This window comes from Macrosteles quadrilineatus, unplaced genomic scaffold, assembly GCF_028750875.1.
Source record: "Macrosteles quadrilineatus isolate MER2022 unplaced genomic scaffold, UCM_ALF_1.0 Scaffold_8__2_contigs__length_117827958, whole genome shotgun sequence".
Taxonomy (NCBI): Eukaryota; Metazoa; Arthropoda; class Insecta; order Hemiptera; family Cicadellidae; genus Macrosteles; species Macrosteles quadrilineatus.
In genome coordinates this window covers 34734298-35022655 of record NW_026542601.1, presented here as the reverse complement: position 1 = coordinate 35022655, position 288358 = coordinate 34734298, and the positions used below count along the sequence as shown (strand labels likewise).

At 32.9% G+C, this 288358-nt stretch overlaps 8 protein-coding genes across 8 annotated transcripts; 2 read left to right on the top strand and 6 right to left on the bottom strand.

The window, feature by feature from the left end:
* Nucleotides 1-27913: 27913 nt before the first annotated feature.
* Nucleotides 27914-30198, bottom strand: LOC129000313 (uncharacterized). Its single transcript, XM_054427275.1, has 3 exons — nucleotides 30068-30198; nucleotides 29269-29393; nucleotides 27914-28521 (listed from the first exon to the last, which is right to left on the bottom strand). The coding sequence occupies exons 1-3, from the start codon at nucleotides 30196-30198 to the stop codon at nucleotides 27914-27916; spliced, it is 864 nt and encodes a 287-aa protein (XP_054283250.1).
* Nucleotides 30199-130944: 100746 nt separating this feature from the next.
* On the bottom strand, nucleotides 130945-137150 carry LOC129000312 (voltage-dependent calcium channel gamma-7 subunit-like). The gene is made up of 5 exons (XM_054427274.1): nucleotides 137114-137150; nucleotides 133987-134238; nucleotides 133120-133240; nucleotides 132326-132450; nucleotides 130945-131552 (listed from the first exon to the last, which is right to left on the bottom strand). The coding sequence occupies exons 1-5, from the start codon at nucleotides 137148-137150 to the stop codon at nucleotides 130945-130947; spliced, it is 1143 nt and encodes a 380-aa protein (XP_054283249.1).
* Nucleotides 137151-156715: 19565 nt separating this feature from the next.
* Nucleotides 156716-171386, bottom strand: LOC129000188 (multiple epidermal growth factor-like domains protein 10). The gene is made up of 7 exons (XM_054427135.1): nucleotides 171348-171386; nucleotides 169588-169665; nucleotides 166452-166581; nucleotides 163087-165938; nucleotides 162126-162205; nucleotides 159496-159639; nucleotides 156716-158368 (listed from the first exon to the last, which is right to left on the bottom strand). The coding sequence occupies exons 1-7, from the start codon at nucleotides 171353-171355 to the stop codon at nucleotides 158313-158315; spliced, it is 3348 nt and encodes a 1115-aa protein (XP_054283110.1). The 5' UTR covers nucleotides 171356-171386; the 3' UTR covers nucleotides 156716-158312.
* A 3923-nt stretch (nucleotides 171387-175309) lies between these two features.
* Nucleotides 175310-187652, bottom strand: LOC129000721 (protein draper-like). The gene is made up of 7 exons (XM_054427695.1): nucleotides 187581-187652; nucleotides 185964-186041; nucleotides 184355-184484; nucleotides 179580-182428; nucleotides 179089-179168; nucleotides 177437-177580; nucleotides 175310-176316 (listed from the first exon to the last, which is right to left on the bottom strand). The coding sequence occupies exons 1-7, from the start codon at nucleotides 187586-187588 to the stop codon at nucleotides 176261-176263; spliced, it is 3345 nt and encodes a 1114-aa protein (XP_054283670.1). The 5' UTR covers nucleotides 187589-187652; the 3' UTR covers nucleotides 175310-176260.
* Nucleotides 187653-194250: 6598 nt separating this feature from the next.
* Nucleotides 194251-200056, bottom strand: LOC129001074 (histone-lysine N-methyltransferase PRDM9-like). Its single transcript, XM_054428238.1, has 4 exons — nucleotides 199869-200056; nucleotides 196898-197757; nucleotides 196349-196543; nucleotides 194251-195160 (listed from the first exon to the last, which is right to left on the bottom strand). Exons 2-4 carry the CDS (start codon nucleotides 197734-197736, stop codon nucleotides 195055-195057), a joined length of 1140 nt encoding a protein of 379 aa, XP_054284213.1. The 5' UTR covers nucleotides 197737-197757; nucleotides 199869-200056; the 3' UTR covers nucleotides 194251-195054.
* Nucleotides 200057-205339: 5283 nt separating this feature from the next.
* LOC128999961 (lysophospholipid acyltransferase 7-like) lies at nucleotides 205340-226849 on the top strand. Its single transcript, XM_054426762.1, has 8 exons — nucleotides 205340-205706; nucleotides 206554-206680; nucleotides 210394-210562; nucleotides 211088-211239; nucleotides 213810-214024; nucleotides 219403-219591; nucleotides 220861-221002; nucleotides 221749-226849. Exons 1-8 carry the CDS (start codon nucleotides 205495-205497, stop codon nucleotides 221953-221955), a joined length of 1413 nt encoding a protein of 470 aa, XP_054282737.1. The 5' UTR covers nucleotides 205340-205494; the 3' UTR covers nucleotides 221956-226849.
* Nucleotides 226850-229448: 2599 nt separating this feature from the next.
* LOC129001305 (nucleolar protein 12-like) lies at nucleotides 229449-236698 on the bottom strand. The gene is made up of 4 exons (XM_054428557.1): nucleotides 236440-236698; nucleotides 234609-234714; nucleotides 230290-230451; nucleotides 229449-229743 (listed from the first exon to the last, which is right to left on the bottom strand). Exons 1-4 carry the CDS (start codon nucleotides 236547-236549, stop codon nucleotides 229465-229467), a joined length of 657 nt encoding a protein of 218 aa, XP_054284532.1. The 5' UTR covers nucleotides 236550-236698; the 3' UTR covers nucleotides 229449-229464.
* A 1754-nt stretch (nucleotides 236699-238452) lies between these two features.
* On the top strand, nucleotides 238453-287619 carry LOC129000165 (meiosis regulator and mRNA stability factor 1-like). The gene is made up of 25 exons (XM_054427103.1): nucleotides 238453-238521; nucleotides 242958-243046; nucleotides 247225-247433; nucleotides 248466-248609; nucleotides 249423-249583; nucleotides 250435-250558; nucleotides 251999-252165; nucleotides 254609-254724; nucleotides 255409-255517; nucleotides 256289-256406; nucleotides 257568-257652; nucleotides 258003-258124; nucleotides 258671-258826; nucleotides 260114-260262; nucleotides 260750-260910; nucleotides 262103-262302; nucleotides 263839-263989; nucleotides 264679-264842; nucleotides 274497-274652; nucleotides 275362-275589; nucleotides 276046-276183; nucleotides 280770-280886; nucleotides 281696-281851; nucleotides 282430-282502; nucleotides 284182-287619. The coding sequence occupies exons 2-25, from the start codon at nucleotides 243010-243012 to the stop codon at nucleotides 284235-284237; spliced, it is 3297 nt and encodes a 1098-aa protein (XP_054283078.1). The 5' UTR covers nucleotides 238453-238521; nucleotides 242958-243009; the 3' UTR covers nucleotides 284238-287619.
* The last annotated feature ends 739 nt before the right edge of the window (nucleotides 287620-288358 follow it).

Below are 288358 nucleotides of genomic sequence, written 5' to 3'. Positions count from 1 at the left end.
TAGATTTCCAACAAAGTGTGAGATTTAAATAAAACTTATAATAAAGCTTGAAAGATACATTATTTACTAAGTTCTACCATAATATTTTATTTTCAAAAACTATTCTATTTCCTTCATTAGGCCCATTCTTATAGTAAGGTTAAAAACTGGTTCTAAGATATTAATTATACTCATTTTTAATACCAGCAAAATAATGCAAGAACAGAAACGTTTATTTTCCTCAATTATATCCCCACAAAATTTCCTAATCTTCCAGTTTTCAAAGTAGATTTCCAAGGAGTGTGAGATTTAAATAGAACTTAAAATTAAGCTTGAAAAATCTCCCCACGCATCTCTCACACGTAAACATGACTAACTGTGGTTCTTATTCTCACCTTCTTTCTCCTACGTATAAATCAGCTGTAAGTACAGGTAATATTTCTGTTCTTTGGGATTCAGCCAAGCCTTTGTCTATTTAATACCTTTCTCTAGGTATGTTGCCAACAAACTTATGTTATGTATCTCTTACCATAGCTTACCTAATTTAATATCGTGATTAGGGATAAGTATTATTCAATTACAGTTGTTCTATTCGTTGGTTATTCCACAATGTACAGTACTTTTACAGTTACAGTATTTTTCACAATGTATTAAAGTGTTTCCAACCTTAAGTTTTTCAACCACAAGTTTGTCTAGTATATTGTACAATTTTTTTAAAATATAAATTACTAGAAAATTCTGTACACACTGTAGAACTGTCAAGTATCTATTTAGTTTTTACTGAGGTTTTATTAAAACATATTTGCTTTAAACATGTATATTGCTTTTGATACAGCCAGATATACCAAAGCAGCTCTCCTAGAATATTTTATAAATAATATTTTTAATGCTTTACAGTATTTAAAAATGTATTTGATTATCATTTTATTGATCCAAAAAGGCTGCAAACAAAACATTTAATTTTGTACTTTCATTTTATAAATACACCAGGGCTTTGCACCTAACACCTACAAAATGTGTAAAACAAGGACACTAGCGTAGAAAAACAAAAAATCTAAATTGTCAATTGATTGAAACAAACGAACAAAAATGTATCTATTGGAAATAATATAATGTTCAAAATATATTTGCTCCAAACCCAACACTCCAAGTGTACATGCAGGGTAGTATATGAAAATACAAATAGGGTTGAATGTATTTGCGTAATAAGACGTACCGTACCTGATCATTGTAATTCCAATATGATTTTCTGTAAAATTAGCACTCTCATATTTAATACCTTTCAATATAATTTGTCGAGTTAATTGTCTTCACCCATATAATATACCAATGAACAAAAGAAATGGAAGAAAAGATTATTTTCACTACACACGTAGTTAAGTAGGGTATTATAACAATTTTAGGGAAGTAGATTACCTTTAGATAAATAATTGGTAAATGTTTTAAAGAAAAAAAGGTTGAAAATACATTAGATATGCCGCAGTAAATTCGTCATTAGGTTTTCAATAATGATGCTATCTGAAAAACATTTGGAGTTATACAAGAAGCACAGGATTTTATACTGTAACCTTGTAAATTTGTAAATAAAGGCCATTGATGTATATGATCAATTTATAGAAAAACCTTTAACATGCACAGCATTGGTTATTCAAAGGAAACGTCGGCAATATATCATTCATTATATGCAACACTGAATTTTATCCTTAGTTTACCGCAACATATATTCCTTTGTCTTTTTGTGTTCATGTCAGCTTTTCAGTAACGCACTAATCGTTAATTTATGGTGTTGAACGTTCACATTATATGAGCACATTGTATGTTATGACATTTCGTACAGGTAGTTGTGCCATAACGATGACAGTTTTCACCGTTTCATCCTAGAAAATTATGCATTACTTATATTACACAATTACAAACCATAACCAAATTTATTGGTCAAACATTTTAGTATTAGTAACATTACTATGTTCTAGTACATAATAATTGGGAACAGCAAATTGTATTTTTCATTCCATTGTAGGCAGTTATGATATAATTGAACAACAATATTTTCTATCATTTATAAAATTTGCTTAAAAGTTGGTCTACTTTAACTTCTTTAACTAAACAAAAGTTGCTCAGCCCTAGACATTATGCTACTCCCGTATTAAACAACATTTTGCCTTTCTATTAAATTGAACTTTATTCCCCTATTTTATTTAATTCAATGATGAGGTTGTGTAGGTGTAACTTACAAGCCAAAATATTTTACCCTAACAAATCCTCTATTTTATCTACCTTTGAATTATTATCCTACGAAGTGTTTTTAATTTGGTGGGGATTTGACCTTGAATCCTTGAACTTGACACTTTCACAGGTCTCAGCACTGTGCGTTGAAAGAATCAAGCAAATTAAGGTTTAGGTACAGTATAAGAATGAATCGTGTTGACAATTTTTTTAGAAACAACAGCAAGATTTGAATCTGACACGTCACATTGGTTTCACAACTGTCTAAACCGCAACTTCACATAAGTAAGTAGTCTAATTAAGATTTGAAAACATGTGAGTGTCTGTTGAAGTGTGAGGCTTTAGTCCTTGAGGTTTCGTGTTCAAATACCGTCAACGTCTTTTCGCTATGTAAACGCAGCACCCCAGAGGCCTTGCCTGAATTGAGCAAAATTGGACCAAAGCCTTGCCTTATGATGTAAATGTAGCATACAAATGTATTAAAAGTATTAGTAGTAGTAAAAAACACAACATATTAAACAAAAAAGTAAAAGGAACAGACTGCTATAATCAATTATTATAGCTCTGCCTTAGGTTGATAATCAATACCTTGATTAGGTGTACTGTATTACCAAACATCACAGCTGTTTGTACTAATCACAACATACATGCAGAGTGTTCGTGTTCCCCCCCATTCCACCTAGATACAACATGTCTATACGACATGTCACCTTGTTGGATTAATTTATGCATGTTCCGGAGGGTATTATCAATTAATATAGACCAAAGTAACATGCTAACAAAGAGCAAAAATCAAGAATAAAGTAACTCTAAACATTCGATCAACATTGAATTTAAGTAAAGACACGCTATACACTAAACACGCATTTTTTTAACCATAATCTTCATACAAAAAGGTTGCAAAAGTACATTCAATCTCTTTTAGACGTGACTACGTATGGAATATGATAAATAAATTCAATATATTATATTGATGATTTATTCACAATATACGTTACAAAAACGGATCATTTTCAAAACATTATACGGCCCATGCATCCTGTAATTTATAATTAACTGATAAAAAATTATATGTAAAGGTTTATTTATTTTTCATTAGTTAGAGCTATAACACATATTTATACAAAATAAACATATTTACAAAATAAACAAAATTACATATTTGTTTTTGTCCATTAATATAAAAATTATCTAGCCCGATAAATAGTTTCAGGTATTGTGTCTTAGTTTTATTTATGTGTTCTTAATTTTCTCGAAATAATGTAAAATTACACTTCCACAATTAAATTTTATGTTAGCTATGGTTTGGACTTATTTCGCAAAACATAAAATAGTTTACGATTAAATACAGCCTAATAGTTTAAACAATATCCTTTGAATGGTTACTAAAACAAACAACATCCAGTATTTGATCTGTTCTTTAAAAACGCTGAATAACTAAAATCTGCATTTGGAGCGGGATTAGCTTATTTAACTGAAACTCAATACTTGTTGGATTGTAAATTATTTTGAGCCAAATATGTATTTAATTATTTTATAATATTTGATTTTACCAAACCATTTACGCTTTAGTTAGATAAAAAATATTATTTATTGGTTAGTAATTAATAATATTAGTTATTAACTGAACAAATATCTTTATGTACAAAAATATATATAGGCAATTCTTTTCAATGAGAGATAAAAGAAAGATATTAAAATTGTGACGTCACTTAAACGGATTTAATTTGGAATTCATTTAATTCCAATGCAATTAGCGAACAGATGACTAAATTTGAAGAGTTTAAAACAGAACACAGATATTTCAATAATTACTTGTGTTGTTTAATGAGTTTCAAGCGAAAACCTCAATTAACAACATTTAGCATTAACTGTGTCTTTTTAGCTTCAGCAAATGTATTCTTAATTTATTCGTTAAGTCCATTCTTATAGTAAGGTTATAGTCCGGTTTTGAGAAATGAATTTTGCTCGTTTTAAGGCGAGAAAAATAATGCATGAATGGAAACGTTAATTTTTTCAATTATATCCTCCATCAAATTTCCCAATTTTCCTGCTTTTCAAGTAGATTTCCAAGGAGTGTGAGATTTAAATAGAACTTAAAATAAAGCTTGAAAAATCTCCCCACGCATCTCTCACACGTAACATGACTAACTGTGGTTCTTATTCTCACCTTCTTTCTCCTACGTATAAATCAGCTGTAAGTACAGGTAATTTGTTTGTTCTTTGGGATTCAGCCAAGCCTTTGTCTATTACCTTTCTCTAGGTATTTTTCCGAAAATCCTTTGTTATCTTACTCTTTATCTTATTTCCCTAATCCAAAATCGTGATTAGTGATATTAATCACTTGAAATTATTTCCTATTAGCTGTATTCACGATATATGTGAGTATAACAAAATCATACTGACTATGCGTGATTTCAATTTAAAGACCGTTTGTGTAGTACGTACAATATTTTTTTACAATATAAAAATAAAAAATAAAACATGAGATATAAAAAATATCCATATTTATTTACTATTTAATTTCATCCCTTGCCCTACAGCCTCTCAACACTGTCAAACTGTTAAATATATATTTAGTTTATTACCGAGGTTTTATTGTATGTTAATTTTTTGAACATGTATATTTCTTTCATTACATCAAGACATACCTAGGCTGTGGTCCCCAAGCCTCCATGTTCAAATACCGACCAAGGCTGTTTAAATCTACTGTATGATAATGCATCACCCCAGAGGCATAGCCTGCGGAATTGAGCAAAACTGGACCAAATCCGGTCTTGTGATGAAACTGTGGGATATACAAATTTTGAAAAGTATTAGTAGTTGTAAAAAACAAAAACATAACATTTCAAACATAGATAATTAAAGAAACATGCTATTCTGTATAATCAGTTGTTCTGCCTTAGGTATATAATCCATACCTTGATTGGCCGTATTATAAACATCACAGCTGTTTGTACTAATCAGAACATACATGTTCAATGTTCATGTTCCCCGCCATCCCACATAGATACAACATAGCTATATAACGTGTTACCTTGTCGGATTAATTTTGGATTACACCAGAGGGTATTGTCATTGACTATAGTTTAAAGTAACATAATAACAAAGAGAGAAATCACGAAAAAAATCAACACTAACATTCCACCATCATTAAATGAAATCTTTTGCCGTAGAACATTAGGCTCTAGCCAAGTACTGTTTTTCACATTACTTCAGACCATCGATGTATAATAACTCCGATGTAGAGTATTATACTGTACATCGATGCTTCAGACTAGACCTAGACACGTTGGTGACTAGGCGGGATATGAACTCGAGATCTCGCGAACCAAAGTCACACTCTCTTCCATTAGAGAAGCTCGCTCCATTAAATTAAATTTAAATTTAAGACATTAAATTTAAGTAAAGATACGCCATACACAATAAGCAGTGTTTGTTTTCGATATTCTGCATGTCAAGGGTTGCAAATACTTTCTGTATCTTTTAGAAATGGTGGTACCACTCTAATAGAACACGACGTGTAGAATACGATCAATAAATTCAACGTACGTTTGACCTAGAAAATTATATTGATGATTTCTTCACATTCGGTATTAAACGGTCATTTTATAAAACGTTATACAAACAAACAAAAATTGTCGTACGTTATTGATTTTTCATTAGTTAGAGCTAGTGTAATACTGTAACACCTATTTGGACAAAATATTTAATTTAGTTCATTAATAAAAGATTTAGCCATACTGATTAAGAGTTTCAGGTATTTATCCTTAGTATCATAATATGTTCTTTAATTTCTCAAGTTAAAATATCACTTCCACAAAACTAACACAACGCCATTTGATGTTTACTATGGTTAGGACTTATTTCGTAGCATAATAGTTTTGAATTACAAAAGCGTGTAGGAAATATTTTACGATTAATAACAGCCAAGTAATTAAAACAATATCCCTTGAACGGTTCCTGAAACAAACAACATCCAGTATTTGATAACGCTGTTCTTTAAATAACGCTGAGTAACGCAAATCTGCATTTAGACCGGGTTTAGCTTATTTTACTGAAACTCAATACTTATTCCAATCCAAAATGTGGATGTTTTATTTGGTCTTAGTAAACCGTGTAGGCTCTATATCGTTAGATAAATAAAACAGTTTATTAATTGTTTGAAATTATTGTCAATATTAATGTGTCATATTAACTGAACAAAGTTCCTTATGTACGAAAAAATTCTTTACAGGTGATTTTTTTTCGTACGAGCATAGATAGACTGTATACTCCTTTAATCTATGGTATGAGATAAAAGAGAGATATAATAATTATGAAGTCGTTTCAACGGATTTAGTTTGGAATAAGTTTAATTTCAATGCAATTACCAAACATATGGCATAATTGGAATAGTCTAAAACAGAATACAGATCTGTCAATAATCGTTTGTTTTGTTTAATGAGGTTCGAGCGAAAACGTCAATTAACAGCTTTGATATTTGAATATGTCTCGTTTTGGCTCGGCCAAATTATATTTATTCTTTAAAAGATTATGCTTTAGGTATCACATTCTTTTAATCTAATAGTAAGCATCTTGTTTAAGTAAATCATATTGCTAAGCTACAATGTTTATTTATTAAATTGCCTATGTTTATTAATTAGTAAAATGTAAGTATTTAATTTACAATGGCTAGTTTATTTTGTCACATATATTTTTTATAAATGTAAATAAGTCTAAGTTAAAGCTAAAATAATTGATTAACTTGTGGTTGGGACCATGTTTATTTATACTTAGGACTTTTCGGGTTCTAATCCAGTAATTTGGCACCCCATTTATCTGAAGTTTCAAATATCTGGAAAACACAAGTGACTATACTAAGCTAGGAAAGCTTGTTGGTAGGAAAATAAAAATAATTTTACTAGTTTTCCTACTTGCATCTGTGTGAACTAAAAACGTCAAGGCTACATTTTTTCCTGTTAACATGTTATCAAAATATAAAATGTATTGAACCATCGAATGAAAAAAAAATCCAAATTGTGAATCGGATCATAATGAATAAGTGAATAGCCTACGTTATTAATCGAAAAATCAAACGTTAAGTAATTCAAAAAGATACAACCACTTCTTCTATATGTCAGATCTTGTTACATAAGTTTGTGGATCCATTACCTTACACAAACTATGTTACACTGTCCAACCGCAGTGCAGTGGCAAGATAACATACAAACTGTACAATGTACATTGGCTTGTTGGGTTACTAAATTGAGGTACGCTCCGAGCAATTAACCTGTAGGATTCTATTGAAACTCACATTTTTTGGTCTAACTTTAATATAGACCACCTTTTGTTACTTCGCAATGCCTTTGATATAGGATCGAAAATAGGCTGTTGCTCTAGTTCGAGCAATTGTCAAGTGCCGGTATTAAACAGGAGTTGCTATAAAACTAATTCCAGTCATAATTTTTTATGAGTTTAAAAGAATCAACTGAAAGCTTATGTAACACACGCTAATAATAACAGTTTGATTTCATAAACACTTCATGTAAATATTTTTACATTTTTCAGAAGCTGCCTTGTTTTTTTTAGTTTTTTCTACAAATATTTCCTGACTTACCCATAGCAGTTAAATTACCAGTAAAAATTTCTTTTATGTACTCATTTGACCTGTCATTAGGCAAGTTTGCCTTACAACCGTGACAACACGATGTGTATATTCTTCGTGTATTTGTATCCCAGAGTAAGTTGCATAGCAGAACTGGAAAATAGCATTCATATCTACTGCACTCCAAGGGAAGTTGTATCTGGATTCCATACGTTTAGACCTCTCTCTTTTACTCTTCTCATAACGCATTAGATTTTTCAGTAATTCTCTCCTCCTGTTTTCAATATTTTTTTTAACTCGAGGCATTTTCTTTTCTTTCAACAAACTGAGTAACACAGGTCTATAACATCCTGAATATTACAAACATCAATAATTACTCCCAAAAATACTGCTGAGTTTCTATTTATAAATTTTTTATTTGTACTAGGCCTATATTATTTTTATGGGGGAAAATTGACCTAAAAATTGACTTCGTAAAGGTTATTGAAAAAACAACAAATTGATACAATTTTTTGGAGGAGTAGTCCTCACAAAAACTGCTTCACATAATATAGATATGGATGTTGATTCATTTTTATTCATTTAGTAATTTTTTTATCACCACAGCCTTCGAGTTTTCTGTACACTTTTAAACGTTATTTTAAGCGTTATTTACGGAAATAACTCATTTACGAAACCGTAAATGCGTTATTTACGGAAATAACTCATTTACGAAACCGTAAACCGTTTCCTTATGTATTTGATATTACAGGGCATTTGCAAAGAGTGTATATTAGAACCAAATATCGTCTCATATATTGTTTTGAGTATTGCAACCATTTAAGTGTTAAGATAATATTCTGATAGTTTGAAATAGATTATACATGTAAATTTGTACAATTTAACAAATTCCTTGCTATTTTCTTATTATAGGTCTATTACTAAATTCGTTTGGTCCAAGATAGAACGACTGAATTTTCTGACAGTGTTTTACACAACTATTTATAATTATTATCAGATTGTCAAAAATTAAAAACGTGTTGATCGTTAAATAAAAATAAAAATCCATCCACATAATAATTTATATAAAATTAATAATGCATTGATAATTTCCTACAAAATATATTGCAGCCCTAAAAGTAGGAAATTGTATTTTTTTCCTAAGTCAAATGTCAAAATTAATGAAATCTTATATTTTCAATAATTGATTTCAGAATCATTAGGGGAAAACATTTCAGAGAAGTCAAAAGCTGTTGGCGAAATAGAACAAGAAAAGACAGTTTCATCATCGGAAATGTTCCTTTTACAATTGAAACGTCTGTAAAACAATAGGATTACCTACAACGGCTCTTATTGATGAGGTGTCAGATTTATCCGACATAAAATTTCATCAAATTTGGAATTAGGAATTGTACAATCAATTCCCGAGTGTTTACGTCTATAGTATAAGCAAATGAATTACGTTTTAACTGCAGTAAATTTGTTTAGAAAATATTTTTGTAGATACATGGAGTTTCATCGTTGAAAATAAAACCAGTTCTTGATTCTAATGGTTGGTGAAACTATTTTAGATCAAGGTGTTGGATATACCACAAACTATGATTTAAGGTTATTTAAGTAGCTAAACGATCTTAGTCAAACGCCAGTATTAAAAGACTCGTGTAAAACTGTATTTTTTGAAAGGAAACCTTTGCGAATGATTGTTATGTTACAATGCTATTCTATTTGATTAATTAACTAAATATAAGAGGACTGTTATTTTTACCTTTAAAGTTTAATTTCAACCGCCTGAAGGCTACTACGATGGTTCAGTAGTTAGAGTAGAATGTTCAGTGTTCTAAAAGCCCAACTGTAAGTCTCACTACACATATCATACAATAATAATAATGGCTTTAAAATATGAATGATGTGTTCATCACTCCTTACACAAAGTACCTGATTTTGATAACAGCTGATTCAAAGAAAGTTATTGTCTCCCAAGCACTTGAGCTAGAAAACCCTTTGATCTATGGATAAAACAAAAGGTAGCAGTGAATGAGGTAATTGCTAGAGGTCGGCCGCCATATATAGAGGATAAAGAACATTGTATCCAGTGCATTTTTGAACTAGGGAGCTGTAGAATTGTACATACCCATACCCAACCCATGTAGGTTTATAGCTGTAGGTTTATACCCATGACCTCTGATGGGCTGATTACACTATTTGGTACCAACCTAACAAAACAGCGTCTCGATTCCTAGCAGTAATTCTGTGTCAGCATTACATACAGTTGTATTTAAATTTAGAGCAAAGGAAAATAAACTATCAGCTGACTTTCCTTGCTCTAAATTTACTTTCGCTTGCTCTTAATCATTTCCTCATTTTCCACTACGCACGCTAGTCTTTGTTTAGAATTTATTTATATTATTGAAATCAGCTGTTTTTATTGTTCAACAATACAAAACTAAAGTGAACATAAAATTTCATTAACTTCCTGTGTTTAGCTTGTAGATAGGATTTACTGCACAATGAACCTGCACAAATAACCTTAAACTTGAACACATAATTTTCACGTTGCTTCTATATGATTCCGCTTTTATTTTAAAATTTTAATAACGATGGTTAGATAACGTATTCGTTTTAATTTTATGTAGGTGTTTTATTCTGTATATCAGTATTTTTGTGTCGTGATGAAAATAATTGTGCATACAAGTACCAGCGCGATTTTCCGGCACTTGCTCCAATTGTTCCCGAGTGTGTGAAAATCTCACATGGTCGGCGCCGCTTCGCACATGAAATTCGGTGTTCCTGTGTAAGGCTCTGTTTTTAAAATGGAACATGCACGACCATCGGGATGCCACTTTCGGTGCAAGTAATGAAATATTTACTATTTTTTCAGTACTTCAAACCCCATGTTAAGGTGTATTTAAATCTACTTATCGAAAACCTCTATCTAATTCAAGTCATAATTCCTCTACGAGTCTTTGGTCACCAATAAAAATTCACTGCTTAACCATTTTACGGTTATGAGATTCGAGTACATTGAAATGACATTGTAAAAACACATGTGTTCAAAGATTACAGATAATTTACATTCATGTACAGAAATCATGAAAAGTATCATTACTATGTTTTTAATATTTTCAAAATGTTAATTTGTAATAACAGGATTTCCTCATGGAGTTAATAATTAGATTTTCACCACGAAATTAAATTTCTAATTTTATAACCCTTGTAAACAAATATTCACCTATCCAAGCATTAAATCTCTCACTACCACATTCCCATTACTCTCTTTCCTTGCTTGTTAGTTAATCCAAGCTTGAAACTGATTTCCGTGCTTTTCGAGCGCTTCCTCTCCACCCCATTGTTTGAAATAGAGGTGAAACGCAGAGAGCGTTAGTTGGGTAAAAATACTCTTGTATGAGTTTAGGTTATGCCAAGAACATTTCTCAATGAAAATGTTAAGGTTTATATAAATTTGACCCTGATTGGTTTGCTGTTTAGTAATTTTTTTAAAGTTAAAGTAAAACATTAACGGTAAAACATACACATTATCGGGTTTCGCTATTTTTTCATATCAAAATATTTTTGTTTATATTGCAAAACTTAAATTTAATGTAAAATTGTTAGGTAATACAATCTACTGTATTAGAGCTAACACCATGGTATAAATATAAAAAGTACCATTTAAAAATTTTCCCCCTAAAAAATCGATTTCTGCCCTTATATCTATTTCGGTCTTAATCACGTTTACCCACTTTTAGATTAGCTGGAGATCTGAAATTTGGCCCGTTTGTAGGTCTTGTGCCTTTTTCAAAAAGTGACATTTTACAATATTAATACTCCCCCCTGAAATATCGAATTACCCCCCCCCCTTGTTGTTCTTATGGGAACCGATTTTAGTATGGGGATCTAAAAAGTTTCTATTCTTGCTAGAGAATTAAAACTTTACGATAATAACCCTTACAATTTTCAAAGGCCCCATTTTTAAGTTTTAACCCCTCCCACCTTACAAAATCCAATATGAAGGACTTCTGAAAACCACACAACACGTTTTATTTTCTAGCTTTAGATGTTGAGAAAGTTGGTTAACAAGTTTAATTCCATTGTACAGAAGGTGATGTTGCAAAAATTAAGTTGAGTGGTCGGGAATTTTTTAGTTGTATGATGTGTGTACAATCATAAATCAAACACGAACAAGGCTACACATTTTCCCACGGTGATCGAATAAAAAGCAAAGAGAAATAACAGTTATTAACCACATTATTGCGAATCTAAAACTCAGACTCGTTCTGAACATAATAAATAAAAGTTTATTTATGTTCAGAGACAGTGACTTCAATGCATCTATCAATCAAAAACGCATAGTAGCTAATTCCCAATGCACGCTCTGTGACATGCACAAAGACATAACTACAGCTATGAGCTCCACACAGCTGTAAACAGACGCAGAATATGTTACAAGCATTGGCTTTGTGTATACGATAACCATTGACTATTGGATACAGAAGTTGTAGTATTAATAGTCAAAGACGATAATTAATTGGTAAATGTGGAATGCTTGATCTCGCTTGGGTGGATATAAAATTAATTGACTCACCAATGCCCGTTGTATTTCATGTTAACAAATAAATCATAGATTGTAAGTACAACTTGATAGGTTATTCGCTTTTAGAGAAAGTAAAGATTTTTATGTTTATTTATTCTTATGCTCTGTGACGCTTTGTAAAAATAATATCATCCATATTAGCGGGAGTCCGTCACAAATTAACACACAAACATTTATTGTTTTTTTGCTCTCATTAAAATACAGGTATAACTAATACCTAATAAATAATAAAATACATAAAATGCGGATCAGGTATCAAAAACAACAAGAACTTCATGGCAACAAAAACCAAAAAGGTAATTGATTAAAACTGTTCTTGAAACTGGGTTATATCACAAATTAAAATACAGGGTGTCCCGTAAGTAAATAAAATTGTTTACTTGAGAAAATTGTTCTATTGATCAAAATAAAAGGAAATCAAGAATGATTAAAAAGATGCATTGTTCACCAGATATCAGCAATTAATTTTGTATTTTTCACAAACATTTTTATCATTGAATTGTTCCGATCTTTATTAAACGTAGTATGTATGATAAAGTAGAAGAGGCCGAAGTTGTTCTCTAATCAATGCTGCCATTTAGAATTTCTAACTTAACCGAGAATTTTTTTAATGATGAGATCAATGTCTTGTATAAGAATTATACCTACTATAAACCCATAATTCGTTTCACCTTCTTTTGAAATGTTATGTTACGATAGAGTTCGTACACTTTGTAGATTGTAGTATTTATTTTATTTTAACTTTAATAAAACCACGAAAGTTGTTCCTTTATTCAAGAGGTGTCTCGTTTTGGAGTAGAATTGAATTGGAAAACAGCTTTGAATAATGTGAACATGCCCCAAGATTAACTGAATTGAAAATCGTGACTACAGCCACAGGAAGGCCTTGCAGAAATATTGTTAACCCTGAATATACCACAAACTTAAAAAATAAACAGTTTCCATTTCCACTTAATTTATTGTCACAATTACCTGGAGGTTTCAATATTTTTCTTATTGCAGGAATGATTCGAGTATTTAGTTTCAAATATCCTAAAAAATTGTTGATCACCTACTAACAAGCTTATTATAGTTTTGATTGATTAATAGATACCGATAACTAGTTACAAGTATTGGCTAATAATTGCAATTATATGAATATGAATATTTTTATTTGTTTTTATTTCCAACTTCGCAAATGAGTAAAAGTTTTATTGTACGTAATACAACGAAATAATAATATTATGAGGAGTTAATCACTGTTTACCATTATATTGGCATAGGCGTGTTATTGATTTTGAACATAATTGTAAGATCCAACAAATATTCCATAAGATATCATACAGTCCAAAGATGTGTTGATGTGATGCTGTCCTGTGATATTTGAAATTGTCCTTCGTAAGGAAAGATAAGTTCACTTGTAAACTGGTAGGATTCAGTGCATCTAAACAAAGATTTTCGCTACGGTGGAAACGCCTCTTAGGGGCTTACGGCTAAATATTCAATGGTCATCCGACCGAATGCTTCTGTTCACTCACACATAACATCGCTCTGATTCTACAATATGCAAAGCAAACGTGTAAATTTATACTTTCTTCCGTCAAATTTTTATGTAAAACATTCTACATCAATAAAAGCTACTCCAATTTAATGAACCTTTATGTTGGTGTAGATTTTTTATTGTCTAAAACCCATCGGAGATGCAGAAATTGTTCACCGTACCATTTCTGTTTGTTCTTAGATTTGTTTAATCTTAATTTGTTCTGAATTCGTAAGATCGTCGAGTTAGTTTGTTTACGGGTGCTTTTGATCCTTTATAATATTTGTTTAACCTTATGACACACTTTTAACAATTAAGATGAAACCAGATTTTCAAAAACTGAGTAAATTTAAATAAAAACTTTTTTTCTGTTTTGTTGACTTAACTTACTAACTAAGAGTAAGATAGTACATAATCCAATTTTACAATTGGTTTGAGTTCAAATATCTAACACTACGTTTTCCTTCCTTCTAGTCTGGTACGATTAGCCATTTAGTGTACAAAACATGGTATTCTACCGCTACATAACCTGTTGGTAATTCAATTAAGTTATTTTTAATGTCAAACTGGCTATACAGATATGTAGATTTTATTTAGGAGTAGACTAAATCATAATTGAAATATTAACAATGATATATTAAGTATGATATTATAACATTAATTAGTCAAAGTATTTTTATTTTGGAAAACAATTATAGTGATTTTATTTTCTTTGCTGATATCTTGTATTGTATCAATATTAATTTAATTTTTCGTACCACGTCTGTTCTATAAATATAAATATTTGATAATTAAAGTTAAGTTCCACACCAAAAATTAAAATAGAATACATTAGTAATAGTAAACATGATTAGTAATAAAATCAATCATAATGGACCAAAACCATTGTTCATAATACATAATGTATTTGTAAATGTTAATAACTGGCAATACATTTCCTTTCTTTGGTAAGTTAAAAGTTATAAAAATAATTAAATTTTAATGAGGAAAACTTCAACATTAATTACAAAACTTGGCCCTTGCTTGATTGAAAGTTTTAATCAAGGTAAGACGAGGTCCAATAATTGAGGATCTGTAGTCTGTTATTAGGGTTATTGACCTGAGTATCAAAGGTGGAAAAGAAAAGAAAATCGTCTCTATACTGATCATTAACACTGTCAGTGCTTATTTCAAACGTGATTTTTTTTGTTAACATTTCAATATTCTTAATTAGCTTAAACCATTAGGCAATCTAAAATTATAGTCTGAATACAAAGAACAATTAAATCAAATAAGAAATAAATCTTTTATTTTGCTTTGCAAAAGCATAATGTTAATGACTAGCTGCAAAGCTTCATAGGTACAATTCAGTTTTTTTTTTACTGTATTAAGTTCTACAAGTTTTAATGGAATGCGCTTTAATTGAGTGATTTAATAGTTAGATTTTAAACCCATTATAGTTTTATCATTGACTATGAATCCTTAAGGGTTCATAGTCAATGGTTTTATGAAATCAAACTCAGTGATAAAAGATATAGATTTATTCAGGTTTTTTATTCGAATTTTGTTTAACCTAGGCCTAATAGCTTTTTTGCACTAATATTTTTGTGATATTCAAATTTGTATTTACCTTGTTTTTAAAATAAAAATAAATCATTTAGGTTATTTCAGGAATTATAATTGTTTCATAAGACAACTAATCAACTATTGATTTTGTCAATTTAAATTAATTGTTAACAAATATAAGTATAGTGGCCTAGTTATAACACGATTCCTGTTGTTTTACTATTCCAATCTAAATAAAACTTGTTAGTTGTATCACGAACTTAAAATATATATTTTTAAAATTTTTGTTAATTATCAAAACCAATTATGAATGTGACAACATACATTCAAACATTTCGGTATTCCCATCATGAAAATCCTTTTTTAAACTAGGACCATAATTTAAATGTTTACAGTTAAAATATTCTTGTTTCCTTATGTACCAATTGAATATTCAAAAGTACATATTTGCATACGTAAGAGCTTCGTTTTAGGCAAATGTAATAACACGACCTTTGTTGAAGTGACTCGATGTTTGCTATTGTTACAGAATATAAGATCTGACGATATGAGACGGATACAAAGGATCTTAGGATATGTTATAACGACATTCTTTAGAAGCTACTTTCTTTGATGAAACATTTTGTTATTTGTTGAAGAAGTTCCTATATTTTTGCACTTATAGTTAAATTTAATTTAGAATTAATGCGGCTTTTTCTCATACTTTAGACGATACCACTTCATAACTTAAGTAAGACATTTTTCTTCATGTAGCTTATACATATATGTCCCCTCTTAGCTTTAGAACCGCTCAGAATATTAAGTATATTTAATTTATGTAACAGAACATTTACTTACTTTACTTTACTTTGGTTATTTTTTTATTAAATCTATAATGGTTTTATGGTTTACTTGATTTAACATCACATCCCTTACTGTTACGTTTTTTAAGAAATCATTTAAATTTAACACCATTGTCAGCGTAACCACAAATGAAATGCTAGTAAATATAATATTTTATCTAATGCATATAATACAGGGTGTCTCAGACCACCCGGCCGGCTTGTATAGCTCCAATATGAAAGCAAATGGAAACCTAATTGCAACTGGAACCCCCTATTTTGACCCCAAGGAATTCAGCTAAATTATTTTCAACCCCAAAAAAGCACCCCAAAGGGCAGATTTTGGGGGGTGGGGGTGGTTTTTGGGAAATTTTCAAATGTAAAGGGGGGTCGTGTTATACCTCTTTTTAAAGGTCCTTTAGTCCTGAGTATTTTAGTGGAAAAAGATTTAAATTATCTTCATCCCTATTTACAGGGTGTTCAAAAACGTACAAAAAATAGACCTTTGAACTACTTTTCACTGTAAAGAGGTGGAATTTCGTGGGGGGTTCAAATTTTGACAACACTTTAATTAATAAATGAGCTTTCAAAAAACTCTGGTTTTAACCCTTTTGCTATCTTTTAGCGAATTTCCCATATAGGGAATAAGCTATTACCGTAGTACTCATGGTAAGACCTGGACGCAGGACCAATTTTTTTTTTCGTTTCGAGGTCCCTAGAGGCCAAAAACACCATCCGTTCAAATTCATATATATATATATATATTTATATATTTATATATTTATATATATATATATATGTCCGTTAGCACGATAACTCGAGCAAAAATGATCCGATTTTGATGAAATTTGGTACAAACGTGTAAACCTACGTTTATTCGAACGAGTTCGGGATCCAGCATGATCGGACCATGGGAACGGGGGTTTACGGGGGGTTTTATGGGGTAAAAATAGGTTTTTCGCATTTTTGACCCAAAAAACATAAAATTTAGCAATTTCTTTCCAAACCATTTTGTAGAGCTTAAAAAAACAAATAATTTAGTATATTGAAGCGTTATTATGCGCCTAATGGTTACGGAGAAAATTCCAAAAAACTGTAAATTTAAAATTCCCATGTTATTCTTATGGAGAATAAGTAAACTGTTGTAGTTTGCTTGTTTATGATCATATTTTAATCAAATTTGGATAATGCATTCATTTCATACTAAGCGATTAACATTTTACAAAAACACCTTTTTACCCTCCCTGTTGCAGCAAACCTAAGTACTCGTTAAACTAATGTTATTTAAATAGGGAATGAATGTGATATTTTTAAGGAGGCATTTTAGTGTAAATCCAATCAGGCAAATGGAAATTCGCTTAGTCTGCAGGTTTGCTGCGGCGGGGGTATTTACTTATGTTACGCATTTTCAAACTTTTTGAAGTTTCAAAAGCTGTTATCTCAAAAATTTCAAATGGCAACATGGGTTTCATTACAAACTACATTGTAGCCCTTAAAATTTGCTATAATTTTTGTATTTAATGTTTTTTGGTATCTTCATTGGTTAAAGAGATATAGCGAAATTAGTGTATTTTAATGTTTTATTAAATGGTATTCAAAGTATTTGCTGTTGTAATTGTACACGTCTAGGTCTCAATTAAAACTAATTATGTTAAAAAATTAAAATACTAGGCTACCCAGATTGTTAAACTTGGAGGATTAATAAAGGAAAAAACACAACTGCAAATATTCTTAGTTATTTAATAATTTACAAAAGTCTAATAGTGCTTTGAATGAATACTGTCTATAAATGCTACTGGTAAATAAAAAAAAAATCATCATGCAATCAATGAGCGTGTGCGTGAAACTGGTCACGTTTGATCAGATAAAACAAATTACAAATTACAATTTACAAATTAGATAACTTACTGGATCTGTACGAGAGGTGAATGCACCTGCGGTAGTAAAATAGCAATACAGTACCATAATAGTGGAGAAAAAGTACTACGTGCATAACAGAGTTGGGGTTTGCATGGAACAAAATGGAAGGCAATTTAAGCATTTGTAGAAGTCCATCGGTATGTAGGCTATTAATGCTGATTCAAACTAATTATTCATTCAAAGCACTATTAGATCCATGGAATTGTAAAATAACTAAGAATATTTGTAGTTGTGTTCTTACCTTTATCAATCTTCCAAGATCAACAATCTGAGTAGGCCTACTATTTTATTTTTTTAGACAAGATTTGTTTTAATTGAGACCTAGAGGTGTACATTTACAACAGCAAACACTTTGAATACCATTTAATAAAACATTAAAATACACTAATTTCGTTATATCTCTTTAACCAATGAAGATACCAAAAAACATTAAATACAAAAATTATAGCAAATTTTAAGGGCTACAATGTAGTTTGTAATGAACCCCATGTTGCCATTTGAAATTTTTGAGATAACAGCTTTTGAAACTTCAAAAAGTTTGAAAATGCGTAACATAAGTAAAAAGATAGCAAAAGGGTTAAAACCAGAGTTTTTTGAAAGCTCATTTATAAATTAAAGTGTTGTCAAAATTTGAACCCCCCACGAAATTCCACCTCTTTACAGTGAAAAGTAGTTCAAAGGTCTATTTTTTGTACGTTTTTGAACACCCTGTAAATAGGGATGAAGATAATTTAAATCTTTTTCCACTAAAATACTCAGGACTAAAGGACCTTTAAAAAGAGGTATAACACGACCCCCCTTTACATTTGAAAATTTCCCAAAAACCACCCCCACCCCCCAAAATCTGCCCTTTGGGGTGCTTTTTTGGGGTTGAAAATAATTTAGCTGAATTCCTTGGGGTCAAAATAGGGGGTTCCAGTTGCAATTAGGTTTCCATTTGCTTTCATATTGGAGCTATACAAGCCGGCCGGGTGGTCTGAGACACCCTGTATATTACCTTACAATCAACATTTTTACCTTAACTCTAGCAAACGTTTTCTGGTTTCGATCAAACTACAAAAATATGAATGGTGGGTAAGCCTCTGGATCGTAAATTGCAATATAAAAATGGTTTATGTTACCTTTTTGCGTCAAACTATCCGTGTGTAGTTAGTGCAACTACAGCTGTTTAATACCACTAGGGTACATCTTCAGGTTGTTGGTAGAACGTTAGAACCTGAATATGTACCCTAGTGGTATGAAACAGCTGTAGTTGCACTAACTTAACTACAAACGGATCGTTTGACGCAAAAAGGTAACATAAACTATTTTTATATTAAAAATATTCGTTGACCGAAAATATTACATCTTGAATCTTTGAACTATATCCGACAATATTAATAAATGAATATTAATTAATTAATAAAATATATTAATCGGTCAAGTTATTTTCTTGCATGCTCACAAAGGAACAACCACCTCTTGTAGCCTACATGAACATTGTTATATAAGTTTGCGGACTCTTTACCTTACACAAACTATGTTAACATTGACTAACTGCAATGCAGAGACAAGATAACATAGAGAAAACTGAGCGTTGGCTTGATTGATTTAAGCGTTGCCAACCCTTACAATTATCCTCTTCGTTTAGTATATAACATTACTAGTACCAAAAGTGGCATTTTCCGGCGTGCGCTCAAGTTTCCCAGAGTTATGAAAAGCGGTTTTATTTTACTTGCATGGATATAAAATTTATAATGTAAAAATACTAGTACTTTAATTTATAAAAAAAATATTTCAACTAATACATTTATCTACATTACTTTTAAACTGGGTCAAGGAAATATATTAACTGAAAAATATAATACTTACTCTAAAAATATAGTAGTATATTACTGAGGTCAGTTTGTCTGTATCTTTGTAATTTTACGTCGTGTTGAAAAGTATTTTTCACAACTTGTACCGAAAGTGATATTCCGGCACTTGAGTGGGCTCCGGAAATGCCACTTTAAGTACTAGTAAAAAGAACCAAATTAAATACAATCGTTTTTTAGGTCTTTGAACCCAAATATGTACAATTTTTTTTAGATTATTTTAAATTTCATCCAGTTAAAAGTATTATAAAAGAAACTAAAGAAAAACTTCCCACGGTCATTTTCAAGGTATTACTAGTTATTAGAAATAACCGTTTTGTCGTGAGATTTTTTTAGAAAATGTTACTGATATTATTTAAACAATAAGAGAAAACCACGGTTGATTTAAAATTAGTTATATTTCCGTGATTCTAAAAAGCAATTTTGCCTTTGATATTTTCTTATTTACGATGGCAATCCTCTTTAGCCCTATACAGAAAGATCGTAAACTTTCTGGTAGATTTATAAGTCATTATAACAATCTGAGTAGTGCAAAAATTACAAAAGAAATATTAAATAAAATAAACAAGTACAGTCTTGCGTAATTTAGTTTATAGAACTATTCATTTTTCTTGTCGACGTATTGCAATTATATATTTTCTAATGTAATAAACGAATAATCTTTGTGTTAATCTTATGGGTTTTCTGTTAGGTCAGTTTTAGTCATTGGAGCTAGTTTTTTGAATTTTAAAATAGAATATGTACGTAAGTTTCATGTGTTTTGTCTTATAGTAACGTTTATCTTAATGGTTAAATGGAAACATTTACATTTCAGGTGCACCTAAATATTTTTTGGAACCTGTTTTAACAAAAGACGAAACCCCACTCTTACTTACTAATGGAGTCCAAAACTTTTATTTTAACCTGAAAAGAATATTCGTTTCCTAAACACAATACAGACTTGCCTTTTAGCTGAAACTTCCTGATCTACAAAATTCTCTAACAAATGTATATTTTTTTGGATGTCTGCATCATATTGTGAAAATACTCACTTTTACATAACATGTTCACACTAAGTAAAGTTAAGTCTTTAGACTATTAAAGTAAGTTTTTATAAATATTTAGTTTATTTGTTACATTTATATTTGAACAGGTTTCAGTAAAGTGTGTGTTATTTTTTGCTTAAGTAATTGCATTATTTATCCGTTCAAAATATAAAAAAAATTATTGTATTCTTGATTTAATTCCTTAAAACAAATAGACTCAACATTGATTTGCTTTAGTAAAACTGTATGGTACCGCGAGGAACAGTTATCAAACAGTTTTTTTTAGAGCTCAATCTAAAATAATATATTCCAAGAAAGAAAGTTCAAAGGCGTATTTAAATCATTGCTGGTTATAATTATAATCTTCATTTGATACATCTTATGCGTATGCAAACGAACTATTCTGTTTTTACTAAAACTGTTGATGAATTAACTTTAGGGTAATCAGAAACGATGGCTTTTGAGTTTAGAACAGTCTCTTAGTAAAATTGTAAATACACAATACCATGTAAACAAAGGTATACATTCCGGAGAATTCCGAAAAAATGTCACCAAAAATTAAAATGGTCTATACATAGAGTATAAATTTTTCACTATCATAAAATCAAAGAGAGATGACTAATCACTACAAGATAAACAAACAATATTTAAGTACAATGTTCAAGTAAAGTAACTTTAATGCATCTGTCAATCAATAATACAGACTAGTATATTCCGAATGTAAGCTCAGTGGCATGCACGAAGACATAGCGAAAGCAATAAGCTCCACACAGCTGTAAACATAACCTACACAGGCAAAGATGAACATGTAAGCAGTGGCTTTGTGTATGATGATTAATTGTCAAATTGAATGCTTTATCACTCTTGAACTGAATGTTGGATGGATTTAAAATAACTAACGCACTTCTACCTGTTGTACCTTAGGTTTAAGGAATATAATATAATATATTGTATATACAACATCAAGGGAAGATTATTGGTATTCATCTCTTTATTAGATCACCGATATAGATAATTTTAAAATAGTTTTGATATATGTGTGTATGTTCTTGTGGAGTGCTTATGTTAGAAATTAAATGTATTATTTTGTTTTTCATTAGCTTTACTGCTGCTTTCCACTTAAAATAAGGTCTTTGAGAGGCGACCACTGTATGATTAACATTTATTTGTCATAAAACTAGGCCTAGACAATTAAGTGAACATAAAAGAAAATTTCCAATTTTACCATACGATAACAAAATAAAAATAAAATAATCGTTTAGAAATATACAGCTCTCATAAGAGAAGATGAGTATACAGATAGAGTATTTTAAACCACCGTTTTGTGGTAAAGGACAAGTCCATGTGTAAAGTGACACGATTATTGAATCTGGACAAAGATATTCGCTACGGTGGAAACACCTCTTAGGGACTTAGGGCTAAATATTCAATGGTCTTCCGACCGAATGCTTCTGTTCACTCACACATAATAACATACAGATTTTACAGCATCGCAAATCAAACGTGTGAATTCAACCTCTCTTGTTTTTACCTTTTTTGTACAGTTTTACGTTTAAAGTGACTCCAGATTAATAAATATTTTTAGTTAGCCTATGTGTCAAATTTTACCAATACCAGTAGATGTTTTAAAGTCATATTTTGAAGTGTACAAATGGACCTGATATGTTTACGGGTTAGTTAAATCATCATAAGTTATATATAATTACTGAAACATGTATACTTTGGAAAGTGAAAAATAATAGTAATTAAAAAATAACTTAATTATGTCTCGGACAACTTAAACATTAATTACAAAACTTGCCTCAAGCTTAATTGGAAGTTTTAATCAAGGTAGGACGAGGTCCAATAATTGAGCCAGTTTTTTCTCTGTTATGAGGTTATTGCTTTAGTGTCAAAGGTTTGAGAGAAAATTGTATCCATACTGATTGTATGTATAATTAAAAACTGTGAGAAAATGTTGCATTTTGTAGATTCTTAAATTTACATCTTTAATTAAGCTTAGTTAGCTCTTAAGTCTTAATACAAAAAATAGATAAACATGCCAACTAAGTCTTAAGTCGCCTAATGTGAGTGTAATGTGAAAAATACTGTTAGAGACTTCGTATGTTTTATAGGTTAAAGGGTAGTTTAGTAGAAAACTGTCTCATACTAAACTAATTATACAGTATTACCTTTAATTTAAATTAGGTTATGTCAAGTTTGAATGGAATGCGCTCAATTGGATTGTTGAATTGAAAATCTACCTGTTCTAAACGATTATTATAACAAATTAAAACAGCATATTAAATAGCACATTTGAACTTTTCTTATAACTTACTAACATGACTTTACTTTACGTGTTTACTAACATGACTTGTATTTTAGATTGTTTTAGAGGTTTTATCATTTTAAAGAGTTAGTGCAATTAAACACCAGAAAACGACTACGAAAAATCTTCATGTGTAAAATATAAATTTTAACAGAAAAATAAGTATGGTATTTTAATAATAAAATGATTTTACATAACCCTTCTCAAGTCATGGTAAAAATCACTCTACTTAATTCCAAGGACTTCTTGATATTATTATTCTCTTTGTGTTATTATCGGTGTTAAGGACTTCGGCATATACTTGAAATACACCAAAATAATTAAATACTGTTTTATGAATATGATAAAATATCAAATATGATAAATATACTGAACCAGATTTGAGTTTTCTTATTATGAAGAATGGTTGGTATTAAGAAACTGTAATAATAAATTTACATCTATAATCAAAATATTCTTGTTCCCTTTATGTACCAATTGAATATTCAAAAGTACATATTTGCATACGTAAGAGCTTCGTTTTAGGCAAATGTAATAATACGACCTTTGTTGAAGTGACTCGATGTTTGCTATTGTTACAGAATATAAGATCTGACGATATGAGACAGATACAAAGGATGTCAGGATATGTTATAACGACATTCTTTAGAAGCTACTTTCTTGGATGATATATTTCGTCATAGTTTGAAGACAAAACATTTTTTTACATTACAGTGATATAATATACTATTTATGGAACTTACCTAAAACTTGTGGTATTTTCTAATCTTTAAGATTCTTCAACGTATTTATTTGTACGTTGTATAGAGTACGACAACTGTATTATACATTCAGATAATACGGCGTTAAGAATATCAGTGAGAACTCATTCGTGTATAAGCCCCCTCTTAACATTTATAGACGTTCATAAGATAAGGTAAATTGATCTATGTAAGGGACACAAATAATTATTTATTCTTTCTCATCCATTTTATGAAATGATTTTTTTAAATTCATGTGTGTAGTTTAACCTCTAAAGGCAGACTAATTAAGGTTTTGATTTGGTATAATTATTTTAATTAACCACTCAATCATGATTATGTATTTGCGGTTTGTACTGGGTGAAATAAAAACTCCTAGGTTATTATTAATAATATGTAATAACATTGAACATATGAAAAATATTCTTTTATAGGTAATGATAGAAAACTACAGGAGAAAATATTGAGAACTATATTGACAGTATCGATGTAGATTTGTTCAAACGTTAGAAACACCTGGTCTAATGTTTACTGATAAATAATATACTACCATTTACTTTTGGAAACAGAATAGTTGTTGTATTAATAGTCAAAGATACTACTGGGGAAAATATAACTACTGTAACAGTTGTTTCAGAATTGTGCATGTATATTTCTCACCTTACTGAAAAACATGGAAGTCTGTTTTTAAAGTGATTCATTTTGATTTCGTTTAGAGTGCGCTGGCTTGGACTAAATGTGTTTATTTTATTTTAGAACAGACTTGCGTTTTGTGCTTTATCGTTTGGTTATCATACCAAGAAACAACATGATATGCAATTACATAGTTTAATTTGGTTATACTGTAGTAGTTTTAAATTAGGTTAAATGTTGAAAAAATAGGTAATAAAAACACTCACTAAATATTAATTTGATTGAACTATCCTTTAAATAATCAGTAGCTATTCCAAAGGGATACTTAATCAGTAATAGTAATAGTTACTCGGTGATATAGCGTTATTGATTTTTTAAGTAGTAATTATATTAATTTCTGCATTGATCGTGTGTTAGCTAGAATTTAGTCATTAATTTAATTATTCATACACTTGTTAAAATTAGTAACCTCTTTAACAGATTAGTCCTTGACATCATTACGGCTCAACTTATAGCTAAAATATGATAATATACTATACAATTTTTACAAAAGTCCTTATCAGCAAACCAAGATAAATTTGAATACTTTTTTACATGAAACTTTTTTACAAGAGTAATAATTCAAAAATATTCCGCTGTAAATTTGTCACAAAAGGTTAAGCTTTCAATATATCATAGCTCGTGCGTCTGAACCACAAAAAGGCCCAAACGTAATTGTTCAGCAAGATTACATTGATCGAGAACATTTCAATTTCCAGGCTACCACTCGAGCTCGCTTTTAATTGTTTTTATTTCATTACTGTACTTTATCAGATACGAAAATGTATACATTGAAATATAAAAACAGTACGTTACTAGTATTATCATACACGTTTCTCGAGTTAAAAGTAGGCCTTTTATAGTAACACAGTTATAAAAGTGTAAAAGAGTCAAGCTGTTTATTTCAAGCAAATGTTGTCGGATTAAAATTAGCATCAAATAGGATTTGGTTTCGTAGAAAATTCTACGCTCTCAATAAAATATTTGAAATTATCTGAGTGGCAAACGAAAGCGTTTTTAACCGTGTGCTATAAAATTTCCAAACTTACATTAAGCGCTGAATGATTGATATCTTAAATGCTTACATCAGAAACGTAATAATTAAATCTGATAAAGCGAAGGGTTTAGAAAGCATTATAATTTGAATAAAAACTTTAAAATATAATTTTATTGAGTTAAAGATAATTAGCTTTCCTTCCATTCAAAGTGTCTAACCTCATTACACGACACCATGAAAATATTAATTTATGTATTTGTTTGCCAAAAATATTTGTTATACCAGTTTCAAAATTGTTTTACCATATGAAATTTATGACTTTAATAAGTGAGCATTTTTTAAGTAATACAATTTTAATAGCTACCTACTTATTTTAACAATTATTATTAAAAAACCAGAAAGTCTAATGACAACGTTTACTACAAAGTATTAATTGTCAGGGAAAGATTTAATTTAACATTAGGTAAAACTTTATTATTTACATTTCGGTTTGAATAAAACTGATATTCAGGGAAAAAACACTGCAGTAAACTGATACGTTGGTAGTGGTTATAGATGTAATTGAATATATTTCTTGAATGGCAAAAGGCAGCTGCGATCTCCTTTCGCAAGATCAAAGGCATTCAAGAAGCCTTTCAATATTCCTATTCCAAAGGCAACCAAATGGAAGAGTTTAATACCGTATTCCAATACCACCTCACACCGTGTTTGGTTAGAGAAAATATGAATACACTTGGTAATGTAAATACGTATCTTCATTTTTCATACAGTTTGTAACAGATCTCTTCAAAGGGTAATTTATCTTATCATTTTCATATTACATGATCAGTTTTTTTAACTATCGTATGCAAAAAAAACGGTTTGTTTTTCCTTCTGTAAAATAATAATTGGTATATTTTTATAAGACAACTATAATGATAATTGGACAAAATTTCGTAACTAATAAAAATATTATGTTCAAACACTTATATATAACTAAATGAACAAAGTTGTGCAAATAAATACCTCAAGTCGTCAAATAAACATACTTTCTAATTTTAAAGGTTTATTTTAGTTGTTTTTAAAAACAAAACTAACGACGAAGTGTCCATAAAGGTAAACATAATTTATTTTATCATATTCTTTCTCATCATCAACATTAATTTCGCAGTGAATTCATGTTTTGAACCAATCACATGAACAAAAGAGGTAATTAGATCATTCAGTGAGGTTTCATCAGCCTGGTAAACAATCATTAATTACTAACAGTCAACTCTTTAATATTACGCAGTGGTGAAAAAAGTGTGTAAAAGTAACACATGTAATGCCACTCTGCGACCTTTTGTAAATGTGTTACTGTAAATATTTGTTTTTATTATTAATCTGGTCAGTAGGTAACTACAAGTAATAACGACGAAGCTTTTTTTTATATATTTCCTTATTAAGTTGACAGTTTTTAAGAAAATATTATCAAAAACAAAAAGGTTTGTAAACAAAACATTTTCTTCATAACAACAATTGGAGCAATCAATAATTTGTTTGTTTAGAATTTGATATGTCATTTATACAATGCAACTTCGTTTAGCTTATGAATTACAGTTAAATCAATGTATTCTACAATTGGATGCTGATCATTCCAAAACAAGTTTCCAAAGTATCCTCAAACCCAACATAAAACGTATTTTTTTATAGAAAACCTGTCTGTTTACTATTTTACAGCTAAAAACAAGGTAATATATGCTGAACTCTATTAATATTTTTTATTTATATTAACAATTGTTTTAATTTCTTGAACGGTCATGTTTTTAATTATTGTATTTTTATAACAAACAAGGGAAGTAATGACCTTTATACTCTGTATACATGTTTTCGCCGTTTTATTTATGTACAAAACTAAAATTCTGTGGAACAAATAACTTGCCTACATAGTAAAAAAGTATATCCAGGGGAAAGACGTTTCAGTTGTTTTCATAATTGTTTACTTAAATGAACTAAGTGATTACATTTAATAATTAAAACTATCTTTTTCACGAAAATAACTATTTGACACATCAATAACACGCATTTGTTTTCGGTTAGTTCAACTTAATGGCGCATAATATCGAACAGTTTTGAAGATAAGTTTATGGGGATGGGATTTGTCGATGCGTTTTCTCTTATAGAACAAAACTATCACGTATTTAAACTTCCACTAGAAACAGAGTCGAGAGGACTAACAGTTCTTCGGGGGAATGAGAAGCTCTCTAGAGGATCCTCTATCCTCGGAAACTTGGGAGGACGAGGAAGTGAGTTGAACTTCCTTGTACATGCACTCCTATGTGAAGGCGTCGATCCTGAGGAGGACGAGTCCTGAGCTACTCCAAGAAGTCCTTGGTGAAGGATGTTGGAGTACCTGATAGGAGGATCTGTCAGTGGTCTATGAGGAGGTTTATATGTCGTGACACTGGGTGTACATGTGTGTCCAGGTCTACAGGTGTTGTCCTCGCTTGTACCTTTGACCACACAAAAGTCACCGGTGTTGCGGAGTTTTCTCTCACACGGTATGGTGTAGACCTTCCTCATCTGTCGGTCCGCTCCAGGGACGACGGCGCGCACCATGACCTCTCCAGAGGGGAACCTCCCGAGGAAGGCGAAGACCGAGAGCACGCCGGCAGCCTGGGAGAGCACGCAGGAGGCGATTGCGGCGTGGAATGATCTGCCGTAGCGGTGCTGGAACTCCGGGTAGACCATGTCTGAGAGGACGGAGACGTAGACAACTAGACCTCCGGCCAGCACCAGACCTAGGGTACATGGTGTCAAGGTTAGTGATGTAAAGAAGGTTAGGGAAAGGATAGTAATCTAAAGATTGACCTCCGATAAGATTTCTAAACATATATTTCTGTATAATATCGATTTTCAGCATGGTAGCTAAGTGGTTACTAGTTATAGTTTTTTCCCCAGAAATCTACTTAAGAAGGCCAACCCCAAGACGACCAAACAAGCTTGCGGGTTATATCTTGAGAAAATTCCTGGATAAATAAACAGATCATCTTAGTCAGTAAGAAATCCATCATCCCACCCGATAAACACACATCCTTCACTTTTTTGCAACTCGACCTTTACTGCTAGCGTCGTAGAAATCTAATCAAAATGGCTATTGTTGTTGAAAATTCACTGTTCAAAACTCTGGAAATGTGCAACGTTGTGGACATGATACGTGTGTAATTTGTATCCTTATGTAGTAAAAAGGACCAACTACTAACATTCAGCACAATTTCAAGTTAAAAACCACTAATAACGGTTTCTTTAATCAGCTTTATTTTTGAAACCAAAGAAGTTTTGACGGAAAAGGAAACTGTGTGTGTATTGAATATTCAAGTTTTAGTGAATAGCCTCAAAGGAAAATGGGTATTACCACAATCGATAGATAGGTATAGATAGATAGGTATGTAGATCCGGAGCCACATTGACCTGTATTTGTAATTGCAAAAATTAAAATTACATCAACTTCATACGTTTAAATTGTGTATAAATTCCAGGTCACTCACCTCCTATGATATATAGCCCAGAAGCAAGAAGGGTTCTAAAGTCATTGTGACAATGACCTAATACTGCCATCAGTGTTGCCAACCCCAACATGGCCGCAGCCAGGGCTACCATCGGTGTGGCGTACCTGGGGAAATATAAAATACTAATAAAGATAATAATAATAACATTTACAAGGATAAAACAAGAGACAAATCAGTATAAAACAAACAGCATAACTTTTGAGAAGTGATAAATAATGTTTTCAACTAAGCATCTCTTAAAAGCTTTACTTGCATTCAAAACTGAAAAATCTAATCTTAAAATTTGTATCTAGAATCCATTTGACACATCCTATTTCTTAATAGGCAATCATGTTTCTTGAAAACCTTTATTTCTCAGCTCTAATGCATCGAAGGGGAAATCTATGCGTACTGTTAGAAAGATAGTTTCTTGTAGATGAGCAGAATCCCTTTATAAATTTAAATAAACTCAAAAACAAGGACAAAAAATTAAGTAAAAATTTAATAAATAACATGGGCCTGATAAATTGTCATGCTGGTGAAAAAATAATAACGAAATATAAACAAAAATTGAAAATCAAAAAAATGGAAGAAATTCTAATGACGTGTATTAATTACATTGTGGGGTGAAAATAGAGAAAGCTGTACAATGTACATTACATTTTTTAACGGGGTTTCGACCACTGGTCAACCTCTAGTTTTTATTAACCTGCAATACTATAGTTTTTCCAGAAACTATTTATCAGGCAGAATGGTTTTCACATTTCCATAACGTCTAGTAATTAGTAATTCTTCTAACCTCATTTTTGTAATGAATGTCGGAGTGTATTCCAACGACGACCAGGTTATTCCTAGATCAGCTTCTCTGACTTCCCGCCAACCTGCGTACGTGATCAGCTGACAGCCAGGTATAGGCAGTACTACCAACATGATAATAATTAATCATTTACCTACAATCTATATCTATAAAAGAGGATGTTTGTATATATATTTGTTTGTTTGTTTGTTTGGGGGTGATAAACTCGGACACCGCTGAACCGATTGCCACGAAACTTGGTACATACGTGTAGAATGTCATGGAATAGGTTTATACACCATCAATTTCGTGATCCGTCCAATAGGCTCCGCCCCAGTGGCTCTGGAGTTTCCCATGTTAACCTTATGAGAAATGGAATTAATGAATCTTAACAGCTGTTTCAATTAAACAAGTTGGTTCTGTTCTATGATGTTCAATAGCATTAAAGTTACAAGGATTACCAACAGGGTGCAGCACTATTATTTCTTTTACATTTATGACAACAGCTAATTTGCAACCAAAAAGGTGAGTGAGCGTAGCGAACGAGCTAACCTGAAGGCAAGTGAGCGTAGCGAACGAGCTAACCTGAAGGCAAGTGAGCGCAGCGAACGAGCTCCAACCTAAAGGTGAGTGAGCGTAGCGAACGAGCTCCAACCTAAAGGTGAGTGAGCGTAGTGAACGAACTTCAACCAGGACGTGATTGAGCCATGCGAACGAGATCATCTTGAAAATTAAGAAGTTAAACGGGGCAAAGCCCGCGGGTTACAGCTAGTACCTATATAAAATACAACGTCGCAGGTTGAGAGCATATTATAACTAAATAATAGTTGTAATTTTTATTCTAGAACAATAAGCTTAAGAATAGTTGCAGTTAATAAAATTATGAAATGAATCATACTGTTGTCAATTTTAACAAAAAACGGCATTTATATTCGATAACTACGATACATAAGGGCATTGATAAATTTGTTCAACTAAATTCGTAGTTTTTTTCTATATTTTGCTTTTATTTGGAAATTTATCATAACATTGTAAATAATTAAGTCAGAGTTGCACCCTTAGGGCCTATAACATTTCCATGTCATCCTTGGTATTCTATCACCGGCTGGTAATATTAACATATCTTTTACAAACACGCGATATTAACATTTAAAATTTACAAAGTGTAAACATATGTATCTATTTTTCAGCCTGACTAACTATAAATAATGGAAGAACATATTATTTATACTACAGTCAAACCCTTTTAATCTCACCCCTACAAACCGTTTAAACGAAATAAATAGTATAGGTACTCTAAACAATATACAATTTATTCAATGTGCAGATCTTCCAATGAAATATTATAAAAGATTAGTCGTGATTATCATCTAACTAGCAGCTATATCCGTGCCTTGCAACCGGGTCAGTATGCAAAAGAGACAATGTTAGTTCTTTGAAAATGGCTTTAAAATGGTTTCACACCTACCATTTAATTTAGAAACGAAATTGAACTGTATTACTTTACTTGATAATAGTACCTTGTTAACTCTGTTTGTGAACTCTTATTTAGGCTACCTAAGATACAAAATCAATGATAGATTAAGGTACAACCAAATAACATGTTTAATGGTGTGTACTGTAAACGAAAAGCTATCGCAATTATTTCAAACCTGCCAATAGTGTAGTTTTCTAACATATTTTAGTGAAATTAATATCAGAGAAATGGAAATTCGCTTTATCTGCAGATTTGCTGGGGCAGTGGTATCTTATTACTGTTTAAACAAAAATATATCTAAAAAGTAATTCTCGTAAAACTCAGTATAAGAGTCTATGTTGATACAGCAATGATTATAGAATCTAAATATAATTTCCTATATCAAATAATAATTTCTTTTACAATTACTTATTCCCTGTAAAATGTCATTACAGCATTTCACAAATATGAGAACAGGCTCAGTATGGATCATAAACATAAACAAATGACGTAACTGAAAGAATCCTTTAGTCATTGACATTAACATATGATTTAGTTCCATTTTAGAAATGTTAAATAACGTTTAAATTCGGGTGAGTGATATAATTTTTTTTATGTTTATGATCCATACACTTTCTGTCCTAATACCCGTGCAGTATTTAATTTGTTTGAACCAGCTGTGTGAAATTTGTGAAATCCAAATTCATTTGACAGATCGGCTTGTTTACATTTAAACTTTGTGAGATTGTACTTTGTTACCATGGAAACCAATCATTACAGTAATTACTTTTCAATCTCTCACCTCAGAACTTTGAAAGCCAGTGGGGCAGAGTCCTAGGTCAATATCGAAGGGAGAATAGGTTTATATGTATCCTCGGAGTGGTAGTTTTTTTTGTCCATTCTGAGCCCAGTCGGTCCAGTAGTTTTTGAGTTTAGCTCATAAAATCATACAGACAGACACCACCTCTTCTTTATAATAGCATTGAGTATACACGTAATAGTAAGTATACATGAAGCAACTGTAGAATTTCATTTAATATTCAGGTAAGAAGATACATTGTCTCACTCAGGTAACATTAAATCTCAGGTATCTGACATTGCAATAGCTGCTAGGTAACGATGATCAGCTTCCAACAGTCTAATCTCTAATGGCAATCAATCTCAGCTAACCATTATGTAACAGTACAGTCACAGGAGTCTGACATAGTAACAGTTGCTAGGTAACGGTGATCATTATAAACTTATGATTCTACGATCAGCTTCCAACAGACTAATCTCTAATGGCGATCAATCTCAGCTAACCATTATGTAACAGTACAGTCACAGGAGTCTGACATAGTAACAGTTGCTAGGTAACGGTGATCGTTATAAACTTATGATTCTACAATCAGCTTCGTACAGACTAATCTCTAATGACAGATCAATCTCAACTAACTACTCTGTTACCTAACTATACTACTAGTTGTGTACTGTCGATGGATATTTGAGTTTACCTAACAACATTGGTCTATGTTACTTTATCTGTTCGTGGTTATTGTGAAATATAATCATATAGGTAATAAACAAGTCTAGATAAATACTGTAAATACTTAAAAGAAAGGTACAATCAAACATAGATTCCTGTGCATATTTTATAATGACTGGACTAATAATGTGGAAGGTATTAAAATCGATTGCCTCTGTAACATATTGTATAGGTATGTATCGTTTTGAAAATGCAGTATAAGAATAGATAAATCGGAAAATTTTGAGGGACGTGTTTGATTATATAATATATTCACGTGCTTATATCCTTTTTCGATACAAGAATATTTTACCAAGCGGTTTTGTGTGAAGATAACAAGTCAAGTGTTGTAAATTATTCAAACCAAAGTATAGATACTGTTTTATAGAACAATCATTTTAAGGATTCGAGGAACATATCTTATGTAAATGTAAATAACGGGAAGTATTCATTTCTAAACGACATGGTATTTTAGGTGAATACATCAGTATGATAAATACTTTTGGGCATCATCACCTTATTGAAATCAAGAGATCACAGTGCTTGTCATAACACATATCACAGTTCATTGCACATACACGTTGATAAAAAATACAGTCTGTAATTTTAGTTTTAGTTTTATTTTTGTATTTTGATGTCCAAAAATATTAATCATAGTGAAGTTTTCAGTAAATGCTAATTTGTATCCAAACGAAACATGGACAAATTATTAAAAAAAAATCATTTACGTAACCCTTTAGAGAATGCCTAATCAATATTTTTTTAATAATAAATATTTATACAATAAAGGTGTAGCTACTATACTCATAATGCTATTGTTTTAAATATTTAAGGATAATCAAAAACTAAGTGAGTGCAAGAAAAATAAAATTTTGAAAACAACGTTTCAAAACACAACGTTATTGTTATTTTCTTCAAGACAAACAAAACAATAGAATAATAAAAGAATAAAAACTAAAAACTAAATCCTGACCTCCTTCTTTACGTCATTAAAGAAATGAAACAATATCAATTGGCCATTGAGTTGTAGTTTCATTCTTGTTGAATTGTATGCAAAAGGAGTTAAACAACTGGAATTGTATTGAGATATTCAATCTGGACTTAAACGTTGGTTTTAAATAATTAAAGGTATGGTTTTCCTTGTAATTAGTAAAAATATTTATTTACTTAAGTTACCTTTCGGGTATATGAAATTGAATGGCATATTTTGGTTGTGGGTTTTTATAAAGACATTTCGTTTGAATATATATTTTTCCTCGTCTCAGTCTAAAAAACCACTGTGTCATATTATTTTTTATATTTTATGTATATTTATATTTTTTTTTACATAAGTAAACATAAATTATATCAAAAGATCCAAGAAATTATCTAGACAAAAGGAAATCGTTTATCTTGACATAATCGGATGAGAGTGTTTTGTTTGATTTAAAAACACTTGACCACGCAGAGATGCATTTTGTTGAGCCGGGATCTATTGTTGATTATTTTTTTATCGAAACCTGAATCCGCAGTCACAAAAAAATATTATACCGACAGTTATGTTCAACTCTTTAGATGATTTAAACAATTGATTTTTTACAATTTTCACATATTTTTATTTTTACTATATCTCCTCATGTGGTTGATGGTACCGTTGTAATTGCTTATAAAAGCATGAGGTATATAAACTCCTAAAGAGATTGTGTAAGTAAAGATAATGTATTTCTTTACGTGATGGTTTTCAAACATTCAGATACATGATAAGGAAGAGCTTCGTATAAATCCACCCATGTTTGAATTTACATACATATTGGTTTTGGAGATTGGCCATAACATGTAAAAATAGTTTGAACAATACTCCGTCCCATTTAAAGTTATGAATAGTTTAAGACAAAGTGGATGCTTATCATAGATTATAAGGAAGTTTAAAATACAAGCAAAGCCATCTACAGCAAACATTTCTTTCCAAATATATCAAAAGTTATTTGCAATTGAAATGAGAAATGTTTTCCTGGTGCTCAAGATTAAAAATCGAAGATGCTTTTAAACTAATGACAATGTTTACGAAAACATAAACCTTGTCAAAACTTGCCTCTGAAGATGTTTGTGACGAGGTTGAAACTTGTAGCAAGTTTGCATTGAATCTGAAACTTCATTAGCTATGAGAAGCTGGGGAATTTCCTACAAAGGCATTTAATTGTACAAACTTCATACGTTTGAATTACCACCGTAAACACAAGGGAAGCTAAGTTTTTGACGCCTTTGCTTTGTAAAGTATTGATTAATAAAAGATAAAGGAGGCAAATATTAATTTTGGATAACGAAAATTCTAAATGCAATCTATTAAGTTTAGTTCGATAGTAAATCAGGTCTACAAAATATGACAAGTCTCCAGTTTGAAGCTTTGAAATGCCATAATCTTTTAAATAAAATTGGGCAAAATATTATTATAAACATAAACGTATTTAGGATTTGTATTACAGTAAAAATAACGACTAGTTACCTGAATATTTACCAGTTTAAAGTAAAACAGTAGGGTTAGATGTGTTCTTTAAAATTGGTCTCACAGCTACTTTTAATCGACAAGGTAGATAGACCAACTACATGTCTACAACAAAGAAATTTTTTAAATGATATCTTGGGATTAAACGTAGTCCCTTAAACAGTTTAAGAACAAAGTAAATTATTTCATTGCGATTGATATGGTACATAACAAAACTAAAATATTAAAGTTATTTCTGTAATGAGTAAATACACAACCTATATGTAGCCAAAATATCAGGCCACGACTAGTCTATTGGTTCAGCTTGGTACTTTTGTATTATGGGCTTGGGATCAAATCCTGTCAGGCCCCAATTTCTTTTCACAATGTGGTAATGACATAACCTGTTACGTAGTGCTAATCCCGCCTTAAGCTGAGGACCAGCCAGAAAAATTCACGCATATTAGCCAAAAAGAAACTTTTCCTGTCATGCACGAAACCACTAAGCAATCGATTTATTTCTCAAAATATGTTAATAACTAGCTGTACCCACGGGCTTTGCCTTTGTTTAACTTTATAAGTGAGCTCGTTCGCATGCCTTAATCACGTCCTGGTTGAAGTTCGTTCGCTACGCTCACTCACCTTTAGGTTGGGGCTCGTTCGCTGCGCTCACTTGCCTTCAGGTTAGCTCGTTCGCTATGCTAACTCGCCTCCAGGTTGAAGTTCGTTCATAGCGCTCACTCACCTTTTGGATGCAAATTAGCTGTTGTCATAAATAAAAAAAAATAGTGCTGCACCCTGTTGGTAATCCTTGTAACTTTAATGCTATTGAACATCATAGAACAGAACCAACTTGTTTAATTGAAACAGCTGTTAAGATCCATTAATTCCTTTTAAATATGAAAAATCATAAGGTTAACATGGGAAACTCCAGAGCCACTGGGGCGGAGCCCGAAAGCCCGATAAGAATAAAAACTACCTAGTTTTCCTATTCAATGCCCAAAGAATCGGTGTACCGAATTTCAGCCTCCTAGGTAAATGGGAAGTGGGAGAATTAGTGATGAGTGAGTGAGTGAGTGAGTGAGTGAGTCAGTCAGTCAGTGAGGGCTTTGCCTTTTATATATTTAGATTTTTACGGGTTTTCAATGATTGAAATTCATTCAATATGGTATGGCAAAACAAACCCATAGTCCATGTGGGACCATATTTCTGACCATGTTTTGGTTATTTCATTCCAGCAAATATCACATCTTCCGATATTATATCCCACTCTACCCCCTCCCCCCCACGTTAGACACTTATGGACACCCAATATATACCCAAATGATATACCCAAACGATATACCCAATATCCAAGTGATTGTTAGACTTTATGAATATCATTCCCACCGTCAATATTGACTCACGGTGAATTTTCTATATTGGATTTAATCTTCTCTTGTGGTGTTTGCTTGCCAATACAGTACTAAATGTTCCAAACCGCAGTTTTCAAATATCCAAATATACAGTTTATAATGATAATTTAATTTTCTAAAACATTGATATTAAAAATTTAAACACAACTTGTTATAACGATACGTTATAACGTTATTAGGTTTATTAGTGTATTTTAAAGTGTAGGCATGATTGGAAAAAACTATATTACAGTACTTAAATCGGTGTTCTTTGTACAGCATATAATTTGTTGTTGCTAAATTTTATTCAAGCTGTACGTTTTTAGGTGATATTGCGTTTTTCGTAAAAGAAAGTTCCATTACATAATTTGTGTAAATTTGAATTTTAAAGTCTTAAAGTACGGAGCATAGGCAATTAAAATAAATTAATGATGGAGTTGTATAAAATAATCCAAACAAAGTAAAAAGAAATGAAAGATTTGCCATCATAGCTAACTTGTGTTATTATCTCAATGCGCTGTTGTGCAGTAAACCAATGGGTTATCAAAGCCTACATAACGTAAAACCAAAACCAAATAGTATGCAATAGAAAAGGGTTACATGCCTAAACAATAATATTGTAGAATCCAAAGAATGTTTAGCTTTTCAACATTAATCAGGCTTTCCTTTGTAACAGTCGAGCATTTTGAAATCGTTGTGTCTCATCTAGTATGAATGTACATATGTGAAAAAGGATCATTCTTAAAGCTACTACATTCAATTTAACCATGTTTATAAACTATTTGTTTCTTGAAATGTCAGATGTTTGGCGTTACATTTTGTGCGCCAGGCAAAAAAAAATTCTTGCGTACATTATTTGTTACGAAATTACATGAAGCCTGTAAAACTATATAAACTATATGAAGTCTGTCTAAACTATATACATATTTAAAATAATAATAAAACCTAGTTTTTATTTCACAGGCTAAATGTCCTAATATGAATACCAACTGTAAAAACTAGTCTACATTGTTGTGGTTACAAGATTAATGAGATAAAAGGTAAAAGTTTGTATTCAATGCTGGATTCTTATCTGATTTGTTAGATAGGGAGAAGAATGGAGAATTAGGCACAACCAAGAAATCAAAAAAATGCTCCACTCCCTAGAGGAGGAGCGAAGAGCAGAAGACTAAGGTGGGCTGGTCATGTAGTAATACGTATTAGACCTACTTATTTATGAGGAATGGCAGACTAATTAAATAAGTTTGGAGACAAACCCCAGCAGGAAATTACCACGAGAAAGACCCAAGAATTGCTGGAAGGACAAGGTGAGGAAAGAATTGTGAAAATAGAGAGCAAGGCTTTAAGATTCAGGGAACAGGGAGGGATGACCATGGGAGTAAGTAACTTAAAATTCTATATTTACTACAATCACACTTCCATGGAGCGGAAACTTAAATTCCCTCCTCATAAAATTAAAATGGAGGGTTTAGATCAAATAAAACATACACGAAAATATAACTGAGCTCCTGGCAGTTTTTGGCTGTAAAATACAGTTTCCATTCTTAGGTTTGATCGTTTTCACTATGCTAGACTGAAAGAAAACTTATCATTAAAGTCTATATTTGCCATCAAATATCATCGTATAAGAGATATTTTCAATAATACTTTTTGGTCACTTTCTGGTCATATACTAGAATTAAAAAATTCAAACATGCTTAAACAAATTTTAATAACTCGAAATGTGCTCTAAATATTTCATATAAAATTTATGAAATTTTTTCTAGTGGGCCCAAGGGAACTGTTACATTGAAAAAACATTTGAAGAAGTAGATAGAATCTTAGGAAATCGGATTATCTAGCGAAGGATTTTCTTGGCGTTAGTGAATTAATGTAGCCTTCCTTCTTGAATAAAAGTTTCATCTCCTATAGCTTTACACGTATAACCTACGTTTTAACCAGTTATCATGAGAGATCTTAAACATAGCTAAAGTAATATTTTTGTTTGTTTAATCCTTACCTTATTGAGAGGATTTTCTTAAGATTGTCATTAACAGTTTAGGTAAAAGATATTTAAATAAAAAATCCATGAAATAATAAAGTAGAATATATTTCTGGATGCAATATTGGATTTATAGAAAATGCTTTGAAATTGGGTGGGGTCAAGATTACTTTTACATTCGGATTGAATTTTCCAATTAGAATTGATTTACAAAATATTTATGTTCTTCGATGTATTGTAAAATTATTATCCGCAATACCTCTTTTATCTGCTACCCTAAACAAACTATCCCTGATAATATAATTTATCCTGTCTCGTATTAGAGATACTCACGTTTGTGTGTAGCAAGAATAATTAAAAACATGATCTCGGGGTGGTTTAAATTAAACGTCCAGTTTCATACATTAACAAAGGATTAAGTTCATACACAGTGAAAGTTATTTAAAGTTGACATTTTAACTGGAAAATATAGTAAAACTATTCTATTTTTGCGCTGTTTTATATCATGTCAACCTTCTTCGAAATTTTTATTTTAATTTAAATAACATTTTGTCAAAACAATAATTAAAGATATTTTATCAACCGAGTCCAACGTGCCATCCTTGACCACTTAGGATATTCTTGTACATATTATAGGATCCCATATTACTTTAATGATATTTAAACATTAACATTAACACTAGAGAGTGGTTTTGTGTGTTAGGTATAAGTGTTCCTAGCTTAATGTTTAACTTGGAATATATTTGCTATATTTCTAAAACCTATAATTAACTTAAAATTATTGTTTTAACATTCATGAACGTACACACATACATATTGCTACGAACGCAAACATATTATTTGCTTATAGAATGGTATGGAATAGAGTGAGGAACTCGGCTGGTCTCCGATTTCGGTCGGAGAGAAAGCTGGTCAAGTGGTTAGAGCGGTTAGAGGTCTCAGGGTAAAATCCCACGAAATCACCTATGGGTTTCATCTAAGTGATAATGCCACAACCCCTAGGTCTAGCCTGAAGTAATGTGAAAAACAATCCCAGGCTCGTGCCCAGCGTCCTAGGACAACAAAGCCTGCTCGGTTGACACAGAAGCCCAGTGGAGACTTGTTGGACATCCCTTGTATATTTATAACTGTCTTAATGTAAGCACAATATTAACATCATGGCTGGCCTAAACACTTCCTTTCAACTTATAATGAAAAATTGTTCAAATGTCAAAAAGTATTAGCTCATACTTATAGATCCTTATTGCACATACAATGGTTCTAAGATATTAAGGTTAAGGAAAATATTAGAATGGTAAATATGATTTTCTATTTGTATGTACAAATTTAACAAATTAGATGTGATAGTACATTCTGAACAAAGTTAGTTAAAAAAAGTATTGCATTGTTCGAATGTAGCTGAAGTAATGTTTCCTCCACAGAAATTATAATACGTAATCATAACACGTTTGTTTGCTGGACAAATTAAATTTTCGCTGTCGCTGTTAGCTTTGTCACGTTACAACGTTCACGAGACTTGTTAACACGCTTACTTCATTAACATAAACATGCGTTAAACACATAACATGCGTTCATGCTTCATGCGTTTTTACATAATTTACCTTCTAGCATCTCAACAGGTTGGTAAGTCGTGTCGAACATGATTAAATTTACAAACGTATGTTAAAAATACTTGTATTTCCAATTAAAATAGAAGTAGCATATGCCTGATATGGAATTTTAATTTCCCCAACTAATACAAAAACATTGAAGAAGTTTAATTATACTAAGTTTTTATTTATATGTCTTCAAAGATCCCTTCTACGGGCTTTAATAACATACCTTAAACATAGTCAACATTTAATTGCACCTTTTAAATAAAGACTGCAAGGATTTAACATTAACGATTTCTAAAAATTTTAACACAATAACATAACATATTCACAAACAACAACCAAACAATATTTTTACTGTTTTATTTTTTTCCAATTTTATAAGATATAAAATTAATTAACGTTCAAAAGTATTTGTAAATAACTGTTCATACAATAACTGGTACTGGGACTTTGGCATTATTCTTAAAATACTAAACATTTTAGTTAGATTAGGTTGGTATGCTCGTATTATCGATGAAAGAGAAAATCAATAAAAGTAACATTTGGCGAAAGCTCAAAACAGAATCTAACAGAGAAGTTGGTCTAAAAGGTTGATAAGATCAGATAAAGGACTTTAAAAGTTTCCACACGAGGTTTTGTTTTAAAGCTGGAATAACTTTAGCGAATCTTAGACAGCAAAACTGTAAGAGGAATTTATACAAACTTGGTAATACGTTGGCATTAACATTGTTAGGATGGAATCTCTTGTATTTGTTTTTTTTTTTTTTCAACTTTAAGTCACAGGTATATTGGTCCCGCAAAAATTATTAATGAAAGCATTGTTTATAATTTTTAAATCAATATATAATTATATATAATTATATCTATCTACTTAATATAGGCTATATTTATATATATGTTGCATTTATACACGTTAATTATATGAAATTAATAAATCCAGCCTATCATCCTATCATACTTCATTCAAAAGTTGCGTATTAGTGTCTTTTTCTCTTAATTATTTGTTTTGAAAAACCAAAGGTTTGGAAATCTTTACTACTGTTTTGCACAGCCAAGTTTATAAGAGAAGACATTTACAACCCCTTACAGACACTGATGTCCTTGTTAATTTAATTTATATTTGACAGTTAAGGGTTTGGAAAAATATATAAAAATGTAATCCGAAGTCCTTAAAAATCGCATCGTATATCCTCAATGTGTACTGTAGGTGTAGCTATGCATACAACTAATTTATGTTTTATCAAGGCTTATTCACAATTATTTCACTTGTAATGTTTTAGTACCAAATTATTTTAGCAATGAAAACCTATATTTCAAAAAATATTCTAGTTTTTTAATACGAAAGATTCACATTCTGCGCAAAATAAGTACTTTAGTTCTAAATTTATATAACTGAAATGTTCTATTAGTAAGATAACTTGATTGGCAATAAAGATTGAACTTTCAAACAAAAATGAAAATTTGGAGTGTTTGAATTATCCCAAAGGAAGAAATGAATGTGATTTCAGAAGAAACTTGAATTAAAATTTCTGATAAATTACCAACTTTTCCTTTATTAGCATTTTGCAACCCTCGTTTAAAGTTAACTGGCTAAAAATCATAGGTGTCGAATCATTAAATAAGCAAATACTTTTGTCCACTCAGTAGTCGCAGATACTGTTATGGCTTAAATTATGGTCATTACTAAACAAATTAGGTTGATTAATATCATGAGGTCAAAATTAATTTAAATATTAAGGTTCCTCCTCTTTAAAAAAAATTAAAGCTAGATTTAGATTGTCTGCGTTAAAATAATGAGCCTGACTCTCAAAAACTATCATCATAAATATTTACATCAAATCTTTTTCAGGATTTGCAAATTAAATAACATTTTCATCATACTGCAGCAAGCCAATTTTTATACATGCGTTACTGGTCTATCCCTAGGGAATTTTTCGTTTTCTAGCTTTGTTTGTTAATAAATTATGCAATATGATAAAAATATTGTTCATCAAAAGAGGAAAAGTATTTGTTCACCCTGGTGACGAAATATACTATCTCTGTAGTACACTCAATATTTTATGTTTGTATTTATAAATGATAAACAATAATTTATACAAACTTTTTGTTGACCAGTAATGAAATATATGAATGAAATATACAGATAAATAAATAACACATTTTATTCAAAAGTTTATAACAATGCTACAGTTTTGCTATCTAAGATGCTAAAGTTGTTTCAGCTTTTAAGCAAAACTTTATGTGAACTATCATTTAAAGCCCTTTAGTTAATCTTATCTTGTCAACCTTTTAGACTTACTATTTGCTAGATAAGTTTACCATTTTTAAATCTCTATTCTTTTCTTTTAACGATAATACTTACCAAGATGGTGTGGTAAAGTTCCAAGTTTTCAGATACTTTAAGGAGGTCAATGTCAGTCAGTACCTGTCATTGTTTGAATTTTTACTTACACATACTGTCTACGTTCATAGCATTTTAATGGCATTCTGGTAAACATGTAATAATAATCAAGTATTAGAAATAGTTGTAATATACACATTTTAATCGTTTTATTCCTTAGAAATCTTTATGGTTTGAATTTTATTTCACGAATAAGTGGCTTAAAGCTATTATTTCAAGAACTAGTATTTATTCCCTACTTTTTACGTATTCAGTTACAGTATACACTGAAAAAATGGTATAATTTTACGAAAAAGTATATTTGCTGGTTTCGTGACGAATTCCAAATCTGGTATCTTCTTGTTCAAAACCTATGGGAATGGGAATTTGTTTCTAAAAACTAAACTTATGGGAAATGCTTGTTTTTATTATGGATTTGTAAGTTTCATAATATTGTAAACTACTGTGTAATGTTAACATGTTATGAGGTAAGTTAAGTAAAACATTGTGTAAATGAGTTAAACGTGTTAACAAGTCTCGTCAACATTCTAACGTGACAAAGCGACAGTGAAAACTTAATTTGTTGAACAAACAATCGTGTTATCGTTATAAGATTATAATTTCCATTAAGTAACACAACTTAATTTACATAAAAGTGATGAATTTCCATATTAAATGAACTCATGTCCAAGAAATTTATTGATAAAAATACATGAAAATATGCATCTTTAATTCGCTTATAAGTTTTTAAAATGCCTTGTAATTTTAGTGTAGAAATGTGTACTAAATCTGATTTGATTTTGTTTTATTGTAATGTAAACATTAGTTTAGAGTCAGGTGTTAACTCACTTTTAGTAATACTATAAAATAACATACATTTTAAGATTTGAAAACTTTTGCTTAGAATTTAAAGTTTTAATTTTGCGCCAACTAGGAGTAAGTTAATTGTGCTTACACTACAACACCTGCAAAAATATATTGTTTAAAAATCGTAATCACTTAGCTGTTTTCAAGTTTCAATATTTGTCAACATGTTTTCCATATCTAAAAAAAAAATAACAACTGAAAAAGGTATTAACGTTTCCAAAAAATATGGATGTAACAACAAAATATATAGGGGTATAGAAAAATAATAGGATATTGACATGGCAGTTTTAATGCAAAACTTTACTAACAATTTAATATTGATAGGATATATTAATACTATTTCCCTTGTAGTATTGTTTTAATTCCGAAATATGGGGCGATTGTGTGATAACCTTTGGCAATACATATTTTAAAACACTAATATGTAAAAGCATCATCTGAATAACTATCCACAAACTGACCCAGAAGCACCCATACTGTATACAGGGGTGGTGAAAAGTCCAGGACGGCTTAATTTTTTTTATTCACTGAAGTTGTAGTAAAATCGTGTTTTATGCCCAGTAACATTATACTAACCTGTTGTATAGCTCCATCTGTAACGGAAAACAAATACTAAGCCATCCCGAGACTTTTTACTACCCTTTTATATAAAGTATTCATAAACTTTCCTTAACAATTAGCTTGGGTTGAATTTAAGAAAATAGCAAATACCATAATACGTAGTATGTATATAAAGCGCACAAATATCCCATGAATGTCACAATAGTTTCGCTTGTAAAATATACCCTGTAAAAGTGTTTAGTTTTTAACAAACGGTAATATATTACAAATGCGACCAAAATAAGAGTTTCAAAAGAGGTTGAAATGATATATGTCCTCGTTATAAAAAACTCTTTGCTGAATTTTACACCTCAAAATGTCAGCTTTAATTAACTCTGACTGTAAGGGTTGTAATTTTGCAATCCTTTATTAAAATATGTGACTTAGCGTTCTTTTTAACCACCACAATATAGTCTTTTAAATTATATTTTAGACAAACATAAATCTGTTTATAATATAAAACATCAGGATCCATATACAGTTATAAAAAAAAATCATTTTGATTGACAGTAAACTAATGAGAAATATTGTAAAAACTACTTTTACTAAAGAACAATCAAAAATTTTACATTGAAGTATAATGATTTTTTAAATACAATAATGTTAATGCCTATCTTAACGAAAACCAGCCTTTGTATTAACAAAGTGATAGTTACAAAATAATATTCCTAAAACAAACCCGTTCGGATTTATCATATTTTATTATTTAGGATAGTTAAAGATTAATCGAGCATTGGAGTTAAAACATAGGTTAGTTGTGTAATGCTTTCTAGTTTTACACAAGAAAGAAGCTACCAGGACAATCCTTCTTAGATAACCAGATAATCCGATTTCTTAATATTCGATGTACTTCTAGAAATGGATTTTCAATGTATCAGTTTTTTTAAACTCTCTTTAAGAAATGCATTTCTTTCGTATGGAATATTTATAACGCATTTTCTGTCCTCAGAATAAGTTGATTTTGAAATATAAGTTGTAAATTTGATTTTTTTTTTATTTATTCCAGTTTTAATTACAGCAATATTTAAACGGTATTTTACATTAATAAACTGCCAGAAGATCAACAGTGTTTTCGTGTCTGTTTTAGCGAATTTCCCATATAGGGAATAAGCTATTACCGTAGTACTCATGGTAAGACCTAGACGCGGGACCGATTTCCTTTTTTGTTTTGAGGTGAACCAGCATGATTGGACTATGGGAACAGTGGTCTATGGGGGGTTTTATGGGGTAAAAATTGGGTTTTCCCATTTTGACCCAAAAAACTTAAAATTTAGCAAGTTCTTTCCAAACCATTTTGTAGAGTTTAAAAAACAAAGAATTTAGTATATTGAAGCGTTATTGTGCGCCTAATGGTTACGGAGAAAACTCAAAAAATTGTAAATTTAAAATTCCCATGTTATTCTTAAATTGAGAATAAATAAACCGTTGTAGTTTGCTTGCTTATGAACATATTTTGATCAAATTTGGAAAATAACTTACATTCATTTCTTACTAAACTATTAAGATTTTTACACCAAAAAACTTTTTTTTACCCTCCCTGTTGCAGCAAACCTAAGTACTTTAAATAGGGAAAAAATGTGATATTTTTTTATTGTGAATCCAATCAGGCAAATGGAAATTCGCTTAGTCTGCAGGTTTGCTGCGGCAGGGTTATTTATTGAAATCTTTTTTATTTTAAGAAGAGGGAATCTTAAGTTTCTATTCAACGGAAGTGTAGTTCTAGAAGAGATATCTACTTAAATTATCAGATAAAAAGTTAACATTCAGCGTTTCTGTTGTGAAAGAGTGAAAAGTTTGTTGAGTGGTGTTCTAACAAAGATGTTATACAAGATGTATAACATGCAACAAATATGGCACGCTTATAACCGTATATTATGATTGAAATGAAATGAAATAATATTTTATTTCCCATAAATTATATACATATAATTACATTGTATTTTTTTTACTTAAATATAATACAGCAAACATTACTAACTAGATAACAAAACAAAAATTATATTCTATAGAAATAAAGCTAAAAAAGTGCAAAAAAATACCTTCTATAACAAAGGAAAAAGTCTACATAGGCAGGGCCTGTGCGTAGACTCGAGTTGCGAAAAGGTTAATTTAGATGGGAGGTAAAAAAATGTATAGGGAAACAAAAAATAATTCGTATAATTATAAATTTAAAAAAATTTTCTTGCTTGAAACTGAATGTTTTAGTTTTAATTTGGTTGTCATTTCTTTCCAACTATCTTGGATTCCCTAGGATCTATGTTAAAAATTCAGATTTGTTAAACAAGTTTAGCAAAATATGATATTTGTTAGGGTTTTAGTGTTTACCAATCAAATGTTTGAGTATAGGACCACTAATTAAAAAAGGCAAATGTTTTAACTGGATTTTAAAGTAAATGATACAGGAATGGCTCGTAAGTCTTAGAAGCTCAACAGTATGAAGCAAGCACAAAGGAATCTTGAAATCTGCTATAAAGACATACTTTGAAAGCCTTATTAGAGATGAAATGAAGAGTTACAGCGATTATTTTCAACTAATCCTAGGGGTTATTGTCTTGGAAAACAAATATGTCACTACTTTATAATAATTTGAGTCGTATAGGTGTTTCAAAAACTTCAGTTAATGAATATTAGGTTTACGTTTCCACATAACGTTAAATATACGATTTCTGTAGTAAGTTTTAAAACATTTGGACAATTTATTGTTGACATTTTTTTAAACATTGCTATCATAATCTCAACTTTTATTTTGGTTCAACATTTAGGATCGTGTACCATTTTTATTATATTTCATTTAAAACCCGTTTGAGTTAAAGTAAATGATTATAGTAGACGAAACACTATTAGTTTATAGGTTTGCAGAGTGTTATCGTTATGTAGTCGTTATGTAGTATAATCACCTAATCAACATATTCCCTAAGGTACATAGTACAACATTATCAACCAGAAATACATTTGGGGATACTCCATTCTCTAGCTTTTATATGACGTATACATAAAAAAATACAGCAATTTATTTTTGCTAAGGGAAATAAGTTCATCTTAAGAATTAGTATAGGCCTAATCAATTTTGTTCTAATTACAAAAACAAAACAGAAAAATCTAACTACTGTTTAGTGCAAATCTCAGCGACTTTAACTGCATGAAACTCTATTTTAAATATTTCATTTACTCCTAATACTCCATGTATTAACACTTCCAACTATACACAAAAATAACATTATATATAAAAAAAATAGCAGTACAGTACAATGGACCACGACTACAACCAACCCACTTTTGAAGAAAATAATATGGTACTAGACTGGGACGGTGTAGTCGTCCTGTAGCACAGCTACTTGGAGGTCACGAATTGTGGATATCTATAGACATGCATTGAAGAGTGAGGATGTGATCCTCCCTGTCCGCACTAGTGAGTATCACAACCATCTGCAGTACTATCCTGATAATTAGACCAATTCGTTTTAAAATGCTAAAATGTGGTTCGGATTCCACTATAAACTGAAGGTCTCTTAGTTGACATGAGCTGTATGGGCTATTAATTAACAGCTGTGTCTAAGGAACACGTCGGCCTTAGTCACTAACAACACTGCAAGATCACGCCACTCATCTCCATTCATTCTTGGCTGAAAATACCTACATTGCTACATTCGTATGGTCACAATTTCAGAATATAAGTTTTATTGTAAAAATGCAGTTTTATGATAATTAATTGTAACCCTCACTCAAAGGTTCTCTTGACCCCCTCTCCTATCTATATAAGATATAGTAAAAAATAATTAAATAAAAAAAATAAACTCTTAAAGTAACTCTAACTACACAACCACTGCAGTAAATACTGTTTAAAGAGACTAAAGAGAGTGTCCGTGACTACGAATGACATCGAGTGTGTACTGGCTATGTTCGTGCCCGTCTGCGCTCAGCATTCGTCCTAGTTCGTCTCCTTTGATTCGCGACAGGAGACCGCCAAAAATAAAAAGCGAGCGCACCCGAACACGAATGTTGGCGATGCGAACTACCCCAAATGTACACGAGCACACCGTGTACACTATCGCGTTCGTCTTAGTTCGCCTACATTCGGCGATAGTGTACTGCAGGCATAACAGGATGAAAATCTGGCCATATTTAGTTCTGGACCATCTAATTTTCTGTAAGTATGGAATTAAATGTTTGCACCGGAATCCAAAACATTGTTTAGAACTAAAAATTCCCATTTTAAAACCTAAAGTCAAGGATAATACCTTCTTATTTCATTGCCTTGAGTTCAGAACTTGAACTCAGGAGATTCATTTGTCGATAGTCTTGGATTAAATATTGCATTTCATACAGACCTATAGATGATCCACAATATTTCGATAACAGATCTTTATAAATACAATCTTCATTAGATACTTTAAATATTAACACAGGATGAACAATATATTAAAATAAATTATGTGAACTATGTCAAGATTAGCTCAAAAAATCGTTGATTCCTTCTCAGAGGCAAAACCTTCTACACTTAAACTTGCCGTAAACCTTCAAAAAACCTAAACCTCTTTAGATTAAGAGAATAACCCCCAGCTTGGTGTAAGAATTAAACATTCCAAAATTAGGTCACAAGTCAATGATTCAATTAAAACTCGTTTTTCCAATTTTCAGCACCACTGCATGAAACAATCACCAGAATATTGGAGTACAGCAAATTTCAGCTTCGTTTTGTATTCATGTCAGCCTTTGAATAGCTCATAAATCACTTTGTTGTAATTGCTTGTTTCTCACGTTAGTTAAAGCGTCAATACTTAAGAATGGCTGCAGAATTTATGGGCCCTCTAAGAGAGATTTAAATAATGAAGAATTTTAACGTAAACTATTTGTTTAGTACTTTTTATTCTTGCCATTATTTGCATAAGTTGGATTAATAACAAAAGTTGCATTTTCCATCATAAAAACCTATGGATTACGGATAAACCTTTTTAAATTTTTCGACAAACTTAATGTTATAAGCCGTTAATTTAGTCAGTAAAAATCTGTGCATGCATAATATATCATTGGATACGATTTTTCAGGTTATTTAGGATTATATTTAGTGTACCGCTGCTTCAAACATAATGATAATTTTATAACAGGTTTCATAAACGTTTAAAAATACATTTTATGCATTCCAATATTATCAAAATATTTACGCAGCAAATACTTCGGTGGCTTTTGCTCTGTAGAATCTTTAGTGTATTTTACCGGACAAAATTATTTTAAATAATGATTTTGCAGAAACCAAATGAATCATCTAGCCGATTGAACAATATTGAATATTCTATCGCTATTTTGGTCCAACATTACCGATTGTAATCACTATAATCAGTGTTGCCAACTCCCAAACATCACAGCTGTAGGTAGCCTACTAATCACATCACATGTTCAATATGTACACCCCACCCCCCAACCACCATAACATTATGGTGTGGCTGAGTAGCGCGTGTACAGAGGTGGAGGGACTGTCCCCAAATGGTAAAAACAACTTGCGCAAAACGGTAAAAAGCTGTAAAGCTAACAAAATATCGACAACCACACGAAGTGTTGTCAAAGTAAAAACTATGATTTGGGGAGCCAAAGTAATTTGTCGAAAAAAAATTGAGTCCCATCAAAACTCGTTAGAATTGCCATTTCGACATTTACACACTCTTGAATGATTTAGTGAATAACAAGCTGTTGTGTGGTTATTTTGGCCGTTGAATAACTCATAAATCATGTATTCATGTTGGTGATGGATTTTTGTAACTCTCTAAAGCCTCATTTTAAACGTTGAAATTACTGCTGGAAGATCACGTTTCTTGACAGGCGAGCGTGGAAAGTTTATAGTGTGCAGCAAAGGCAATTTGTACTCTTGTTACACATTTTATTTTTCCTACAGTACGGTACCTATAAAGCATAGAAATAATTAGTCTTTAAAACAACAGGTTTTAGGTTTGGTTAAATCCAAGCGTTGAACGAAATGGGAAACAACGGCAGTTGCACCAGCTGATTGGAGTTGTAGTATATTTAAGTATTGCCAACCTATTTTCAAGCATACACAAATTACGTGCATGATAAAAGCACGATGTAAAGTGTTGTAAGAGTGCGGCAAAAGTAAGTAATTGCAGCAATTAGCTACTTTCTGTACCGTACTATAATCAGTGCAAGGAAACCCACTTTGTCATGTGATTGTAGGAACAATGATTTATATTCTATTAAAATCCAATTATCATTACAACTTCCATTTTAACATAGGGTATAAGAAACAACTCATATCGGCAATGTATTATTAACAGTCATAGTCATTAGTTTGAGCCAATCATATATTAATCATTGGATTTTAGGAGGCTAAAGATTTAATGAAAATTCTTGTTTTGCATGGTTGGTACTGCTGAATGTTAGAATGAGTTTAAAATTGTATATCTATTCCTGATTAGAAATGACATTTGAACTAACTAAAACAGAATACATTAGTTTGAATTGATTTATTTGTTTATTGTTTTAACAGAGTCGTTGGTATAGCATTTATAAGCTGAACCAAGCTGTTTAAATTTGGCCTAATTAGAAGAATTACACAATATTTCTGTTTATATGTTAACTTTAATACTTTTCTGTTTGATTTAGTCAAAACAGTCATTTGTCATTCAAAATATATAAGTATATACAATTCTGTTCTAATATTTTATAATTTAACGCTATAATATGAACATAGAATCACACTTATTATAAGTGAATGCTATGCAACGTTTAGGTATATACAAATATCTAAACCTGAAAGTAATTAAAATTACTTTTATGTCTTACACAATATACAACCAATTGATATTACATCTTGTTACAAAATTGTAAATCCATTACCTTATACAAACACTAAACCTTTCTACACACTGACCAACCGCAATGCAGATTCAAGATAACACATATTTGCTTGTTTGGTTTCGATATTTAGGAGCGCTCCTGACCTACTCCTCCAACTATGTAGCAATTACATTGTCTGTGTAACTTTGGGGTTTTAGATCCAACTATATTGAAAAAAGTATTCGGTAAACACAAACTATTTTTATTACGAATAATTTTCAATCAAAATATTAGTGAAATAAAATGATCGAATCACAGTTTCATCATCTACAATTTTCTTTATCTGTTCAAACATCGTCTTAAGAAGAACTCGATATTGGATTATCTTTCAGCGGTTCTTATTGATTTAACTTCAGAGGCTTTAGCGTGAAAGCTATACATCGTCTGAATACATAGAAATGGAACAACAACTATAACATGGGATGAAAATGTCATGCTGGGCTTAACCACGTGTTTAACCTATGTCCGTATACAGAATTAGATTTCATACATGATGTTGAATTAAACCTTAGTTAAAACCATTGATGTAAAACATTTTTTGACAGTGTCAAGCATGTAAACCTGTGTATTGTGTAACGGCAGTAAGGATTTAAAATTTTTTTAGGATTTTTTCTTATTTTTGAATAAGAAATAAATACAAAGTACCACGACTAGGAACGACTTCTGAATATTATGTCGAACGCCCATCTACGATAGGAAAAACAAAGTTTTATAATAACTATCACCATAACTCAAAGATTGAATTGGTCCTGCCCCCACTCCCCTAGCACGATGAATATATCTATACCAGTAATTGCAAAAGTCTAACAACGATTAAAACATGGGAACAATTTTTATTATAAGACCATCAAATACTATGAATAATCTTTTTGTGAAAACATTAAACCATATTATTTTTTTATTAATAAATGAACAGCAACAGTCGAACCCAATTGTAAATAAATACAGTGATTTAGCTTAAATCCATAGTGAATTAAACCCCCTTTTGTTTACCTATGAACTGCTCACTGGCTCTTACGAATCCATTTACTTCCATGTTCTCAATGATTTTAAGCAAATATTCTCATATCCTAGCAACAGCCTACTCTCATGAACTTCTATAACCCTTGATGCCCTTATCAACCCCTTATGCAAACCCTTGGGTTTGCTAACCCAAGCTTGAAACTGATTTCCACCCATACCAAGAGCTTCCTCTTTGTTCCGTTGTCGTCTCAAAGATTGGTGCACGACAAAGAGTAGTAAACTACAAAGAGTATTAAAAGACAAAGAGTAGCAAAGGACAAAGAGTAGCAAAGGACAAAGAGTAGTACAAGACAATGAGTGGTAAACGACAAAGAGTGATAGCTAGGAGAATTACACACATACATTAAAAATTAAGTTTGGAAATTGCACCAAATTCAATTTATCAATTCTACTTGTTTCCGCTAAAATCGTGTTATAAACTAATTCAAAGACACGTTTATGTTCAGTTTTTTTTTGTTTTTATTTTGCTATCAAAATTGTTCAAAAGTGTTTAGAGAAGTACTGAAATCTTTTTTTATAATCGATTGACGTAAAACAAACTGTATCTTATTTTAATGACACTTGTGCCTGTTTCTAAAACTGATAACTTTATAAAGAATGATAACTTTGAAAAGGCCGTATACTGTATATACAAAAGTATTAGATTCCCTTAGCTTTAGCTAGCCATTACTTCTCTCTGATCTCAGGTCATACTAATACAAAGGAAGTTCAGTGATTGCATAAAGCAGTCACTAGTGCTTATGACAGGTACACAGCATACAGCAATAGCTACAGCTTTGTATATTCAGTGAACAATGTCCTACACAGTTGCATGTCACAACACTGGATTGAGCGAATTTCCCCTTTGAAAACATTATTCTATGCTTATCGAATCCTTTTTGACAACTCAATAAGAAGTCCTAGTTTTCTTCAAGAATAATATTAATATTGGGAAGAAAGGTTTGAAATTCATGTAAAAAATAGTTTCATTCCTTATATTTACTAACTTATTGTTTTAGGTTTTTATAGTTTTGAATTAACTTATTAGCTGTTTATGAAAACATGAAAACTCTTAATTGAAAGCATGTTAACATTCATAATATTTCACGGATTGTATTTATTTTATTGTAATTTATATTAGTTAACAATTTATTATTTATTTCAAAATTGATTACTATTAAAATTTGTTTTCCTTATCCTCAATTTTCTGTAATCAAACTAAAAATAAATTACCCTAGCAATAAGCTTAATAGAAACAAAAATGGCTTCATAATAATTACTATAGACTACTTCAATTGTTAGGTATTCTCTGTGCAACATGTTAGGTGTTTTAGGTCTCTATATTCTCACCTTAAGGAAGCTATGAGTTAACAATTATTATATATCAATTTTTAGTTCGTTAAATTTTTTCTTAAGACTACTTAGTACCAATTAAAATAGCTTGGACAAAATAAAAATGATATACATTTAATATTATATGTATATTACATTTTACTTGTATTTTTCAATGTACAGGGATATTCCACCCTGTATACTGATATTTATATTTTTACGTTGCAAATTTTCATATCAATTGACATCACATGTAACATCCAGGGAAGTAAATAAAAAGTAGGAAAAAAATTAGTTATCATTACAATATAATCTGAGATTATATATTGTTAAATCTTTAGTTAGCATTAGTTCTAAACTTTTTCTAAGTGACAGGTTTCAGAGCAGGTTACAGTTTCATTTCCTCTGTTCAATAAGAGACATTGACAAACTACCTTAGTTCAAAACCAAACATCAAGTTTCTTCTACAAGACATCGTAGTGTTAAAGGGACAGTACAAGCAAAGTCCATCACAAGTTATCAACGTGTAGTGACTTTTGGATGTATCCCAGCAGAATTGAGTTCCACGCACATAATCGTTAATTAACATCAAAATATTAGCCGTGTTCGTTTGTGTTTTTTTTCCATATTTCTTTTCATTTTCAAACTTAAATTCTCTTTGTAGTATCATTGACTATTGGATACAGAGGTATTAATAGTCAAAGGTAGTGATTAAAAAATATTGTAATGCTACTAGTGTTTACAAGCATTGAATAGCTCCTAAAAACCAAAAAGCCAATACATTAACTACACCTATGAACAAATAGATTTTAGTTTACATAACAGTCATGTTATATTTTAATAAGGCAGCGTTTTCAAATCGTACTTACTTGTAAAATAAGTCTAATAAAGCATTTTCAGCCTTTTTCTAAAATGTTTAGCCATATTTTTAGAGCCATTACCGCGTACTTTAAGAAAATTTTTCTTTCATGTTCTTAAAAGATAATGAGGTTAAAAAATAATTGCTTTAACCAAGTGGATGAAGATGACAACGCACAGCAAAGGATTTTAAAGGACTTGAAGGGAATATTAAATTAGCATAAGCTTTGATGTTTGAATATATTTTGAAAGAGTTTCGTAACTACGTGGTCAAACAAGACGTAACACTTTCACTTTAATTGTTCATTATCTAATATAATCTTTATTTTTTTATTATCTTAAAAATAGGAGTAAATATACAGATAGTATTTCCGGAATTATTGGTTTATTTAATTCTGGCCATAGTTTTTATTCAGTCATCTTTTTGTAATAAAACTTGTAAACATATTTTTATAGCCAATTAAAAGTGTTTGTTTATATTTAACTTTATAAGTGAGTGTAATATATTCACAGTGTTATCGTTGTCTGGAAAGTGCAGGGTTTTACCACTCATTATTCTCAAGAACTTGATCCGTTGCTTCAAATTCAACGTTATTCAAAAAGATAGTGACAGTGCATTTCTTTGATTGAACAGATATTAATCGTTTTTTATTTATACGCTTACATTAACTCATAGAGTTTTTTATGCGTTAGTATGACAAAACTATCACCATATACAAAATATATAAGCGGAGTAAAAAATATGAAGATTTACTCATCACGTATGTGATATATTGTGTAAGGATTGAAGAATAATGATCTGCTCCAAGGAAATCAAACAATTTTTTAACGTAACGTCTACAACCAGTATCTAAATCAACTATTAAAACATATTATATGTGCGCTTTATAGAGACCTGATTGTTCAGTTTCATTACGTTAAAGTGATTAACACTATTCAACTTTCTTTTTTATGTCCCACCTTCACATCCTAGGTTCCTAGGCTCTTGCCCGGGCCTGATTTACACATTACTTCAGGCTAGTCCTAGAGGTTTACGGCATTACCATATAGATAAAATCCAGTGGTGATTGGTGGGATTTGAACCCGAGACCTCGGACATCGAAGCCCCATGCTCTATCATTAGGCCACTCGCTTCCTTAACTGTTCAACAAAATATGGTCACTGTAATAAAGAATCCAACATAAATTTTATTTAAAATATATACAGGGTGGGGCAGGGAAGTATCCCTAATTTTAAAGGTAAATTAAAAGACAACCAAAAATGTTAGAGCCAAACTTTTTATTGAGATTAAAAGGTTACATCTGGGAGTTTATTTTAATATAACTTTACTTGGTTTTAAACAGCATATCCTGCAAGTTGTGTCCCTAATCTTAAATGCATTACTGTATTCTGGTTCTGGAGTTCATTATAGCTTTGTGAAGCATTTGTTGTGGAAAGAGGCAACATTCAAGGTAAATTGCATCCTTCAAGGCATATAGGGTCTTCCCTTGAACTACCCTAGGCTTAGCATCACTCCAATAGAGCACATTCTGCTTATTTACCCGCTCCAGGAATATGGAAGTGTGCCTCGTCACTAAACAAAACCCGAGCAGCATGAGGTAGTCCCGCAATTAAGATTTCACATGCCTGCATTCGTTGTTGCTAGTCCCTTTGTGTGAGTTCATGAGCAACTACCCTCTTGTATAGATGGAAGTGTAAGCCCTCATGGAGAATACGAGGCACAGTACGATTGGACAACGCCAGCGCGGATGCATGCTTACAAGGAGAACTTAGAGGAGACTGCAAAATCGATCTTCTTACAAGGTCAATGTTTTCAGGACTCCGGACCGTTCTTTGAGCTCCAAATATCCTTCGCAATACACCACCACATACACGAAAGTAATTCACCCACACCAAATTGTAACAGCTTTGCGACAGGCCACCCGATAACCCGACAGCCAATGGTAGCTGCACAGCAACAATAGACATATTTTTGAAAAAAAATACATCTCGAGTGCAAAAGCACATTGGTCACTCGAACAAGCCATCTACTACTGATAGTGATATTTTTAGAAATTCCCAAAACAAAAGCTTCATTTGAGCCTAACCCCATTCCTCCAGCACACCCTCACTACTCACAGTACCATCTCAAAAGTAGGGATATTTCCCTGCCCCACCCTGTATGTTTTCAATATAAAGAAGTGCACAGTTTCTATAACATTTTTTTTATTATACACATCATTATCATTTACTTCTTTCCTCTTACTTATTACTTTTATTCAGTAAGGTCTATCTATCAGTGGACAAATTTTCTCCGTCCATTATTATAATAAATGGCAGATATGCGTTTGTATTTCATAATTTCGCCCACGACATTGGGGTATTATTCCAATTTAAAAATGCCATTTGTATATAAAGCAGCTTCTTGTTGAAAGAGTTCATTACGTATATTAACTAGGCAGCTTTAACCATAACAACAATAGTTACCATAAAAACAATGTATCTCAGAATAGTATTTTATTTCCGTCCTAATCTTTTTCAATTATAAAACTTGTTGGCATTAAAACAAGTAGCTTTAGTTGCTTATAATAGTTTTTAATTATAAATAAAACCAATATTTTTCAGTAGTTTATTGCATTAGTTTTAAAAAAATATCTTTAAAAACTGTATTCTTTATTTAATAACACAGAATCTCATCGTTTTACCAATGATAAGATATTGGTCCAAATTATTGAAATTTTAATTTAATCAGAAAAAGTGTTTGGAAGTTTTAGAGCGATGAGTTTTTCGCCTTTATTAACTTGCCTACAGCAATATTTCTTCCGAAGAGGTTAAAATTTATTTAACGCAATTATTAAGAATTTATGAATAGCACTACTTTTTATTAAGATAAAAAATAAGTTTGTTTTCTCGAAAGCATAGCCTATATTCACCTTTGTTTTAAAATTTAATTTAAAAAGCAGAAAGATTTATAGAAGAAATATAATTTAACAACGGAAATGATGAATTTGCTCAATTATATCCTCCATAAAATTTCCCAATTTTCCTGCTTTCAAAGTAGATTTCCAAGGAGTGTGAGATTTAAATAGAACGTATAATAAAGCTTCAAAAACCTCGCCACGCATCTCTCACACGTAAACATGACTAACTGTGGTTCTTATTCTCACCTTCTCTCTCCTATGTATAAATCAGCCGTAAGTACAGGTAATATGTTTGTTCTTTGGGATTCAGCCAAGCCATTGTCTATTTATTACCTTTCTCTAGGTATTCTGCCAACAAACTTATGTTATGTATCTCTTACCATAGCTTACCTAATTTAATATCGTGATTAGGGATAAGTATTATTCAATTACAGTTGGTCTATTCGTTGGTTATTCTACAATGTACAGTACTTTTACAGTAACAGTATTTTTCACAATGTATTAGTGTTTTCAATCTTAATTTTTTTAGTTTTTCAACCATAAGTTTGTGTAGTATATTGTACTATTATTTTGAATATAAATTACAAAAAATTCTGTGACATTGAAAAAACATCAATTTGTATTTGCTATTTAATTTTATTAACACTGTAGAACTGTCAAGTATTTATTTAGTTTTTACTGAGGTTTTATTAAACCATATTTGCTTTAAACATGTATATTGATTTTGATAAGGAGTAGATTTTTGTGAATTCAACAATGATAAATACATAATTCTCATGGATTATTATTCCAAATACATCGATGTATATAACGTATACCAAAGCAGCTCTCCTAGAATATTTTATAAATAATATTTTTAATGCTCTACAGTATTTAAAAATGTACTTGATTATCATTTTATTGATCCAAAAAGGCTGCAAACAAAAAATTTAATTTTGTACTTTCATTTTATAAATACACCAGGGTTTTGCACCAAACACCTACAAAATGTGTAAAACAATGACATTGGCGTAGAAAAACAAAAAATCTAAATTGTTAATTGATGGAAACAAACTAACAATAATGTATCTTTTGGAAATAATATAATGTTCAAAATATATTTGATCCAAACCCAACACTCCAAGTGTACATGTAGGGTAGTATACCAAAATACAAATAGGGTTGAATGTATTTGCGTAATAAGATGTGCCTGATCATTGTAAATATGCTTTTCTGTAAAATTAGCAGTCTTGTATTTAATACCTTTCAATATAATTTGTCGAGTTAATTGTCTTCACCAATATTAATATAATATACCAATGAACAAAAGCAATGGAAGAAGAAATTATTTTCACTACACACGTAGTTAAGTAGGGCATTTTAACAATTTTAATTAAGGTAGTTGATTACCTTTAGATAAATAATAGGTAAATGTTTTAAAGAAAAAAGGTTGACAATATATTGGATATGCCGCAGTAAATTCGTCATTAGGTTTACAATTATGATGCTATCTGAAAAACATTTGGAGTTATACAAGAAGCACAGGATTTTATACTGTAACCTTGTAAATTTGTAAATAAAGGCCACTGATGTATATGATCAATTCATAGAAAAACCTTTTACATGCACAGCATTGGTTATTCAAAGGAAACATCGGCAATATATCATTCATTATATGCAACACTGAATTTTATCCTTAGGTTACCGCAACATATATTCCTTTGTCTTTTTGTGTTCATGTCAGCTTTTCAGTAACGCACTAATCGTTAATTTATGGTGTTGAACGTTCACATTACATGAGCACATTGTATGTTACGACATTTCGTACAGGTAGTTGTGCCATAACGATGACAGTTTTCAACGTTTCATCCTGGAAAATGATGCATTACTCACTACATTACTTTTTACTAGTACCTAATAATTAGGAACAGCAAATTGTATTTGTCATTCCATTGTAGGCAGTTATGATATAATTGAACAACAATATTTTCTATAATTTAAAAAATAGTCTTAAAAGTTGGTCTACTTTTTTACTTCTTTAATTAAACAATAATATTATCCCTAGACATTATACTACTCCCGTATTAAACAACATTTTGCCTTTCTATTAAATTGAACTTTATTCCCCTATTTTATTTAATTCAATGATGAGGTTGTGTAGGTGTAACTTACAAGCCAAAATATTTTACCCTAACAGATCATTTATTTTATCAACCTTTGAATTATTTTCCTACGAAGTATTTTTAATTTGGTAGGTAACACGTTTAAATTGGTCTCAGCCTTGTGTGTTGAAATAATCAAGCAAATTGAGGTTTAGGTACAGTATAAGAATGAATCGTGTTGACAAATTTAAAGAACCAACCGCGAGATTTGAACCTGACACGTCACATTGGTTTTTACAACTGTCTAAACTACCACCTCACATAAGTATATTCGAATAAATATTTTAAAACATGTGAGTGTCTGGTGAAGTGTGAGGCGTTAGTCCTTGAGGTTTTGTGTTCAAATACCTTCAACGTCTATTCTTTATGTAAAAACGCACAAGCCCAGAGGCCTTACCTGCTTTGAGCAAAATTGTGCCAAAGTCTTGTGCCTTATGATGTAAATGTGGCATATAAAATTATTAAAAGTATTAGTAGCTGTAAAAAACACAACATATTAAACAAAAAAGTTAAAGGAACAGACTGCTATGTATAATCAATTATAGTTCTGCCTTAGGTTAATAATCAATACCTTGATTAGGTGTACTGTATTATCAAACATCACAGCTGTTTGTACTAATCACAACATACATGCAGAGTGTTCGTGTTCCCCCCCATCCCACCTAGATACAACATGTCTATACGACATGTCACCTTGTCGGATTAATTTATGCATGCTCCGGAGGGTATTATCAATAAATATAGACCAAAGTAACATGGTAACAAAGAGCGAAAATCAAGAAAAAAGTAACTCGAAACATTCTATTAACATTGAATTAAAGTAGAGACACGCTATACACTAAACACGTTTTTTTTTAACCATAATCTTCACACAACAAGGTTGCAAAAGTACATTCAGTCTCTTTTAGACATGGAACACTACGTATGGAATATGATAAATAAATTCAATATATTATATTGATGATTTATTCACAATATACGTTACAAAAACGGATCATTTTCAAAACGTTAGACGACCTATGCATCCTGTAATTTCTAATTAACTGATAAATTATTATTATTAAAGGTTCCTTGATTTTTCATGTTAGAGCTATAACAGATATTTATAGAAAATACTTGTTTTTGTTCATTAATATCAAAATTATCTAGCCCGATAAATAGTTTCAGGTATTGTGCCTTAGTTTTATATTATAATGTGTTCTTAATTTTCTCGAAATAATGTAAAATTGCACTTTCACAATTAAATTTTATGTTAGCTATGGCTTGGACTTATTTCGCAAAACATAACATAGTTTACGATTAAATACTGCCTAGTAGTTTAAACAATATCCTTTGAATGGTTCCCAAAACAAACAACATCCAGTATTTGATCTGTTTTTTTAAAAAACGCTGAATAACGAAAATCTGCATTTGGAGCGGGTTTAGCTTATCTGAAACTCAATACTTGTTCGATTTTTTTTTAATTTGGTCCAAATGTGTGTCCAAATTAGGCTATTCTTTTTTATTTGATATTTCCAAACCATTTATACTCTAGTTACATATAAAATATTATTTATTGGTTAGTAATTATTAATATTAGTTATTAACTGAACAAATATCTTTATGTACAAAAATATATATAAGCAATTCTTTTCAATGAGAGATAAAAGAAAGATATTAAAATTGTGACGTCATTTAAACGGATTTAATTTGGAATTCATTTAATTCCAATGCAATTAGCGAACAGATGACTAAATTGGGAGAGTTTAAAACAGAACACAGATATTTCAATAATTACTTGTGTTGTTTAATGAGTTTCAAGCGAAAACCTCAATTAACAACATTTAGCATAAACTGTGTATTTTTAGCTTCAGAAAATTTGTTCATAATTTATTCATTAAGTCCATTCTTATAGTAAGGTTATAGTCTGGTTTTGAGAAATAAATTTTGCTCGTTTTTAAGGCCAGAAAAAATAATGCAAGAACGGAAACGTTTATTATGCTCAATCGTATCCCCCCAAAATTTTCCAATTTTCCTGCTTTTCAAGTAGATTTCCAAGGAGTGTGAGATTTAAATAGAACTTAAAATAAAGCTTGAAAAATCTCTTCACGCATCTCTCACACGTAAACATGTCTAACTGTGGTTCTTATTCTCACCTTCTTTCTCCTACGTATAAATCAGCTGTAAGTACACGTAATATGTTTGTTCTTTGGGATTCAGCCAATTCTTTGTCTATTACCTTTCTCTAGGTATTTTTCCGACAAACCTTTGTTATCTTACTCTACATCTTACTTGAGCTTCCCTAATCCAAAATCGTGATTAGTGATATTAATCACTTGAAATTATTTCCGATTAGCTGTATTCACGATATATGTTAGTATAGCTAAATCATACTGACTATGCGAGATCTCGATTTAAAGACCGTTTGTGTAGTATGTACATTATTTTTTTTATATAAAAATCAAAAACATGAGAAATAAAAAAATATCCATATTGATTTACTATTTAATTTCATCCCCGGCCCTAAAGCCTCTCAACACTGTCAAACTGTTAAATATGTATTTAGTTTATTACCGAGGTTTTATTGTATATTTATTTTTTGAACATTTATATTTCTTTCATTACAGCAAGACATACCTAGGCTGTGGTGCCCAAGCCGGAGTTAAAATACCGTTAAAGGCTATTAGCTAGTGTATGATAATGCATCACCCTAGATGTCTAGCCTGAGGAATTGAGCAAAACTGGGCCAAAGCCGGTCTTATGATGAAAATGTGGGATATACAAATTTTGAAAAGTATTAGTAGCTTTAAAAACAAAAACATAACATTTCAAACATAGATAATTAAAGAAACATGCTATTCTGTATATCAGTTGTTCTGCTTTAGGTTTATAATCCATACCTTGATTGGCCGTATTATATACATCACAGCTGTTTGTACTAATCAGAACATACATGTTCAATGTTCGTGTTCCCCGCCATCCCACATAGATACAACATGGCTATATAACATGTTACCTTGTCGGATTAATTTAGGATTGCACTAGAGGGTATTATCATTGACTATAGTTTAAAGTAACATAATAACAAAGAGAGAAATCACGAAAAAAGTAACACTAAACATTCCACCATCATTAAATGTAATCTTTTGCCGTAGAACATTAGGCTCTAGCCCAGTACTGTTTTTCACATTACTTCAGACCATCGATAACTCCGATGTAGAGTATTATACATCGATGCTTCAGACTAGACCTAGGGGTACGTTGGTGACTAGGCGGGATATGAACTCGAGATCTCACGAACCAAAGTCACACTCTCTTCCATTAGAGCAGCTCGCTCCATTAAATTAAATTTAAATTTAAGACATTAAATTTAAGTAAAGATACGCCATATACTCAATAAGCAGTGTTTGTTTCGATATTCTGCATGTCAAGGGTTGCAAATACTTTCTGTATCTTTTAGAAATGGTGGTACCACTCTAATAAAACACAACGTGTAGAATATGATCAATAAATTCAACGTACGTTTGGCCTAGAAAATTATATTGATGATTTCTTCTCATTCCGTATTAAACGGTCATTTTATAAAACGTTATACAAACAAAAGATCTGTCGTACAATGTTATTGATTTTTCATTAGTTAGAGCTAGTGTAATACTGTAACACATATTTGGACAAAATATTTAATTTAGTTCATTAATAAAAAACTTAGCCATACTGATTAAGAGTTTCAGGTATTTATCATTAGTATCATAATATGTTCTTTAATTTCTCAATTTAAAATATCACTTCCATAAAAATAACACAACGCAATTTGATGTTTACTATGGTTAGGACTTATTTCACAGCATAATAATATTGAATTACAAAAGCGTGTAGGAAATATTTTACGATTAATAACAGTAAAGTGATTAAAACAATATCCCTTGAACGGTTCCTGAAACAAACAACATCCAGTATTTGATAACGCTGTTCTTTAAATAACGCTGAGTAACACAAATCTGCATTTAGACCGGGTTTAGCTTATTTTACTGAAACTCAATACTTATTCCAATCCAAAATGTGGATGTTTTATTTTATCTTAGTAAACCGTGTAGGCTCTATATCGTTAGATAAATAAAACAGTTTATTAATTGGTTGAAACTATTATCAATATTAATGTGTCATATTAACTGAACAAAGTTCCCTATGTACGGAAAAATTCTTTACAGGTGATATTTCTAGATAGACTGTCTACTCCTTTAATCTATGGTATGAGGTAAAAGAGAGATATAATAATTATGACGTCGTTTCAACGGATTTAGTTTGGAATAAGTTTAATTTCAATGCAATTACCAAACGGATGGCAAAATTGGAATAGTCTAAAACAGAACACAGATCTGTCAATAATTACTTGTTTTGTTTAATGAGGTTCGAGCGAAAACCTCAATTATCAGCTTTAATATTTGAATATGTCTCTTTTGGCTCGGCCAAATTATATTTTTTCTTTAAAAGATTATGCTTTAAGTATCACATTCTTTAATCTAATAGTAAACATCTTGTTTAAATAAATCGTATTGCTAAGCTACAATGTTTATTTATTAAATTGCCAATATTTATTAATTAGTAAAATGTAAGTATTTAATTTACAATGGCTAGTTGATTTTGTCACATAAATTGTTTATAAATGTAAATAAGTCTAAGTTAAAGTTAAAATAATTGATTAACTTGTGGTTGGGACTATGTTTATTTATACTTAGGACTTTTCGGGTTCTAATCCAGTAATTTGGCACCCCATTTATCTGAAGTTTCAAATATCTGGAAAACACAAGTGACTGTACTAAGCTAGGAAAGCTTGTTGGTAGGAAAATAAAAATAATTTTACTAGTTTTCCTACTTGCATCTGTGTGAACTAAAGACGTCAAGGCTACATTTTTTCCTTATAACTTGTTGTCAAAATATAAAATGTATTGAACTACCGAATTAAAAAAATCCAAATTGTGAATCGGTTCATAATGAATAAGTGAATAGCTTACTTTATTAATCGAAAAATCAAACGTTAAGTAATTCAAAAAGATACAACCACCTCTTCTATATGTCAGATCTTGTTACATAAGTTTGTGGATCCATTACCTTACACACACTATGTTACACTGTCCGACCGCAGTGCAGTGGCAAGATAACATACAAACTGTACAATGTACATTGGCTTGTTGGGTTACTAAATTGAGGTACGCTCCGAACAATTAACCTGTAGGATTCTATTAAAAATTACATTTTAGGGTCTAACTTTAATATCGATCTCCTTTTTTTACTTCACAATGCCTTTGATATAGGATCGAAAATAGGCTTTAACTCGAGTTCGAGCAATTGTAAAGTGCCGGTATTGAACATGAGTTGCTTTATAACTAATAGCAGTCATAATTTCTATGAGTTTAAAAGAATCAACTGAAAGCTTATGTAACTAATGGAAATACACACGCTAATAATAACCGTTTAATGGCAACACTTCGTGTAAATATTTTAACATTTTTCAGAAGCTGTCTTGTTTTTTAGTGTTCTATACAAATGTTTCCTGACTTACCCATAGCAGTTACCAGTAAACATTTCTTTTATGTACTCATTTGACCTGTCATTAAGCAAGTTTACTTTACCACCGTGACAACACGATGTGTATATTCTTCGTCTATTTTTATCCCAAAGTAAGTTGCATAGCAGAACTGGAAAATTATTAAAATTAAATTATTTGTTAAAAGATTTTGCAAAATGTGATATTTGTTAGGGTTTTAGTGTTTACCAATCGAACGTTTGAGTTTAGAATCACAAATTTTAGAAAAAATAGCAAATGTTTTAACTAGATTTTAAAGTAAATGATACAGAAATGGCTCGAAAGTCTTAGAGGCACAACAATATGAAGCAAGCACAAAGGAATCTTGAAATCTGCTATAAAGACATACTTTGAAAGCTCTTTTTTAGAGATGAAATGAGGAGTTCCAGCTATTATTTTCAACTAATCCTAGAAGAGTCATTGTCTTGGAAAACAAATATTACAATACTTTATTACAATTACTTCATTTGAGTCATCAGGTTTTTTAAAACTCCAGTTATTGAATATTAGGTTTACGTTTCCACATAACATTAGATATACGATTCGTGCAGTAAGTTTTGAAACATTTGGATGATTTACTGTGACATTTTATTAAACATTGCTATCATTAAACTCAACTTTTATTTTGATTCAACATTTAGGATCGTGTACCATTTTTATTATATTTCATTTAAAAACCGTTTGAGTTAAAGTAAATGAATATAGTAGACGAAACACTATTAGTTTATAGGTTTGCAGAGTGTTATAGTTATGTAGAGAGTTATAGTCTAATCACCTAATCGACATATTCCCTAAGGTACATAGTACAACATTATCAACCAGAAATGCATTTGGGGATACTCAATTCTCTAGCTTTTATATGACGTATACATAAAAAGATACAGCAATTTCTTTTTTCTAATGGACAATGCAACTTTTGTTATTATTATTTCGAAGTAATCCAACATATGCAAATAATGGCAATAATAAATTACTAAAAAATCGTTTACGTTACAATCCTTCATTATTTAAATCCCTCTTAGAGGGCCCATAAATGCTGCAGCCATTCTTAAGTATTGACGCTTTAACCTAACGACAGAAACAAGCAATTACAACAAGGTGATTTATGAGCTATTCAAAGACTGGCATGTATACAAAACGAAGCTGCAATTTGCTGCACTCCAATATTCTGGTGATTGTTTCATGCAGTGGTGCTGAAAATTGGAAAACGAGTTTTAATTGAATCATTGACTTATAGCCTAATTTTGAAATGTTCAACTCTTACACCGAGGTGGGGGGGTTATTCTCTTAATCTAGAAAGGTTTTTGTTTGTTAAGGGTTTACGGTAGGTTTAAGAGTAGAAGGTTTCATCTATAAGAAGGAATACACGATTTTTTAGCTAATCTTGACAACAAGATTAGCTGGAGTTGAAAACAAGATTATGGAGTTTTCATTATTTATTCCTAATATACTGTTCATCCTGTGTTAATACTTAAAGTATCTAATGAAGATTGTGTTTATAAAGATCCGCTAGCGGAATATTGTGGATCATCTTCAGTGCTGTATGAAATGCAATATTTAGTCCAGAACTAATAATCAAACAACAAATTAATCTCCTGAGTTCAAGTTCTGAACTCAAGGCAATGAAATAAGAAAATATAATCCTTGACTTTAGGTTTTAAAATGTGAATTTTTAGTTCTAAACAATGTTTTGGATTCCGGTGCAAACATTTTATTCCATACTTACAGAAAATTAGATGGTCCAGAACTAAATATGGCCAGATTTTCATCCTGTTGGGAGAGGGGATCAAAAGAATCTTTTAGGGAGGGTTACAATTATCATAAAACTGCATTTTTACAATAAAACTTGTATTTTGAAATTGTGACCATACGAATGTAGCAATGTTGGTATTTTCAGCCAAGAATGAATGGACATGAGTGGCGTGATCTTGCAGTGTTGTTAGTGACTAAGGCTGACATGTTCCTTAGACACAGCTGCTAATTAATATCCCATACAGCTCATGTAAACTAAGAGACCTGCAGTTTATAGTGGAATCCGAACCACATTTTTGCATTTTAAAACGAATTGGTCTAATTATCAGGATAGTACTGCAGATAGTCGTAATACTCACTAGTGCGGACAGGGAGGATCACATCCTCACTCCTCAGTGCATGTCTATAGATATCCACAATTCGTGACCTCCAAGTAGCTGGGTTACAGGACGACTCCACTGTCCCAGTCTAGTACCATAATATTTTATTGAAAAGTGGGTTGTTTGTAAACGTGGTCCATTGTACTGTACTGCTATTTTTTTATGTAATGTTATTTTTATGTATAGTTGGAAGTGTTATTACATGGAGTATTAGGAGTAAATGAAATATTTAAAATGAAACTCTATTTTAAATATTGAGTAGTATGATGCAGTTAAAGTCGCTGAGATTTGCACTAAACAGTAGTTAGATTTTTCTGTTTTGTTTTTGTAATTAGAACAAAATTGATTAGGCCTATACTCATTCTTAAGATGTACTTATTTCCCTTAGCAAAAAGAAATTGCTGTATCTTTTTATGTATACGTCATATAAAAGCTAGAGAATTGAGTATCCCCAAATGCATTTCTGGTTGATAATGCAACAAACAAAGTTCTCCTAGGACTTATGGTAGTCCTATACTTATGAACTATACTTATGGTACTTAGCATTTATGGTATTTAATAATGGTCATTTAATTTTAGTCAGTAACAGTCTGTGCATACATCATATATCATTGGGTAAGATTTTTTTCAGGTTATTTAGGCTTATTTTTAGTGTAACGCTGCTTCAATACATAATGATAATCTTATGACAGGTTTCATAAACGTTTAAAAATACATTTTATGCATTCCAATATTTCCAACACATTTACGCAGCAAATACTTCGGTGGTTCACTGCTTATATTTTGCTCTGTAGAATCTTTAGTTTATTTTACCCAACAAAATTATTTTAAATACTGATTTTGCAGAAACCAAATTAATCATCTTGCCGATTGAACAATATTGAATAATCTATCGCTATTTTGGTCCAACATTACCGATTGTAATCAATATAATCAGTGTTGCCAATTCCCAAACATCACAGCTGTAGGTACTAATCACATCACATGTTCAGTATTTACACCCCACCCCCCAACCACCATAACATTATGGTGTGGCTGAGTATCGTGTACCTCTGGGAGGGGGGATAATACGAGGAGGTGGGACTGTCCCCAAATGGTAAAAACAACTTGCAAAAAATGTAAAAAGTTGTAAAGCTAACAAAATATCGACAACCACACGAAGTTTTGTTTAAAGTAAAAATTCTGACTTGAGGAGCCAAGGTAATTTGTCGAAAAAAATATTGAGTCCAATCAAAACTCGTTAGAATTGCAATTTAGACATTAACACACACTTGAATGATTTAGTGAATTGATTTTGGCTGTTGAATAACTCATAAATCATGTATTCATGTAGGTGATGTTTTTTTGTAATTCTGTAAAGCCTCATTTTAAACGTTGAAATTACTGCTGGAAGATCACGTTTCCTGACAGGCGAGCGTGGAAAGTTTATCGTGTGCAGCAAAGGCAATTTGTACTCTTGTTACACATTATATTTTTCCTACAGTACGGTAACTATAAAGCATAGAAATATTTAGTCTTTAAAACAACACGTTTTATTAGGTTAAATCCAAGCGTTGAACGAAATGGGAAACAACTGCAGCTGCACCAGCTGATCGGAGTTGTAGTATATTTATATTTAGTTGTGCATGATAAATAAAAGCACGTTGTAAGAGTGCGGCAAAAAGCGTGCTGCAAAAGTAAGTAAAAGCAGCAATTCATCACTTTCTGTACTATAATCAGCGCAAGGAAGCCCACTTTGTCAGGTTTCTGTAGGAAAAATTATTTATATTCTATTAAAATCCAAGTGTCATTTAAACTTTCATTTTAACATAGGGTATGAGAAAAAAATCATATCAGCAATTAATGAGTTCAGTCATAGTCGATAGTTTGAGCCAATCATATTATTCATTGGATTTTAGGAGGCTAAAGATTTAATAAAAATTCTTGTTTTGCATGGTTGTCACTGTTGAATGTTAGAATGCATTTAAAATTGTATATCTTTTTCTGATTAGAAATAACATTTGAACTAACTAAAACAGAATACATCAGTTTGAATTGATTTATTTGTTTATTGTTTTAACAGAGTCGTTGGTATAGCATTTATAAGCTGAACCAAGCTGTTCAAATTTGGCCTATTTAAGAGAATTAAAAAATATTTCTTATTATATGTTGGCTAAAATACTTTGCTGTATGATTAGTAGTGGCAATATGATGGTCCTATGACACTTTAGGCACGTTTTCCCCATAAGAATAACATGGTGAGCTTTTTTTGACCACTTTTTTAAAAATCCAGCTCTCGGCCTATACAAGCCTATATAAATGTTCAATACCATTGTATAACACTATTACTATTTCAAATCCACATCCATTCACAAAATCATCAACTTGACAGTGCGAGGTTTGCACGCGAACTTGTGCGTGCTCCCACATATAAAATGCATGCTACCCATATAAAATAATGTTAAATTTTTTTCTTACTTTTTGATTTTTTTATGTTGTAATATTGTTTATAATCAAAAGTTGACACCCACTACGTTTGCCAGAATTTCAACTGTTTTGCCGTATCTCAAGCCGTTTTCGAGATATAAGCGTTTTTAGATAGTTTTTATGGACTTAGACGATTTTTCATGGTAAATTTTATTCCTACCCATATAAAATAATGTTAAATTTTTTTCTTACTTTTTGATTTTTTTATGTTGTAATATTGTTTATAATCAAAAGTTGACACCCACTACGTTTGCCAGAATTTCAACCGTTTTGCCGTATCTCAAGCCGTTTTTGAGATATAAGCGTTTTTAGATAGTTTTTATGGACTTAGACGATTTTTCATGGTAAATTTTATTCCTACCCATATAAAATAATGTTAAATTTTTTTCTTACTTTTTGATTTTTTTATGTTGTAATATTGTTTATAATCAAAAGTTGACACCCACTACGTTTGCCAGAATTTCAACCGTTTTGCTGTATCTCAAGCCGTTTTCGAGATATAAGCGTTTTTAGATAGTTTTTACGGACTTAGACGATTTTTCATGGTAAATTTTATTCCTACCCATATAAAATAATGTTAAATTTTTTTCTTACTTTTTGATTTTTTTATGTTGTAATATTGTTTATAATCAAAAGTTGACACCCACTACGTTTGCCAGAATTTCAACCGTTTTGCCGTATCTCAAGCCGTTTTCGAGATATAAGCGTTTTTAGATAGTTTTTACGGACTTAGACGATTTTTCATGGTAAATTTTATTCCTACCCATATAAAATAATGTTAAATTTTTTTCTTACTTTTTGATTTTTTTATGTTGTAATATTGTTTATAATCAAAAGTTGACACCCACTACGTTTGCCAGAATTTCAACCGTTTTGCCGTATCTCAAGCCGTTTTCGAGATATAAGCGTTTTTAGATAGTTTTTACGGACTTAGACGATTTTTCATGGTAAATTTTATTCCTACCCATATAAAATAATGTTAAATTTTTTTCTTACTTTTTGATTTTTTTATGTTGTAATATTGTTTATAATCAAAAGTTGACACCCACTACGTTTGCCAGAATTTCAACCGTTTTGCCGTATCTCAAGCCGTTTTCGAGATATAAGCGTTTTTAGATAGTTTTTACGGACTTAGACGATTTTTCATGGTAAATTTTATTTGTACCCATATAAAATAATGTTAAATTTTTTTCTTACTTTTTGATTTTTTTATGTTGTAATATTGTTTATAATCAAAAGTTGACACCCACTACGTTTGCCAGAATTTCAACCGTTTTGCCGTATCTCAAGCCGTTTTCGAGATATAAGCGTTTTTAGATAGTTTTATGGGCACTGTCACAAGGGCCAAGTGAAGCGGTCACGAGAGTGGGGAATCCTCAGGTGGTGACGTCACTGGGGACGAGCCTATATATAGAAGTGGCATCCGGGTGATATTTCATTCTCGTGCGTGATGCCGACCTGTCAACACTGCTCCGCCTCGCTGTCCAAGAAGAGCAATTTGGTCCGCCACTACAAGCTAGTACATCAAATGAAGGTGAAACTGTGCAAGGTATGTGATTTAATCTGTGATGATAATGTGGTTCTAAAATCGCATATATTACAAAGTCATAAGAATTGTAATTTTTGTAAGAAAAATGTGGTTGGTCATTTTAAAAGACATGTCAATTCTTGCAATAATTGTCCATATACAATGATTGAATTTGTTGGTGAATCGATTAGAACTGAACTTAAAAATACTCTTCAGTCTTGTCCTCTTCCGATAAAATGGACTTTAGTAAGGAGAATTAAATTTATAAAATATTCAATGGATCAAAATGGGCAATTAGTTAATGAAAAAGAATGTATTGCAGATTTTAGAAGCCTTACCACCTTAACTATTGAGAAAAGAGATTTAATACACCAAATTGAAAATGCACTTTTAAAGATTGATGCATCCATGCACAAATATCAAGCCCAAGGCAGTGGATGGATATATGATCATACTAAATATTGGCAACTGCATGTTTATAAGTATAAGCCCCTAACTCCAAAGTCATATATCCCCACACCAGAAAGTATTAAATTGACAAAAGCAGTTCTAAATATAAAAAATTCAGACAATAAATGCTTCCTTTGGTCAATTTTAGCAGCTTTATATCCAATGAATAATACACATCAAAATGTTAAAAGAGTCTCTAGCTATGCACCCTATGAAACACAGTTGAATATGACAAATATAAAATATCCCGTAAAAATATCTGATATAGATAAATTCGAAAGACAGAATAATATAAGTGTTAATGTATTTGGAGTTGAAGACCAGAAATGTATATATCCATTAAGAACGACCAAACTAAATAGTAATACTCATGTAGATTTATTATTATTACAAGAAGGTCGTAAATCACATTACTGTTTAATTTGTGATTTTAATAAGTTAATGTTCCACTCTACAAAACATATGAATAAGAAACATTTTTGCAAGTTGTGTTTGCAACATTTTTACACTAATGATAAATTAGAACGTCATATAACATATTGTAAAAACTTTGATGCCCAACGAGTGGAAATGTCGAAACAAGATACATTACAATTTAAAAATTATAAATATCAACTTAAAGCCCCATTTGTAATTTATGCTGATTTTGAGTGCTTTATAAACTCTAACAACCATATTCCATCTGGATTTGCATTTGTTGTAGTGAGAGATTCTAAGATTATTTCTGAAGAGTTATATAGTGGTGCAAATGTTATGGATGTATTTTTCAAAAGGTTATTTGAGACTTATGACTTCATTAAACGTCAAATGTCGATATATATTCCTCTTGTAATGACTCCTGAACAAGAGGCATCTTTCCAAAACTCAATGCATTGTCATATTTGTGAAAAACCCCTATATTTTGATAGGGTGCGAGATCATTGTCATTCATCTGGCCGATACCGTGGAGCTGCCCACAATGATTGTAATTTAAACTATAAAGTAACAAAGAAAATCCCAGTATTCTTCCATAACTTGAAAAATTACGATGGACATTTAATAATGCAACACTTGGGAAAATATGATCGTAAATTAAATTGCATAGCCAAAGATATGGAAAAGTACATTTCATTCTCTGTTGATGATTTAATATTTTTAGATTCCTATAACTTTCTGTCACTTCCATTATATAAATTGGCTTCCAATTTAAATACATTTAGATTCATAGACAATCCTCTACTACAGCGTAAAGGTGTATTTCCCTATGAATATATGACGGGACCAGATAAGTTTGCAGAGTCTCTACCCCCAATTGAAGCATTTTACAGTACTCTAACTAAAGAACATATCTCTCCCATTGAATATGAACATGCTAAAAATGTCTGGACCCATTTTAATATAAATAATTTACAAGAATATCATGATTTATATCTTAAAACAGATGTATTGCTACTGGCTGATGTCTTTGAGACTTTTAGAGACCTGTGTTTAAAGGATTATAAACTTGACCCCGTACATATGTATTCACTTCCTGGATTAACATGGGAGGCCTGTCTTAGAATGACTGGTATAAAATTACAATTATTTCAAGATATTGACATGCATTTGTTCATAGAAAGTGCAATCAGAGGAGGAGTCAGTATGATTTCCACACGTTATGCTAAAGCCAATAATAGATATATGGGTGAACACTATGATCCCAATCAAGAGAGTGTGTATTTAATATATTTAGATTGTAACTCGCTATACTCTACAGCAATGTGCGAGCCACTGCCTGTGGATGAATTCCGTTGGACTAATGAGATAGACTACAAATACAATCAAAATTATGAGTTTGGTTACATTTTAGAAGTTGATTTAAAATATGATAAAAGCTTACATGATTTACATAATGACTATCCATTGGCACCAGAGAAAATGAATGGGAAATTAATACCAAATTTAAATGACAAAACTAAATATATTTTACATTATAAAGCATTACAAAAATATGAGGAATTGGGGTTGGTTGTTACAAAATACCATAGAATTTTAAAATTTAGACAATCAAAATGGCTTGCACCCTATATTAATTTTAATATTGAAAAACGAAAAAGTGCTAATAATGATTTCGAAAAAGACTTTTACAAATTGTTAAATAATAGTCTCTTTGGTCGAACAATTATGAATCAACGAAAGTTCCGTGACATATATCTCAAGGATGAGTCACTATTAACAAAATATGTCACTAATCCAAGGTTTGACTGTAGCAAAAAGTTCGATAACAATTTACATGCTATACATTTAAATAAATTAGTTGTAAAGTTTAATAAACCAATATATTTAGGAATGACAATTTTGGATATTAGTAAAGTAATAATGTATGATTTCCACTATAATTATATGTCAAAATTTAAGAATAAAAGATTTCTTATGACAGATACAGATTCATTAATGTATGCTATAGTTACAGAGGACTTTTACAAGAAAATAGAATGTGACTTGCACTATTTTGATACCTCTGGATACAGTAAAGACCATTTCTTATACTCTGATAAAAATAAAAAAGTCACTGGAAAGTTTAAAGATGAATTAGGTGGTCATATTATGTATGAATATTGTGGTTTAAGACCAAAGTTATATTCTTACATTCCTCTAAAATGGTTATATGAAGAAGACAAGCAAGCTTTAGAGGTGAAGAAAGCTAAAGGAGCTGATGGTGCCACTGTTAAACATCTCCTCAGACATCAACATTATTTGAACTGCCTTGCAACTGGGCAAGATTACTATGAGAATGTGACAAGAATTAAATCTACAAATCATCATCTTCAAACCTTGACCATGAATAAAAAAGTACTATCCTTTGATGATGACAAGAGGTTTATTCTGGAAGATGGTATCAATACTCTTGCACTTGGTCATTATAAAATTGATCAAACATAGTTATGTTCAAATGTATGTAGATATATAATAAATGCAAATGTTAAAAAACTCCAGTCTTTTATTTATTTACCCTTACCATCCTCTTGATAGAATTGGTCAAACATAAATCTATATTTACCATTATTCTTTGACCTTTCTTTGTCTATTACGAAAAAGCCATATTTAGTTTTATCCCAACATTGATGACAGAGATTTTTAAATTGGTCAAATGAAAAGTCATTACCAACATGATTGTGATATACATGTTTTAAATTTAAATCATCTTGCTTGAATAATATTAGGAAATTTACATTATCACGTAAATGTTTGTGTACTTTGCTGTAAGATTGACACAAGTAAAAACAGTTAATATTTTTGTGTCGACCCATTGAGAAAAATTGTGTAATATTTGGACTATTTATGTCATCAAATACAACAACTGACTGTGATTTTACATCATTTGGTGTGATTTCACAGTCAGTAAACGTGTGTAATTTCACTTCGTCACACAAACTAAATATTTCAATTATTTTTTTATATTTTTCTTGTTCTAAAGATTTAGATATTAAATATAAGTTTGTAAATTTTAATCCTTCCTTTCTTACAATTAAATTGTAAATTACAACCGTCTTCCCACTTCCACTTGGACCACAAATAACACATCGAATATTGGTAGGAAATAGACCCAACTTCTTTGGTATATTTTCCTTAGTATGTACTATTTTAAATTTATGTTTTTGTTGAATAAAAGACATTTTTTATATAATAAAAATGGTAAAAAATGATAATAAGAAAACATGTAAAAAGGGTAAAGGTTTATTCCTAAAGCCTTACAGGGGTCGAGGGTTATTGAATACTCTTATAAATAACCTTCCATTCCCACTTCACATACCATCATATCAGTACTGTGGACCTGGAACGAATATACGTGGGAATCTAGCTAAAAATGTACCTCCAAAAAATAAACTAGACTCTTATTGTAAAGAGCATGACATATTCTACATGAATAATCCCGATACCGCTGCTCGGAACAAAGCAGACATGAGATTAGCAGACTTAGCTTGGACTAGAGTAACGGCCAAGGACGCAAATCTTGCTGAAAAAGCTGCTGCTTATGCCGTGACAAATTTGATGAAGGCAAAAGCAAAAATGGGAATGGGATTAAAATTTAATAAAAAAGATGGACAACTACCAGCTGTTAGAGGCCGCAAAAGACGTGCCTCACTTCAGGGGGGTGTACCTAAAAAACGAGCTAAAAAATCTAAAACCAAGAGTAAAAGAGTGCGGAATAGTTAATTTGGATAGCTCATCTGGCACACATTGGACAGCATATCGTAAAAATAAAGATATTGTAATTTATTTTGACCCATTTGGAATCCAACCTCCAAAAGAAGTAATTAAATATTTTGAGGGATATAAAATCTTCTATACAACCGATCAAATACAAGATTTAAATAGTTCTATTTGTGGAATTTTATGTTTATCATTCATAAAAAATTTTTGTTTATAAAAATGGATTCATTTACTATAACATTTTCGGGTACAGAGCCAGAGCTTAAGTCAGTGTTCTTTCCTCCCATAGAATTAAATGATGATTATGTAATTGGATTAGTAGATTTTCAAAGTTATAATTCTATATTTAATGTTAAAAAACCTCTAAATACTTTAACATATTATAAAGTAGAGAAAAAAACATTACCAAAAGGAGATATCTCAGTTGATGATTTAAACCAGTTATTAGATGGTAAACTTAAAGTTATAATAGATAAAAATGGAGACGCATTAATTAATACTAAATCCAAACTTTTATTCAAAGGGCTTATTCCAAAATTAAATCAACTTAAAGGCAACAAATTAACCATTGGAGAAGGTGATGATGTTTTCTATTATGATCACAATGCTCCAGTTACAATAGAAATTTCTGAAGGAACATATGAGGTGGTTGAGCTTGCAAAGGAAATTCAAAAGCAAATCCCAGACTTTTTCCTTACAGCTAATAATAAAACTATGAAAGCGACATTACTTTCTAGCCATGTGTTTGATTTTACAAAACCATGTTTAGGGTCTGTCTTATTGGGATTTAAAGGTGTTTCTACTCCTGGTGTTCAGTTTGAATCTACAAATAAAATAAACATTAATAATGTAAATGTGATTAGAGTAAAATGTAATATTGCAAACGGGTCCTATTTAAATGGCAACAAATCACACACCATACATAGCTTTTATCCAGAAGCTCCTCCTGGCTACAAAATTATTGAAGTTCCAAGAAATATTATATATTTTCCTGTAAATAAGAGAAGTTTAGATGTTGTCAGTATTACATTTGCCGATCAACACGACAAGGCAATTGACTTTAACGGAGAAGAAACTACAATTACTTGTCATATAAAAAAGATATGAGAATTTATAAGAATTTATCTATAAGTGTATAAAATGCTAGGTTCCTAAAGTCAATAGGACTAAAGTTAAAATTTTCTATTAATAAAAATGGAAGATTTTCTAGACGTTACAGGGAAATCCCAATTCGACGATAGTGTGGTTAAAATTACAAATCACTCCTATGTTCCCCACAACACTTTGGCAATAAATAATTCTGATGAAATTCGAATATGTATTAATAATCAAGATTTGCTAACTCTCCCATGTAGGAGTTATCTGTATATTAAGGGAGAAATTGAAAATCATGATAAAGGTCATTTTATAAATAATGCATTTGCGTTCTTATTTGATGAAATTAGATACGAAGTTGCAGGTAAAGAAATAGACATTGTAAGAAACCCAGGAATTTCTAGTCTTATGAAAATATTGAGCTCTTACAATAAAACTACTAAATTGTCAAATGTAGCATTTGATTCTGACACGAATTTAAAAGAGTTCCATAAAGGTGGCAAGTTCAGTACTTGTTTGCCATTAGAGTTGTTAATGGGAGTATTCGAGGATTTTAATAAGGTTTTAGTAAATGTCAAACAAGAATTGGTGTTGAAAAGATCCAAAAATGATTTGAATTGTATATTAACAACCACTAGTGCTCCAGCCAGTGGCACTGCTGATACGATTCCCAAAATTACACTTAACTCTATTCAATGGATCATGCCACATGTGATACCATCAGATGGGGAGAAGTTACAATTACAAAAGATGTTATTGCAAAATAAAAATTTGCAAATTGCATTTAGAAGTTTAGAGTTGCATGAACTTCCATCATATCCCAATACCACAAGACATACATGGTCAGTAAAGACATCTTCAAGTTTAGAGAAGCCTAGGTATATTATATTTGGTTTCCAAACAGCTAGGGATAATAGTGCACGAAAAAGAACTGACGAATTTGATCACTGTAAATTAAAAAATCTCAAAGTATTTCTAAACTCTGAATATTATCCTTATAGTGATTTAAATCTTGACTTTGAAAATGGAGATGTCTCTAAAGCTTATGAGATGTTTATGAGGTTTAGAGAGACTTACTATAATACTATCCCAGATCCTATGATTAGTAGGGCTGAGTTTATGAAGAAATATCCACTAATTATAATAGACTGTTCTAGACAGAATGAAACAGTGAAGGAAGGAATTGTTGATATTAAATTAGAGATTGAAACTGCAGACAATGTGCCAGCAAATACATCTGCATATTGTTTGATAATACATGATAAAGTGTTTGAGTACAATCCTTTGTCAAATGAGATAAATAAAATGTAAATAAAAGATGAAAAACATTCAACAAGAATTGGTTGACTCTGCAAATCAAATACGAGAGAAATATAGAGCTTTAAAACGTGGCAAGTTTCTAGAGGCTGAAGAGAGGTTCCAAACATTCCAACCTTTAATAGAGCCATTACAAGAATTAAAAAAAATCACAGCTATTGGCAAAACAGAGAGGCCTCAAATGGAGATACTCCCAATGACTCCATCTAGAATATCAATGATACCAAGAATACAACCATTACAACCATTACAGCAATCCACTCCACAGAAATTAGATTTTGGTCTTTTAGCATCAGACTATTTAGGAAATTACCTCAGTAAAAGTAGTATGACAGACACTACATATGGTATTAGACGAGAAGCAAATAAATTTTTTATTGGAAATAAGGAAGTTGATATTGCCAATGATGATGTCACAGTTGCAAATAAAACCTACAAGGGGACAAAAGGCTTGTGGCAGTTGTTAACTTTAAAAGAACCTGAGGATTATACTCAGGTTGATTTGCAAAATTATAAAGAGATTTTGGAAGCCACAAATGGACATTTAAAGAGTTACAAAGATGGTGCACCAATTTCAAGTAATAGACATACTAAATATCTTAATATAATTAAACCTCTTTTTAAATCTGTTGGTGAAGGTTTGAGACAAGTGACTGGTAATAAAATAGACTATATTTATTGGGATGATCCTAATGAGCTTGTAGATAGGTTAAGACTTCTTTGGCTAAGTCGCCAAGCCGGTAACTCAGGAGTGGATAATGAAATAGATTCCATTATTGAGGAATTAAGAGAAAGTGGAATTATTTATTAAATAAAAATATGTTTATAGATAAATATTATCGTTTATATAATCCATATAATAAGCCTACAGAACCCAGGGCTAGTAATGAACCTACTTTAAATTTACAAGACGATAGTTGGAATTGTTTAAACCGTAAAATTGGTAATGTTAAAGATGGGGAGTTTGTAGATGATGTATCAACTTTGGGTCAGACATTAACTAGAAAAGGTGATGTATTTTTACAAGGTAAAACTAAATATGAGTTTTTAGAATCTAAGAATAAAAATTGGAATGCTAAAAAACAGAAAATTACTAATGTGGAAAAGGGTGAAAGTTTAGATGATGTGCCCACTTTACAACAGACTTTAATACGAACAGATGGTGGTACATTTGTACAAGACAATAAAAATTATGAATTTTTAGAATCAGAGAATGGTGTTTGGAATGCTAAGAAACGGAAAATTACTAATGTAGAAAAGGGTGAAAGTTTAAATGATGTGCCCACTTTACAACAGACTTTAATACGAAAAGAAGATGGTAAATTTGTACAAGACGATAATAATTATGAATTTTTAGAATCAGAGAATGGTGTTTGGAATGCTAAGAAACAGAAACTTAGCAATTTGATAGAAGGTACAGATAGTAAGGATGCTGTGAATGTTTCACAAGTTCCAAAAATGGAAGCAGGCTATTGGGATTTTAATAATAAAAGGTTAGTACGTGTTAAACCTGCCGTTGATGACACTGACTGTGTTACAAAAGAACAGACTATAACTTTTGATAAAAAAGAAAAATTTTGGGATGCCAAAAAACAATATATAAGAAATCTGCCAATGGGGGAATATTTAGATGATATTTGTTTAATGTCACAAGCTATGTATTATGATGGATCAAAATTTGTATATGGAGGAAGAAAATTTAATTTGATGGAATACAATCCTGATTTATTAGTTGCCGACCCCACATCTTTGAGTGGATTTAAGTATATAGATAATAGACCATATATACCAGAAAACTATGTATTTAAAAGAATGGAAGATAATCTATTGATTGGGGCTAATGGTAATATATTTACAGTACAAGGAAAGAGTGATGTTATAAAAAATGAATAAAATTGCATACGAACTTCATAAGCCTGCAAGAAAGAATTTCATTAGAAGGTCTTTTAAAGTATTAGGTATAAACGAAACTGTACAAATAGATTTAATTGATATGCAAAACTATGCTAGAGAGAATTCTGGCAATAAATATATTTTAACTTTAATAGATACATTTTCTAAAAAAGCTTATGCTGCTCCGCTAAAGAATAAGACGGGTTTGGTGGTTACAGAAGCCATTAAAACCATTCTACCAAAGGGGGTTAAAAACATTCAATCTGACAATGGAAAAGAATTTTTTAATCAATATTTTAGCAAACTAATGAAACAATTAAATATTAATCACTATCACACATTTTCTACAACTAAGGCTGCAATTGTGGAGAGGTTTCAGAGAACTTTAAAGAATTGGTTATATAGGGAATTTAGTGCTCAGGGGAGTTATAAATGGTTGGATTTACTTCCAAAGTTAATTCGAAAATATAATAATAAGGTGCATAGATCTATAGGAATGAAGCCTAACCAAGTGAATATTAAGAACAGTAAATATGTGCATGAGAGGTTGACTTCTAAAGTAGTGCAAGTTAAAAAGCCAAGATATAAGGTAGGTGATAGTGTGAGAATTTCCAAGTATAAACATGTTTTTAGTAAAGGATATACCCCGAATTGGACAGGGGAGCTATTTACAATAGCAGAAGTAAAGAATACAAAGCCTGTGACTTATATCTTGAAAGATGAAAATGGTAATATAATCAGGGGAGGCTTCTATACAGAGGAATTGTTAAAGACCAAATATAAAGACATGTATTTGATAGAAAAGGTTATTAGGAGAAAAGGTGATTTATTATATGTCAAATGGCTTGGGTTCCCAAGTAGCCAGAACTCATGGATTTCCACTAAGGATGTCCAAGGGAGCATGCCATGAGCCGGGAGCGCGCCCAAGTTCGCATACAAACCTCGCTCGATTTTGTGAATGGATGTGGATTTGAAATAATAATAGTGTTGTACAATGGTATTGAACATTTATATAGGCTTGTATAGGCCGAGAGCTGGATTTTTAAAAAAGTGGTCAAAAAAAGCTCACCATGTTATTCTTATGGGGAAAACGTGCCTAAAGTGTCATAGGACCATCATATTGCCACTACTATGATTTAGTCAAAACAATTATTTGTCATTCTAAATATATAAGTATTTACAGTTCTGTTCTAATATTTTATAATGTAACGCTATAAAATCAACATAGTAGCACACTTATTATAAGTGAATGCTATGCAACGTTTGGGTATATAAAAATATCTAAACCTGAAAGTAATTAAAATTACTTTTGTGTTTTATACAATATACAACCGATTGATATTACATCTTGTTACACAGTTGTGGATCCATAACCTTATACAAACACTAAACCTTTCTACACACTGACCAACCGCAATGCAGATTCAAGATAACACATATTTGCTTGTTTGGTTTCGATATTTAGGTGCGCTCCTGACCCACTCTTCCAACAATGTAGCAATTGTAACATTGTCTGTGTAACTTAGGGGGTTTTAGATCCAACTATATTGAAAAAGTCTTCGGTAAACACAAACTATTTTTAATACGAATAATTTTTAATCCAAATATTAGTGAAAAAATTATATGTATTTGTAAAGATCGAATTACAGTTTCATCGTCTACAATTTTATTTATCTGTTCAAACATCGTCTTAAGAAGAACTCGATATTGGATTATCTTTCAGCGGTTTTTATTGATTTAACTCCAGAGGCGTTAGCGTGAAAGCTACATCGTCTGAATAGATATATCAGTACCTGCTGGAAATGGAACAACAAATATAACATGAGATGAAAATGTCATGCTTGGCTTAACCACGCGTTAAGCCTATGTCCGTATAAGGAATTAGATTTCATACATGATGTTGAATTAAACCTTAAACCTTAAAACCACTGATGTAAAACATTTCTTGACAGTGCCAAGCATGTAAACCTGTGTAACGGCAGTAAGGATTCTTATTCTTACTCTTAAAAATGAAATAAATACAAAGTACCACGACTAGGAACGACTCGCTTCTGAATATTATGTCGAATATTATCTACGATAGGAAAAACAAAGTTTTATAATAACTATCACCACAACTCAAAGATTGACTTGGTCCTGCCCCCACTCCCCTAGCACGATGAATATATCTATATCAGTAATTGCAAAAATCTAACAACACAATTAAAACCATATTTTTTTTATTAATAAATGAACAGCAACAGTTGAATCCAATTGTAAATAAATACAGCGATTTAGCTTAAATCCATGGTGAATTAAACCACCTTTTGTTTACCTATGAACTGCTCAGTGGCCCTTACGATTCTATTTACTTCCTTGTTCACAATGATTTTAAGCAAATATTCACCTATACTAGCAATAGCCTACTATCATGAACTTTTATTACCCTTGATGATAGGTTTGCTAACCCAAGCTTGAAACTGATTTCCGCCCTTTCCAAGAGCTTCCTCTTTGTTCCGTTGTCGTCTCAAAGATTGGTACACGACAAAGAGTAAGTAAACTACAAAGAGTAGCAAAAGACAAAGAGTAGTACAAGACAATGAGTGGTAAACGACAAAGAGTGGTAGCTAGGAGAATTACACACATACATTAAAAATATCGTCTAATTTTGGAAATTACACCAAATTAAATTTATCAATTAGACTTGTTTCTGCTAAAATCGTGTTATGAACTAATTTAAAGACACCGTTTTGTTTTATTTTGCTATTAAAATTCTTCAAAAGTATTTTGAGAAGTACTAAAACTTTTCTTATAATCGTTTGACGTAAAACTGCATCTTATTTTAAAATATACTTGTGGCTGTTTTTAAAACCGATAACTCTGATTCTTTATACAACGATAACTTTGAAAAGGCCGTATACTGTATATACAAAAGTATTAGGATCCCTTACCTTTGGCTAGTCATTACTTCTCTCTGATCTCAGGTCATACTAATACAAAGGAAGTTCAGTGATTGCATAAAGCAGTCACTAGTGTTTATGACAGGTACACAGCATACAGCAATAGCTACAGCTTTGTATATTCAGTGAACAATGTCCTACACAGTTGCATGTCACATCACTGGATTGAGCAAATTACCCCTTTGAAAACATTATTCTATGCTTACCGAATCCTTTTTGAAAACTCAATAAGAAGTCCTAGTTTTCTTCAAGAATAATATTAATATTGGTAAGAAAGGTTTAAAATTCATGTACAAACTAGTTTCATTCCTTATATTTACTAACTTATTGTTTTAGGTTTTTATAGTTTTGAATTAACTTATTAGTAGTTTATGGAAACATGAATACTCATAAAGACAATTGAAAGCAACACATATGCTAACATTCATAATATTTCACAGATTGTATTTATTTTATTGTAATTTCTATTAGTTAACAATTTATTATTTATCAGAATTGATTAATATTAAAATTTGTTTTCCTTGTCCTCAGTTCTCTTCTGTAATCAAACTAAAAATAAATTACCCTGGCAATAAGCCTAATAGAAACAAAAAAGGCTTCATAATAATTACTATAAACTACTTCAATTACTAGGTATTCTCTGTTCAACATGTTAGGTGTTTTAGGTCTCTATATTCTCACCTTAAGGAAGCTGAGTTAATGAGTTAACAATAATTATTATATAATAATTTTTAGTTCGTTAAATCTTTTTCTTAAGATTTCTTAGTACTAATTAAAATAGTTTGAACAAAATAAAAATTATATACATTAAATATTATATGTATATTACATTTTGCTTGTATTTTTCAATGTACAGGGATATTCCACCCTGTATACTGATATTTATATTTTTACGTTGCAAATATTCTTATCAAATTGACATCCCGTGTAACTTCCAGGGAAGTAAATAAAAACTAGGAAAAAATTTAGTTATCATTACAATATAATCTGAGATTATATATTGTTAAATCTTTAGTTAGCATTAGTTCTAAACTTTTTCTTAGTGACAGGTTTCAGAGCAGGTTACAGTTTCATTTCCTCTGTTCAATAAGAGACAATGACAAACTACCTAAGTTCCAAACCAAACATCAAGTTTCTTCTACAAGACATCGTAGTGTTAAAGGGACAGTACAAGCAAAGTCCATCACAAGTTACCAAAGTGTAGTGACTTTAGAATGTATCGCAGCAGAATTGAGCTCCACGCACATAATCGTAGCTTTACATCAAAGTATTTGCTGTGTTCATTTGTGTTTTTTCAGGTTTCTTTTCATTTTCAATCTGAAATTCTCTAGTAGTAATTTGAAATTAAATTTTATTATAAAATATTGTAATGCAACTAGTATTTACAAACATTGAAAAAGCTCCTAAAAACCGAAAATCCAATACATTAGGCCAATACCTATGAACAAAAAGATTTTAGTTTACATAACAGTCATGTTATATTTTAATAAGGCGGCGTTCTCAAATCGTACTTACTTGTAAAATAAGTCTAATTAAGCATTCTCAGCCTTTTTCTAAAACGTTGATCAATATTTTTAGAGCCATTACCGCGTACTTTAAGAAAATTCGTTTTTCATGTTCTTAAAAGATAATGATGTTAACCAATAATTGCTTTAACCAAGTGGATGAAGATGACAACGCACAGCAAAGGATTTTAAAGGACTTGAAGGGGATATTAAATTAGCATAAGCTTTGATGTTTGAATACATTTTGAAAAGTTTCGTAACTATGTGGTCAAACAAGACGTAACACTTTCACTTTACATTTTGATTATCTTATATAATCTTTATTTTTTTTATTATCTTAGAAAATAGGAGTAAATATACAGATAGTATTTCCGTAATTAGTGGTTTATTTAATTCTGGCCATAGTTTTTATTCAGTCATCTTTTTGTAATAAAACGTGTAAACATATCTTTATAGCCAATTAAAAGTTTTTGTTTATATTTAACTTTATAAGTGAGTGTAATATATTCACATCGTTATCGTTGTCTGGAAAGTGCAGGGTTTTACCATTCACTAATCTCAAGAACTTGATCCGTTGCTTCAAATTCAACGTTATTTAAAAGGATAGTGACAGTGCATTTCTTTGATTGACCAGAAATTAATCGTTTTCTATCCATACGCTTACATTAAATCTTAGAGGGGTTTTTACTTGTTATATGTTAGAAATATAAAAGAATATACCAAAATCAACACCATATGCAAAATATATGAACGTAATAAAAACTCATGAAGATTTTCTCATAACGTATATGATATATTGTGTAAGGATTGAAGAATAAGGATCTGCTCCAAGGGAATCGAGAATTTTTTCAAAGTATCGCCTAAAACCAGTAACCTATCTAAATCAATTATTAAAACATATGTGCGCTTTCTAGAGACCTGACTGTTCAGTTTCATTACATGATTAACACTATTCAACTTTATTTTTATTTCCCTCCTTCCCATCCTAGGACACTAGACTCTAGCCCGGGGCTATTTTACACATTACTTCAGGCTAAACCTAGAGGTTTTCGGCATTATCATATGGATCAAATCCATTGGTGATTGGTGGGATTTGAACCCGGGACCTCGGACACCGAAACCCTATGCTCTATCATTAGGCCACTCGCTCCCTTAACTGTTATATGGTCACTGTAATAAAGAATAAAACATAAATTTTAATTAAAATATATTTTTTTAATATATATATATATATAAAGTGCACAGTCTGTAAATTTTTTTTTACTATACATATCATTATCATTTACCTCTTTCCTCTTACTTATTACTTTTATTTAGTCAGGTCTATCAGTGGACGAATCTTCTCCGTCCATTATTATAATAAATGGCAGATAAGCGTTTGTATTTCATAATTTCGCCCACGACTTTAGGGTATTATTCCAATTTAAAAATGCCATTTGTATATAAAGCAGCTTCTTGTTGAAAGAGTTCATTACGTATTTTAACTAGGCAGCTTTAACTATAACAACAATAGTCACCATAAAAATAATGTATCTCAGAATAGTATTTTATTTCCGTCCTAATCTTTTTCAATTGAAAAACTTGTTGACATTAAAACAAGTAGCTTTAGTTGCTTATAATAGCTTTTAATTATAAATAAAACCAATATTTTTCAGTAGTTTATTGCATATTATTTAAAAAATATCTTTAAAAACTGTATTCTTTATTTAATAACACAGAATCTCATCGTTTTACCAATGATAAGATATTGGTCCAAATTATTGAAAGTTTAATTTGATCTGAAAAAGTGTTTTGGAAGTTTTAGAGCGATGAGTTTTTTGCCTTTATTAACTTGCCTACAGCAATATTTCTTCCGAAAAGGTTAAAATTTATGTAACGCAATTATTAAAAATTTATTAAAAACATTCTTTTTTTACTAAGATAAACAATAAGTTTGTTTTCTCAAAAGCATATATTCACCTTTATTTAACATTTAATTTAAAAATCAGAAAGATTTATGGAAGAAATATAATTTAACAACGGAAATGATGAATTTGCTCAATTATGTCCTCCATAAAATTTTTCAATTTTCCTGCTTTCAAAGTAGATTTCCAAGGAGTATGAGACTTAAATAAAAAATATGATAAAGCTTTAAAAATCTCTCCACGCATCTCTCACACGTAAACATGACTAACTGTGGTTCTTATTCTCACCTTCTTTCTCCTACGTATAAATCAGCTGTAAGTACAGGTAATATGTTTGTTCTTTGGGATTCAGCCAAGCCTTTGTCTATTTAATACCTTTCTCTATACTAGGTATTTTGCCAACAAACTAGTGTTAATTATCTATTAGGGAGCTTATCTAATTTAATATTGTGATTGGGGATAAGTTTTATTCAATTACAGTTATTTTCTATTTCTTGGTTATTCCACAATGTACAGTATTTTTACAGTGTATTTAGTGTTTTCAACCTTAAATTTTTGAGTATTTTTAACCTTGAGTTTGTGTAGTATATTGTATATTTTTTTTTATATTAATATTACTCAAAATTTGGAGAGATTGGAAAACATCAATTTGTATTTACTAATTCAGTTCATTAACACTGTAGAACTGTCAAGTATCTATTTAGTTTATTACTGAGGTTTTATTATGCCTTTAACTTGTATATTCCTTTTGATACAGCCATATAAACCAAGCAGCTCTCCTAGAATATTTTATAAATAATATTTTTAATGCTCTACAGTATTTAAAACTGTATTTGATTGTCATTTTATTGATCCAAAAAGGTTGCAAACAAAACATTTAATTTTGTACTTTACATTTTATAAATATACCAGGACTTTGGACCAAACACTAACAAAATTTTAAAAACAAGCACACTGGCGTAGGAAAACAAAAAATCTAAATTGTCAATTGACGGAAACATAGGGTTAAATTTATTTGCGTAATAAGATGTTCCTTATCATTGTAATTCCAATATCAGATTTTCTGTAGAATTAGCACTCTCATATTTAATACCTTTCAATATAATTTTTCGAGTTAATTTATATAACATATAATAATACACCAATGAACAGGAATGGAAGAAGAAATTATATTCACTATAATAGCAGTTGAAGTATTTTAATAGGTTTTATTGAATAAATTTGAGACAAAACCTTATTAGGGTAGTTGATTACCTTAAGAACTTAAGATAAATAATAGGTAAATGTTTTAAAGAATGTATTGGATATGCCACAGTAAATTCGTCATTTGGTTTTCAATAATGACGCTATTTAAAAAACATTTGGAGTTATACAAGAAGATCAGGATTTTAGACTGCAACCTTGTACATTTGTAAAAAAGGCCAATGATGAATAAAATATTTATGATCAATATGTTTGATAATATTTGACAAGAAAAACCGTTGACATACAAAAAATTGGGTATTCAAAAGAAACGTCGGCAACATATCATTCATTATATGCAACACTGAATTTTATCCTTAGTTTACCGCAACAGATATTCCTTTGTCTTTTTGTATTCATGTCAGCTTTTCAGTAACGCACTAATCGTTAATTTATGGTGTTGAACGTTCACATTATATGAGCACATTGTATGTTACGCCATTTCGTACAGGTACGTAGTTGTTCTATAACGATGACAGTTTTCACCGTTTCATCCTGGAAAATGATGCATTACTCACTACATTACTTTTTACTAGTACACAATAATTAGGAACAGCAAATTGTATTGGTCATTCCATTCTTGACAGTTATGATATGATTTAACAACAATATTTTCTTTATAGTTGGTCTACTTTTTTACTTCTGTAACTAAAAAAAAGTTGCTTAGCCCTGGATATAATGCCACTGCCGTATTAAACAACATTTTACCTTTCCATAAAGTTGAACTTAATTTCCCTAATTTATTAAATTCAATTATGAGGTATGTACGTGTAACTTACAAGCCAAAATGTTTTAACCTAACAAATCCTTTATTTTATTTACCATTGAATTATTTTCCTACGAAATATTTTTAATTTGGTGGGGATTTAACCTTGAATCCTTGAACTTAACACTTTCACAGGTCTCAGCCCTGTGCGTTGAAATAATCAAGCAAATTAAGGTTTAGGAACAGTATAAGAATGAATCGTGTTGACAAATTTTTAGAAACAACAGCAAGATTTGAACCTGACACGTCACATTGGTTCCACAACCGTCTAAACAGCAGCTTCACATAAGTATATTCTAATTAAGATTTGAAAACATGTGAGTGTCTGTTGAAGTGTGGGGCTTTAGTCGTTGAGGTTTCGTGTTCAAATACCGTCAACGTCTTTTCGCTATGTAAACGCAGCACCCCAGAGGCCTAGCCTGAATTGAGCAAAATTGGGCCAAAGCCTTGCCTTATTATGTAAATGTAGCATATAAAAAATATTGAAAATAGCTGTAAAAAAAAGAAAACATTTCAAACAAAAAAGTTAAAGGGACAGACTGCTATGTATAATCAATTAGTATAGCTCTGCCTTAGGTTGATAATCAATACCTTGATTAGGTGTACTGTATTACCAAACATCACAGCTGTTTGTACTAATCACAACATACATTCAGAGTGTTCGTGTTCCCCACCATACCACCTAGATACAACATGTCTATACGACATGTCACATTGTCGGATTAATTTATGCATGCTCCGGAGGGTATTATCAATGAGTATAGACCAAAGTAACATGGTAACAAAGAGCAAAAGTCAAGAAAAAAGTAACTCTAAACATTCTATCAACATTGAATTTAAGTAAAGACACGCTATACACTAAACACGCATTTTTTTTAACCATAATCTTCATACAAAAAGGTCGCAAGAGTACATTTAGTCTCTTTTAGACATGGAACACTACTTATGGAATATGATTAATAAATTAAATATATTATATTGACGATTTATTCACAATATACGTTACAAAAACGGATCATTTTCAAAACGTTATACGACCCATGCATCCTGTAATTTATAATTAACTGCTAAAAAATGATTTGTAAAGGTTTATTTATTTTTCATTAGTTAGAGCTATAACACATATTTAGACAAAATATTTGTTTTTGTCCATTAATAAAAAAACTATCTAGCCCGATAAATAGTTTAAGGTATTGTGCCTTAGTTTTATATTGTAGTGTGTTCTTAATTTTCTCGAAATAATGTAAAATTGCACTTCCACAATTAAATTTTATGTTATCTATGGTTAGGACTTATAACGCAAAACATAAAATAGTTTACGACTAAATACAGCTTAGTAGTTTAAACAATATCCTTTGAATGATTCCCAAAACAAACAACATCCAGTATTTGATCTGTTCTATAAAAAACGCTGAATAACGAATATCTGCATTTGGAGCGGGATTAGCTTATTTAACTGAAACTCAATACTTGTTGGATTGTAAACGATTTTGCGCAAAATATGTATTTAATTATTTTATCAGATTAGATTTTACCAAACCATTTATACTTTAAGTAGATAAAAAATATTATTTATTGGTTAGTAATTATTATTAATATTAATATTAGTTATTATCTTAATAAATATCTTTATATACAAAAAAGTCGAAAGGCAATTCTTCTCAATGCGAACTAAAAGAAAGATATTACAATTGTGATGTCGTTTAAACGGATTTAATTTGGAATTCATTTAATTCCAATGTAATTAGCGAACAGATGACTAAATTGGAAGAGTTTGAAACAGAACACAGATATTTCAATAATTACTTGTGTTGTTTAAAGAGTTTAAAGCGGAAACCTCAATTAACAGCATTAACTGTGTCTTTTTAGCTTCAGTAAATTTACTCATAATTTACTCATTAAGTCTATTCATATAGTAAGGTTATGGACTGGTTTTGAAATATTAGTTTTACTCTTTTTTAAGGCCAGAAAAATGATGCAAGAATGGAAACGTTTATTTTAGCGAATTTCCCTATAGGGAAGTAGCTATTACCGTAGGTCTCATGGTAAGACCTGGGCGCGGGACCGATTTACTTTTTCATTTTGATTTCCCCAAAGGCCAAAAACACTAATCGTTCAAATTCATATATATATGTGTGTGTGTCCGTTAGCGCGATAACTCGAGCAAAAATGATCCGATTTCGATTAAATTTGGTACAAACGTGTAAACCTACGTTTATTCGAACGAGTTCACGAACCAGCATGATCGGACTTTAGGAACGGGGGTTTATAGGGGTTTTTATAGGGTAAAAATGGTGTTTTCCCATCTTTGACCCTAAAAACAAAAATTTTGCAATTTTTTTAAAACCGTTTTGTAGAGCTTAAAAAATAAATCATTTAATATATTGAAGCGCCTAGTATGCCTAACGGTCACAGAGAAAATTAAAAAATAGTGTAATTTAAAATTCCCATGTTATTCTTATGGAGAAAATGAAAACCGTTTTAGTTTACTTGTTTATGGATATAGATTGATAAAATTTGGCAAATTTATTTATTTCATCTTATACTAATGACGTATGGTCAAAAACACTTTTTTTACCTTCCCCGTAGCAGCAAACCAAAGCACTCGTTAAATCTAATGTTATTTAAATAGGGAATAAAAATATGTCTTATTCATGGAAATATTTAAGGAAAAATGTAAAAAGACAAGTTGAAATTAGCTTAGTCTGCAGGTTTGCTGCGGTGGGGGTATTTTTCAATTATACCCTCCATAAAATTTCCCAATTTTCCTGCTTTTCAAGTAGATTTCCAAGGAGTTTGAGATTTAAATAGAACTTAAAATAAAGCTTGAAAAATCATTCCACGCATCTCTCACACGTAAACATGACTAACTGTGGTTCTTATTCTCACCTTCTCTCTCCTACGTATAAATCAGCTGTAAGTACAGGTAATATGTTTGTTCTTTGGGATTCAGCCAAGTCTTTGTCTATTACCTTTCTCTAGGTATTTTTCCAACAAACCTTTGTTATCTTACTCTACAACTTACTAGAGCCTAATACAAAATCGTGACTAGTGGTATTAATCACTTGAAATTATTTTCTATTAGCTGTATTCACGATATTTGTGAGTATAGCAAAATCATACTGACTATGTGTGATTTCAATTTAAAGTCCGTTTTCGTATTATTTACAATTCTTTTTTCAATATAAAAATATAAAAAAACATGAGAAATAAAAAATATCCATATTTATTTACTATTTAATTTTATCCCCGGACCTACAGCCTCTCAACACGTTGGGTTGAGATTACCTGTCTAACTGTTAAATGTATATTTAGTTTATTACCGAGGTTTTATTGTACATTCATTTTTTGAACATTTATATTTTTTCATTACAGCAAGACATACCTAAGCTGTGGTCCCCAAGCCTCCATGTTCAAATACCATCAAAGGCTATTAGCTACGGTATGATAATGCATCACCCCAGAGGCCTAGCCTTCGGAATGAAGCAAAACTGGACCAAAGCCGGTCTAATGATGAATATGTGGGATATAAAATTTTTGAAAAGTATTAGTAGTTGTAAAAAACAAAAACATAACATTTCAAACATAGATAATTAAAGAAACATGCTATTCTGTATAATCAGTTGTTCTGCCTTAGGTTTATAATCCATTCCTTGATTGGCCGTATTATAAACATCACAGCTGTTTGTACTAATCAGAACATACATGTTCAATGTTCGTGTTCCCCGCCTTCCACATAGATACAACATGGCTATATAACATGTTACCTTGTCTTATTAATTTAGGATTGCACTAGAGGGTATTATCATTGACTATAGTTTAAAGTAACATAATAACAAAGAGAGAAATCACGAAAAAAAGTAACACTAAACATTTCACCATCATTAAATGAAATCTTTTGCCGTAAGGCTCTAGCCCGGTACTGTTTTTCACATTACTTCAGACCTTCGATGTATAATAACTCCGATGTAGAGTATTATACATCGATGCTTCAGACTAGACCTAGGGGTACGTTGGTGACTAGGTGGGATATGAACTCGAGATCTCGCGAACCAAAGTCACGCTTCTTCCATTAGAGCAGCTCGCTCCATTAAATTAAATTTAAATTTAAGACATTAAATTTAACTAAAAATACGCCATACACTCAATAAGCAGTGTTTGTTTTCGATATTCTGCATGTCAAGGGCTGCAAATACTTTCTGTATCTTTTAGAAATGGTGGTACCACTCTAATAGAACACAACATGCAGAATATGATCAATAAATTCAACGTACGTTTGACCTAGAAAATTATATTGATGATTTCTTCACATTCGGTACTAAACGGTCATTTTATAAAACGTTATACAAACAAAAGATTTGTCGTACAATGTTATTGATTTTTCATTAGTTAGAGCTAGTGTAATACTGTAACACATATTTGGACAAAATATTTAATTTAGTTCATTAATAAAAGATTTAGCCATACTGGTTAAGAGTTTCAGGTATTTATCCTTAGTATCATAATATGTTCTTTAATTTCTTCTTTAAGTTAAAATATCACTTCCATAAAACTAACACAACGCCATTTGATGTTTACTATGGTTAGGACTTATTTCACAGCATAATAATTTTGAATTACAAAAGCGTGTAGGAAATATTTTACGATTAATAACAGCCAAGTAATTAAAACAATATCTCTTGAACGGTTCCTGAAACAAACAACATCCAGTATTTGATAACGCTGTTCTTTAAATAAAGCTCAGTAACACAAATCTGCATTTAGACCGGGTTTGGCTTATTTTACTGAAACTCAATACTTGTTGGATTGTAAAAGATTCCAATCCAAAATGTGGATGTTTTATTTGTTTTTATTTCATCTTAGTAAACCGTGTAGGCTCTATATCGTTAGATAAATACAACAGTTTATTAATTGGTTGAAATCATTATCAATATGAATGTGTCATTTTAAGCGAACAAAGTTCCTTATGTACGGTAAAATTATTTACAGGTGATTTTTTTTCGTACGAGCATAGATAGACTGTATACTCCTTTAATCTATGCTATGAGACAAAAGAGAGATATAATAATTATGAAGTCGTTTCAACGGATTTACTTTGGAATAAGTTTAATTTCAATGTAATTACCAAACAGATGGCTAAATTGGAATAGTCTAAAATAGAACACAGATCTGTCAATAATTACTTGTTTTGTTTAATGAGGTTCGAGCGAAAACCTCAATTAACAGTTTTAATATTTGAATACGTCTCGTTTGGCTTGGCCAAATTATATCTTTTCTTTAAAAGATTATGCTTTAAGTATCACATTCTAAACATCTTGTTTAAAATAAATCATATTGCTATGCTACAATGTTTATTTATTAAAGTGCCAATATTTATTAATTAGTAAAATGTAAGTATTTAATTTACAATGGCTAGTTGATTTTGTCACATAAATTGTTTATAAATGTAAATAAGTCCAAGTTAAAGTTAAAATAATTGATTAACTTGTGGTTGGGGCCATGTTTATTTATACTTAGGACGTTTCGGGTTCTAATCCTACCAATAACCAAAAACAAATTTGCTTTGTGAAAGAATCCAGTAATTTGGCACCCTATTGATCTGAAGTTTTAAATATCTGTAAAACACAAATAAGTGACTATACTAAGCTAGGAAAGCTTGTTGGTAGGAAAATAAAAATAATTTTACTAGTTTTCCTACTTGCATCTGTGTGAACTAAAAACGTCAAAGCTACATTTTTTTACTTTTAACGTGTTATCAAAATATAAAATGTATTGAGCTATTGAATGAAAAAAATCCAAATTGTGAATCGGTTCATACTGAATAAATGAATAGCTTACTTTATTAATCGAAACATCAAACGTTAAGTAATTCAAAAAGGTACAACCACTTCTTCTATATGTCAGATCTTGTAACATAAGTTTGTGGATCCATTACCTTACACAAACTACGTTACACTGTCCAACCGCAGTGCAGTGGCAAGATAACATACAAACTGTACAATGTACATTGGCTTGTTGGGTTACTAAATTGAGGTATGCTCCGACCAATTAACCTGTAGGATTCTATTAAAACTCACATTTTTGGGTCTAACTTTAATATTGATCTCCTTTTGTTACTTCGCAATGCCTTTGATATAGGATAGAAAATAGGCTATTGCTCTAGTTAGAGCAATTGTCAAGTGCCGGTATTAAACAGGAGTTGTTTTAAAACTAATAACAGCCATAATTTTCTATGAGTTTCAAAGAATCAACTGAAAGCTTATGTAACTAATGGAAATACACACGCTGATAATAACAATTTAATGTCATAAACACTTCGTTTAAATATTTTAACATTTTTCAGAAGCTGCCTTGTTTTTTTAGGTTTTTCTACAAATATTTCCTGACTTACCCATAGCAGTTACCAGTAAACATTTCTTTTATGTACTAATTTGGCATGTTATTAGGCAAGTTTACTTTACAACCGTGACAACACGATGTGTATATTCCTCGTGTATTTTTATCCCAGAGTAAGTTGCATAGCAGAACTGGAAAATAGCATTAATCTCTCCTTCTCTCCAAGTGAAGTTGTATCTAGATTCCTTACTTTTAGACCTATCTTCTTCTGCTCTTCTCATAATGTATAAAATTTTTGAATAAATTGTCTCCTCCTTTTTTCAATATTTCTTCTATGAACTCGAGGCATTTTCTTTTCTTCCAACAAACTGAGTAACTGTTTACACAGGTCTATAACCTCCTGAATATTACAAACGTCAATAATTACTACCAAAAATACTGCTGAGTTTCTATTTATAATTTTTTTTACTTGTACTATATTATTTTTATGGTGGAAAATTGACCTAAAAATTGACCTCGTAAAGATTATTGAAAAAACTACAAATTGATACAAATTTTTGAAAGAGTTGCCCTCACCAATACTGTTTCACATAATATAGATGTAGATATAGACATATGGAATCAACATCCATATGTTGATTCATTTTTATTCACTTAGTAAATGTTTTATCACCACAGCCTTCGAGTTTTCTGTACACTTTTAAACGTTATTGTAAGCGTTGTTTACGGAAATAACTCATTTGCGAAACCGTAAACCGTTTCCTTATGCATTTGATATTACAGGGCATTTGCAAAGAGTGTATATTAGAACCAAATGTCGTCTCATATATTGTTTTAAGTATTGAAACCATTTAAATGTAAAGATAATATTCTGATAAATATATTATACATGTAAACTTGTACAATTTAACAAATCCCTTGCTATTTTCTTATTATTGGTATTACTAAATTTGTTTGGCCCAAGATAGAACTACTGAATTTCCTGACACTGCTTTTACACAATTATTAATAATTATAATCAAATTTAAAAAAATAAAAAAACGTGTTGATCATTTAGTAAAAATTAAAATCCATCCACATAATAATTTATATAAATTTAATAATGCATTAATCATTCATAATACAAAATATATTGCAGCCCTAAAAGTAGAAAATTGTATTTTTTTCCTTAAATGTCAAAAATAATGAAATCCTATATTTTCAATAATTGATTTCAGAATCATTAGTGGAAAACATTTCAGAGAAACCAAAAGCTGTTGGCGAAATAGAACAAGAAAAGACAGTTTCATCATCGGAAATGTTCCTTTTACAATTGAAAAGTCTGTAAAACAATTGGATTACCTACAACGGCTCTTATTGATGTGGTGTCAGATTTATCCGACATAAAATTTCATCGAATTTGGAATTGTACAATCAATTCCCGAGTTTTTACGTCTATAGTATAAGAAAATGAATTACGTTTTAACTGCAGCAAATTTGTTTAGAAAATATTTTCGTAGATACATGGAGTTTTATCATTGAAAATAAAACCAGTTCTTGATTCTAATGGTTCGTGAAAACATTTTAGATCAAGGGGTTGGTTACCTACATACCACATATTATGATTTAAGGTTATTAATAAGTAGTTAAACTATCTTAGTCAAACGCCAGTTATAAAAGACTCTTGTAAAACTGTATTTTTTGGAAGGAAACCTTTGCGAATGATTTTTATGTTACAATGCTATTATATTTGATTAATTAACTAAATATAAGAGGACTATTATTTTTACCTTTAAAATTTAATTTCAACCGCCTGAAGGCTACTACGATGGTTCAGTAGTTCGAGCAGAATGTTCAGTGTTCTAAAAGACCAACTGTAAGTCTCACTACACATATCATACAATAATAATAATGGCTGTAAGATATGAATGATATGTTCATCACTCCTTACAGAAAGTAGCTGATTTTGATAACAGTTGATTCAAAGAATGTTATTGTATCCCAAGCACTTGAGCTAGAAAACCCTTTGATCTATGATACAACTAAGGTAGCACTGAATGAGGCAACTGCTAGATGTCGGCCGCCATTTGTATCAGAGAATAAAGAAAAATTAGCGCTGTTGAACTAGGGAGCTGTAGGAATGTACATACCCAACCAATGTAGGTTTATGGCTGTAGGTTTATACCCATGACCTCTGATGGGCTGATTACACTATTAGGTACCAACCTAACAAAACAGCGTCTCGATTCCTAGCAGTGTTTCCGTGTCAGCGTTACATCCAGTTGTATTTAAATTTAGAGCAAAGGAAAATAAACTATCAACTGATTTTTCCTTGTTCTAAATTTACTTTCGCTTGCTCTTAATCAATTCCCCATTTTCCACTACGCACACTAGTCTTTGTTTACAATTTATTTCTATTATTGAGATCAGCTGTTTTTATTGTTCAACTATACTAAACTAAAGTGAACATAAAATTGCATTAACTTCCTGTGTTTAGCTTGTAGATAGGATTTACTGCACAATGAACCTGCACCAATAACCTTAAACTTGAACACATAATTTTCACGTTGCTATGTAGGTTTTTTATAAGATTTCGCTTTTATTTTAACATTTTAATAACGATGGTTAGCTAATGTATTCGTTTAAATTTTATTTAGGTCTCTTATTCTGTATGTCAGTATTTTTGTATTTTTTTATATTCGTGATGAAAATTATAGTTCATACAAGTACCAAACGCGATTTTCCGGCACTTGCTCCAATTGTTCCCGAGTGTGTGAAAAATCTCACATGGTTGATGCCGCTCGCACATGAAATTCGGTGTTCCTGTGTTAGGCTTTGTTTTAAAAAATAACCATGCGCGAGCATCGGGATACCACTTTTGGTACTAGTAATGAAATATTTACTATTTTGTGATTGTATCAGAGTTCAGCGATTTAACCTTAAACATGGGCTTAAGATTTCCAACTAACTTTTCGATAAATCTACTTATCGAAAACCTCTCTCTACTTCAAGTCATAATTCCTCAATGAGTCTTAATTTGGTCACCAATAAAAATTCACTGCTTAACCATTTTACGGTTATAAGATTCGAGTACATTGAAATTACATTGTAAAAACACATGTGTGAATTACACATAATTCATTTACAGAAATCATAAACCGTATCATTACTATGTTTTTAGTATTTTCAAAATGTAAATTTGTAATAACCGGATTTCCTTATGGAGTTAATAATTAGATTTTCACCACGAAATTAAATTTCTAATTTTACAACCCTTGTAAACAAATATTCACCCATCCAAGCATTAACTCTCTCACTACCACATTCCCATTACTCTCTTTCCTTGCTTGTTAGTTAATCCAAGCTTGAAACTGATTTCCGTGCTTTCCGAGCGCTTCCTCTCCACCCCATTGTTTCAAAGAGAGGTGAAATGCAAAGAGCGTTAGTTGGGTAAAAATACTCTTGTATGAGTAAATAACCGTATATTTATTTTAGGTTATGACAAGAACATTTCTCAATGAAACTGTGTTAAGGTTTGTATAAATTTGACCCTGGTTGGTTTACTGTTTAATCATTTATGGTAATGCAAATTTTATTGCATTTAAATTTACAACGCATGCATTGTTGCAAGAATTCACAAGTTCTTTTATATCGTTTAAATTATATTTTTCTGTTAATATTTCTGCTTACCTTTAAAGATTTCTGTTCACATTCCCATTGGTTGATATTGTATTCACTGAGCGTAAACTAATCTGTAAAAACTCATTAGGTATCATGTAAGCGAATAAAGTAGGATGTAAAGAAAATAAATAACGTAATTATTATTAAGTCAGCGCCCACCAGAAACAACGTTTTGTTCTACGTGAAAACTTATCAAATACACACAAATAATTTAAATATGTTCTATTACAAAAATATACACGTATAAATACATAAAAATAGCATTAACATATAGATTTAGAATGTTAACTTCATGAATTTTTGTATGAAAAGAAACTGCCGGATATCTGGGTAAATATGCATTTACGGACATACCTTCACTTTTTTTCTCCCTTTTAGCATGAGGATTCATTTCCCAAAATCCTGAAACGTTTATTATGTATAAATTAGCTTTAAATGAGATACCTACTTAAAGGTGTGTACCAACACTTTCCATGCAACTTTAATAGTGTTCCAGACCTTTCAAGGTAGTAATACTACTATATTATCAAAAGAAGAGAAACACGTCCAAGTTATGAAAACGAAAGAATGCGACTCTTGCTAACAGATAGTCTGAAACTTTTATATTTTATCCTTAAAAGTAAATTTGTTTACTAAACACGATAGAAACTTACCTTTCAGCCACAGCTTTCTGACCTATAGAGTTTTCAAAACGAATTATTTCACCCAGTTAACAAACTAAGTGAATTTCAAGTCAATTCGTTAAATGTTTGTTCTAACAGGATAACTGTAAAGACAATGTTTCGTTTGGACCAAATATTCTAGTTTTATTTATTCTTTAAAAGTTTACAAAAGTAATAAATTGTAAAATTGTATTTTGCTAGTTTTATTTGTTTTAAATCTGTAGATCTTTTATCAACATAATCTAAAGAAGCAAGGTGACAGTTGGGAGGAGGTGTATGAATCAGCTGAGCGTTGTCTGCTTGTGGTCAAGATTTGGTTTGACCAGAACAGGCTAACTGTTAAATTCACTAAAACTAAATATATGGCTATTTCTTTACTGGCAAATAGTGACCCTCCTAATCTACAATTGAGAATGCACACTTGTGACGGGGTAGTAGCGTGTGTGGCATGTGATCCGATTGAGTGTGTGACCACTTTGAAATATTTGTGTGTACTGTTGTATTTGATCACAGGTTGAAATGGTCTGATCATGTTAATCAAACGTTGTCTAAATAGAGAAGATTTATCTATGTTTTCTTAGTACTCAATAGAGTCAATGAATGAATTTGCATTAGGGTTTCAAAATATTTATGAGAAATATATATTTTATGAGAGTACGGTCTCTCATAAAAACCCTTCACACAATATTGTGTGTATAGTTAAAACTTCATCATAAGTCATAAGTTCTTTATTCCAGAATTACAAAATTACATTGTATTCTAATAGTAAAGTTTACAGTGAAATATACAAAAGATAATATACAAAACACTACTAACTAAATCAATTTGACTTTTTTTTACTAACCGAAACAGAGTAGTGGCAATATGATGGTCCTATGACACTTTAGGCACGTTTTCCCCATAAGAATAACATGGTGAGCTTTTTTCGACCACTTTTTTAAAAATCCAGCTCTCGGCCTATACAAGCCTATATAAATGTTCAATACCATTGTACAACACTATTATTATTTCAAATCCACATCCATTCACAAAATCGAGCGAGGTTTGTATGCGAACTTGGGCGCGCTCCCGGCTCATGGCATGCTCCCATGGACATCCTTAGTGGAAATCCATGAGTTCTGGCTACTTGGGAACCCAAGCCATTTGACATATAATAAATCACCTTTTCTCCCAATAACCTTTTCTATCAAATACATGTCTTTATATTTGGTCTTTAACAATTCCTCTGTATAGAAGCCTCCCCTGATTATATTACCATTTTCATCTTTCAAGATATAAGTCACAGGCTTTGTATTCTTTACTTCTGCTATTGTAAATAGCTCCCCTGTCCAATTCGGGGTATATCCTTTACTAAAAACATGTTTATACTTGGAAATTCTTACACTATCACCTACCTTATATCTTGGCTTTTTAACTTGCACTACTTTAGAAGTCAACCTCTCATGCACATATTTACTGTTCTTAATATTCACTTGGTTAGGCTTCATTCCTATAGATCTATGCACCTTATTATTATATTTTCGAATTAACTTTGGAAGTAAATCCAACCATTTATAACTCCCCTGAGCACTAAATTCCCTATATAACCAATTCTTTAAAGTTCTCTGAAACCTCTCCACAATTGCAGCCTTAGTTGTAGAAAATGTGTGATAGTGATTAATATTTAATTGTTTCATTAGTTTGCTAAAATATTGATTAAAAAATTCTTTTCCATTGTCAGATTGAATGTTTTTAACCCCCTTTGGTAGAATGGTTTTAATGGCTTCTGTAACCACCAAACCCGTCTTATTCTTTAGCGGAGCAGCATAAGCTTTTTTAGAAAATGTATCTATTAAAGTTAAAATATATTTATTGCCAGAATTCTCTCTAGCATAGTTTTGCATATCAATTAAATCTATTTGTACAGTTTCGTTTATACCTAATACTTTAAAAGACCTTCTAATGAAATTCTTTCTTGCAGGCTTATGAAGTTCGTATGCAATTTCATTCATTTTTTATAACATCACTCTTTCCTTGTACTGTAAATATATTACCATTAGCCCCAATCAATAGACTATCTTCCATTCTTTTAAATACATAGTTTTCTGGTATATATGGTCTATTATCTATATACTTAAATCCACTCAAAGATGTGGGGTCGGCAACTAATAAATCAGGATTGTATTCCATCAAATTAAATTTTCTTCCTCCATATACAAATTTTGATCCATCATAATACATAGCTTGTGACATTAAACAAATATCATCTAAATATTCCCCCATTGGCAGATTTCTTATATATTGTTTTTTGGCATCCCAACATTTTTCTTTTTTATCAAAAGTTATAGTCTGTTCTTTTGTAACACAGTCAGTGTCATCAACGGCAGGTTTAACGCGTACTAACCTTTTATTATTAAAATCCCAATAGCCTGCTTCCATTTTTGGAACTTGTGAAACATTCACAGCATCCTTACTATCTGTACCTTCTATCAAATTGCTAAGTTTCTGTTTCTTAGCATTCCAAACACCATTCTCTGATTCTAAAAATTCATAATTATTATCGTCTTGTACAAATTTACCATCTTCTTTTCGTATTAAAGTCTGTTGTAAAGTGGGCACATCATTTAAACTTTCACCCTTTTCTACATTAGTAATTTTCCGTTTCTTAGCATTCCAAACACCATTCTCTGATTCTAAAAATTCATAATTTTTATTGTCTTGTACAAATGTACCACCATCTGTTCGTATTAAAGTCTGTTGTAAAGTGGGCACATCATCTAAACTTTCACCCTTTTCCACATTAGTAATTTTCTGTTTTTTAGCATTCCAATTTTTATTCTTAGATTCTAAAAACTCATATTTAGTTTTACCTTGTAAAAATACATCACCTTTTCTAGTTAATGTCTGACCCAAAGTTGATACATCATCTACAAACTCCCCATCTTTAACATTACCAATTTTACGGTTTAAACAATTCCAACTATCGTCTTGTAAATTTAAAGTAGGTTCATTACTAGCCCTGGGTTCTGTAGGCTTATTATATGGATTATATAAACGATAAAATTTATCTATAAACATATTTTTATTTAATAAATAATTCCACTTTCTCTTAATTCCTCAATAATGGAATCTATTTCATTATCCACTCCTGAGTTACCGGCTTGGCGACTTAGCCAAAGAAGTCTTAACCTATCTACAAGCTCATTAGGATCATCCCAATAAATATAGTCTATTTTATTACCAGTCACTTGTCTCAAACCTTCACCAACAGATTTAAAAAGAGGTTTAATTATATTAAGATATTTAGTATGTCTATTACTTGAAATTGGTGCACCATCTTTGTAACTCTTTAAATGTCCATTTGTGGCTTCCAAAATCTCTTTATAATTTTGCAAATCAACCTGAGTATAATCCTCAGGTTCTTTTAAAGTTAACAACTGCCACAAGCCTTTTGTCCCCTTGTAGGTTTTATTTGCAACTGTGACATCATCATTGGCAATATCAACTTCCTTATTTCCAATAAAAAATTTATTTGCTTCTCGTCTAATACCATATATAGTGTCTGTCATACTACTTTTACTGAGGTAATTTCCTAAATAGTCTGATGCTAAAAGACCAAAATCTAATTTCTGTGGAGTGGATTGCTGTAATGGTTGTAATGGTTGTAATCTTGGTATCATTGATATTCTAGATGGAGTCATTGGGAGTATCTCCATTTGAGGCCTCTCTGTTTTGCCAATAGCTGTGATTTTTTTTAATTCTTGTAATGGCTCTATTAAAGGTTGGAATGTTTGGAACCTCTCTTCAGCCTCTAGAAACTTGCCACGTTTTAAAGCTCTATATTTCTCTCGTATTTGATTTGCAGAGTCAATCAATTCTTGTTGAATGTTTTTCATCTTTTATTTACATTTTATTTATCTCATTTGACAAAGGATTGTACTCAAACACTTTATCATGTATTATCAAACAATATGCAGATGTATTTGCTGGCACATTGTCTGCAGTTTCAATCTCTAATTTAATATCAACAATTCCTTCCTTCACTGTTTCATTCTGTCTAGAACAGTCTATTATAATTAGTGGATATTTCTTCATAAACTCAGCCCTACTAATCATAGGATCTGGGATAGTATTATAGTAAGTCTCTCTAAACCTCATAAACATCTCATAAGCTTTAGAGACATCTCCATTTTCAAAGTCAAGATTTAAATCACTATAAGGATAATATTCAGAGTTTAGAAATACTTTGAGATTTTTTAATTTACAGTGATCAAATTCGTCAGTTCTTTTTCGTGCACTATTATCCCTAGCTGTTTGGAAACCAAATATAATATACCTAGGCTTCTCCAAACTTGAAGATGTCTTTACTGACCATGTATGTCTTGTGGTATTGGGATATGATGGAAGTTCATGCAACTCTAAACTTCTAAATGCAATTTGCAAATTTTTATTTTGCAATAACATCTTTTTTAATTGTAACTTCTCCCCATCTGATGGTATCACATGTGGCATGACCCATTGAATAGAGTTAAGTGTAATTTTGGGAATTGTATCAGCAGTGCCACTGGCTGGAGCACTAGTGGTTGTTAATATACAATTCAAATCATTTTTGGATCTTTTCAACACCAATTCTTGTTTGACATTTACTAATACCTTATTAAAATCCTCGAATACACCCATTAACAACTCTAATGGCAAACAAGTACTGAACTTGCCACCTTTATGGAACTCTTTTAAATTCGTGTCAGAATCAAATGCTACATTTGACAATTTAGTAGTTTTATTGTAAGAGCTCAATATTTTCATAAGACTAGAAATTCCTGGGTTTCTTACAATGTCTATTTCTTTACCTGCAACTTCGTATCTAATTTCATCAAATAAGAACGCAAATGCATTATTTATAAAATGACCTTTATCATGATTTTCAATTTCTCCCTTAATATACAGATAACTCCTACATGGGAGAGTTAGCAAATCTTGATTATTAATACATATTCGAATTTCATCAGAATTATTTATTGCCAAAGTGTTGTGAGGAACATAGGAGTGATTTGTAATTTTAACCACACTATCGTCGAATTGGGATTTCCCTGTAACGTCTAGAAAATCTTCCATTTTTATTAATAGAAAATTTTAACTTTAGTCCTATTGACTTTAGGAACCTAGCATTTTGTACACTTATAGATAAATTCTTATAAATTCTCATATCTTTTTTATATGACAAGTAATTGTAGTTTCTTCTCCGTTAAAGTCAATTGCCTTGTCATGTTGATCGGCAAATGTAATACTGACAACATCTAAACTTCTCTTATTTACAGGAAAATATATAATATTTCTTGGAACTTCAATAATTTTGTAGCCAGGAGGAGCTTCTGGATAAAAGCTATGTATGGTGTGTGATTTGTTGCCATTTAAATAGGACCCGTTTGCAATATTACATTTTACTCTAATCACATTTACATTATTAATGTTTATTTTATTTGTAGATTCAAACTGAACACCAGGAGTAGAAACACCTTTAAATCCCAATAAGACAGACCCTAAACATGGTTTTGTAAAATCAAACACATGGCTAGAAAGTAATGTCGCTTTCATAGTTTTATTATTAGCTGTAAGGAAAAAGTCTGGGATTTGCTTTTGAATTTCCTTTGCAAGCTCAACCACCTCATATGTTCCTTCAGAAATTTCTATTGTAACTGGAGCATTGTGATCATAATAGAAAACATCATCACCTTCTCCAATGGTTAATTTGTTGCCTTTAAGTTGATTTAATTTTGGAATAAGCCCTTTGAATAAAAGTTTGGATTTAGTATTAATTAATGCGTCTCCATTTTTATCTATTATAACTTTAAGTTTACCATCTAATAACTGGTTTAAATCATCAACTGAGATATCTCCTTTTGGTAATGTTTTTTTCTCTACTTTATAATATGTTAAAGTATTTAGAGGTTTTTTAACATTAAATATAGAATTATAACTTTGAAAATCTACTAATCCAATTACATAATCATCATTTAATTCTATGGGAGGAAAGAACACTGACTTAAGCTCTGGCTCTGTACCCGAAAATGTTATAGTAAATGAATCCATTTTTATAAACAAAAATTTTTTATGAATGATAAACATAAAATTCCACAAATAGAACTATTTAAATCTTGTATTTGATCGGTTGTATAGAAGATTTTATATCCCTCAAAATATTTAATTACTTCTTTTGGAGGTTGGATTCCAAATGGGTCAAAATAAATTACAATATCTTTCTTTTTACGATATGCTGTCCAATGTGTGCCAGATGAGCTATCTAAATTAACTATTCCGCATTCTTTTACTCTTGGTTTTAGATTTTTTAGCTCGTTTTTTAGGTACACCCCCCTGAAGTGAGGCACGTCTTTTGCGGCCTCTAACAGCTGGTAGTTGTCCATCTTTTTTATTAAATTTTAATCCCATTCCCATTTTTGCTTTTGCCTTCATCAAATTTGTCACGGCATAAGCAGCAGCTTTTTCAGCAAGACTTGCGTCCTTGGCCGTAACTCTAGTCCAAGCTAAGTCTGCTAATCTCATGTCTGCTTTGTTCCGAGCAGCGGTATCGGGATTATTCATGTAGAATATGTCATGCTCTTTACAATAAGAGTCTAGTTTATTTTTTGGAGGTACATTTTTGGCTAGATTCCCACGTATATTCGTTCCAGGTCCACAGTACTGATATGATGGTATGTGAAGTGTGAATGGAAGGTTATTTATAAGAGTATTCAATAACCCTCGACCCCTGTAAGGCTTTAGGAATAAACCTTTGCCCTTTTTACATGTTTTCTTATTATCATTTTTTACCATTTTTATTATATAAAAAATGTCTTTTATTCAACAAAAACATAAATTTAAAATAGTACATACTAAGGAAAATATACCAAAGAAGTTGGGTCTATTTCCTACCAATATTCGATGTGTTATTTGTGGTCCAAGTGGAAGTGGGAAGACGGTTGTAATTTACAATTTAATTGTAAGAAAGGAAGGATTAAAATTTACAAACTTATATTTAATATCTAAATCTTTAGAACAAGAAAAATATAAAAAAATAATTGAAATATTTAGTTTGTGTGACGAAGTGAAATTACACACGTTTACTGACTGTGAAATCACACCAAATGATGTAAAATCACAGTCAGTTGTTGTATTTGATGACATAAATAGTCCAAATATTACACAATTTTTCTCAATGGGTCGACACAAAAATATTAACTGTTTTTACTTGTGTCAATCTTACAGCAAAGTACACAAACATTTACGTGATAATGTAAATTTCCTAATATTATTCAAACAAGATGATTTAAATTTAAAACATGTATATCACAATCATGTTGGTAATGACTTTTCATTTGACCAATTTAAAAATCTCTGTCATCAATGTTGGGATAAAACTAAATATGGCTTTTTCGTAATAGACAAAGAAAGGTCAAAGAATAATGGCAAATATAGATTTATGTTTGACCAATTCTATCAAGAGGATGGTAAGGGTAAATAAATAAAAGACTGGAGTTTTTTAACATTTGTATTTATTATATATCTACATACATTTGAACATAACTATGTTTGATCAATTTTATAATGACCAAGTGCAAGAGTATTGATACCATCTTCCAGAATAAACCTCTTGTCATCATCAAAGGATAGTACTTTTTTATTCATGGTCAAGGTTTGAAGATGATGATTTGTAGATTTAATTCTTGTCACATTCTCATAGTAATCTTGCCCAGTTGCAAGGCAGTTCAAATAATGTTGATGTCTGAGGAGATGTTTAACAGTGGCACCATCAGCTCCTTTAGCTTTCTTCACCTCTAAAGCTTGCTTGTCTTCTTCATATAACCATTTTAGAGGAATGTAAGAATATAACTTTGGTCTTAAACCACAATATTCATACATAATATGACCACCTAATTCATCTTTAAACTTTCCAGTGACTTTTTTATTTTTATCAGAGTATAAGAAATGGTCTTTACTGTATCCAGAGGTATCAAAATAGTGCAAGTCACATTCTATTTCCTTGTAAAAGTCCTCTGTAACTATAGCATACATTAATGAATCTGTATCTGTCATAAGAAATCTTTTATTCTTAAATTTTGACATATAATTATAGTGGAAATCATACATTATTACTTTACTAATATCCAAAATTGTCATTCCTAAATATATTGGTTTATTAAACTTTACAACTAATTTATTTAAATGTATAGCATGTAAATTGTTATCGAACTTTTTGCTACAGTCAAACCTTGGATTAGTGACATATTTTGTTAATAGTGACTCATCCTTGAGATATATGTCACGGAACTTTCGTTGATTCATAATTGTTCGACCAAAGAGACTATTATTTAACAATTTGTAAAAGTCTTTTTCGAAATCATTATTAGCACTTTTTCGTTTTTCAATATTAAAATTAATATAGGGTGCAAGCCATTTTGATTGTCTAAATTTTAAAATTCTATGGTATTTTGTAACAACCAACCCCAATTCCTCATATTTTTGTAATGCTTTATAATGTAAAATATATTTAGTTTTGTCATTTAAATTTGGTATTAATTTCCCATTCATTTTCTCTGGTGCCAATGGATAGTCATTATGTAAATCATGTAAGCTTTTATCATATTTTAAATCAACTTCTAAAATGTAACCAAACTCATAATTTTGATTGTATTTGTAGTCTATCTCATTAGTCCAACGGAATTCATCCACAGGCAGTGGCTCGCACATTGCTGTAGAGTATAGCGAGTTACAATCTAAATATATTAAATACACACTCTCTTGATTGGGATCATAGTGTTCACCCATATATCTATTATTGGCTTTAGCATAACGTGTGGAAATCATACTGACTCCTCCTCTGATTGCACTTTCTATGAACAAATGCATGTCAATATCTTGAAATAATTGTAATTTTATACCAGTCATTCTAAGACAGGCCTCCCATGTTAATCCAGGAAGTGAATACATATGTACGGGGTCAAGTTTATAATCCTTTAAACACAGGTCTCTAAAAGTCTCAAAGACATCAGCCAGTAGCAATACATCTGTTTTAAGATATAAATCATGATATTCTTGTAAATTATTTATATTAAAATGGGTCCAGACATTTTTAGCATGTTCATATTCAATGGGAGAGATATGTTCTTTAGTTAGAGTACTGTAAAATGCTTCAATTGGGGGTAGAGACTCTGCAAACTTATCTGGTCCCGTCATATATTCATAGGGAAATACACCTTTACGCTGTAGTAGAGGATTGTCTATGAATCTAAATGTATTTAAATTGGAAGCCAATTTATATAATGGAAGTGACAGAAAGTTATAGGAATCTAAAAATATTAAATCATCAACAGAGAATGAAATGTACTTTTCCATATCTTTGGCTATGCAATTTAATTTACGATCATATTTTCCCAAGTGTTGCATTATTAAATGTCCATCGTAATTTTTCAAGTTATGGAAGAATACTGGGATTTTCTTTGTTACTTTATAGTTTAAATTACAATCATTGTGGGCAGCTCCACGGTATCGGCCAGATGAATGACAATGATCTCGCACCCTATCAAAATATAGGGGTTTTTCACAAATATGACAATGCGTTGAGTTTTGGAAAGATGCCTCTTGTTCAGGAGTCATTACAAGAGGAATATATATCGACATTTGACGTTTAATGAAGTCATAAGTCTCAAATAACCTTTTGAAAAATACATCCATAACATTTGCACCACTATATAACTCTTCAGAAATAATCTTAGAATCTCTCACTACAACAAATGCAAATCCAGATGGAATATGGTTGTTAGAGTTTATAAAGCACTCAAAATCAGCATAAATTACAAATGGGGCTTTAAGTTGATATTTATAATTTTTAAATTGTAATGTATCTTGTTTCGACATTTCCACTCGTTGGGCATCAAAGTTTTTACAATATGTTATATGACGTTCTAATTTATCATTAGTGTAAAAATGTTGCAAACACAACTTGCAAAAATGTTTCTTATTCATATGTTTTGTAGAGTGGAACATTAACTTATTAAAATCACAAATTAAACAGTAATGTGATTTACGACCTTCTTGTAATAATAATAAATCTACATGAGTATTACTATTTAGTTTGGTCGTTCTTAATGGATATATACATTTCTGGTCTTCAACTCCAAATACATTAACACTTATATTATTCTGTCTTTCGAATTTATCTATATCAGATATTTTTACGGGATATTTTATATTTGTCATATTCAACTGTGTTTCATAGGGTGCATAGCTAGAGACTCTTTTAACATTTTGATGTGTATTATTCATTGGATATAAAGCTGCTAAAATTGACCAAAGGAAGCATTTATTGTCTGAATTTTTTATATTTAGAACTGCTTTTGTCAATTTAATACTTTCTGGTGTGGGGATATATGACTTTGGAGTTAGGGGCTTATACTTATAAACATGCAGTTGCCAATATTTAGTATGATCATATATCCATCCACTGCCTTGGGCTTGATATTTGTGCATGGATGCATCAATCTTTAAAAGTGCATTTTCAATTTGGTGTATTAAATCTCTTTTCTCAATAGTTAAGGTGGTAAGGCTTCTAAAATCTGCAATACATTCTTTTTCATTAACTAATTGCCCATTTTGATCCATTGAATATTTTATAAATTTAATTCTCCTTACTAAAGTCCATTTTATCGGAAGAGGACAAGACTGAAGAGTATTTTTAAGTTCGGTTCTAATCGATTCACCAACAAATTCAATCATTGTATATGGACAATTATTGCAAGAATTGACATGTCTTTTAAAATGACCAACCACATTTTTCTTACAAAAATTACAATTCTTATGACTTTGTAATATATGCAATTTTAGAACCACATTATCATCACAGATTAAATCACATACCTTGCACAGTTTCACCTTCATTTGATGTACTAGCTTGTAGTGGCGGACCAAATTGCTCTTCTTGGACAGCGAGGCGGAGCAGTGTTGACAGGTCGGCATCACGCACGAGAATGAAATATCACCCGGATGCCACTTCTATATATAGGCTCGTCCCCGGTGACGTCACACGCCTGGGGATTCCCCAGTCGCATGACCGCTTCACTTGGCCCTTGTGACAGTGCCCATAAAACTATCTAAAAACGCTTATATCTCGAAAACGGCTTGAGATACGGCAAAACGGTTGAAATTCTGGCAAACGTAGTGGGTGTCAACTTTTGATTATAAACAATATTACAACATAAAAAAATCAAAAAGTAAGAAAAAAATTTAACATTATTTTATATGGGTAGGAATAAAATTTACCATGAAAAATCGTCTAAGTCCGTAAAAACTATCTAAAAACGCTTATATCTCGAAAACGGCTTGAGATACGGCAAAACGGTTGAAATTCTGGCAAACGTAGTGGGTGTCAACTTTTGATTATAAACAATATTACAACATAAAAAAATCAAAAAGTAAGAAAAAAATTTAACATTATTTTATATGGGTAGGAATAAAATTTACCATGAAAAATCGTCTAAGTCCATAAAAACTATCTAAAAACGCTTATATCTCGAAAACGGCTTGAGATACGGCAAAACGGTTAAAATTCTGGCAAACGTAGTGGGTGTCAACTTTTGATTATAAACAATATTACAACATAAAAAAATCAAAAAGTAAGAAAAAAATTTAACATTATTTTATATGGGTAGGAATAAAATTTACCATGAAAAATCGTCTAAGTCCGTAAAAACTATCTAAAAACGCTTATATCTCGAAAACGGCTTGAGATACGGCAAAACGGTTGAAATTCTGGCAAACGTAGTGGGTGTCAACTTTTGATTATAAACAATATTACAACATAAAAAAATCAAAAAGTAAGAAAAAATTTTAACATTATTTTATATGGGTAGGAATAAAATTTACCATGAAAAATCGCCTAAGTCCGTAAAAACTATCTAAAAACGCTTATATCTCGAAAACGGCTTGAGATACGGCAAAACGGTTGAAATTCTGGCAAACGTAGTGGGTGTCAACTTTTGATTATAAACAATATTACAACATAAAAAAATCAAAAAGTAAGAAAAAAATTTAACATTATTTTATATGGGTAGGAATAAAATTTACCATGAAAAATCGTCTAAGTCCGTAAAAACTATCTAAAAACGCTTATATCTCGAAAACGGCTTGAGATACGGCAAAACGGTTGAAATTCTGGCAAACGTAGTGGGTGTCAACTTTTGATTATAAACAATATTACAACATAAAAAAATCAAAAAGTAAGAAAAAAATTTAACATTATTTTATATGGGTAGGAATAAAATTTACCATGAAAAATCGTCTAAGTCCATAAAAACTATCTAAAAACGCTTATATCTCGAAAACGGCTTGAGATACGGCAAAGCGGTTGAAATTCTGGCAAACGTAGTGGGTGTCAACTTTTGATTATAAACAATATTACAACATAAAAAAATCAAAAAGTAAGAAAAAATTTTAACATTATTTTATATGGGTAGGAATAAAATTTACCATGAAAAATCGCCTAAGTCCGTAAAAACTATCTAAAAACGCTTATATCTCGAAAACGGCTTGAGATACGGCAAAACGGTTGAAATTCTGGCAAACGTAGTGGGTGTCAACTTTTGATTATAAACAATATTACAACATAAAAAAATCAAAAAGTAAGAAAAAAATTTAACATTATTTTATATGGGTAGGAATAAAATTTACCATGAAAAATCGTCTAAGTCCGTAAAAACTATCTAAAAACGCTTATATCTCGAAAACGGCTTGAGATACGGCAAAACGGTTGAAATTCTGGCAAACGTAGTGGGTGTCAACTTTTGATTATAAACAATATTACAACATAAAAAAATCAAAAAGTAAGAAAAAAATTTAACATTATTTTATATGGGTAGGAATAAAATTTACCATGAAAAATCGTCTAAGTCCATAAAAACTATCTAAAAACGCTTATATCTCGAAAACGGCTTGAGATACGGCAAAACGGTTGAAATTCTGGCAAACGTAGTGGGTGTCAACTTTTGATTATAAACAATATTACAACATAAAAAAATCAAAAAGTAAGAAAAAAATTTAACATTATTTTATATGGGTAGGAATAAAATTTACCATGAAAAATCGTCTAAGTCCGTAAAAACTATCTAAAAACGCTTATATCTCGAAAACGGCTTGAGATACGGCAAAACGGTTGAAATTCTGGCAAACGTAGTGGGTGTCAACTTTTGATTATAAACAATATTACAACATAAAAAAATCAAAAAGTAAGAAAAAATTTTAACATTATTTTATATGGGTAGCATGCATTTTATATGTGGGAGCACGCACGAGTTCGCGTGCAAACCTCGCTCGATTTTGTGAATGGATGTGGATTTGAAATAGTAATAGTGTTATACAATGGTATTGAACATTTATATAGGCTTGTATAGGCCGAGAGCTGGATTTTTAAAAAAGTGGTCAAAAAAAGCTCACCATGTTATTCTTATGGGGAAAACGTGCCTAAAGTGTCATAGGACCATCATATTGCCACTACTAAACAGAAATCACTGACTACTTACAGAAATCACGGACTCTGTAGCAAGCCTGTTCCACCAAATTTTTTTTAATTTTTCTCCTAAACCTTAGGAGATCAGTTTCTAGCTTTAGATGTTGGGAGGTTGGTTAAAAAGTTTAATTCCATTGTTGTTGGAGGTGTTGAAAAAATGAACTTGTGTGTACGGGAAATTTTAAGTTGTATGATGTACGTACAATCATAAATCAAACACAAACAAGGTGAGATATTTTCCCACGATGGTTGAATATAAAGAGAGATAACAGTTATTAACCACGGTATTTTGAATCTAACACTCAGACACAAGTTTATTTATGTTCATATAAACAGTAACTTCAATGCATCTATCAATCAAAAACGCATGGTAGCTAATTCCCAATGCACGCTCTGTGACATGCACAAAGACATAACTACAGCTATGAGCTCCACAGTCCACACAGCTGTAAACAGACGCAGAATATGTTACAAGCATTGGCTTTGTGTATACGATAATTAATTGGTAAATGGAATGCTTGATCTCACTTGGGTGGATATGAAATTAATTGACTTACCAATGTCTGTTGTATTGTTCACAAATGAATCGTAGATTGTAAGTACAACTTGATAGTCTATCCACTTTAAGAGAAAGTAAAGATGTTTATGTTTTTTTATGCGTATGCTCTGTGATGTTTTGTAAAAATAATATCATCCATATAGTACGGAGTCCGTCACAAATTAGCACACTAAAATTTATAGTTTTTTTCTCATTAAAATACAGGTATAACTAATACCTAATAAATAATAAAATATATAAAATCAGGTATCAAAAACAACAAGAACTTCATGGCAACAAAAACCAAAAAGGTAATTGATTAAAACTGTTCTTGAAACTGGGTTATATCAGAAATTAAAATACAGGGTGTCTCGTAAGTAAATAAAATTGTTTACTTGAGAAAATTGTTCTATTGATCAAAATAAAAGGAAATCAAGAATGATTTAAAAGATGCATTGTTCACCAGATATCAGCAATTTTGTATTTTTCACAAACATTTTTATCATTGAATTGTTCCGATCTTTATTAAACGTAGTATGTATGATAAAATAGAAGAGGCCGAAGTTGTTCTCTAATCAATGCTGCCATTTAGAATTTCTAACTTTACCGAGAATTTTTTCAATGATGAGATCAATGTCTTGTATAAGAATTATACCTACTATAAACCAATTCATTTCACCTTATTTTGAAATGTTATGTTACGATAGAGTTCCTACACTTTGTAGATTGTAGTATTTATTTTATTTTAACTTTAATAAAACCTCGAAAGTTGTTCCTTTATTCAAGGAGTGTCTTGTTTTGGAGTAGAATTGAATTGGAAAACAGCTTTGAATAATGTGAACATGCCCCAAGATTAACTGAATTGAAAATCGTGACTACAGCCACAGGAAGGCCTTGCAGAAATATTATTAACCCTGGATATACCTCAAACTTAAAAAATAAACAGTTTCCATTTCAAATTAACTTATTGTCACAATTACCAGGAGGTTTCAATATTCTTCTTATTGCAGGAGTGATTCGAGTATTTTGTTTCAAATATCTTTAAAATGTTTGATCACCTATTAACAAACTTATTATAATTTTGATTGATGAATAGATACCTATATCTAGTAAAAGTATTGGCTAATAATAATTGCAATTATATGAATATGAATATTTTTTATTTGTTTTTATCTCCAACTTCGCAAATGAGTAAAAGTTTTATTGTACGTAATACAACGAAATAATAATATTATGAGGAGTTATCACAATACTGTTTACCATTATATTGGCATAGGTGTGTTATTGATTTTGAACATAATTGTAAGATCCAACAAATATCCCGTAAAAAATAATATAGTCTAACGATTTGTAGATATGTGATGCTGTTACAATATTTGAAATTGTCCTTCGTAGTGAAAGATAAGTTTACGTGTAAACTGGTAGGATTTAGTGAATCTAAACACAGATTTTCGCTACGGTGGAAACGCCTCTTAGGGACTTAGGGCTAAATATTCCATGGTCATCCGATCGAATGCTTCTGTTCACTCACACAAAACATCGATCTGATTCTACAATATGCAAAGCAAACGTGTAATTTTAACCTTTCTTCCGTTACATTTTTATGTAAAAAATTCTACGTCAATCAAAGCTACTCCAAATGAAAAACTGATTTATTGGTGTTGATTTTTAACCGTATCAAACCCATTTTAATGGACTTGCAGCAATTTTTCACCCTTCCATTTCTGTTTGATCTTAGATTTGTTTATAATCATTTGTTCTGAACACGTAAGATCGTCGAGTTAATTTGTCTACGGGTGCGTGTGATCCATTATAATATTTTAACCTTATAACATACTTTGAACAATTAAGACGAAACCAGATTTTTTTTAACTGAGTAAATTTAAATAAAACCTTTGTCTTCTATTTTTTTATTATTATTATTATTTATTCATGATTTTTTTACTTATCTTACTAACTAGGAGTAAGATAGTACGACATCCAACTTTACAATTATTGGTTTTGGATTAATATCTTACACTACGTTTTCCTTCCTTCTAGTCTGGTACGATTAGCCAGTTTGTGTACAAAACATGACATTCTACCGCTACATAACCTGTTGGTAGCCTAATTCAATTAAGTTATTTTTAATGTCAAACTGTGTATAGCCAGTTTGACATTAAAGATATATAGATATGTAGATTTTATTTAGGAGTAGAATAAATCATAATTGAAATAATTAGAATGATATATTAAGTAAGATATTATAACATTAATTAGTCAAAGTATTTTTATTTTGCAAACAATAATTATAGTGATTATATTTCCTTTGCTGATATCTTACATTGTACCAGTATTAATTTATTTTTTCGTACCCCGTCTGTTCTATAAATATAAATATTTGATAATTAAAGTTTACTTCCACACCAAAAATTAAAATTGAATACATTAATAATAGTAAACATGATTAGTAATAAAATCAATCATAATGGATCAAAACCATTGTTCATAATACATCATGTATTCGTAAATGTTAATCACTGGCAATACATTTTCTTTCTTTGGTAAGTTAAAAGTTATAAAAATAATTAAATTGTAATGAGGAAAACTTCAACATAAATTACAAAACTTGGCCCTTGCTTGATTGAAAGTTTTAATCAAGGTAAGACGAGGTCCAATAATTGAGGATCTGTAGCCTGTTATTAGGGTTATTGACCTGAGTATCAAAGGTGGAAAAGAAAAGAAAATCGTCTCTATACTGATCATTAACACTGTCAGTGCTTATTCCAAACGTGGTTTTTTTCACCAACCAACTTTTACATGTATTTACCGTCTTGTAAGTTAACAGTATAAGTGTAAATATATTATTGCAAGTGTTTATTAGACGTATATATTTTCTGTATTTTTCAAGTAATTTAATAACGATGCTAATCAAGAAGTTATTCTTTTTTTTTTGTTAACATTTCAATATTCTTAATTAGCTTAAACCATTAGGCAATCTAAAATTATAGTCTGAAAACAAAGAACGGTTAAATCAAATAAGAAATAAATCTTTTATTTCGCTTTGCAAAAGCATAATGTCTATAACTAGCTGCAAAGCTTCATAGGTACAATTCAGTTTTCTTTCACTGTATTAAGTTCTACAAGTTTTAATGGAATGCGCTTTAATTGAGTGATTTAATAGTTAGATTTTAAACCCATTATAGTTTTATTAAATCAAACTCAGTGATAAAAGATTTAGATTTATTCAGGTTTTTTATTCGAATTTTGTTTAGCCAATAGCATTTTTGCACTAATATTTTTGTGCTATTCAATTTTTACCTTGCTTTTTAAAATAAAAATAAATCGTTTTGATAATTTCAGGAATTATAATTGTTATATAAGACAACTAATCAACTATAGATTTTGTCAATTTAAATTAATTTTTAACAAATACAAGTACAGTGGCCTAGTTATAACACGATTCCTGTTGTTTTACTATTCCAATATAAATAAAACTTATTAGTTGTATCACGACCTCAAAACATATATCTTTAACATTTTTCTTAATTATCAAACCCCATTATGAATATGACAACATACGTTCATATATTTCGGTATTGTCACATCATGAAAAATGTGTTAAAAAACTAGGACTATTAAAAGTTGTTAAAAGTATATTTGCATACGTAAGAGCTTCGTTTTAGGCAAATGTAATAACACGACCTTTGTTGAAGTGACTCGATGTTTGCTATTGTTACAGAATATAAGATCTGACGATATGAGACGGATACAAAGGATCTCAGGATATGTTATAATGCCATTCTTTAGAAGCTAATCTTTTGGAAGAAATATTTTCTTATTTGAAGAAGAAGTTCCTATCTTTTTTGGCTTATAGTAACATATAATTTAGAATTATTGTGCCTTTTTCTTACACTTTAGATAATACCACTTCATAATTTAAGTAAGACATTTTTCTTTATGTAGCTTATATACGGCCCCTCTTAGCTTTAGGGCCGCTCAGAATATAAAGTGCATTTTATTTATGTAACAGAACCTTTACTTACTATACTTAGATTTGTTTTTATTAAATCCATAAAAAGTCGAGGTTTTATGGTTTTATTATTTAATATCACACTCCTTACTGTTACGTTTTTGAAAAAACTATTTAAATTTAACGCCATTGTGAGAGTAATAATATAAATGCCAGTATAAATAATATTATATTTTACCATACAATTAATATTTTTACCTAAACTCAAGCAAACGTTTTCTGGTTTCGATCAAACTACAAAAATATTACAAATATTCGTTGGTCGAAAAGTATCACACCTTGAATAGTTGTAATACATACTGTATTCATCGGTAAAGTTATTTTCTTGCTTGCTCACAAAGTTACAACCACCTCTTGTAGCCTACATGAACATTGTTTATAAGTTTATAGACCCTTTACCTTACACAAACTATGTTAACATTGACCAACTGCAATGCAGAGACAAGATAACATAGAGAAAACTGAGCGTTGACTTGATTGATTTAAGCGTTGCCAACCCTTACAATAACCTGTTCGTTTAATATATAACATTACTAGTAGGCTACCAAAAGTGGCATTTTCCGGCGTGCGCTCAAGTTTCCCCGAATTATGAAAAGCGGTTTTATTTTATTTGCATGGATATAAAATTTAGAATGTAAAAATACTACTTTAATTTATAAAAAAATATGTCAACTAATACATTTATCTATATTTCTTACTTTTAAATTGGGTCAAGGAAATATATTAATAGAAAAATATAATACTTACTCTAAAAATATAATAATATATTACTGAGGTCAGTTTGTCTCTATCTTTGTATTTTTGCGTCGTGTTGAAAAGTATCGTTCACAACATGTACCGAAAGTGATATTCCGGCACTTGAGTGGGCTCCGGAAATGCCACTTTAAGCACTAGTTATGAGATATACTATTAAATACAATCGTTTTTTAAGTCTTTGAACCCATATATGTACAAATGTTATTAGATTATTTTAAATTTCATCCCGTTAAAAGTATTATAAAAGAAACTAAAGAAAAACTTCCCACGGTCATTTTCAAGGTATTACTAGTTATTAGAAAAAGAGGGGTAAATAACCGTTTTGTCGTGAAATTTTTTTAGGAAATGTTACTGATATTATTTAAACAATAAGAGAAAACCACTGTTGATTTAAAATTAGATGTATTTCCATGATTCTAAAAAGCAATTTTGCCTTTGATATTTTCTTATTTATGATGGCAATCCTCTTTAGCCCTAGACAGAAAGATCGTAAACTTTCTGGTAGATTTATAAGTCATTATAACAATCTGAGTAGTGCAAAAATTACAAAAGAAATATTTAATAAAATAAACAAGTACAGTCTTGCGTAATTTAGTTTATAGAACTATTTATTTTTCTTGTCGACTTATTGCAATTCTATATTTTCCAATGTAATAAACGAATAATCTTTGTGTTAATCTTATGGGTTTTCTGTTAGGTCAGTTTCAGTCATTGGAGCTAGTTTGTTGAATTTTAAAATAGAATATGTACGTAAGTTTCATGTGTTTTGTGTTATAGTAACGTTTATTTTAATGGTTAAATGGAAACATTTACATTTCAGGTGCACCTAAATATTCTTTTGGAACCTGTTTTAACAAAAGACGAAACCCCTCTCTTGCTTACAAATGGAGTCCAAAACTTTTATTTTAACCTGAAAAGAAGATTCGTTTCCTAAACACAATACAGACTTGCCTTTTAGCTAAAACTTCCTGATCTACAAAATTCTCTAACAAATGAATATCTTTTTGGATGTCTGCATCATATTGTGAAAATTTACACTGACATATTGTGACATATTGTCATATTGTGAACTTTTACATAACATGTTCACACTAAGTAAAGTTTAGTCTTTAGACTAGTAAAGTAAGTTTTTATAAATGTTTAGTTTATTTGTTACATTTATATTAGAACAGGTTTCAGTAAAGTGTGTGTTATTTTTGGCTTAAGTAATTGCATGATTTATCCGTTAAAAATATAAAAAAAAATATTTTATTATTAATTTAATTCCTTAAAACAAATAGACTCTTATCATCATTGATTTGCTTTTGTAGAACTGTATGGTACCACGAGGAACAGTTACCAAACATAGTGTTTTTCAGAGCTCAATCTAAAATAATATATTCCAAGAAAGAATAAAGCTCAAAGGCATATTTAAATGATTGCTGGTTGTAATTATAATCTTCATTTGGTACATCTTATGCTTATGCAAACGAACTATTCTGTTTTTTACTAAAACTGTTGATGACTCAACTTTAGTGTAATCAGAAATATGGCTTTTGAGTTTAAAACAGTCTCTTAGTAAAATTGTAAATATACAATACCATGTAAACAAAGGTATGCATTCCGGAGAATTCCGAAAAAATGTCACCAAAAATCAAAATGGTCTAGACATAGAGTATACATTTTTTCACTATCATAAAATCAAAGAGAGATGGCTAATCACTACAACATAAACAATATTTAAGTACAATGTTCAAGTAAAGTAACTTTAATGCATCTGTCAATCAATAATACAGACTAGTATATTCCGAATGTAAGCTCAGTGGCATGGACGAAGACATAACTACAGCTATAAGCTCCACACAGCTGTAAACATAACCTACACAGGCAAAGACGAATATGTTAGCAGTGGAAGTGTGTAGGCAGTGTATACGATGATTAATTGTCAAATTGAATGCTTTATCACTCTTGAACTGAATGTTGGATGGATTTAAAATAACTAACGCACTACTACCTGTTGTATCTTAGGTTTATGGAATATAATATAATATATTGTATATACAACATCAAGGGAAGATTATTGGTATTCATCTCTTTATTAGATCACCTATATGGATAATTTTAAAATAGTTTAAATATATGTGTATGTTCCTGGAGTGCTTATGTTAGAAATTGTATGTATTATTTTGTTTTTCATTAGCTTTACTGCTGCTTTCCACTTGTAATAAGGTCTTTGCGAGGCAACCACTGTGAACATTAATCTAAATTGATGATTAACATTTTTCATAAAAGTAGACAAGTAAGTGAACATAAAAGACAAAGCTTCCAATTTTACAATACAATAACAAAATAAAAAATAAAATAATCGTTTGGAAATATACAGATCTCCTAAGAGGGAATGAGTATACAGATAGAGTATTTTAAACAATTGTTTGGTGGTAAAGGACAAGTCCATGTGTAAACTGACACGGTTATTGAATCTGGACAAAGATATTCGCTACGGTGGAAACACCTCTTAGGGACTTAGGGCTAAATATTCAATGGTCTTCCGACCGAATGCTTCTGTTCACTCACACATAACAACATGCAGATTTTACAGCATCGCAAATCAAACGTGTGAATTCAACCTGTCTTTTTTTTACCTTTTTTGTAAAGTTTTACGTTTAAAGTGACTCCAGATTAATAAATATTTTATTTTTGCGTGAAATTTTACTAATACCAGTAGTTGTTTTAAACTCATATGTCGAAGTTAAAAAATGGACCTGTTATTTTTATGGGTTAGTTAACTCATCAGAAGTTATATATCATTACTGAAACATGTATACTTTGGAAAGTTAAAAATAATAGTAATTAAAAAATTACTTAATTATGTCTCGGACAACTTAAACATTAATTACAAAACTTGCCTCAAGCTTAATTGGAAGTTTTAATCAAGGTAGGACGAGGTCCAATAATTGAGCGAGTTTTTTCTCTGTTGGTTATTGCTTCAGTGTCAAAGGTTTGAGGGAAAATTGTGTCCATACTGATTGTATGTATCATTAAAAACTGTGAGAAAATGTTGCATTTTGTAGATTCTTAAATCTACATCTTTAATTAAGCTTAGTTAGATCTTAAGTCTTAATACAAAAATAGATAAACATACCAACTAAGTCTAAAGTGGTCTAATGTGAGTGTAAAGTGTAAAATACTGTTTGAGACTTCACACGTTTTATAGGTTAAAGGGTAGTTTAGTAGAAAACTGTCTCATACTAAACTAATTATACAGTATTACCTTTAATTTAAATTAGGTTATGTCAAGTTTGAATGGAATGCGCTCAATTGGATTGTTGAATTGGAAATCTACCAGTTCTAAACGATTATTATAACAAATTAAAACAGCATATTAAGTAGCACATTTGAACTTTCTTATAACTTAACTTTTGTGTTTACTAACATGACTTGTATTTTGGATTGTTTTAGAGGTTTTGTCATTTTAAAGAGTTAGTGCAATTAAACACCAGGAAACGGCTACGAACAATCTTCATGTGTAAAATATTAAATTTGATAGAAAAATCAATATGGTATTTTAATAATAAAAGATTTTTATATCATCCTTCTTACGTAATGGTAAAAATCACTCTACTTAATTCCAAGGACTTCTTGATATTATTATTCTCTTTGTGTTATCATCGGTGTTAAGGACTTCGGCATATACTTGAAATACACCAAAATAATTAAATACTGTTTTATGAATATGATAAATATACTGAACGAGATTTGAGTTTTCTTATTTTGAAGAATGATTGATATAAAGAAACTGTAATCATAAATTTACATCTATAATCAAAATATTCTTGTTTCCTTTATGTACCAGCTGAATATTCAAAAGTACATATTTGCATACGTAAGAGCTTCGTTTTAGGCAAATGTAATAACACGACCTTTGTTGAAGTGTCTCGATGTTTGCTATTGTTACAGAATATAAGATCTGACGATATGAGACAGATACAAAGGGATCTTAGGATATGTTATAACGACATTCTTTAGAAGCTACTTTCTTGGATGATATATTTCGTCATAGTTTGAAGACAAATAATTTTTTTATATTACAGTGATATAATATACTATTTATGTAACATACCTAAAACTTGTGGTATTTTCTAATCTTTAAGATTCTTCAACGTATATTTGTACGTTGTATAGAGTACGACAACTTTATTATAGATTCAGATAATACAGCGTTAAGAATATCGAGAACTCATTCGTGTACCCTCTTAACCTTTATAGACGTTCATAAGATAAGGTAAATTAATCTATGTAAGGGACAAAAATAATTCCTTATACTTTCTCATTCATTTTATGAAATGATTTTTTTTTATTCATGTATGTAGTTTAACCTCTAAAGGCAGACTAATTAAGGATTTGTTTTGGTATAATTATTTTAATTAACCACTCAATCATGATTATGTATTTGAGGTTTGTACTGGGTGAAATAAAAACTCCTAGGTTATTATTAATAATATGTAATAACATTGAAAATATGAAAAATATTCTTTTGTAGGTAATGATAGAAAACTACAGGGGAAAATATTGAGGACAATATTAACAGTAGCAATGTAGATTTGTTCAAATGTTAGAAACACCTGGTCTAATGTTTACTGATAAATAATATACTACCATTGACTTTTGGATACAGAATAGTTGTTGTATTAATAGTCAAAGATACTACTGGAGAAAATATAACTACTGTAACAGTTGTTTCAGAATTGTGCATGTAGATTTCTCACCTTACTGAAAAACATGGAAGTCTGTTTTTAAAGTGATTAGTTTTGATATTGTTTAGAGTGCTGGCTTGGACTAAATGTGTTTATTTTATTTTAGGACAGACTTGCGTTTTGTGCTTTAACGTTTGGTTATCATACCAAGAAACAACATGATGTTCAAATACATAGTTTCATTTGGTTATAGTAGTTTTAAATTAAGTTAAATGTTGAAAAAAAAATAGTTAATAACAACACTCACCAAATATGATGGAACTAGCCTTAAAATAATCAGTAGCTATTCCAAAAGGATACTTAATCAGTAATAGATAGTTACTCGGTGATATAGCGTTATTCGTTGTTTAAGTAGGAATTATATTAATTTCTGCATTGATTGCGTGTTAGCTAGAATTTAGTTTAAATGATTCATACACTTGTCAAAATTAGTAACCTCTTTAACAGATTAGTCCTTGACATCATTACGGCTCAACTTATGGCCAAAATATACTATAATATTTTTTACAAAAGTCCTTATCAGAAAAGATAATTTTGAATACTTTTTTTGCATAAAACTTTTTTTACAAGAGTAATAATTCAAAAATATTCCACTGTGAATTTGTCACAAAAGGTTAAGCTTTCAATATATCATAGCTCGTGTCTCTGAACTACAAAAAGGCCCAAACGTAATTGTTCAGCAAGATTACATTGATCGAGAACATTTCAATTTCCAGGCTACCACTCGAGCTCGCTTTTTTTATTTCATTACTGTACTTTATCAGATACGAAAATGTATATATTGAAATATAAAAACAGTACGTTACTAGTATCATACACGTTGCTCGAGTTAAAAGTAGGCCTTTTATGGTAACACAGTTATAAAAGAGTAAAAGAGTCAACCTGTTTATTTCAAGCAAATGTTGTCGGATTAAAATTAGTATCACATAGGATTTGGTTTCGTAGAAAATTCTCCGCTCTCAATAAAATATTTGAAATTATCTGAGTGGCAAACAAAAGCGTTTTTAACAACGTGCTATCAAATGTTTAAACTTACGTTATGCGTTGAAAGATTGATATTTATATGCTCACATCAGAAACGTAATAATTAAATCAGATAAAGCGAAGGGTTTAGAAAGCATTATATTTTGTATAAAAACTTAAAAATATAATTTTATTGAGTTAAAGATAATTAGCTTTCCATCCATTCAAAGTGTCTAACCTCATCATACGACACCATGAAAATATTAATTTATGTATTTGTTTGCCAAAAATATTTTTTATAACAGTTTCAAAATTTCTTTACCATATGCAATTTATGACTTTAAAAAGTGAGCATTTTTTTAGTAATACAATTTTAATAGCTACCTACTTATTTTAAAAATTATTATTAAAAAACCAGAAAGTCTAATGACAACGATTAATACAAACTTTATTTATTGACAGGGAAAGATTTAATTCAACATCAGGTAAAACTTTATTATTTACATTTCTGTTTGAATAAAACTGATATTCAGAGAAAACACTGAAGGAAACTGATACGTTGGTAGTGGTTATAGATGTAATTGAATATATTTCTTGAATGGCAAAAGGCAGCTGCGATCTCCTTTCGCAAGATCAAAGGCATTCAAGAAGCCTTTCAATATTCCTATTCCAAAGGCAACCAAATGGAAGAGTTTAATACCGTATTCCAATACCACCTCACACCGTGTTTGGTTGGGGGAAATATGAATACACTTGGTAATGTAAATACGGATCTTCATTTTTCATACAGTTTGTAACAGATCTCTTCAAAGGGTAATTTATCTTGTCATTTTCATATTACATGATCAGTTTTTTTAACTATCGTATGCAAAAAAACTGTTTTTTTTTCTTCTGTAAAATAATTGTTGGTATATTCTTATAAGACAATTATAATGATAATTGGAAAAAAATTCGTAACTAATAAAAATATAATGATCAAACACTTATACAGGGTGTTCATTTGAAAACTTTCCATATCTGTTGTGTGCAAAGGTAAGGCTTTTAACACTTGTTTGTTCTCATTTCCCCCTAATTTGGACATGCCAAATCCAATAAAATTATTTTCAATTTTGAAAAATGCCCCAAAAGGGCCCAATTTGGGGGGTAGGGGTGCTTTTTGAGAAATTTTCAAATGTAAACATGGGTTGTGTGATACATCAATTTAAAGGTCTAATCACCCCGATCATTTTGGTGCAAAAAAAGTTTAATTATCTTTAACCGTATTTACAGGGTGGGTCAAAACGTTTTAAAAAAGGACTTTAAAGTTAAGTACCGTATTACCCTAACTACTGAACGGAACAGCGCCAAATTTCTTTCCAAGCTTATTCTTGAGCTACTCTTTAAGATAACTTGTAGTAAGGGCATTTTCCAAGTTATTTTCTAATTTTTAAAAAATCTCAAATTTTAAGAATAAAAGAAAGCTGAAAACTCAAAATTCTTAAATAGCAAGGTATAACAAATTTCATACCACGTGAAAGGTCCTTTTTTAACAAACATTTTACGTATTTAAGTTTTCTTTCTATCTCTTACCGTTTAAAAATTGCAGTAGAAAAACATAATTTTCTGTGGTAAAATTGCAACTAGTTTTCTAATAAAACTGCCAAAATTCGTCTCTAGACACATTAAATGGTGCAATAACTGAAGGAAACAGTTCATAATTATTTTTAGGCAGATAGGCAAACAAGTCATTACGTTTTACTTTGTGAGAAACAAGTTTTATAGCTGATGAGAAAAACCCAAGCGTGGGCCGCTTTCTGTAGTACCATTGACTAGTCAATGGTAGTACTAATTTCAAAAGTACCATTTCCTGTAGAACCTAATCAAATATGGTGTAAACTTAAAAAAATATACTTTATTTTACTTATTGGTCATAACAAAAGTGTTCCAGGATAACTGCAAAGTGTTTAACAATAGATATCCAGGTATAACCTTGAGTCATATGGCTGTAAATGATTTAGTTAGGAAGTTTTCTGAAACTGGCTCAGTTACCAATGAGAAAAGAACAGGATGAGGGGTCCAAGATGAATTCTGACACACGTAAAAGTAGTCGATCAATTTGTTATGAATCCTACTACATCGTTGAACAAAGTGCAATGTGTTTTATTAGAAAACTAGTTATAATTTTACCATGGAAAATTATGTTTTTCCACTGCAATTTTTAAACGGTAAGAGATAGAAAGAAAACTTAAATACGTAAAATGTTTGTTAAAAAAGGACCTTTCACGTGGTATGAAATTTGTTATACCTTGCTATTTAAAAATTTTGAGTTTTCAGCTTTCTTTTATTCTTAAAATTTGAGATTTTTTAAAAATTAGAAAATAACTTGGAAAATGCCCTTACTACAAGTTATCTTAAAGATATCACCTCAAGAATAAGCTTGGAAAGAAATTTGGCGCTGTTCCGTTCAGTAGTTAGGGTAATACGGTACTTAACTTCAAAGTCCTTTTTTAAAACGTTTTGACCCACCCTGTAAATACGGTTAAAGATAATTAAACTTTTTTTGCACCAAAATGATCGGGGTGATTAGAGCTTTAAATTGATGTATCACACAACCCATGTTTACATTTGAAAATTTCTCAAAAAGCACCCCTACCCCCCAAATTGGGCCCTTTTGGGGCATTTTTCAAAATTGAAAATAATTTTATTGGATTTGGCATGTCCAAATTGGGGGGAAATGAGAACAAACAAGTGTTAAAAGCCTTACCTTTGCACACAACAGATATGGAAAGTTTTCAAATGAACACCCTGTATATAACTAAATAAACAAAGTTGTGCAAATAAATACCTTAAGTCGTCAAATAAACATACTTTCTAATTTTGAAGAATTATTTTAGTCGTTTTTAAAAACAAAACCAACGACGAAGTGTCCATAAAGGTAAACATAGGCCTAATTTATTTTATCACATTTTTCTCATCATCAACATTAATTTGGCAGTGAATTCATGTTTTGAACCAATCACATGAACAAAAGAGGTAATTAGATCATTCAGTGAGGTTTCATCAGCCTGGTAAACAATCATTAATTACTAGCAGTCAACTCTTTAATATTTCGCAGTTGTGAAACTATAATGCGTAAAAGTAACACATTTATTGTCACTCTGCGAACTTTTGTAAATGTGTTACCGTAAATATTTATTTTTATTATTAATCTGGTAGTTATTATTATTATTATTATTTTATATATTTCCTTATTAAGTTAACAGTTTTTAAGAAACTAAAAGGTTTGTAAACAAAACGTTTTCTTCATAACAACAATTGGAGCAATCAATAATTTGTTTGTTAAGAATTTGATATGTCATTTATACAATACAACTTCGTTTAACTTATGAATTACAGTTGAACTAATGTATACTACAATTAGATGCTAATCATTCCGATACAAGTTTCCAAAGTATCCTCAAACCCAACATAAAACGTATTTTTTTTATAGAAAACCTGTCTGTTTATTATTTTACAGCTAAAAACAAGGTAATATATGCTGAACTCTATTAATATTTTTAATTTATATTAACAATTGTTTTAATTTCTTGAACGGTCATGTTTTTAATTATTGTATTTTTATAACAAACAAGGGAAGTAATGACCTTTATACTCTGTATACATGTTTTCGCCGTTTTATTTATGTACAAAACTAAAATTCTGTGGAACAAATAACTCGCCTACATAGTAAAAAAGTATATCCAGGGGAAATACGTTTCAGTTGTTTGCATAATTGTTTACTTAAATGAACTAAGTGATTACATTTAACTAGGTGGCGTTTGCAGAGGCATCCACAAAATTGAGCGGAGTCATCAGGGGTTCATACTATATTGTTTTTGTCATACTGCAGTAAAAACAGTCGTTTTTAATGCATGCGTTGCGGGTCTAAAGTAGCATTTTTACTCTTTAGGGAGTAAAGATCGTTTTTAGCCTCTATGGAGTAAAAATCAGTTGTTGACAACTCAGTTGTAAATTTCTATTGTAAACGATTGCATGTATCGAAATATGTATCGATTTGTGCTTTGTAATCATTTTAACCTACAGTCTAGAGTCTCTTCCCATAGCATTTTAGCATTGCAGATACATTAATCCATTCCCACACTCAACACTGCTCACATTTACTACTTCCTTCATCACCCCCTACGTCGTGGACCTGTTTCCCTCTCTTCCCATAGCATTTTAGGATTGCAGATACATTAATGTAATTGGTATATATTGGTATATTGACTATATAATGGTATTAGATACATTTATCTAACTGCCCAAACGGTTCCCCCACTCTCCACTGCCAGCCTTTAAAACTTCCTTCACCACTTCCTACGTCGTAGGGCCTGTTTCCTTCTCTTCTCTTAACATTTTAGGATTGAAGATACATTAATCTAACTGCCACAGACGGTTCTCACATTATGCTCATACTTTACTACTTCCTAAGCTACTTCCTACATCGTGGACCTGTTTTCATCACTTTCCATAGCATTTTAGTATTTTAGATACGTTAATATAATTGCCACAAACATTGCCCACACTTCACACCGCTAGCCTTTACTACTTCTTTCACCATTTTCTATGTCGTGGGCATGCTTCCATCCCTTCTCATAGCATTTCAGCATTGCAGATAAGTTAATCTAACTGCTACAAAGGGTTCCCAGTTCCCACACTCCACACTGCTCACCTTACTACTTCACCTTCACCTTCACCTCTTCTTACGTCGCGGGCCTGTTTCTCTCTATTCCCATAGAATTTTAAGATTGTAGATACCTTAATCTAATCGTCATAAACAGTTCCCACACTCCGAAAAGCTCGCCTTGACTACTTCCTTCACCACTTCCTACGTCTCGGACCTGTTTCCCTCCCTACCCTTGGCATTATTGGATTGCAAATACCTTAATCTATTGGTTATAAACATATCCCACACTCTGAACAACATTTCCTTTACTACTTCCTTCGCAACTTCCTACGTCACCGACCTGATTCCCTCCCTTACCATAGCATTTTAGGATTGCATATACCTTAATCTAATCGGCATAAACAGTTCCCTCACTCCGGACAGCTCACATTTACTGCTTCCTTCACCACCTCCTACGTCACGGACCTGTTTCCCTCCCTTTCCATAGCATTTTAGGATTACAGATACCCTAATCTAATCGTCATAAACAGTTCCCAAACTCCGGACAACTCGCCTTCACTACTTCCTTCACCACTTCCTACGTCAAGACCAGTTTCCCTCCCTTTCCATAACATTTTAGGATTACAGATACCTTAAACTAATCGTCATAAACAGTTGCCACACTCCGAAAAACTCGCCTTTACTACTTCCTTCGTCACTTCCTACGTCACAGACCTGTTTACCTCCCTTCCCATAACATTTTAGGTTTGTAGATACCTTTATCTAATCGTCATAAACAGTTTCCACACTCCGGACAGCTCGCCTTGACTACTTCCTCCGCCACTTCATACGTCGCGGACCTGTTTTCCTCCCTTCCCATAGCATTTTAGGTTTGTAGATACGTTAATCTATTGGTCATAAACAGATCCAACACTCCAGACAACTCGCCTTTACTACTTCATTCACCACTTCCTTCGTCACGGACCTGTTTTCCTCCCTTCCCATAGCATGTTAGGTTTGTAGATACCTTAATCTAATCATCATAAACAGTTTCCACACTCCGGACAGCTTGCCTTGACTACTTCCTTTACCACTTCCTACGTCGCAGACCCCTTTTCCTCCCTTCCCATAGCATTTTAGGTTTGCAAATACCTTAATCTAATGGTCATAAACAGATTCCATACCCCGAACAGCTCGCCTTTACTACTTCCTTCACCAATTCCTACGTCTCGGACCCCTTTTCCTCCATTTCCATAGAATTTTAGGAATGCCTTTAATATTACCTTTATCTAATCGTCATAAACAGTTTCCACACTCCGGACAGCTCACCTTGACTACTTCCTTCACCACTTCATACGTCACGGACCTGTTTTCTCCCTTCTCATAGCATTTTAAGTTTGTAGATACCTTAATCTAATCGTCATAAACAGTTTCCACACTCCGGACAGCTCGCCTTGACTACTTTATTCATCACTTCCTACGTCGCGGACCTGTTTTCCACCCTTCCCATAGCATTTTAGGATTGCAGGTACCTTAATCTAATCGTCATAAACAGTTTTCACACTCCGGACAGCTCGCCTTGACTACTTCATTCATCACTTCCTACGTCGCGGACCTGTTTCCACCCTTCCCATAGCATTTTAGGATTGCAGGTACCTTAATCTAATCGTCATAAACAGTTTTCACACTCCGGACAGCTCGCCTTGACTACTTCATTCATCACTTCCGACGTCGTGGACCTGTTTTCCACCCTTCCCATAGCATTTTAGGATTGCAAATACCTTTATCTAAGGGTCATAAACAGATTCCATATCCCGAAAAGCTCGCCTTTACTACTTCCTTCACCACTTCCTACGTCGCGAACCTGTTTCCTTCCCTTCTAATAGCATTTTAGGATTGCAGATACCTTAATATAATCGTCATAAACAGTCCACACTCCCTACAGCTCGCCTTGACTATTTCCTTCACCAATTCCTACGTCGCGGACCCCTTTTCCTCCCTTCCAATAGAATTTTAGGAATGCCTTTAATATTACCTTTATCTAATCGTTATAAACAGTCCCCACACTCTGGACAGCTCGCCTTGACTACTTCCTTTACCACTTCCTACGTCGCGGACCAGTTTTCCTCCCTTCCTATAAAATTTTAGGAATGCAGATACCTAAATCTAATCGTCATAAACAGTTTCCACACTCCAGACTGCTCTCCTTTACTACTTCCTTCACCACTTCCTACGTCACGGACCTCAAGCTAGTGTCGTCATTTGATTATATTTATGATCCATACCGTTTCTGTTCTAATGTCTGTGGATTAATGCTATCAGCTATTTCTTTTCTACTGCATTCAAAAGTCAACAGCTGATCATATGTTTTTGTTTATGTGTCAAATACTGCTTCCATAAGGATTACATTGAAACTTTGAGACCCAGTGGGGCGGATTCCTGAGAGACTTTTTTAACGCCATATAGATGTTGGCACTCACCGATATGGTCTCTATCACCATGCAAAATTTGAAAACGATTGATTCATCCGTCTAGGAGGAGTTTGCGTATTACGAAATGCATAAGAGTCGACGTATAAGAGCTTCGCTCGCTTCGCTCGCTCCGCTCAACAATTAAAACTATCTATTTCACGAAAATTACTATTTGACATATCAATAACACGTATTTGTTTTCGGTTAGTTCAACCTAATGGCGCATAATATCGAACAGTTTTGAAGATAAGTTTATGGGGATGGGATTCGTCGATTTGTTTTTTCTTATAGAACAAAACTATCACGTATTTAAACTTCCACTAGAAACAGAGTCGAGAGGACTAACAGTTCTTCGGGGGAATGAGAAGCTCTCTAGAGGATCCTCTATCCTCGGAAACTTGGGAGGACGAGGAAGTGAGTTGAACTTCCTTGTACATGCACTCCTGTGGGAAGGCGTCGATCCTGAGGAGGACGAGTCCTGAGCTACTCCAAGAAGTCCTTGGTGAAGGATGTTGGAGTACCTGATAGGAGGATCTGTCAATGGTCTATGAGGAGGTTTATATGTCGTGACACTGGGTGTACATGTGTGTCCAGGTCTACAGGTGTTGTCCTCGCTTGTACCCTTGACCACACAAAAGTCACCGGTGTTGCGTAGTTTTCTCTCACACGGTATAGTGTACACCTTCCTCATCTGTCGGTCCGCTCCAGGGACGACGGCGCGCACCATGACCTCTCCAGTGGGGAACCTCCCGAGGAAGGCGAAGACCGAGAGCACGCCGGCAGCCTGGGAGAGCACGCAGGAGGCGATTGCGGCGTGGAATGATCTGCCGTAGCGGTGCTGGAACTCCGGGTAGACCATGTCTGAGAGGACGGAAACGTAGACGACTAGACCTCCGGCCAGCACCAGACCTAGGTAATATGGTGTCAAGGTTAGTGATGTAAAGAAGGTTAGGGAAAGGAAAAGAATCTAAAGATTGGCCTCTGATAAGATTTCTAAACATACATTTATGTATATTATCGATTATCAGCATGGTAGCTAAGTGGTAGCATGGTAGTGTTTTCCCAGAAATCTACTTAAGAAGGTCAACCCCAAGAAGACCAACCCCAAGACGACCAAACAAGCTTGCGGGTAAGATGCTTAGAAAATTACTGGATAAATAAATAGATCATTTTAGTCAGTAAAAAATCTATCATTCCACCCATTTAACACACATACTTCACTTTTTTTTGCAACTCAACATATAAGCAACATGTATATGTTCTAGCGTCGTAGAAATCTAATCAAAATGGCTATTGTTGTTGAAAATTCACTCAAAACTCTGGAAATGTGCAACGTTGTGGACATGATACGTGTGTAATTTGTATCCTTATGTAGTAAAAAAGGACCAACTACTAACCTTCAGCACAATTTCAAGTTAAAAACCACTAATAACTGTTTCTTTAATCAGTTTTATTTTTGAAACCAAAGAAGTTTTGACGGAAAAGGAAACTGTGTGTGTATTGAATATTCAAGTTTTAGTGAATAGCCTCAAAGGAAAATGGGTATTACCACAATCGATAGATAGGTATAGATAGATGGGTATGTAGATCCGGAGCCACATTATCCTGTATTTGTAATTGCAAAAATTAAAAATACATAAACTTCTTACGTTTAAATTGTATATAAATACCATGTCACTCACCTCCTATGATATATAGCCCAGAAGCAAGAAGGGTTCTAAAGTCATTGTGACAATGGCCTAAAACTGCCATCAGTGTTGCCAACCCCAACATTGCCGCAGCCAGGGCTACCATCGGTGTAGCGTACCTGGGAAAATATAAAATACTAATAAAGATGATAATAATAACATTTACAAGGATAAAATAAGAGACTAAATCAGTAAAAAACAAACAGCATAACTTTTGAGAGGTGATAAATAATAGTTTCAACTAAGCATCTCTTAAAAGCTTTACTTGCATTCAAAACTGAAATATCAAATCTTAAAATTTTGTATCTCGAATCCATTTGACACATCATATTTCTTAATATTCAATTATGTTTCTTGAAAACCTTTTTTCTCGGCTCGTATGCATCGAAGGAAAAATCTACGCGTACTGTTAGAAAGATAGTTTCCTGCAGATGAGCAAAGTCCCTTTATAAAATAAAATTAATTCAAAAACAAGCACAAAAAATGAATTAAAATTTTAAAAAATAACTTGGGCCTTATAACTTGCCATGCTGGTGAAAAAATAACAACGAAATATAAACAAAAATTTAAACTAAAAAAATGGAAGAAATTCTAATGACGTGTATTATTTACATTGTGGGGTGAAAATAGAGAAAGCTGTACAATGTACATTACATTTATTTCGAGTTTTCGACCACTGGTCAACCTCTAGTTTTTATTATTTTATTGCAATACTATAGTTTTTTCAGAAACTATTTATCAGGCAGAATGGTTTTCACATTTCCATAACGTCTAGTAATTCTTCTAACCTCATTTTCGTAATGAACGTCGGAGTGTATTCCAACGACGACCAGGTTATTCCTAGATCAGCTTCTCTGACTTCCCGCCAACCTGCGTACGTGATCAGCTGACAGCCAGGTATAGGCAGTACTACCAACATGATAATAATTAATCATTTACCATCATATACAACATCACAGGTTGAGAGCATATTATAACTAAATAATAGTTACAAGTTTTATTCTAGAACAAAATATAAAGGTCTAAGTTGTCGTGATGTAGCTTAAAAATAGTTGCAGTTAATGAAATTATGAAATGAATCATACTGATGTCAGTTTTTACAACAAATAACAGCATTTTTATTCGAAAACTACTATACATGAGGTCATTGATAAATTTGTTCAACCAAATTCGTAGTTTTTTGCTATATTTTGCACTCGTATAATTTATTTGGAAATGTATCGTAATGCTGTATTATAATAATGTGTCATAATGGATATATATTTCGAGACTAATGTCATAAGACATACAAGAAACCTCAACTAAACTGGCTATCTCTCAGGGTATCTTCCATTGACATAAGCGTAGCTCTTAAAGAAGTCTGAACCTACGAAGGAGTACCGTACAGCAAATGCACAAGAAATGTATCAACAAATTAGCTCTTTACTAATGTAATCCTTACCCTAACTGCTATGCAGAAAAGATTGAATATACCAACTTAAGTGTCCTGAAGGCAACCTATTCAGACCATTGTTGAACAGTTTACTCTCCGAAAACGAAAATACAACTGAGCGCAAGGCCTTCAGCGAACACCTCAGCATGCCTGCTAACTTGCAAACACTGGCCACTGGTCATAAACCCATTTTGCCTATTTAACCCTTCATTAATCTACTTACGAGTGTTAGAGGAAGTCAGGATCCTTTTCAAAGCAGGACAAACTCTCCACAGTCCAATTTTAAAGGAGACGAAATGTTTTGTTTTCGATCCAGGAAGAGAGAGAGGTTCCCGTGCATATAACCAGCTGTTTGTCATCACCGCACTGATAATGGAGAAGAAAGATAACATCCCTGCTGCTAGTCCTAGCCTGGACACAGGGGTGCCACCACAGCACATCTCAACACACCAGGGGTACCAACTGTGCGCATTATCTGTAAACATACAAATTGTCAGAAATATATATAAGAGACCAATATCCATGCTGCTAGCTGTAGCCTGGACACAGGGGTGCCAACAGTGCGCATTATCTGTAAACATTCATTTTGTTATGAATATAACCAATATCAAATATACCAATATCGCTGCTGCTAGTCCTAGCCTGGACACAGGGGTGCCACCACAGCACATCTCAACACACCAGGGGTACCAACTGTGCGCATTATCTGTAAACATACTAATTGTCAGGAATATATAACAGACCAATATCCATGCTGCTAGCTGTAGCCTGGACACAGGGGTGCCAACTGTACGCATTATCTGTAAACATTCATTTTGTTATGAATATAACAGACCAACATCCCTGCTGCTAGTCCTAGCCTGGACACAGGGGTGCCACCACAGCACATCTCAACACACCAGGTTGAATATTGTACCTGTTGCTCGAATTCGAGCAATTGCGGAGCATTGCAGGCGACTCAAAGATTATGGAAATACTTACGATCTACACAACAGTTAGATATCAAAATCTTTTGTAAATATCTTATCTTTTTTCAAAAAGCTGATCTTGTTTTTTTGATGATTTTAGTGTAAAAAAAATATTTCTATTTCTTTTACCTGGATGTGCTCTATGACTTTTTCTATGTTTCCATTGTTTGCAAATCGGTTACCTATATCAATGATTGCTCAAGAAATGTAGCACAGTGTTAATTCAGTTTTATTTTTAGCCTATATCAAATTGTCCAGGATTTCTCGCTCTTTTCCGTTGTAATAATTACACTAATCCAAGTTTCGTCTACAGATGCAATTGCCAAAGAATATCACCTAGGTACGTACAATCTCCAAGAAGTGGTAAAAAAGGCAGAAACCAACCCATACAATAGATATAAGTTAACTCCATAAGTGATATTAGGATTTTCCACTGATTTGGTAATAGAACATTATATTGCAAAACATGACACGATGCAGAAGAAAATCAATTTTAAAATCAGAAATAGTATATTTCGTACCAAGGGCGGAAAATAAGGTTTTGCCGGCTCGAGACAGTTTTTAAGTTCGAGACGAAGTCGAGAACTTAAATCGATCGAGAGCTGCAAAACCATTTCGGTCCGTGGTACGAACGCTATTTTTCACCACACTATACCCTATTACCACTATAATAATGCACACTGATCGTCAACACAACTACAACTTTAAGGTTAAGAAATAATTTGAGGAATCAGCAAAAATATAAATAAATAGTTGCTAGGCAACGGTGACAGTAACACAATTCTATATTGCAATACTATGGATTTTGATTGTGTATTTAAAACGCATTCATGTTCTAAGTAAGTAAGCGGACAGCTGATTTTGCGGCCCCGGCCTGTAAAAACCTGCTCGGTCCCCAAATTGGCGACAGCTGGCATGGCCAGCAAAACGTAACTTTCAGCCACCAATTAACGTATGTAATACAGCAAAAAACATCATAGTGTGGTGAAAAATCCATTACAAATGCTGTATTTTATTTTGACAAATTCAATAAATCATAATTTAAATATTAAGAGCTGTTGCGTTAAAAATGCATATGGTCGTAATGTAAACAAATCTGAAGAGGGAACTTTAAAGGCCTCTGGGGCAGAGCCCCAAGGGAATTTACCTTGTTTCTCTTTTGATGGCTCATCGACAGACCAAGACCTTTCTTTAGAGACCCCTACCAAGTTTCTACGCCCAGCCGTTCTCTCAAATTAGCTGCGACAAAAACCCCGTTTTTCCTCCATAAGAATAACATGGGATGGGAAATTTAAGGCCACTGGGGCAGAGCCCCAAGGGAATTCACCCCGTTTCTCATTTGATGGCTCATCTACAGACCAAGACCTTTCTTTAGACACCCCTACCGATTTTCTACGCCCAGCCGTTCTCTCAAAATAGCTGTCACAAAGAAAAACAGTTTCAAATTAATATATAGATAATGCATAATAACCTGTAAAAAAATATATATCCCCCTGTGCACATTATCTGTAAACATACATATTGTAAGGAGTGTACACTGTACAACAGCCTAGCCAAAATTAAATGAATACATTTGGTTTATTAAATACATTTTGAGGGTAGCAACTATAATTTATTTCGTTGATTTTTGCATACAATGATTCCTACCATGAAAAGGTTTAGCTGGGTCGTAATTAAATTCCAAAATATACTCCTAATAACTGTTATTAAAATATTAAACCTTTTTGATCTGAAAATATTTGAGACTGAGCTAAGCTTGTGTATCCAATAAAATTAAAAAAATGTTGTTTCTAAAAAGGTACAAAGATAACAAAAATAAACAAACACTTCAAGTAAAACAAACCAATCTCCACCTTAGAAAGTGCACAAGAAAGAAATGTTGAAACATGGTTAGTTTTTGAATTGAGTTTGTAATGAAATTGAAGGTTTGCGATCGAGTTTGTGTTAAAATAAAACTCAATTATGACGGGCTTGGGAATTTCTCACAAAAGCTTCTACACAAACTTCATATACGTGGATTACCACAGTGAACACACAGGAGCCAAGTTTTGAGCTACTTTGACTTATAAACTTTATGGCATCGGGAGATGAAGATGCGCTAGGGTATTAATTTGTATCGATCTTTATTGAGCTGTAGCTTATGTACAGTTTTGTTCTGTGTGATTTTTTTGGAATCGTAATTAATCGTACTTGAACATATCGAGATAAGGAAGTGCAAAAAAGTTTTTTTTTATTATTGCACGTTTATGAGCATGGGATGAGGAAACGCATGATTAATGATAGTATCATAGTATTTTATTAGCATCAACAACGATGTAGTTTTTTCTTTATGGTGTACAACAGTATTTTACAATTTTGTTTTTATTATTAACATCTTCTTACCTGGCACCTCTTCCAGAGCTTCTAAACCATCTACCATTATAGAACTGTTGTGCTATTAAAATACTACTCGGTCATAGCTTTGCTGATGATTAATAAACTATAACTAATAGTTAATTGTTTTGGGAGCCTAGCGGTGCTCCCCTTCCAGTCTGAGGGTTGCTGGTTCAAATCTAGACGGAGTCGATTCACAATCCACAAGCTATTTGTCAATAGACCCCCCCCCCCCAATTAATTATATACTTAAAAAAAAAATATATATATATACACATTTATAAGAATTATGATCGACATTAAATGGTAACAAGATCAGAGATTAGACCCACCCCTACCTGCCCTTGTAAAAACGTATAAAATTTAAATGGCATAAAAAACTATAATTCTACTTCATTGATTACAATAACTTACTATTTATTATTTTGATTAATTTTGAGATTCTTTTGTATCTACTGAGATTTTATGGAATCGTTTTATGGGCAAATAATAAAAATTCTGACATAAAATAAAGAGTTAATAAAGAAAAGATTATATACTTAAGAACTATTTTAGATTTAAATAAAATTGTTATAATCTAATAATTAATTAAAATATCTTGTTGAATGTAACTTAGATTTAAAGGAGGTAATGTAATGGTAATATGTTTTATCGATTCAAAAATTAATAAAAGTGTTTAGGTAGGTACTTAATGTGATAATGTTATTCGTGATAAACTCATATATGAAGTTACTTATTGTTAAACAAATATTAATACCCCGCCACAGCAAATGTTTTAGAAAAGAGTGAATTTCCATTTCTCTGATTGGGCTTTTACTAAATGTTTCCTTAAACAAGTCAGATTCACTCTTTATAAAAAAAAGGTTAAACACTACAGTACTTGGGTTTGTTGCTAAAGGAAAAGTAATAAGTAACATTTTCTGTGGAATGTTATTAGATTACGATAGAACAAGTAAGTTAGCCAAATTTGATCACAATAAGAATAACCTGGGAATAATAATGTTATCAAAACCAAAAATAATAAATAAATTATAATTTACAGTTGTTTTATTTCTCTGTGGTTGTTTAAGTCTACAAGAATGATTCAATATACTAAATAATTTTTGTTTAAGCTCTACTAATGAATTAGTTAAGAAATAAATTGCAAAATTTTATGTTTTGAGGGTCAAACATGGAGAACCCCTATTTTTACCCTATAAAACACTTTTCCCCTAGTTCGACAATGCTTGTTCGTGACGTTGTTCGAATAAATGTCAGATAGGCTTAGACGTTTGGACCAAATTTCATTGAAATCGGATATTTTATATATGTATATATATTCTACTTTGAACGTATGGTGTTTTTGGACTCTAACGACCTCATAACGAAAAAAGTCCATCTGTCCCGGGTCTAAGTCTTACCATGAGACCTACGGTAATAGCTTATTCCCTATACGGGGAATTAGCTAAAGGAAGAAAATTTATAGAGGTAACGGATTATTAATAGCAATTGGGAAATATGGTTTATTTTCAAAGGGTTTCATTAGCATCTGCAGCGTAGCTTAGATTCATTATTGTTTTTTTTACTTAATTATTGAGTACTTAGTTTACCTTTGATAATAAGTTAAATATTTTGTAAACCCTAATACTCAATTGGTCTGGTTAAAAGTGTCAGTTATGAATGTTTTTTTCCAATAGGAAATGAACTTGCACTTACTTACCAATAATAAGATTTAGTTAAGATATTTTAACCAAAGAGTACTTATTATTACATTTACCATCTACCAAAAACTCACATTACTTTTAACTATTATTAAAAATTTACTTACTGACTTACTAGCTAAAATGGTTTATAACTTAGCGTGTGTCAAATTAGCTCTTCTTTGAAAGCTACATTGCTCGTATATCGTATAAATGATATAGGCCTAGTCCTAAATGTTTTATTCTTTTATTTACTACTTTTAATTTCAAAGTGACTAATCAGCCACTTTATAACTTCGTTTATCATTGTTGTCTTGAACGATATTATGATTAAATTGAAAAAGAGTTAGTTTTTTTCTAATAAAACTTTTTTTGTTTGTAACAAAGATTTTAAGTAATAGTTCTTAGTTAATTTTGTAAAATATATATTTATTTAAAATTAATTGTGAAAAGATAATATTTATAGTAAAAGATTATTTTAGGAAGTACTACAATTTATATTGTGGCAGTTTTGCTAACAGATTTGTGGGTAGTTTATTTGTCTTGTGTATACATTGCAGGTTTTATAGGCCTACTAATGTAAATATTTCTATGTAATTGTGGAATTTAAACTAAATATTTTAATGTGCGTTGCTAATATTTGCATCACCAAGTAATATTCCTAAAATATAACGGAACAACTGGATCATAATTAATTATACAAAGAATTATATAAACTTACCGTAAGCACAGAATGGTGAACACACAAAACTATTTGTAAGATGTGAACACTTTGGCGCTCACCGAGCAACTGAAAGTCCAACCAAACCCAAACTTCAGAACTAAGAATAGCGATTGTCGATATACCTATCGAACTCACAAACAACCGAATAGACGAATCGATAAATGATATCGTATTGATTTTAATTGTTTTTAGCTAATTATCATGACCTAAGACTTCAACGAGCTTTTCATATACGAAAAAATCCTTGTATTCGGGTTTCGCTGCCGTAATCAGGTACAAACGAAGGACCATAATAACGTTTTAGGTTATATAAACGCATTCTGCTTATGGTTTGCGATAAGTACATTCAAAAGTTAAATACATCAAAATGAATTTTAAAATAACATATTAACTGGAAGTCATCCCCGTTTAAATTTAACAATCGGATTTACAAAACTTCTATCATAAGACAGATATTTTTACGGATCTTATTTACTATTCATCCAATTAACGAATGAATCAATTACCAATTATCACCAATCAATTATGTATGGATTACGCGTAAGATTCGTTGTTTTGAGTTCTCTTTTTGTTTAGCTGTGTAAAATATGACAATTTTCCAACTAGTGATTATTTTCAGTTCACCCGGTGTTATTTTCCCCTATAATTTATTTGTGTGTTCAGTATATTCTCCACAGTACAAAAGCCATGCATATTTTTACCATCAGTATACCTCGTTACAATTCCAGGATTGAGCTCTAAGTACTTCTGTTGTAAACAAACTGTACACATAGCTCATTTAGTTACAATAAATAAAAATCATCAAGTGATCAAAATAAATTATAAAAACCAAGAAAATTAAATACAAGTTATTACCTAAGCAAAACTTCTCTATTGATATTTAATTACTATTGACAGTAAAATAAAATAAAGCCGAGTGCCATATGGGAGGACATGTTCTGCATTCAATTTATTTTTCATCAACGTTTTTCAGCTTTCTCATTTTCTCGTTTCTACATTTTGCCGTGAAAGCAATGACCAAGTATTAGACTTTATGTATATTACACCACGACCGTAACAGGAGAAAGGGAGGGATTTTAAAACTGGTATCTTATCTTCCTGGAGAATTTTTTTTTAACACCAACAATTTGGATCTGTTTTTAAAATTGGTAATGAGTTCTAAATTCAAGTATATTTTTTCAGCTACTTGGCTGAGATATACAAAGTTAAGCAGCTTTGGCATTAATCAATCAAAAGGATACAGTAAGCTCCCTCATGTGCAGACTCTAGATGGGACTCTCGGTTAATAAAATTAAAGTCTGAACCATTATAAGTTCATACAAATATGGAATGGACATTTAAAAACCATATATTATGTGTAGGCCCTACTAAGTTAGTGAACTATATTACTAAACTAAATAATAGAGTAATTAATTATATGTTATTTTTTTTATTTTTAGGGAATTTCAGATTTTCAAGATGCATTTAGAGTGGTGAATATCTGTATCATCAATAGTCCGATATGGTTACTATTATGCCTAAAGATTGTTCCAAGATTGTAAACAGAAACTAGTTGTCACAGCAACCATATTAGATTACCTACGATCTTTGACTAATAATACAACTAGACATTCCATCCCCCATGTTGAATTTGTAGCCAGATTTTTTTCAAAATCGTCGTAATTGATGTGAGCCATCTACAGATGCGCTGAACTAAATTATTACCAAACTCTGTCGAAACACAAACCATTTTACCAAGTCAAACTTAAAGAATGACTTATGGTGAGCTGTAGCAGCAGTATGACCCATCAACCTGGTCAGCAACCAAAAATAAGGAATAAAATAGAAATGTATACACTAGTGCATTCTGTGATTGGGTCACACAACTACGTTCTTTTTTAATAAAAAAAAATTAGCGACAGCTGGTCCATATAGATGGGATGTCACTTCAGTATTCAATTGTCAATGCTACGATACAGCTGCAAACCACTTTATAAAAAAAACCTGAATGCACTAAAAAAATGTTTTTGGATCAAGGTTTTCTTAAAAATATCGTTCAAGATCAATGCATAGAAAATAAATTTCTGATGTTGTTTTTTTTTTTTTTTTTTTTTTTTTTTTTTTTTTTTTTTTTAAAGAGGTTGGCGGCTCCCTTGTTGTTCTCGTCATAGTGTTTGGCGATTTGTATATTACATTGATAATATATTGTGTACATAAAATTGTTATCTATATTATGTATGTATGTCCGTAGGTGCAATAGCTCCAGAAATATTTATCCAATTTTAATACAATGTTATACAAACATGTAAATCTATCTTTATTCTATCAAGTACATAAACCAGTATGGTTGGATATGGAAACTGGGTTTTATAGGACAAAATATTTTGTTCCTTAACACGTAATACTGTTCCCCAATAATTGATTTCCAATCAAAAATATAGCAATTGAAAAACAGAATAATGTATAATAAATATTACATTGAACCTGCTGCAGTCCGCTTGATTGATATGGAGACAATTGAAAAAACTGTAAACTTGGAATTTACATGTTATTTATATGGAGAATAAATACAAGATTTTAATTTTCTTGTATATATTTTAGGTAGGCCTAAATTAATAAATGTATTTGCCTTCTCTGTAGTGGCAATACTAAGCAATTATTAAACCTAACGTATAGGAATAAATCTGCCATAGGCTATTTAATAAAATATTTTAGTGATATCTTATTCAGGCTTACAATATTTTAGCGAATCCAAAATAAAAAAATCTCTTATTCTGCTCTTTTTCTATGGCCCCCATTTACTGCAAAACTCAAAATTCGACATGAGTATTTTTTAAGGTTTAGTTATGTTTACTCAGCTCACTGAATAAAAAAATAATGCATTTAATACAAGTGCAATCTTTATAATTGACGAGTGAGAAATATTGTTGCTGTAATAACATAACCCAACTGACCTATGAAAGCAAGAGTTTCCCTCCTAAAACAATATTTTGCCACAGAAACATCCAAAGAATGTTATCCTTCTCAAGCCAGACCAAGCATTTCCTTTAAATCCAACATAAATGTTTAGAAATGTTATTCCCTTACAAAGGTACATGGTCTGAATATTTTTGCATTATTTCTTTTTCTTATAAAACTATTTGTATTCTTAGTAGTATTTTTTTTTCTTAAGTAGTATATTTATTTATGGTAAAAATCCTATCACCTTTGTATATTTTTCGACACACTATATTTTTTTTAAGACTTTCCACGCACGAAAACAGCTGTTTACCACCTGCTTAATCAAATGGGGTTTCATTACTGTACTGTACATTATTACTGTAATACTGTGCTGTAATGAATTTTTCATCACTCTGTATTCGAAACCAGCCCATTTCTATACAGCCGAGATCTTCAAAAATCGTCAATTTCCATACACCAAAAACAAATAGTGGTCAGCTGACTTTTCCTGACATAAACATTAGTTGTGCTGCACAAACAATACTTTGCCTGACATCAACAAAGTTGCAACTGAAGTTCCCGGCTAGCTCAAAAGGAGTATGAAGTAGTTTTCTTCATCGTGATCAAAAGTGTCGTTCAATACTCGTCACGAAGTGCCATTTCGGCGCGAGATAGTGTTTTACATGCGAGTCGAAAATATACTATTACCGGACACCAGCTGATTACGAATCAATACATGAAAACATAATCTTATCAGAAGTTATGAGTAGTAGTTGTTAAGTCCTGTAGTTGGTGGAAATATACAGGGTGACAAAAAAGTCTGGAAACGGCTTAGTATCTTTTTAACTAAATTTGTTAGCAAATTCAAACCTTTCACATCATCTTATATGTATGAGAACTACTTTTTGCAAGCATTGCCATTTTTTGACCTTAACCAGGGGACGGTCTATGAGTAGTAGGTACATAATCTTTAATGTAAGCATAGGTTGATATGCACATCATTTTAAAGGTCTGGTCAAGTGGAGTTCATTGCCGGAAACCGCGTCAAAAAAGGTTCAGCCGTTACAAAATGGCGGCAGTCCAAACTTCTTGCGGAATATAGCCTACCTGCACAGGCCTTAGTATTGGTAAATACTCATAGTCAACATTAGCCAGGAAATCTGAAACTCGGTTAAATTTTTTTTAAAGATTGAATAATATTATTCTATGAGCTAGTTGACTTTAAAATACAATTTCAGCTCTCAAGCTAATGTTGAATACGAGTATTTACCAATACTAAGGCCTGTGCAGGTATATTCTTCAAGAACTTTGGACAGCCACCATTTTGTAGCGGATGAACCTTTTGAGACGCGGTTTCCGGCAATGAACTCCACTTGACTAACCCTTTAAAATGATGTGCATATCAACCTATGCTTACATTAAATATTATGTACCTACTCCTCATGGGTCGTCCCCTGGTAGAGGTAAAAAATGATAGTGCTTGGAAAAAGTAATTTTCATACATGTAAGTTGATGTGAAAGGTTTAAATTTTCTAACGGATTTAGTTAAAAAGATATTAAGCCGTTTCCAGACTTTTTTGTCACCCTGTATAACTGATCTGTACACTTTTATTATAGTTAGGTTAGTTTAGTGTGGCGAAAAATATTGTACGTCACTCATCCAAAATGCGTTTACCCTACTCGTATGGTAAACACCTATTTTGCGGATTAGTTACGTAATATACCATTCCACGGATTAGTAAACGAACTACGGTACTCGGAATACTGCTACATTGACCAATATGTGATAAAATAGTAAATCCTGTTGCCTTTAGGCTGATTTGGGTTTTTTCTAAATTTTAATTTGTCTACTTAAATTTAATTAAAAATAAAAATGTGTTGCGTTAACCATCGAAATGAGTTTTGAACCATATAAAAATGCTTAATTTGCAGAGCTGCGTTGTTAAATTCATACAAGAGAATGTCGGTAATGTGTTTTAGAATGAATCTCATGCAATCGGAGCCGCATATTCAAATTGAATTATGTGATAATAATAACAAGAAAAGAATATCAATACCACATTTTCAATACAAAAAACTAAACTAGACTTTAAGGAAAATAGCGTGACAAAACGAATACGGTATTTGTATAAACCAACCATCAAATTTCCATTGGACAAGTGCAATTGCTCCAATGTCGGGGCCAAAATTGTTTTCGTGGACGAAGAAACAACAATATGTGCAGTTTTATTAATACGGCGCTATCTTCAGATATCTTTGTTTGGCTTATTTTCAATCATGTTTTTGAATAAGTTTATTTGATTTGAATAAGCAATGTTACAGTACACAATTTAAGCAATCAAGTTATTTATCGTCATTGAAAAAACTTTTAAAAGCTGAATGTTCACTTTTCTGTGTAGGCCTATGACTTATTGAAAAGATAATTTTCAATGTTTTAAAAAACCTATGATTTTAAGTCAGTTTTAGCGAATTTCCCTATAGGGAAGTAGCTATTACCGTAGGTGGCACGGTAAGACCTAGACCCGGGACCGATTTACTTTTTCATTTTGATGTCCCCAGAGGCCAAAAACACTATTCGTTCAAATTTTTATATATATATATATATATATATAGACATTGTATATATATATATATATACGTCCGTGAACACGATAACTTGAGTAATTTTTGTCCGATTTTGATGAAATTTGGTTTAAAGGTGTAAAGCGGGATAAACTTGAATGAGTTCGCGAACCAGCACGATCGGACCATGGGAACGGGGCTTTACGGGGGGTTTTATGGGGTAAAAATTGGTTTTTCTCACTTTTGACCCTCAAAACACAAAATTTCCCAATTTCTCTTTGGACCTTTTTAAGGAGCTTAAAAAAACAAATAATTTAGTATATAAAAGTATTTTTGTTCAATTATTAGTAACGGAGAAAATTAAGAAATTGTAAATTTAAAATCCCCATGTTATTCTTATGGAGAATATTGTCAAATGTTGTAGTTTGCTTGTTTATGAATATATTTTGATCAAACTTGGCAAATTTATTTATTTTTTACCCAGTTATCAATATTTTACTCAAAAACACACTTTATTAGTTTCCTTGTAGCAGCAAACCTAGGTACTCGTTAAACCTAATGTTATTAAAATATATTTAACTGAAAATCAATTCAGACAAATGGAAATTCGCTTAGTCGGAAGGTTTGCTGCGGCGGGGGTATTATAGATTTGTAACATTACGAACTTCACGTAATTTCAAACATTTTGTCTTTGAAATTGTTGTAAGATTTGAGAATAAAGCACAATGATTTTTAGAATATGAGCAATCAAGTAAAGTGGAAGGTAAATAAACGTTAAGAAAATCTGACAGGAATCGGGATTTAGAAGGATTTGTCTCATTTAAAGGAAGTTCAGGCGTTTAGAAACGCCTATTGCCGTTAAAGATAAACGGATATAAGTGTAAAAACTGTATACTGCTGGATTAACCTAGAATTAAATTGAATTTAATATTTAAAATAATCTCTTCAATAGTTTTTTATCGGATAAATTGTATAGCAAGAACAACATTTTTTCACGAACCTTGACTCTGGCTTTTACTGGTTTTGCCTTACAAAAAAACCATATAATTTGAAAATATTTTAAACAACTCTTTCGGGTTTGTAAAAATTAACTTTCGTTTGCTGATGCTATTGGTTCTAATACACATGAACAACATTTTAAAGAACCCATAACAATTCAGGCCTTCAAAAATTACTGACTAGGACTAGAACATTTTGAACAAAGTTGTGATCTACGAAATACAAACTCTTTTAAATTTTTAATTTATATTTTATTTTCACTATATTGCATTACAATGAATTTATTGGAGGGTTTGCATTTTGTGATCAATTGCATTTGTTTTTAATTTTGATAACTACTGTATTATTAACACAGATAGTAGGCCTAGGCTATCTGAACTAGGTATGCAAAATCGTTCATTTTTGGCAGCTATAAATTAGATTTCAATATAAATATTTCTAAATATATAAAAGGAAAAGCCCTCACTGACTGACTGACTCACTCACTCATCTCTAATTCTCCCACTTCCCATTTACCTAGGAGGCTGAAATTCGGTACACTGATTCTTTGGGCATTAAATAGGAAAACAAAGTAGTTTTTATTCTGATCGGGCTTTCGGGATCCACCCCAGTGGCTCTGGAGTTTCCCATGTTAACCTTATGATTTTTCATATTCAAATGGAATTTCTTAACAGCTGTTTCAATTAAACAAGTTGGTTCTGCTCTATGATGTTCCATAGCATTAAAGTTACAAGGATTACCAACAGGGTGCAGCACTATTATTTTTTTAATTTATGACTACAGCCAATTTGCAACCAAACACAGCTATAAGGTAACAGCTAGGGGTAACAGCTAGTTTTAATAAATACGTTAGAGAGGGTAATAAATTAAAGATTTTTTTGACAAAACCCCAGGAAAGAAACTTGATTTATGACTTAAGATAAGGGTTTATAAAAAAATCATAGTTTTTTATATTTGTAGTTTTTCCATAAGTTAAGTGTCATTTTCTTTGTTACATATGACGGTGCCAAGATTATTTTTATTCCATTAAAGATCTTATTTCTTCAAGTTCTATGTTTAAGAATAATTTGTAAGCGTGTCGTGCAAACAAACTATTTTGAGACCATTATCAAAGACGATTCTATAGCCACCAAATATAAAGAAGATAACATTTATGTTTAGTTATATTATACAGTTTTGAAGCGGTTTGCTTAATCAAATTAAATTAATCATTAAATTTTAGTTATTCAAAACATTGAGGTAGGCAATGAGTTGTGATCACAATCATATAATGACAATGTATAGATAAAACTATTACTTGATTTTAATTTCTCCTCAGTAAAAAAGAGTTTAATTTAAATAATAAAGTACTTAAAGAAGTTTAAATGAACAAGTACGGTTTAGATGGTGCAATAAGAATTAGATTGAAGAGCAGTATTTACTGAAGGGTCCAAGAAAGGCAATTTGGATATTGAAATGTCGACTTTCTAATCAAATGTCTAGAAGACACTTATTTCTAAAACGTCCTGAATTCTTGAATTAAACCCCGTAATCGTCTCTTTTTCGTCTCTCGTTTTAGTTCATTTCACTTATAGTGAATATGCTATTACCGTAGGTCTTGTGTTAAGACCTGGTCCCTGGACCAATTTACTTTTTTGTTTCGAACAGACAGACACTCATTCCCATATTACAACAACAAGGAAACTTTACTAGGGGAAGTTTGTATGAGATAAATCACAAAGTCTTTTGATTAATATGATCTATTAATATAAAAATAAGTGAATAATAATAAATAAATCAATTAAAAGTAAGTATCATTAATGTTAAAAGATTTACACTCAAATAAACCCTGTACACAGTACCTTTTTGAAGAATTTTGTAATTTATTTCGTAACAATCTTCATTTGGATTAACTCAACATTTGTTATGACTACGTAACTGAATTTTAAGAAAACTAGTCAGTCGTAACTCAAATTGGTTTAATATTGGCAATGATTTAAAAAAAAATCTAATAGATTTTTCACCGGTTTCGCAAAGATGTGAAGAGAGCACATTTTCCTCCCTACATACACTCTCTCTTGGAATTGGCTAAGTGCAACTGATGAGTTCAAGTGTGGTCAGGTCTCGGTTCTGATATTTGACTGTGATTTTAGACATTTTACGATTTAGAGTTAAAATAATTTTTGGTACCAAAAAAGAATTATCGGGTTAACCTGTTTTATATCTATTACGAGTTTCTGGTTGATTTAATACAACTGTTTATTTATAATATTATTTATAGGTTAAATCCAAAATATACAATTGTAGATTTTAAAATATTCAAAGAATACCATGCTACCAAAGCGTTATTTCCCTATAAAGTTTAAAATTCACTAAATGATGGAGGAAAATAAACAAATAACTATAAAAAACCATGTAAAACATATTTGCAACAAATATATATCATGTATAATCTTATAACTATTAAAATCTATAACAATATAAGAACAAGCCCACTTAATTTAAGAATATAAGACATTATAAACTAACTATACTTTAAAAGGAAACCAATGAGATGAGACACTAACTTTATTTTGTGTAACTTCTAGAAGAGGTAATTTCATTCAGCAGACACCAGCGCTGGATAATCCGATTCTTTGAAAGTCGATGTTTCATTTGAAAAGAAATTTGATGTTACATTTTTCCTGGCCTTTTTCCGCATTTGAAAGAAAATGTATATTTTTTTAGATATTAGTTTTGCACCTTATCTCCTTCCCGTATAAATTATTACAGTGTTAATTAAGTGCAGGATGCAATCCTTTAAGAATTGAATGTTCTGAATTTACAATACTAAAATTGATTTCACAGACTCTAACTTTAAAGTTTGTAAAGGGCAGTTTTTTTTTTTTTCAAAGCTACAAAATTTTTTAGTAGAGCAGGTTTTATTACTTTAAAAACAATTAACACATTTCCACGTTCTAGCACGACTTCAGTCAGTAGCAGTATTGTACTACAAACTTTAAACTTCAATAGAATCATATACACAGACAATCCATTAACCAATATAAATTTTTAATAACGTTTTCAAGGCTAGTAGTAATTTAAAATAAATATTACTAACAAGTACTATACTCGTAAATATTATCAGCCATTTAATTTGCATGATAACATAAACATACTGGACTCATTTTAAGGATCATTTATTTATCCAGACTAGCCTAATCAAAATATGAAATAAAAGCTAAGAATATTTTTACCAGGGTTTCTAAAATATCATTTTGTGTATGGATCTTCTTATTAGGCTAGTCAAATTAAGGAAAAACATCAAACTAATTGTAAAAGAAACAAAGTAAGGTTTTTTAGATGCGGAATGGTGTCTTGAACAACATATCGAAAGTCTACCAAAATCCACGCGGGGGAAGTCCGCCATATTGGCCGCCATCTTTGATTTTTCAAAAAATCTGAGACTTATGAGTATTATGGCTCTTGAACGACCAAATATCAACCGAATAAGGCAAACGAAGTGTCTATTTAATATAGAATTAACCCAGCTTTTTGATTATGTATATCATGTAGACATTTGACAAGCCAATATTTGGCAAATCCTAAAAAAACTTCGAAATAAACAGATTTTTTAATATTTTTTCACTTTAGTCCTCTGAAACTAAATAATTACTCAATTTAACAATTGATCAAATCAATAATAATTAAAAAAAATTCTAAGAGGTTTATAATAATATATATACCAATATATCATCAAAATTGTTTTAGCCAAACTTCAGTGAACCGGCTTTCTCATACTACAAACACTCAGCACTTTTGCTGTTTATAGGTAGTCATGAATAATGGTTGTTAGAACTAAAGAGCTAATATGTAAGTTTACTAAAACACATAATATAGTTTAACAATTGACAAAAATAAATATTAACACGGGTTTTTTTAAGTCGAAGTTGTTTATATCAGTAAATATATAAAAAAAATACCGGCACTTATAACCCAGTTGTTATAAAACGCAAGGTCTACCTTGCATGAAACGAGGTAGTAGGTTTCATTTTTTATGTTGTTTGTAATAGTACCGAGATGCTAAATCCAAATTTTCGACCTCGGCGACCTTCCGGATCACCTCCAAAAAGCTTAAAAATCAGCGGAATTTTGCACTATTTTTACGTTTGTGTGATTTTGACCCTGAAGCATCACTTTTTCATAAAGAACAACCGTAATCATTTTTAAAGTTCATTAAATTACCTATCGTTTAAGACCAAAATGGTTAATACAGGCCTAATAGTTTTCAAGATATGACTCACCGAACAACGGCCAAAACTATAAGATTTTGAACTTTTTTAAAGTGTGGCTAACGTTAACCCTAAAGCATAACTTTCTCATATTTTTTCATTAAAACAACCATAATTACTTTAAAACAACATAAAATTACTCACAATATTAGACCAAAATGGTGATTATAGGCCTAACACATTGAGAGATATGACTCTTCAAGGTTTATAAAATCTTAAACATTATGTATTAATGTTTGTATTTTAAGATTCAAGCTATTCAATTTGGTGAAATCATATAAAAGAACCATACTAAGAATATAAACAAATTTATATCATTACAACAACAGATTATAAATTTTTTTTAATGGAAGAAATCTATTGTAATTAAAATGTACATACTATCAAGAGGAATTGATAGAAAGAATAAAGAGGCAACAGTGAAAAGAGGTTTTAACTTTGCTGCCGTTCTGCCATGCTACATATTACTTCTTTTATGCTAAGTTTTTTCATCGGTACCTGCAGGATATGTTGAAATTAGGAAACAAGATGAAACTCAATAAACACCAGCTATTTACCACCAACGGGTTCTTCACCATTGTGCGTTCTGAAAAGTTCTAGACGGATGTTTGGACGGACAAGGTGCTCATTATAGAGAAGCTGTGTGACTGGTTACTTCGTCACGTCACCCTCTATTTCCTAAAACTGGCGTTATAATGTTCTTATAAGCAGTGGAATTATTGGAGGGAAACTGTCAATGGCTAGAGATATTGACAAGGAAGCGATGTTAAGAGTTTTATGAGCAAAATATGAATAGGTCAGATACAAAAGGAAGAATAGAGTAGTATATCTTTCTTCTGAAGTTAATACTGTGACTGATGGCAATATAAAGGTGACTATTGGCCCCCTCACATTGTTTCATAGGTTATGTGTTCTGAAGCAGTCGGGTGAAGATTTAAAGCACTTCTTCACACATAGATTTTCACCATTACCCTTGTCTCAATTGATTGAAAAACTAAATTATAGTTCACACATCCAAACGTCTCAAGTTAGTCATACAAGTCAATCTTCAACTGATACCCCTACAAGACGAGTTCATGTCCAAAGGTACAAGGATCACCTAATCACAGACGCCATCGCCCTAAGTGTTCTCCAACCGGCTCACGCGACAATACAAATACAATAAATACCGTTCTACACAGGCCTGTGTTCTATCCACGAGAACCAGTTATAGTAACAATGTGCGTGTGTGTTTATGTAGATAGTTACGATAGATTTGTTTCCATTTTACAGTAACAGTTTTTTTATAAAACAATCTAATGTTGATATGAAATTTGTTTATTTCATATTATGGTTTATTTTATAAAATTTGACCAAATTGAATAGCTTGAAACTTAAAATACAATCATCTATGGAAGATTTTAGGAACCTTGAAGAGGCATATCTCTCAATGTGTTAGGCCTATAATCACCATTTTATTCTTAAATTGTGAGTAATTTAATGTAGTTTTAATGTAATTATGGTTGTTTTAATGAAAAATAAAAAAATATATGCTTTGGGGTTAACGTAGCCACACTTTAAAAAAGTTCAAAATCTTATAGTTTTGGCCGTTGTTCGGTGAGTCATATCTTGAAAACTATTAGGCCTGTATTAACCATTTTGGTCTTAAACGATAGGTAATTTAATGTACTTTAAAAATGATTACGGTTGTTCATTATGAAAAAGTGATGCTTCAGGGTCAAAATCACACAAACGTAAAAATAGTGCAAAATTCCGCTGATTTTTAAGCTTTTTGGAGGTGATCCGGAAGGTCGCCGAGGTCGAAAATTTGGATTTAGCATCTCGGTACTATTACAAACAACATAAAAAATGAAACCTACTACCTCGTTTCATGCAAGGTAGACCTTGCGTTTTATAACAAGGTTACTGGGTTATAAGTGCCGGTATTTTTTTTATATTTACTGATATAAACAACTTCGACTTAAAAAAACCCGTGTTAATATTTATTTTTGCCAATTGTAAAACTATATTATGTGTTTTAGTAAACTTACATATTAGCTCTTTAATTCTAACAACCATTATTCATGACTACCTATAAACAGCAAAAGTGCTGTGTGTTTGTAGTATGAGAAAGCCGGTTCACTGAAGTTTGGCTAAAACAATTTTGATGATATATTGGTATATATATTATTATAAACCTCTTAGAATGTTTTTTTAATTATTATTGATTTGATCAATTATTAAATTGAGTAATTATTTAGTTTGAGAGGACTAAAGTTTAAAAATATTAAAAAATCTGTTTATTTCGAAGTTTTTTTTAAGATTTGCTAATCTTTGGCTTGTCAAATGTCTACATGTTATACATAATCAAAAAGCTGGTTTAATTCTATATTAAATAGACACTTCGTTTGCCTTATTCGGTTGATATTTGGTCGTTCAAGAGACATAATACTCATAAGTCTCAGATTTTTTGAAAAATCAAAGATGGCGGCCAATATGGCGGACTTCCCCCGCGTGGATTTTGGTAGACTTTTGATATGTTGTTCAAGACACCATTCCGCATCTAAAAAACCTTACTTTGTTTCTTTTACAATTAGTTTGATGTTAAACATTTTTAGCGAATTTCCCTATAGGGAAGTAGCTATTACCGTAGGTCTCATGGTAAGACTTAGGCCCGGGACCGATTTACTTTTTCATTTTGATGTCCCCAGAGGCCAAAAACACCATTCGTTCAAATTTTTATATATATATATATATATATATATATATATATATATATATATATATGTGTCCGTGAACACGATAACTTGAGTAATTTTTATCCGATTTTGATGAAATTTGGTTTGAAGGTGTAAGGCGGGATAAACTTGAATGAGTTCGCGATCCAGCATGATCGGACCATGGGAACAGGGTTTTATGGGGGGTTTTATGGGGTAAAAATTGGTTTTTCTCACTTTTGACCCTCAAAACACAAAATTTCCCAATTTTTCTCTAAACCATCTTAAAGAGCTTAAAAAAACAAACAATTCAGTATATCAAAGTGTTTTTGTACGGTTATTGGTTACGGAGAAAACTAAAAAAAATGGTAAATTTAAAATTCCCATGTTATTCTTATGGAGAATATTGTAAAATGATGTAGTTTGCTTGTTTATGGATATCTTTTGATCAAACTTGGCAAATATATTCATTTTATACTAAGCAATAATTATTTTACTTAAAACACACACTTTATTAGTTTCCTTGTAGCAGCAAACCTAAGTACTCGTTTAACAAGGGAGTATGTTTTATCTATGGTTTGACCTAATTTTATTTAAATAGATCAATTGAAAATCAATTCAGCCAAATGGAAATTCGCTTAGACGGCAGGTTAGCTGCGGCGGGGGTATTTACCCTTAATTTGACTAGCCTATATGTATTTGTATGGTTTGTTATTTACTGGACACTTTATTAGCTTTGAAACGGAGACATTGACTTTTTTTAAATTTTTTTATATAAATATCTTACAGGTTATCAATATTAAGTTATGTTCAGAGTCAACCCCCTTGAATCATTTGATTAGTTACTAACCTCGAATTTTTAAAAATATAGTTTGTTTGTAGTAATCTACATATACTAGCTCACCCAGTCGTTTAATTGTTTCTTGCCTCTACATTTAACAATATAAACATGGGCCAAAAGTGCTAAAAGTGTCCGTCTGTATGTGATTTGTATAAAATATTGGCTAAGGAAATGCCAATTCCGCCAGTGGATGAACTCATGGTCAAAGCGGATGAGATGTTCTGTATGCAAGGTCACGAAGGCAGGATTACTAAAGTGGGCTTCTCAGGGAAGTCCTCTGATGTGCTCGCATCTACGGCCATTGACGTACATCCACAAAATGGAATATGGTGGGTTCACTTATTTAAATTATCTAATTTTAACATTGATCAACTATTATTTTTGGATCTGGAATCTGATCCTATTGTCAGGAGGAAAAGTACCTTAAATATATCCAGATTAGTACATGAATCCAGCCAAAGCTGGAAAATGACAAATGAAAAGCCATACAGATAAGTATACTAGTTAAATAAAGAAACTTATGACTTTATGACTTGATACTTATGACTATTCATGCTAAATATTGCTCTTACACTTGAACTTACACAACGTTATTATTAAATGTGTAGTAGACTTTCCATGTCTATTTAGAAGTGATTTAGAAAGGTATAAAAAAAGTATCAATTTTCACACCAACAAAGCAGCCTGCTTCAATCAACGTTATGGCAATCTTATACTTAAGCTAAATAATACCTATTGTATGTTTTTCCTATAAGAATATTTTAAAAGTATACTTAGTGAACACTCACGATAGACTCGATCAGTTAAGTCTAAAAGGTTGATAAGACTGGATTAAATAAAAGGACTTTAACAAGTTTCCACGCAAAGTTTTGTTTCAAAACAACTTGAGCATCCGAGATAGTGAAACTGTAAAGAGGAATTCTTACAAACTTGGTAATGCCATTGACTTCGGATACTGGTTAGTCATCCATCTATATGGACCAGGTGTAGCAAGTTTGCTTCTAAATGAGAACATAATTTATTGACACTTTCATATTGTTATTGTTGTGTGATATTGGAGTTATATTTTTCTGTCAGTTTCTAAAGCTGTGACAGATTACATTAAGCAAGATTTCATTGTTTATTAAAAGTTACTTTTAAATTTTGGTGTGGTAAAAACGTTAGGGTCAAAAGAGAATACGGTGTTTTAGAGCAAAAGACTGTGTTGTAACAAATTTAAAAAAATGAATATATTGTTAACGTGGGAATGGCATGTTTATTTCACGGTAGTGTATGTACGGTCAAAGCTTAAGCCCCTCTATGTTGAATTATTATTGCTGTCAATCAAAATTTTATTTTCCATTTATTTATAATTTTACAAACACTTTTGTTATTTTTGTACTAACTTTAGTTTGCGCTAGTAGAGCACCCGTCCTTCGTACAGGGTTGATGTGTTTATTTACAATGGTTTTTGAAGAACTTTTTTTAAGATGACAATCGTTTGAGCAAAATATGTTGTAGTTTATTTAGCACCAACACTTCATGTTCAAATGAGCATATATTATTAAGTTTTAGTCCGTATTTTATAAGATCATTTTGTGTTTAATTAAAACAAAAATCTGTTGGAAATCAAACATTATGGACGTTATATATTTTTAACGTCCCAAACAAATTAAACACCCCTGAACAATGCTCAGGCCCTGGTACTTTAGATATTTGACTTTAATACTTTAAACCTAAGTATTACTAAAACAAAATAACCGGGTGGATTAAAATCCCATTTTGCGATATCAATAATCCCAGAGAGGATTGGACTTTAATTAAAGCGAGATATCATCCAAAAATCCAATTGCATTTCTAAACTAATCTTTTAGTTTCATCCAAACATCACTTTTTTATATTGGTTTGAAACATTGCTAGCTGTTATAAAATTATGATCTTTTGTAAAAATATATTATTTCTGTTATAGAAATTAGAAACAATAACATTTTACTATAAGAACATTGTTTATTTTTGTAGTTTATTAAATTAAAGACTTGATTAATTTGGAATTAAAAAGTATCCTAAAAGGCCTTCTTGCAATAATTCATTTAAATGAAATATTAAATTTCCTTTGCTGCTTGGAACTTAACACATAATATTGAAGTATCTAAAAATCTATATGTTAATGCAGAAACAATGCTTTCACAAATAAAGGCATTATTATATCTTTCTTTCTTCCTTCACAGATTAAATTTTGTATTTGTTTGTGAACTTTACTATTGTGCATTTAACAACAGATTTTTACATATCAGTATGTTCCTCTAGACGTAAAATCACTAAATTGGGATTCAACTGTTTTTTTTTTTTTTTTTACTACATAATACATGCACAACAAGTTATTAGGTACATTGTAATAGGAACTCAATTTGAATTAGCAACTCGTTTCATTACAAAAAAATCTTCAAATATTCTTGATAAAAGTTTATGATTAATCACCCTTTTCAAAAAACTGTTCAAATAAAGCTGTAGAAGTAATTAAAATGTCAAAGGGACCGAGATGAATGTGAATTTAGAAAGAACTTTAATTAAAACACTGATAAATAGCCAACATTTCTTTAATTAACATTCGTTGAAGTAATTTAAGCTAATGAGCTAATTAAACTTGTTATCTTTATTTGTATTACATATTGGTTTCATTTGATAGCTATGAGTGATAAGAGGTTACAAAAAAACCTCATCCCTACTAACATAATTCTTGAAAAAGGTTGAGTCCTTGCAATAAAACTATGCACTAGTAAGTTTAAATCAACTGGGATGTCACAAGCTTAGCACTGCAATTGCTAAACCATTAATCAATTTAATTCTGTAAGTCAAATGCTGGTATAAATAAAACACTGTAATTAACAAAATATAAAATACATAGTATTGAACTAAATAGTACAATAACATAATCAATAACAAAATTTCAAAATGTATCACGATACAAAAAGTGTCCACTCATTCATTAATTAAATTAAATGCAATTGACAGTGAAAATAAGTGGTAATTTTATAGATTGATTTGTTTGTGCAAAAGTTGTATCCAATGTACTACTTGTAAAATAGAACACTACTTGACATTAGAAGGGTAATCATTTACCAAACAAAGTTAGGAACGTTATTGACAACTATCACAGCTTTAGATTATACTATCAATTAGAACTAGAAGAGAGGCAGTCTAGTGGTAGAGTGTAGGCTTCAGAGCCCGAGGTCCCAGGTTTAAATCCCTCCAATCACTAATGAATTTCATCTATTATGTCTGACCCTCTACTCTAATCTGAATTAAGTAATATGTAAAACAGTTTCAGGCTAGAGCTTAGCTGTGAAGTTGGTACATAAAAAAAATTAGGATCAATTAGGATGGCATTTAGGGAAAGATGAGGGGAAAGCTCCCAGCAAAATTGAGATTCAAACCTCTAAACACAAGAGGTAGGGATTTATTTTTGTCCTAGGACGCTATGCACGAGCCCGGAATTGTTTTTCACAATTACTTCAGGCTAGACCTAGGGGTTGTGGCATTATCACTAAGATAAAATCCATTGGTGATTTGGCGGATTTGAACCCAGGACCTAAAGACCGAAGTCCCGCGCTCCAACCACTAGACCAGCTCGCTTCCCGGTAGGGATATTTAATAAATTCAATTTTCTTCCAAAGAATCCTATGCAGTATTGAAGTTTTAAAAAATATATATTATTCCCATATTTTATCCCATGGTATAGTATATATGGAGCTACCTCTAAAAGGAGTCTTGAAGAAATGTTGACAATTCAGAAGCAATCTATCAGAGCTATGTTAAAAATTAACAATTATTCAGCAAAAGAAAAGAACACTTTAGAAGTTCAAGAACCCTCACTGTGTATGACTTATAATATGTTCTTGACTGTATAGTGTTTTACAAAAACAAATTTTAATCATTAAATTAATTTAAGCAATCATAACTATGATTCACACAACAAAACTAATTTTGTAATTGGAAATTATAACTAAGAGCTTTCAAACAGACTGTCAATTTAGGGCATATATTTTTTTAATGCATCCCTTTCAAAATTAAAACGGAAGAATCCCCCAGTAATTTTTTTAAAAAAGTGTCAAGGAATAGTTATAGACCTGTCCGTATATTCTTTAGAATAATTAAAATGGTTACCTTAGTTTAAGCATTAGTTTTACTTTATTGGTGCAATTCATGTATTACTATGTATACTTATGAATAAACTATGACCATGACTATGTCAATGACAATTAATTTTTGTTATGACTGTACCATATAAGGTGGGAGGGAAATTTTAGTGTGAATGCACAATTTGCTCTTCCCGCATTCTGCTTGACACTCTAATTGACGTGAATTGTAATGAGGTAATGAATTTATGTATTGTAAATATTTAGCCTATAAGAATATTTTGTTATTTATGTAAAGACTTGGTCTGAAAACTGTAACCCCTTACATACTTTGTCAATGATATGTTATGTATCTTACAGCAAATAAAGATTGATTGATTGATTAATTGAGGCAAAGTTGACCTTTAAAAATTGGTTTGTACACTACAGCTCTGATTCTTGTGTGACATGCTTCTCCGGCAATCTTCTTCTTTTCATCTCTGAAAATTGTAGATCAGTTGAGTATTAACTGAAAGTTATTATGATACTAGCTTAAAATATAGTTTCAGGTCACAGCTGTAATTCATACAATTATTTCAATCTTAATACATTTCAATTTTTATGTTGGTTTTTCACCTTGCGTTTGCTTGAAACTCCTCCGATTTGAATAACTAATAGCTTAAATGAAAGCCAGTATTTCATTGAAGGTTCTTAGACTAAAATATATAGGATTATACAAATATAACCGGTGAAGGTACAAGTGAAGCTACTTAAATTGATGTAAGAATTAGAAAAAAAATTATATGTTTTGGTCGAGTAATATAGAAGGTAAATATTTATCGATGCTTTATGTGAAAACTTGGCATGCATGCCTTCAATTTGAGACCTCAATCATGAAAATCGGTCAGGTAGAAGAGCCAAACAAACTCGGAAAAGAAAAACCAAATTTAACTCCCATAAGAGATACATGGGGAGGAAATTTCGTTTATGCATACACCGAGTAGGATTATAGATAAATATATGCCGATGCTTGATGGCAAATCTGTGCATGCATACCTTCAATTTGAGGCCTCAATCATGAAAGTCGGTCGGGTAGAAGAGCCAAACGAACTCGGCAAAGAAAAACCAAATTTAACTCCCATAAGAAATACATGGGGAGCAAATTTCGTTTACGCGTACACCGAGTTGGATTATAGATAAATATATGCCGATGCTTTATGGCAAATCTGTGCGTGCATACCTTCAATTTGAGGCCTCAATCATGTAAATCAGTCGGGTAGAAGATCCAAACGAACTCAGAAAAGAAAAACCATTTTTTTAAATATATAAGATTATTTAAGAGCTCACACACAATCAATTTGCCAAGTCAGAGAAAAGTTGTACAAATGTCAATGGAAAGTCTTTTACAACTAATTGCAATAATTGCATAGAAGTTATTCAATGAGTAACATGGGTTTTCTTACAAGTAAGTCTTAATTTTCTGTTAGAAAAATTTTTTTGTTAGGCTAAGTATATAAAAACCAGTAATTAGGAAGCAGTTTAATAGGACTGTTAAATGCATGGTATGTATAAGCTTATAGCATGCATTTATAATGTATGCAGCAGTATAGAATGTTTTCTAGATTACCTTCCTCTAACTCTGTCATCATGTAGTCCACTTTTCTGTTCCTTTTCCAGCATTTTTGAATTGAAAAGTAAATAACTGCAAAGGTCAGAAGGAATAATGACAGAAGTATGTACCAATAAGACTTGGTCATCTCGGCAAAGAGATCTGCAACATGAGGATGAAAATGTACTAAACATTGTAAATAATTGGTAACTACCACACGGCGGTTAAGGGCAGCCTATATTTTGGAATTTTCATGTCAAATTTTATTAATTATAAGTATTGCATCTTATATCTTTTTACAATAATAATGACGACGTCAATTGCAATAATGTATTGTTTAAAGACTGAATAAATGACTATTCAATGACTATTCACGAAGATAGTCTGATAGATGATTGTAACAACTGTATTTGTATATGATAAAAAAGTTTACAAACTTTCAAATAGTTATACAGTACTCAATACCATGTAGTAATACCATGTATTATTACTTATTATTATTATTATTATTATTATTATATTATTACTAGAATAATTTTTCAATCTTAGCCTCTTGACTAAAAAACTAAATTTAGCTCTATAATTGAGTTTCTCAACTACAGCCAACTCTTTTGTGTACTGTAGTTTGAACTATTTTATCCATGGGATAATTGCAGAAATTTTCCATCACAATCAGTGAAAAATATTTCAAAACCCTTTAAGATCTAGAATATGATCCCCTCCTTGGTGAAAATACTATATCCTAAATCCAAAATCATAACCAAGATATGTAAAACTCAGCCAGCCAAAGCTGGAAATCCACAAATAAAAAAAAAAAAAAACTTTACGGTGGTCACAACAAGAAAGTACAAACCCTGAAGGAATAACAAAATACCCCCGCCGCAGCAAACCTGCAGACTAAGCGAATTTCCATTTGACTGATTTGATTTTTACACTGAAATGTCTACTTAAAAATATAACATTTATTCCCGATTTAAATAGAATTAGTTGAACAAGTACTTAGGTTTGCTGCATCAGGGAGGGTAAAACTTTGTTTTTTTTGTAAAATGTTAATAGTTAGTAAGAAATAAAAACATTTTCCAAAATTGATCAAAATATGTTCATAAACAAGCAAACTACAACAGTTTACTTATTCTCCATAAGAATAACATGGGAATTTTAAATTTACAATTTTTTGGAATTTTCTCCGTAACCATTAGGCGCATAATAACGCTTCAATATACTAAATTATTTGTTTTTTTAAGCTCTACAAAATGGTTTGGAAAGAAATTGCTAAATTTTATGTTTTTTGGGTCAAAAATGGGAAAAACCTATTTTTACCCCATAAAACCCCCCGTAAACCCCCGTTCCCATGGTCCGATCATGCTGAATCGCGAACTCGTTCGAATAAACGTAGGTTTACACATTTGTACCAAATTTCATCAAAATCGGATCATTTTTGCTCGAGTTATCGTGCTAACGGACACATATATATATAAATATATATATATATAAATATATATATATATAAATATATATATATATAAATATATATATATATATATGAATTTGAACGGATGGTGTTTTTGGCCTCTAGGGACCTCAAAACGAAAAACAAAATCGGTCCCGCGTCCAGGTCTTACCATGAGTACTACGGTAATAGCTTATTCCCTATATGGGAAATTCGCTAAAATAGTTCAAATAGGGGGTTGTTAAAAACAATAGACACATCTGAGGTGGTGGCAAAAGAGAGGACAGACGTACATAATTTATTTTTTTATTCATCAAGCAACCTTTATGATTGACTTTGTATTAAATTGCAAGTAATGAACAGCAATGAGAGCACTTTTGTAAATCTTTTTATTAATGTTTCTACATGCAATAGCCTCTCCACAAACAACATAAACTAGACATAGGGACCTAAACCAACACAACACCGGACATGAAACAATCTTCACCCTTCCAATCTACAAGCTATAACTTGGCCTACTGAAAGAAAACCATCCTATAAAGGAGCTAAATACTTTAACCTCCTTTCAGGACAACTTAAATAACTGAATAATTCAGCCTCTTTCCAAAAAAAAAAACTCACAGACTGGCTGCTGGAAAGATCTTTCTAGACTAAAGATAATATTCATCCAAACATGACTTATAGTTCTTTTAAATATGATTAGTTGTTGTAATCAACAAAGAACCTGTGAATCCTATGACACTATACTGTTATTCAATGAACATGTAAATAAAGTATATTGTCTTTAGTCTATGCTGTTGTAAAACGTGAATTTATAATAGAAATTAGAGGGCAGTTAAGTTTACTTACAGAACACTCCTAAATTATAAGACATCTTTGTCAAAAGTAAAATGAACAATGCAACATTATACTTTTCACACAAAAAACAAGGTCGACAAGTTTAATTTTTAATGAATGAAAACTATCTCCATAATAATCAGCTGACAAATTTTAAAGCTGGCAAAATGTAAATTTGATGTCCTCCATCACAGCAGGATCTGTTTTGACCTGAGGATAAAAAGATCTAACTTAGATACTACCATTGACTATTACAATATGTTGTATTAATAGTCAAAGATACTACCTAAAATGTGTTATTATGACTAAAATACAGTTTTAAACATGAAAATAGTCTTAATTTGGTTGGACCGAAACTTACCTAAATCCACAAAATTTACTGGAGCCTTGAAACACTTTCCAAAACTAATCTGAAGTTCAAAACTCCCACCACAGGAATCTCTGTTCAACATAAACACTTGTTAAAAGAAAAGATGGTAAATGTACCAGTCAAACTATTGGTAATCATTACAACAACAAAAGAGTTAAACATAATCTAAACCTTCTTATTCTTTAATCTTAATGACAATCTATTGCACCTAATACTAATGTTTTACTTTATTTGAAATGTTTTATAGGCAAATGTATAAAGGGGCAGAAGTGATTCTATGTAAAAGTTAGACACACATTTTTGAGTATAGAAATAAAACTTATATGAACCACTTGGTTTTCTTTTTAAAGTCTCTTTGGTTCAATTAGATCTACTAAGCGGACCTAAATAGATATTATAATAATATATTTTACCTAACCCGCCATGTTAAACTTCCCTATCCCAAGCATGATGTATACAACTTCCTCACTTCACGAGTGATGTAAAGTTGAAAAAAACTCACTCGGTGGGGTAATGAAACCCATTTAAATAACATTGAGTGGATAACTTAAAAAATATACCTCTATGGAGCCAACAACGTTCAACACTAGAAATCAGCTGTGTGCTTGAATTTTATTGTTATGCCTTGAAGAATTTTCCTCACCTAGCTTTTGTTTGTAAATAAACGTTACTGTTAGAAGATGAGTGAAATGGATAATGAAGCATATTGCTCGTAACCTCCTGTATATTGTCGGGTCAGGTAAAATCTTGTACGTTACACGTTACCCAAGAGCGTGTTTACATCACTTCGGTGAATTATGCAACTCGCTTTCACTCGTTGCACAACATTCACCTGCGTGATGTAAAAACGCTCTTACTACACTTGTAATGTAAATAGCTATTTTTTATACTTATAACTCTGTACTAACAGTCTTATAAGGCGCAAGTAAAATGTAAAGTAAAAGAAACTCACCCAAATGTTGCAATTGAACGAACACACCAATCAGATTTAAGTTTATCTATCTTTAGGAACTCTTCAAAGGACTCCTCAGTCATTTTTTCTTTTACAATCAGAGGTACATTGTTTATTTTGAGAGTGAACTTCGCCAACTTAACATAATCTTTGGTACTGGTTTGATGAAACTCTGTATTTGTAATTTGCGTTGAATATGTACTAAACTCACTAGATTGATAATCATTTGTACTCAAATATTCAAAGTCATATGTGCTATAATAATCGTGTGTGCTATCAAAATCAAAGGCAGTCACATTGTCAACCATCATTTGTTCATTATCTGTTGTAGATTCGATGGTTGATTCTTCATAATCCGTACTATTGAATTGTAAGAAGTTCAATGGACCGAAATCTTCAGATCTTTTAGTAAATTTTCCTGTTGTCGATTCTTCATAATCCATACTGTTGAATTGTAAGTAGTTCGATGGACCAAAATCTTCAGTTGTTTTAGTAAATTCTCCTGTTGTCGATTTGATTTTCAATTCTTCATAATCCATACTATTAAACTGTAAGTAGTTAAGTGTACTGAAATCTTCAGATGTTTCAGAAAACTCTTCAGTAGATACCACATCTGTAGTAGAAGCCGTTTTAGTTTCACTCCAGAATGTTGAGTCAGTGTTTTCTGATACTTGTGCGGTTGAATGAAACAAAATATCAAAGTCTGGGGAGATTATATCATGCTTGAAATCTTCTGTTACACATTCTACTTCTACAATATCATTGGAATCTTCAGATGTGTAGTTAAAAAAGCAAGTTAGATTGAAAATAGCTTGACTTGACTTTTGCACATACTTAGCTATCAAAATTTTGAATAAAGGACATTCCAAATCATGAACAATAAGCTGACTCGAGCAACCGGTTGATATAGAAATATCCCCTGTGGCAAAACACTGGTGGTAAGAGCTTTTTACATCAGTACAGTTGGACGAATTGCTTGACCCTTCAAAACCCAAAAGACAGCTACAAGTTTCTGGAGCAGAGCAGACTCCATTAATACAATCTTCAGAACAGTATGGCTCACAAGTGAACGAATCTTCATAATTCTCTATGAAGCCTGGATCACACTCGCAAGTTTCAGGATCTACACATTTACCATTAACACAGTCTCTTGAACAATAAGGAGAACAGTAGCTTGAATTACCAGTAGAGTTGACAAACCCTTCTATACAAGTGCAGGTGTTGGGAGCTGAGCATTCACTGTTGACACAATCCTCTTGACAAACTGGGACACAAGATTCATTTCCTAGATTCTCATAGCCCTCCCAGCAATGGCAAACTTCTGGAAGAACGCAAGAGCCAAACTGGCATTCAGAGCAAACCGGTTCACAAACATAAGGACTGAAGAAAGCATACCCAGCAAGACATTCACACACTTCTGGTTCAATACAGTTACCATTAATGCATCCTAAAGAGCAAACTGGTTCGCAAATATGTTCGCTTTGTTTCCTATATCCATCCAGACATTGGCATACATTCGGCTTTGTACAGTTGGCATTCACACACGGTAAAGAACAATGAGGTTCACAAATATAAGGATCATCAGAGCGGATATATCCGTCAAAGCAATTGCAGATTTCAGGTGCCATGCATTCTCCAAATATACACTCTTTTGAACAAACTGGGTTGCAGGAGTATTCGTCATGGTGATCCGCTTCATAGCCAGCCCAGCAAGTGCAGACTTCTGGTGACGTGCATTCAGAATTGACACACAATTTTGAGCAAACTGGTATGCATTCATATGCATCACTTTTGGTGAAACCCTCATAACAAGTGCATTCTTCTGGTGCAGAACAAAATCCATTCTCACACTTCTTGGAGCAATACGGATTACATCGATTAGGACTTATTTCATCTTTAACGAATCCAGTGTGACAAGAGCATTCATTAGGTGCAGTACAGTCTGAATAGACACACTGATCACAAACTGGTTTGCATTTTGATGGATCCAAACCTTTCTCATAGCCTTGAAAACATGAACAGGTTTCAGGTGCTGTACAGTTAGCATTTGTACAGCCACCAGTGCAGACTGGTCTACAAACGTAGACATCTGAGCGATCCAGTTCATATCCGGCGTTACAACTACATATTTCAGGTGCACTACAGATTCCATTTTCACATTTCTTGGAACAGATAGGAACACAAATGTAGTCATTTTCTTTCTCGTAGCCTTTGTTACAAGTGCAGATTTCTGGCGCTGTACACACTCCATTTTGACATTCCTTCGAGCACACAGGTTTGCAAGAATATTGATCTACCTTCTCATGTCCTCTGTGGCAAGAGCAAACTTCAGGCTGGGAACAAACTCCGTTTTGACATGGCTGGCTACAAACGGGGGTGCAGTTGTATCTATCCATAGGGTCAGTTTTGTATCCGAACACGCATGAACAGGTTTCTGGTGCGGTGCATTCTCCATTTTGACATTCTTTTCTGCAAATCGGTTTACAAACTTCTTGATCTTCCTTGTAGCCATCGTTACAAGTGCATTGTTCGGGTCCGGTACATTTCCCATTGTTACACCCCTTCGAACAAAACGGGATGCAAGTATACTTGTCCGAAGCATCTTTTACAAATCCTGGATTGCACAAGCAGGTTTCTGGATGTGAGCAGATGCTGTTGTGACAAGGTTTGCTGCACACTGGAGTACAGACGTATTGAGACTTGTATGAGTAACCAAAGTTGCAGCTACATGTACTTGGCGCTGAGCAAAACCCGTTGATACAGCTTTGATAGCATATTGGCTTGCAGAGACCAGCATAATTTTTGCGAAACCCATCACAACAGTAGTATTCTACTTCTTCATCTTCAACAGTCTGGAAAAAATAATATGATTATCAAACAACAATTAATTTTATAGATTTATTTATTAATTATATTTTGTACCTCATATTTTATAGGGGTGAAAACGTACTGTGAATAAACAAACACCAGAACTTACCTGTTTAATACCTCGAGACTTGTCGTCCGAGTTCTGAACCCCTGCGTTGGTGGGTGATAGAATCAAGTCTTTGGAGTGTTTAGATTTGAACAATTAATTACGAAGAATAGTAATCTAAATGTATTTAAAATATATTACGCTAAATTCTTTGTTTAAATATATTAATCAGGCCCTGAAGGATTAAAGATTTATTTATTTTATTAAAGTATATTATGTTTATTAAATTGCCATACAATTTTGTTGTCCTTTAGCAAATTTTTTTGCCAAATAGTTCTAAGTTTATTACGAGTAGTTTTAGAAAATTTAGCCATTTAGTTAATGACTTGTCAAAGAATCGTTAGGAATTAACACGATGAACCTCTGACTTTTAGTGTAATGTAAATTATACCTTAACATGTGGGACATGATCCAGCTCCCAATAGTTATATGAACAGTGGGAAAGATACAAAAATCCACATCTCCTTGTACCAGTTTTTAGAACATCTTCATATCGCCACACTCTTGCTGTCTTGTATATTCTGAAAATGAGTGCAGTAGGTTTTTTGTTAATCATCGGCACTGCACTATACAATATGTTAATAGAAGTCTAGACCTTTTAATGCTAAATCGCTGAAGCCAGTTTTTAATAGCAAATTTAATTGAATACACTGACAGAGTGTAGTGTAAAATTATATACTGATTTCCATCGTAAATGAAAAGACAACTTCTTGAAAACCTTCATGTCAACTTTCATAGTAGGGTATTGAAAACTAAAGGATACTAATACAACTTGGAAATACCAGTGGCGGCGATAGCGGGCCCGCAGTGCAGGGGGGCCCGTGAGCCTTGACCGGGATTTTCGGTAAATTTTACCGGCACACGGGCCCACGATAGTGTGACAGGCTCAGCCACACGGGTCCCCTATCATAACATTATTTATGAGAATTAAAATACATTTTTATGATGAAAATTTGTTCAAACCTATAGTTCAAGTAGTTTACAACAGCTAAACCAACACTATTACTTGACCGAACGATATAAATTATCTACCAACCTAAGTAAAAGAATTGTCATCAGTCATGCGGGTTGCATGAACTGTCCTCGTGGATTGTGTGAAGGCGCAGTCAAAATTGGTTGCATAATAATAGGGCCTTATTTATAACCAATGTGGCCTCTGGCCTAGGAAGATAAAACATTAATGTTAATCTTCCTTGCCCCCAGCGGGTGACACCATAGAGCATCCTCTATGCTGATTCGACTAAATAAACTTGACAATTTTATTACAACCAAATCGGCAAATTAACCTAGGTGGCTAGGGCTATTGCACTAGCTTATAAATGATTCCATTCTTTCATTGATGCTAAAGAAGGATTTTCATTTCATTTCATGTCTTACTATTAGGAGGCTGCCCTTTAGATTTGTTTACTTCACACTTAAGATGTGTTTACATCGAGTCAGGTAAAAAATGCTACTTACCTAAGGGCCTCAGGCCAAATCAGATCGGTTCAAAATCGGGTTGCTTTGGAAACGGTTGATTTTTATAATAGGCCTATAATGTCGATTTTTGAGCCGAGCAGAGCCTGGACTACAAGCTTGACTTTGTGTTGATCAAGCATGATCCGATTTTCTCAGTATTCAATACAATAATGCACAATTAAAAGTAAAAGCTTTTATATCCGTGAGGATCACGCTCACGAAATTGAAAGATTAGGCCTAAGCTTTTGCCGCGATCGCGGATATCGACGAGAACATTACCCCGCGGGTGACGATGACGATGTCTCCGCGGCCTCAGATGTTCAATATTTTGCCGCGATTGCGGAAGACAATAATGACGTTTCTTTTTTAGCGAGAGATATATCTAGGATTTAGCCGCGATTACGGAAAAATTATTTACCCGTCACCACCAACGGGTCGCGGGGAGATATTAGGCCGTGATATTAGATTGGGCCGTGAACGCGGGAGACGATGATGCTGCTATCTAATAAAGTAATAGGTTTGGTTGCATTTGCAATCACGGTAAACTATGGTAATGTTTCTTCCATGACTTATGACTACGGGAAGTATTTACGATTTTGCCGCGATCATGGAAGACAATAATGACGCCTCGGGAGATGCCTCGTCAAGTTTATTGCAAAATTGCAAGTTTAGGCAGTAATACATGGGAAAATGTTTTTAAAGATCATTGGGAGAGGGGGGCCCGGCGAACAAACTTGCGGGGGGGGGCCCGAGGTTTCTTATCGCCGCCACTGGGAAATACACTCTCATTGATTGGTTCATTGGACTATGTTCTAATTGAGTGGAAACTGCCCACAAGTAAATTAGGGTCTACATCAAGCTTTCGCAGTAGTCAAGCAACCTATTCCGAATCTGATACCAACATTGTACTCTTCATCCACTACTATTTAGCCCGTTCCCAACCCTATAAAGCATACAGCATTGTCACATAATTAAAAAAGTTTTTTAATAAAGATTCATGTTCCTGCCAAGTAAAAATGGCATTCTGTGATTAGAATGCTATGGCTTCAATCGTCAACCATGATTGAAATTCATCACCAGTTGACAGATGTGAGTAAAATGTTTTTGTATAGAAAACGTGCATATGGGCATTGAGTATAAACCTAACAAAGGGAGTTAGGAGGTAGTCTTCAACCTTTACACAATGTTTTCTTAGGTGCAGTGAGACTGCTGTTGTTTGTCAATCTCATTTTAAACAGCAACCAAAGTTGAGTGTAATTATTGATGTAAATGAACAAGAGAGATAGCCAGACCAGGGGACATGTCTAAACGGATATCAAGAACTACTATCTTGGAAGTCTGAAACATGTGGATCCGCAAGCAAAGAATCTTGAAATTCAATCAATGTCATGATGGAAACGTGCGCGCTGCCAACTGGCCCCATAATGCAAACCTATATGACCTTTGGCAAACTACTACATTCTACATACGCCATTTGTGCACGTGTTCTACATCTAAACACTTCTCTTCATACTCATCTGTCAACTGGAAAAAGTAATCAAAAGGAGTTGACCTCATTCCTACAGAAAATTAACTAAGCAGCGGGAGATTTGATAACATTTTAAAAACACACAGCAAAGCATACAAGTTAGTTACAGAGCTGCAAATTGTGTCAATCCGTACACAAATAATGCCAGTACGTGGCGTGGAGCCTCGTTGAGGCGTACAAGCGGACTGCGGATTTATACGACAAAACGGCCCTCATAGCAATCAAATTGTTACAGATTCGCATAACCAGGGAGTTTTAGATTAAATTCATAAGACCTTAATACATCAGTATGAGGTGTTGGTATTTTAGAAAGTTTCAGGTAAAAAGAGTATAATTTAATTCCATTTATTTACATGCTTATTATAAGGCTATTTGAGTTTGTGTAATTTTTTATATTTATAAATTTACTTAGTTTAAAATCATTTCTAAATTGACTAAACTATAATTAAAATCTGATATTCCTCAATGTATATAAAAACAACAGTTAGACACTGAAAACATGCTTGGATTGCAGGTTTGTTGCTACAAGGGTTTCACTTACGTTTTCCATCGTGTACAGACAGCATTGCAGTCTATGTGGCTAATATGTAGAGAAAACGCCAGAAAAATCCATATCCACCTGGGAAAAATTTAAAAAACTCAATATTTAGTAACTTAATTATTTTTTATTAATTATTTTAGGTCTAAAACACTGAGCCCACTTGGCTGTTTGTTAAATTTCAATACAATTGCCAATCTAATCCATCAGTTACTGTACATTGGTCTTTGTGGTTGAATAATGAATGTTAAAGATTATAGTTAAATAATAGTTATAAGATAACTATTACAGTATTTTCTAAGAACACCACTTCGGAAACTTGGATGACTAGAAGAACATAAATGACTAGTGCACCTGTTGCTCGAATTCGAGCAATTGCAAAGTATTAGGGGTGATATTTCAAAACGAATAATACAAGGAACAACAGAAAAGATTGGCAGAGTCTTGAAGAAGTACAATATTAAAACTATTTATTTATAAGCCCCCAACAAATTAAGCAGCTGCTCCGTCCAGTGAAAGATAAATTACAATTGCATACTTCAGGTGTATATCACGTGCAATGTAGCTGTGGACAACACTACGTCGGAGAAACTGGAAGATTAGTCAGAACTAGGATAAGAGAACACATAAGGTCCACCAAAAATTTGAAAGTCGAAAATTCAGCAATATAGCAGAACATTCATTTACTACAAAACATGCAATTGATTTTGAAAATGTCAAATTCTTAGCCTCCAGTTCTATTTATAACGAAAGGAAGATCTTGGAAGCCATAGAAATTAGAAAACACACTGACAATTTCAACAAAGACCAAGGATTTCATCTTAGTAACACTTGGATGCCAATTTTAATCAACATAAAAGTCAAGTGTGTTCAGGAAAGTTCTGGAAGTATCGAGAGACGAGGGTTACAGTGGTCAGCGAACGCCGGGGAAAACACGTGGACAGTAAACACGTCAGCCCCTCTATCCTGGGAGGTCTAACCCCCACCCCTCCAGATATAACCTGCGATCTCGCCCAGCTGTAAGCTCAACTTGATTTTTCATCTGTGCGGAGTCAAGTCACCCTGAAGATGGCATTCTGTAACGAGGCCGAAACGTCGGTGAGTGTTAGTGATTCATCATTTTTGACACGGTCGTCGCCAGAAGACCACAATTCTACATACAAAACTTGTTTGTAACCTTATGTCTTCTCTATGTTTTCGCGTTTTGTTCAAGTCTTGCATGTTTTATTTATTGAACTCTGTTAACGATCATCAAATGAAGTGATTACCTGACACCAGTGACACCTTTATGCCTGATGATGGTTTATAAGAACCGAAACTAGCTGCCAAAACACCAACAAAGGATTACTATATGCAGGTGATCGTGAACCATTTTATAAGTATAATACAATAGTCCCAAGAATTAACAACTCTTAGAAAATACTCTTTACCTTTGAGAAAATAATAAATATGAGATAGCATAAGTCTAAATCTATACAATTGTGTTGAAAAAGTTTTAATTTTATTTTTGCAATACCACAAACTATATTACAAAGTGTTTCCCCCCTATGGCATTGGCATCTCTTTTGGTCCTTCTGAATATGGTCCCCTACACATTATTGTGCAATCTGATTCTTATTTAAAGACAATTAATTTCTAATTTTAATTTTTTATTTTGTGGTTCTACGATGATTTGAGGGAAGACACATTGAAATGCGATACGAGTAATTGAAATAAATACTTGTGATAATTAGTTTGATAAATTTACTTAAGGAAAAACTTACTTGTCCATTTGGAGTGATCTCTAAGCAGGATGGACGATTCTACCGGACATCATATCATCTGTCCATTTATCAGATGACTAATAATCAGCTGTTTTGTTATCTCCAGAATTGTTACACTGTAGCGCTTTAGAATTTAGCAACAAATTTACAAATAATATTTGTTTATAATATACAGGGTTATTACAAATGATGTTCATGATTTCATACATACATAAAATATAGTTAAATTTGTTATACAAAGAAATAAAATGGTTACAACTTTTGAAAAACTCAAAAAGTTTCGACACAGATACACAGAACTGTAAATGCTCGATACGGGAACCCCTTCTGATGACAGATGACAATAAAATAGTCAAGCTCTTGCTAGATTTTGAAAAGTGTGTCTAGGTCTATTGTTTCGATAGCATTGGTAATCCGTTGCTGGATCTCAAGTATGCTATCTGATAATAGTGGTGTGTACGCCTTATCTTTGATGTGTCCCCACAAGAAAAAAATCAGGGGGTGTCCGGAGATCTTGTAGGAAAGTTCAGGGGTGTGTCATTATTCGGACCACCGAGCTCGTTCCATATCTCAGGCAGCACATTGTTAAGTTCAGCCCTACCACAAGTAACATTCAAATGCAGCCATTTCTCTTAAATATCAACTGTCACTTGCCAATATAGTGGTTACTAGGAGGATAATCGTTAAACCTGGTTCTAAGTTCTAAAGTGTCGTTGCACACTAATAACAGATTGGTTAATGTAATATTCCAACTGGCAAAAAGCTTTCCTGCCTTCAAATTCAGCCATTACACAACACTTACAACAATTGACTTGACAAACAGCTGATATGCACCTAAACCAATGTAAATGAAAATTTATGAGTTTTTCTTTCCAATGGTACCAACTAAAATAGTCTTGAAACAAATTAACCCATTAATATTTATAATCAAAATCAGGAACATCATTTGTAATAACCCTGTATTGTGATAATTTTATCAAACTGCATGCAATAATAATATGGTTGGAGAATAAATATGCTTAGAGTAAAAGTTTATGTAAATGGGAAAACAGTAGCTACCATTCTTATAAAGACAAATTTAATTGCATCACTTGCTTTTAAAATCTCTTCAACATAGTTATCAACAAACACGTTTTGTCTGTGGCTTAGTTCAATTCACATAAGTGGTGATGAAATTAATAACCAGCTAGAGACCAAGCAATGTTTACCAGAGTTCCTTGAAACCACATGTTGGAGAAAAAAGGGTGACTTCATTTTGATTTAAATAAAATCTGTGTGTTTTGAAATGATAACCAGGATACCCAGCCCACAGAGAAAAGCCAAAACCGTACATGAGGTTTAATGACTGAGAAAATGTCTGTGGATTGCAAGTTAATATGGAACTGGGAACTATAGATTAATTGCCAACAGCCCATGGCTAAGCAACATTGTTTTGTTGGTTTTCTTTTTAGGTCATTGTGTAGAAAGTACGTTTTGGTAGGGGAGGATCACGGGTGTTTCAATCACAATAGATAATCACTGATATTTCTAAGATCACTATATGTGGCCATCATGGTGGGAACCTATCATGATGTTGCCGTGATGGCGAGAGATCAACTGTTTTCGTGCTTTCAGACAAACTGCAGCATTTGCTACCATTTCCAGCTGATCCAAACAATCTGGTTTTTGTTTTTTTTACAACATAATACATGCACAATAAAGTTATTACATTGTAATAGAAACTCAATTTGAATTAGCAACTCGTTTCATTACAAAAAAATCTTCAAATATTCTTGATAAAAGTTTATGATTAATCACCCTTTTCAAAAAACTTTTCAAATAAAGCTGTAGAAGTAATTAAAATGTCAAAGGGACAGAGATGAATGTGAATTTAGAAAGAACTTCAATTAAAACACTGTTAAATAGCCAACATTTCTTTAATTAACATTCGTTGAAGTAATTTAAGCTAATGAGCTAATTAAACTTGCTATCTTTATTTGTATTACATTTTAGTTTTATGTGATAACTAGGAGTGAAGGGGTTACAAAAAAACCTCATCCCTACTAACATAGCTCTTGAAAAAGGTTTAGTCCTTGTAATAAAACTACCCACTAGTAAGTCTAATTCAACTGCGATGTCACAGCTTAGCACTGCAATTGTTAAACCATTAATCAATTAAATTCTGTAAGACAAATGCTGGTATAAATAAAACACTGTAATCAGCAAAATATAAAATACATAGTATTGAACTAAATAAGACAATAACATAATTTCAAAATGTATCACAATTCCAAAAGTGACCACTCACTCATAAAATTGTTGAATTTAGGTGGTAACAAAATTAAATGCAATTGACATTGAAAATAAGTGGTTATTTAATAGATTGATTTGTTTGTGCAAAAGTTGTATCCAATGTACTAGGCCTACTTGTAAAATAGAACACTACTTGACATTAGAAGGGTAATAATTTACAAAAAAAAATTGTAGAACGTTATTGACAACTATCACAGCTTTAGATTATACTATTAATTAAAACTAGAAGAGAGGCAGTCTAGTGGTAGAGAGTGGGCTTCAGAGCCCGAGGTTCCGGGTTCAAATCCCTCCAATCACTAATGAATTTCATCTATTATGCCTGACCCTCTACTCTAACCTGAAATAAGTAATATGTAAAACAGTTTCAGGCTAGAGCCTAGCATAGGCTGTGAAGTTGGTACATAAAAAAATTAGGATCAATTAGGATGGCATTTAGGGAAAGATGATGGAAAAGCTCCCAGCAAAATTGAGATTCAAACCTCTAAACACAAGTGGTATGGATTTATTTCTGTCCTAGGACACTATGCACGGGTCCGGAATTGTTTTTCACAATTACTTCAGGCTAGATCTAGGGGTTGTGGCATTATCACTTAGATAAAATCCATTGGTAATTTGGCGGATTTGAACCCAGGACCTAAAGACCGAAGTCCCGCGCTCCAACCACTAGACCAGCTCACTTCCCGGTAGGGATATTTCATAAATTCAATTTTCTTCCAATGAATCCTATACAGTATTGAAGTTTTAAAAATTATATATTATTCCCATATTTAATCGCATTGTATCGTATATACCCATGTAGCACAGATGGTTGGGCCAACGTTGGCCAACTGTGGGACAGTTGGTCGATGGTTGGTTGGAGCTTCCACAACCAACCAACCGTTGTCCAACTGTATATCTCGTAGTTGGGCCAACCAATATTTACAACTGTGGACCAACATTGGTTCATTGTTAATGAAATACATTAATAAGCATTTCTGGGTATCATACATCAAGCCAACCGTTGTCCAACCGTTTTTCACTCCGTTGGACCAACAAAAGATACTTTTGTTGGACCAACGATGGTCCATAGTTGAGTTTTACACGACTTTCATTCTCTGCATCTAGCTTTCACAACATAATTATAATAATGCAAATATTTTTTTAACTAATATTCTTTAACTTATTTGCAACAATTTAAGGGGAAAGAGTAATTAATCATATAACAGTCAATTATAATAGCATTAATAATCTAACGGTAATTAAATAATCTATATTCAAATACCGGTATCCTCTTTAACTCCCCCCAAAAAAATAATAACTATAGGTCGGCCGCTTAGAAAACGACCTCCTCCAGCATTGGTTTAGCATTAGCGCGCAGGTCGTTTTCTAAGCGGCCGAACTATACTTATGATGCCTTAACAGATTAACAGAATCTTATTATACTGTGTAGTATCAAAATTGTTTTAAGTATTGCGACCATTGCAACTGTCGGCTACTCTTACACCACTTGAAAACTCTCTATTAACAATCACAGATAGCTCAGTGGTAAAGTAAGAGGCTCATAAGTCGAAGGACCCGGGTTCGAGACCCGTCTGGGCCAAAAAATTTTGTTCTAGCTTTTTTTCAAAATTTGTTTTTAAGAACTATTTAATCAATTTACTCAACTAATAATTTTGCTTTTCAGACTAAATCTTTATTATTTTGTGTTAAATACAACGGTTGGTTGGATATCAGTTGTGTTATGGTTAGTTGGCCATCAGTATTTTTGGATGGTTGGGCCATTGTTGGACAATGGTTGGTTGGAAAACAGTTTAAAGAGGTGACATTTCTACCGTTGGCCAACTGTGTGGCTCCACAATTTACCAACGTTGGCCCAACCATCTGTGCTACATGGGTATGGAGCTACCTCAAAAAGGAATCTTGAAAAACTTAGACAATTCAGAAGCAATCTATCAGAGCTATGTTAAAAATTAACAAAAATTATTCAGCAAATAAAAAGAACACTTTAAACGTTCAAGAACCCTCACTATGTATGGCTTATATGTTCTTGACCATTTAGTGTTTGTCAAAAACCAAATTTTAACCGTCAAATTAATGTAAGCAATCATAACTACGACACACACAACAAAAATAACTTTGTAATTGGAAATCATAACTAAGAGGTTTGAAACAGACTGTCAATGCAAATATAGGAATAGTTATAGACCTGTCCGTATATTCTTTAGAATAATTAAAATGGTTACCTCAGTTTAAGCATTAGTTTTACTTTATTTAGTGCAATTCATGTATAACTATGTATACTTATGAATAAACTATGACTATGACTGTCAATGACAATTAATTTTTGTTATAACATCACCATATAATTAAAGCAAAGGGGGTGGGAGGGAAATTTGAGTGTGAATGGACATTTTGCTCTTCCCACATCCTGCTTGACACTCTAAGTGGTGAATTGTAATGAGGTAATGAATTTATGAGTTGTAGTTGTAAATATTTAGCCTATAAGAATATTTTGTTATTTATGTAAAGACTTGGATTGAAAACTGTAACCCCTGACTTTGTCAATGATATGTTATGTATCTTACAGCAAATAAAGATTGATTGATTGAGGCAAAGTTGACCTTTAAAAATTGGTTTGTACGCTACAGCTCTGATTCTTGTGTGGCATGCTTCTTCGGCAATCTTCTTCTTTTCATCTCTGAAAATTGTATATCAGTTGAGTTATTAACTGAAAGTTATTATGAAACTGGCTTATAGTTTCACATCACAGCTGTAATTCAAACAATTAATTATTTTAATCTTCTCCTTTTCTGGGGGTAGTTTTCAAAACTCTCTGATCTTAAATTACAGTATTTTTTTTATGAATAACAAAATTATATTGTAATATATGTTTGATAAGCTCAGCAGTTATTTTTAGACATGGTAGTTGTAATCGTATTGCAAAAACTTTATTTAAATTTGAATTTAAAGATAAACTGCGGAAAACCATTAACATGTAACTTTTTGGCTGTTCATAGGGAAACCATAACCAAGTTCTTATTATTCAAGAGCTGTTAAACACATACAATAATTCGCCAAGTCAGAGAAAAGTTGTACAAATGTCATTGGAAAGTCTTTTAAAATTGCAATAATTGCATAGAAGTTATTCAATGAGTAACAAGGGGAAGTCTTAATTGTCTGTTGTAAAAGTGTTTTGTTAGGCTGTTAAGTATATTAAAACCAGTAATTAAAAAAGCAGTTTACTAGGACTCTCTAATGCATGTAAGTATAAGCTTAACACATTCGCTGCTGAAAACCTTTAAACAGGCGCTCGCCAATTGTGGCGAGGCCCGGGCGGAGCCCCGACGCGCTAACTGAATCAGCGATCGCTATTGGTATTGAAATATCTCAGTAAGACGAATCACAAAAGAGCAGTGGTGATTGTTCTGCGTTACTCCGAAAGTGGACGTAGTTCACTGAAACACCCAAAGGTAGGGATCTTCAATAACCAGAGTCTTTGTAATACGGCTCGAACTGAGAAAATCCCCGAAACCGGGACAAAAGCATTGCCAGACGGGATTTTACGGGAAATCTTTGTACCAACCTACACCAGAATAAAGCTCGCATTATAAGCTACAGGCTGGTAAAGATTACAACGTTCCCCCGACAATGGCTGAACCACACTGATCCGGCAAACAATGCAATGCGCGCTCCCCCACCGGTGGACCCCCCGCTCCTCAGCTGAGACGCGCGGGGTCCACCGGTGGACCCGCCGCATCGAATGTGTTAAAGCATGCATTTATAATGTAGGCAGCAGTATAGAATGTTTTCTAGATTACCTTCCTCTAACTCTGTCTTCATGTAGTCCACTTTTCTGTTCCTTTTCCAGCATTTATGAATTGGAAAGTAAATAACTGCAAAGGTCAGAAGGAATAATGACAGAAGTATGTACCAATAAGACTTAGTCATCTCGAGAAAGAGATCTGCAACATGAGGATGAAAATGTACCAAACATTGTAAATAATTGGTAACTACCACACGAAGATAGTCCGATAGATGATTGCAACAACTGTAATTGTATAGGATAGAAAGTTTACAAATTTTCAAATAGTTATATGGTACTCAATACCATGTAGTAATATCATGTATTACTTCTTAACAGTTTTATTACTAGAATAATTTTTCAATCTTAGCCTTGACTAAAAAACTAAATGTAACTCTATAATTGAGTTTCTCAACTACAGCCAACTCATTTGTGTACTGTAGTTTGAACTATTTTATCCATGGGATAATTGCAGACATTTTCCATCACAATCAGTAAAAACGATTTCAAAACCCTTTAAGATCTAGAATATGATTCCCTCCTTGGTGAAAATACTATATCCTAAATCATAGCCGTAAAACCCAGCCAGCCAAAGCTGGAAATTCACAAATAAAGAAATATCAAACTTTACGGTGGTCACAACAAGAAAGTACAAACCCTGAAGGAATAACAAAAAATAGTTCATATAGGGGGTAGTTAAAAACAATAGACACGTCTGAGGTGGTGGCTAAAAAGAGAGGACAGACGTACTTAATTTATTTTTTTATTCATCAAGCATCCTTTATGATTGACTTTGTATTAAATTGCAAGTAATGAACAGCAATGAGAGCACTTTTGTAAATCTTTTGATTAATGTTTCTACATGCAATAGCCTCTCAACAAACAACAAAAACTAGACATAGGGACCTAAACCAACACAACACCGGACATGCATCAGTCTTCACCCTTCCAATCTACAAGCTATAACTTCGCCTAGAGAAAGAAAACCATTCTATAAAGGAGCTAAATACTTTAACCTCCTTTCAGGACAACTTAAATAACTTAATAATTCAGCCTCTTAAAAAAAAAAAAAAAAAAAAAAAAAAAAACTCACAGACTGGCTGCTGGAAAGATCCTTCTAGACTGAGGAGAATTCATCAAAACATGACTTATAGTTCTTTTAAATATGATTGGTTGTTGTAATCAACAAAGAACCTGTGAATCCTATGACACTATACTGTTATTCGATGAACATGTAAAAAAAGTATATTGTCTATAGTCTATGCTGTTGTAAAACGTGAATTTATAAAAGAAATTAGAGGGCAGTTAAGTTTACTTACAGAACACTCCTAAATTATAAGACATCTTTGTCAGAAGTAAAATAAACAATGCAACATTATTCTTTTCACACAAAAAACAAGGCGGTAGACAAGTTTAATTTTTAATTAATGAAAACTATCTCCATAATAATCAGCTGACAAATTTTAAAGCTGGCAAAATTTAAATTTGATGTCTTCCATCACAGCAGGATCTGTTTTGACCTGAGGATAAAAAGATCTAACTTAGATACTACCATTGACTATTGGATGTTGTATTAATAGTCAAAGATACTACCTAAAATCTGGTATTATGACTAAAATACAGTTTTATACATGAAAATAGTCTTAATTTAGTTGGACCGAAACTTACCTAAATCCACAAAATTTACTGGAGCCTTGAAACACTTTCCAAAATTAATCTGAAGCTCAAAACTCTCACCACAGGAATCTCTGTTCAACATAAACACTTGTTAAAAGAAAAGATGGTAAATGTACCAGTCAAACTATTGGTAATCATTACAACAACAAAAGAGTTAAAATACATAATCCAAACCTTCTTATTCATTAATCTTAATGACAATCTATTGCACCTAATACTAATGTTTTACTTTATTTGAAATGTTTTATAGGCAAACGTATAAAGGGGCAGAAGTGATTCTATGTAAAAGTTAGACACACATTTTTGAGTATAGAAATAAAACTTATATGAACCACTTGGTTTTCTTTTTAAAGTCTCTTTGGTTCAATTAGATCTACTAAGCGGACCTAAATAGATAATATAATAATATTTTTTTTATGCTAATAGCTCTGTACTAACAGTCTCATAAGGCACAAGTAAAATGTAAAGTAAAAGAAACTCACCCAAATGTTGCAATTGAACGAACACACCAATCAGATTTAAGTTTATCTATCTTTAGGAACTCTTCAAAGGACTCCTCAGTCATTTTTTCTTTTACAATCAGAGGCACATTGTTTATTTTGAGAGTAAACCTCGCCAACTTAACATAATCTTTGGTACTGGTTTGATGAAACTCTGTATTTGTAATTTGTGTTGAATATGTACTAAACTCACTAGATTGATAATCATTTGTGCTCAAATATTCAAAGTTATATGTGCTATAATAATCGTGTGGGCTATCATAATCAAAGGCAGTCACATTGTCAACCATCATTTGTTCATTTTCTGTTGTAGATTCGATGGTCGATTCTTCATAATCTGTACTATTGAATTGTAAGTAGTTCAATGGACCGAAATCTTCAGATCTTTTAGTAAATTCTCCTGTTGTCGATTCTTCATAATCCATACTGTTGAATTGTAAGTAGTTCGATGGACCGAAATCTTCAGTTGTTTTAGTAAATTCTCCTGTTGTCGATTTGAGTGTCAATTCTTCATAATCCATACTATTGAACTGTAAGTAGTTAAGTGTACTGAAATCTTCAGATGTTTCAAAAAACTCTTCAGTAGATACCACATCTGTAGTAAAAGCTGTTTCAGTTTCACTCCAGAATGTTGAGTCAGTGTTTTCTGAAACTTGTGTGGTTGAATGAAACAAAATATCAATGTCTTGGGATATTATATCATGCTTGAAATCTTCCGTTACACATTCTACTTCTACAATATCATTGGAGTCTTCAGATGTGTAGTTAAAAAAACAAGTTAGATTGAAAATAGCTTGACTTGACTTCTGCACATACTTAGCTATCAAAATTTTGAATAAAGGACATTCCAAATCATGAACAATAAGCTGACTCGAGCAACCGGTTGATATAGAAATATCCCCTGTGGCAAAACACTGGTGGTAAGAGCTTTTTACATCAGTACAGTTGGACGAGTTGCTTGACCCTTCAAAACCCAAGAGACAGCTACAAGTTTCTGGAGCAGAGCAGACTCCATTGAGACAATCTTCAGAACAGTATGGCTCACAAGAGAACGAATCTTCATAATTCTCTGTGAAGCCTGGATCACACTCGCAAGTTTCAGGATCTACACATTTACCATTAACACAGTCTCTTGAACAATAAGGAGAACAGTAGCTTGAATTACCAGTAGAGTTGACAAACCCTTCTATACAAGTGCAGGTGTTGGGAGCTGAGCATTCACTGTTGACACAATCCTCTTGACAAACTGGGACACAAGATTCATTTCCTAGATTCTCATAGCCCTCCCAACAATGACAAACTTCTGGAAGAACGCAAGAGCCAAACTGGCATTCAGAGCAAACCGGTTCACAAACATAAGGACTGAAGAAAGCATACCCAGCAAGACATTCACACACCTCTGGTTTAATACAGTTACCATTAATGCATCCTAAAGAGCAAACTGGTTCGCAAATATGTTCGCTTTGTTTCCTATATCCATCCAGACATTGGCATACATTCGGCTTTGTACAGTTGGCATTCACACACGGTAAAGAACAGTGAGGTTCGCAAATATATGGATCATCAGACCAGATATATCCGTCAAAGCAAATGCAGATTTCAGGTGCCATGCATTCTCCAAATATACACTCTTTTGAACAAACTGGGTTGCAGGAGTATTTGTCATGGTGATCCGCTTCATAGCCGGCCCAGCAAGTGCAGACTTCCGGTGACGTGCATTCAGAATTGACACACAATTTTGAGCAAACTGCTATGCATTCATATGCATCGCTTTTGGTGAAACCGTCATAACAAGTGCATTCTTCTGGTGCAGAACAAAATCCATTTTCACACTTCTTGGAGCAATACGGATTACATCGGTTTGGACTTATTTCATCTTTAACGAATCCAGTGTGACAAGAGCATTCATTAGGTGCAGTACAGTCTGAATTGATACACTCATCACAAACTGGTTTGCATTTTGATCGATCCAAACCTTTCTCATAGCCTTCAAAACATGAACAGGTTTCAGGTGCTGTACAGTTAGCATTTGTACACCCACCAGTGCAGACTGGTCTACAGACGTAGACATCTGAGCGATCCAGTTCATATCCGGCGTTACAACTACATATTTCAGGTGCGCTGCAGATTCCATTTTGACATTTCTTGGAACAGATAGGAACACAAATGTAGTCGCTTTCTTTCGTGTAGCCTTTGTTACAGGTGCAGATTTCTGGTGCTGTGCACACTCCATTTTGACATTCCTTCGAGCACACAGGTTTGCAGGAATATTGATCTACCTTCTCATATCCTCTGTGGCAAGAGCAAACTTCAGGCTGGGAACAAATTCCGTTTTGACACGGCTGGCTACAAACAGGAGTGCAGTTGTATCTATCCATAGGGTCAATTTTGTATCCGAACACGCATGAACAGGTTTCTGGTGCGGTGCATTCTCCATTTTGACATTCCTTTCTGCAAATCGGTTTACAAACTTCTTGATCTTTCTTGTAGCCATCGTTACAAGTGCATTGTTCGGGTCCGGTACACTTCCCATTGCTACATCCCTTCGAACAAAACGGGATGCAAGTATACTTGTCCGAAGCATCTTTTACAAATCCTGGATTGCACGAGCAGGTTTCTGGATGTAAGCAGATGCTGTTGTGACAAGGTTTGCTGCACACTGGAGTACAGACGTACTGAGACTTGTATGAGTAACCAGAGTTGCAGCTACATGTACTTGGCGCTGAGCAAAACCCATTGATACAGCTTTGATAGCATATTGGCTCGCAGTTACCATTATTACTGCGAAACCCATCACAACAGAATTGCTCTACGTGTTTATCTTCAACAGTCTGGAAAAAATAACGAGTATAAAAAAATTATTTTTTATTATTATTTATTGATTTATTAATTAGATTAATTTTAGTATTTTTGTGTATCAGTTTGGGCTTGAAAACAAAATCGAGAGGCGATTGTGATTCATTTGGTTAGGGTAACTGCAAAACCAAAGGGGGGAAATGTAGAAATGTCCACCCACAGCCCTACTTCAGGACCGAACCCTTTTGTGCTTTAGTTTGGACACCTACTGCCCAAATATCCTGCTTCCCCACACTTTTTAGTTACTTAAGTATTCGTAATAACAGTTTTTTTTTTGTTCTTTAACTTGCATGATTCTGCTAATATTATGAAAAAAGTTAATTAAAATTGAAAATACTGTTTTATATACAATTAAAAAGGTTTTTTTTATATATTGTATTTTAAAAGTTTGTATTTGTACAATAACTTGAGAGTGCAAGAAGAGAGAAAACCCCATTGGTTCAAAAATTAGGTAATATGTATTTCACCCCCCTCAAATGCTACATGCCTCTAATTCACTTGGACTATGTATGTTTCATTTACAAATACAATCAAACAGCGTTGGTACAGTAGTTATACTCCTTACTGAATTACTTTAACAAATAATAGTGTTTATTTTAAATAAGTTACTAATATAAATTTTAAAATATATAATAACTTATTATTAATTACTGGCATTCTAATGATTGTCATATTTGATGTCAGCCCTTAAGCAACAGAAATGTATCCATCGTCTTCACAGCAAAGTCAAAACATGGCAGCAAATAATTGACCACAGCCGAATTGAGTATTAACAAGGTTGAAAAAATCTAATAATGGATACTGAGGAAATTCCTAACTGCAAGTAAATACAAAACAGAAATACAAATTCACTTACATTAGCATTAGTTATACAAGATTACAAGATTAAAATTAAGTCTTGAGGCTACTTTATATAGTTTAAAAACTTAAAGAGATATCACAACCATATTTGGCATATTATTATTGGTAATAGCATTGACTATTGGATTAGTCAAAGGTAATATTAAGCTACTTTTTTGTGTACATGGTAATTGGATGTGACATATAGGGAGTAAGTTGAAAATCTTAAAGGTAAGCATAGGATATGTACATCAAATTAAAGGTCTTGATAAACTTAAAACGATGCCGCAAACCGGGTCTCAAATGGACAATCGAGTCAAAAATTATTGCTGTTCAAAGATTCATTGAATTTGCAATGCTATTTATTATATGCTACCTCCTCATGGTAGCACCCGTTAGTAGACAGAAGAAAATTATAAACGTAAGCATAGGTTGATACGCACATCATATTAAAGGTCTTTATTAGTTGAATGCAATGCCACAAATTTGAGCTCAAAAGAACAACTGAGTAAAAAACTGCAGCGGTTTAAAGATTCAAAATGGCAGATTTGAGAAATCTTTGAACGGCTGCCCTTTTTGATTTGGTTGTTCATTTGAGGTCCGGTTTGCGGTATTGTTTTAGTTCAACAAGACATTTAATTTAATTTACGTATCAACCTTTGCTTAACTTTTAGATTTTCAAATTACTTTACTCTCTATGGGCTGTCCCCCATTTGTGACATCCGATCATCATGTACAAAAAAAGTAGCTTACTATTAATTAGTAATGATATGCCAAATTTGGTTGTGATATCTCTTTTCGTTTTAATGTTATAAAGTAATCCTAAGACTTAATTAATTGTCACCCTGTATATGTATTCTTTCTTTGAATAATATCATTGACTATACACAGGGTATAGTCAATGATAATATACATAAATTGTATGATTGTGGTTTTTTTTTATTATGTACATAAGCAAGTAAAGAAATAAAATGATTAATTAGTTAATTTAAACTGTAAAGAGATAGATCCGAAAATTATTATCATTAATTAACACTGTTTCAGAATGCTGAATATTATACCTTCGTACGTTGGACTTGTACATTCTCCCAATATTCATCTCTACATTTTTTAAGCCTCAAAAATCCACATCTCCTTTTTCTAGTCTTTCGAACAGGTTCATATCGCCACTCTGTTACTGTCCTGTATGTTCTGAAAATGAGTGCAGTAGGTTTTTGTTAATCATTGGCACTGCACTATACAATATGTTAATAAAGTAGAGATATCCCCTTTGGAAACCCTCACGTCTTTCATGCATATCAACTATTACAGTAGGGTATTGAAAACTAAACGATCAAACAAAACTTGGAAACACACTCTCAGTTATTGGCTCATTGGACTATGTTCTAATTGAGTGGAAACTGGTTACAGGTAAATTAGGGCCACCCTCAAGCTTTCGCTATACTCAAGCAACCTATTCCAAATCTGAGACCAACGTTATTCTTCATCCACTACTATTTTAGCCCGTTCCCAACCCTAAACCTTAAAAACACATTGTCACATAAACGTACAGCATTGTCACATAATTAAAAAAGTTTTTGAATGAAAATTCATGTTCCTGCCAAGTAAAAATGGCATTCTGTGATTAGAATCCTATGGCCTCAGTCGTCAACCACTATTGAAGTTTATCACCAGTTGACAGACAAGAGTAAAATGTTTGTACATAGAAAACGTGCATATGGGGAACAGGGAGTTAGGAGGTGGTCTTCAACCTTTACACAATGTTTTCTTAGGTGTAGTGCAACTGCTGTTGTTTATTAATCTCATTTTAAACAGCAACCAAAGTTGAGTGTGATTCACGATGTAAATGAACAAGGGAGATTGCCAGACCAGGGGACATTCTCTAAACGGCTATCAAGAACTACTGTCCTGGAAGTCTGAAACACATGGATCTGCAAGCAAAGAATCTTTAAATTCAATCAATGTCACGATGGAAACGTGTGCTGCCATCTGGCCCCATAATGCAAACCTATATGGCCTCTGGCGAACTACTACATTCTACATACGCCATTTGTGCTCGTGTTGTACATCAAAACACTTTTCTTCATACTCATCTGTCAACTGGAAAAAGTAATCAAAAGGAATTGACCTCATTCCTACAGAAAATTAACTAAGCAGCAGGAGATTTGATAACATTTTAAAAACTGTTATCAAAATTCAAAAACTGTCAGCTGCAAAATTGTGTCATTCCATACACATATAATGCCAGTACGTGGCGAGGGGCCTCGTTGAGGCGTACAAGCGAACTGCAGATTTATACGACAAAACGGCCCCAATCAAAATGTTACAGATTCTCATAACCAGGTAGTTTTAGATGAAATTCATAAAAAAATCACAAAGCCTTAAGACATCAGTATGAGGTGTTGGTATTTTAGAAAGTTTCTTGTAAAAAACTGTATAAGTTGATGTTTGCTAACAAAAGTGTATAATTTCATTCCATTTTTTTACATAAGCATAAGGCTATTTGAGTTTGTGTATTTTTTTAAAATAAATTTACTTCGTTTAATATCATTTCTAAAGTGACTAAACTACAATTTAAATCTGATGTTCCTCAATGTGTATAAAAATCTTGTGACAGACACTGAAAACATATTTGGATTGCAGGTTTGTTGCTACAAGGGTTTCACTTACGTTTTCCATCGTGTACAGACAGCATTGCAGTCAACGTGGCTAGTATGTAGAGAAATCGCCAGAAAAATCCATATCCACCTAAAGAAAATTTTAAAAACTCAATACTTAGTAACTTATTTTTATTAATTATTTTAGGTCTACACCCTTGAACCCACTTGGCTGTTTATAGATTTCAAAGATGTTAAAGATATAGTTAAATAATAGTTATAATGTCAATAACTATTACAGTATTTTCTAAAAACAGCACTTTTGAACCTTGGATGACTAAAAGAACATAAATGATACATGTTTTGTCCAGTTCAAGACCTAAAGTTGCAAAAAATTTCAGAAAATTTGACTCAGTGGTGTTTTGGATTTACTAACAGATACAAATGGCTACAAAGACAGAGACCACATCATTTTATGAAATAGATCCTATACGGTATTTTCGTAACTTAACTTTCAATCAGTTTAATTTTTTATTAATGAATGGATAAAATGGTACTAGGATAAAATGTTCCTAGTAGCAAAGTTTTCCAAAGTGTACACTGTCAGAGACAATTTGTCTAAAGTTCCAAACACAAGCCGTAAAATCTCTTTCATCCCATTTTATCGCACATTTACACCTGTAACTGCATATAAGCAACGTGTTTGTCATAAATATGAAACCCTTTGCCTCTGTCGTTGTTTACCAAAACATTTTGTCATTATTTTATTTTCTCTGTTAATACCTAAAGGTATTTTATTGATGATGAAAATTTATCATAGGCCACTACTTTTCATAGATGAAATAAAAGAGGTCTGTTAACTAACACTGTTTATTTACAGCATATAATTTACTTCAAGTGGTTTACAATATCTGCATATAGTAACCCTTTGTATGGAAACTAGTTTTGGTTCTTCTGAACCATCATCAGGCCTCAAGGTGTCAGGTAATACCTTCATTTGAAGATCGTTAACAGAGTTCAATTAATAAAACACGTACAACAGTTTTTTGTAACCTTATGTCTTCTCTATGTTTTTGTGTTTTGTTATAAAGTCCTGTATGTTTTATTTATTGGACTCTGTTAACGATCATCAAATGAAGTGATTGCCTGACACCTTAAGGCCTGATGATGGTTTATAAGAATCGAAACTAGTAACTAAAACAGCAACAAAGGATTACTATTTGCAGGTGATTGTGAACCATTTTATAAGTAAAATCTTTGACTATTAATACAACAACTTCTGTATCCAATAGTCAATGGTATAATACAATAGTCCAAAGAATAACAACTCTTAGAAAATACATTTTACCTTTGAGAGAAAAATAATAAATATGGGATAGCATAAGTGTAAATCTATACTACAATTGTGTTGAAAAAATCTTTGATTTTATTTTTGCAACTCCACAAACTAAATATTAAATCAAGTCCCCCCCCCCCCCCTATGGTATTGGCATTTCTTTTGGTCCTTCTGAATATGATCCCCTTTCTAATGATTGTGCAACCTGATTCTTATTTAAAGACAATTATATTTTATTTTATTTTGTAGTTCTACAAATATTTGAGGGAAGACACATTGAAATACGATACGAGTAATTGAAATAAATACTTGTGATAATTAGTTTGATAAATAAATATATAAGGAAAAACTTACTTGTCCATTTGGAGTGATCTCTAAGCAGGATGGAAGATTCTACCGGACATCATATCATCTGTCCATTTATCAGATGACTAATAATCAGCTGTTTTGTTATCTCCAGAATTGTTACACTGTAGCCTAGCGCTTTAGAATTTAGCAACAAATTTACAAATATGATAATTTTTATCAAACTACATGCAATAATAATATGATTGGAGAATATATATACTTAGGGTAAAAGTTTATGTAAATGGGCAAACAGTAGCTACCATTCCTATAGAGACAAATTTAATTTCATGACTTATTTTTAAAATCTCTTCAATAGTTACCAACAAACACGTTTTGTCTGTGGCTTAGTTCAATTCACTTAAGTGGTGATGAAATTATAATAACCAGCTAGAGACCAAGCAATATTTACCAGAGTTCCTTGAAACCACATTTTGGAGAGAAAAAAGGATGACTTCATTTAGATTTAAATAAAATCTGTGTGTTTTGAAATGATAACCAGGATATCCAGCCCACAGAGAAAAGGAAAAATTGTACATGAGTTTTGATGACTGAGAAAGAGATAAGACTGGTAAAAGAAAAAGGTAAAAATGGTTTTCTTAGAAAGGGTTGTGTAATTGCTTTTTCCCTTATGGCTTCCGTCTAATTAATCCTTACCTCAAACTATTCCGTTTTGTGCAGTCTTTGACGTAATTAACCAACTAACGGTGAGATCTATACAGTAGTATATAGATTAGAGTAGATATATACAGTATTTAAATCTCTACACATTTAGCCATTGATAGCACTTAATTTTAATGAGGATTTACAACTGGTAGAAATAAATAAAACAATATTCAATAAATGGTATATTTTGTACTCTTAATGTGTGATGTACCTTGGAGAATAGATCAAAATCGTGAATATTTAAAGAAAATCTCAAACCTCTTTCTCTCCCATTATTGTCAGCCCACTAATCAGATTTTAGTGGAATTTAATAAGCGTGTGGAACAGGTATGAATCCTGTGTTTTAACATGTTAAGCATATTGAAAAAATTTCTTTAATAAAATGGATGTAACAAAGAAGTAAAGCTAAGTTCTCATTGGAAGCAAATACTTTTAAAGCTTATACAAAACACTTAACTTTCAAAGCTCAAAATAGATATTTTAAACAAAAATGTAAACAATTTGTCTCTAAAATTAGAAAAAAATATTTCTTTTACCGGGAAAGAAAGAGATTATACAAAAATATTTTCTCTTTTTTATATTGATCCTCATTTAAAAAATAATTTCATATCTCAACACTTTGTACACAAGTTAATTGTACTAGCTAAGTATTATCTTCGACTAGTTGCATCTTTGTTGTACACTAACTAAAATAAAAGCAAGAAAACAGTTGACTTACTATTTATTAGAATAATTGGGGAAAAATGTTACTAAATGGTCTCTTTAAAAGGCATATGTTTGAATATCAAACTACAAATCGCATTGATCTACACATATTTTTACAAAACTAACACAAATACAATACTTAAAGTATAAAACTAAATCTAGGCTATGTAAAACTATTCACACTAACTAACTATTCCTGAAACTGACTAGTAATAGTTCATATTTGATTTGTACATATTTTAAGCTTATGAAAGTGTTCATTAACCTAAGAAATTTTGTTCCTGTAACACAATATTTGCTATTTTTTACCCTTCAAATATATATTAATATATTATCCATATGTAACTTGATAAAATAAATCAGTAGGCAAATTGGTAGATTCTGTATTGATTGTTTGACATTAAATCTTAAAAGTAAATAGAATACGAAATAATTGTATGCTTGCCACCGACCAGTTGACAATGCTAATTTAATTAACAGCTGTATGGCAGAGCATATTTTCTTTAACACAATAATATGGAGCATAAAATATTCACACAACATAACGTCTATAAGGACATAGACTAATAAATTAATTTATTTTGTAATTTTGATTTACCAACATTAGAAAATCTTTTACATAACGTTTTACACAATTGAAAAAAATCAATAATATAATGTTGAAGCGTCTACTGGTACCTATAATATTTGTACATTCGACTTCAAGAGCTATAAGGATATCAAATTGTATAAGTTAAAATGCCTTACTATGATTTGCAAAATTGCACTTGTAGTTACTATGAGTGTTAGAGTAACACTAAAGATTATTGTTATATTTTATAAGCTGCTATTTTATCTTTTAACAATCTGTCAAGCTCTTGACTTTAATCCTTTGCGCAGGGATTATTCACTGTTTAAGTTACAGGCTTCCTATTTTTCTCAAGTTTTCTCCTTCTTGTGAAGACATTGATCTAATTTAAATTTGTATAGTTTTAACCACCATAGTTTATGGCGGATGCGCAAAATAAAAAATGAATGGCAGGTAAAAAAGTTATAAATGCCTGAGTTTACGGTAACTCATAAAGCATTTACTCATTCTGTCAACTTATACTTGAACCGTTCACAGTTTATTTTATGGGCCTCTACCACAAAGCTGCCCATGATTTGCACACCAGAACTGACCATTAGTCAGCTGATTTTAGTCCGCTGTTATTATCAGCTGTTTTTGTTGAGTTAAAACTTATAGATCGTTGTAAATGAACGCTCGGTAGTGTTACTCTTGGTATTATAATATACTCTAACTTGCAGTATAAACGAACATTTAAACAGGGGTTTTCACAATTGAGGAACAAAATAGATCTAAATCACAACTAATTAGTTTTAAAGCATAAAACCAACTACATGCAATCATAGAAACTAATCCCTGACCTTTTACTTAGGTATGTACTGTACATAAAACTTCAGAAGGCAGAATCTTGTACAACTATTTTATTTTTATAGTCTGGATTGTAGTTTGTACTATTAACCACGACTGTATTTAGCATTTGGGCACCCCTAGGCCCAATAACTTATTTCCCTCTAGTCTTGAGTAACTTTCCTAAAAACCTTTATAAAAAAATAATCAGAGACACCACTCTACGATTCACATTTACCATCAGAGATTCTTTTAGCAATTTACTATGTTCTTTGTGAAACAAAATGTTGTTTTTAAAGCAGTTCTAGGAATTTTATTTATTAACCCTTCCCGGACGGTCCGTTATGTACACAGACAGGAAAATTAATAAAAAATATATTTTTTACATCTGTAATCTTTAGAATGTTGTAAATAGTTGACCTATGCAGCACTTTTGTCCAAAATATTTTTTTAATTTTTTTTATAGGTAGGCCTATATATTATTTTTTTTATTGTTTATTCTTATAGAAAAACATTCCTAGTACATCGGTTAAAGATATAATTGAATAAAAGACCGTTTTTACAAAGATTAATGTTGTTATATATAACCAACTATAACAATAGATGTTGTAATAATCGGCGGATATATATGACTACCGTCCAGACAGCCAAAATACCGTCCGCTATGCACAAAATGATAGAGGATATATCCGCCTATAGTCCGGGAAGTGTTAAATAAATGGGGAAAGCTTAAACGTTTGAGGGACTGAAAAACAAACTATCCAACCTGCAGGCAGAGCATTACTGCAGCTCCCAAGGGCAAAATATTCCTAAAGATTTCTTTTACATTTCCTCCATTTTTTTTACAGTTAAATAAAATCTTTAAAATATAAATTGGCGTTCAATGAAAGTTTAATAATTCAACCTTAGCAGGAAAACTTACGCTAAAAACGGTGATTGTTTAAGCAAGGTCCAGTTTTACCAACCTAACCTTATCATATTAATAATATATATACACACCACAACTACTAAATGGAAGCCTTAAAATCTACGCTTGACTATTTTGCATTTTTGATATTTACAAAGATTATGTATAAAATCGGGCACTCTTTATATGGCTATACACTTCATCTACAGGTACTTGTTGTTAAGGAATGTCCTCTCATAAAAAAAACTGGCACAGTAAAGCTAATGTCTAAAACTGTATTTAAAGAAAACTGAAGTCAGTTAGAAGTTTAACCCAAATAATTTTCTTCATGAATCGTTTTACAAACATCATTTGTAATTCTACTAGGCCCTAACTAAATAATTCAGTTACGATTGATACTTAAAATTCAAACCTTAGAAACATACATTCATTTCCTACATCACAACTAAATTGTTGCCTAAATTAAAATACTATCAAAAATAATACTTTTACATCAAATTACAATTGATTACTTAGATAATATACAAAATAAAAAAGTGTATTAAAATATTATAAACAAAATTATTTCTTCAAATGTATGAAAAAGAAAACATTTCATTCAACTCGGATATATTTCATCTAACCAGTACAGAATACAGTAATAATTATTATTAAAAATCATTCTAAATGATTCTCACTTAAACTGTTTCATTACCGTACTAAGTTTATAGAGTAAAACTGAAAACCTCACAAATGTTTGAACAAAATCAGGAACTTAAAGAAGAGAAAAAATATCACAGTGTAAAAAAAGTCTTTTTTTTAATACTATACTAAAATAGTTTAAAAATGAGTATTTTCATAAATGTAAAGTTGACAAATCAAGCTAGGTTAAAGCTATAAATAATTTCCTTTTTTATGTGTAAAAATATTATAATATCTTAAAACATGTTTTGATACGTATAGACTACGTATTACAATCAGATAGACGTTTTACCAACTACAATAGAAACTGCTAATCTGTGGGTCTTATTCCAAATATTTACAGCTTTGCTCAGCTGTTAAGAGATTCCAATTAAAGTAACTACAGTATGTTTGCACTCCGTTCAAAAATTGACTTATCGTAAGATCTGACTAATATGAATTTTAAATGTGTAGTAGAATATTTGATCCATAAGCAAAATTTTGAATAAACTGATGAGCAGGAAAAAACAAAGAGTTTGTCTTGGAGGAGTTTGAAATTTATAAATCATCTAACTTATTACCACCAGACAATAAAAGTGCTACATGTTTCAGCAAACTGCCATTTTCAAACACTACAGTCCAGGAATAAACATAAAATCTGCTTGAATAGCTTTGTTTAATCTTAATGGTTTAAACACACCATACATTCATTTACCACTCATACTGGCAATGTTGCGTACCCATTACAGGCTTATATAACTAAAATTATTCGTCTATATGTTGTGTTTTAAAAGTATGTGTCCTTTTTTTTAAACCATCACCAAAACTATTGGCAAGCAGATTTAATGTTTATTCCTGAACTGAAGTGTTTGAAAATGGTGGCTTGCCGAAACATGTAGTGTTTTAATATTTACAATTTGGATCCGCTGACAGGTAATGTAAAACCGATTAGGAAATAAATATTAATATTGCAGTTCAGGATCTATTACAATGAATGTTACGTAATAAAATTACTAACTCACAACATTTTTTTTAACACAATTGTTTTGCACTGTAAAGGCAGATTTTTAATCCATATTAAAATAAAGCAGCTTATAAGTTATCCAATGAAAGACAAGGGTTGTTTGAAAAGTAAAGTTTGATGTTTTTAATGTAAAATACTTTACAAGGCCTTTGTTTAAAGAACTTTTATATTTGGATTTCTAAAATATTTCTGTACATTATTTATGATATCCCCAAATTTATTTTAAGATTTATCTTATCTTCAACAAAAAGCTTTTGAACTTTTAAAGTCAAAAGCCGCGTTTACATCGGAGTTTGGAACTTTTTGTTGGTAACACTTGTTTCTAACAATTTGTTAGAAACAAAAGTTTACAACAAACTTTTCTTTGATTTTGATAGAAACAATGTAATCACCGTTCCTAAGAATACTAGGTCAGTTCTTCTCGAGATGTCTATAGAAGAGGATCTTTTACTGGTCACGGCGGCATGTGTGATCCTATTTACGCAGCGGAGACCGAGGTGGTACTATGTGAAACCGCGCAGCAAGCTAGATCAAAATACAGTGGCAATGACCTGTTAGATGATTTTAAAAGGGATGATATCGACCTCCTGTCGGGCTGAGGACGGACAGGAGTTTCAAAACCTTTAGAGAATGTCTAGTGCTGATTTTAAATATTTTACTCTTATGATTGGCCAGAAGATTAGCATAATAGACACCAATTACAAGAAGATTGAAGGCTATTTCTGTAAAAGAAAAACTTGCAGTTTTGAATAGTATTATTGGACCAGAAGGACTGACGCTGAGGGCGCAGGGTGTGGTCATGTGGCGTAGGGGTGGGGGGTACGGTAGCGGGGAAGTGTTGTTAACAGCGTAGAAGTACTGAAACATGTGTTCCTAAAAAAATGTTTCCACAAGTTCCAAACACCCTTTGATCTTTACAGACTTTTGGTGGGAAACAAAATTTCTGTTGTAAACACTAAAAACAGTTTCTAAAATCAAAAATGTTTCTTTACAAAAAGTAGTATTTCTTGGTTTGTTGGGAACATTTGTTGAAAACATGTATTCCCAACTCCGGTGTAAACGGGAGACAATCAATTAATTAATCTGTTTTCCATACCGTTGCTTTGTCTATGATTCACCCTACTGAACTCCTAAGCTGCCATATAGTGATCATTTTTGTGAGATCAACACTCAACTAAATAAGGCTATGACAGTAGGCCTACTACAAATAGTGGAACTCAAATGTTAACAGTTATTTCTTGGCTGTCCGTTTTATGCATACTCCATCTAAAGACGTCAAGAGGCACAACAGTATTAAAAATTTTAAGATCTTACATGCTCCCAATTCAGCTACCCATTCACAATAAATTGTATCCTCCTGAGGGGAAAAGGTTGTTTGAGTCCTGAAAAATAACCATTGTAAACAGCTTCCCAGGTTATGGAGACAGATTTTTTCTCAAGATTGGTCCTCTATCTAAATTTTATCGGAAACAAAACAGCTTCCAGATACTTAACCCATTATTGGGAGTGGGTGAAATGAATCTTCCACATGAGTAGTTAATACCTCCACTTTCAGAGTTGGAAAAATTAGAGGTTAAAATAGAAAATGACAGGATCCATCATGTAGCTATATTGTAAAGTATCATACTATGTATCCCCTAGTCAATCACATTGACTATGCAAAACTAGCGGTGAACTGTTTGACTACCTTTTGATTACTTTCTATGGGCTGCCCAGTCTTCACAGCGAACAAAGCATATTTAATTTTGCTCTGTGCAGATAGATCTTTTGTTTTGTTTCAGATAAAACTAAAACAGAAATTGAAATTAAAGTTGTTTAACAACTTGAATAATCTCCAGAAGCGTACTTCACAATTCAGAGCTACGCAGTTGTCTATGACACCATAAAATAATACTAAGGCTCACAGCAACAGTAGGCATTCAAATTATCACGTTTAACATCCAAGATATGTCAAGAGTTAAACATGGACAGTTTAACTGTGAACTGGACTTAGCTTTTCAAACAACCCTCATGAATGGCACTAGTTTATGTAGCCTACGGCACCTGAAGTGGTTTAGAATGCCTCTCTCGCAGCGGCCACGAACGCTGCCATCTCAGCCGACTGCGGGGGATTACCCCCTCCCCTACCTCAGGATCCACCTTGTGCAGGACCCCCGTGTTGGTTCAGCTCCGCCTTGACACGCCGAGCAATGTGGCTGCGTGTGTGCTTGCGTAAGTGGTCTTTTCTGTAGAACCTAAAACATAAAATTAGATTAAGTTGGGAGCCATGGTACAGCATAACTTTTCTGTTTTTTTTTTGTTTTTTTTTTTGTAATCATTGATTGAAATAATTCAGGTAACTTTTCAGGGTTACCAAAAGTCATTAAAAAATTCATTTTTACACTTTTCAAGACAAAAACTTAACATTTCTAGATAACAATTTGTTGTTTGAAAAAAGTATACTAACTTATTAGTAGGCCTACCTACTAAGTACATTAGAAAGAGTTCAAAGATACTATACCAGTATTAACTGTAATTAAAAAGGTAATTATCTATAAAAACATGTTTAGTAATGTATTATTTGTGTAATGAAATATATTGTTTAATAGGCCTAGTTTGGTTCATTGTCCATACTGGCGTCCTGCATAGATATTATTAGACTAATGGTTACCAGGAATTTAAAACCTTTGATGAAATTCTAAAAACAAAAATACCGGTAGCCTACTAACTTAGAATTTGAGTGCATTTTTTTTTCAAACAATATGGAAAAAACTATGAAAATATATTCTTACTATTATTTAACCTATTTGTTTATTCTTTAAACCAATGAATTTTTTTTTGTGTTTTAAAAAGGGAAACTGTATTGAATCAATTCTAAATCCTGTATTAGGCCTTGTCATAGTCTACGCATGGGGTGTGAACAAAAGAAGAGAAAACTATGGTTCTTTAATTTCACTGTTCAAAATATTTACACATCCATAATTGATTAAAAACAAACTCAATTATATCACTTAGCATGTTCACATTATCTTTCTTTTTGTTATTCTGATGGGGGCTGAGAGGTGAATTTTAAATTAACTGGTGATTCAGGCATTTGTGATAGTTGAGCTTTTTGAAAAAAACGGGCAAACAAATTTTGAAAACATTATTTACAGGAAATATATGGCATGAACTATAACGTTTTGAGTGCACTGGTGCACGTTACCGTCCCCCACCTTATTCAATTATTAGGCCAAAATTGTACTTTTCAAGGGTGAGTATTTTCTGCTGTTTACTTACCGACTAGAGACATGTACATCTACTTTTACAAAAAGGTCATTTAAATGTCGGTAGTTACGGCTATTTAACTATCTCAATAGATATTATGTCCAACCGACTTTGACTCATCAACCTGTTGATTCATTATAACATGGCAATTTTGGACAAGTAAGGTGGAGACTTACCCTTTTCCACACTCTGGACAAACATGGCGCTTCTCTCCTGAATGTATGACAAAGTGTAAAGTGAGTTGCTCCTTGCGTTTGAACGCCTTGCAGCAAACAGTGCAGACGTACGGACGGTCGGGGTTGTGGCTCTGTTTGTGTCTCGTCAGATGGTCCTTGCGTTTCAACCCGGCTCCGCAAATGTCACAGAAGAACCTGAGAAATAAGGTTTAGGCATTAGATCCCTCATTAGATTCAGAAACTTACTGAAATTACGTCTTACAAAAATGAACCATAACATTCCTGACAAGTAAATTATCAGTCAATAGGACCTTAATAGGTCAAGTCAATTCAACGATTTTATTTTCACATAAACGTTTACAGTTGAGAATATTATTTTAGGATTGAAATAGATAATTTTTTTCAATATTTAAATGCTACAAAGCTACGGTATCTTACATTTTCAACTTAATTAAAAACATTGTTATGTAGGTCTTCTGTCGAGACACAGATAGGCAAGTAAAAAGTATAAAAAACATGAGTCGAGTTACATTAAGATTAAACACCAACCTGCGTTCCATTGTATGCCCAAGCAGATGCTGTTCCAAAAGTCCTTTGTCGGGATAGGCCATGTGACATTCTGGACAACAATACAAAGTGGAACCATCCAACGCTGTGGTCAATCGTATCTCACCCGGTTTAGGTTTAGGTTTTTTCTCCTTGTAGACAATCTTCTTTTTCTTTTTTCTCTTTGAAGGTGATAGTGGCGATTCCTCTTCTTGCTGATGTAGTTGATTGTGGCCAATCTGATCCAGAGGCGGCTCCATCGATGTTTCCACATCTCTTTTGTTACTCGTGTTGCTTGTAGTTTCAGGTGATGAATACTTTAAAAAGTGATGAAGCGATATCGGTAAAGTCGATGCTGGGAGATGCGAAAGATAGTCGGCAACTGTAGATCCGGGTGTGGCAATGCTTTGCCATGTGGGAGGCATTCCCGGCTGAATGATTGTGTATTCAGAGTTTTGATCGTGCTCGGTCTTCTGTTCAGACTTTATTTCCCGCATGTTTTCTTGGTACTGACCTTGTTTTATATCCTCTTGATAAACATAGTGAATAGTTTCATTCTGGTGGGGAACAGGGCTTGATTCTGATACTGTGACCATTCCGTTATCAATTTGAGTGCTACTATCCCTCTGGTATTTAACTGGAATGGAATGCTGCTCGTAATGATTGTACCTGCTGGTGGAATTCACCATTGGCTCCTCAGTCATAACTGATGTGTTCTGAGTACTTGTGGTTATACCATTCATCGAGCTATTGGTCTCATGTGTGTATTTAGGCGGGCTGAACTGATGCACTGAGACAGGTACCGATGAAGGGAAATGCCCCCCAAATGGTGAAAAGTTCATGTTTACGAAGTTCTTTTAGTCCTGTAACATAAAGACTGGGTAAGTTTAAAGTAGTTGATGCATCAATCACTCATACTACTATAGGCCTAGGTCAATTTTTAAGGGCATAACTTACAAAAAAGTACCTTTCCAAGTTAAAGTAATGCCACCTAAGCTGGCACTTAAGCCTGGCGCGGGCGGGGGGAGGTTAGAGTCAATGAATTTTTTTAAACTAGGCTACCGGTAGTAACAATCAGTCAAGTGCTAGCCTACATGTCACCAGATGTAAACTTAAGTCTTGTAACTTAGTCGACCATACAGAATAATATTATAGGCTAGTATTATTTTATTGTAAGTTAGGCTACATTAACCTTCCATCGGGCGCATCACGGAGGTTACCTCCGGGTCACTACTTTTTTTGTTATAAAAACCATAGTATGTGTTCGGCAGGGCTGTGGCCTGATTTAACTCACGAACCGCTTTTGCGAATAAGTTGTCAGTCAACCTTGGGGAGTGGTTTGTGTCACTACTGGAAGTAGCTTCCGTGAGCGCCCTGTGATGCAACGGGTTTCCTGGAGCCTAGTTCCGTGTGCACCCTTATGTTTGACCGTATTTAGCGATATTATAAAATGGATGATGAAGAACTAATTGCGAGATTGTTGGCTAGTGTTGAAAGGGAGGACAAGGAACAACATTTAGAAGAAAAAACTAATGGTGTGTGAGTTCCGTAAGCTTTTTTTTCAAGAAAAAGAGCTTTGACAAAATGTGTACAGTAGTCTTTCTAACAACTGATTTTTTGCATTAGACAATAGGTGTTTAATTTCAAACACCATTGCAATTTTTTCTAAGGAGCTTTGACAAAGTAAGTTGTCTTTATGAAATAATTATCTTTTTTCATAATACCATAGGCCCCTAGGTGTTTATATGTCATACACTGATGCAATTTTTGTCTAAGAGCTTTGATTGAATGAGTTATCCTTGTACAAAATTATTATTTTTATTACACCATGTACCTACATGTCTTATGTCATAGGCTACAATATTCAAATTTGTTTTCTAATAGGTACCCTATATAAGTACAAAAAGTAAATCTTTTTTATCCACAACACTTACGTATTTTTATTTGTTTTTATAACATTTTCTAATTTGATATACTACTTTAAGTAATAGTGAAAGTAATAACTCATAAAAAATGTGTTTCTTGCAGTTTTATTGATATTAAAATGTTTTTTACTCATCATTGCATAGTTTTTGTACTCCCGGAGGTAACTTCCGTGAGCGCCCTTTGGTGTTTGAAAATCAATGCGCCCCACGGAAGGTTAACTTAGGCAACTTAATGTAGAGTAGTAAACTAAAAACCGAAGGTTAGAAAACACTAACAAATAGGCCAAGGGTTCATTGAATAAAAAAAAATACACTACCGTACAACCTCACTACTCGACACCCAGCACCGGTTAAGCCGGTACTTAAGTTAGTCTTGCAAATGTGAAAAGAGTAACTACCAATCTAGAACATCTAAGTTATCTAATTTAAATGGCTACAATAACTTATAAGTTATGCTAAGTACCTAACTTAGCAGGAGGCAGAGAGCAGCTACAAAAAACTCTTAATTAAAAAAAAAACCATTGATGTTTTAGCGACGATAGGCTATTATCGGAACATCGATGGTTAATACCAACCGGGACAATGGTCCCTAACTTACTTAAGTTTACTATATTTACAAGCCCCCCTTAAGTTAGTTCATAGAATGGTTATTTAAACTTAGTCTCAACTTTTTAGGTACTTTTATTTATTCAATAAATCCATCAATAGGCCTAATTGATACTTTTAAGCATTCAGCAGAAGGCTAAAGTTTAGGCTTATATTTTTATGTTTTTCTGTATCCTTTCTTTGTGGAACAAAATTAAACACTTAACTTAAACAATTTAGGCATAGGCCTAGGCCTCCTAAGTACTTATTGCCATAATTGAACATGTAGGCCTAATCAACCTCTAAGAATGCACGAATGCAGTTAGGCCTATACAAATTTTCTAGGCTATGATGCCTAAACAATCAATTTAAAATTGAGTGGCCAATTTATTGTAGTAAGTTTAACAGACGATTGATTAACTAGTCTGTTTTAAAGGCAAGTTTGACAATTTCTTTATTCTTACCATTTTTACGAAAACCTTGAATATAATTTTCAAACAGACGCCACACAAAAACTACAATAATTGTTTCCCGCACATAAATACAATCACAAATCACAACAACAGAACCAAACCAGAACAGGACAGACCAACACCTGCCTCAACCCAAACCACAAAACCGTGAACTAAAAAAGATGGTGGAAGGAGGAGGAGAGAAAACGAGAAGTTTAGTGAAGCAGAGAGCTTTCGGGAGGGGTTCATAGCGGCCAGCGGGAGGAGGGGTAATTAATTAATCGAAGAGGGGTGTGGGGTTGTGGGAGTCTTATAAGGGTGAGTTTTATTTTTCCATAGAGTCTATGAGTGGGTGCAAAATTATATGATACACCAAAATTTCGTGACATTCTGCCTTTGAGTTCTTATGGTGTAATTTACATTAAAACTCATATAAGAATGGATTTACTCAGTTGTGACAAAAGAAATTTAATAAATTTGGAAACTTGTTTGTGCTGAAAAATAAGGCAATCACCTAGTCGTAATAGTATTAACGTTATTAGCCTAGTCTTGAAAATGTGGTTAACCGGACGAGTGTGGTCACGGAAGTGTGGTCGTTCCCGTGCGAGGCGAAGTTGAGTGCGGTACGAGTCCGGTAAACACATTTTGGACGAGTGACGTACGATGTTTTACGCTATACTACCTCTAAACATCTGTACAACTTATTGATAATTATTAACAGTTGTGTCTAAGGAACATGTCGGCCTTAGTCACGAACAAGACAACAAGATCGCACCACATCATCCTTCACTCATATTTGGGTTTGAATACGCACATAGTGGCGTCCCCATCTTAAATAATTGCTGATAATTGATAATTTATATTCCCATTGACTAAAAGACTAAGATACCCCGCCACAGCAAACCTGCCGACTAATCGAATTTCCATTTGTATGAATTGATTTTCAATCAAATCTATTTAAATAACATTTGGTTTAAAAGTACCTAGGTTTTTGTAGCTACAATGAAACTAATAAATTGTGTTTTTTATATTAATAGCTTAGTATAAAATAAATAAAATTTGCCAAGTTTGATTAAGATATTATATTCATAAACAAGCAAACTACAACATTATATTCTCCATAAGAATAACATGGGGATTTAACATTTTTTAATTTTTCTCCGTTACCAATAACCGTACAAAAACACTTTGATACAAAAAATTATTTGTTTTTTTTAAGCTCTTTTAAAAAGGTCTAAAGGGAAAATTGGAAAACTTTGTGTTTTGAGAGTCAAAAATAAAAAAACAATATTTTTTACCCCATAAAACCCCCCTGGAAAACCCATTTTCTGATCATACTGGAAATTATGGTTGTATTTGCATGCAATCGCAGTAAACTTCTATAATCCTTCGCGACCGTGTAGACATCGTAATCGTCTCCAACGATGATTGCGGCAAAATGTTAATTATTTCCCGCGGTTGTGTAGACATATTTTATCGTCTTGCATGATCACGGCAATATATGAAACATATCAACATATCTCGCGATCGTGTGGACATTGAGACGGTCAGGTAGTCATTAACCGTATTTTTTTGGAATATCATGGATACCGGCCCAAAACCCAGTTTTGGTTATTGTCATTGTCGGTACCTAGTATTGGTAATAGGTCAGTGGGAGCGTGTCGCAACCCTGCTAGCCACTAGCCAGCATAATCTTGCAGAGTTTACTTGGGTTTTGTCTAGTGTCACAAAGTATTGGGTGCATCGATTGCTACATCACGTTCGGTTGATTTGATCGTGGCATGGAATGTATGGACTAATTGTTTTGCTGACAAGAGGTGCCATCATTCCGTGTGACGTGTGGGACTGCCGAACCTGGGGGACAGTTAGTCGGGTTTGAAGAGTCCGTGAGCCACGGTTACGAGCTATCGCTTTCCTTTCCCCGTAGATGTCCGTGGGGGTGGGCATGTCCGCTTACCAAATCACTTTTATATAGTATATATTTTCAATTGATAATAACTCATTACAAATAATTTTATTTTTTTATCATAATAAATCAAGTGTTAAATTCTCAATTCGGCTTTCGATTATTGAGTTTTCCGCCCTTCCCGTGCGTGGTTGTTACAACCGTCTCCCACGGTCATGGAAATGTCACTGTTGTAGCGGTATTGTAAACTCTAGGTAGAAATACAAAATTCAATAAATCAATAAGTAATTTATTTAACCAAAATAACAATTACATGCATTGGTCATGTCATTTAACAAAACATACAGTTTCTAGACTTAAATAAGAAATAATAACTGTTCTTTTTTTACACTAAGGATACCTATGATCAAACAAGTTTGATAGTTTTTTTTGCCGTCAGAACTTACGGACGCTGTAATAAGCTTTTTTTAAGAAATGATTTTAGGGTTTTTTTTTAATTTCAGATGGTTTGATACTGCTTTGAGGTGAGAGGGAAGATGGTTGAACATTTTTATTGCATTATATCGGAGATGGTTTTGAAAGAAGGAAGTGTGGTGTCTAGGAACTGGGAGGGTATTTGTGGATCTCAAGCTATAATGATGGTCTGTTAGAGTGTTAAACTTGCCAGTGTTTTGGTGCAGAAAGGATAATGTCTTGTAGATGTAGAGTAGAGACATGGGAACGTTAATATTTTGGATGATAGAAAAACTGATTTACAAGTCTGACATCTATTCATTGAAAAGATGGCTCTAATTACCCTCTTTTGAAGGCGGAATAAAAACAGTTCTTTTGTTCTCACAACCCCAGATAGGCAAGGCGTACACGACATGAGGGAAGATGAGACCGTAATAAGCAGAAAAAAGGACATCGGGCTTAGATAGCTTTGCAAGGGTGCGGATGGCAAATATCCCTGAACTTACCCTATTGGTGACGTATTGAATGTGGTCATGGAAATTAATCTTCTCATCTAAGACCAGCCCAAGAAACTGTGTCTTCTCTATTGGGTGTACTGGAACTTCATCCAAGTGAAAACTAAAATACTTAGAAGATCGATCAGAGATATGAAAATTGAGAAGTTGAGTCTTTTGAGAGTTTAACGAAAGCAGATTATTCTCAAACCACTGAACTAGCTTGTTGGCTTCAGAGAAGGTCAATTGCTCAAGGAGTCTCTACATCAGGGCTGGACAAGGAAAGAGATGTATCGTCGGCATAAAGAATGGTCCTAGCCGATTCAACACCCATGGGAAGATCGTTAATAAACAGGAGAAAAAGTGTAGGGCCTAAGATGGAGCCCTGGGGCACACCTCTCAAGATAGGAAGCTCAGGTGAATTGAATTGCCGCAGAAATCCACGCTCATCGACTGACGATACCCGTACGACTGCCTCCTGTCCCTCAAGTATGACCTGAACCATTCTAACGCCAAACCTCTTATCCCATAGTTATGTAATTTTTCTATTAGAAGGTCATGATTAACAGAGTCAAAAGCTCTACTCAAGTCAAAAAGCAGTCCCGTGGAACAGTTTCCTTTATCAAGAGAGCAGACTATATATGTCATCAATGGAGGGCAAACATTGCACTCATCATAGATCTATCTTTCACAAATCCGTGTTGGTTTTCACATATTATATTATGTTGTTTAAACAAAATTTTCAAACGAATTGAAACAACCTTTTCAAAAATCTTCGAGATAGCAGTCAAAATGGATATAGGCCGATAGTTATTGAGGTCTTTTTCATCACCCTGTTTATGTACTGGTATGACTATTGAAATCGTACTGAAATTTCATCTGAACCAGCAGAATTTTTTTTTCAGAGAGGCAGTGACTTCTTTTACTTCTCCCTTTGATGTTGGATGGAGGAAGAGTGAGCCTTTAGGTCGTCCTACCAATGCCACGCTTGTTTTCAATCCATTCTCTGAGTTATTAACATTGACTTTGACAAAATTATCATTGAATCTGGAGGCAATGTGCAAGGGATCGTAAGTCGCCTCACCGTTATCATCTCTGATACACATTTCTTTAAAATCGTTTGATTTCTTTCTGATTTCTTCACGCATAGTTCCTGGATTTCTTGGTCGGTGGAAACCCTGTTGCTGCAAAGAGGTAACTACTAGGTGTTGTGTCTACTAGGGCACTGACCACGGCCGCCTTTAACTCCAGGCCGCGGCCTGGTAGAATTGGCAACGTCGCAAGTAGGGTTCGTGAATTGCAAATTATTTTATGGAACTACCGGTTCTATTTTTATAAATATTTTATGATATAGTATCAATGTTTTACAAGTAAAAGTCCATAACCTCTTATTTAATAAACTACAAACTATTATCTGTAATCACCCAATGTAAATCTTATATGGAAATTACAAGCTACAAGTCACCACTTTTAACTATAAGAGAACATTTAAGCATAGATAAAACATACTTTTAAGTTCAGAACTTAAAGCTACAGTATAGTAACTTGTAACATCAAACTCGTTCATATGAAAGTAATAACCTAAAGTGTTAAATTAATTTTGAGCAGTTAGTTGGTACTTGACACATCAGCTGGTTTTTATAATCTGTCTGTCGTCTGCAGTGTTTTAAGTCTATCTCCAATCTCCATCCAGTCCAGTTCCAGTAGTATTGTAGTATTCGATTAGGTTTGTTTTTGTTAGGTTGTAGGTTCGGTTGGAGGTTGTCTTGGACTTGATGTGATGTAAATGTAAACATACGAAAACGAAATAGTGATGGGAGAATCGAATACTTTAAAGAATCGAATACAGTGAATTCGTAGCCTCCCCTGTATTCGAATACTTTTACGAATACTTGTATTCAAACACCTTTGAGTCTGCAAAGCATGGAAAATGAGTGTGTAATTCTTTTTTCATAATGCAACGGTTCTTTTGGCCACTGTTATTTCGTTTTACAGTAATTAATTCATTAATATAATTTATTCAATGTAATTTTAAATTATATGATTTTTAAAAGGTACATTTATTTTGACTTATAATTATTTCATGGTCAGTTACAGTCTTATTAATGTATTATTTTCTATTATATTAACTAATTAATATCTTTAATAATATGTCTTATTCATTTGTATGGATAATTTACATCAGATATGCATGTTATTTTGCCATGTAACTATATAAATCGGTTGTAGTTATAATAAATTCTATTCAATTGCCCTCTACCAGTAGTAACCTAATATTTTAAATAGGTATCCAATATATTCTAAATGTTAACGATTAATAATAATCTTATGTAAATTATAGGGCTAATGGTAAAATTATAACGAACAGATGAAAACAAATGCTGCAGTAAAAACATTAAATACTCTTACGAATGCTACGGATTCGTAACGTAAGATATTCAAAAGGGAATTCAGTAGTTGAAAAAGTGTTGAATACATTTTTGAATCCCCCGAATAGAAATCCTGCAAAATCTGAGGTCAAGAGTATTCACAAAAAAGTATTCGTACGAATCTGAAGTATTCGAATCTACGAATACTCGGGCTGTATTCGAATACTATTCGATTCTGTATTCGATTCTCCCATCACTAAAACGAAATGTTACTTGATTGAATATTCCATTCGCGAGTTTCTCAATAACAAGTGTCATTGACTGCTTGTTTGAACATCTATAATAGCCGATAAAAAAAATCACGTCACTCGTCAGTGTTCTTTCTTTATTGTTTTTAGGGTTGTTTTAACTTCAAAATGGAATGGGACGATATTGTTTATCTATCTTTGTTATTTTCCTGCATAGGATTCGGTCACTTCTTGAGACAGATAAAAGATAAAGAATGTAGAAAATGGGTAGCTACTGCTTTTGGATTTACAATTGTATTTATTGCTTCAGGCCGACACATATTACATCCCTTGTTTACTGTTTTGGTCAACTCACTCATCATCTTATATGGAAACAAAAGGTAGCTAACTTAGGCCTAGTTGCCTATGTTTATGATTTAATTAGTTTCAGTGGGGCCTAAGCCCGAAATAGATCAAATAACTTGTTGTAGACCTAGAAGGATCAGTGTGTTTTAGGATGCACACATTTGTTTTATAAAAAGGTTAGGCCAGAAATGGTTATTTTTAACTTCTAAATAAGCTAATCAGTTCTTGATCAACAAAATTAACTTATGGGCAAAGGCTTCATGAACCCAACCAAATAGTGTTTCAAGCTACCTATCACATACGTGACGGTATAGGTACAGTTTACATCAAGGTTTCAATTTCACGTTGAAGTCAGGACAGTTTTGTTAATTAATGTTTCTTTAAATGTGCAGTTGTAGTTGTAATAATATCCAGCTGTTGTTTTGTTCATGTTGATTAGAGTCTGTTATTTATTCTGCTAGTTGTTTATAGAAATTCATTATTTTGAAGCTATCTTTCTTATGTAACTTATTGGTAAGTTACCAGGTACTGTATTGTTGCTGCATGGTTTTTTTACTAAGTTATCGTACGGTACTAATATACTCAACTATACTCCGTTCACAAAAGTTAGGCGGTTTGAGAGGAAACAATCCCATCCCCTCCACTCTAACTTTGAAACAACAGTCAACAGGTGATCAGTTGACAGTTGACATACCGTTTACATTAAGCTAAGAAAGTGGTGGTAGAACCTAGGAGACCCTCCCCTTAAACCGCCTACATTTTGTGAATTTACTAATTTGTATTTAATCAATGGTAGGGCTACAAGTAACAAAGTCTTTTAAGAAAGAGTCTTAAAATTCAATTGTAAAAGACTAATATTAACTAAAAATTTTTGTTTTTCAGATCCATCCATGTCTACAGTTTTGCATTCACGTTTACTTATTTGATATTCTTCCGAACCACGGAATATTTTGGAATACCTTATCCACCGTCTCACACAAATCTTATACAAATGATTCTTACACTCAAGGTAAGTTGTATTTTCAAATATTTTTTGTACCGTACCGTTGAACCCCGCTAATCTGACCTGTGGCTAGTCCGACTCCTCGCATAATCTGACCGTGACATTGCCCATCAATGATAATTTTATTGTGGTAATATCGTGAGCATTTCCCAAGGTCATGTGGACATCACCGCTCCTGCAATATGGAAAAAAAACTATTAGCCTTGGTCTTGGAAACATCATCGCCGTCTTCTGCAATTATCGTCATACATACCTACTAAATCTACTGCGGTCACAGAAACATTATCATTGTATCCCACGATGGTGGAATAATATTGTATGTTTTTTTTGTTTGAAGTTCATTGTTGGTGATGGTGAGTTAATGTTGTTCAAAGGTTTATTGCGGACATTTTCCATCACGATGGTTAAAACAATACACAACGTTTCGGGATCTGGAATCTGATCTCGTCCTCAGGTAAAAAAACTTAACTAACACATTACAACTAACAATACACAAACGCCCAACCTAAGTTGGAATACACTACAGATGGGTAGCATTGTATGTTTGTAGGACGTCTTCCGCGGCAACAGGAACATTGAATGATTGATTCAGGAACGATTGACTCCCGTGATCATAGAAAATCTGCTAATTACAGTGGTCAAGAAAAAGAAATCATCATCATCTTTAGGGATCGAATATCTAAATATTTAACTTCTTGCGAACTTGCGGGGATATCATCAACGTCTCCCACGATCACGGAAACATTTTTATATTTAGCCTATCTGACATTGCGTTACAGTCATGAATATCTACTGCGGTAACAGAAACATCATCATTGTCTTCCAGAACTGTCAAAATATATAGGTCTAATGTGATGTCAATCTTACCTGAAATCGCAGAGAAAAGAATTAAATATAGACAGACAGCAGGCTGCGGTTAGCATACGTTCTGGCATCCACTGCTAGGAGTGCCACATAGTTCTGGCGCACACCGCTGCAGCGTCAAGCGCTAGCGAGCGTTGCCACTGACAAGTTGGTTGTTCAAGCCAGGGTTGCCAACTTCTTCCCCCCCCCCTCCCCCGAAACTCGGCGAGTAAGGTACTCGAAACATGTTTTGAAAATCAAAAATAAATTTAGCGTTCTTGCATCGCTAGACAATGATCTTTCCCTGGAGAGTCAATCGTCTCTCCAAAAAAGATACCCCCACCTAGGATAACTCCTGAAAAGACTGTCCTTCCTAAAAATATAATTATCTTCCTAAAAAAAAACCATTTCCATCCAAAACGAATTCCATCGGGCAAACTCATGCTCATATTCCGCTCCCTGTATCTTCAGTTCGTACCCTCTCAAAGCCAGTGTTGATTGTTGTGTGCTCAGATAGTCACGGGTGCCTCATATCGAGGCTGCTTAGGGAAAAAGTAAAATCAGAAAGTGTAGTGACTGATTGGGTAAAACCACCTAATGGTAAGATGGAAAACATTTTACAAAAAGTAAGAGCATATTCTTCAAATGTTTGTGATTATATCGTCATAATGGGGGGGGGACCAATAATAATGTAAACGAACGCTGCAGCTTAGACTTGGAAACTACTCATTGGCAAAATCTCTAGCACATAAGTAATCCTCGTTGGTCTTCCTGCTAGACACGACAATCCCTCCCTCAATGCATCTGTGAATGAAGTAAACTCCGGCTTTCTCACACAAAACAATGGCATACAATCATTGCCTGTCATCTAAATACAATAACGTTACATTTCTGTCCTTAAGTTCCATCCCTCGTTTTGCATTCCATCAGACATGGGCTACATCTGAATTTCAAGGGTAAACATATTTGGCAGATTCAATGAATCTGTCTAAATGTTCTTTCCCCATCCAGACACCTTCTAATAGTCAACTCTATCCTAAGCCTCGGCTGAACAACAAATCAATAACTGTATCCAAAAAAGTTCCACCTAATCCTGTATGTTCTTATATAGCTGAGCAAAGAAACAACCACAATACTCTAACATTTGTGACCAACATCTTTTAGGAGAGGCTCAGAAACCTTTGGGGGTTCCTTGGGCACACTTCCTAAGGGGAACCAGAGAAAGAATAAGATGATTAACTGCCTCAAAATAGCACATCAGAATATTAAGAGTCTAATAAGTATATCTGCTAGAAATATTTATTATAGATGAGATTCCTGATATCCTGTGTTTGTCCGAACATTTCTTGAAAGAGCATGAGATAGAAAATTTAGTCTTAGGCAACTTGACTTACGTCTCTGCTTTCTGTAGAACTAAAATTAATGGGGGCGGTGTGGCAATATGGTGCTCTCCTGGTATAAAACACCAACCTTTTGACTGTAGCCTATAGCATTTAGTTTGTGAACTTTCTGCAATGTCAGTAGAAGTCAGTAAAATAAGTAAAATACTTATTGTAGCGGGCTACAGACCGCCATCAGGTCACTATGATAATTTCTTTGAATATACGAGTGACTGTTGAAATAAATATGCAGCTAAGCACAACAAGGTTTTTGTTCTTGGAGACTTTACTGTGATCATGGTGTCATTTGGTCTGTACAACACTATCCACTCGTATACAAGAGATGCCTCAGGATCACACACCTTAATTGATCACATCTTTGCAAACGATCACGATGGCACAAAGAGTGAAACTATTAAGACTATATTGTCTGACTACAGTGCCCAGACTATAACGACAAACATAAGTTTATCAAACACTGATAGGCAAGTCAAGTTTAAGTACGGACAGAGTTTCTATACCTCTGATATTCAAAGGCTTAAATATTATCTAAAAAGTGAAAAGTGGGATGAGGTGTTCCAAGGGACAAAAACAGAGAATAAACACAATGCATAAGTCAGTTTAGGTACTATTTTGAGATATATTTTCCAGACAAATTAAAAAGTCATATACAATAATCCAATTCACACTCAATGTCATTCTTCCAAAAAAATTTTCAATACAATGCCGTCAAGCTTTTTAATAACCTTCCTCCTTCCCTAAAGACCGAACAGGATTTAAATAGATATCATAAAAGACTAAAGAATTCTTTGATGGATAACTACAACCTTCTGCAGCATTTGTGAGTTTCTTTGCCCTAGAACTGGTAGTGTAAATACAGTAGCATAGTTGACAGTTTTAATTTAGATAAGAGATTTTTTTAGTTTATGTATATATTTAATTATGTTTTTGACGTAGCTGATGCATTTTATGTTAATTTTGCTGAATAAACGACTTATGTCTTAGGAGTTTGTCCCGTCGTTTTTCATTGTCTTAAAAATTTCCAGGGATTTATAAAAAATGGGCTTTTCCATTAAATTGCGGGATTTCAGAATTTTGTAGTTTACTCATATTGAAAAGTGGGTCTGACACATTGGTAGCGTTCCCTTTGCAAGGGTGGTAGTGCTGGTAGCAGACGGTGAATCGACGAACACTAAGCACGCTCTAGCGGCACATGGCGGAAACTTACTTTATCAATCTATATTTAATTCTTTTGTCTATGCTGAAATCGAATCATGCAACCTTCATATTTGAAGGTGAGAAAGAGCAATATAGGTAACTATTTACTTGGCTACCTAGACAATTGTATTGAAGCATGGATGCATATATATGCATCAACCACTCATTCAATTCCTTGCCTTGTTGTTAACTAATTGTTGACTAATTTTAGAAAGTAAAATAAAAATTAATGTAGCCTAGAAGAATGATCAATAGGTCTATATCTACGTAACATTTCAGCTGGTTGGATTGGCGTTTGAAGTGCATGACAGTGCAATTGCTGAAAAGAACAAGGACTCCGACATTGCAGATGATTCTCCTCTCATAGAGCCGGAGGTTTGTCGTATTGCGCCTCCTGGGTTCATGGACATTTTTCACTACTCGTTTTGCTACATTGGCGTGCTGACAGGTAAAATATAAAGTATTAGTATTAAAACAGTCAATAAAGTAAGTTAAAACCCCTGATATTCGGTCTCGTTTATAGCGGTCCTTGGTTTATAGTTTTGGGAAGCCATTATCAAAATGTATTTTTCTCAACTTACAGACGAGTAGTTGCATGATCTCGTCTCCCCGTCTAGAGCTCTCACGGTTTATCTGTTTGTTTATATTAGCAAATTTCCCTATAGGGGAGGTTGATGGTGTAAGGGACTCAACTTTGGTTCCATTTTACCCAGCCCACTTTGGGAGTTTGAAGGGAACCTTACTTTACGGACAGCCCTTGTACTTTATAACAATCAGAGGGCAGAGCCCTTAGTTGATATAGAAATGGTAATCCGACAATAACCTTCCCAGTAATAAAGAAAAATATTTCACTGTTTAGTGGCGATTGAATGATCGGTTAGATAATGCATAAAGGGCATACTGATTTAAATATAATCTGTATATATAACCTAAAGTTTAGACTGTCAAAATTGTAAGTCACCAATTTTTTCAGGACCATACTTCAAGTACCGCATGTACTGGGATATGTTTAATGCTCCATTTTCTGAACTGGCTCCGTGCAAAGAGGCTACGTTGGAGAGGATTATGCCAGTCCCTCTCTGGGCTGTTGCTTTCCTCGTATCATCTTACATCTTTCCTCTTAAGGTAAGCCAACGGTTGATCATTAACGGTTGTTTGAGGGTTAAGTTATGTTTTTTTTTTCATTTTGAGGATTAGGTTACAGTACCTGGGGACCATCATTCCCCCACCCTGCGATGCCAGCCTTTACTACTTCCTTCACCATTTCCTACGTCATGGACCTGTTTCCTTCCCTTCTAATAGCATTTAAGTATTACAGATACATTAATCTAACTGCCACAAACGGTTCCAACACTCTGTGATGCTAAACTTTACTACTTTCTACGTCGTGGACCTGTTTTCATCTCTTTCCATAGCATTTTAGTATTTTAAATACATTAATCTAATTGCCACAAACATTTCCCACACTCTGCACTGCTAGCATTTACTACTTCTTTCACCATTTCCTATGTCTTGGACATGTTTCCATCGCTTCTCATAGCATTTCAGTATTTCAATTTCAGATAGGCCTACATAAATCTAACTGTTACAATTGGTTTCCAGTTCCCAGACTCCACACTGTTCGCCTTTACTACTTCCTTTACCTCTTCCTACGTCGTGGACCTGTTTCCCTCCCTTCCCATTGCATTTTAAGATTGCAGATACCAATCGTAATCGTCTAATCTTACTAATTGTCATTAGTATGTTCCCACACCGGACTGCTTGCCTTGACTACTTCCTTCACCACTTCCTACGTCTCGGACCTGTTTTCCTCCCTTCACATAGCATTTTAAGATTGTAGATACCTTAATCTAATCGTCATTAACAGTTCCCACACTCCGGACTGCTCGCCTTTACTACTTCCGCCTTTCCTACGTTGCAGACCTGTTTCCCTCCCTTCCCATAGCATTTTAGGAATGTAGATGCCTTAATCTAATCGTCATAAACAGTTCCCACACTCCGGACTGCTCGCCTTTACTACTTCCGCCTTTCCTACGTCGCGGACCTGTTTCCCTCCCTTCCCATAGCATTTTAGGATTGTATATACCTTAATCTAATCGTCATAAACAGTTCCCTACCTATAAGTATGAATATTAGATGATCACATAACCACTCAGTACCTAGTGTAGTGTATTAATTTATTACGTTAACTTATTTTTTATTTGTTTGTCACAAAGAAATTTTGCATCCTCTAACTGAAGTATATTACTTAGTTAGGAATATTACTTGGTTAGTTTTTAAAATTGATTTTTTAGTTTTTAGGTTTCCACAAAGCAGTTTAGGGACATTAACATTAGAATTGCAATTTACAACTGGTTTCAAAATTACATCCACCTACTTAAGGGATTAGTATCAACTACATGGTAATAACCTAAAAATCGTTCCATCGATCGTCTTTATTTTTGGAGTTGCTGAGGTTGCTGGAAAACGTTAAACCTAATGGAGTGAATAAAATTTTATCTTTATGACACATATTTCAAGATTCTTGTTCTTTCTCTAATACATTATAATAATTATAATAAACCACGTCAATAATCTATATAAATAAAATTAGAGTTTTGTCTGTACATTGCTCAGAATCATAAACTTTTAGGTAGTTAAACGTTTTATACATTAAAGAAACCGAAACAAGTCTCATCTAAATTTCTGTCTGTCTGTCTGTAACACTCAAGATGGCCTAATTTACAAATTAGTTATCGTTGGTGTTGCACCTTATTTATTACAGGCGTATTCAATTTAATTGATATCTTAACTGTATAAGTTTTGCTTTTTCTGTCTGGATTCCAAAATGTTAGTTTATGATAAGAAAACGATAACGCATTTTAGTAAAACATTTATTCAGCAAACCATCATGAATTGTTGAAACGCTTTGAACGTTGTTTATGTATCAATAGTTCGTGGCCTATTTTGGTAATTTTTATTATAAATTACCAATCTAAATCGTCTATAGTACTTCATTTCATAAAGCAAGCCGATTCATATAGAATTTCGGGTCATCTTCGGTCCAAGCAAATATAAATTGTTATGATAACATTTTATGACATTAACAAAGATTTCAAATAATAGTTTTATATGTACTTTGTTATGCCTAAAGCGTAGCAAATTCCCTAATTAAGTTCTGTATTTTTGTGTGTATGTCTGTTGGTAACGCAACGTTGTCCTTATTTCTCAGTGTTTCACGGAAAGGACAAGAGCACCTTGATAATGAAAATGTCAACTCGAATAAAGGGTTAAATTGTGAGGTTGAGGCAGTACCTTAAATACTTTTAACATTGCCTTATAGATCTATAAAGCGTTTTTTAGTTCAATCGTTGGATTTAACATATAGACCAACAAGATCCGGGTGACATTTAATTGCGAAGCATTAGTTTTGGCTTGAAACTGTCAGATACTGTATTTGCGAAGGTTTTTATATAATAGTTTTGGCAGCATATCTGAAAGTATGCAAACCAACTGCTTAATATAATAAGGTTTTAACTGACTACGATAAGATCCACGTGTGTAGAACGGGCACACAGCTAGTACTTGAAATAAATATATAATCACATGATGTAATCAAAACCATACAATCACAACAGACTATATTCGTTCAGTAATATATCTCGATAAAAAAAATATTTGACCGTGAATAAAAATAACTAATAAAAATTTTTCAGTACGCCATGACAGACGAGTTCTACAACGAACGCTCGATGGCTTACAGAGTCTGGTACTTGTATCCGTCGTTCTTCAACTTCCGCATGCGTATGTACATCGGGATGCGTCTGTCTGAGTGTGTCTTTACGATGAGCGGGTTGGGAGCCTATCCTGCATTTACACAGCCTAAACCTGGTCAGGGGCCTTCTACTGAGTTTTTCGCCCTATCCAGAATGTAAGTTTGTTAAAAGTCTACTTTAAGGTATTGTGGAAAGCATGTGATGTGTAAAACAGTTTTTACCATAGTTGCTTTAGGCTACATGTGCTTTGCAATAGATGTATCCTTAAACCTATTTTAAGATTTAAATAGTTATTCCCCCATTGTTGAAAAAAACAAGGCTCAAGAAAATGCTCTATATCTAGATCTCCAGATTGAACTTAATTAAATTTTTTTGACAGAAAAAATATCTCACTTGTAAAAGTTTATATAATACAGTAGTTGCTTAATTTGTGTTACGCATTGAGAGCAAAAGATAACAGTGTGTTTGTGAAGAAACTATTTATTAAATCAAACTCAACATTTTAGGAACAGTATTTTATCTAGTAATTTCAATAACTAAGCTCAAAACAAAAGGTAAACAATAATAATAAATAAAATAAACAGTTCATCTGATCTTTTAAACATTAAACATATGGTTAATTAATAACACCACATCTCTCTTTGTCACACATCTTCTTTTAATCATATCGTTTTAGTCTTCTTAGGAGTCTCTGACTTCTTCGAGAAGTGTCGTGGGTTATCTGATCAGGTACACGAGGGATTGTATTAGGCTGTTCAATATTCACTCTTTCTTCTAATGGCAATAGTGTTAGATGCCATCGATTTCTTCTAAGCCGTCTTCCACTATTTAGTGTTACCCAATATGATCGGGGATAAATGTCTGATTTTGATACGATTCGTTACATTTCAGGTCTCTAATCCAGACCTTATCCCCTTCTTCCAGAGGTTTTAGTTCACTTGCTCGTCTCCTGCTGTCAAAATTCCTCTTCATTCTCTCTTTTATGCGTTTGTCGTTTTGTCGAAAACCAGCCAAATCATTAGTATTGACTTTTTCAAAATCTTTCAATGACGGAAGATTTGACCTCAATTTTCTCCCATAAAGCAACTCTGCTGGAGACAGTCCCGATTCTAGCTTTGTTGTCCGGTAAACTAATAGCCCTAGATTTGGATCTTTATTTTTCAACAAAATTCTTTTGGCTATTGACACTGCGTTCTCAGCACCTCCATTTGCCTGAGGAAAGTACGGACTAGTGGTCGTTGCTTCAAACCCGTACTCTTTTGCAAAATCCTTGAACTCTTGTGATGTGAATTGAGTTCCACCATCAGTCCGAATCTTATATGGAATTCCATGTCTTGCAAAAATGTTCCTTAACTTTCCTATAACCAAATTGGAGGACAGAACACTGAGTTCAACTAACTCAATAAATCTTGAATAATAGTCTTGAACCACCAAATACCACTTCCTATTACACATAAATAGATCTGCGGAAAGATAAATCCAAGGACCTTTTGGAAGTTCTGTGGGCATCAAAGGCTCTTTGTTCACTTGACGGTGTTCAAGACACACAAGACAGTTTTCTACTTCAGACTTCACATCTCTCGAACAGCCCGGCCACCAGACGGATTCTTTTGCTCTGAACGACATTTCACAACACCTAAATGGCCTTCGTGAATTTTATTTAAAATTTCCTTCCGTAAACTTCTTGGTATAAACATTCTTCTTCCTTTTACGATCAAGCCATCTTCCAAAACAAGTTCATCTTTATATTTCCAAAATATCGAGTTCTTACGCCATTTATTCTCCAAAATTGACGATAAGATTTCACGGCTCTCGGGATCATTACCTTCAGCTTGTTTAATTTCTTCTAGTCGTTTATCTGAACAAGGAAAAGTTTCTACAATGCTTCTGATGAATAGTGCATCGTCTACAGTCAGTTCATAGATTCTGTCTTTGCCAAAGTCTTCTTTGAGGTTTCCAGGGCTTCGAGATAAACAATCTGCCGTGAAGTTTTCTTTCCCAGGTAGATAAATTGCCTTATAATCAAAGACTAAAAGCCTCATTCTAAATCTTTGAAGCCTAGACGAAAGCTCTGAAATAGGCTTTGACCCTAGAATTTCTACTAACGGTTTGTGGTCTGTGTACACTTGGAATTGCTTTCCCAACACATACATTGAAAACTTTTCACATGCCCAAGTCACACCTAATGCTTCCTTTTCTATTTGTGCATAGCGAGTTTCAACATCAGTCAAACCTCTGGATGCATATGCTACTGGTCTCCACACCTCACCGTGCAGCTGCTCCATTACCGCCCCAATGCCATATGAAGATGCATCTGCCGTAATTCTAATCTCAGCATTACTTTTGTAAGGAGCCAACACTGGGGATTTTGTCACTGCATCGTTTAACAATTTGAACGCCTTGTCCTGGGATTCCCCCCATACCCACAAACTTTGTTTCTTCAATAGACAGCGTAAAGGCGCTGTCAGTTCTACTAGGTTTGGTACAAATTTCATTAGCTGGTTCACCATACCCAAAAACTGTCTCAGCTCTGAAACACAAGTGGGTTCCTTTGTAGATGAAATGGCCTTAATCTTTTCTGGATCTGGGCTTATACCATCTTGAGTTATCAAATGCCCAAGGAATGTTACATTTGTGAGACCAAATAAACACTTGTTTTTATTAAGAGTCACTCCATTTTCAGACAATCTTTCAATCACAAGCTTTACTCTAGTGCCGTGTTCCTCTTCTGTATTCCCTACAACCAATATGTCGTCAGCCTGATTAATCACTCCTGGAATGTCTGCTAGTATCTGACTTATCCTCTTTTGGAATACCTCTGGGCCAGAACAAATTCCAAATGGTAGCCTTTTGAAATAATACCTTCCAAATGGAGTAATGAAAGTTGTTAACTTGTATGAACTTTCATCAAGAGGTATTTGCCAAAATCCATTAGCTGCGTCCAGTTTACTGAAATATTTGCCACCTTCAATCTTAGCCAAGGATTCTTCAACTGATGGTAGTTGTAAATGTTCTCTTTGCACATAAGTATTCAATTTTGTATAATCTACACATAGCCTTATTCTACCTCCTACACGAGGCACCACTACAATGGGTGAACACCATTCTGTTGGTTCTGATATGGCTTCAATAACACCTTCTTTTATCATTTTATCTAGCTCTTCTCGTACTGGTTGGTATAGAGATACAGCCACTCTTCTGGGGGACATTACTGCATAAGGCTGAGCATTATCTTGTAGTTTAATCTTGTAACTACTGTTTAGACTGCCCATCCCATTGAACACCTCTGGGCATAACTGTTCAACATCATCCTTATCAATCAAATTGACATTAAAGGTTATCAGACCTAAACTAAGTAATGCGTTTCGGCTAAGCAACGGAGAATTTTGTTTACCTAGCACGTACAAATCTTCTGGCAATACTCGGTCATTGTATTTGAGAAGAACCTTAGCTACACCCGAATGTTGAGTCTATTTTTGCCCGGTCCATACAATACACGATCGCAACATTGCAATTGGAGACCGAGGGATCGAGCTTGATGTTCTCCTATGACTGATACATCGGCCCCTGTATCCATTTTAAACAGAACTTTACATTCATTGATTTCTATTTCAACTACAGGACATTCTTTGCCATATTTCTTAACTTGAATTTCGCCTAGATAAGAATTTGAAGTTACATTTTCCTTTTTGTCCTCAACTTCCCGTATTGTTTTCTGTCCTTTTATACAACACCTAGCAAAATGTCCATTGACACCACATCTAAGACACTCAACTTTATATGCCGGGCACTCCCTATACTTATGAAATAGGTTACATTCACTACATCTAAACTTGTTTCTGAAAGAGTCTACTTTATTGCTAACGACTCCTACTTCCTCTTGGCTAATTGTGTTTGATATGTCGCTAGCTCTATCTCTTACTACATTTTGCTGTTTCAAAACAGACTCGGATTGCCGAACTTTGGTAATAGCCTTGCTTAAAGTTAGTGAATCGTCCATTTGTAGAGTCTCTGAAAGTTTGGAATCATTGACTCCAATTACAATCAAATCACGTATCAACTCTTCCTTCAAATTTCCGAATTCACACGTTTCAGCTAATTTATGAAGGTCATTTATAAAAGAATCCACTGTTTCATCGGCCCCTTGTCTTCTCTTAAGAAACTTGGCACGTTCATACACAATGTTACATTTGACTTTTAAGAAATCATTAAAGCTTTTAACTACTTCTTCATACTGAAGATTATTTTCTTTCGAAATACCAAAGGTACGGAAAAGATCCTCACCCTTGTCGCCTAGAGTGTACAAGAGCATACTTATTTGTTGACTGTCAGGCTTAAAGCAGAGCTCTGAAGCAATCCTGTACCTCTCAAACCTTTTCATCCAACGAGGCCACAAGGCGGGATTTTGAAAATCAAAAGCTTCAGGTGTAGAAATTTGAGTTTGCATACCTGACACTGAAGTAACTCTCGAAGCTTCAGTTGAGGTTTTATCTCTGTAACCGCTCTTCGAACAAACCTGATTCCTAGGCCTAGACTCATCTTCACTTGATTCAAGATCAAATTCGTTTTGTAAGTAATCCCTTTTCTTCGAATTTCCTTTAGATGTTCTTTTATTTCTGCTTCCCATATTTATTTCTACCTGACACCATGTGAAGAAACTATTTATTAAATCAAACTCAACATTTTAGGAACAGTATTTTATCTAGTAATTTCAATAACTAAGCTCAAAACAAAAGGTAAACAATAATAATATATAAACAGTTCATCTGATCTTTTAAACATTAAACATATGGTTAATTAATAACACCACAGTGTTCCTTTTAGTTTAGGGTACAAAATAGTTACTCATTGATTCAAGAAACAAAAATCAAATAAATGTGTTCCATATCCTAAAATTGTTTACATTTATGCCTGTGATCAATCTTGTCTTTCCTACACCAAAGTGGGGATGAGCATCGATGATAGGTCAAGGCCATCGATATACCGATAACATCGTCTGGTAAACATCGATGTCCCAGCACAAATCAAAAACCAATAATGGCAATAATTGATCTTTTTTATTTCATTCTGAGTTTTTCATCTGCTTTCTGTCTCAGCTAACTAACCTAGCAACTAGCTAGACGTTCTAGATTGGCAGTTTATCTTTCACATGTGTAAGACGAAATATTCGTCTTAATTAATTGATTGTGCTGGAAACTGGAACATGAGTGCTACCCTCGATACTTAATACAAATGAATTTATTTTTGCCGCATTTAGAACAAGCACCTCAAGAATGTACGTGATAGTTATCTCACTCTCGCTCCACCTTCGATAGTCCAGTTCACCATATTTTGATCTGATATTTCATCAGCTTTTTGCTAGAGTAAATACAAAAACTCAATTTCAGTTAAGGAAAATACATAACTGATTTGATGTTTCAAAAACATCGGCTATTGATGCTCATCTGTAATGTTACAAGACTACTATACCTAGTGTACTATAACTAGCGCAAACCCTAGTTTTAAATGTTGAATAAACTTTCTTTTTTCTCAGGATGGGCGCAGGATTGAACAGTTCTCAAGCAAAGACGGAGAAGTACAGCTTTGCTGCTATTTATAACATTGACTCGTGGGGATCAGACTTCCAGCCAACCATCAGATCTTCCATGAAGTGCTGGAACATGACCATTCAGTATTGGCTGGCCACTTACGTCTACAAGAGATTCCCCGTGAAGGCTTACAGGTTAGTTTTGGTTTAGAGTAGATTTGTACAAAGTGAAAATCACTGAAAGGTGAATGTTTAATGGATAAGATGACAGCTTTGTTACTGACTAAAGACACGGTACACGAGATCAGTAGGCAGGCAGGTTGCTTCAGTTAACTTGAAATACACTGAGGCAGGTAACCTACCTGCCTACTACTAGCCTACACAAGTAAATACAACTTGACATCAGGTGGTTCTTTAGCACAGGACTGCTTTAAACAAATGAGCCCAGGGGCGCAAGGTTTCAGTTTCCTTCGTGGGGGGGGGGGGGGCAAGGAAGAGGAAAATTCGACCACTAGGTACAATGTAAGAGGGGCGCAATATTCTCCCGGGCCATGGCGCATTACATGCATATCGCGGCCTACTTTAGCGAGGTCTTTATAGCTAAATGATCAAGGACAGCTGGGTCCGGTATCAAACCATGAAAAAACTACTGACTTCGTTCATCCTATGTTTTATATTCATTCCAGTTTGCTAAGCACAATTTATAAACTTTGCTTACCGGTACTTTTAAAGTTAAGCTTTTACATGTTTTTAAAAATAAAATGTGATTTCATCTATTCAGCAGTTTAGTTGGTGTTGGTCCAATACAGTGTCCTCGCCAAGTACATACCAGTTACTGTAACAAGATCATGAGAAAAGTCAGTAGAAAAGCCACTGGTGGTTTGAATCGATCATAGATTAAAGGTTGTTCCACCCGCTGGCTGTTTACGCGTAAACATGGTCCTACAAAAAAGAACCTCCATTAACACGTTCACTGCGAGGGGCGGGAATTACTCGCCATTGGCGAGCGCCTGTTTAAAGGTTTTCAGCAGCGAATGTGTTAATGTTTATCGAGTTGAAATAAACTGTAAAATATTCAAAAAGATCCAAAATATGCACTGGCTGAACTGAATCTTTACCTAATTGTTTGTTTAAGTATTTACAAAATCATTTTGAAAATCCGCAAATTAGTCTCTTTTACATCAATTTTAACTTCTAAACAATAGTTAAAAATTATTTTTGCTCCACCCACTGTAAGCTCTGATATGTTAAGAGCACAATAAGCACACAATCATTGGCATATTCAGGAACATTAGCATGTTAAGCCGCTATCTTGAATTAACCGGGTAGAACCCTCTTTGCACTGAATTTTATGATGACACCTATTTGAATGACATGGAACACAAGGCAGGTAGCATGGCATTATAACATCATAATGAAGAGTTAGTAGATTCTGGTATACTGATTATTTTGTTATGTTGGCAGGATGCCTGTGACATTCGTAGTTTCCAGCTTGTGGCATGGAGTGTACGCTGGTTACTATCTCTGTCTATGCTCCGTCCCGTTCTACTTGCCTGCGGAGGACATGTTTTACAGGGCATTCAAGAACAACTCCCTCCCCCCATTGGTAAGAGTTTGACATATTTCAACCAGTGATAGTAAAAGGCATAAAAATGCCCATAATTCAAATCCATTCATTACTGACAAGGAATTGAAGGTTGGATTTTCAAAACTATCCATTTTAATCTATATACTTAACATAAGGGGTTTCTCTGTTACATCCCTTTTCCATTTGTCCTACTTAACCGATTGTTACAATTTATGTGTTGTTTTAAAGCTTATGATCTAGTGGAATAACGAATGGTAACTATAGAAAGGTCACTTCCTTCAGGTCCCTAGCGTTTTACAAATTTTTTGTGTTCGCTTTCAAAGATGGATGGTTTTGGATGGTATTGTATTATTCTTTTTGCCTCGGAAACGAGTTTCAAACAATCTAAAAATATGCAACTTACAAACAAGTCCCCTTTGGTGATATTTCAATGTTCTTTTCAAAGATTTCAAACTTGTTCTTTGAGGGAATTTTTATTCACCAATATTTTTATTCAGGAACTAAAATATTTCTTTTTTTTTTCAATATCTTATAGTTTTTTTTTCTGTTTTGTTAGGATATAGCAGGCTAACCTTAATGAGGAAGAGTCCATTCCGATTGGACACTCAAAATTAAAAATATACTTTTTATTTTAAAAATGGGTTAAAAATGGGCATTTTTTTATTGTGCCAGATTGGACTCTTTCCCATTCAGGTTCTAACCTGCTGTTCTAATATAACCCTTAGAACCTACGCCTCATCCTTATGTTTGTTTGCATGTTTCAGCTCCATTACCCATGGGTGTTCTTGCGCTATTGGTGGAAGATGCTCCACTTCTCCTATTGGTCGATGGCTTTCTCCTTGCTCCGCATCGACATCTGTCTCCGTTACTGGAGTTCTATCTATTTCCTACCCAACGTCTTGACTTTAGTGATGTACGCTATTGGACTGACAGTTCTTAAACCTTCCAGAGCGCCTGTGACTTCAAAGTAATCAGTGTTTGTTTCAAAAGGTTTATGTAGTTAAGTCGAGGTAAGTTTTAAGTTTCATACTAGACATGATCACTGATCAGGGAGTGAAAATGTATCTACATTCTAATCCAGCTATATGGTCAAGTAGTTTTGTAGCTTTTATTTACTGTGCAAGTCAAAAGGTATTTTTAATGTTTATCTCTAGATTCAGTCTCAGGTTTTCTCTGTGATCGTCTCATTTTCTCAGTTGAGATTCCTTTCATTCTTTCCATATAGTATCCTCTATTTTTGTTTAGTTTAAACACCTCCCTTTTCAAAGTAATATTTTAACTTTTAATTAATATATTTCCTTGTTTAACTTATTTCAAACCTCTTTAGATAAAGGAATCTCCAATGCAGAAAGAGATCTATATCTATATGCCTTAAAAACTATTTTTTAAGGTCAGAAATTTATCTGGACCAAAAGTTTTGCTCTCTAATTGGAAGACTTGCTATACCCAAGAGAAACCAATTTTATCACTGGTCTATAAAAAGATTGAATAAATCTTTTATAAAAAAATATTAAATTCCATTGAGCAAATTTAAAGGTAAGAAATAGTTCTGGTTTTGGGGCAATCTGTTTATATTCAATATAAATAGATTAACATACCTAACGTCATCAATCCTAAATATAGTCTATGGTGAGTAGTTTAGAAACATCAGCAGTTTCATTGAAGTTTCCAAACTAGTCGCCAAAGACTAATCTTAGGATTGATGCTGTAAGGTATGTTAACCTATTTATATTGTCAATTAACAATCCTGGAGGCAATGATGAATAAACTGTTTTTCTTACGTAACTTCAAAACTGAGGGAACAAACTGTCATTCAAACAATTCTTTGAATCCCATACACCCATGCCTATGATTTTTTATAAAACACGGGAGAGGAGTTCTTGTTAATTTGTCATTTTAGATGTGCAAATTGCCATGGTAGAAGAGTCATTGTTTCATAGTAAAATGTTAGTAGCATTTATAAGTCATAACCAAAGAAAAAAAACCATAACCTATGATTGCCTAGAGCGTGAAAAGATGAAACGTTTGAAATAACTTAACCCTCCTCCTTTTGCTATGTGTATTTTTAGGGTCAGTTATGGCTGCCATTATTGTTGCGTTATTAACTCCAATTAATGTAGTTAAGTTTACATTAACAAACAACGCTTTATTTGCTGAAAGCTTTTTACAATAAATTTGTATGAACCTGTAGTAATATGAATTTATATTTTCATGTCATGTTTAAGTAATTAGATATACCATAAAACTATACATCATAACTCTTTTATATTCATACACATGTTTGCAGATTTAGTTTTACTGTGTTCTTTTATTATTTTAAACTTTATCAAATGTTATTCTTTTAACAATGTTATTTAGTTTTAAGGTTGTTATTGTGTTTAACTGGAACTATTTGAAACTTTAGTCATAATAATGATTGAACTTAGGATTGTGAAAATATACTTCTCATCTTTTTTTAAAATCTGAAGCCCATTTAGGGAAGTAGCTATTACCGTAGGTGGCGCGTTAAGACCTAGGCCCAGGACCGATTTACTTTTTCGTTTTAATGTCCCCAGAGGGCAAAAACACCATTCGTTCAAATATTTATATATATATTTATATACACATGTGTGTGTCCATGAATTTTTATCCGGTTTTGATGAAATTAGGTTTAAAGGTGTAAGGCGAGATAAACTTTAATGATTTTGGGTTTTACGTTTTGTGGGGTAGAAATTGGTTTTTCTCGTTTTTGACCCTAAAAACACTAAATTTCCCAATCTCTCTCTACACCTTTTTAAAAAGCTTGAAAAAAATTATTTAGTACCTATATCAAGTGTTTTTGTATGTTTATTGGTAACAGAGAAAATTAAAAAAATTGTAAATTTAAAATTCTTATATTATTCTTACGGAGAATTTGATAAAATGTTGTAGTTTGCTTGTTTATGGATATATTTTTAATATTTTATCAAACTTGGCAAATTTATTTATTTTATATTAAGCTATTAATACTTTATTAAAAACACACTCAATTATTTCCTTGTGGCAGCAAACCTAGGTACTCGTTAAACGTAATGCTATTTAAATAGATTTAATTGAAAATCAATTCAGATAAATGGAAATTCGCTTAGTCGGCAGGTTTGCTGCGGCGGGGGTATTTTTAAGTTAGTGAAATAACAATCAATGAATAGTTTGTTATACTCTAGTTAAATATCTGGACAGAAATGTACTTTGAAATAGTCTTCAGTTGTTCTGAAGTGACAAAATGTCTAAGGGAGAATTTCCAACTAATTTTAGCGAACTTCCCTATAGCGAACCCTATTACCTTAGCATTTGGCATGGTAAGACCAAGGCCCTGGACCGATATATATATGTGTCCGTAAACACGATAACTTGAGTAATTTTTGTCCCATTTTGATGAAATTTGGTTTGAAGGTGGAAAGCGGGATCAACTTGAATGAGTTCGCGAACCAGCAATATCGGACCATGGGAACGGGGTTTTACGGAAGATTTTATGGAGTAAAAATCAGTTTTTCAAATTTTTCACCCTCTATACACAAAATTTCCCAATTACTCCTCAGACCTTTTTGAAGAGCTTAAAAAAACAAATAAATAAGTAAATCAAAGTTTTTTTGTACAATAATTGGTTACGGAGAAAATTCAAAAATTGTTTTTTTTTTATTCCCATGTTATTCTTATGGAGAATATTGTAAAATGTTGTAGTTTGCTTGTTTATGGATATATTTTAATCAAACTTGGTAATGTTTTGTACTAAGTTATAATAATTTAATAAAATACACACATTTTTAACCTTCCCTGTAGCAGCAAGCCTATGTACTCATGTTAAAACCTAATGTTAATTAAATACATTTAATTGAAAATCAATTCAGACAACTGGAAATTCGCTTAGTCGGCAGGTTTGCTGCGGCGGGGGTATTTTAATGTAAGCTCCTACCATTCCATAAAATATATATTTTTGTAGGCTAATGATATCTTGGTTTTGTAGATAGAACTATAGGGGTGTGCGAAGCAGCAAAAAATTTTCGATTCGAAGCAACGATTCGATTCAAAAGATTTTCGATTCGATTCGATGCAACTCGATTCGAAGCAATACGGTATTTTTCTATTCATAATTGTCAATTGAGTGGATTAACAATAGTTAAAATGTATCACATTTGTGTAATACAAATTTTTGTTGATGTGGTATTAGGCCTATTTCATACTTTACATATGAATTTTAGGTGAAAAAATATTTATTTTCAATCATATGTATTAGAATAACTGCTGGAAATACCAGTGAGCTGCTTTACTTGCCTATTTCATAATTTTTACTTGAATTGGCTCAACTGCAAGAAAGAAGAAAATATTTTTTTTATCAAGACATTCATTCTCATTTTAATAACTGTTTAAATAACTAAATAGGTGCCGGTAGCTAAATTACAACAAATTTGAATGGAACTTAATATAAAAAGACCATTAAGAAATAAATTTACATATCACAAGTTTAGGGCCTGTGGACCGGCTTCAGGACTGCAAGCAAGAAGAAAATAAAAATAATATGTTTCCACCATGCAATATGTATCATTCATTCCCTGCCTCCTAACCTCCTTAGTATAATAACCTCACACTTACATTATTTGTTACATCATCATAAATAAAGAATTATTATTGGCATCAGTAGGCCTACAGCTTTACATAGGCATTATTTTTATAGGGCCTAAAATAGTAATAGGCTAGAAGCAACATGTCAAGTGGAGAACTCATTGAAGAAAAGATATTGTGTAAACTAATTTCCTATAAAACTCAAAAACAGTAAATAACATACAAACATTGTTTATGGTATAATTAATAAGGACTAAAAAATGCATATCATGTCATACAGTAGTATAGACCTACTGCAAGAGATTAAAATCCTAAAACAACTGATTTTGATAGCTAATGAATGAAAAGAATTAAAAATCCATAAAATAAAGCCAAACAATATCACAACTAATTAGGTACCCGAAAAGTAACTCTTAAATAATATATAGAAGATTAAAATAATATTAAATCAAGAGACAAGAAAGTTAAATGCTATCTTCTAGCCTAGTGCCCTTGGCAACACAGGTCAATGTTTTTAAACTACCCTCAATGTTTTTGGAACAGCAGGGCCTTTTTCTCTTAAGGAAGGGTAGTAGTATGTCAACAAAAACAATGAATCAGTCTCACCAGCCAGGCCCGGGCAACGATGTGTGAATTCAAGGTCATAGACCCTCCCCCTCCCCTCTTACACCACCCGGTTGCTACCCAGTTGCTTCAATTGCTGACAAAATGCAAGTGATGAAACAAGGGAGTAGAGACAAAGAAATATATTTCTTTATTCAAAAACACAAAACTGTTAGAGATTATTTTCAAAGAAATTAATTCAATGTAATTTGTGAGTTGTAAATATTGTATTGGATCTTAGAAATATATTTTTTTAACCCCATCTAACCAAGATACAGATCTGTTCACTATATCAGATATTTCTTTTGTTTATAATTTATTATGTAAAATAATAAAATATATTTTTAATTAGGTATTGAATAAACAATAAATGATTATACTAGTATGTCTGGATAAATAGTCTTTCTATTCTTTTGACTTTGTTTTCTTTGCACTGTTAGTGTTGCGTCACGGCTTTTGTCTTGTTACTCTTATCAGTAGACGACTAGACCTGGCTCTGGCTAGTGGCAGTGCGGCAATTGCTCTGTTGTGTCTTTATTCTTAAAGGTCGTGAGCCAACTTAATTTTTAATTCTCATTTGAACATTTTAATTCCTCTGTAATAATAGATATAATAATATAAGAGTGTTTCTTTGGAAATAAATTATTCTTTTTTTTTTTCTTTTGCTCCAACAAAAATTCGGGGACGGGGACCGGCAGACACCTAACAAAAATACCAAATGAATCAGTCTATAACATTAATTTTACTAGTTAAGTATTAAGTAACAATTTTTCAGACTTATTTTTAAAATGATTTTGGAGTAACCTACCTTGTTTTGGCTAGGTTCACAGTAGTAAAATATTTCACACACTGCTTACATCAAGACAAAAAACAAACCTCTAATCATTTGCAATGTCAAAACAAAAAAATATAAAACAATTAAAGCTATATTTAATGCAAAGAATGTATTAAATAAGAACGCCTTCGTAAAGGAAACGCAACAGCAACGCGCTCCTGTATTGCGGGTATTGCATTGACTTTCTGCAGGCGTTTTTCGTATATGGATACTGACTCCCTCGTGAATCGAATCGTTTTTTGAACCACCACTGAATCGAATCGCGATTCGATGCATCGAATCGAATCGAATCGAAATTTCGATGCATTTTCGATGCATCGCACACCCCTATAGAACTATTTGTTGTTTGATGTGTTTTAAATGTATTTTTACATTGTTTCATATGAAAAATTTAATATGAACATTAAATCATTCATAATTTAGTCATAGTATTTTGTAGTAAATGGTTTTTGAAGAGGAATAAGTAAACTTACATAGTTATTTTTTTCTAACTTGCTGAAATAATAACTTAATTAAACAATAATCTCTTACAACAATTATTATGTCTTTATAGTCAAGCTGTTTGTATTTATTATTGTGTTTTTTGTACTTCACCGTTTTTTACCAAAAGTTAGTAGATTTGATTTGGTAAACCATGTGTCATAATACAAAATGGACAGTATATGTTACACTTAATTTTTAAATGTCGGTTTACGATGGTTGTAATTAAGTCAAGTAAGAGAAATCCTAAAACAGGCTCCCGTAAAAGGTTATTTTTTATAATCTTGCTTAGCAATTTTTACACAGAAATAACAAAAGCAAAACAACTCAAATCATAATCAATGTGAAATATTTTATATCAGCTCTATATTGAGGTAACTATAATCTTCAGTAGGCCTACTGTTACTTTAATCAATAATAATGAATACAAGTTGTAATAAGTATTTTTTATGAAATCAATAAAAACCAAAAAGACAAATAATATTAGCCATACAGTACAACAATTATATAAAATATAATTGTGTTGAATCTTATATTTTCCTGTTAAAAAATAATAAAAAAACTAGTTTTCTATCAGCAAAAGGGCATTATTTATAGGCCTAGCCTCAGTGTAATCCTATCCTATACTCTAATATGAGCTAAGTCTGTGTCTGTCTGTCTGCAATATCATAGAAAAAAGAATTAAATATAGACCGTCAGCTGTGTACTGTAGTGCTTTAGTTACTAAGGTTCTGGCGCACACCGCTGGGAGTGCCATGTAGTTACGGCCTATGCGCTACATAACTACACGGTACTTCCAGCGGTTTGCGCCAGAACCTACATGGTAACCACTACATGGCTGTTAATCTATAATTTAATTCTTTTTGTCTATGGTAATATACATCTGTGGCGAATTTCAGCTACATTTAGGTGATTTGGTCGTGTGAATGATTACCATAACCGAACCGTTGGTGTTGGAAACGACAACTGGGCTTGTTTATTTAACCCTAGGAGACAATTTACCGCATATCACAGGCCCAAAGAGCCAGCTTTGATGATTATTAATATTAATTGTAACACATAAATACTATTATCCATTGGATGTATGCAAGAATTACTGATCAGACGACCGGACACAATGTGAATTGAACATTGAGCAAAATATTAATATTAGAAAAATGACATGTGAAATAACATGAACAATTTTGACTACAGGACCTGAAAACAATCATGGGAATTTAGAATAATTACATATCTATCTAACACCATACCTGACATGGGGGCCTTACCTAGCCTCCTAGCACACGCATATCACACAAAATACACTACACTCTAACTTAGGCCTGAAAGATAATTCAAAACAGCTAACAGTAATTTTATTAATAATATAACCGTATTGTCACCTCTTTATATGAGTTGTGTATACAATGTAACGTTTAACTTCAAATTTAAAGGAACAGATCGGCCCTTTATTTATTTTATATTTAGGATTGTACTCAAAACACGATTACCTGAGTAGATTCCACGAATCTATGCAGTTATTTATTGTACTGTCATATGTTACACATTAAATTAATAAGTACAAGAATAAACTCTGCTTTTGCCGCTCTACTTCACCGCTAACCATTACGCGCCTGCCACCCGTCGCCCGCTAATAAACCGCCCGCCACCTGCCGCGGACGGGCGCCCCTAGGCAGGTGCCTATTGTGCCTTATGGTAAGTCCGCCACTGTGTTTGTGAAAATTTAGTGTATAGGATCAATTATCTTCTAACAAACAGGTCTAGTTGTGTTAGATATTATAACTTTGGATTCAGATTTTACAAACTCATTAGCAGGAAAATTGCTCAAATAAACTAATCATACAAAATAATAATTGGCTACTGACCTACCATACAAGTGATGTAGTATGTAGTATATATCCTATCTCTGCTAACTTTATAAAAATGTATTCTTAGTAAGGAAAGTAAAACATAAAAACTTTACAACAATCAAATTTATTTAAATTTATCTTTTTTTGTGACCTTTAAACTTCTCTTTCTTCATTCTAGTTTTTACCCTCTGATGTTTATTTTTATGTGATTTCTTAATCTGTTTCTTCTTCTCTAACCGCTGTTTGGTTTGGAAAGCTTTACTCTTCTGCACTTGTTTTGTAGCTTTGTGTTTTATTGCTTTTCTCACATCTTTTTCTGATTTCAGCTCCATTCCAAGCAACTCACTGCTTTCTTTTTCCTTTTCATCATCTTCTTTTTCTGATTCATCTTCTTTGTCTGTTTCATATTGGACCTGAACATGATTTCATATAAGTAAAATATAAGTAAAAAAGAGATACTTATAGAACACAGGGCCTAGGCTTTAAGGATAAATGTTGGCATAGCAGGCTAACACAGTTAATGTTAAATTCCTATTATTTCTTAAACGCTTACATAGTTTGTCTGATTGAGCATAACAATAATAAACGCTTTAAAGAGTATTTTTTAAAGTTCTATGGATAAATTCAGAAAAAAACTGGTATTTGAAACGTGGTAAGTGGCTCTTTTTATTTTGTAAGACAAAAAAAGGGTACAAGTTTAAGAGATGGAGGTTTAAGAATTAAAATGAACATTTAAAATCGGCCAGGAAAAAAATCATTTATCATTTTCGGTTAAATGTTTTTTTTTACATTACCTACTTGTCATTGTTCCAAATCATCTGAGGCTACTACAATCAATTTAGTAAACAATGCTGAGAAGAAGGAAGCTTCAATTCAACAGAATTTAAAATAGCCTAACTAAAAAAAAAAAACAATATATAAATACAATTTGGCATAGAAAAATAAACTATAAAACTTACTCTGTTTGACCCTATCCAGTTGTTTTTGCTCTCCAAATCCACAGGATTCAACTCCACTACACTCACTGTATGATCTGGTAAATCATATTCTTCTTCATGCAAATGCTCGAGCTCAGGAATCGGGCGATTGGTCAGCACCAGCTTCTTAATTTCTTCTCGAGCCTGTCGGTCACAAAGTAACATAATTAAAATATTTAAACATTTCTAATTTGTAAAACAATTCTTTTTGTGACCAGCTTAAAACACCAACCCACAATATTTGTCCGGGGTAAACATAGAACGCGTTGTCACTGAATTTGGTATTTAAAATTTTTGCAAAACTTACCACACTACTTTGTTAAATTGGGGACATACTTGTCCATCCCCGTCAACGTCAAGGTCAACCGACGACAACCTCAAACCGATGACCGATGATATGTGATGCAAAATGCGTTTTCACACCAAATCCCGCCATTCTATTTTAGTTATTGAAAAAATCTTGCTCACTTAAAGGTTAACATTTGTGATTACTGTAATTCTGCCTGACCCTGAAGGCAAGTGAGCGCAGCGAACGAGCTCCAAACTAAAGGTGAGTGAGCGTAGCGAACGAACTTCAACCAGGACGTGATTGAGCCGAATAGAAAGACCAAGAATATTGTCTGCCCACTAGCATTAATATAAGAGCAATAATAAAGAATCGGTTATCCTTTGTACTATATGTGTTTCATTAGTTGTCGTACGTATTTTAATTTAGTTATAAGCACTTCATATACAATAAGACAATTAAACGTTACGGTACTTAAATTATAAATAGTCAAAGGCAAGACAACGTCTGCCGGGTTCAGCTAGTATATCATAAAAAAAAGCATTACCAAAATCTATCAATTCCAAAATCCACCATTGCTCTATACCAAAATTTACCAATTCTCCATACTAATACCTGAAAAATCAATCTTCAATACTTATACCATTTTTTTTAATTTTACCAAATTGTATTGAACCGCGCCACCCGTACCCGCGCCCCACGTACCCGCACCCAGGCCAACGACTTGGAAGCGTGATTCCATGCGCAGGCCCGAGGAGCGGCTCACAAAAAGGGCGATCCTTCAAACCTAAACAGCTATAGGCCTATTTCTGTAATTCCTGTGTTTAGTAAAGTAATAGAAACTATCATCAAGAATCAACTAGTAAATTTTTTTGAATCAAACAACCTTTTTTCCGATCTTCAACATGGATTCAGGCGTAATAGATCTACTGTGACTGCGATGGCCGAACTTGTAACCAGAGTGCAGGATGCTTTTGAATCTTCGGACACGTTGGCATTGACACTTTGCGACCTGAGCAAAGCATTCGATTGCATCTCCCACAAAATCCTAATTGACAAACTCGAACGTTATGGTGTGGGTGGTGTCGCCCTACACACATTCAAATCCTATCTTGGTAATAGAAGGCAAGTGGTCTCTTTGAGTGGTGCAAAATCCCAGGCCATGACTGTAGCCCATGGAGTTCCCCAAGGCTCGATTATGGGGCCTGTACTGTTCCTTGTCGCCATAAATGACCTCGAATTAAATGGTATGGCCCTTAGATTTGCGGATGACACTACCATCTTCTCGTCCGGTGCAAATCCTACTCTTGCACTTGAGACAGCTGACATCCAATTTGAAGAAGCGAAACACTGGTTTGCGTCCAACAAATTAAAATTGAATGAAGACAAGACGCAGAGACTTACTTGTACTCTCAGTCACCACGTACAAGATGTACCAAACGTAAATCTTCTTGGTTTTGCAATTGATCCAAAACTTGCTTGGGATAAACACATCCAATCAGTTGGAAAAAGACTGTCCAGGGTGGTCCATCTACTTCGGAAGTTGACTAGGCTTGTCAGTAAACCTTATTTGATTGTAGTGTACCATGCTCTGTTCCATAGTATTTTAAGCTATGGTCTCCTTCTCTGGGGCCATGCACCATCATGTCTTGAAATTCTCAAATTGCAGAAGAAAGCAGTACGTATTTTAACTTCTAGTAAAAGAAATGACCATTGCAAACCTCTGTTTGTCAGCACCGGTATTTTAACTATTGTCAGTCATTACATTTTTTTGTCAGCCGACCATGTGAAGGCAAACCTACATAAATTCCCTACAAGAAATACTGTTCATAGCCATGGTACAAGACATCGCTCCGACCTGGACATACCGTTCTGCCGGCTGTCTAAAACCAAAAACTCTTTCCCAACGCTTGCCCTGAAGATTTACAACCACCTGCCTACGTCAATCAAGAACCAAGGGGAAACGGCCTTTCGTACAGCCCTGAAAAACTTGTTGAGGGAGAAACCATACTACAGCCTACAAGACTTTTTTAATGAAAAACTCTTAAGTCAATAAGCCTGCGGCAAAATCATCCACCGCCAAAGTACTTTTAAATACAGTTCATACTTCAATCTATGGAAGTTTTTATGTATATAGTGTAAATAGAAAAAAAAAAGAAAATTGACGCAACCTATCCGGCTTTGCTGGTCTCGGTCAAGGAGGAGGTAATTAAGGTAATTAAGGTAATTAAGTAGTCACGGCTCAGTATGGATTACTACACCAACCCTTATGCTACTTCACCTTATGCTGCTACACCTATGTTACTTAAACCTTTATGTACTTCCATTAAGTTTATAATTTTGGAGTTATGGATTGTTTTATAGTAGCCTAAAGAAAAAAAATTAATGCAGCAATCAGGGTTGGTACTGATTTTGGAAAATGAAATTCCCTGACTTTTCCAGGTTTTCCAGACTGATATACTTTTTCCAGGTATACCGTAAGACGATATCGAATAGTCAGAATCAAGAATTATTAGAAAAAATGTAGGCCTAAATAGTTTATTCATAAAACCAATAAGGAAAGAATTAAACATCTGGAATCTGGAAAATTAAGAGTAGCCTACCAACTAACTTAACCTCACACTTTAACATCTTGTAAATAAATATGAAACAAAAAGATTTTCTGATTTCTGATTCTGATTGACTTTTACTTTATGTTCTACTTGGCCTTGACTTGACACTAGCAGATAGACGATACGGTGCTTCTGATACTGATATATATCGATATTTTGCTTGCGATATCATCGGCTTATATTGGAAGAAACATGTGATATTGGAAAAATAACTACCATGCTTGTACCGGAGACAAAAAGTAGTACCAAACTAAACTATTAAATGTTTCAACTAACAGGATAAATTTTTTTTTATAAACTCCTACAAGTGCAGTTTTTTTTTAGTTTATTAAAGGTTGAATCAGTATTGGTATAACTTCAATGAGGAATTGTATTCAGTATCGTATTGAAATTGAAACGATGAATGTAGGCCTATCCTTCTGCGCATCGCGGTACTAGCAGTGTTTCCATACGTGGGATTATTATCCCGAAAACAGGATTTTTAGAGCATGATGAGCGGGATTTGAAGGGGATGTGGGATAAAACAGGAGTTTTGGCTATGACGTCCGTTTTTATTTAGGCTACTATGCTTTATTTTAGTGAAAAACTAACCCCGATCGAAAAAATTACCTTAACAAAATATGATAGCAATGTTAAAACAACTATTTAAACACAATATACAAGTCTAATTTAACACTCAGAATTTAACATCAAAAATCTTAAGGGATTAAACGGGATTTCTTAACCCAGTGACCGGGATTATATTCTTTTGGTCGTGTAGAAACACTGGGAGCTCAGTGCGTTCAATTAAAGCCAGTAATCAGAGGGTGATGATAGAATGTCTGTCGATGTTCGATGTTTTTGTTACATCGATGTTTTCATCAAACTTCGATGTTTTTGACCAAGTATTGAGGCGTAGATGCAAAATGTAGCATATCTGTAAAAAACGTAGTCTTTCAAGAGAAATTCCAGATTTTTTCCAAAATTCCCTGACTTTTCCAGACCAACAAAATTCCCTGACGTTTCCAGGTTTTCCCTGACCGTACCAACCCTGGTCATCCTTTTGTTTTGGGGCTTGTTGACCGCGAGCAGCGGCCCGGCAGGTAGCCCATGCAGCTGTTGCCAACCTTATAACGAAAGTTCCCCGTTAAATCCCTGCTGTTGAGCAACAGCCAGCGTTGGTCTTGGCTAGGCTTGATCTCGGTTAACGCTCTATGTCGTGAACCCATTTTTTGGCCATTGGTTAAAATTGGCCGAGATCAACAATAACGGCGGGCCATGAAACCCCCAACTCGTGAACCACCACTTAGTTAATTTGAGTGATGAATTGGTAATACAAGTAAACATAGAGTGTAAGGTAAGATCTGTTATAAAGTAAAAAACAGGGATCTAAATAACTTAAGTACTTACTTCTACTTACTTACTTCTTTTTTAATGCGTTTCTTTTCTTCTTTCAGCCACTCTTTTAGCTGCTCTTGAGCTTTCCGCTTCCTCTCCAGCTTTCTTCTACGAAATCCAGTGAGGAATTCTCTAAAACATGTTAACTTTTAAGCTATGGCATTAGGCCAGCATGTATGCCTACAGTAGCATATATGTATGCCTACTACTCTAGAGATTTGTTTATTTCAACTACTTTCAAACTTAGATATAACTTGTTGAATTAGGATCTTAATTGCCCCTCTTACAACATGGCAACAGTATCGGTAATATTTTAGTGTAACAATTTTAGGGTTAAAAATATGTATCAGTTTGTAATCACTTATAGGTAAGTTATATACATTAAAAAGATACGGTAAAAATAAAAAAATCTTAAAATAAATTTAACTAACAAACTTTGGTAAGAATAATTCAACCCCTCTGTTTAGCAAAATAACTGATTGATTCGGTTATTTTCATTCAGTCATTCCAACCACTAGGTACCAGTAATGAATACTCTCAACTGCTTATATTCAAGTTTGTTCCAGATTTGTTCAGATACAGCCTTACCTTACTTACTACTTACTTACTTACTTGAATTCTTCATCTTTGACAGAACCAGTCTGATAGATTGCGTTATATTTATTAATGATAAAAATAAAGACTATGTACATTATTTACAGTAATTATACTGAGTCACTAAACTTAACTTGGCCGTTTACTATTGGCAAGGCGAACAGAAACTCATCTAACAAGGGGCTCATCCTCATCCTCCATCCTCCATCTACACATTACTTATAAAGTTCTAAAAACGTTTTAAAACTGTTCTTTGACATCAACACTACAACTTTGTTAAGTAGCTTTTTGGGGGAGAGCCTTCCTTTTATTAAGTTAGGCCTAATTAAATATATCAGCAACAAATTTAACTTTAATACTTTTTAATGAAATGGCGACCATACAAAGTAGGTATTTTAAGCCAAGTATGAATGGAGATGAGTGTAGGATGAGTGGTGCGATCTTGTAGTCTTGTTAGTTAACCCAATTAAGTTACTGCGGAGTAGCTATAGATTGGATGTCTTCCTATGTTGATGGACGGAGGCAAGTTGTTATTAAAGTACCAGGTGTTGCCACTAAGTAAGTACAGGTGTTTAAGCAAATTTGGTTGGTTAGGTTAGGATATGACAGTAGGCCCCCTAACTGCCAGATGCCTAACTTAATCCACTCCAGGTTAGCGGACGCGTATCCTCTGCGTAATTATTAATAAATGGCGTCCTCGGCGCCAAAGAATTCTTTAAGTAGTTTTTGAACGCTTAAGCTGAGGTCTGGGTCTGAAAAGAGTGCCTATGGGTAGGCTACAGTTTCTTATCTGGGCTACGCTTATATAGGCTATTGATTGAAATTATCGAATTGAAAATATTGATTAATAGTCGATATTTTTAGTAATCTATTATCAAATAAAGGGTAAAGTTTCTTAACTGGGCTATGCTAATATTGATTGAAATTATCGATTCGATTAGTAAACCTTCATGCGATTTTTTCACCATCAGCAAGTTTGGTTGGTTAGGTTAGGTTATGATAGTTTTATTTTATCGATAGTTTCAATGGATATTAGCGTAGCCCAGTTAAGAAACTGTACCCTGTTCCCGTGCCTATAACTTACCAAAAAGCGAATGGAGGTTCACTAATCGAATCGATAAGTTATTTTAAATTGTTAGTAGCGTAGCCCAGTTAAGAAACTGTATCTAAATGATGTTCACAAACAGATTATCTTAGGTAAATACTGTATAGCCTATTATAACCCAGCTAAGCTTAGACCCTAACTTAACTTCCAGTACTTACTTTCTTGCTTTTTCATCAAACACAATGCTCAGTTTGGTTTTCCTGTTAATTGGTTTATGTCGTTTAACAGAATTTTTCCTGACATTAGTTTCTTCTATATCTTCATCCATTATCACTCCTGACTCCTGAGCTGAAATCGTATTCGTATACGAAAGAAAGAGTAAAGAATTGAAAAGAAGACTTGTTATTATTTTGAAATTAATTAATTGCTAAGGTTAGACTGGTTGGATGTTGTCAATGTGTGTCATTGTGGGAGGTATTTGGGTATTTCACTCACTGGCACTGCACTGGGTTCACCGTTCACCACCCACCGGTGGGACACACGGGAGGGACTAGGGAGTAGGGACTCACTCCACTCCAGATTTCCAACGTGAAGGCACGAAATAGTGAGCGCGTAACATGCAGTGGGCCCATTTCATAATAAACTACAAGTTACAAGTTACAACTTGTAACTTGTAATTTCCATTAGATTTGCATTGGGCGATCAGCTGATTTACTAATACAATTAGTTTGTACTTTATTATGAAATGGGCCCAAAGGTCGTATGCGCGCGAAATACGTTGGCAGCTTTGGCTGTAAATCAGCTGGTCAGCTGTTGGTTGTACTGTTGTATCAAAAAAAGATTGGTTACTGGACTATGAAAATAATTTTACTCCACTTATAAAATGTACAGATATCGATTTTTAATTCATATTGTTTCGGTTTTCAATTCTGTATGTTTTATTTTCAATATTTTAATAAATTTATGTTCATAAGTTTAAATTTAAATAAATAAAGTGCGAATTAATGAGCTGATGTAACCTGTCTGCCATGTTATCTAAATTTGCGTTTACACCAGAGTTTGAAAGACGAGTTGCAAACAGAAATTGCAAACATCTCTAAAAAAACGCCCATTTTCAGACGAAACTTTTCGCCGTTGCAAACAGTTTTTCAGTGTTTGTAACATAAATTTTTGTTTCCACTTGAAGTCGATAAAGATCAAAGGGAGTTGCAAACTCTTTGTTTGCAACACTAGTTTCGGTCACTATGAGCCGAGAGCCGTTGAAACACGAAACAGAAACATTTCTCCGCCATCCCCTTCGTGCGATCCCCTTCGCTACCACCTCCAGTCTCACTCACGTGATCACTCGCACCACCCTGTGTCTCGACTCAGTGAACCCTGTCTGGACTGCTACCTCGTGTTTGTTGTGACTTATCTCGTATCGTTCGTGCGTGTTGTGAGTGATGATCTACTGAGTGAGATGGAGTGAAGAGATGACAATATTATCAAAGTTAATTTTTTAGCTTTTACAGCGAAAATTAAGTGCTTTGGAATCAAACTATTTCTGACTATAAAAACAAAAGCAAGAAAAACTATGCATGGAATGACATGTCACGGGAAATTAACTTAAGCAGGGCAGAGGTCCAAAATAAGATGAGGAACCTCATAATTCAATTTAACAGAGAATCTAAAAAGTCAATAAGTCGATCTGGATCGGGGGTCGACGATGGGAAAACCAAGTGGAAGTTTTTTTCAATCGATGATGTTTCAATCAAGGTTGAAATTATTTCAAACATTTTCATGAAACATGGAAACAAAATAAAAATTGCAAACTTTTATTTGAAACTACTGTTTGCAACTGCTGTTTGCAATAAAAGTTTGCAAGTTTTTGTTCGAAACTCCGGTGTAAACGCGGCTTAAATGGTATGCCTGGATGCCTGTCACCCTGTCACTAAACAACACCACTTGCGACTTTGCCAGTTCTACCAGGCCACGGCCTGTAGTTAGAGGCGGCCGTGGCTATAATCGATGTATATTTATTTATTGAACACCAACGGCAAACACCATTTTACATTAAATAAGCTACAGATAGGAAACAATTATGAAAATTTACTTATATGAAGAAACGTTGTTGAAATGAAAAGGAAACATTGGTTTATTATTGATCTAGTTTTATTTGTAACAGTGAGTTGGCAGTTGGCACCAATGCTGTTGCCACAATAATAAATAATAGTAAGTAAGTACGTATGAAATGAATATGGTGGATGCTATTCGACTGGAGGAGAAGGCTATTCTGTGATTGGGAAACACTGATCATCTAGGTAACGGTTTACTTTTAATACCCATTTATTTACAGCTGCAATTACTATAAATCTTATTTTATGCCCTAATTATATTCATACTTTCCACTTGTCTTGGTAACCTCAGTTTATGACCTCATAAATACGCCAGGAGAAACCTTTCTTTGTTATTGTAGTTGGTAGATTTCCATAGGACCCTGGGGCAAAAATTTTCTAGATAAACTTTTCACTTTTTTAATTGAATGGCGAAATATCATAGTATCCACGACGTTCTTAGAATATAAACTTTATAATTAAAGTATATTGGCTACAGCTCTTGTGCTTAAAAGTCCTTTTTCCATTTCCACATATGCCAACTTGGTCCAAAACAGAGGCCTAACTTAGACCTCTGTGCACTAGAAAATAGTAATTTAAATACATAAGCCTAGGCATACCTATAACTTAACTCAAGTGTTTCATAAAGTAAGTTCTAAATCTCAGTTAGCCTAGATTTATCAAATTTGTTAAGTTATATCAGTTTTTACCAAGGTTATTTGCCCTATTGGCCTACTTAGGCAAACCTCAAGACCACAATGGGCCTAATCTTAAAACCTAGGTCTAGCAAACTTAAACTAGGCCTAACTTATCTTAACTTTAAATTGATCGTCTCTAGCTTTTAAACTTATCTGAGTAATAATGAGCTAACTTAAGAACTACTTAGCCTAAGTAAATCCTTAAGAATCCCTTTACATTTTTTAGGGCTAGAAGCATACAGTAACTTAAAATTTAATTTTTTTTACCCTTGTAAGGCCATAAACTTTTGTGGTGTGTACACCGGTCACTAAGTTAAGGCCAGGGCCAGCCCTATTACTGAGTTATGCACCTAAAAGGCCAGGCTATTTTTGTTTTGCGTCACATAGTTTTGGTAAATATAAGCCATTTTTAACTAAGGGAGGCCTACCTAACTTGCCGTACCATATTATCAGAAACCCATAATTTTTTTATATTTTTTTGTAGGTAGGCCTAGGCCCTAAGCTTAACAGGCTTTTAAAAACACTAACTTAATGGTGTTAGTAGGCCTAATTTTAACTTTAAAAAAGGTTTAAAAATGTAGGACCCGGACCCCAGTTTAAAAACACTTCCTGAAGTGTGAAATTGCGTAAAAAGTGTATAAAATGAAGTTTTTGAGGATAATTGATGGAAAAGCAATTCCAGTCCCAAATATTGACTGGAATTTGATAAAACCGACCCTAACTACTACAGTTCCTCCAAAACCTCAATAAGTTATACACCAATTTTAGACAATTCCACACACTTCAAGAATGTTGGATTCACTAAGTTACATCGATGTGAAAAATTCACAAGGCATATGCACTCGACATATAAGTTAATTTACAGTTGTCTCACTCAAAGATAACCAAAACCGGCATGCACGGAGAGCACCATGTCTTTGGTTTGCCGTTAGCCAACCAGCAACTAGCCTACAACGAATATTAAAATCACTTCGTCCAACAAATACATATTGTCAGGTAGGCCTATCCACATAACTTATTTCACCAGGAATCACCCCTTTCTTACTTAATGTCCGAAAGCGATTTTCCGACACAATCAGAATGAAAATTAATTATAAATTAGAGCTACGTCCTCCTTTGTCACTACTTCACTTTGAACTAAACACATGGAGTCACGGAGACAGTTCTAAACAAACAACTAACAAATAAACTACCAGCCAATCAGATTACTGCACGAAAGAAACCATCAGCCAATCAGAAATCTACACAAATAGGCCTACATCATCTGTTGATCTGTTTTACAACAAACCACAAACAATGCAGTTGCAGTGACAGGTCACTGTATCACAATTACCCCTAGAATTCCCTTGAAATTTAACTTGAATTCCTTCTGTATTTCCCGTAAAATCCCGGTTTCAATTAGCAAAGTACTGCAGTTAAGATTTTAACATATATAGATCTCATGAACACTCACTTGTTCAGGAAAAAATAATTGTTGATTATGAAATGAAACTGTTCTAAACTAACCGAACCAACCAAACTTGCTGTATGATTTCATGAGGAAAAAAATATTGTTGATTATGAAATGAATCTGTTCTAAACTAACCGAACCAACCAAACTCGCTGTAGGCCTATGATTTCACAAGGAAATAATAATTGTTCATTTTGAAATGAAACTGTTCTAAACTAACCAAACCAACCAAACTTGCTGTGATTTCATGAGGAAAAAATAATTGTTCATTATGAAATGAATCTGTTCTAAACTAACCGAACCAACCAAACTCGCTGTAGGCCTATGATTTCAAAAGGAAATAATAATTGTTCATTTTGAAATGAAACTGTTCTAAACTAACCAAACCAACCAAACTTGCTGTATGATTTCATGAGGAAAAAATAATTGTTCATTATGAAATGAAACTGTTCTAAACCAACCTAACTTGCTGTTTGATTTCATAAATCGGTTTTATAAGAGAATTCGTTACCCAGATATACAACCAAACAGTAAAGTACAAACCATGAAACCAATAACCCTATAAATCAGATTTTGTAGACACCAGCGCACCCAGTGTCACTAACACGAACACGAACTACTGTAAACACGATATACGAGCAACAACTTGTGTTGTTTAGTTCCATAAGATATGTTTATTTATTTATTAATTCCATACTCCTTGAGGAGTTTGTTTTATCTATGTTAATTATTCGTAATTTATATTATGTCTGCAGAAATATCAATATAGATTCGGTTCGATATATCGTTTCTAAAATATTTTTATTTTCAATTTAAACATACATGGAAATAGGTTATGATCTGTTTATAATTTATTGATGTTTTGAATGTAAAAATATAATCGAGTTAAGATCGGTGTACGTTTTTAATGAACTTGAATAAATAAAACTTATCAATATACAAACAAAAGAAGACTGAAAATCATTGACTATTAGGCCTAGTCAAAGCTGAAAACTTAACTTCACGTTTTTTGAGATACTGGTAAGGATAGGCTATACACAGGTGATAGATGATACACTTCACTTTTTATTGACCTATTTAAATATTTTCAAGCCATTTTTTTACTAAATATATATGATAAAATAAACAAACAACTTTATTTTTACTTTGATATTGTTTTTATTTATATCATATGGTACAATACAATTCTGATAGTCTTCCTGTCTCTGCCGGCTCTGCTCAACCCGTCGTCGTTGGCGGCAAAGGAAAGTACCCATTGATACAGACTAATTACCCATTCTTGCTGGGTAATTAAGTTACCTATAAATTACCCTTTTACCCGTCGAATAACCGTTTTCTCCCCATGATTAACCACGTATAATCTCCCCCACCCAAAACCCCGAATTCCCACTGGCCCCTTAGTGAGTTGGGATTATTGTTTATTTATTTAATTATAAATAAAAGGAGGCCTTGGCGCCAACAAATTCTTTGATAAAGTTGTAGTATTGATGTCCTAGAATAGTTTAAAAGTGATTTTAGAACGTTTAAGCTGGGGTCTGGGTCCTGAATAAGTAGGCCTACCCAAAAAAATGTACATATTCTTATATCTAAGTAAAATAGGTAGGCTAGGCCTATACGAAAACCCTTAATGATTTTTATTTTTGACAACAAATAAAAAATATAAAAGTTGGTTTTAAACCCAAAAGACACACATTTTCTTTTAGTAAATTGTGTAAGTTAGTTATAGCTAAAATGCTAATTTTCAAGTAAGTTAATTACCTTGGGTAATAAGTCCAGTTATAGTAGGCTAAATTAGTACTATTTGAAAGATCCAACTGCGTTTTTTTTTTCTAAAACTGAGAGAAGAGCAAGCCTATCTTTACTATCTTGTAGAATATTTTGTTCTTTCACACACTTAACAGAATCCACAAAATACATGAGAAAATACCTACCGTACACTAATGTAGTACGGTAAACACTTAAAATTATTTACAAAAGGCCTAAGTTATTTTTTACATAGGTAAATTTGATACCGTAACACACGCCCTTGCGTAACGTGTAACGTACAAGATTTTACTTGACCCGACATTATACAGAGGGTTACGTACAATATTTTTCATTATCCATTTCACTCATCTTCTAACAGTAACGTTCTTTTACAAACAAAAGCTAGGTTAGGAAAATACTTTAAGCATAACAATAAAATTCAAGCGCACAGCTGATTTCTAGCGTTGAACGTTGTTGGCTTCATAGAGGTAGGCCTACATATTTTTTCAAGTTGAGCACTCATGTTATTTTTGGGTTTCATTACTTCACCGAGTGAGTTTTAAAGAAGTTGTAGGCCTATACATCACGCTTGGGATAGGGAAGTTTAACACGGCAGGTTAGGTAAAATAGCCTTACCATTTTTTAGTGTGCACCAGGTTTGGTGTATTGCTGAACTTAAATGCACAAATTACATCAACTTCAAATTAAATTTATAGTTTCAATAGGCCTATCTTCCATTTTGGTTTTAGATTGGAGGAAGGAGGTATATATGATCAAATCAAGATTGGCAAGAATCAGAAGATGAGTGATAGAAAAACGCTGCGTTCGAGAACAAGAGGTAAGTTGGATTTGTTTTCTAAGCGATAGATTATTTATTACGGTACTTAATTGATCCTCTTTAGGTTTGTGTGTATCTATATTATTTATACGCTACATGAAACTTTGTGAACAATAGGCTAAGGCTTTTTTGTTTTAAGATTTAACCCCACATAGTAGGAAATACCAAAAACGTTCGTCCAAGTGTGTAGATTTGCAAACTGACCTTACATTTTTGAAAAGTCCCTTGGGCTCTGCCCCAGTGGCTTTTAAAGTTCCCATGTTATCCTTATGAAGAACATATTTGTTTACATTACTGTATGATCAGCTGGATAATTGAATTGCTGTTAATATTTTACTTGCAATTTAAGGAAACTTATGTTACAAAGAATATTTAACATATTTCTAGATTAAATAATACCAAGATATGTGTACATCTATGAAAATGGAACAGAAATTATTCTATAACCTCTTTATTGTACATTGTACAATTTTACCCGGGAAAAGCCGGGTTTTGCTGCTAGTAAGTTTTATATTTTGTACTTCGAGAACCATTTGTTTAGGCTCAGGGGGACCCAAAACAGATATCCACTCAAAACTCAAATTAAAAAAATGTTGACGAAAACAATACTTTCTCCATATACTATGTAATAGGGGGAGAAAGTAAGTGATGAAGCTCTGTAATTGCATTAAGATGTTTAATAAATAATCAACTAAGTTATCATGCAAATTAATTCTTGTTAACTTTCCAATCCTGTATAGTTGTTTGGTAAATCTAAATATTTTACCTACGGCCGTTTTTAAGTAGTAGCTGTTTCAGCTCAGTCCTTAGAATTGTAAAGTTTTACATAACAGCATGGTTTACTTTCATAACATCACAATTTTACTCATAACAACACAGGTAACGGACCAATGAGGTTCAAGGATTGAGAGAGAAGAAGTTAAATTGTAATGATTCGTTGTGTCACTGTCAGTGGCGATGAGAGGTTATAAACAAAAACATTTAACCTCTTTTAGAAGTTACGAGTATTGATTATTATTAGTAAATTGAAACTCTGTCATAGGTAAAGTAGTGTACGCAACTCGCGTAAATAATGTTAACGACACTCATAGAAGCTAGGAACTCAACAAGGCTCGTACCTAAAATTTATTACTTATGCCTTTAACACTATCTTAACGCAATAATTTCGTAAACTTCTATTTGTCAATAGATTAATGATTTATTATTAAATAATTGTACTCAATTTATAAAAGGTTGTGTATTTCTATTCAAACAAAAACTCAATCAAGTTATAAAACAATAACAAAAAAACATATGTTGAACAATTAATTTAGGCCGAAACAAAAACAGTACAAATGGCTTTCGCAACCAAAAACAAGAACACACAGTCGTCCTCAAGTAGAATTAAAAGAAACAACGAAGCACCTAGGTGTTATGATTGATTTAAAACTAACTTGGAAACCACATGTAGATCAACTTAGCATGAAGCTTTCTTCAGGCATCTACGTGATTCGCAGAATGAAGCAGTAAGTGGCCTAGACGTGGCTAAAGTAGCTTACTTTGCCCTTTTTGAATCACACCTGAGGTAGCCATAACTACATGGGGAGGAACAGCCAACACAATCATAGAAAGGGTTCTCAAACAACAGAAAAGAGCGATCAGATGCCTGGCAGGCATACAATATCAGGAAAGCTGCTGAGACCACTTCAAACAATTCAAAATCCTCACTGTAATATCACTCTACATACGTGAAACAATCCTGTACACAATAAGCTCACAACAAACAAGACACCAGGTCATACACCAATTCAACACAAGGCATGCCTCAAACTTTGCCTTGCCACCACACCATCTCAGCCTATTTGAAAGGAAACCAGCGTACAAAGGAGCTTTGTATTACAATCATCTACCTGAGCAGCTCAAGACACTACCACTGCCACACTTCAAGAACAAATTGACATCATAGCTACAGGACAGACCATTTTACACAGAAGCCGAATTCCTGAAAAAAACAGCACCAGTGGATCTTCCCCCCCTCAACCCTACAATGTTGTAACTAGTTTTAAGTTAACCATCAAAAATTTGTTGACGCATTACTATTCTCTATGCATTTTGTGAATAAAGGAATATTGTCTATTGTCTATGTTATAAACATATTAACTACTACTGTCATCCCTCCTTCTTCACAAGTCAAAATTATTTTGTTTTCTTCTAATCCTTTCCCTTGTCTTACAACATGAGCTGACATTTTTAACACTTCATCTGAAATACCATGAGTTGCAAAGTACTTTTTGAGGTGTGTGATAACAGTAATGCTACCTTTGCTCCTTAGATTTTCACACTCAAAATATCCTGAGTAACTATCATCAACTACTAAGAAATCATTACCTATTCAAAAACATCAGCTCCGATGAATTGCCATGACCTAACTGGTACTGCTTCTTGAAGAATCACATCTTAAGGTTTTATCTCGTTGATATTTTCTGCATACATTGCACCTTGCCACTTATTAGTCAATATCTCTGTAGGATTATTGTTATCAGCTGATATAGTCAAGTCATGAATCATCTGCTACTTGGTTTTTGAGGTATGGTGTTCCTAAAAAAATGTATCCGATAATGGCACCCCCTTCACGTCTCATGATTTTTGACTGTTTGTAAGAACAATAACATGTGTCATGTCACTTCAAGAGTCGATAGTGCTTGCAAACAAGAGGGTCTCAGTTCATCACTTGCACTTTTACAAGTGTAGCTTGCTTATCGAAACACTCCACAAAAGACCACAGGACAACTGCCATAAGTCCTTTTCTATTGTAGAAGATTACCAACAGCTTTGGATCGGTGGAGGTGTAATAGCAGAGAGAGAATAGAAAATCAAGTGTGGTGACAGAAGTACTGCCACAAAATAAAATGTAAACAAAAGGAGTTTTCTGCCAAACAAGAATTGAAATGAGACGTTTATTTGTCACATAGAAGTTACATAATTGTGATACATCACCAGTAAACATATGACACGTCAGTTTTTCACAACAAAATTCAAAAAGTGTGGTTTCAAAATGAAACAAAAAAGGACTGGAGACCAGAAAAAAGTACAAGAAAGGGCGGGAGAGCTATCATACACAGTTTTAGTTGGGGGAGAAATAAAGAAAAAACACGCTGACCAGCTGAGAGCAAGAGAGGATGCAACTGATCCACCTCAATGGAAAATGCAAATGGGACCTGAAAATGATGTTTTACATAGTTTCGGGAACTCCGCCTAAATTGGGTGGGGAGAAATGTAGGATTATTATCATCAGCTGATATATGTCAAGTTATGAATCATCTGCTATTTGGTTTGTTTACATTATTAATGCCTTTGTAAATATATAGTACTAGCTGTAACCCGCGGGCTTTGCCCCATTTAACTTCTTAATTTTCAAGATGATCTCGTTCGCATGGCTCAATCACGCCCTGGTTGAAGTTCGTTCGCTAGGCTCACTCACCTTTGGGTTGGAGCTCGTTCGCTACGCTCACTCACCTTTAGGTTGGAGCTCGTTCGCTGCGCTCACTTGCCTTCAGGTTAGCTCGTTCGCTATGCTAACTCGCCTCCAGGTTGAAGTTCGTTCGCTACGCTCACTCACCTTTTGGTTGCAAATTAGCTGTTGTCATAAATGTAAAAGAATTAATAGTGCTGCACCCTGTTGGTAATCCTTGTAACTTTAATGCTATTGAACATCATAGAACAGAACCAACTTGTATAATTGAAACAGCTGTTAAGATTCATTAATTCCATTTCTCATAAGGTTAACATGGGAAACTCCAGAGCCACTGGGGCGGAGCCGATTGGACGGATCGCGAAATTGATGGTGTATAAACCTATTCCATGACATATGTACCAAGTTTCGTGGCAATCGGTTCAGCGGTGTCTGAGTTTATCACTGCCAAACAAATATATATACAAACATCCTCTTTTATACTTAAAGATTGATTGAGTTTATTATTTATTGAAATATTGTGTGCACAATGTCTCTTCTGTATGTTCTATATGGCATTCTTACATTTTTTAATTTAAGCTAGTTGATATTGCTATCCTCCTTATTCAACAATTTAAAATCTTGGCCTAGAGCCTTTTCTGGAATAAAACTCTTCACAATCATAATTTGTCAGCCAATTTATTGTGATTTATTTTTTTCATTTATTGAATGTGCTCAATGTTGATAGGTCGTAGGCCTCCAGTATCTTACAGCTGTGAGGAGGATGAGACAGACACGAGCACGGCGTCGGACCAGAACACCGACCACTCGCCTACGGGCCGCCAGAGCAAGGTCAAGTGTAAGGGTGGTTATTGTAGCGACTCTGGGACCGCCTACAACCACCGGAGACAGAGGCTGCCTCCCATCGGTGTGTTCTGGGACATAGAAAACTGTCAGGTACGAAAACTAACCTAACCTGTTGTAACCCAACCCAAATGTAGACTAATGTAGCCTAAACTAATCCAACCTAACTAGACCGAACATAGAACCTGTATTTTATCATGTGTTCTGGGACATAGAGAACTGTCAGGTACAAGTAAGCCAACCTAATATAACAAAACATAAACAAAGATGTATGAAGTATATGTAAGTGATAGACCAGACTGACTGATGACATCACTGCATACTTGGCAGCGGTATGCTTACACAGGTTGATATGTGTTTTGCTGTTATATAAAGATGCTGTTATATATACAAAGATGCTGTTATAAAGTAGTGTACGCAACTCGCGTAAATAATGTTAACAGAGTTATGAATACCATGTCTTCGTTTTGACCAGGTTAACTGGATTAACCTGTGTCAGTTTAAGAATTAAAATCAAATATAAAATCACTTTGATAAAATAAAAATATCCTCAAGTGTTCTTGTCATATTGCAAATCAAATAAAAAATATTTATAAAATAACACAGCTTGGCGGGTGGAGTGGAAGGAGAGTCAGTTACTTGCTAAATTATCCTCCAGGAACTTTTTGATGGAGAAATTGAAACTGATTAAGATGATTTTTCGTTGTTCTCTCAAATTTTCTGGTCTCGAGGCTTCTCAGGCTCTCAGTCAGCTCATTGAACAGCTACTCTGGGAAAACCCCCAGACCCCTGAGATTCAAGCTGTCTGCTCTATATTCCGTCGGACTAGCCGGACCAACTACTCACCTAGGCTGTAGTTCCTGTTGTCTAGCTCATTTTCCAATTTGAATTGTTATGATGGTTTTGGTTAACCCAGATTTTGGTTTCAACAAGGTTTGGTTACATGGTTTTACTGTAATTATTCCAACTGATTTAAAAAAAACCAGAGTTTGTAGTCCCAGTAAGAGTTAATTACAGACTTTTAACTTCTCATCTTACCCTATCAGTCAGTTCTTTAAGATAGTTATTTTTTGGCATGTTTTTGAATTATTATTAAATTATCATAGTGGTATTTTCATGTTGCAGGTACCTAGAAACAAGTCAGCTGCAGGGGTAGCTCAAGTTATCCGAGAAGAATTTTTCTCGGGTTACGAAGAGAGTGAGTTTGTGGTGGCCTGCGATGCAAACAGAGAGTCACAACAAGTGGTGAATGAGTTGAATGATGCACAGGTCAGTAGACACTGAATGTAAGTTTTTTTTTATATTGGCCATTGACTTTGAATCATCAGATAGACAATCTATCTTCAAAGGTTGTCCAAGTAAACAATCAAACTCTGGAAGATGGTTTTGTGAGTAAAAAAAGAGAAAATCAAATATGAAATTTTTATCCAAAACGCTTTGTTTACCAGTTATCTGCTGTTTTGTATTTTTTAACACTAAAGTTTACTTCTTTGAACTTTTTCTACCAATCTTTATGAACATTGGCATTTATTTTGAAAAATGTAAAACCTATCTTAAAAAATTCAACTTTTTCATATATTTAAAATTCCACTACCATTATTCATGTGTATTTACTGTATAGTTAAAACAGTATAAGTGTCCTACAGTAGGCTAATTATATATAAGTTATTATACATATTTTTTTTACTTTCCATAAATATCCAAATTTCAATATGACCGCCTTTAAAGTTTTCAAAGTCAAATTCAATGAAAAGGAGGGTTTAAGTTTTTTTTTACAGACTGTGACACTTAAATTACTTGCTGACAATCCAATGGCATTTTGATTGTAAAAAATCGGTTGGTAAACATTTTTAAAATAATCTTTACTTAAGTAATTTTAATTGTGCAATGAAAATGTGTCTTTTTATATTAAGCTCTATATCACTAAAATTACCAAGTTTATTTATTGATAGGTTGAATTTTTTTACTACTCCTTTGGTGTTTTGTCACATAGTTTCACAAAGAAGATACTGATTTTCAGAATTTTTCAATCATGTATATATCATCTAATAACAAACAATGTTCTGACTTGTATGTTTACAGGTGTGTGTGTTGCACGTTCCGTCCCAGAGTAAGAATGCGGCAGATGAGAAGTTGAGGCATGGGATGCGCAAGTTTGCTCATACGCACGGCTCGGGCTCGGCTGTAGTGCTCATATCGGGAGACGTCAACTTTGCACCCGACCTCTGTGATCTTAGACATAGGTAAAGAGTTCTCTTGTTACTGCCGTACTATTTGTGATTTAGGTCTTTCATAAGCCTAAAATACTCATACTGTTGTCTTATAAAAAAAATGTATAATCAAGACATTGTTGCTAAATGTAGTAGATCCTTTCTTACTTATGGGTTTACCACTGCTTAGGTAAACGCCTCTGCCTAGGTAAAAATTGAGTTTGGATTATCCTCCCTTGATTTTAAAACTTGTCGGTTTAACTTATGTAGTCTTAAACCTATGTAATGTAATGTTAGACGTGAGTAACCTATGGAATCTTGAGATACCCATTCCAAACCTTATTGCAGTGATAATATAAAATCGTGTTTATGCAATTGTAGCAGATGAAAAGCAGGAAAAATATCTGAATTTTTCAAATATTTTACAAGATTACATAGGTACGGTAGTGCTATTTTAACTAACCTTTCAGGTCATATAACCTAGCACCTACCAGTGAAGATTTGTTTAGAGAGAGTGTAACTTTCGGTGTGTGTGTGTCTGTAGGTCTTTTTGAGTTAAACATTATTTTTTATGTAAAAACATATTTCTTATCTCCAGAAAGTTATATTGTCTAGAGATTTCCTTTCTTTATTCAACATGGTGAGTGTGTGACAGGTATTTTCTAAGTTAATAATTTCATTTTTAGTTCAACACTTTTTATTTACAAAAGTAATTTTATTTAGAAATTCTTTTCTTCATCCCATGTGTAGGAAGTAGGTCTAACTGACCCCTCAGGGTAATGTTTAGTGTTGTTTTGGAGAAGATTGATTTCTAGTTTTTTCCTTCTACAGATTCAACAATAATTTGAAGTTATTGTGGTAACATTTTGACTAATTTGTTCCAGGTATAAGATATATGTGATACTAGTCCATAATGATAGCTGTTCTGAGTCGCTTATCATGTGTGCCCATGAGACTTACCGCTTCAGTAATCTGGTAGCCAACCTGCCGATGAGAAGCAATGTCAGCGTACGTCTACTTATACCTGTTCTTGTACTATTACGTTTTTATTGTGTAGGTGTCCGTGGCTATCTCCTAAATTGGGACGGAACCAAAGTTGTTTAAATTTAATTCTCGGAAAAAAATTTAAGTAAAAAATGATGGACGAGCAATTTTGTCATTCGAGTAAGAGATAAAATCATTTCACTTCCTATCCTGTCCGATGAAATCACTGTTATGTAATCTTCAGTTTAGGGATGGTCAAGTCTCGAAATTTCGGGAAATTTTCGGGAAATTTTAAATCTCGTTACACGAGACGAGATTTCATTTTGGCCGAGATTTTTATCGAGACGAGAATAAAAAAAAAAAAAAAAAATTAAAAACGCCTGCAGAAAGTCAATGCAATACCCGCAATACAGGAGCGTGTTGTAGTTGCGTTTCCTTTGCGAAGGCGTTCTTATTTAATTAATTCTTTAAATGTAAATATTACTTTAATTATTTTAATAATATTACTTTAATAACATTTGAGAAGTTTTGTTAAGTGTAAGTAGTGTGAGGTTTATTAGCCTTCTATAAAAAGTCAAAACAAGTAACTATTTTATGAAAATTAATATTGCTTTTATTCTATGATTTATTTTATTTTAGGATAAGTTGAACTCTATCCTAACTGATATCACTATGTTTCCTAGGCATTTTTAATAAGTTAGGCGTGATTAATAAAAAAATGTTATGCTGATGTTTTTTAATAAAAGATTGTAAATATTCTTGCCTATTATCATTATTTTTGTATTTAAACAGTCATCTAACAATGTTACAAAATCAGGTAAAAATTTTGAACGTGCATTTCCCGTTGTGTATGAGAAGGGAAATCCCGTCTCGATCTCGTCTCGAAATTTTATGAGAAATAAAAAATCTCGTCTCGTCTCGTCTCGAACTAAAAATCCAATCTCGTCCATCCCTACTTCAGTTATAGATCAAATATAGGTGTAACACAATATCTTTGCTTAAAAACATAGATTATATTGTCTTTATAAGACACAAATTGTTTGGTGAATGTTGATACTATGTTGAATCAAACAAATTCAATTGGAAAAAATACTACTTAGAAAATTATCCAAGCATTTTAGTCAGAAAGTAAAGTAGTAAATACTGTGTAAAAATTACTAGATATTTTTGGTATTTTGTCAACAATTCGATACTACTAAATAGTAATATTAACAATTAAAGATTTTAAAGTAGCCTGTATGTTGATTCTAACTTAACCTAACCCAATCCTAAACAGGATTTTTATTTTTAGACGGGTTAATTTTTCAATCTGAAATAATAATAATGACAATAAACTAACAGAAAAGGTCTGATTTGTAAAACTCTAATAATAAACCCAAAATAATTATTTGAATCATCAGTTACTTAAATAAGCGCAAAGACTAAAAATTACAAAGTTTACATTTTCTTGTGAATATTAAACAGACAAACCAGCCGTCGGAAGTGACGGTGAGTGGGCTGCCATTGCATCATGACGCGGGGAAGGTGAGAGCTAGACTGAAGCGGTTGGCGGAGAACTGTGGAGGCAGGGTGGGGCTAGTGGTGGGGACACGGGCTACAGTGCAGTTCAGCTCCATGGAGTTTGGCATCAGGTTAGTTGAACGCCTGTTGAATTGTAAACCTTGGACTCTTAGAGTAAAGCTAGGTTGTTAAATTGTCCTGAGAATGAAATTACTTATTTATTGCCAAATAAAGTGCCTAGGGACCTAAATTTGCCTCTTCTAGAAGATAATATAGGGTGCCCAGTTAAAGCAGGGATATTTACATTAATTTTTATGACTAGGGAAAAGTGCCTGAATTGTATGCTAATTTTGTATGCAACCAATAATTTTCCGAAAATCACAAATGGCCTATCCATTAAGATCGTTCTGTTGGTTCTTTAAGCTTTTTTTGTTGTTGCCATGTGTAGTTAAATCCGAAATCTAAGAGACAATGAAAATTTTGCCATTTTGTATAGGGGAGCCTGCTCCTCCAATCCCAAACAAAATTAATCTCAACTTAAATAATTTTTAGGGTTTTTGTGAGGAGGAATTTTTTTAGGCTTATCTGAATGGGAAAGAGTTCAAACTATCACAAAAGACTCACAACTTTACTCTATAAACAGGTCTCCTGAGTCTTCTGTCTTCTTCTTAAAACCTGAAGAAACTCTGTCTTCCTTAGTTGAAAATGCTGTCAGTGACAGTGTGAGATATGTTTTGTGTATAAATGTAAAGTTCCGTGGCTCAAAGTGTGTACCAGTTCGGACTCCTTTCCCATTCAGATAAGCCTGCTTTTCCCAAAAAAAGTTCTAAAAACCTAGGCCCTTGTGCTCTTTGTTACATCCATTAACTTAGTGATGGGTCGGTACCAATTTATAAATGTCGGTACCGGTACCGGTTCCTAACCAAAGTCGATTCTCGGTTCCAATATTATCGGTACCTACCCCATTTAATTTTTTTTTTATTTTTAAAACAAAATATCCCTTTTCCAATTTTTAACATTGATTATTTTTCATTAGTGTAGGATGGTTATATTGAGGGATTAAGAGAATAAAGCCAATTTGTACAAAAAAACATTTGAACAACCAAACACATAAAATCAAAACAAATACCGTACCAGAAGTGGGCCTTTGTATATGTATGTATATGTGGGCCGTAAGTGTATGGGCCTATTTGTTGAAATGATTCACTGCTAAACCAATAAATTTATCATAGGCTACTAACCTTGGACATAAAGGTGGCTCCGGAAACTTGTTATAATATCTTAACTGCCTGTTAAGTTCTAACTAAATATTTAGAAGGAAGTAATTTTGAGTCATTTTGTACCTATAGCCTGTATTAAGTTAATTTTAGGCTACAGTATTAAGGAAAATTTAGAACAAAAGTATTTATGGAAAGGATGTTTTGAACAAATATTTCTAGAAAATAGGCCCACATTTTCATTTGAGGTTACAGTTTAAGGTGCAGGCTTTTTGAAAAAAAAAGAAAGATTTAACAAAAGCTTTGTTTGGTCACTGTGATGGTTTTTTGTAGGCCTGGAGCCTGTACCAATATTAGGTATTTCATTAGACTAAAAGTGATTTTAGACCCCCCACCTCTAAAGATAACAATAAATACACAAATACGAACATTTAATTGACATTGATAGTCCTATCACAGGCACACGACTTGGACGGTCCCGGCGCAGGTAGTAGACATTGATAGGCCTATCAATGTCAATTAAATGTTCGTATTCCTGTATTTATTGTTTACGTGTGACATCGATATCTTTGTTTTTTTAACCCTGACGATGCCGCATTTACGGCAAAACATGTAGGTTGTTAACATGTTAACCTCAATCAACATTTAGATTACTTGAAGAGGTAATTGTACCATAATATTATAGAACTGTATGAATTAAATAAAATAATCTTGTAACTTGTAACTATTATTAATGGTATTAATAATCAGATAAAGAAAAGATATGGTTGGTTTTAACGTGTACCTAATAATTTTGTTGAGTCCAAATAAATAATTTATTTTATCCAGTCTTTATAAGCTTGCATTATTTTATCTTCTGCAACAATTGCTGTCGATGTTTGCACCACACTATCAGCTGACGATAGAGAGGACAACTTTCTTAAACAAACACTGAAATAATGATCCTATAGCCTGCTATTGATAATATTTCATGATAAATATGCACTTTCAAATAGCCTTAAGTGAAAAATAATCATTGTGGTTGACAGTTTGAATTTTGTAAATGGGTAAATAAGAATATAACCAATTAATTTGGTAACAAATGTATCAGTACTGACATTTCACCATCGATTCTCGGTCCCTGTACTTTTCTCAAGAACCGGTGAAACCAACATTTGGCATTAAGTACTGACTCATCACTATCCGTAACCTAAAGTGAATAATTGTTAGTATGGATTCTCATGGAATTTTTTCAGTAATAGGGTTTTTTGTACTCTTATATTTCTGCTCAGTTTATAAAATATATAAAAATCAAATTGCAATGCTCTTAATATACCTTGTCAATTCAGACTCCAAATGATGAAATTTGTTATTGCAGGGCTCAGAAGAGGATGGACGGAGAAGATGTTTTTGGTTCTCAGATTGCTGTGAGCCATCCGGTTATTGTCAACAACCCACAGCGCTCCAATGAGCAGTCTCCAATCAAATATTTTAGTAAGTGTTTACAGTATTCTGAAGTTTTCCCACACCGAAACTGAAATGCTAACCATTAAGCCTGGTTAAACAGGGTAAACTTAGTAGCCAACACCGATAATAATTTTCATTACATTCTCCCCTTTTCATCAAACGTAGGCTCTAACTGGGAACCGCTTTACACACTAAAGCTTGGCCTAGAGAGTCCATTGGCGTGAAATGAACCCCAGGACCTTGGGGACCAAAGTCCTAATTTGTACGACTGGACCAGCTTACTCCCTTAACACACCCCAAATTAGATTTATGTAGCCTAAGTCCATGAAAAATATAAATAGCTTATATGGGAAATTTGCTAATACCACAACTCTTATTTTATTCACTTTTGTTTCATCACTTTATACCCCACCCTTTCTCTTTTGATCCCTTATTGGCCATCCTGAATATGAATTTTTTAATAAGTGTGTTAATAATTCAAACTTAAAATTTACAATTATTGTCTTTGTTCATCTGAGTGAGTCATAAACATGTAATGAAACCTACTGCATTGTTTTTTTTTTTTTTGTTAAGATGTTCACGAAGTTGAGAGACATATTAAGTATACAAAGAATTCCATACTTTTTTGCCAGTCTTGTATTTTGGTTTGTGGTTATTATTTTCTCACAAAAAAGTTTACATTTAGAATTAACAATTGTTTTACTTTTGCAGAAAAACCTGTACTCAACGGATTCAAGTATGAAGACAAAAGAGTTCCTCACGTTGAAGACCAGAGGAGTTTTCACAAGCCTATTCCTCCGTTCAACAACAGTACAAATCAGTGAGTGTTTTTTAGTCCTTTAAAGTTTTGTACGTCACGGTATTTCTTGATGCATGGCCTATTGGTGCAACCAGAAAACAGTTTCAACAAACTTGGAAAATAAGTCTTTGTACAATTCCTTGAAGGAAACAAATGTAATCAATAAAATTATGCAAGTTAGCTGAGTGTTTGTTGTGCTCGCCAATAAATCTGAAGCTTGCTTGTTGAATCCGGAGCACAATTGATTGTAGTCCAAGGGGTTATCTGGCTTCTAAACTAATAATGATTTAACAAAAAAGTAATATAAAAAAAAGGTTTTAGTTTGAATAAAAATTATATAGCAAACAAATACATCAAAAAATTATCAATGAATAAGTAGATAAATCATTGTAACTATCGCTAGGCCTACTCTCGTAATTTTTCACTTCATATTATGAATATTTGTATTCTAACTAGTTTTTCATTTTAATTGTTTATAAAACAAAACTAATTGCTCAGTGTGGTAATTTTTATTAATATCTTATCAAATTTAATCAAGTATTTTCTATTGGTACTCTACTGGCAACTGGGATACCTGATGTCAGTAGATAAACATTACCATATAATTTTATTACATATTTTAAGATACTATATGCAATGCAAAATGCAATATTTGAAAAAGTTGATCAAATTCCCAAAAAATATTTATCTAGAAAGAAGACAAGAAACTTTTTTACATCATTACACCATTGCCCAATAATTGCAATACTTAACCTTGATTCATACAGTTTCACAAGATGTTTTATTTTCCAGTCAGAGCAACGGAGTGTTTAAAAAACCATTCCCTGTCAGGAATTTATTCAATCAAGAAAACGTTCCAGTGAATTCTAAATTCAACCAACCAACATGGGAACGAACACAATCACAACAGGTTTGTATATTTGCTGATTTTATTTCACGTTAGCTTGAAAAAACAATAAACAACAGGAATCTTTAAATTAGGATAGGACATGTTTAAGTAATTTCCTACCTAATTCCGGGACAAAGATGGAGGCCTGAAATTACCGTTAATCAACGGGACAATTTAATATCCTCCTTCTCTTCAGACAGACTGGCAGGTGCTTGAGCAGTAACCAGATGTTTCGCGGTACCAAGGCGCCACTTTCCTGCTCTCTCCATGGCTGCGCTCTCTCCCGCACTCCCCCCTCACTCCCGCACCTACTCCTCTTCTGCGCCACCCCCTCTCCCGCGCCCATCCGGCCTCTCCTACGCTCCCTCCTCGACGTTTCACGCTCAACACTACCTTGTCTTTATTTATTGTTTATATATTGTTCTTTATTTATTACCTAACGTTGTCATGGTCATATCTTCAAAGACAGGTGGCGGATATATCCGCTGCTTTTCTACACATCCGCAGATGGGTAGCGGATATATCTGCATAGTGAAAAACGAGTAAAAAATTATTTTGACAGTATGAAGTGTTCCATTGTGTTTATTTTATGTATACATGTATAACAAAACACAAATAAGGAAAATTAATTTTTATTTTTTCCTATAATTTTTCCCCGTTTGATGACACGATTTCGCCCGTCCAGGAAGGTTTAAATTAAGTAGACCTATTAATAAAAAAGTTAGTAAAAGTTTTGCTTTTAGGAATCGATATGCAGGATTTGATTTTTCAAAATATGGTTTTTGTTCTGAAATGCTAATTTCTGGGTTTGACCATCACCAACTATAGTCTTTTCACAAAATTTAGGAGTTATGAGAAGTTCCCCCACTACCTTTTTTGCTTAAAATATATTTAGCTGCTGATAGATGTTTTGGTAAACATCAGCTGTTGACTTATTGTTTTAAAGGTAGGATCAAGTGAGGGGATGGATTTTGTACCCTAAACCGCCTAAATTTTATGAACGGAGGTTAGTTGGTAGCTCTCCTACTGACCAAGAGCATCACTTGCAATCATATGAAAATAAATTACAAACAAAACTCGTTACACTGATCATCATTGACGTCTATATAATGTTAACAGAGTTTTCCAGGATTTTAAAACGGTAAATTCCACATAGTAGTTTTAATTTTATATTTTTTTTAGAATGGACTTCCAGTTGCTTCATCGTACCCAGGCAAACAGAACAGTGGAAGTAATTTTCCTGCTTATGAGCCTAGGACAAATGAAGGTAAATATTCTGTTTTTAAAAGGTTGAATATTTTCATCGCAGTTTTTTACTTTTCACTTCTGAATAAGCAACATTACATATGGAATAAAAGCTGTGAAAATTAAAGATGGTAAAATATAGTCTTTTTAATATAATTCTCCTTCTCAAGCTCGAATTGAGTTACATCCTACCATAAAATGACTTAATGGTGAAATTTTCTTAAAGTGTATTGGTCTCAAACCACGGTTTTTACATGAAGTCTAGTTTAAAATAGTTACTTTCTCATTGAGTGCAATGCATTAATGATTAATAATTGTAATGTAAGACAACACATATTAAACACTTTTCTAATACAAGAATGTTTTATACAGGATACTCTAATGGAAGGCATTCGCTAGATTCCATGCTAGATTTTGATCCTGACCGAGAAGAGAGAGAAAAAGAGTCAAACGCAACTTTTGAAAACTGGCTTAGAAACAGCACCAGCAATTTGGTAAGTGTTCAAAATTGTGTTTTTTTGTGAATGCTAATCCTACCTTATGTTTTTTGTCTTGCATTGGTTTTGGTTGAAAACCAAATTTATGTATATAAGCTTGGTTATTATGTTAGTTTTCTAATTTGTTGTTTTCATTTTACTAAAAATAAGTTTTACCTTTGTCTACCTTTTTAGCGTGCTCATAAAATGAAATGTTTTAGTAATCTCAAATATACATTATATTAGAAAATAATTTAATAATGTTTCCCAGTGGTTAACGTACTGTTATTTGAATATTGTATTTTCCCCCTTAATTTGGGTTTTTAAGGAGGAGTAAATAATGTCTATGTGTTCTATAATAGCTAAACAAGCACACAAAGCATCACACACCACTAGGCTATACTTATCCGTCATTCATATTTGGTCAAATTAATTTAGGCTGCACTCCAATCTTAATTGGTAATTTGTAAACTACTCATTCTATTGGTAAGAATATAAGCAATTCAGACTTTTTAGTGTGAGTACTATGTCATTGCCATTGTCTTAATTATCTTCCTCTGGCAGGACAAGAAGGTTGTTCCCGTGGTGAAGGTGAACACTACCATCCCGCCTCCGCCCATTGTCAACCTCCCAAGGAGAAATGACAAGTATTTCTTCCACCCTATTGACACCATGACTAACGGACACCCAGTAAGCTCCCCATCTCCTGCATCTTCCTCTGTGAGTAGACTTGGCGAGGCTGATATTTCCTAGCAAAATAAGTTTGAGACCGGAATCTTGTATTGTTTAGGGGTCTTCAGTCACAACATTTTTGCTTCGGCTAGGGTAAACAATGTTGACCTTTAGGTCTTGGGTTCAAAATCAGGCCAGGCTAAAATTTGGATGTTTAAACTGCTATTCTACAATTGCCTTTTAAAAATATTGTACATATTCTCTTGTGATAAATCTAAAAATTTGAACGTTTCTGCGAGAATGGCAAAGTTGTAAATTTTCTATCGCACAATTGTTTCTGGGATTAAAAACGGTGCCGCTCACACAACTCTAATATACATTGTCTTACCCAAAGCCATTCTCTACCCGAGATTTGGTACCTCCAAATCCTCCAGGTACCTCGAGCCTGGAAATACCTGGAGGTACCTCGAGGTACCTGCAGGTATTCAAGGTAATTCCAGCCCGAACTGATCTCTGGTAAATATATGGTCTTGTCCAACTCAAAGATTTCGGGGACTTGCGTCCTGCAGCTCCCTAATAATTAATAATATGAAGATTGCAAAGGAACAGGGTTCCCACGGACCTGGAAAGTCAGGGAAACAGGTATATGGTCAGGAAAGGTCAGGGAAAGTAAAAAAAAAAAAAAAAATGCTGCAAGTAAGGGGAAATTTATGAAAATAATGTAATATCAGGGAAATTTACCAAAATCTTATTAGATCGCATTAATTTTTTGCTTGATTAGCTATGTTGAAATGAATTAGATGCTTCCGGTAGAGATTACTAAAATACTGAAAAACGTGCGGTTAATTTAATTTTTATTTTCAATTTTTGTTGCGCTTAGAACTGTAAGTATTTAGAATTTGTTTTCTTATTTGGTATCGTATTAATAAAAAGAAGGCGTAAGTGTGGCTATAGGGGTAGTAGAGCTTGCATTAAATTAATAATTGTTTTTTTTTACTCATGATAATATAAGCAAACTTGCAGTACCTAAAATATGCCGTGGACAGGGAAATTAACAGAAAAACAGTCAGGGAAGGTGAGAGAAAGTCAGGGAATTCACTAAAGATTGCAACTTTGGAGTACTCTTAGTCACGATAAGATGATCATCATTTAAATGAACGCTACAGATTCTAGAATGCGTTTTGATACAAAATCCTGAAACATTGAAAATTAACGATTCCTCAATACCAAATTCATCATAGGTTTCGAGGGATCGCTACATTGCTAAACTTCCAATAATGGGTTTTGTTTTATTCTGGGCATGAAACTAAGCTGTACCTCTTTGCCTATGTACAGGATTCGTCAGAACCAGCCAGATGCTGGATACACAGTGGTGTACAGAGTAAAGACTGCTCATTGGCCAGTGTCACTGTCCGTCTAAGTGATTTCTCCACCAGAATCATGGCGTTGGTTACGTCTCACAATAACAGAATACCCCTCTCCAGGTAGGTTAATTTATTATTCAACACCACTGGGATTTTTTTGTAGGGGAACAGAACCTCGTTTAAAGTTCTGGTTGTGCTGTCTAGTAGTATCTTTTGTCATAGCATCACTAATTGAAATGACGAATGGTATGTTTTCAAAATCAGTGCCGTTGCTAGGAGCTTGTCAAGGAGGGGACCTTTGGGGAGGTATCCACATACTTCAAAAAAAGAAGGGGGTTCCAGGTATCACAAAATTTGGATTTTAAAGCCATTTTAAAACTAGAACTGGATCAAAAACCTGGATCAAAAACCTTATGTGACGTTTTTAGGACGAAATGTATGTTGACATTTATTTTTCAGGGTCTAATCAATGAGGGGGGGGGGGCTTTAGTCCCTATATTTCCCCCCTGGAACCGCCTCTGATCTAGGGTAAGGAATAGTTTTACTAATTGTAAGCCGAAGTAGCTAACAGAAAGTTTCTCCGCTAAAAGTTCTCCCTGTGTTGCAGTCTGCGGGATTGTTATGAGGCACAGTTTGAGATGATGGCATCAGACTCCAGGAGTGTAACCTTAGAACACTTGGTGACCTGTGTGTGCAGTGTGGAGGTGGTTAAGTCCTCCAGTGGCAAATATCTCCGGCTGGCGACCAACGTCTCCCCTACCTTCTCGGGTGAGTAACTGATAGACTGCTTGTCAAACTTTTACCACAGATACCCACAAAACATAACCTTGACATTTTTTCTTATGTAGAAAATTATGTAGGTAGATTGAAAAAAACGTCATGTCAAGTTTAAATCTAGAGTAATCTTTAGTGTTGCCAGATGTAGCCACAATTTTGACAAGAGCTAGACCCTATATAAACAATGTGCAAACTCAAAAGGAGGATATTTATTTAATGTATTCAAACCAACGCATTTAAACAACATGTTATTAAATCTAGCGGAGACGGATGTTTGGTGTTATCTTACTATTGAGGTCAGGAGGATTTCTGGAGTCAGTAGTGTACTAGGCTATTTCCCACTCAGTAGTTAAATCTTAAATTAGTCTTTAATCTGTGAAAAAAATGTGTATGGAAATCATGTGCTCAAGAAATTTTATATTGTTCCAAAGTGTAAACTAAATTGTACTTAAGAAACAAGAATTTATTTGGTTCCAACTTAATTGAATGTAATGAATGTTATAGTCTGGCAGTAAATAGTATTACTAATATACAGTGTGAGGCAGTAAAACGTTTTATGGCACGATTTTTGAAAAATCACAAATAATTCTCTTAGAAAAAAAGATATTTTTGTACATAAATCTTAAGTATATGAGTGGAAATGAATCTTTTACCCTAAAATCTAAATTTAAAAAATTTCAATAAAAATGGGTTCTTGATTTTGCTGACATTTTTCTGAGATAAACCCACCCTTGATGTTTTGTAGCAACTGCAAAACGTCTGAAATAGTTTTATAGGGCTTTGTGGTGCTAGCAGTGGCTTCAAAGTTATTTACCCAAAGGAGAATGTCTTTCCTTGAGGATGTCTTTCAGCCCGTGGGGGTACACTGAACCCTCAACGGAAAGGGCGTTGAGCACTTCTAAACCACACTATCTGCATTTTTGTAATATGCCTTTACAGCATACACATTTTGTGCACTTGTCCATTGCTCCATGGCTACTAAAATTTCCACTTGTCTAGAAGCTTAAGGTAGTTTCCCCTCTATTCTTATAACCCTCCGTCATCTGAACCCGAAATTGTGCCGTTTCAATGCCTCATCCTGTATTATGTAATATACCAATCTCCCATTGTGATGACTATAGTCAACCTTACTACCGTATTATTTATAATTTTTAAATGAGCTAACAATCTGAGAACTTTTCAGATTCACCGGTGATGGAAGAGCCTTTGCTCCAGTTGTCCAAAGATCTTCAAAACCTGTTGAAGAATCAGCCAAGGTGCCAGATTGCGTTTGACAATGTGATTGCTGTATACCACAAAGCCTATGGGAAGCCATGCAAACTTTCTGACTACGGATGTACCAAATTGGTACAGCTGGTTGACAAACTTTCTCACACAATTCAGGTTGGTTTTTGTGTAACTTTGTGACAGAGACTTATTATTGTTTCCTCCTTAAATATTGGAAAGTTTGAATGATGAATGATTGAACAAATATTTAATTAGCCTATACGAGTCTGGTTTAATATTAATCAGTATATTTTAATTGAAGTCATTGAACCTAGAAATAGCCCTTTCAAAGACAAATAAATTAATTGTGCTTTATTTCATCCTTGAACCTAACTTCATGATTGGTATTTCAATCATTACAAGTATGATTTAAGAATATGACAATCTAAACTCAACACATTATTGTTTTTATAAAGATAAAATAAATAACACAAGTTGATACAGAGAATAACTGTTCATCAAGTTGAATAAATGAAGGGTGCACGGGAAAAACGATCCATAGTAAATTTTTTTTTTAGATATTTACATGACAACAATGCTCTTGCATTGGACTATCACAAAGCAGTTCAAAAACCAGCGAAAAATGATCGTAGTCAGAGTAAATCTCATTTGAATTCTAGCTATACAATGGAAAAACGATCATAGTCATCTAAAACAAGGGAATATCGATCATGGTCTTTGCGTGCCAGGGAAAAACGATCACAGTCGTCCATGTGTTGGCATTACTGTTTTGCACTAGAAATCATTATCAGTGAGTGAGTTGTTTATATTATGCTGTTCTCATTTTGAGGTTATCAGAGTGCTTTTCATTATTTAAATAGTATTTGATTGACTAACTAACAATAAGTGATTGATTAACAATGTCGAGTGAGGAAGCAGATGATCCTGGTATTCCAAGTCATGTTATTTAATTTTTTATTATTTCTTCACTGTGTCATATCAAAACACGGTCTATATTATGGTAAGAAAAACGTATTAAAAGTGTACAGAAAAAATACATGTAATTACTGTGTAAAATGTATCAGTAGGCCTAGGTGACGTTGTTCTATTGCTAGTGGGTATAGGCCATGTTCTGGAAAAATGATCATAGTCAGATGACTATGATCGGTATTGCATTAGAAGGTATGTATTTGTTTGGGTTTTTATTTTCTTTACATACTATAAATAAGAAAATGATTTAAAAAAATAGTACAATACGTACATAAATGTACTCACTAGCATATTATGTGTCCTGAACTTGAATAAAAAGTAGTTTTAGACTCCTTAACACTAAATAAAACCTTAAAATCGTGTTTCTGGAAAAGTTTGTTTGTATGACTATGATAGTTTTTCCCGTGCGCCCTTCAAATGTTAATGTTCCAAGCCAGTGATAAAAAAATTGTGAATGTGATAATAATGTAGCCTAAATTCACTCTAGAATACAATATTATACTCTAGAATACTTTCTTTATATTTCTTTAAATAAAAAAATATATAAAGTATTTGATCCTAACCCAAAATTACTGTTGACACTCCTATAATCATGAGTCTATATTTTAACATTAAGAAAGGGCGATAGAAAATGTGTTGACACCACATAATGTATGTTTTTATATTCCCAAAAAACTAGCGGATTCCTTCAATTGTTTTTACTTAGTCATGTTCTGTGTACAGGTGTTGGGAGAAAAGACAGACAGAGTGTTGACGCTGACTCACCGCGCTCAAGTGCAGCGCTTCACCTCTGACTTGTCTCAAGTGCTGTTGTCTACACCAAGTGGACAAATAACCATCCGTGAACTGCCTCAGATGTGGTTCACAACTTTAGGTATAGTACATCTCCTCTATACGCTAAAGTATTCGGTTAAATGGCATAAGATACAAATCAAAATCTGTATTTACAAATGTTTAGTGTATAGTAAAATGTGTGGTCTTTTTCAACAATTAACTTTATCTCTTTTTACATAGGGTATCTTCAGCTTTTCCGGATATCTTGAAAAATCTTGAACATCTTTCATGGTCTTGTTTAGAATTAATTTTCATCTTCTGCAATCATGGCAAAATCTTAAATGTGTGCCTCAGTCTTGTAGACCTGACACCATCATTTTCTCCCGTGGTCATAACCACCACAATCGCGGTGTAATCTTTGCTAAATATGATCACAAAATTGTCGCAATAGTAAACAATTGGCTTGACTCGACCTATTTTCTGTAAAATACCCTGAATAATGATAACAATCGGATTATCTCAATGTAGTACAGGCCTAAGTGATTGGGATGATTGGAGGTATTGTGTACTTCATTATATTTTATCGTATGTAACATTGGTAAGTATCACCAAACTTGCTGTAACAACAATTTTGCATAGTTAACTTAAACATTAATTAGGACCTATAAACTTTATTTCTTAAAATTGGTTCTAAAAAGAGAAAATTCCCGTTGTATGGGAGCTCTGAGCCTTGTTGCTGTTGAGCTCTATCCGTGAGGTTTTGCTACAAATCTTTACAAATGTCCACAGGACGTACAGTGGAGCCCAAAGATTACGGTTTATGCTACCTGGAGGATCTGCTGGGCTTTGTACCTGCCAACATTGCAGTAGTGACAGGAGAATCAATATCACTGCCTTCTACATCACAGCGTACTGGGGAGCAGTCCAGGCGACTGGAGCTGTTGGTTACACAGGTAACTTTAATCTGGTGTGTCAATACATGTAAATGTTGATGAATTTCATATTTTAGCGAATTTTCCATAGGGAAATTACTTTTGTTTTGAGGTCCCCTGAGGCGAAAACACCACCCGTTCAAATTTGGGGTCGTCTGCAAATCTGAACCAAAATTTGGTCGGTACAAAAATCAGTACGGTACGCAGCTACCACAGGGTGTATACCAACCGGGAAAACCGGGAGAACCGGGAAATAACCTTGAATTTGAAGGGACCTGGAAAAAACCGGGAAAAAGCCGGGATTTTTGGACCGAATCCGGGATTTTTATTTTAGCCCCGGTAGAAGATTGTAGTCGTAAAATGCGTCTTGCCGCGGTTGCGGGCGACGACGATGACGTTTCCGTGACCGCGGGAGACGACGATGACGTTTCCGTGACCGCGGGAGACTACGATGACGTTTCCGTGACCGCGGGAGACTACGATGACGTTTCCGTGACCACGGGAGACGACGATGACGTTTCCGTGACCGCGGGAGACGACGATGATGTAGACACGGCCGCGGGAAATATTCATGATTTTACCGAGATCGCGGACGATGACGTTTCCGTGACTGCGGGAGGCTATGATGATGTCCACACGGCCGCGGAAGATATTCGTGATTTGCCGTGACCGCGAAAGACGACGATGATTTTGTCTTCACGGCCGCAGATGTTTATGATTTAGCCGCGATCGCGGACAACGACGATGACGTTTACGTGACCGCAGGATCAACGACGATGTTTACACTGCCGCGGGAAACATTCATGATTTTGCCGAGATCGTGCACGACAACGATGACGTTTCCGTGACCGTGGGAGTCAATGATGGTGTCTACACGGCTTCGGAACATTTTCGTTATTTTGCCGTTTACGTGACCGTGGGAGTCAATGATGATGTCCATACGGCCGCGGAAGATTTTCGTGATTTTGCCGCGATCGTGGATGACGATGATTACGTTTTCGTGATCGCGAGAGATGGCGATAATGTATACATACCGCGGGAGATGTCCAAAATTTTTCTATGGTAACGTAAGACTGTGATGACGTTTACCTCACCGTGGGAAGCGACCACACGACCGCAGGAAATATTCAGGATTTAGCCGCCGTTGATAATGTGTTCATAAAAAATGAAGATAATATTCATGATTTTGCTGCTATCGAGAGAGACGATGTTTCCGTGGACTTAAGTAATGATGTTGGGCCAACAACCCACCTCTTAAAAACACCTCGTTACGAAACACCTACACAACGCCTCGGAATCAGGACAGGAAAAACGGAACGGACCCCAGCAATCAAGACGGCCTTGCAGATTCGGAACTTGGAATATTAGAACCTTAGCGATACCAGGGGCATCAGACATTTTATCAGATGAACTACATAGTTACCAATTAGATCTAGTCGCCTTACAAGAGACACGATGGCCCTTGGCAGGAAAAATAAATACTAAAAATTATATTATTTACTATAGTGGATGTGATACAGAGAGATACCAAAGAGGAGTGGGATTTGCTGTGAGTAGAACATTTGAAAATTCTGTGATATTTTTTGAAGCAAAAGGAGAAAGATTGTGCAACATTAGACTTAAGGGAAAATTTAAAAATATATCTGTAATAAATGTATATGCACCAACAGAAGATGCAGATGACGAGGAAAAGGACAGTTTTTATGAACTGGTTGAAGAAGAGTGGAGAAAGTTACCAAATTATGACATTAAAATATTAATGGGGGACTTTAATGCAAAAATTGGAAGAGAATATATCTGGAGAGATGTTGCTGGAACGGAAAGTCTGCATGAAAATAGTAATGAAAATGGAGTAAGATTACTTAGCCTTGCGGTGGCAGGAGAAATGAAAGTTATGAGCACATCTTTCCCTAGAAAAGATATTCATAAAGCAACTTGGACAGCACCAAATGGTGTCACAAAGAACCAGATTGACCATGTTTTGATTGATCGTAGACACTCAAGAACCATCACAAACGTTAGAAGTATTAGAAAAGCAGAATTTGGAACTGATCATTATCTAGTCTTAGTGAACATACACCAAAGATTGAACACTGAGAAGAGGAAAACGTCAGATCAAGTTGCCAGGATTGATATCGAATCATTTAAAGACAAAAGAAAGGAGAAAGAATATCAAATTAAGTTAAAAAACCGATTTCAAGCATTAGAGTCACTAAATGAAGAACCTCCCCAAGAAGAAAACACTGTAGAAAAAAGCTGGGAAAACTTAAAAAATTCTATTCACAAATGTGCAGAAGAGGTCTGTGGAATAAAGGAAAAAATAAAAAAGAAACCTTGGTTCGATGAAGAATGTAGTGATGCAGTAAGAAAAAGAAAAGAAGCAAAAGAAATGTGGATAAATAATCAACAAGATCACCTAAAGGAAAACTACAAAACACAAGCCAAAGAAACTGTAAAAATACTGAGGCGAAAAAAGAGAGAGTGGATCAACAGAATATTAGAAAAAGCAGAAGATGATAGAACAGCAAACAATGCAAGAGATTTCTACCGTTCCATTCGTTTCTTTAAAAAAGGCTTCACCCCAAACACCTATGGAATCAAGGATAAAACGGGAAAAATCATAATCCAAAAAGAGGAAGGAATAAAGGTTTGGAGGGAGTACTTCCAAGAGCTTTTAAATGGAGAAATTCAGGAAAAAGAAGACGAACCATGTGAAATATACTATAATGTACAACCCCAGATTACCCCCCCAACATTAGAAGAAGTAACAAGAGCAATAAAGGACATGAAAAACAATAAAGCGCCGGGAGAAGATGGAATAGCAGCAGAGATGTTAAAAGCAGGAAAGAAATACGTAGCAGAACAAATTCACAAACTGATCACAAAAATATGGGAATCAGAAAACACACCGGATGAATGGAAAGAAGCGTTAGTAGTCCCCATACACAAAAAAGGCAGTAAACAGGAGTGTAACAATTACAGAGGTATATCACTTTTAAATGTAACTTACAAAGTATTGTCAAAAATTACACAGAGAAGATTAGAAGAATACACATCAACCATCATTGGAGAACATCAAGCTGGCTTTACCAAAGGAAAATCTACCATAGATCAAATTTTCATTTTAAAAGAATCAATAGCAAAATACTATGAATTTAAACAATCTTTCTACTGCATTTTCATAGACTTTACAAAAGCTTACGACAGTTTAGACAGAAAAAGAATATGGAAAGTAATGGAAAAACAGGGAATTCCAAAAAAACTTATAAAAATGGCCTCATTAAGTGTCCAAGACTCAAAATGTAAAGTAAAAGTGGAAGGACAAGTGTCAGAGGCTTTCTCAGTAGACACTGGAGTGAGACAGGGAGATGGAATATCCCCAATACTTTTCAACATTGCTCTAGAAGAAGCACTACAGAAAGTTAAAAGTTCAGAGGTAGGGATAAAGATAGGAAAGAAAATAAATATTTTAGCCTTTGCGGATGATGTTGCGATATTAGCACATACAAAACAAGACTTAGAAGATCTAGTCAGAATATTGATTGAGGAAACGAAAAAGGCTGGCCTTGAAATAAATGATAGAAAAACTAAATATATGCAATGTGGTAGACGAGATGACCAAGAAGAGGACAATGAAGTCCTGCAGATAGAAAACCATGTTTTCCAAAAAGTGAACAATTTCACCTACCTGGGAGTCTTATTAACAAATGATAATAATGAAGAACTGGAAATAACTAACAGACTCAATGCTGCAAACAGAAGCCTCCATGCATGTAACAAAATTTTGAGCTCAAAGCTGTTATCCCGCAATACTAAAGTAAGAGTTTATAAAACTATAATTAGACCGACACTAATGTATGGATCTGAGTGTTGGGTAATGAGCAAAAAATCAGAAAAACGTTTAGTAACTTTTGAAAACAAAATTCTTAGGAAAATATATGGCCCAACTAAAGAAGATGGATTCTGGAGAATTAGACATAATTTCGAAATAAGAGAGCTATATAAAGACCCAGATATAACAGCTGAGGTGAAAAGCAGACGCATTAGGTGGGCGGGTCATGTCCTCAGAAGAGAACATGGCACAACCTTAAGCAGTGTATTAAGGAACGACCCAGAAGGCAGAAGGCCACCAGGCAGGCCTAAACTGAGATGGAAGGACCAGGTGCGACGGGACTTGAGGAAGCTGGGTAGAAATGAAGACCAGGCGCAGGACAGAGAAGGCTGGAGGCAATGTGTAGGCGAGGCCAAGTACCACTTGGGGTACCTATGGCCACTGCAGTAATGAAGTAGTAAGTAATGATGATAATGAAAATTATTACTATAATATGGATTATTACTTTTTCAACACTAGCTCACTGGACTTTGAAACAAATTTAATGTAAATTTAAATTGTATACTTAGGCTGCAAGTCTTAAATTGATTATAGTTTAAGTGGAACCAAACAAATACGCGGGAACCTGGAAAAACTTGGAAAAACCAGGAAAAAACCTGGAAAAAACCTGGAATTTCACTTTTATAAAATAGTATACACCCTGTACCAGTAATTTTGCGGGTTTTTTCTCAGAATTGTATTGAAACCATTATTTTAAATTTTAATACATTGACGGGATATAATGAAAAAGCATAGTATCTTACATTCGTGGATTTCTAACCACAGTTGCTATGCCACACATTATTAAAACCTTTAACTCCTAAGAGGATTGTGTAAATCAAATTTCAACACGGTTAAAATAATAGGTTTTACATATTTTACTCTGAGATACTCTGAATAGCCGTGATAAAGTGGTTTTAAAATTAGGTTAAGAGTTTTCAGGAATAAATGTGTTGGAAGCAACAATTTTACCATACATTTTTCACAACTGGTAAATTATTTCGAACACAATTTCTAGTTGTTTTTTAATCCTTTAAAATCATATCAGTGCATTCAGTACGAATCCAGTGTAGTTTCCAGCTGTTCACATTCAACAGACGACAATGAAAAACTGGAGGTTATGATGGAAAAATGGCAAAGAGCATCTGTTTTATCAGCTTCAAAACTAGGGGTGTGCGAAGCAGCAAAAAATTTTCGATTCGAAGCAACGATTCGATTCAAAAGATTTTCGATTTGATTCGATGCAACTCGATTCGAAGCAATACGGTATTTTTCTATTCATAATTGTCAATTGAGTGGATTAACAATAATTAAAATGTATCACATTTGTGTAATACAAATTTTTGTTGATGTGGTATTAGGCCTATTTCATACTTAACATATGAATTTTAGGTGAAAAAATATTTATTTTCAATCATATGTATTAGAATAACTGCTGGAAATACCAGTGAGCTGCTTTACTTGCCTATTTCATAATTTTTACTTGAATTGGCTCAACTGCAAGAAAGAAGAAAATATTTTTTTTATCAAGACATTCATTCTCATTTTAATAACTGTTTAAATAACTAAATAGGTGCCGGTAGCTAAATTACAACAAATTTGAATGGAACTTAATATAAAAAGACCATTAAGAAATAAATTTACATATCACAAGTTTAGGGCCTGTGGACCAGCTTCAGGACTGCAAGCAAGAAGAAAATAAAAATAATATGTTTCCACCATGCAATATGTATCATTCATTCCCTGCCTCCTAACCTCCTTAGTATAATAACCTCACACTTACATTATTTGTTACATCATCATAAATAAAGAATTATTATTGGCATCAGTAGGCCTACAGCTTTACCTAGGCATTATTTTTATAGGGCCTAAAATAGTAATAGGCTAGAAGCAACATGTCAAGTGGAGAACTCATTGAAGAAAAGATATTGTGTAAACTAATTTCCTATAAAACTCAAAAACAGTAAATAACATACAAACATTGTTTATGGTATAATTAATAAGGACTAAAAAATGCATATCATGTCATACAGTAGTATAGACCTACTGCAAGAGATTAAAATCCTAAAGCAACTGATTTGGATAGCTAATGAATGAAAAGAATTAAAAATCCATAAAATAAAGCCAAACAATATCACAACTAATTAGGTACCCGAAAAGTAACTCTTAAATAATATATAGAAGATTAAAATAATATTAAATCAAGAGACAAGAAAGTTAAATGCTATCTTCTAGCCTAGTGCCCTTGGCAACACAGGTCAATGTTTTTAAACTACCCTCAATGTTTTTGGAACAGCAGGGCCTTTTTCTCTTAAGGAAGGGTAGTAGTATGTCAACAAAAACAATGAATCAGTCTCACCAGCCAGGCCCGGGCAACGATGTGTGAATTCAAGGTCATAGACCCTCCCCCTCCCCTCTTACACCACCCGGTTGCTACCCAGTTGCTTCAATTGCTGACAAAATGCAAGTGATGAAACAAGGAAGTAGAGACATAGAAATACATTTCTTTATTCAAAAACACAAAACTGTTAGAGATTATTTTCAAAGAAATTAATTCAATGTAATTTGTGAGTTGTAAATATTGTATTGGATCTTAGAAATATATTTTTTTAACCCCATCTAACCAAGATACAGATCTGTTCACTATATCAGATATTTCTTTTGTTTATAATTTATTATGTAAAATAATAAAATATATTTTTAATTAGGTATTGAATAAACAATAAATGATTATACTAGTATGTCTGGATAAATAGTCTTTCTATTCTTTTGACTTTGTTTTCTTTGCATTGTTAGTGTTGCGTCACGGCTTTTGTCTTGTTACTCTTATCAGTAGACGACTAGACCTGGCTCTGGCTAGTGGCAGTGCGGCAATTGCTCTGTTGTGTCTTTATTCTTAAAGGTCGCGAGCCAACTTAATTTTTAATTCTCATTTGAACATTTTAATTCCTCTGTAATAATCGATATAATAATATAAGAGTGTTTCTTTGGAAATAAATTATTCTTTTTTTTTTCTTTTGCCCCAACAAAAATTCGGGGACGGGGACCGGCAGACAGGCAGACACCTAACAAAAATACCAAATGAATCAGTCTATAACATTAATCTTACTACAGTCTAACCTTGATATAACGAACCTCGATACAACGAATTCCTTGATATAACGAATTTTTTTAAATCCCCTAGAACTCTTCATAAGACACAATGTATATTTTACCTCTACATAACGAACAAACCATAACAACGACCTTGATTTAACGAATTTTTAGTGATTTCGGCTAAAATAAGACACCTCAATATAGCGAATTTATCATTATCAGAACCTCTACATTGCGAATTTAACCTCTGCATAACGAATTGTCTACGTCTTTCCCTCGATATAACAAATCCCCCACCCCATTATTGTTTTTGAAAAATCTGTTTCTTTATCAAATGAAATGGAAAGGTGACTTCATCGCTTGCGCTAACATTCGTCTGCTCCGTTTTACACATCTCCGTCTGCTGTCGCTGCGCGCGCTATGTTGCAACTGAGAACGAGAACTGATATTATTCACTGAGGACTGATGACGACGTAATGTTTAGTAAGCTGTGATTGGGCTAAGTAACTATGGTGAATTGTACAATTTTTGGATAAAGAGAAACCTAAGAAAGAATATAAAAACAAAACCAAAGAGAAAGAATAGCAACATCCTTATTTTAACATTCCTTTTTCGAGTGTTTTTATTATCTTTAAATTGGCTATGATTATACACTTTTATAATGACTTAATGTATTGTTTTCAATACGATTTTTTCAACTAGTAAAACCAATGCTACAGTTAATGATTATTATTGACATTCCTCTGTTGTGATAAATCAGTTAAGTAGCCTACCGGCCTATCACGAGCAGTAGCATACAAAACTTTCTACTACTGTTTTGTTTTGTTCTTTACAAGGTTTTTGACTACGCAATACAGTGTTTCGCTAGGTTTTAGGAGGGTTAAAACAAGCTTTGATTTTAAACTTACAGTTTTTAACCTGTATCAAGGTCAATGCCATTTTCATGATTGCGCAATATTCAAGATCCCTCCCCTTTTTTATGCCGGATAATTTAGGTTCTACTGTACAATGTAAACACTGTACTGTAAAGTATTGTAGCATATGCTACTTTAATTGTGTTTTAATGATGTCTAATCCCGACCTATATTGACCGACGCTGGTTCTAAACCTCGACTTAGCGAAATTCCTGCAAACATAACCTCTATATAACGAACCCCGTTTTAACGAAATCCTTGATATAACGAATATTCAGTTCGGTCCCTTCAGATTCGTTATACTGAGGTTGGACTGTAGTAAAGTATTAAGTAACAATTTTTCAGACTTATTTTTAAAATGATTTTGGAGTAACCTACCTTGTTTTGGCTAGGTTCACAGTAGTAAAATATTTCACACACTGCTTACATCAAGACAAAAAACAAACCTCTAATCATTTGCAATGTCAAAACAAAAAAATATAAAACAATTAAAGCTATATTTAATGCAAAGAATGTATTAAATAAGAACGCCTTCGTAAAGGAAACGCAACAGCAACGCGCTCCTGTATTGCGGGTATTGCATTGACTTTCTGCAGGCGTTTTTCGTATATGGATACTGACTCCCTCGTGAATCGAATCGTTTTTTGACCACCACTGAATCGAATCGCGATTCGATGCATCGAATCGAATCGAAATTTCGATGCATTTTCGATGCATCGCACACCCCTATTCAAAACTAAACATAAGACAGATACAACTCTTGCCAAGCTTTTCTGAAACTAAAAATTGGATTAGCACAGAGTAAGATTATTGTATTTTCATTTGCAAAGTTTACATCAACCCATATCAATCATTAGTTTATCTCAGATGCAGACCCCTAGTTCAAACTAAAATATATGTGTCCAAGATAATTTGAGTACTATCAAATTTTGTTCAATGAATTAGCTTGACCAGACTACGACAATGGGGTTTTATAGGGAGTTTCATTAATAAAATAATCAAAAATGATCCGATTTTGATGAAATTTGGCACAAACGTGTAAACCTACGTTTATTCGAACGAGTTCGCGAACCAGCATGATCGGACCATGGGAATGGGGGTTTATGGGGGCTTTTATGGGGTAAAAATGGGTTTTTCCCATTTTTGACCCAAAAAACATAAAATTTTGCAATTTCTTTCCAAACAATTTTGTAGAGCTTAAAAAAACAAATAATTTAGTATATTGAAGCGTTATAATGTGCCTAATGGTTACGGGGAAAATTCAAAAAAATTGTAAATTTAAAATTCTCATGTTATTCTTATGGAGAATAAGTAAACTGTTGTAGTTTGCTTGTTTATTAACATATTTATTTTGCCCGAATTTGGAAAATGTTTTTATTTCTTACTAACTATTAACATTTTACATAAAAAAAAAAACACTTTTACCCTCCCTGTTGCAGCAAACCTAAGTATGTGTTAAACTGATTCTATTTAAATAGGGAATAAATGTGATATTTTTAAGGAAACATTTTAGTGTAAATCCAATCAGGCAAATGGAAATTCGCTTAGTCTGCAGGTTTGCTGCGGCGGGGGTATTATGTTTTGGTCTGTTAAAAATGAAAAATGAAATTTTTAAATAATGAAACCAACTATAAAACCCTATTCCCATAGTCCAATCATACTGGTCCGCAAACTTATTCTAATAAACGTAGGTTTACAAGTTTATACCAAATTTAATCAATATAAGATCAACCAACTAGTAACTGTTAAAAAAGTATATGACTGGTTTTTTTACTGTATTTTTTTTCTGTTCAGATTATAGAACTGCTGAGCAAGGAAGCCAACTTCAAGATGGACTTTGCAAAGTTCTGTCCGGCTTACCATAAACATTTCGGAACTCAGTGCAAACTCTCAGATTACGGATTCTCCAAGTTGGCAGAACTTTTTGAAGCCATTCCAAAAATTGTAACAGTAAGTTTTCTTGCTGTGTTGTAAAACTTGTCACTAGAAATTGAGAAATGACCGGTTTAATTAACCAAAAGAACATTATGTAAAATCTACAGAAGTAATACTTTGGAAATTAGAAGAAGTAGAAGTTCATTTGACAAGTAGATATAAGAATAAATTTCATCTGAAAAACCATTAATTTAATAAGGACAACAATCTTTTCCAAGATTTTCAACTAGAATATGTGTGTAGTGTACCAAACCAAATATTGGAGGATTGCTTGCAATATTGTGAATTCTATATTTGTAAAATCTTTCTGTTGGTTTGGTACTAATTTTAACATAAATCAACCACTTCTATATATTTTTATCCACAGCAAATTTGGGAGTAAAATATGTAAATGTTAACCAATCTATATAAAATTTGTTTTCAAATTAGCCATAAGTTTTAGGGAAACCACAATATTGCTTTGTTTTATTTTTATTTGTAATACTAGACAAGTTGCTATTGGGCCTTAAAATAAAGTTGAGTCAAGCCGGGAGTATTGAGGGATCAGCACCCGAATCTGTGGACAATAGCCGATTCGAGGCCCCTAGGTGTATAAGCTTGTTCACAACTATAATTGTTCTCTGAACTCTTAGTGTTTAATCAACTGCCCGGAACTACTTTCTCTTGTGAGGTATTTGTGTATTCCTTCATTCTCAATGTACAACTGAACATTTTGAATTTGCAGATTGAGGAAGATAAAGAGACGGGTCGCCAGGTGTCTCTGACTCACCCAGAGAGATTGCGGGTGTTGTCTGGTCGGGTCAAGTCTCTTGTAGTGGCCAAACACCCGCCGGGTCTGTATGTCGATGGGTTGGCGTGTGAGTACCTGTTCAAATACGGCCACGCCCTGCGACCTCACAACTACAACTGTTCTTCAGTACTTGAGCTGGTCAAGAAACTGGATACAGTCAAGGTGATTTGTGAATGAAATCTTTGACTATGGAATGAAGTACTGGTAGACATCATCCCATCGAAGACAAATCACGAGAGTACCTCACTGGATTTCTCGGTGAAATAGTGGAACTGCTAACCCACAAGAGCTAGTGTCGTGTGCTTATACTGGCAATCGAGCTGTTCCGCTGACAGTAGCATGGTAGCTCAGTTGGCTATGGTGTTGCACTGGAGTGTAGCGTTGAGATCTTTCTATTGCAGGATCAGTTCCATGCATGTGCAATCCAGATTTAGCTTGTTAATGGGTGTCTTATCTGGTAGGAGGGCCCATCTTAGAAAACAGTGTCCGGCTTGGGTGGAAGTTTACAGGATTAGTAAGCAAAAATGGTATGCAGGACCTGTTTTGCTTCTTATTACAATTTTAAGTCATTTATGATAATCATAGTTTGACTAACTAAACTCGACTTGTGTGTTTCAGGTTTTAATGTACGGATATGAAAAACCGATCTTAGTGCCAGAGACTGCTGAACAAGGAGCAAATGTGAAAAAAGGCAAGCCAAAGTCTTGCCAACCAAAAGCCAATCAGGAAGTGAAAATTCCTGGAAATAAAACAAAGGTAATTCTTTTCTCCAAAAAATGTTGTGTGATAAATTTTTGATTTCCTGCAGGCTTGTAAAGTAGAAATTGTGTAGTTAACTTGAGTCTATTAAAATATGAAGGTTAATAAACAGTTTATAAATTGCAATAGAGTAGACTCCCTCTAGTTCAGCCACACAGGCACTCGGTACCGGACGTGTTACCAAAGGTTAAAATAACCGTTTTAAATTAATTACCAAAGCTTAAAAATCTACGAATAACATTATTTTAATACTCTTTTGTTTTACCAAACTTAGCTTTTGGCATCTTGAATTGTCGTGGCGTTTCCACTTAAGTTTTTGCAACACTGGACTGATTGGTCCCTATCAAGATGCTCTAGAATGCCAGGTCTTTTATTCCGTTGCCACAAACGTATGTTAAAGTTTTTCACTAATTTCTATAACATATGTTTGTAACTATGGTAGGGGTGTGCGATGCAGCATATTTTTTTCGATTCGATGCATCGATGCGATTCAAAGAATTTCGATTCGAATCAATGCGATTCGATTCGATGCAGCACGGCATGATTTTCTTCAAAAATTAAATACAACATATGTGTTTCTGTAATGGATCCTTTACCTTAAAAAAAGTTAAAGTAAAAAATGTACTAAATAAAATTATGAACAAGAGGATAGTTGCTGACCTAACCTCATTAATGGACACTGCTAATTTTATGGTTGGCCTAAGGAAATTCACCCTTCACTAACAATTAGAATAAGCCTATATATCAATAAAGCAATCGTTAAGTTTATTATTATTGACCTGTATTAAATAAAATAGAGTTTATTTTATGACTTACGGTAGTATTGTTACTTAGTTTTCACATTTATATTTGTTGGCTTTCAATACTTCTGGTTCATTCTTAAATCAGCACGAACCAAAAAAGTTGATTATCAGTGTTTACTGTCTATTTTAGTGATGGTCGGATCCGGATATCGGACTACCGGATCCGCCGGATCTGAGATAGAACCGACAAAAAATCGGATCTTGGGCTGGATCCGGTTTTAATGGATCCAATTTTATTTATACTATTAACACAAAATGGGCGAGTATTCGAGATTTTGAGTTTGAGTAAAGTACAATATAAAAATAAGCAAGAGGTAGTTGTCCTAACCTATTTTTATAGCTGTCACGACAGAATAGGTCGACTCAAAGCAGTTGCCGGCGACTGACTGGCAATGGCATTGGCAATGGTATACTGACTTGACACAGAATAGAATGACATGACCGGTAGTGATTTTGTTTTAAAGTAGGCCTACTGTTTCACAATAGAAAATTTCACTACTGAACTGTTACGTAAGCAATAAATTTATGTTTATAAAAGTCAGAATAGAAACACTATAAAGGCAAAACAATAGACGGGAGGGGGAGGCAGGCGTTGTGCAATGACCTCGAAATGAGCGGAATAGTAACATTGAGTAGGGGGTTGGAAGGGGGGGAAGGGAAGGGTGAGACCTGAGACCTTTGAGCTATATTTAGACTAGACTTTCACCATTTCCCAAATGGCTGGGTACGGGGATTACAATAGCAGGTTTTTTCCTTGCCTGGTTTGACTTTTGTCTTTTTGTATAGGAGATTTGAATAATAAAAAATATAATTTGAATTGACCACAATTATTTAGCATTGATAATACAATTTGCAAGGGACCAGGAGGAAATAGAACAAAACACTAAAATTAATAGAATAACAAACAAAGTAAACAACAAATTAAATACAGAACACGGTGATTTAACACTGTCACTGTCACTCAATTTTGTTGTCTAGAAGGGTCGGTGAACTAATCAATAAATAGCCCAAACCAGTTTCCTCCCCCTCTAACCACCACCCCTCCCCCCTAAGCCGGGAGGCCCAACACTTTGTCCTTAAAACACCCTAGCCTCTGAAACAATAAACCCTTACACCTGCGTTGCTGTTTTGACAACAGGTTTATGAATGCGTTCACTATTTTTTATTTTCCAGAATTAACTATCAATTATTATTATTTGCAAGTTACAAATAGGAAACTACATGACATTATGGTACCTATTCAATGACCCATGTATTATCAAAAATTTATAATTGATTACTTATTTAGATAATAAAAAGCATTCATTACAGCACGCAGCACTTATTGATATATATATATATATACAGTATATATATATATATATATATATATATATACTGTATATATAATCATCAAAGTATCTGTTACTTTATACAAAATAAAATAGGTACAAAATTGTGTGGCCAGTCAAACTTTATAAACAAACATTTTATTCTATAAAATACAGATGGTAAATAGGGGTTGGTTTAAAGGAAATAAAATACAAAACAGATTAATTAATTATTTTGATAAACGATAGAAAGGTTATGGGATTGATTGAACTAAAATAACCACAGGGAATCTTAAGTAGAAAAGTCGTCAACCACAATCTGTTTAATCAGTACATCGTTAGAGAGAGAGGGCCGAGAGGGGGGGGGGGAGAGAGAGATAGCAGATAAGGGCGTTTGATAGGGAATCTGAAAAAGTAAACAAACAAGGAACAACGACACGACAATACTCGTTTATAACCTTATTGTCAAATCTAGGTCTTTGTAAGACAAAAGAAAATCACACCGTTTTAAACTTCAACCTAATTTTATACTCTTTACAAACAAACACGTCCTACATAACGGTTCTTGATACTTATCAATGTATCTTAGCAATCGTCACTTGCTCCATTGGAACACGAACGTCGATTGGCTGACATGACAGTGCAGCGTGGCCTCTCGACCAATGAGAACTCTTGTTACATACTTTGATTTATCTTAGATGGTCAACATTTACCATTCATTATAATATTACAAAATCGACATGGACTATGCGTATGGTGTTTTTCAATCAAAACTTATGTTATAGTAGCACTTAAAACTTCACTTAAACTCTTAAACTAGGTAGATAGTACAGATATAACATGGATCTACTTTTTAGTGCAATAGGCAAGTGCAAGCCTAACCCTCTGACTTCGATGTTGTAATTGAATCGAATTTTTCTAATGATGCGTAATGCAGGGATGAAACTGAACATTTAGACAAGTTTAGGTTATTTATTTTGTTCTAAAAATAAAAATAATACATTTAAAGGTCTGACTTATTGATACAGACATTTTTTAGTATAATTTCGGCGCGCCGGTTGTCTGAGACTGAATTCTGACTGTCTGACATCTTGAAATGTAGATTGTATTGTGTTGTGCAATATCATCTGCCTGCAGAGAGAACAGCTGAAATTAAACTTTAGCTGTTTTGAACTAAATAGTGTGCTAAGTTGGTTACTAAAGTTGTTAGCGTTATTACAAAACTAATAGATATCAAATAAGTAAATGTTAAAATAAAATATCTATCCATCCCTGTCGGCTGTCGGTATCGGCGGAATCGGGCGAAATCGATGTTTGGCAATCGATTCTTGATACCGATATTCCTAGTATCGGCAATGTCCGAGTATCGGTGGTAACGATAATTGACACTTCCCTATCTAAAACTCATTTTGGAGTCCTGAATTAGTTTTAAATATGCATCGGGACGTAATCGTTGCATCGGGAGCTAACCGATGCATCGGTCTTTTTCGATGCATCGAGGCCAAATCGATGCATCGTGATTTCGATGCATGCTGAATCGAATCGCGATTCGATGCATCAAATCGAATCGAATCGAAATTTCGATGCATTTTCGATGCATCGCACACCCCTAAACTATGGAATAAAAGACCTGGCATGCTCACATTTAATCACAATGTTCAACCTTGAAAACCATGTAATACTGTACAGTAAAAAAAAAAACATATTCTGAACTGAAGCACAGATCAAATTGTACTGTTTTTATAATCATTTACCGTGGGTAAAGCACAACTGATTACATAGAAGCCATAAACTGACATAAATTGTTTACTTCTACGTTTGAAAACTAAACATTCAAATCCTGTTGAAGATCATTCACCTATGACAATGAGACTCATCCCCCTGAGACCGGCTGACCATCTAAGGCAGCGGAACTAGGGGAGTCGAATATAATATTGCTAACACAATTTATACATAGGGCTATATTTACACCCATAAAATATAAAAAAAAATATGATAGAGATCTGACTTTATAAAAGGAATTTATTATCAATTGAAACAAGCTAACACCTTAAGCTCTTCCTAAAATTATTTAGTTAATAATGTGTAGGCTACTTAGAATAATATTAAAATGTTGTTTATTTACTCATTTAGTCTCTTGGATCCAAGTTGATTTTTGGTCTCTAGAAGATCATTGTATCCCTCTTGTATCCCTCTACCATGTTAACTTCTGTAAGTATCCTAACACCAACCACTTGATCATTTGATTTTGGTCTTTCTGGTTGACCTTCCCATATTGTTATTGTTGCGTTTTCCCCCCTCTTGCCTTCTTACATGACCAAGCCACCTAATTCTAATTCTTGCCACTGCCACAATACTTGATCTGCTGTACTTGAGCTCTCCGTTTTCCAGTACTATCTATGTTCCACTTTAAGCAGATCACTTTTCCTCATATGAGATGTTTTTGTAGTACTATTTTTGTGAATTTCAGACCAACGGAGATGTAACCGGTTCATCAGCAGCTTTGCTTGAATTGCTAAAAAAAGCACAAAACTCTCCATCAGGTAGCAACGGTGTTAAGAGTGTTGGGTTGTACAACCAATTAAAGGTAAGTGATACCATTGTTCAAACTCAGATTATCGAATTTTCCAAAGAAAGTAGCTATTACCGTAGGTGACACATTAAGACCTAGACACGGGTCCGATTTACTTTTACTTTTTGATTTCCCTAGAGGCCAAATACACAATCAGTTTGGATTCGAGTTCTGTCAGCATGATAACCTGAGTAAAAATCATAGGATTTTGTAGAAATTTAGTTAAAACGCGTAAACCTAGATTTTTTCTAACGAGTTTGCGAACCAGCGTGGACAGACTTTAGGAATAGGGTTTGATGGGTCAAAAGTTGACTTTTTCCATATTTGACCCCCAAACATAAAATTTTACTATTTATTTCCAAACTATTTTGTAGTTCTTAAAAAACAAATAATTTAGCGTTGTTGGCTACGGAGAAAAAAAACTTAATTTAAATTTCTCACGTTATTCATACCTAGGGGGGAAAAAAAACTGTTGGATTTTTCTTGTTTATGAAAATATTTTGCTCAAATCTGGAATTTCATTTCTAAGATATTTCCATTTCAATAAACAAATAAACCAAACACACTTTATTCACACTATTTATATCTTTGTAGCAGCAAACCCAAGTTATTCTTGTAGTAATTTTAAAAGATTAGGTATTTTACTGAAAATCCAACCTGGTAAATGGAAATTTGCCTACTCTGCAGATTTGCTGCGGCGAGAGTATTGTATTTTCCTCAGGTAAGCTAGCTGAACTGTTCATTTTCAAAACGATTCCTAGTGACATAGTCAGAGCTCTTACTATTAACTTAGTTGTATCATTGAACTACATTCTATTGGGCAGCCAATGAAAGCAGAGCAAGGGCAGGTGATGTTGCTCTCACCAGCTGAGTTTCTGCGACCTCCCACTCATGTCAAGAAACCGATGTATGCGAGCATATTCCCGTCCTCACCTGACCCATCCACGCTGCCGACCCCTGTGGGCTTCACACTAGCAGAGGTGAGTTCAAACTAACCTAATATACAGAACAATGTTACATGTTTACGTTTAAAAAGGTTGACCAACATCACATTGGGATGATCAAGTACACACAATTATAATGGAATTATAATGGAAATCATAATGGAACAACAGACTGTATGGGAAGGGGAGAAGAGAGTGAGCTTGCTTAACCTGTGATTCTGAAGCCTAACCCATCTTCTCCTGTGCTCCTCCTGAGCTCATGACATTCAACTGACTGGCATGCATCCCCATAAGAGATTGCACAGAAATTCTGTGGTTCTATAAAGTCTAAGGCTGACGCTAAGTTTGTCAACTTGTCAGCCACATGGTTCCCTTCTATCCCTGAGTGTCCAAGAACCCAACAGTGTGTTACCGTGTTGCACTTGCTCAGGACGGATAATATTGTGAGGCAGTCCCAGACTACCTTGGAATTGAACTCGCAGATGTCAAGTGCTCTGCCTAGGGGCAGATAAACTTTATCTTAATAAAAAAAAAAATATATAACAAATGATGGGAAACACATACAAATTTAGGTATGCCTTTTCATTTTATTTTATTATATAAATTGTTTTCAGGCCAGCAATGTAGGCCTACTTGACCTCGGTGTCAAATTACTGGAAGATATTGAGGTGACCGATCACAACCGATGTAAGTAAGAAAAATTCATTTTGCAATAAGTTACATTCTAAGTATCAATATAACTAGACAAAGGTTTGATTGGAAAAGGGCTTATTGCCTGAGAGTTAAAGAGACAATTAATAGAATTAGCTGGCTTACCTTAAAATTGTAGGCATCCCACTTCACAAAAGCAACACAAAAGACAAGCTGAATATTTTAGGCCACTGGCCCTTTTTTCAACATTAAAAGTCCCTAGATTTTGGAAGTTCTTCACTGGTAAAATTTACAAATCTAGACTTCTAGAATCTAGTGAATCGATGTTGAACCAATGTTGAATCAATGTTGAATGCCAGTGCCTCGAAATATTCAGTTTTGTCTTTTGTTTTTGTTTTTTAGTGAACTTCCCTATTACCGTTATTTAGGGAAGTAGCTATTACCGTATGTCTCATGGTAAGACCTAGGCCCGGGACCAATTTAATTTTCATTTTGATGTACCCAGAGGCAAAATAAACCTTTCGTTCAAAACTATTTTTTAAATAATTAAAAATTGTTTTCTTCTATTAATATTAATTACAGTAGCCCTACAAATGAATAATATCTAATATAATATCCATATTATTAATACGCTACATGAAACTTTAAACTTGAAAAAGACCCTTGGGCTCTACCCCAGTGGTTTTAAAGTGTTTTTTTTTTTTTTATTTATAATCGTTTTTATGGACAACCTAATGAGGCTGTGAGTGGGAGACATTTGTAGAAAACACTATAACACAAGATTAGCTTTTGAACAATGATAAGATATTTACAAGAAATGTTGATTAAAAATCAAACTGTTATGTACATTGTGAGTATTCCCATTATCGTTGAGTCCACTCTTATATAGTCATCAGAAACTATGACTGTTATTCGTTTTAAAATAACGCCTGTAATACTTTACAATTGCTCGAACTCGAGCAACAGGTACACTAGTATATATATATATAGACAGAGAGAGAGAGAGAGATAGGCAGGCGTATGTGTCCGTGAATACGATAACTCGAGAGTAATTTTTTTCCGATTTTGATGAAATTTGGCTTGAAGGTGTAGGGTGGGATAAACTCTAATGAGTTTGTGAACCAGCATGATCGGACCATAGAAACGGGATTTTATGGGGTAAAAATTGGGGTTTCTCATTTTTGACCCACAAAACACAAAATTTCCCAATTTCTCTCTAGACCATTTTGAAGATCTTAATAAAGAAATAATTTAGTAAGGTTAAGTTTTTTATACGCTTATTGATTACAGAATAATTCAAAAAGATTCTAAATTTGAAATTCCTTATATAGGCTAGTTATTCTTATGGAGGATATTGTAAACTGTTGCAGTTTGCTTGTTTATGGATATATTTTGATAAAACTTGGTAAATTGATGTATTTGATATAAATTGACAAACCTAGGTACTCGTTAAACTTAATGTTATTTAAATAGAATTAGTTGAAAATTAAATCAGGCAAAAGGGAATTAGCTTAGTCTGCAGGTTTGCTGCGGCGGGGGTATTCATGTTGCTTTTGTGAAGTTGGATGCCTACAATGATTAAGGTAAGCCTACTCATCCTGTCCTTTGTCTCCTTAATAACTAAATTACCTTTCCCTCCATTACCAGATTAATCATTTTGTATATCACTGGTTTGTGATTTGATGATAATTGTAATCCGTTGAATTTTCTTATAGGTATGCAAGGAGCAAAGTTGGCCCCGCAGTTTTGTTCCCCCCTGCAGCTCAAGTAAGTTGAGTGACGCCGACCCAATTAGTCTTTCATAACATTTCCGTAACTCAAAGAGGGACTAGTTATATCTTTGATACTTTTTTTAATGAAAGTACTTTTCCAACCGAAGAGACTATTGTGGCATTTCCCGACGAAGATTCCTTCTTATCTTTCTTCGATCAGGACCATCTTATAGAGATTTATTATAGTTTTATTTACAAAGTATTTTTAGACTGGTATTGTGATTAGATACTTTATTTAACGCCAACCTCTGCACATATGATGTCGATATTTTTTTTTAGTTTTTGATTTTAGATTTAGTACCTAGGCATATCAAGTGAAAGGGTACGGAAATCGAAGGAAACTTTCAAGTTCTATTGCTTGATGTGTTATTAAGAGTTTTGGTAAATTAGAATTGTCGTTTGATGAATGAAAAGTCTTTAAAGATTATAAGGATGGATTATAAGGATGGATGCAGTTTGGATTATGTAATCGTTTTACAAATTAATTTAAGATTTTTGCTTTTGAATCATACCAATTATCACTATTAGAGTTGATGATCATTAAAAATCTTGTGATTATCAAGGTAACTAAAGTAAGGTTATTAAATTAAGAGTGGTTGCAGTTTTTGAACGTATTGTGTTTGTTATGTTAGGCTGGTCTTATTGGGCAAAATCCAACAGGGATGTTTAAAACTTGGTTAAAAACTCAGTTGAATTTTGTCCAGTAACAAACGTGTATGGAGTTTTGTTAGATCTACCACAAGACCAAATAATAGTAGTAATAGTGTTTAGTTTTAGCTTCTATTTTTTTTTTTTGTTAACAGAAAAGGAAAAAAGGTAAAAAATATATTTGTTATACAATATCAATATGTTGATATTAGATTCCTTTGACTGTGGTTTTCGGTTAGGTGATTAAATTGATGTTAAGGTTGAGAGTGATTTTAATGAATTTCTCATTCTTAATGTTTTTAATGACTCATTAGAGTTTAATATTGTAATTTTCTTAGTTATGTCCTTTGTAAAGATTATATATGTATTTAATTTTAAACTGTTGAGTATGAGTATATTGAATGAAATAATACAAGTTGATTCTTGTAATGAAAAGTCTTTGGGATTAAGGGAAATTCCTATAATAAAACTTTTCTTTGTAAATTTGAAATTATAATCAATAATATAGATTTATATATTTAATTTTTTTTTTATTGTTACAAATGAATTTAGGATGTCTGAAAATACCGCCTAATGAAACTATTTGTAATTCTCAATAATGTAGAAGATTTTTCAACTTAGACTATTCATATCCATACAATAATGTATATATTTGTTCAAAATTTAAATAAACATAAAACTTTTTAATTTTTTTTAATTTGAAAAAAATGGATTTTTTGTAAAGTGTAATTTTTACTGAAATGGGCGAGTTATAGATATTTGAACCACCGTTTCCTCAATCCTCATAATACTCTTGAGTCAATTTATTAATTTTATTGAAAGCTTAACTCAATAAAATAAATAGTTCTCAATTGACTTTCCACTTACAGTCTTAACAAAGTTTAGTTTCTCACACCACTCCTTCCATGATGAAAATCCCAAGACCCTAGGGTATTAAAAAAATGAAAACTTGTCTTTTAGGCCTACTAAACTAGACCGTATGTAAATGGTCCGGTGAAAATAGTTAAAGCTGTTATTTTAAAGAAATTCTGCAACATCACATAAACTATCATCAAACCATTTCTATTTGGTCTATTCTGATTCCAGATTTAAAATTAGGTACATGAACTTTTAACAAGTTGGTCCAGAGGAACAAATGTTAATAGTTATATTTGTGTTAGAGATATAATTAATTTTGTTATATCCAGCATTTATTTTCACTTCCTAATCTTTTACATTAACTATTTAAAACTACAAAAAACAGTTGGTAGTACAATACAACCCTGCTAATCCGTCACCTACGGGACCGGGACCTTGGTCGCAACAGTGAAAATCTTTAATTATCCGAGGCACATATTAATGACTGTTTTTGCTTGTCTGACATTTACTGTAACGGAAACCGTAACTGTTCCATTATTTGTGTTCAAAATTATATTTTACTATAGTTGACTATAAATACAGTAAAGGTTATATAGTCAATAAATGGAGGTTAATAAACAATTCCTTGTTCAGTACGGAAGAGATATGAACATCATTAACACACTTAACCTAAAAGTTTCAGTAGTATGTAATTTAATTAACATAGGTTGAAGGTAAATAATTTTGTTTTTATTGCCACACAGGCCCCTATATTTTTAGAATGAAACCTTAATTTTCAAGAAACATGATAATATTAAAATGATCACTATTATCTTCAACGATCATGACAAAATCATGGACTTCTTGCGTGATCCTGGGTACATTATGGTTGTATCTCACTGGCCACCATCAAATCATGAATACCTTCTGTGATCATGGTGATTTTGGCTGTTTGGATGACCGTCTTTCACAATCGCGGAAAAATCTCAGTCAAACGGAATAATCCACCGGAAATCCAAACGCTATCGACAGGCTGATACGGTCGGTTTAAGTGAAGAGTCAGAGTAAGCGAGGTCGGATTTGTACCTTTTGTGAATTCTTGAATCCATCTAAATGGCATTGTCAAAGAGATCTGAATTACCTTATTTACAAGCAATCTTTTGATGTTAGCAAATAGAGCATCCCATATAACTGAGTGTGTAAGTTTTAGAAACACAGTTTGAAATAATATCCTAGGTTTTTGGGATTTTCTCTCTGCTTCTTGATTTTGGCTGTTTAAAAGTTTGTGTAGTATAGTATTTACATTGTTTATTTAATATGTATATATTGATTATTTTATACAGTTTTTCGTAATTGCTTCATGGAAACAGGATTTCTAACAAAATTATTAGTGCAATCAAAAAATTCTGAGATCAGTTATTAAAAGCCTTCAGAATATTACCGTTTTTGTTTTCAATAATGTTTTACTCATGAAACACCATCATAAAAAAATCTATGACTCGCCCTGTAAATTCTTTGTAGCTTTATCAAATGTGTGGAAAGTGTATATACATCGCGGAATTCATTTGATAGTTTTGACATGTTTTAAAACACCTTCTGTAAAGATAGTTTGTAGCCAATGTTATGTCACTTATTGTACATTTGTAAATATCTTTTGTAAAAATTTGCATGTTTACAGAATATGTCTACTACTGCCAAATACCAGGTTAATGTTGTACAAATATTAGGGTTTATGGTAAGTGCAGTCATGTAAGAAAAACATCGTTGGGTTGGCTTAAGAAGTTCCGTTGCAATAATGGCCAAAAAATGAAAATTTATGCATGTTTGAACAATTATTTTGCATTTTCATTCTGTTATTAGAGCTTTAAGATCAATATTTCAATTTTTGTCAATATATCCAAACTCAAATTCAATTCTGATAGTGTTTAAACTCTATTTTTTCAGTAAAAATATATGAGTTTGCTTATTAATCAAAGATGTGAGCATTTTTACCTACAATAGTAAAAATATGTATTTTTAAGTTACCTTTATCACTAAAAGAACTAAACAATGCAATATAGCCCACACTTCTTGATAATAACAATGTAAATAAAAAATTTTAATAAGTTTTAATTTGATGATTAGATAAAAGCAGATTTTCTTTTAACATAATGATACCTGCAACACCTAAATATAACTCTAGTCAAGTAGTTTTTTTTACATTTTTTATTGTTAACATCTAATAATAATGAATTACATGTTGAAGAATGTTGTTATTAATTGTTCATTATGTGTGAAAAAAAATAAATGATCATCAACATTTAATGGAAGAATCAAAATAATTTCAGACATTCATAAAAATACGTTTTTAATAGGCCCGAGATTATACAATTTAAATTGAGGTTTTGTTTTTTCTTACATGACTTTTTCCTGATCTCCAAATGTGAATTTTCTTATGTAAAGTTTGTACAATGTATATTTTTATGTAGATATGTTTTTAAATGCTTGTAATTTTTATCCTTGCATTGCTTGTGACTGTCTTTAAACATCAATCTGTAAAAAAAACGCTTTTGTAGAAATAAATTTATTTACTGCGAGTTTTATTCTTGATTTATATGGTTTGATCAAGAATTGCCATACATGTGTACATTGTGTT

What these genes read in the sequence shown, in the direction of transcription:
- LOC129000165 (XM_054427103.1), top strand. Translation starts at nt 243,010, where the DNA reads ATGAGTGATAGAAAAACGCTGCGTTCGAGAACAAGAG. An exon ending in TGGAGCTGTTGGTTACACAG is followed by an intron (nt 264,843 to 274,496) that starts GTAACTTTAATC and finishes TTTTCTGTTCAG; the next exon opens with ATTATAGAACTGCTGAGCAA. An exon ending in GGTGACCGATCACAACCGAT is followed by an intron (nt 282,503 to 284,181) that starts GTAAGTAAGAAA and finishes ATTTTCTTATAG; the next exon opens with GTATGCAAGGAGCAAAGTTG.
- LOC129000312 (XM_054427274.1), bottom strand. Translation starts at nt 137,150, where the DNA reads ATGGTAGATGGTTTAGAAGCTCTGGAAGAGGTGCCAG. An exon ending in AGCTCTGGAAGAGGTGCCAG is followed by an intron (nt 134,239 to 137,113) that starts GTAAGAAGATGT and finishes GTATGTTTACAG; the next exon opens with ATAATGCGCACAGTTGGTAC. An exon ending in TGGGCTATATATCATAGGAG is followed by an intron (nt 131,553 to 132,325) that starts GTGAGTGACATG and finishes CATATTACCTAG; the next exon opens with GTCTGGTGCTGGCCGGAGGT.
- LOC129001305 (XM_054428557.1), bottom strand. Translation starts at nt 236,549, where the DNA reads ATGGATGAAGATATAGAAGAAACTAATGTCAGGAAAAATTCTGTTAAA. An exon ending in TTTGATGAAAAAGCAAGAAA is followed by an intron (nt 234,715 to 236,439) that starts GTAAGTACTGGA and finishes AACATGTTTTAG; the next exon opens with AGAATTCCTCACTGGATTTC. An exon ending in AGAAACGCATTAAAAAAGAA is followed by an intron (nt 230,452 to 234,608) that starts GTAAGTAAGTAG and finishes TGTGACCGACAG; the next exon opens with GCTCGAGAAGAAATTAAGAA.
- LOC128999961 (XM_054426762.1), top strand. Translation starts at nt 205,495, where the DNA reads ATGGAATGGGACGATATTGTTTATCTATCTTTGTTATTTTCCTGCATA. An exon ending in AAATGATTCTTACACTCAAG is followed by an intron (nt 206,681 to 210,393) that starts GTAAGTTGTATT and finishes GTAACATTTCAG; the next exon opens with CTGGTTGGATTGGCGTTTGA. An exon ending in CTACATTGGCGTGCTGACAG is followed by an intron (nt 210,563 to 211,087) that starts GTAAAATATAAA and finishes CAATTTTTTCAG; the next exon opens with GACCATACTTCAAGTACCGC.
- LOC129000188 (XM_054427135.1), bottom strand. An exon ending in AGTAAATTTTGTGGATTTAG is followed by an intron (nt 159,640 to 162,125) that starts GTAAGTTTCGGT and finishes CTCATGTTGCAG; the next exon opens with ATCTCTTTGCCGAGATGACC. An exon ending in GATGACAGAGTTAGAGGAAG is followed by an intron (nt 158,369 to 159,495) that starts GTAATCTAGAAA and finishes TACAATTTTCAG; the next exon opens with AGATGAAAAGAAGAAGATTG.
- LOC129000313 (XM_054427275.1), bottom strand. Translation starts at nt 30,198, where the DNA reads ATGTTGGTAGTACTGCCTATACCTGGCTGTCAGCTGATCACGTACGCA. An exon ending in ACATTCATTACAAAAATGAG is followed by an intron (nt 29,394 to 30,067) that starts GTTAGAAGAATT and finishes ATATTTCCCCAG; the next exon opens with GTACGCCACACCGATGGTAG. An exon ending in TGGGCTATATATCATAGGAG is followed by an intron (nt 28,522 to 29,268) that starts GTGAGTGACCTG and finishes CATGTACCCTAG; the next exon opens with GTCTGGTGCTGGCCGGAGGT.
- LOC129000721 (XM_054427695.1), bottom strand. An exon ending in GTCTGTACACGATGGAAAAC is followed by an intron (nt 184,485 to 185,963) that starts GTAAGTGAAACC and finishes ACTCATTTTCAG; the next exon opens with AACATACAGGACAGTAACAG. An exon ending in AGTAAATTTTGTGGATTTAG is followed by an intron (nt 177,581 to 179,088) that starts GTAAGTTTCGGT and finishes CTCATGTTGCAG; the next exon opens with ATCTCTTTCTCGAGATGACT.
- LOC129001074 (XM_054428238.1), bottom strand. Translation starts at nt 197,736, where the DNA reads ATGAACTTTTCACCATTTGGGGGGCATTTCCCTTCATCGGTACCTGTC. An exon ending in GGGCATACAATGGAACGCAG is followed by an intron (nt 196,544 to 196,897) that starts GTTGGTGTTTAA and finishes CTTATTTCTCAG; the next exon opens with GTTCTTCTGTGACATTTGCG. An exon ending in TGTCCAGAGTGTGGAAAAGG is followed by an intron (nt 195,161 to 196,348) that starts GTAAGTCTCCAC and finishes TTTATGTTTTAG; the next exon opens with GTTCTACAGAAAAGACCACT.